General features: G+C 48.5%; 2 protein-coding genes and 1 non-coding gene across 5 annotated transcripts; 2 read left to right on the forward strand and 1 right to left on the reverse strand.

Moving 5' to 3' along the window:
- The first annotated feature begins 18,910 nt into the window (after positions 1 to 18,910).
- Positions 18,911 to 19,017, forward strand: LOC130039022 (U6 spliceosomal RNA). Its single transcript, XR_008794822.1, has one exon. It is a non-coding gene; the product is annotated as a U6 spliceosomal RNA (small nuclear RNA).
- Positions 19,018 to 72,849: 53,832 nt separating this feature from the next.
- Positions 72,850 to 114,892, forward strand: GNS (glucosamine (N-acetyl)-6-sulfatase). 2 transcript variants are annotated; one of them, XR_008794806.1, is made up of 15 exons: positions 72,850 to 73,051; positions 81,351 to 81,410; positions 84,524 to 84,730; positions 87,524 to 87,589; positions 88,187 to 88,285; positions 90,689 to 90,856; positions 92,658 to 92,740; positions 94,579 to 94,697; positions 96,901 to 97,004; positions 101,994 to 102,095; positions 106,852 to 106,959; positions 108,053 to 108,163; positions 109,557 to 109,717; positions 111,841 to 113,018; positions 113,081 to 114,892. XR_008794806.1 is itself a non-coding variant. In XM_056130751.1 (14 exons), the coding sequence occupies exons 1-14, from the start codon at positions 72,872 to 72,874 to the stop codon at positions 111,920 to 111,922; spliced, it is 1,650 nt and encodes a 549-aa protein (XP_055986726.1). In that variant the 5' UTR covers positions 72,850 to 72,871; the 3' UTR covers positions 111,923 to 114,892. The 2 variants fall into 2 exon arrangements, 1 of the variants encoding a protein (XP_055986726.1); XM_056130751.1 differs by having other exon boundaries at positions 111,841 to 114,892.
- A 12,703-nt stretch (positions 114,893 to 127,595) lies between these two features.
- RASSF3 (Ras association domain family member 3) lies at positions 127,596 to 204,579 on the reverse strand. Of its 2 annotated transcripts, none has more exons than XM_056130767.1 (5): positions 204,288 to 204,579; positions 134,559 to 134,666; positions 130,804 to 131,041; positions 129,588 to 129,697; positions 127,596 to 128,190 (listed from the first exon to the last, which is right to left on the reverse strand). In XM_056130767.1, exons 1-5 carry the CDS (start codon positions 204,396 to 204,398, stop codon positions 128,041 to 128,043), a joined length of 717 nt encoding a protein of 238 aa, XP_055986742.1. In that variant the 5' UTR covers positions 204,399 to 204,579; the 3' UTR covers positions 127,596 to 128,040. The 2 variants fall into 2 exon arrangements, with proteins under 2 accessions (XP_055986742.1, XP_055986743.1); XM_056130768.1 differs by lacking the exon at positions 204,288 to 204,579 and adding an exon at positions 136,957 to 137,059.
- Between the last annotated feature and the right edge of the window lie 83,779 nt (positions 204,580 to 288,358).

Genomic DNA, 288,358 nt, shown 5'->3' on the forward strand with positions numbered 1-288,358 from the left:
TTTTGTTTTGGGACCACACCTCACAAAAGAACCAGGACTGCCACCTGCTAAGCATATACCCTCGCCCTCTGAACCACGTCCCTAGTGGAACAACACACTGTATCCCAGTTGCCACAGTCAGATTAACCACAGGTGCTGACCTTCACAACTTTACTGGTGGGAGTCTGAATTTCAAGTATAAACACAGCCTCAAACAGGAATCTGCCCAGTTTCGGGGCTGATCTTGAAGAGATGCTGGCAGCTGGATAATCCCAGGAAGGCCTCCAAACACTAGGCCAAGCTCTCTGGACCCTAGGCAAGATGGGTCCCCGGCCTGCCAAAGGCCCAGTGCTCCACTGACCCACAGCCCGCTCTTGCCACTGCCAGAGAGCAGCCCTGCTTCAAGATTTATCTCATGCCTCCGGGCTCTGTACCAGGTCAGTTTCACAGGGGTGCCTCAGACAGGAGCAGGCGTTGTCCCTCCACCTGCCCCCTAGGAATCCTGGCAGCCGCCATCATCCACAACACAACGAAAAGCCCAGGTACTCAGGAGATTAGTGACAGCAAACTCCAGGCCTCATGGGATAGGGAATGGACCAGCCCTTCACATCTCCCTGCCCCCATGGGACCCTGGCTATCATGGCCACAAGCTTCCCCCAGCAACTATTTAAGCTCATTACCGGCCATGATCCAGAGACACACAAAAGAATCTTGGAACCCAGCAGCTCGCTGCAGAGATTTCTCCAGAACCTAATTATCTAAAATTTTAGATTTCTAGGTGAATGCGGCTACCCTCACAGCTACACGACATCCGATGTTATTCATAGTGGGCAATACAAATAAATTAGCTAACATCTGCCTGTTCAGCAGGTTTGAGTGTTGGTGGGAAATTCAAAATAATGGTGGTGGGAAGGTGTGATGATGATGGGACTGGTGTTGAAATATTGAATGCAATCCATTACTATAAATAACTTTATGAAAAATTTTTAAAAAAATTTTTAAAATACTGCTCTCACACCAAATAAAGGATGTTGGGAAGATCCGCCCAGGATGGGAGATGCATGCTGAAAGTAGACTATAGACCGAACATGATTGCCACTCAATACCTCTTTTGCAAACCACAGCACCCAAAATGAGAGAGAGAACAAAAAGGGAATGCCCTGCCATAGAGGTGGGGTGGGATGGGGGAATGAGGGGAGTGGGAGGGATACTGGGATCATTGGTGGTGAAGGCACAGGTGGAGGGATGGGTGCTCGATCATTGTATAACTGAAACCAAAGCACAAAATTTGTAAGTCTACAACTGTACCTCATGGTGTTTCACTAATAAAAATTAAAAAAAAAAGAATAGGAAGTGAAGGTAAAAAAAAAAAATACTGCTCCCAGAGAGGCCAAAGAGACACCTGCAGTTGATCATCCCAGCTCCAAAGCCCCTGATGCATGCAGTGCCACAGATTCCTGCTCCAAAATTTACAGAGCTGACAGCTCAGGAGAAACATGAAAATTAGATGGGAAAATTGAGTAGAAGCCCACTTAACTGAGGAAGTGAAAACAATAATACAGAAGGCCCAGTTCACACCTCAGTTCAGTAAATCCTCAGTAAATTCTCAGGCCATGACTTTAGCAACACCATTACAAGATATATGTTGTAATAAGCAATATAAAGTCAATTAATTAGTGTCTGCTGAGGAAGCAGGCTAGGGGTGGGGGTGAGAAACCAGGGACATTGGTGGAGGGGAGGGCATATTGGTGGTGGCACTGGTGTTGGAATTGCAAACAACTTTGTAACCTGCATTGTTTAGTAGTTTTAAAAAAAAATTTAAAAAGGAAAATGAGCATATATAAAATGTCCTTAAAAAGGCAGAGATGGCCGTACTTATATGAGACACAATAGATTTCTAACTAAAAAGGGTAGTTAGACAGGAAGAGACATTATATAATGATTTAGAGACACATCAAGAAAACTGAATATTCACTATCACCTGCACCAAATGAAGTGAAATCAAAATATATAAAGTAACCACTAATCGACCTGAAGAGAAACACTGATAGAGGCATAAAAATAGTAGGAGACTAATAAACACTCTTATTACCACGTGATAGACCAATCTGAGAGAAATCAATAGGGAAACAACACCCTTAAATAAGAAGCTGGAAGAGCTGAGCTTACTAGACATTTATAGAACTCTATATCCCAGTAAAACCAAATATACCTTCTTCTCCAGTGCACACAGAACAGCCTAGAAGACAGAGTAGATGGTCAAGGGAAACAAATGATAATGAAATCATGAAAATTGAAATCATATCCAGTATCATTTCATATCACGATGATATAAAGGTAGAAATCAACCATAAAAAAAGAAAGATGGGAATTTTAAACATTCAGAGATTAAACCATCCACTAATAAAAATCTAATGAGTCAATAAGGAAATAAAACATTTTTTAAAAAAAAGAATTTCTAGAAGAAAATGAAAATGAAAACCCAAACTCTCCAAATATATGGGACACAAGAAAAGCAATACTGACAGGGAAATTAATAAGGCTCACCCAAGAACAAGAAAAATTTCATACAAAAAATCTAACCTCACATCTTGAGGAAGCAGAAAAAGAAAAAGTAAAACCTTGAGTGGATATGAGGAAGAAAATATAATTTAGAATGAAAATTAAAAAGACAATAAAAACTAGAGTTGGCTCTTTCAAAGAATAAATAACAGGTAACCTTTTAGCTAATTCTTTTTGTCTGTTTTTGTTTTGTTTGGGGGGCACATTGGGCTAAGCCCAGAGCTTATTCCTGGCTCAGTGCTCAGGGTCGCTCAGTGGTCAGGGTCACTCTGTGCTCAGAGCTCAGGAGACCATATGCAACCTGGGGACTGACCACAGGTTGCCTATATGCACGGCAAGCATATTACCCATTATATTATCTCTGGGGCCCCTAGATTCTTGAAGAAAAAGAGAAACCCCAAATAAATTGGAACAGAGAATAAAAAAAGTTACAACAGTTACCACATAAATACAAAGAGATTACTCATAAGACATTACGATAAACAGCTTCACTAAATTAAGTCATAAATACAGAAATAAGGGCTAGAGCAATAGTACAGTGGATAGAGCACTTGCCTTGCATGTGATCAATTGGGTTGGATTCCTGGCATCCCATATGATCCCCCGAGCCCACCAAGAGTGATCCCTGAGCACTGAACCAGGAATAAGCCCTGAGCACTGCCTGGTGTGGCAATTTTTTTAATTTTTAATTTTTTTTCTTTTTTGTGATTTTTATACATTTTATTTTTCATAAAGTAGCTCACAATAGTTCATTACAGATAATATTCAAACACCCACCCCACCAGCGAGCATCTTCCCACCAGAATAAGAGGAAAGTGTGTGAAGGTTGTTGTATTTCATTCTGGGGCCATTTAAGCCTGCATGTAAGAGAATACAAGCAAGTATGTTAAAACCAAACACATGTGTGCTACTTTAGGTACATCAGTGGGCAAGAGTGTGAGAGGTCACTCCAGGAAATAATGCATCACTCTCTTCCGGGAGCTTTAGTTTATAGTCTCTGGATCTTGGCTGTTGATGAGATTACATGGAGGGGACAGTTTGTGGGTGTGACTGCCAAGCTACTGGAAAACTGGGGATCTGGGTGAAGGAGGCTCTTTCCTGATACGAGCAAGCTTGGAGATCTCAGCCCCAGGTCCCGCGTACCTGGGTTCCTCTGTCTGTTCCTTCATGGGTCAGGCTCATCCGAGCGTGTGCAGAGTGGCCTTGAGCATGGTGGCAGTTGAGTTCTGGAGGTTTTTGGCTGCCAGGGTTCTGCTTGGAGCGGGGAGGGAAACTCATCCTGCCACCCTCCAAGGTACCCCAGTAAAGACATCCTGGCACAGGGGCAGGAGATTCTGCCTAATTTTTTTTAAAAAATTTTAAAGTCTTAATCTCTTAGTCTGCTCCTCCTTCACACACACACACACAAAAAAAAAATCTTAAACAAAAGTTAAGAATAAATGAAAGAATTTTTTTTGTATAATACAACCTCCCAATCAGGAAGAAAGTGAAAACCAGAACAGGGCAATTACAAGCAAGGAAATTAAACAGTAATCCAAAGTCTCTTCCAAAAACAAATTCCCAGAGCCCAGTGGTTTTACTCATGAGTTCTACCAAATCTCCACCTTCCCAAAGATGTCAGAAAAAAAACTGGGAAAAAAAAATAAAAAGGAATTCTTCCAGTGTCTATCAGACTATTACCCTGATACCAAAAGCAGGGTCATCACCATAAAAGAAAACTTCAGACCTATATCCTTGATGAATTATCAATGCAAAGACCTTAGGGAACCATATTCAATGATACATTAAAAGGATCCAATACCGTGATCAAGTGGGATTTATTCCGGGGATACAAGGATGGTTCAATACACACAAATCAACTTCTGTGATACACCTCATCAACAAATAGAAAGAATCATAGGGCCATAATATAGATGTAGAGAAAGCTTCTTACCAGAGTCAACATCTGTTTATGAATTTAAAAAGAAAATTCAAGAGTAGCCACAGTTAAAGGCACTTGCCTTGCACACAGCGAACCCCAGATTGACCCTCACCCCATATATTGAACACCTGGGCCCCACAAGGAGTTTTCCCTGAGCACAGAAATAGAAGTAATCCTAAGCACCACCAGGTTTGGCCCCAATGCCCCACCCCAAAACCAGGGGTTGCTCAGCCTGAGGCAAAGTTATGCTCATCACAGGAAAAAAAAAATAGTCTTAACCTCTACCCAGGTACTAAGTTCTTATCTCTCTCACAGAATAGAATTTCAGGAGAAGATGGATAAAGTTGAAAAAAACTATTAAAGAAAACGAGACATCTGAGAAAGAGTGTGGGTTTCCTTAGAGCAGAGCATCCTGAGTTATTTGGAGGAGCTGATTATATACCTAGAGGTAGGGAACACCTTGGCAATGAATTTCAAGAACCTTCTAATCAAAACTTTGTAAAGCAAACGCCCTACCCACTCACTGTACTATCACTCAGGACAGTACAACTCACCTTTTAACCTGCGCTGTTCCTGTAGCTCAGAAGGGTACCTCTTCACCCCCTGTGCTCGGAATGTCTAGAATCCTTGTGCTCTTCCTGCAGTTCTCTGGGTTCCGTAACTTTCTATCCCTCCTTCCAAGTCTAGCAGGATTACAAAGTTGTTAGCAGGATTACAGAGTTCCTTAAGATTTTTAAATAAAAAGTAAATCACTGTCTCTCCTTAACCTAGGACCTGAAGGCCAAAGTGATGGTACAGTGGCTAAGGGGCTGCGTATGGTCTCCCGACCCACCAGGAGTGGTCCCTGAGCAGGCGCCAGGAGTAAGCCCTGAGCCCTGAGCACCACCAGCTGTGCCACAAAAACAAAAACAAAAAAGAATCTAGCACCTTGGCAGGGGCAAGACTGACTTCTTTTCCTGTGAAGAGCATAAATTTGCCTCAGGTTAAGAATCATGACCCCCCTCCCCCTCACAGAAATCCATGTGTTACCTTCCACGCTCTGGAGACCAAGTGGGTTTCAATACAGCCTGAAGGCTGCTTAGCAAGGATGGCTGGACCTCAGTGTCCAAGCTGGGCAGCAGCACATGTCATCCTGACCTCCCTAGGCACTCACTTCCTCTACAATATTACTCTCGCCAAGATTTGGGGGGAAAAAAACAAGCTCTCAACAGCAGATGAGTGGATAAAGATCTGGTACCTATGCAAAAGAGAATACTGCACAACCATATGACTTTTTGTTTTGTTCTGTTTTGTTGTTTTTGGGCCACACCTGGAATTGCTCAGGGGTATTCTGGCTCTGCACTCAGGAACTACTCAGAGACCTATAATGAGATGAACCCTTGCCTTTGGCTAAAACCTGAAAGAATTGAAAGTTGTGATGCTAAATCAACTAAGTCAGAAGAATGGGAGGGGAAGCCAGCTCAAAGGGCCAGTACTGTCCACTCTGCCATGCAAGAGGCCTGGGTCCAATCCTTGGCACCCCATCGAGTGCCAGGAATAATCTGAGTACCACTAGGTGTGACCCAAAAACAAACAAAAAAGTCAGGAGAAAGGCAAATACCATATGATCTCACTCACAAGTATCAAAGAAACAAAGCAAAGGGCAAACAATGCCCAGTGAAAACAAACGCTCCGACTGTGATCACAGAATTGAGATTACCAAGCAGGGGAGGGAGTGCTGGGGGCTGGAAGGGTCTGACTGATGGTTATGGCAGATACTGGCGCTGTGGTGTGGGGGTTATGGTATGGTAACACTGTAGCCTGAAAACACAAACATATGCACTCTTAAACCCATGTTAACTCAAAACAAAATAATATTTTAATTATAAAGTTCTAAAGAAATTAAACCCTCCGGCAAAGTCCACATAACCTCAAATGCAGAGCTAACCTCTGATTTCATAACACAGATCATTCTGCTTGGTCTACAATATCCTGCAAAGTATTTTCATACCTCAAAATAACTAAAATCCTTGAGCAATAGCACAGTGGATTGCACGCAGCCGACCCGGGTTCGATTCCCAGCATCCCATATGGTCCCCCGAGCATCGCCAGGAATGATTCCTGAGTGCAGAGCCAGGAGTAACCCCTGAGCATCGCTGGGTATAACCCAAAAAGCAAAAAAAAAAAAAAAACCTAAAATCTATTCTACACAATTTGAGGTACATTTATGTTGACCATATGTTTACATCTATTTCATTTATTCTTGCATGAAGTAAACATTTTACTCTTCAACTGCTTTGAGAATAGTACTATGACCAATGAAAAATAAGATACATTTATGTCTGTGTGTTTTTCTTTCCTTTGTGTTTGTTGTTACTGTCCATAATAAAGGTTGAGATGGTCTGGCTAGCAATGGACCCCAGACTTCGCCTCCAGGTATGTCCCACTGGCCCTAAAACCCCCAGCCATTTCTCACGAGCCTTCAGTATTATTCAGGTGGCCTCAGACACTTGGTAGGAATACTGATATTATCAGTGTTCACTCCACTGGGCTCAAACAAAATAGCTAAATAGGAGCTAGAGACAGGCAGAGAGAGCATTTGAAAATGCTCTGTGTTTAGTACCAGGAATTTTACTCCATGGCTTGGAGGCCAACCACACATACTAGGGGAAAAGGGAGCTCAGATAAAGAAGGGAACACCAAATGAAGGTGTTGGGAGGATCCTCCCAGGATGGGAGAAGCATGCTGAAAGTAGACTGTAGACCAAACATGATTGCCACTCAATGCCTCTTTTGCAAACCAAAACACCCAATAGGAGAGAGAGAACAAAAAGGAATGCCCTGCCACAGAGGCAGGGTGGGATGGGGGGGTATGGGGGGTGGAAAGGATACTGGAATCCATGGTGGTGGGAAATGGGCACCGGTGGAGGGATGGGTGTTTGATCATTGTATAATTGAAACCCAAGCACAAAAATTTGTAAGTCTGCAACTGTACCTCATGATGTCTCACTATTAAAAAAATTTTAATAAAAAATAAAATGCTCTGTGGGCTAGAGAGATAGCACAGAACATAAGGTTGGCTTGCAGGCAGCCAACCTAGGTTTGAGCCTCGGAACCACATATGGGACCCTGAGTCCCACCCTGCGTGATTCCTGAAAACAGACGCAGGAGGAAGACCTGAGCACAGCCAGATGCAGCACACCTTCATAAGCCAAAACAAGAATGCTCGAATTGTCATAGAATATAGGGCCTGGGGAGATCTTAAATGCCCCGTGCCTTGGAATTCTCTGACAAAGGCTCATAGCTCAGCAGTCAGGGGTGCTGACTAGGGGACTTTCAAAAAGGGGGGTGGGGGGAGGTCCCACTAAATTGTCCTCAACCCTGTCAATAGTGTTCTCCTAAGGGCTGCTCTCTCTGATCAATGTCATCAATCCAGAATCTATGATGCTGAGACTTCCTCAACCCAATATAAACGTCAACCAAGGTAATAATGCTGAGAGAAAACTTCAGGGTATTTATATACTCAGATAAACTGAAATTCAAGTCTAAAAGATTCTTTGGCTTCAGACCCCACTAAGAATATTTTTCAATGTATTGCTATACTCTGACTTAAAAGTCATTCTGAAATAAAGCTGTTTTTAAGTATTATGAATCCTACATTATCTTTAGATCAATATTCTAATTATATTAAAGTCTGAAACAGGTATTGGAGAGGAACTTCAAATTACATTAAGAGCTACATTAAAAGGAAAGCGTCCATCTCCCGACTTACACAGATGACAGACACTGGGAGTGAGAGGGGAATCCCGGGGGCAGGAGAATGGCTCAGAGGGGAGTGAGTGTGGCTGGGGTGTTCAGGGCCCTGTGTCAATCACAGCTACCGCAGTTTCCTGAGCACTTCTGGGTGTAGCCCTGATGACTCCCAGTATCACATGGGAGACCCCTGCTCCCCAAAATGAGAAATGTTATGGTGTAAGACCCAATATAAACCTCACCATTTTATTTTAGCAGCTATTTTTGGTTGTTGTGATGACCAGGGATAACAGCCTTGGCTAGGGGACACAAGGATTACACAGGTGATATGGCACTGGGGACCCTAAAGATCAGGACCACACCCCGGAGTGGGGTTGCAGCAGGGACCAAACTTGGCAGCTTCATGCCTGCAAGGCAGAAGCTTCACCACTGAACTATGCCCAGACTCCAGCCTCTGGCCGTTAGTACAGCGGGACACATCATCTAAGGGCCTACATTCATCTTTGCTTTCAAAAAACATACAGACCCCCCCCCCCCCACAGACACACACACACAGAGAGACACACACAGACACAGACATACACACGCATGCACAACCTTGAAACCTTGGGAAAGATCACTTAAGAGAGTTTAAGAAAGTCAGTCCGAAGGGTTGGTTAGAGAGAAAACTCCTCAGGAAGGAGACATCTATTAATAAGTACGATTTCTGTTACTCCTACAAGCAACACAGGAGTGGCCTAATCTACTCAGGTACTTAATATAGCAGCGCTGGCGCTGCATTAATTACCACTGTCTTTTAGTCCCTGCTCACCACAGAGTGCCACTGACAGTACGTCAGTCTGGCCCGAGGCCAGCATCAATCACACAGGGCAGCGCTACAGAGAGAACAGAACATGGCTAAGATCACTTCTCTCCACTTCCTCTCCAGCTGAGAGCTTGCTGATAACTGAAAACTATGTGCCACGGGATAATTCAGAAACATCCCAAGCCCGGGGTCTGATACACAAGGAAACCATCAGTAGACATTCTCCCCCTACCCAGACCTTTTGCTGTGGTTGTGCCTGGGGTTGTGTATCCTGAAATGGTGCCCTGCCATGATGGAGACCATCAGTGCGGGTCCAGGGGCAGACTAGTGGCCTCATGCCTCCAAGGCAGGAGCTCCGGTACTGAGCCACCTACCCGGGCCAACATAATACATGCACTGCCTACAGGAAACGCAGGAATATCAGATGGGGGTCAGGCTGCCAGGACACTTGATAAAGGAGCCTGCCTTCACCCTGTATTCCAAAAGCCGCACCCCTCCCGCCTTGTCTCAGCCCTGCTCCTGCATTATTTATAAGGTGACCTTTTTCATCTCAATAGATCATAAACCCCTTTGAGCACAGGGATTAAGTCTTATTCATTGTTGTAGCTCTACCCTCCTGAGCCCACTTGGGTTCTGTATACGTTTGATACTCAGCACAGGAATGTTAAAAATAACATCATAAACTCATCATGTCAAGCAGAGTGTCATCCCTTCCCACTCATTAAATAAAATGTGTGGGGAGGGTGGAACTCAACCACGAGAGAAATAAGCAGATGTGTTTATGAAGTTATTTTGACTGACATTTGTGAAATGTACAAAAAGAAATCTACAAATACTATTCTTAGTCTCCTGGCAAGTTTACAAAACATGTGAGGCTTAAATTTCACACATTTGCTCTATTTAGGTGAAAGAAAATCTTGAGATTCTAGATACAATAGCAGTCACCATAGTTCCAGAGAAGCACAGCTGCCTGGATCTGAAGTCTGGCTCTACTATTTAGTAGCTAAATAAACCTGATAGTTGCTTCCATTTCCTCATCCATAAAATGGACGATTAAAGTCACAAATTTTAGGTCTCAAAAATGGTTCACCAGCAGCTTGGAGCAGAAAAGTGAACGGACTATGCGTTGATCCAGCCCATCAAGTCTGCCGGAGGGGAAAGGGTGTTGCCCCATTCGCCCTCTCCTCTCTGGAAAGAAAGATGGCGGCCACATGGGAGCCTTGTGGACAGCAGGTATGAGCCGGGAGTGTGGGGGCGACTAAAACCTCATGGGAAGGGGGGCGTTTCGCTCCGCCCTTCACGCCCTACCGAGGCCACCAGTTGCCCCCCACGAGCGGCTCTCCAGCACGGCCACGACTCCAGAACACAGAAACCAATTTCTTAACTATCTGACTTTCAGTAGAAATACTTCCAGGGTCAATAGGTAAAATAGCAGAAATCCAAAACCAACATTTAATTCTTGAACCCAGCTGTAGAAAGCAAATCACTTCACAATGCTTTTTCAGCATGTCTGATTTGGGGGGGGGGGTAAACTCTAAATAATAGTGGTGAATCTTTTATTGAAACAATCTAATCAAAGCGGATAGAGTGTTAACTAGAATTCATCTGCCTCACAGGGACGGGGAGGGGTGGGGGGTGGGGTTTTATTGGGGTTCTTCATGGGAAAAAATAAGTATTGGTAAAGGGAAATGTGTTTGATATTTGCATGACTGAGACATAAACCTGAAAGCTTTGTAACCTTTCCCACAGTGATTCAATAAATAAATAAATAAATAAATAAATGGTTCAATGGCTTAAGGCACTTGTCTGACAAGTACCAGGGTGTGAGTTCAAACACTACCTGCACCACCACATCTATTCAAGTGCTCAAGACAGTTCTACTGTTTGTGATCTCTGTGTAGAAGAACCCAAAAGAAGGCTAGAGGACTTCAAACACTTTTCTGGCAAGGGCAAGTCCTCCGGCTCAAGCCCCAGCCCTGCTCACATGCACTTAGATGGTCCTGACATTCTTCTCTTAGGAAACCCCAGTGAGAAAGGACAGGAAGATGCTCAAAGGCTTAGAAAGTGCCTGGGACAAATATGAGCTCCTGAGTTTCCTCCCTGGTGCCATCTATAACCTACCACAATGCTGAAAACCCCACCATGTCTTCAGAGAGGAAAACAAACATTTTTTTTTTCATTTTTTAACAAAGTACCTGCATCACTGGAGTTAATTCTAAGGATTGAATATACAGCCAAAGCACCACTTGTGGCCGCATGTGAGCCTATGCAGCTGTTCCACTAGCTCACAAATGTGTGGTATTCACGGCACTCTATTTTTTAAGGGAAGAGCATTAACTGAGCACGCGTCAGCATGGCTGCAGTTATAAACAATGGTACCAGGTCACTCCAGTGCCTTTGCTCTTTAATTAGGATACCCCTTCATTGGGATTTTAGTGCAAAACAGTCGAGAAAAACCCGTGAGATGTTCAAAACCTCCTCGCCTTTCTCATTGTCTTTACTCCTTTTTTGTTCTTTTTCCTTTGCTTATGGGAACCCCGGTTTCTCTCTCTCTCTCTCTCTCTCTCTCTCTCTCTCTCTCTCTCTCTCTCTCTCTCTCTCTCACACACACACACACACACACACACACTCACACACACACACACACACGGTGCTCAACAGGGGAAGCACAGATTTTGGGCTGTGGTGCATACAATTGTTCCTTTTTCTTTTCTTTCTTTTTTTTTCGAGGGTTTTTTTTCCAGGTTTTTTTTTTGGGGGGGGGAGGGTCATGCCCAGGGATGCAGAAGGCTTTCTCCTGGTTCTGTACTCAGCAGCTACTCCTGGTGGTGCTTCGGGAACCATGGACCATGTGAGATGCTGAGGATCAGATCCAGGTCAGTCACATGCAAGGTGAACGCCCTGCCTGCTGCACTCTCCCCAGCCCCCACTGCGCCTAGTAACTGCAGTGTTCATTCATATACAGTCTATTCCAGCACTCCTCAGAAAGTGCCTGGGGCAAATAAGAGCCCCTGAGTTTCTTCCCTGGTGCCATCTATAAGCTACCACAATGCTGAAAACCCCACCATGTCTTCAGAGAGGAAAACAAACTTTTTTTTTTCATTTTTTAACAAAGAGGGAGGATTTGTTAAAAATCCTAGCAGTGGCATTCACTCATGACGGGGTACAACTCTGTTATTGTAGTTGCAGAGCTCACTGAGGCTACTCCCTTTCATGGCAGCGTCAGCCCAGTCCTGGCTTACTGTGGTCCACACAGGGGACTGGCCCTGGCAGGGAACTGGAAGGTTCAAGTCTCACTCTTGGGAGTCAGATGCTTGCTTGCTTGTCTGTCTGCCTGCCTGCCTGCCTGCTTGCTTTCCTTTCTTTTCCTTCCTTCCCCTTCCTGCCTGCCTGCCTGCCTTCCTCCCTCCCTCCCTCCCTCCCTCCCTCCCTTCCTTCCTTCCTTCCTTCCTTCCTTCCTTCCTTCCTTCCTTCCTTCCTCCCTTCTTCCCTCCCTCCCTTCCTTCCTTCCTTCCTTCCTCCCTTCTTCCCTCCCTCCCGTCCTTCCTTCCTCCCTCCCGTCCTTCCTTCCTCCCTTCTTCCCTCCCTCCCGTCCTTCCTTCCTCCCTCCAGTCCTTCCTTCCTTCCTTCCTTCCTTCCTTCCTTTTTTCCTTCCTTCTTTCCTTCCTTCCTTCCTTTTATCCTTCCTTCCTCCCTTCCTTCCCTTTTTCCTTCCTTCCTTTTCTTTCTTCCTCCCTTCCTTTCTCCTCTCTCTCTCTCTCTCTCTCTCTCTCTCTCTCTCTCCCCCCTCTACATCCCCCTCCTTTCTTTCTGCCAAGGAGCCATTCACTGGGCCATTACTTGGTTTTGTTTGTTTGGGTTTTATTTGCAGGGGGGCTGGGGGAGCACACACCCAGAAGTGCTCAGGGATCAAACCCTAGTTCCAGTAAGCAAAGCTGAGTTCCAGCCTTCAAGACATCCCCCCCTTTTTTTTAAAGAAAACATGTTACTTACGAAGAATTCACTTCAAGGCAGACAAGCTAATACTTCCCTGCTCTTCATAAATAAATCAGGCGCCAGCATTAATTACCCAAGAGCCATTCACTTCCCGAGATCACTACAAGCAGGAAATCAAACTCTTAGAGTGCAAGGAAGATTTTTCCAAATCTTCCTACACCACATCATTTTTTTTTAAGTAATGGATGCAGTTTCCTAAAGCTTGACTCAATCATTTTATTTTTCAACAGTTCCTCACTTATTAGACAATGCTGCTCTTTCCTGGGGGGATCAACCATGGTGGTTACCAAAAGAGAAGAGAGGATGGTGGGAGAAACTGGCCTCCGTCTCCCCATGCTGTGTATTTAGGAAACATAAGAGAACAGAGAATTCCCTAATCACTTAATCACTTAACTTCCCGTTAGTCGTCGATTTGCTCGAGCGGGTGCCAGTAACGTCTCCATTTGTCCCTGTCGCGTGCTAGTGTAGCCCAATGGCATCTGTTCGCTCCGGGAACATGAAGGGCCTCAAACCGATCGTTCATGATCTTCATGAAGAAGTCTGACCATCTGGAAGGTGGGCGGCCACGCGGTCTTTTGACATCCCGTGGAATCCAGTCAGTAACAGCTCTAGTCCAACGGTCGTCTTTAAATCTCATTACGTGACCAGCCCATCTGATTTTCGACACCTTGGCATATGAGACAGCGTCCCTGATTCTTGATCGTTGACGGATGTCAGAACTCCGGATTCGTTCTCTCATTTGAGTGAAACATGATATTCCAAGCATAGCTCTTTCTATTCTTCTTTGGGAGACCTGAATAGCGTTCTCATCTTGTTTGCGTAGGGCCCAGGTCTCTGAGGCATATGTTAATGCAGGAAGAACAGTGGAATCAAAGAGATGTGCCCGGAGTCGGAGGTTCTTCGTCCTCTTAGCTATTTCTTCGACGTTCTTGAAGGCGTTCCAAGCCGCTCTCTTCCTCCTGCGCAGCTCAGGTGCCAGGTCATTTGTCATGTTGACCTCTCGACCAAGGTACACATAGTTGTTGCATTCGGAGATGGTCGTTCCATTGAGAGCGAATGGGGCATCAGGAACAAGGCTGTTTCTCATAAACATTGTCTTCGTAAGATTCAGCTGTAGTCCTACCTTTCCACACTCACGGTCAAAGTCGGCCAGCATTTGTGCCGCTTGGCTGATGTTTGGTGTTATTAAAACAATGTCATCAGCAAAGCGGAGGTGGTGTAGTTGCCGACCATCTATCTTCACTCCCATTCCTTCCCATTCCAGTCGTCGCATGATGTTCTCGAGGGTGGCACTGAAGAGTTTCGGTGAAATGGTATCACCCTGCCGCAGCCCTCTCTTGACATCAACGATCACTTCTTTGTAGAATGGTGAGATCCTGGTAGTGAATCCGCAATACAGCTCACAGAGGATCCTGATGTATTGGGCTTGAATGCCCTGATTGGCTAGGGCTTCAATGACCGCTTCCATCTCAACAGAATCAAAGGCCTTCTTTAAATCAATGAACGTTAAACAGAGCGGCATCTTGAACTCCCGAGAAACCTCAATGAAACCTCCCCATGCTGTGTATTTAGGAAACATAAGATAACAGAGAATTCCCTAAAGGTAAAGAAAAGACACATCCCCACTGAGACACAGGCATTCCAGAATGCAGTGCCTGGTGAGTGTTTCTGGCGATGGAATGGCACTGGCACGAACACAGAAACTTATTTTAATATTCCTTCCTCTTTTATGATTTTAATTGCTGAAGAAAAGTAAGAATAATCCCACCAAGAAGTTAAATAACTTTTCCAAGGTCCAGGAATGGGATTCCTCAACAGAACATTTGCCCTGATGTGTGTGAAGCCTTGATTCAATTCCCAGCATCATGAGAAAAGAAAACTTTCCAGATTAGAAAGATAATATAAGGGGTAACATGGCCAACCCAGTTCTATCCCTGGCACTGCAGATGGTCTCCTGAGTCCAACTAGGCATGATCCCTGAGCACAGATCCAGGAATAATTCCTGAGCACTGCTGGGCATGGTCCAACTCTGCCCTCACCCACCCCCGCAAATCACCAAGTTTCTATAATGCATAAAACACTTATATAGGAACATAAACATATGTTATATATCATATGTCTCTTACATATGTTACAGACATACAATATATAATTTGTATAATACTTGGGGGAGGCAAGGTTTAGAATTTGAATGCAAGCCTGTCTCTTTCTGAAGCCACACCCTTTCCACCAAGCCAAAAATTATATGAACAGATATCGCTAGTCATCTAAGCAGGGTCAGAAACATCTGGGGAAGGAGCTCTGCTCCTAGATCCATTCCCACGCCCCCTGGCTGGATGCCACAGAGGCCACAGAATCAGCAAGGCAGGTGGAGCCCCGGCCGGGCGGCCAGCAGACCCCATACCGCCTGCACCAATGAGTGCAGTCTGCAGGTGAGAATGCAACCAAGCTGAGCTCACATCTCACAGGACAAGCGGGAGGTCATGCCCATGGGGAGAAGGGGACTTGGTTGGGGGGAGAGCTTAAAGGGGACCCGCTGCTGGTGTAGCCCACCCCAGGGCAAATGCAGGAAAAACCTGGGCTGCTGTGAAGTTTCCCAAGAAACCACACCATAGGGCACGTCTCCAAGAATCATTTGCCAAATGTCACACAGGAAACCAGAGCTGGCGGATATGCTGAAAAAACAGACCCAAAGAGCCTCTTCCCTAAGAGAAAAGGTCAAAAAGATGGGGAGCTCGGGGGTATGGCTGGGCCTTGGATATATTTTTGTCCTTGTGCTCATGCTTATGCCGGGAGCATCTGTCATGATCACCGTGTCTCGGGATAACATTTGAGATGATTCAAACCAAATTGCCTACTTTTCAAAACATGTTTGAAAACTCTTGCACAATTTCACACACAGTAGAACAATCTCATTAACCGCACGCTATGGGAGGCTTTGATGTGGTGACTCAACACTTCAGACGCGCCCTTGCCACATTGAGCAATGCTTGCATTGCAAAATCTGCTGTCCAGTTTCATCCAAATGAATATCAGAGCAACGCTTGGGGCTTTTGAGGGGAGGCTGGCGGGGGGGGGGGGGGGGCTGAGTTCCATCCGATGATGCTCAGGAGCTAGTCCAGGCTCTGTGCTCAGAGCATATGTAGTGTTGAGATCAAATTGGGGGTCTGTGCATGCAAGGAAAGTGCCTTAATCCCTGGACTGTCTGTGGTAAATCAGAGGGGGGAGAGATGCTTTCGCTGTAGCGCCACGAGCGATTTTAGGGACAGAAGGCCAAGGATGGCACAGTAGGACTGGTATAATAGGACACTCTGGTGCAGAGAGGAGAGGCAGGACCAGAATCCAAGCACACATCATCATCTTTCGTGTATGCAATAAAATACACGTAACATAAAACTTACCATCTTAACTAGCTGCCAGTTGGGTTTTGGTTCGGGGGCTATATCCAGTGGTGCACTGAGGGCTATACCCAGTGGCAGTATGTGGTTCAGGGGACCACGTTGATCTAGGGATTGAATTCGAGTCTCTCTCATGCATAGCAAACACTCGTCCTGTTGAACGTTCTATCTAGCCCACTATTAACTGTTTTGGTTTGGGGTTTTTGTTTGTTTGGCCTTACAGAAGTCTTACACCGTTTCAGAGTGCAAACTCCTCTTTTGTTTTGATTTTGGACCACACCAGCAACACTCAGGAGTAACACCTGGCTCTTCACTCAGGAACTACTCCTGAGTGGTGGTGCTCAGGGAACCATATGGGACGGTGGGGATTGAACCCGGGTTGGCCAAAGGCAAGGCAAGTGTAACTATTTCTCTGGCTCAGCTCCCGCAGACTGCAAACTTTTGTCTATTCACAGGTGATCAGGAAATGCAATGAATGTGCACATGGTGCTCTAGATACATTTAAATACACTTTGAAGATATTTGCTACACTATTTACAATAGCTAGAATCTGGGGGGGGGGGGGGGGGAAACAAAACTAGTGCCCGAGAACAGACAACAGACGACTGGTTAAAGAAATCTTAGTATATCTACACAGTGGAATACTATGCAGCTGTTAGAATAAATGAAATCATGAAATTTGCATATAAGTGGATCAACATGGAGAGTATCATGCTAAGTGAAATGAGTGAGAAAGAGAGGGACAGACATAAAAGGATTGCACTCATTTTTGGAATATAAAGTAACATAATAAGAGACTAACACCTAAGGACAGTTAAAATAAGGGTCAGGAAGACTGCCCCACGGCTTGATGGCCGATCTCATGTGCTGGTGGAAAAGGAAGCTGGGATGTGGGATGGAGAGAGGAGCACTAAATAAATGATGGTTGGCGGGATCGCTCGGGATAGTAGATGCATTTTGAAAGTAGACTATGGACCAAACAAAATGGCTGCTTGTTAACTGTACTGCCAACCGTAATACCCAAAAGGACACAGAGAGTACAAGGGATTATGCCTGCCACAGAGGTAGGAGGTGGGAAGGGTGAGGGGGTTGAGGGAAACTGGGAACATTGGTGGTGGAGAATGGGTATTTGAACTAGTGGAGGGATGGGTATTTGAACATTGTTCGACTGAAATGCAATCATGAAACCTTGTATGTCTCTAAATGTATCTCACGATGATTCATTAAAATAAAAAAGCTAAAATTAAAAATCCCTAAAATTTTAAAAAAATCACACACTGTCCTCCCGTTCATCAATTTGCTCGAGTGGGCACCAGTAACGTCTCCATTGTGACAATTGTTACTGTGTTTGGCATATCGAATACGTCACGGGGAGCTTGCCAGGCTTTGCCGCACGGGCGAGATACTCTTGGTAGCTTGCTGAGCTCTTCGAGAGGAGTGAAGGACTAGAACCCGACTCGGTTGGGCTGGCTGCACACAAGGCAAATGCCCTACCCACTGTGCTATCGCTCCAGCCCGAAATTTAAAAAAAAGAAAAGATAAAAAAAAATTAGCTATGAAGAAGCATCCATCAATTAGTTGCTTGGCAAATTTGACATAGCTACTTCACAGGAAATACAAATATTGAAATATTTATATTTAAAGCTTTGTGAAACCATGTTGGAAAAACTCATTGTAAGACGCATTTGTCCCCAGCACTGCTAATTTGCATCCTCACCAAAGCTTAACTATTTTGGCTAATTCAACACTACACCATTTCATACATTGGTAGGGGAGGGGTGGGGGGGAGTGCAGAAGGAGAGAAAGAGGGGGGAAAGGGAAGGTGTCTATTTTGTTTTGGTTTATGTTTGAGGGCTATAGCCAGCGGTGCCCGGGGATTATTCCTGGCTCTGTGCTCAGAAATCACCCAGCAGGATTCTGGGGACCATATAGGGTGTTGGGGACCAAATCAAGGTCAGCCACATGCAAAAGCAAGTATCTTAACCCCTGAACTATCTCTCTGGTCCAGATACACAGGCTTTAACGATCAAAGTGCTGCCTGATCTCAGGTGCCTCTAACTGTGTGTTTATCGGGGTTCCACACACCCACAGTGCTGGGCAGCCGTCGCCATTCCTCCTCATCTCCCTGAAGGCAAACTCTGCATCCCTAAGACACTTACAGCTCCCCTCCCCAGCCTCTGACAGCCACCAGTCTAATCAGCCTACCAAGGACTCTGCACTGCTCTTCACGGAAGTGGAAGGCACTTCATGGAAGTGGAATCCTGCCCTGCATGTGGTTGTGAGTCTGAAATATTTCACTCTGCATAGTGTTAAGTCAGTGCCTACTGCCTGTACAATGTCTGTACAATCACCAGTCCAAGTTTTAATTTTCTGAAGTACTATTTTCTTAGTACCCTTTTACTTTTCTACCAACAAACAACACATCATTTGTTTTTTAAATAACAGCCTTCCTAAGAAAAGTGGCTGTAAGCCTTTTATTTACACCCTCTGAGTCTTCACTTTTTGCCTTTAAAATCTGGTGGTCCCTTGAGCAGCACATGTACTGAAACTGCAATGAGACAGAGAAGGTTAACACAGCCCCTGCACATGGATGACACAAAAATCTATGAAGCTTTCACATTCTTTGTTGTTGTTGTTGTTGTTGTTGTTCTCATGTTCATTGCAGCACAGTTCACAATAGCCAAGATTTGGAACCAACCTAGACATCCAAGAACAGATGCGTGGACAAAGAACTGTGGCATATGTGCACAGTGGAATATTACTTGGGAAAAAAACAAATCATGCAATAGCCACTATATGAAGGATCTGGAGAGTATCAGACTGAGTGAAGTCAGCCAGAAGGAGAGGGATAGACACAGAATGATCCCTCTCCTCTGTGGGAGACCCTAATAATAGTAAGGGAATAACAAGTGGCCAAAGGGAACAGAACCCGAGAACCAGCCAAAGAACTGAGCCATGGCAGAGGTAGGGGGAGGGGGAAGAGAACTGTGAACAATGGAGCAGGGAAATGGAGACTCAGGTGGCGGGTGTGGTGCTGGAATTCCGTACATGTGAAACCCTGTCATTAACAGTATTGCAAATTATGGTGCTTCGAATGAAAATAAATAAAATAGTAAATAAATAAAATGAGCATGTTGGACTAGGTAATCCCACAGGATCTCAGATTTCATCAAAAAAATTCAAAGGAAAATTAGACTCATTTACTGGGAAAACTCACATCATTTTAGCACTTCAAGGCTCACAATGCCCAACAATACCCCCAGCATGGGTGCACACTCTGGATAAGGTTGCAGGTAAAACACAGGCTTGAAATTCAAGCACAATGAGCATGAATGGGAAAGTTTGAGGGAGCCTGGTCCCAGCCTTCTGTGCAGAGATCACCCAGCAGTGCTCAGAGCTTACTCCTGGTGCTGGGTTCAGGGATCCCTCCTGTTGCTGCCTGGGAAAAACAGAAAATGCCGGTTATCCAGTGCAGATCAGCCCAATACAGGGTACATGCCCTACCTACTATACAATGTCTTGGGCCTGCAACTAGGGGGGAATTTTTTTTTTTAATTGCCAGACTGGAATGGCAGAGAAAACCTGAAATTCTTCCAAGAGATCTGCCCTGTATGCAGATCTGGGGTGAATCCTCCTCGTTCCAAACACAACAGATAAAACTCTTGACAGTAAACTGTACTTTCCAAACAGAACACCTTGAAGCAGTCATCAGTGAGACCACAGAATGAATACATATTTTTTTATAATCAGGTAAACAAAATGCAAGAAGGATGATCTTCAGGGGGAAAAAATAGTTTTAAAACAAAATTCAGAACTTCTGAACTCTGAGTCTAATACTGTTTGAAAATTTAACTTATTCTGGAAAGGGCACCTCGGGGCCAAAGAGAGAGCACAGGGGTTAAGGCATCTGCCTTGCATGCAACTGGCCTTGGACAACCCCTGGTACCACAGGGTTCTTCTGAGCACCCTGGGAGTGAGCCAAGAACACAAAGCCAGGAGTAATCCTGAAGCACTGTCGGGTGTGACTCAAACATCCAAAAAATAAACAAAACAAATAAAAATAGGGTCAAAAGCAGTAGTACAGTGGGTAGGCACTTGCCTTGCATACGGCAAACCCAGGTTCAATCCCCAATACCATCACCACTAGGAATGACCACTGAGCAGAGAGCCAGGACACTGCCCTGAGTACCTCCGGGTGTGGCCCAAAACCCAAACTCTTAATTAAGTTAAAAGAGAGGCTCATTATCACTTCTTTCCAAGAACAACAAAATCCATAATTTGGGTAGAAACAGCCCTAAGAATGCACATGACTTTTTGTGGGAGAGTTGGAACACTGTGGCCTCATGTGGGAATGAAATGGGAAGCCTTCTGAAGATTATCTAGATTCAATGTCAAATTTCTCATGAAACTTTTCTCTTTTTTTCATTTTTTATAATTTTTTTTTTTTTATTGAATCACCGTGAGAGCAGTTACAAAGCTTTCGGGTTTAAGTCTCGGTCATACAATGAAACACCCGTACCTTCACCAGTGCCCATTCTCTACCACCAAAAACCCCAGTATACTCCCATCCCACACCCTCCCGCTACCTGTGGAGCAGATGATTTCCACATTACTCTCTCTCTACTTTGATCACATTCACTATTTCGACACCAGAACCATCATTATTATTAGGGATTTTCCCCCAATACTCATATCTGCTGAAAAGGCAACAGTAGACAATTTGTCTTCTATTGCTGGTTAAGAATAACATATGATGTCGCGTGGCTGCAGTGGTGGCCCCGCGATTTTGAAATTCTGAAATTTTAACACTTAAATCTGGAGGGATTTCTGCCAAAACCTGCTGGGTTCCAAGATTTGTTCCTGAGTCTCTGGGATCATGGCCCTTAAGCAGCTTGATCAGGATCCTGAAAGGTCGTTCATGGAGGAGACTCAGGTCTCGTTGGGATGGGGAGAAAAGGGCTGGCTCCACCCCCATCCTGTGAGGCCCCATGTGTCTCGTCACTACGGGTCCAAACCTGACTGTCCAATAGCCTCTGGCAGATAGCAGCCACCGAGCCGCCAAGGGGGACCAGGCAGAGGGACAGCACCCTTTCCCCCCTGGGGTGGCCCGGCAACAATAACCTACTGTGGAGTCCGGACACATTTCTGCCAAAAGCCGCTGGGTTTCAAGATTTGTTTCTGAGTCTCTGAGATCATGGCCATTAAGTAGCTTGATCAAGAGCCAGAGAGGCCATCTGTGGGTGGCGACTCAGAGTCTCGTTGGGACAGGGAGGAAAGGGCCGGCTCCAACCCCATCCGAGGCCCTGCGTGTCTCATCACTGAGGGCCCAAACCTGACTGTCCAGTGGCCTCTGGAGGATGGCAGCCACCAGGCCGCCAAGGGGAACAGGCCAAAACACAAAACCTATTTCCACCTGGGTTGGCCCAGCGCCAGTAACCTACTGCAGGGGACCAGACGCATTTCTGCCAAAAGCCACTGGGCTTTTGAGATTTTTTTCTGAGTCTTTGGGATCATGGCCGTTAAGCAGTACGATCAGGAACCAGAGAGACCATGCCTCCAATTATATAGCTGAGCCCGAGGTGGTTTGTGGGTGTGTCTCCCACATACCTAACTTTTGGCCGTTTACTTTCTTGGTAAACTTTGCCCCAAGTTTTTGGGGTCTGGCCAAAGTCACAGCAGCAATTTTGGGGTATCTGGAAGTCTGAAGGCGCCATGAGGCTGCTGATGCACTCGCCTCACAGGTATAGATTGACCTGCTGGCGGCAACATACCCCTTTCATTTATCTTTTCAGAATTAGGATAAACAATCCTAAAATTTTTATAAACTCAGGAAAAATACCATATACCAAAGCAGTTACAGAAAGAAAAAAAAAAGATGTAGGAATCACGTTTCCTGACTTCAAAGTATCAAAACAGCATGGTACTGGCATAAAGCAGACACACATACCAAAGGCACAAGATAGGAAGTTCATAAATAAACCCATGCAACTATGATCAGTTAATAAGAAGAATCAAGAGTATAGAACAGTAAAGGACAGTATCTCCAATAAGTGACAACTGGGAAAATCAGATACATGCCACATGCCAAAGAATGAAGTTGTACCAATTTCTTAGACCAAACACAAAAATCAATTCAAAATGGTTCAATTTCCAGGACCATAGGCTCTCGTGGGTATCACCAGGAATGACTCTGAGCATATAATCAAAAGAAGGCTCCAGGCCCTGCCAGGCATGGCCCAAAACACACCACCACAAAAAAAGTAAATCATGACGAATTCGTAGACATTGTGTGTAGAGCATTTACCTTGCACATAGCCAACCCAGGTTCAATCCCAGCATCCTAGATGTTCCCCCGAGTACTGACAGGAGTAATTCCTGAGTACAGAACTAGAAATAAACCCTGAGTATCACCAAGTATGATTCAAAAAAGAAACAAAAATTATATATCATGGAGATTGGGGACTATTATAGAGCATGATGATTATCACTGACCAGGTTATGTTGTGTGTAAGTGGCTAAGGCGGCCAGGGGAGCTCGAGAGAGGCAGAGCTAGAGCACGTGCCTGCCAAACACAGTGCCCTAAGATCCATCTCCAGGGCTCGCTTGGCTTCCTGAGAACACCACTGGGTACAGCCAAGAGCTAGGGTCGCCTCTGGATGTGGTCTTAGCAGTCCAAGAACATCGCTCGTCCATGTGCCTCCAGTCAGTACCAGGCCAAGCTCTGCCACGGATTTCTCTATTCCCCAAGCACAGTCAGTGTGGCCCCTAATATACATAAATAAGTAAGTCATTTTTTTCAATGGACGTTGCTAAAAGAGCATCATTGAAAGTTCTTTTCAAAAGGGATAGACATAGAAAGATTGCATTCAGCTGGGGAACATAAAGTAACAAAATAGGAGACTAACACCCAAGAATGGCCGAGATTAGTACCAGGAATTTTGCTCCATGGCTTGGAGGCCAGCCACACGTGCTAGGGGAAAAGGGAGCTCAGATAGAGAAGGGAGCACCAAATAAAAGATGTTGGGAGGATCCTCCCAGGATGGAAGAAACATGCTGAAAGTAGACTTTAGACCAAACATGATTGCCACTCAATGCCTCTTTTGCAAACCACAACATCCAATAGGAGAGAGAGAACAAAAGGGAATGCCCTGCCACAGAGGCAGGGTGGGAGGGGGGAATGGGGGGTGGGAGGGATACTGGGATCCTTGGTGGTGGGAAACGGGCACTGGTGGAGGGATGGGTATTTCATCATTGTATAATTGAAACCCAAGTACAAAAATTTGTAAGTGTACAACTGTACCTCATGGTGTCTCACTAATAAAAATTTCTAAAAAATTTTTTAAAAAAGAAAGTTCTTTACATGGCACCAAGAGATTTAGGGGTTAAGGTCCTTGCTTTGCATGTGCCAACCCTGGTACCGATACAGTTTCCTAAGCACCACCAGAAGTGATTCCTGAGAACAGAGCTGGGAGTATGGAGTAACCACCATCAGGTGTGAACCCAGAATCTCTTCCCAGCCCCGAAACAAGTACTTTTCAAGAGAAAAAAGACTTTTTCCAGTATGCATGATGATGGATGTTCCGTGGGCTAACAGCGCTGACCATTTCACAGCATACACAAGCATGAATCATTATCTTCGACACCTGAAACTAATAAAGGCTGTGCGGCAATTACGCCTTAATAATAAAAAAAAATCATCACCTAAAACTCTGAAATTATGCATGGGATAGATGTTAACCAAACTTAGTGTGCCAAATTAATAAGGTGAGCAAACAGAGAGAAAAACGTTACATTGTATCTTGCAACCAATGTGCTACGTGTTGCTCACGCCTCAGCTCAAGGAAAGAATCCTCTTCCCGCACCTCAAGGCTACTCGCTGTATGCGAGGGTGGTCCACGGGGTGGTCCACGGAGTTCTGCCCGCAGCCTTATGGGGTGGGTCGCAGGAAAAAGCTCAGAGAAGGCCACCAACATACAGTGAAAGATACCTGAATCCCCAAAAAAGATGATATGGGTGACTAAGACAAGAAAATCACGTTTGTGTCCCCTTTTTAACTGCTTTGTAATGATATTACATAATTGATTCTAGAAACTGATCCAACAAATAGAAAACTGCTGAGAAGCAAAGGAAGGAGGAAAGGAGCGCGCCTGCCCTCTACTGGCCGCCCTGGGGAGTGGCAGCAGGATGTGAAGTGGCTCTCAGTCTCTGCAATTCATTCAGCACAGGGACCCACGCAGCAAAAAAGCACCAAGGCTCCCAGCGACAGCAACTTTCTTAAACGTCAGACACCTTGCAGAATAGATCGGAGGCCAAACGGTAAAGTTTGACCGCGCCTGAATGACCATGTCGCGTTTTGCCCCTTTTTGCAAATGGTGCTCCAAAGGCGACGCCAACAGGGAGCCCTGTCTGAAGGGCGGCTATGCGTGCGCTCCTGAGCCCGTTCTTCCCGGCTGGTCTCTGCTTCTTTGCTTATGTCCACCCACTCTGGAGAAGGCCGAGCTCTCTCTTGCACACGTTTCCCCTCTTTTTCTCCTCTCTAAGATTTTTAAGCAAATTTCGTTCAATAAAAAAACTACCTTGCTTCACTAATAATAATAATTAATCATAATAATCATAATAAAAGAGTGGCCTGGGCATTCACTGCAAACTTGCATTATCTTTGCATTGTTCTTGTCCTCGGGGAGTGGGTGGGTATTACGTTATTCAATAGCATACAACACTTTGAAAGTCAAAATCCGGGCTGGAGCGATAGCACAGCGGGTAGAGCATTTACCTTGCATGCGGCCAACCCAGGTTCAATTCCCAGCATCCCATATAGTCCCCCAAGCACCTCCAGGAGTAGTTCCTGAGTGCATGAGCCAGGAGTAACCCCTGTGCAACGCTGGGTGTGACCCAAAAAGCAAAAAAAATGTCAAAATCATGCCAAAAACAACAACAACAAATAGCAAAGGGAAGCTAGTTCGGGAGGAAACAGGTGCATATTTAGAATGAGTAAAACTTTACAGTGCTCTAAGAGACAGTCAATAGGGTAACAGATGGCTGAATGGCATTTTTGCTATTCTCCTGCCACCCGAATCATATATTTTCTAAATACATTTTAGATTTTCTTTCTATGATATATCTCCCTAGTTCCTCATAAGAATCTTCTATGACTCTAAGGACTTGGGGCAAGAGAGACAATACAGCATTGTCTTAGGGGGTCCTCCTGGGTTTGGCAGCCCCAACCCCCACCATGATCCTTCGATGCCTGTCAGGAGTGATCCCTGAGCACTGAGCCAAGAGCAGGTATGGTCCCCAAATAAAGCAAAACAAGAAGAATCCAAGACCCTTCCACACAGGCAGACACAGGCAGTGATACGATAGCAACTGAGGCCCTTTTACTTCCAGAGTCTTAAGTAACTTTAGAGTCACAAAATTCTAGCACGGTCCCCATCAAAAAGTTGCCACCTCAGCAATCCTGACTGACTCTGCTCCTCCCTTGTCAGTGCTCCCATTGATCAACGTGATGACAAACGCAGAGACTGCTGTTCACACACTCCAAACCTATCCAGCCTGTCTCATCTTCATCACCAAGTCATCTGCCATAAGTGTGCTTCTTCACGCTCTCTCTCTCTCTCTCTCTCTTGCACACACACACACACACACACACACACGTGCACGCGCGCGCTCTGATTCGACCTCCTAATATTTCTGCCCCCTTCAGCCAGCAAGACATCCATCTCACAGAGATTCTATAAACCCAGAGTGTCAGCACTGTAATAATAAACACTGACTATAATAAAATGAAGGATAAAACTCCTTACTCTGAAATATCTATGTCTAATGGTATAAACAGACAAACCACTGAGGCTGGGAAATAGTAGAGCGGGCAGGGTACTTGCCTTGCACACAGCCAACCAGGTTTGATCCTCAGCACCACACAGGGTCCCCTGATCCCCACCAGAAGTAAACCCTGAGACGGGAGTAAGCCCTGACACTGCTGGGAATGGTTCAAAATCAAAAACAAAAAAAAAGAGAGACAGTCAGACAGACAGACAAACCACCAGGGTCTGTGACCAACCCTGGATCAGTCCCTGGCACCACATGGTCCCTGCGGTCACTGGGTACAGCCCTGGAGGTCTTTTTTTAAAAAAAGAAAACAAAGTGTTATCTGTACCCTAACAGAGGAAGGAGAGGAAACGGTGAGGGCAGAGGGAGAACAGGGTGCGGAGACAAAGGAATGTAGACCGCGCCTGATTCTCCTCCACCTCAATAGCTCTCTGGAAAGATACACACCCCTGCCAGGGAGCCAAACATGTGGCTCCATTCCCCACACTAGACCCCAAACTCATCTCACAGCATTTCAAAGAGGTAAAACCCCCGAAGTGATGAGCTAGGTCAGGGGCTGGAGCACATGCCTGGGATGTTTAAGGTGTTCCACCCCTCAGCACTGCATGCCCTCCACCCTGGCGTCGTCTCGTGTGGTCCCTGTGAAAATAAACAAGTGGAGGCTGGAGACGAATCAGAGGTTAAGGCACTTACCTGACTTAAAGTCTGCCAGCTTTGACCCTTGGCACCACATATGGTGCGCCAAGAACTGCCAATACTGACCCCCGAGCACAGCCCCAAGAACCACCAGGTGTGGTCCCCAAATCACCCGTAAATGGGTTAAGAAGGCACTGGAGAGACAGTGAAGGGTTAAGCGCAGGCCTTGCATGTGGCCAACCCTGGATCAGTCCCCAGCACCATACGATCCCTGCGGTCACTGGGTGCAGTCCTGGAGACCCAGGTCACCTTCAGCACCACCGACCAGAGCACACGTGGCTCACAGAGGTCCACCCCCTTGAGTGCAGTGCCTGCACGCATGTGGCCAGGAGCCGCACGCTGGTTGAGGCCCACAAATGTAGGCATCAGGTGCTCACAGGCAGTGCTCAGGGGCCGGTCCCAGTTCTGTGATCAGGAGCAACCTCTGGTGGTACTCGGGACGTGGTACAGGGGATTCAAACAGTGATCAGAGGGATGCACCCCAGTACTACGGCTCTGACCCCCCAATCTGACTACTCTGAAGGGCTTTAAGGAGGATTTTGGGGGGCTCTCATCTTTACTCTTCTCTTCATGCACACAGGGAGATGCCTGCATTCAGATACAATGCGTGCTCACAGAGCGTGTTCACACCGCATATCCCAGCTGGAACACCAAGAGGAGAAGCAGTTTCCTTACTGTTACTGAGAAGGAGCATCCCTCCTTTCCCAGGGACTTCATTACTGTAGTATCCCTGACTGCAGGCATGTTGACACTCCCCCTTGGTGCTCAGGGCTTACCTCCTGGCTCTGCATGCAGGGATCTTTCCTTGGCAGGACCTGAGGGACCAGATGTGGAATCAACCCCGAATCGATCACATGCCAAGCAAGTGCCTCAGCATTGTGCCATCTCTCCGGCCCTCTCAGGTGCCTTGCCACTGTGATGTCTCTCCAGACCCTCCTCTTCTCAACTGATCCCATTGCACCAACTTTTTTTGAGGAGCTCCACACACCTTTATAATTGCCTTTTTAAGAAAGTAAGTGATGTTTGTTCATTGCAGCACTGTTTACAATAGCTAGAAAAAACCCAAGCGCCTGAGAACAGATGACTGGTTAAAGAAACTTTGATACATCAACACAATGGAGTAGTATGCAGCTGTTAGAAAGGATGAAGTCATGAAATTTACATACAAGTGGTACTACATGGAAAGTATCATGCTAAGCAAAATGAGTCAGAAAGAGAGGGACAGACATAAAAAGATTGCATTCACCTGGGGAACATAAAGTAACAAAATAGGAGACTAACAGTCAATAATAGCCAGATAAGTACCAGGTTTACTCCATGGCTTGGAGGCCAGCCGCACATGCTAGGAGTAAAGGCAGCTCAGATAGAGAAGGGAGCACCAAATAAAGGGTGTTGGGAAGATCCGTCCAGGATGGGAGATGCATGCTGAAAGTAGACTATAGACCCAATATGATTGCCACTCAATGCCTCTTTTGCAAACCACAGTACCCAAAAGGAGAGAGAGAATAAAAGGGAATGCCCTGCCACAGAGGCAGGGTGCGATGGGGTGGGGGAGGGATACTGGGATTGGTGGTGGTGAAGAATGGGCACTGGTGGAGGGATAGGTACTCGATCATTGTAGTACTGAAACCCAAGCACAAAAATTTATAAGTCTACAACTGTATCTCATGGTCTTTCACTAATAAAAATTAAAAAAGAAAGAAAGAAAGAAAGAAAGAAAGAAAGAAAGAAAGAAAGAAAGAAAGAAAGAGAGGCAGGGCTGGAGCAATAGCACAGCAGGAAGGGCATTTGCCTTGCACGCAGCTGACCCGAGTTCGATTCCCAGCATCCAATATGGTCCCCTGAGCACCATCAGGATTAATTCCTGAGTGCATGAGCCAGGAGTACCCCCTGTACATTGCTGGGTACAAAAAAACAAACAAACAAAAAAAGTAAGTGAGGGGCTGGAGAGCTATCACAGCAGGTAGGTCGTTTGCCTTGCACATGGTCTATCCAGGTTCAGTCCCTGGCATCTCATATGATCCCTTGAGCACCACCAGGAGTAATTGCCGGATGTGACCCAAAAAGCTAAAGAAAAAAAAACTTAAGTGTGCAAAAAATTTTGAAAATGACAGCTGCTAAATCTTCCAGAGCAGGAATAATGGCAATAATAGATAACATAGTCACACACTGTTCTAAGCATTTTAGATTTTTAACTCACAAATCCTCAGACCCCATGAAATAGATATCATCGCAGTGAAAAGCCATCTGTTTCTCATGGATGACAAAAACAAAGTATGGGCCAGTGTTCGAGAACTTGCAGGAAACTGCACACTTAGTAACTGGCCCATCCTGGACCCAAGCCCTGAGAACACAAATGTAAGCCCTATCCTAGGAATAGGTTCCTGTGCTGGTTAAGTGAGTTTTCTGAGGCCAGGGTTATAGTACAATGAGCAGGTCATTGGCCTTGCACAGGGCCAGCCGAGGGTCAATCCCCAACACCCTACATGATCCCCCCCATGCCCCATCAGGAATGATTCCTGCGTGCAGAGCCAGAAGTAAGCCCTGAGCACCACTGGGTGTGACTCCCCCCCACCCCACCCCAATAAGCAGAGTTTTCTTTTATCATGAATACAGCAAGAGCAACAACCAGGAGAATCCTGGCTGTCACCCAGGGCTGAGATTCAAGTGACATACTTTTCCCCACCTTGATTTCCTCCATCATAGAAATCACTGGTAATGCTCATCGAACTCTGAATTATTTTGGCTTTGAGCACCATGGTGAGCACCCACCAGGCACAGTCAGGAGTTGCAGCTAAGTACCGCTAGGTGTGACCTTAAAAACAAAAACCAAGACAAATAAGGTCCCCAAATAAGAGACTTTTATTTACTATCTGTCACTGTCACTGTACTCCCGTTGTTCATCCATTTGCTCGAGCGTGCCCAATAATGTCTCCATTGTGAGACTTGTTGTTACTGTGTTTGGCATATCAAACACATCACAGGTAGCTTGCCAGGCTTTGCCGTGCGGGTGAGATACTCTCGGTAGCTTGCCGGGCTCTCTGAGAGGGGCAGAAGACTTGAACCCGGATCAGCTGGGCCGGCCGCGTGCAAGGCAAACGCCCTACCGCTGTGGTATCACTCCAACCCATAAACGAAGGGAAAGGTTGGGGAGGAGGGGTCAAGGAGCAGACCCAACCCAACAGCAATCAAAATCTGAAGCTGCAAAAGCTACCAGGCAAGGGGCTGGAGCAATAGCACAGCGGGTAGGGCATTTGCCTTGCAGGCGGCCGACCCAGGTTCGATTTCCAGCATCCCATATGGTCCCTTGAGCACCACCAGGGGTGATTCCTGAGTGCAGAGCCAGGAGTAACCCTGGTGCATTACCAGGTGTGACCCAAAAAGAAAAAAAAAAACAAAGCTACCAGGCAGAGTCTCCTGCCCCCATGCCTGGCTGTCCTCGCCGGGGACCCTTGGAGGGGAGCAAGTTGAGTTTCCCTCCACATTCCCACCAGGGCTCCAGCAGCCGAAGATTCCAGAACCAGCCACCACCACGCTGAGACCACTCTCCACACGCATGAAGGTACTGGCAGAGGAACACAGGCATGCGGGTCCCGGGGCTGAGATCTCCAAGCCTGCTCGCATCAGGGTTGAGCATCCTCCACCCAGATCCTCCTTCTTCCAGTAGGCGGGGGTCACACCCACCAACTGGCCCCCTGGAGCCATGTAATCCCATCAACAGCCAAGACCCAGAGACTATAAAACCCAGCTCCCGGAAGCGCACGGCCACATTTGCGGCCATGTGACATCTTATTATCTCATTCTTACTTTGGACAACCTGGCAGGCTACCGAATGTAACCTGCCCACACGGCAGAGTCTGGCAAACTCCCCGTGGTGTACCCAATATGCCAAACACCAGTAACAATGATGGGTCTCATTCTCCTAACCCTGAAAGAGCCTTGAATATGGTACTTTTTTAAAAATCTCAGGGCTAGGACGAAGGAGACATTACTGGGGCCTGCTCGAGGCAATCGACGAATAACAGGATGGTCGTGATCGTCATCGTGATCGTGACCAGGCAAGTAGAAGCAGACTTATCAGGCCCGGTCCACAGGAAAGTCTCACATCCTCCAGTCGAACAGCCCCTCACACACTGCTGGAGGCGCAGGCACTGGCCAGCTCTTGAGGGGGCCAATAAGGACACGTAACTGTGAAAGCTGTTAAGGAGCAGTCCTGAGGGCCTTCCCTCTCTGTGACACACAGCAGCAACCACTCAGATTCCCTTCGGAAAAGACTTAAAGCTGTCTCGTGGGGCAGGAGCAACAGTTCAGCAGGTGAGAGGTTTATTTGCCTTGCACACAGCCAACCCAAGCTCCATCCCCGGCACCCTGTAGGGTCCCCTGAGCACCACCAGGAGCGACCCCCGAGTGTAGAGCCAGGAGTAAGCCCTGAACACCACCAGCTATGACCCAAAGCATAAAAAGAAAATGGACATGTGAACCCACCGGCCGAAGGTGGGTATAAGACCTGAATCAGAGCCACCCAGGGAGGCCATGCCTCCTGAACCCTGAGCACAGAGCTGCTTCCTTCCCTGGGAACTTGGCATCCCCAGAAGCGAGGCCTAAGTATGCTGGCCCAGGGCCTCTCAGACAAGGGCCTAGCTCTGACTCCAGGCTCCAGGTCTGTCAGCCCTGCCGGAGAGGTCACAGTTCCAGGCAGTGTTTCCCAGAGTTTCTTTGGTTGGGGTAGGGGCGGGGTGATTTTTAAGTTTATTGTAATTTTCTTGAACAATCTAGGAAATTTCACCTAGCAGTTCCAGTGCAGTTCCAGATGCCATTGGGAATTCAGTGGAGCTGAATTTGGTGGAGCTGTCGACCTGTGTAGGTAAAATTACATCACCCTGTTGAGAGTACCTGTAAAGGGATGACTCTAACACTGACTTTGGTTTTATTTAGGCACCATGCCTGCTGGTGTTCAGGGCTTACTCCTGGCTCTGTGCTCAGGGATCACTCCTGGCGGCACTCGGGAACGATATGGGATGCTGGGGATCACACCCAAGTGGGGCCATGTGCAAGGTCAGCGCCCACCCCGCTATATTCTGTCTCCACTCCCTACAATTGGCTTCTTCAGTCTCATTTTCAGCACACGGACCTGAGCTCTTCCTGACTCTGGAGTCAGCCTCTTCTCTCCTTCAACACGAGGTCACGGCCCTCAGATGATGAGTGAGACAACATACCACATCTGGCCTCAGCCTCTGCAGGTTTCCTCTTCATCCTTTCTGCTCTTATTCTATTTAGTCATTTCCTGGAGAGGTGGGGACGTGAAAAGTTCCTGTTTTTGTTCTTTTGGGCCACACCTGACGATGACTCAGGGGCTACTCCTGGCTCAGTGCTCAGGGGTCACTCCCCAGCAGTGCTCAGCGGGCCAAATGGTGCCAGGCACTGAATCCACCACCCCGCTCTCTATGCAAAACATACACTCCAACCTCTGCACTATTGCCCCAGTCCCCTGAGTGAACATTTTAGATTCCCAGGCCAACTTATACATAGCCAGCCAAGGGTCACCAGACATGTGAGGAAAGAAGCTAAATATAATAGCAGTTTTGAAAGTTTCCTTCCTCCCTGGATAGTCTATTTCCTCCAAGCTGTTTTGTCTGAGTTTTCTCATTAATACCTTAGAACAATACGAAAATTAGTTGCATCTATGATATAAGACCAGCATACCATATAAAAAAAAAAATACTCAGGCCTGGAGACATAGTGCAAAAGACTGAGCATGTGTTTTGTATATGGAAGGCCTGGGGCTGACGCCCAGCACTATATAGTCCTCTGAGCACCTCTAAGGGACTCCTGAGCACCCAGTCAGGTGTAAAGCACCACAGGCCCCAAGACCCCTATATTTCAAAATAACTATACATTGGGAGCTATTGCGATAGCACAGCGGTAGGGCGTTTGCCTTACAAGCAGCCAACATGGCCGACCCGAGTTCGATTCCTCCACCCCTCTCGGAGAGCCCGGCAAGCTACCGAGAGTATCTCACCTGCACGGCAGAGCCTGGCAAGCTCCCCGTGACGTATTCGATATGCCAAACACAGTAACAACAAAGCCTCACAATGGAGACGTTACTGGGCCCTCTTGAGCAAATCAATGAACAATGGGAGGACCGTGACTGGGAGCTGAAGCAATACAACAGTGAGTAGGGTGCTTACCTTGCACGCAGTTGACCCAAGTTCAAACCCACCACCGCACATGGTCCCCCTATCCTTACAAGGAGTGAGTAACCCTAAGCACCACCCAATGTGGCCCCAAAAACAAAAATAAGTAAATTAACTATGGTGATAACACTGTATGCCTAAAACATTAATCCTAATACTACTGTAATTCCTGATGCCTCAATTACAAATTTTTTTAAAACTGTAAAATATTAGGTAAATTTTAACATACTGTGAAAGGGTATGTTGCAGTTATGGGTTAGAAGATCCACCACTCAAAAGGTATCAGTTCTTCCCAAAAAATAAAAAAGAAGAAAGAGCCAAAACAATCTAGTTTGAAGAAAACAGTATAAGAACTGTGCTATCAGGTACTAAGTGACTCATGTGAAAGCACACAGTAAGTTTTAACTGCTCAAACCAATAGCATTCCTTTTTTTGCTGATTCAATCTGAGCTGTAAGTTTGTACTCTGACTGCAAAAAGACTTTTCACTATTATAATGATGTTACAAAATAAAATGATCGTCTAGAAAATAGTGTGTTAATCATTAAAAATGATGTTTATGACTATTCATATAGCAATGTACCAGCTACTGAAAAAAGACAGGATATAAAATGTTAGTTTGGAAGAATTGTGTATTTAAAAAAAAAAATCAAACACTTGACTACCAGAGAGACAGTAGGGGGAGTAGGGTATTTGCCTTGCTTGTAGCCAACCTGCCTTTGATCCCCAGCACCCTATATGATCCCCCAAGATTGCCAGGAATGATCCCTGAGATCAGAGCCAAGAGTAAGCCCTGAGCACCCCTGAGTCTGGCCCTAAAACAACAAACTTGACTAAGTATTCCAAAATATGAAGTTTTTTTTTTAAAAAAAATTCTTTTTCCACCTCCAAGTTTTCCAGTTTCCAGAGTATTCTGCACACATTTTATTACTATAGCTCACATATCAAATTCATCCTTTTAAATTGGGTAGAGGAGGGTAACTCAACAGTGGTGAACACACTTGAAATTTAGTGGTAAGTGCAGCGTTGTGTATACACTCACTGGGTATGAAGCCAAACCCCTGAAACTTAAGTAGCATTAAAACCAATGATCTGGCAACTAAAACAAATCTTTAAATCCCGTACAATTTATTTTTAATATAGTTGCAACACTGTGCAACCATCAGCATGACAAAATTCCAGAACACTTTTGTTACCCCAAGGAGAAACCCTCACCATTAATGGCCATTACTCCATTCTCCCACTCCCTGACTCCTGGGAGCCCCTCAGCCACTCTCTGTTCCTTAGACAGCTGCTATCTGCCAACTCCACAAATCGAATCAAATAAATAGAGTCAAATAGTCAAATAGAATCACATTTATGAATCTTTGTGTCTGCTTTCCACTTAGCATTTTTCAATGAACACTCACATATCAGTATACTCAGCTGTATAATATATCATGGTATAAATAGACCGCATTTGTTTATCCATTTATCCATTGGTAAGTCTTTGGGTAATTTATGCTTTAAGCAAACAACATTCCTGCACAGGTTTATTTTTTGTTTCATTTTGTTAGGAAGACGACACTTGTGTCTGAACATCTGGTTGAGTGTATAACTTTTAATATTTACCTTTAAAAAATATAACAGAGGGGCTAGAGAGAGAGAGAGTACATGGGTAGGGCCCTTGCCTTGCATGTGGCTGACCTGGGTTCAATCTGAGCATGGTCAGGAGTGATTCATGAGTGCAGAGTCAGAAGGAAGCCCTGAGCATTGCCAGGTGTGGCCCAAAAATAAATAAAATTGGTTGTTCATGGTTATCTTTTGATAAGTGTTTAAATACAGAAGAAATCTGCTCTTCTAGGAGCAAATAATTTATCCTGTTCATATTGCTGTCCCCATTTTAAAATAAAGAATTCTCCCATCAGACCTGGTGTCAAAAACTATAAAGTCTTAGCTCTTAGAAATAAAAACTATAGAGCCATTTTCAATTAATAATCCACACATGATTCTTATTTCAAAATTATTATATCCCCTTACTGCATCCCTGTGAAATAATCCGTTACTAAAATAAATGCACTAGGGCACAGAGACAGCTCAGCCCTGGGGAGCGCTGGCACCACACGGTCCCACAAGTCACGGCAGACGTGAACCCCAAGCACTGAGCAAGGAGTAGCTCCTGAGTACCATGAGGTGTGGCCGGAAATAACCCCAAAATTAAAATAAGGCCATTAATAAAATATTGTAAAGTAATTTTATTCTACGGCATATTACACTGTTATGAAGGGGTTAGAGCTGTTCTGTTTTGTTTTGTTTTTTGAGGACGGAGCACACCCAGCAATGCTCAGAGATGACTCCAGCTCTGTGCTCGGGATCGTCCTTGGCTGGGCTTGAGGGACCACGTGTAGTGCTGAAGACTGAGCCCAACTCAGCTGCATACAAGGCAAGTGCCTGACCCACTGGACCCATCAATCCCCAGAGTAAGCCTCTCATGGAAAGAATCACAAGCATGGAACCAAACAGATAACACAAGAGGTAAGACCCCTGCCTTGTCTTAGCAAAACCTGGCACGATCCCTAGCACCACATACAGCCTAAGCACTGCCCCTGAGGGTGCCAGGTAGGGCCCAGACCACCATGTACTCATCCCCCAAAAATAAGTATCTGTATGGAATCCAGATAGAGGGAAAAGTAGGAGTCATACGGACTTTGATATATGAAATACAAGCAAGCTAACACACATGGTATTTGAGTGTACCACGCTAATCACTGCTAAAAAGCTCAGTTATTTAGCATGATAATGAAATCTTAATTTTTAGAAGTCTAATTAAATGTATTTATTAACAGTTGATACTGAAGGGGAAGGAAGTACAACCACTAGAATCAGGCATTTTGTACAAAATATCTAATGTCTGGAAATAAAATGAGGAATCATTTACTTGAATTTCTAACACAGTATCACATGAAGCAGTAGTTCTCTTTTGGAGGGTAGGAGTTTGGGCCACACCCAGCAGTGCTCAGGGCTCACTCCTGGCTCTCAGCTCTGAGATCACTCCTGGTGGGGTTGAAGGGACCATATATGGTGTCTGGGCTCAAACCCAAGCCAGTCACAAGCAAGGCAAGTGCCCTACTGCTGGACTATCTCTTTGGTCCCCAGTTATACTTTTACTGGATACTCTGATTCACCCAGAATCCATAGGAAAATAGCAAACATATATAATACATGCTATACTTTGCATATCTATGTTTATATGTATAGATGCATATCATATGGGCCAGGAGACAAATGTATCTATGTATGTGTACGACTAGCCTGGTGAGTAGGTGTCAAAAGATACATATATGACTACTTTATGTAGCTGTTTCAAACAGGTGCTTAGCCCTGGAGAAAACTATTCAAGGGCCAGTGACAGAGTCGTTCCCTGCACACCGGAGCCCCTAGTTCGATCCCCAGCATTGCAGGGTCCTCCACGCACCACACCAGGAGTGGTCCCCAAGCACTCCCAGGCGAAACCCCAAAAACAAAACAAAACTCTGTATCAAAGCCAAGAACTCCACTACAGTTCTGCATTTTTTGAACCATTGATTGGATCATTCCACTTAATATAGTACTAAATTGAAATATTTAATAAACAGGAGCTGGACTCATACTACAGAGGATAGGGCATTTGCCTTGCATGTGGCCAGACCAGGTTTGATCCCTGACATCCTATATAATCCCCTGAGCACCGCCAGGAGTAATTCCCGAGTGCAAAGCCAGGAGTAACCCCTGAGCATCGCCAGGTGTAGCCCAAAAAGACAAAAAGAAATATTTAATAAACAGCGAGAATAAACTTGGGAATAGAAAAGATACCTGAGAGAAGGGAGAAAATACAGCATCTTCTTTACCTGTAGCACTGTCCTCCCGTTGTTCATCAATTTGCTCGAGCGGGCCCAGTAACGTCTCCATTATGAGACTTGCTATTACTGTGTTTGGCATATCGAATATGTCACGGGGAGCTTGCCGGGTTCTCGGAAAGGGACAAAGGAATCGAACCCGGGTCACCCAGTCGGCCACGTGCAAGGCAAACGCCCTGCCCGCTGTGCTATCTTCTTTAATAAACACAAATTTTCAGCCATAATTTTATCATCCTAAACTCATCCAAGCCCAAAAATTATTTTATGAAATCATATTTTAATTTCAAGTGACAAAAAGTCTCCAGGAGACATCACCTTATGCATGTATAAAATGGGACAGGGTAAAGGAATAAGAAAAAGCAACATTCACATGCACCAAAAGCTGTTGCAGGCATTTTATCAAAACACAACACCAGACCTAGATTTATCATACCTGAACATACTGTTCTGCCAGGCTGCATGTCAACAGAGAATACAAAACAAAAATAGGGAAGTTAGCAGAATTAAATATGAAACTATTGCTGAAAAACTATAAAATGCTAGAAAATTATCATACTGAATACTATGCTTTTATAGCTACTGTTTAACTTCCATGCGTTAGCAATTTGGTTTCTTCTTTAACTGAGCAAACCACCTCAGCTCTTAGTCAAGAAAGGACTACCCACGAAACAGGTTGGTTAAAGTATTTTGTTCCTTTCAGACTTCAGAGAACATTGTAAGATCCTGCTGTCAGGGGGCTAAAAGGAAAGCACTGCAGGTAGAGTGCTTGTCTTGCACATAGTTGACCCAGGTTTGATCCCTGGCATCCCATATGGTCCCTGAAGCACCACCAGGAGTGATTCCTGAGTGCAGAGCCAGGAGGAACCCCTGAGCATCACAAGGGGTGATCCCTCCAAATGAAAATCCTACTACAAGATTTTCAAGTCAATCGTTTAATACTCCTTATGAGAGTAAAGGAGAGAACACGAACAAAGCTATGCCCTTTATGCTGTCTGATGCTCTTTTGAAAATATTTAACTTGTTATTAAGCATTAGGTTCAAAACAGCCATTGTCAGGGCTGGGGAGATAACACAGTGGGTAGGGCATTTGCCTTGCACACGGCCGACTCAGGTTCGATTCCCAGCATCCCATATGGTCCCCTGAGCAACGCCAGGAGTGATTCCTGAGTGCAGAGCCAGGAGTAACCCCTGAGCATCACCGGGTGTGACCCCCCCCCACCAAAAAAAAAAGCAAAACAGCCATTGTCAAAGGGAAGTACTGACTCAAAGCAACAAGAATAAAACCAGCTCTGCCACATCAGGCATGAAATAGAACTTTTAACGTAAAAACATAGAGTCTGTGGCTCTGGACTACAAGCTTCCACAGAAAAACTTCATATTTGAGGGACCAGGGAGATGGTTCAGTGGTAGAGGGTGAAACTCCACCTCTGTGAGGTCCTAGGTGTGACTCTCGCCTCCCGCCACCCACCACATCTCTCTTTTCATACGTTCACATACACAGTGATTCTGCAGCCGGCTTCACTAGCACCCCAGCCCAGGTAGCACTAGGATCACCCATGCGAGCACTCACTTCTCTTTGGGGATGCGGCCTGCAGGCACGCCGTCACCACATCGCAGTTCTTCTGCACTTTATGCAGAAGCCGGTCCTTCTGCTTCAGCTGCCGAAGCAGCTTCGCCGACTGCGTCCCAATTCTGTACTTCAGCTCTTGGAGGATTATCTTCAGCTCGTTGATATCTATCAGGGAAGAAAAAAAAAAAACAGGGGGACTCCATAGCATGAAGTCTCCAGGCTGCCCTCTGGCCGGGCCTCTGCCCTTGAGATCTCCCTTCCCACCAGCCCCATACCCGAGCCCTGCAGTCCACCCTCTGCAAACCTCAGAATGAGCCTGGGAGCCAGGCAAAGGGAGAGGCGGCAAAGAGGATCACATATCCTGAAGCAGGACACATTTCCCCGTCAGCCCTCTCAGGGACCTTGGGTTAGACCTTTGGGTAGATAAGGAAAAAACCAAAGGATGGGGGGCTGGAGTGATAGCACAGTAGGTAGGGCGTTTGTCTTGCACGCAGCCAACCCAGGTTCGATTCCCAGCATCTCATATGGTCCCCTGAGCACCGCCAGGAGTAATTCCTCAGTGCAGAGCCAGGAGTAACCCCTGTGCATAGCCAGGTGTGACCCAAAAAGCAAAAAAAGAAAACAAACCAAAAAAAAAAAAAAGGAGGGGCTGGAGAGAGAGTAGAACATGGCCAACCCAGGTTCCATCCCTGGAACCCTAATTGGTCCCCCAAGCACTGCCAATAGTGATCTCTGAGCAAAGCATTAAATATCACAAGAGCAACACAAATTCTAATGCAATAGCAATATCACATAAATTTCTAGAACATCCATGCAAATCAAGAAATTCTGAAGTCTAGGATGCAGCTGAGTAGGTGAGCGGCGGATTACACTCTTGATCATCTGATATGTCTGAGGCCCTAGGTTCAATCCCTGCCATTGCCCCCCCCCCAAAGAAATATATAGTTAAGACAAACAATAATGGCTTATCTATATATAAGTCTGTCATGTCAATGATTAAGTTAATAGCTGGTAACAAATGTCCTAAACAGCACTCATCTTTGAAAGTGACCATCTAAAAATAAATGAAGATAAATGTGGCATTTATGGGTGCATTTTAAACATTCAACTTTCTAAAACTTGACAGTTAGGTATAATATTTCATTTCAGATCTCAGTAATTTTTTTCAAATGTGGTACCGCAGCAGGTAGGACGTTTGCCTTGCATGCGGCCGACCCTGGTTCGATTCCTCCATCCCTCTCAGAAAGCCTGGCAAGCTACCTAGAGTATCCCACCCACACGGCAGAGCCTGGCAAGCTCCCTGTGGCATATTCAATATGCCAAAAACAGTAACGAGTCTCACAATGGAGACGTTACTCATGCCCGCTCGAGCAAATCGATGAACAACGGGAGCACAGTGCTGCAGTGCTACAGTGGTAGAAAATACATTTCCTCTAACTGGATAAGGGAAATTAAAATGTATGAATTTATAAGAGTTAGAAAACGAATATTCTCAACAACAGCTTTTCTACAAGAGTTGGTAACCAGCAGCTAATGATCTTTTTGTTTGGGAGTAATGGTGCTGAGGGACTACTCCCAGCTCTGTGCTCAGAAGTCCTCCAAGCAGTGTTCAGTGAACCATATGTAATGCAGGGGATTGAACTGGGGTCAGACACAGCCAGGCAAATGCTTAACCCCTATGCTATCTCTTTGGTCCTAGTTGTCAAGAATCTTTATATAAATCATCAGTCCTGGATTTTTGTTTATCACATGATATTTCCACAAGTCGCTGTCAGGCAGGAAACCTTACTTTCATTGGTTAGACCCTCATCAGAGGTCCTTGCGAAGCTTAAATGTGCTCATTTTAATAGAGATTTAGAGAATCTAGAGAGGATCAGAACAAAAAAAAAATGTTCAAAAGAAAAGTACCCCAGGGACCAAAGAAAATGCTTCTTTTGGTTCTGCGGAGTCGGCTGGTGGGGAGCACTTAGACCACTGTCTTACTTGACCTCTTACTGCCAAAAACGTTTGACCTTGAGATAAAAAGAACTGCCTTCAGATTAACCAACTCCTGAGTGACTTGAGACAAGGCAGTGCTCCAAGTCTCAATTTACACTTAGTGTGTAAGATTTTGTGAGAAACAAACCATATGGCCTTTATAAATACTAAATAGAAATAGCTCTAAAATTGTAACCCAAAGATGAAAGCTTGTAACTTTCTCACAGCGATTCAATAAAATTTAAAAAAAAAAGAAAAAACAGAAATAGCACTAAAGTAAGAATAAGACATTTCTTTTTGGTTTTGGGCCACACTCAGTGGTGCTCAGGTCTTGCTTCTAGCTCTGCACTCAGGAATTACTCCTGGTGGTACCTGGGGGACCATATGGGATGCTGGAGATCAAATCTGGGTGAGATGGGTGTAGGGCAAGCTGCTGGACTATCTCTCCAGTCTCCCAAAATAAGAAATTTCTATGAAAAAGAGAAAAAAATGCCAATTACCTTCTCATCTTGAGTTCCAACCCAGTATGGGTTATAAAAACACACTTAGGTGAAATAAAATATTTAGGTTCTAAGACGAATAAATAGAACGAAAAGCTTCAAGAAAAGAGAAAACTCTCCATTCCCAGATTACTTCATTTATAGCAAATAGCTATATCTTTATCTCCGAGGGGAGGGAATCACACCATCCTCAAGGCTTACTCCTCCCTCAGTGCCCAGGACTGCTCATTCCTGGGAATGCTCAGGGGCCATATGAAGTACCAGTTCAGCCATATAGTCATTTTTAGATTTTTTTCCTTCCAGAAACAAAAGATAAGAATTTCATCATTTTTAGGGGGTTTTTGTTTTGTTTTGTTTTCTGGATCACACCCATCAGTGCTCAGGGCTTACTCCTGACTCTGCTCTGGGCAAGACAAGTGCCTTACCCACTGTATTATTGCTCTGGCCCAGGATTTTATCATCTTGAATTGATATTATGTTCAACACTAAAAGACTCATTTTTTTTTTTTTGGTGACATTTAAAGTACTCAAGCCATGAGATTCTCTGAACTATAGGTATTTGTCAATATAGGAAAAGTCTCCAGAGTTTAACTGAAAAGAGCAACATTCACTGCTGGTATTTCCTGAGGAGGGAAATACAGTCTCCTTTATCTCTGTATGCCCCACAACATCAGCCAAGGCGCCTAACAGTTTTAAATAAATGAGGAAATTGTAAATGTTGAACAGTGGACAACTTGTTCTCTAAGGAATTACAGTGCATATATTAAAATGACACTCAACATTTACTTAACATTTTAAACACACTGACTTAAATAATCTTTTTGGGGGGTGCGAGTCACACCCGGCAATGTTTAGGGGTTACTCCTGGCTCTGCACTCAGGAATCACAGTGTTAGGTGACCATAAGGATGACAGGGATCGAAACTGGGTCTGCTGCACACAAGGCCCTACCCACTGTGCTGTCGCTCTGGCGCCTTAAATAATTTTCATCAAAGCTCTCTGAGATAGGCACTATCATTACTGAGAAAAATGAAATACAGAGAGGTCAAATACCACCCCCAGTATCAAAGCAGAAAAGAAAAGCAGTAAGTATCAGCTCAGGCATTGTTCTGTTTTGTTTTGCTTTGGGGCCACACCCGGCTGTGCTCAGGACTTAATCTGACTCTACAATCAGGGATCTTCCTGGCAGGGCTCAAGGGACCATACAGGGTGCTGGGGAGCAAACCCAGGTCAGCCACATGCAAGGTAGGCACCTAATCTACTGTATTATGGCTTCAGCCTCACTCAGTTCAAGTATTTCAAGTCCAAAGCTTACTCCCTTCTTTCACAAGCAACAAACGGATACAGTATGGTACCAGGCTACAAAATTATTACAAAAACCTGTGGGATTGGGCTGCAGGGATAGCACAGCTGATCCGACGTTTGCCTTGCAGCTGACCCGGGTTCGATTCCCAGCAACCCATATGGTCCCCCAAGCACTGCCAGGAGTAATTCCTGAGTGCATGAGCCAAGAATAAGCCCTGTGGAATGCTGGGTGTGACCCAAAAAGAAAAAAAAAAAAACCTCTGGGATTTCTGCATGCAAATAATGAACTAGAGTGGGGTGTGGTGCCACCAGTACATCAATCTGTACCTGTGAGGTGAGTGCATCATCAGCCTGATGGTACCTTCAGACTTCCAGATACCCCAAAATGCTGCTGTGCCTTTGGTCAGACCCCAACAACTTGGGGCCAAGTTTACCAAGAAAGTAAATGGTCAAAAGTTAGGTATGTGGGAGACATAACCACAAACCACCTCCAGCTCAGCTATGTAATTGGAGGCAAGGCCTCTCTGGTTCCTGATCAAACTGCTTAACAGCCATGATCCCAGAGACTAAGAAACAAATCTTGGAACCCAGTGGGTTTTGACAGAAATGTGTCCAGACCCTGCAGTAGGTTACTGTTGCCGGGCAACCCCAGGGGGGAAAGGGTGCTGTTCCTCCAGCTGCTGCTCCCCCTTGGCGGCTAGGTGGCTGCCATCCTCCAGAGACAATTGGACAGTCAGGTTTGGGCCCGCAGAGACAAGACACACAGGGCCTCTTGGGAGGGGGGTGGTGCTGGCCTTTTCCTCTCTGCCCCAAAGAGACCCTGACTTGCTGCCCATGAAGAGCCTCTCTGGCTCCTGATCAAGCTGCTTAATGGCCATGATTCCAGAGACTCAGAAACAAATCTCGGAACCCAGTGGCTTTTGGCAGAAATGCATCCGGACCCCACAGTAGATTACCGGCACTGGGCCACCCCGGGGGGTAGGAGGGGAAGGGTGCTGTCCCTCCGTCTGGTCCCCCTTGGCTGCTCGGTAGCCGCCATCCCCCAGAGGACATTGGACAGTCAGGTTTGAGCCTGCGGTGACGACAAATCTCAGAACCCAGTAGGTTTTGGCAGAAATCCCTCCAGATTTAATTGTTAAATTTCAGAATTCCAAAATCACGCAGCCAGTACTGCGGCTGTGAAACATCATATGTTATTCATAATCAGCAACAGAAAACAAATTGTCTACTGTTGCCTTTTCAGCAGATCTGAGTGTTGGGGTAAAATCCAAAATAATAATGGTGAGGCTGGTGTCGAAATATTGAATGTAATCAAAGTAGGGAGAGAGTAATTTGGAAATCATCTGCCCCACAGGTAGGGGGAGGGTGTGGGATGAGGGGTATACTGGGGGTTTTGGTGGTGGAAAATGGGCACTGGTGAAGGGACGGGTATTTCATCATTGTATGACCGAGACTTTAACCTGAAAGCTTTGTAACCGCCCTCACAGTGATTCAATAAATAAATTTATAAAAAAGAAAAAGAAAAGTAAGGTGTGGTTTACGCCCAATTCAATCAGCCTAATCAATGGCTGAATAAATAGCAATACTCCTACATAAAAAAAAAATAATGAACTAGAAAAGAGAGAAATTAAAAGGACAATTCCTTTCCAAATAGTGTCCAAAAGCATCAAATACCTAGGATTCAGCCAAACAAAGCAGGTGAAAAATCTACACAGTAAAAAAATCATAAACACTGGAAATAAACAGGCGAGGACACCAGAAAATGGGAAGATATGACCTGTTTATGGATTGGAAGAACCAACATAATCAGAGTAATCTTCAAAAAATGTCTTCAAAGATATTAAACAAACTCTACTAAAATTTGTATGAAATCATAAGACTCCCTAAATAGCTGAATTATTAGTAAGAAAATAAAATGATGGATGGTACTGCAAGTTCCAACTTTGAACTAAACTACAAAACTAAAATAATCAAAACCGCATGGTATTGGAATAAAGAGACTCATAGACCACTGGTGCAGAACAAAGAGCGCTGAATTAAATCCCCAGATTTAAGTGCAGCTAATCTCTGACAGAGGAGCTAAATATATAAAGTGGAACAAGGAAAGTCTCTTGGTGCTGGGAAAACTGGATAGCCACATGTAAGGAAATGAAACTGGAACCATACCTCACACCATTCACAAAAGTAAATTCACAGTGAATTTAAGGCTCCTAGATTAAGACATAATTCATTAAATACATTGAAGAAAATACAGGCAGAATTCTTCAGGATATGAACTTGAGACATCTTATCTTCAACAAGAGAACCACTGAGGCAAAGGCAGCAAAAACAAAAATAAATGAAGTGAACTACATCAATTTTAAAAACTCTGGCCAGAGTGACAGTATAGCAGGTAAGACATTTGCCTTGCACGTGGCCGACCTGGGTTCAATCCCCAGCATACCATATGGTCTCCTGAGTACTGCCAGGAGTGACTTCTGAGCATTGCCAAGTGTGACCCAAAAAGTTTTTTAAAAAAAGTCTTCTGCAAAGGAAACTCAAGGTAAAATAAAAAGACACACCACTAAATGGGAGAAAATATTATGACACAATTACTTAAATAAAAGGCTAATATCCAGTATCTATAAAGCACTCACAAGGTTTAACAACAAAAAATAATCTAGCAACCCTATCCAAAAGTGGAGACAAGAGATGAACAGATACTTCCCCCAACCAGTGAGAACAGCATTTATGTGAAAGTCCGTAAACTGCAAGTGTCAGTGAGGGAGTGGTAAGAAATGAAACCTCGTTCACTGTTGGTGGGGAATAGCACTTGGTTCAACCTCTATGGAAAGTACTATGGATATTTATCCAAAAATATTATCTGCAGGAATAGAACTCCCCCACACAGTTCAGAAATGCCTCTTCTGAGCATCTACCCCACAAAACACAAACACATTGAAAGGATATGTGCAATGTTCACTGCAATGCTTAGTAAAATGGCCAAGACATGGAAATGACTCAAATTCCCAATTACAGATGAATGATCGAGAAGTTATGACACACACATATACACAATATATACAATGGAATACTATGCAGCTGTACAAAAGGAGAAAATTATGTAATTTGTTGCAACATGGATGGAACTAAAGGACAGTTTGTTGAGCAAAGCCAGTCAGAAGGAAAGGGATTGACACAGAATGATCTCTCTCATGTGTGTAACCTAAATACACACAGTAAGGAGGAAACAAATGGCCAAAGGTAATAGAACTGGAGGCAAGGAGTTATAGATAAGGGGGTAAGGTAATAGACAAGGGGGCTAGGAATGGAACAGAACTGACATTTGGGACCTTTGTGGATGGAAGTGATAGGTGTACCCTCGTGGTGGCGGTGATGAACTGACGTATTGCATGAAACTACCATTAACATTATAAATCATAGTACCTCAGTAAAGATTTATAAAAAAGAAGAAATGAAAAAAAAATCCAACACGTTTCATTCCCTTCTAAGAACACTGGTAGGGAATTTGCCTTGCACGTGACCAACCCTGGTTCAATCTCTGGCATCCCATACAGTCACCTGAACACTGCCAGGAGTCATTTCTGAGTGCAGAGTCAGGAATAACCCCTGAGAACCGCAGAGTATTTACCCAAAAAGCAAAAAAATAAATAAATAAAATAAAAATATAGAGACAACAACTGCAATTTTGTAATAAACCATTTGTAAGCAGCATTTCTCAAAGGCGGGGAGGAGGGGCAGGGCAGAAGGGGGTGTTAATGGCCCCTGAGAGTTCCCAGGCTATTCCAAGAGGTCCACAGATGAAAAGTTAGTAAGTGGTGGGGGTCACACGGCATTATACTAAGGACTAGCCAATAGGAATGGGGCACAGAAAGGAAACCGGGTCAGACAGGAGCCTCAATAGAAGGTTGAGAAACTCTGATCTAAAGAACATGCATGTGCTATCTGAGCAGGTGTGACATTGGTGCTACCACAAAATCCTTAGCAGTGAGAGAGAACACATATGCAGATAACCTGCAATATACAAAATTCTGAAGTATGACATTACAAGGGGTATTTTTGACTCTGAAAAAAAAATACTCTCATCAGCAGCATTGCTTTAGCAGACAGCTCTTTTCATCGCCTGATTCTTTGATTTCTTTTTGTTTTGAGGGTTTTTTTTTTTTGGAGGAGTGTGGTGCACACCCAGCTTGCACAGGGGTTACTCCTGGCTCTGTGGTCAGATATTATTTTTGGTGGGGCTCAGGGGACAATATGGGATGGCTCCCGGGTGGGGCTGCATGAAAGGCAAGCATCCTACCTGCTACAGTATCTCTCTAGCCCCGATTCTTTAATGTTATCTTACTCATATTTACTGAGGACTGCTATGTGTGACTTACAGTATGACCCTCTCCTCAACCCAGTAGGATACATTACAAAAGAAATGAAGAGCAGACAACCAGCCTTGCTCTAAGACTGAGACGTGGGCAAAACAGATTTTTAAAGATCTTCTGAATGAAACGGGAGTAAGGGGCACATTCAAGAAAGAAAGCACAGCAGGCAGGGAGCTTGCCTCAAAAGCCTCAAAACAGGTTTGGTCCTCGGTACTCCATATGGTCTCCTGAACCCCGTCAGGAGTGGCCCCTGAGCGCAGAGCCAGGAGTAAGAACCGCGCATAGCCAGTTGTGAAACGACACCCCGCCCCTCAAAAAATCTTCTTAATGGTCAGTAGAATGATCACTCATTTGAGACACAAAACGTGCTTGGCAAAGTTGGTTATCTCTTGACATATCGGTTTGCCAAATTCCTCCTCTAAAAGGAAATTACTAATCTCCTAAATTCCCTCAGTAACAAAAAGTGAACAGCCTTGTAAGGCAGAAAGCCAAATCATAATTCCTCAAAATTAACTTTGTTGGATTCTGAGAGAACTATTGCCTTATGGAACTGGTGGCATAAACAGACACGCCAAGAACAGCCGAATAATTGTATAAAATGAAATGGCTCAACTCCAGCTAAAGTCCCAGGGCAGGAGAGGAAGGAGAAGCCATTTGTAACCATCAGCTGGGGGGAAAATCCCCCTTGGGAGCCAACAGAGGAAGTGAAGAGCTGTTTATAGAGATTTGAGAAAGCTGACAGGTTTATTACTTTCGTGGTTAGTTTTTGTTTGGAGTATTTTTTGTTTTGTTTTGTTTTAGATTGTTTTGTTTTATTTTCTGGCACCAGTTAGACCAATTTTACAATTTGACAACAACACAAATCAAATTTATCTTTTTTCTTTCCTTGCTTTTCCTGGTAAATCAGTACAAAACATTCCTTGGAAGAAAAGCTGTGTTGATTTAGCATCTGCTTTTAACACCTTACTTCATTTTGTAAATTGAGGTCTTGATCTATAATAAAAAAAAAATTTAAAAAAATAAATACAGCTGTAATCATTATGTTTCCTGCCTGGAAGTCAAGGCCTTTTCCAATCGCCGTGCCCACGTGTGAAGGTACCAGCAGTTAAAACTGGGACCCAGCCAAGACTCTCTAAGAGCTTCCACTAACTAGTCTGCTACCGAGATAGAAATGCAAACCCACCTACTGAGCTCTGGGAAACCAGACCTGTGGCAGAAATGGAATTGCCGCATTCTGCTTAGAAACTACATTATCGAATTAGTCTGCCTCACTAGTTAAATACCAAGTGGTGCAGAATTAATAATTAAAAAAAAAAAAAGCCAGCCTTCCCCCGGCGGCGCCCTCTAACCCCGTTCTAACAGCTGTTCCGTGCTATCGGATGCCACCAGAACCTGCCAGCCTCTCCCCCGGGGTTGGATGGGGGGCGAGGGGCTCCATGCACACATAAACGGGGCGGGTGGAGGGAGACCCCAGCTCACCCCCCACCCCCACCCCAGCCACGGGTGCGCCCCCAGGCACCGCAGAGGGGCTGTGGGACGACGGCTCGGGTTGGGAGCTGCGTCTGCTCCCGGCGACGCGGTCCCTGCGCACCCGGAGACGGAGCCCGGGGATGCCCGACCCGCGCGCGCTCACCTTTCTGCCGCAGGTACTGCAGCTGGAGCCGGGGGCTCGGCCGCTCCCGCAGCTCCTGCAGCTCCTGCAGCACGCGGGAGTCGCCCGCGCCGCCGCGGCCGCCCAGGAACACGTCGGAGCCCGAGGTCTCGGTGGAGCTGTCCAGGCTGTCGCGGCGCCCCCGGCCGCCCCCCGGGCCGCGGCCCCCGCCGGCCGCCTCGTCGTCGGCGCCGCTGTAGAGCTCGGTGAGCAGCCCGCTGACCAGGGACGCCGTGCGGCTCGCGCGGCCGCACCCCGGCCCGTCCTCGGCCGCCTCCGGTGGGGACGGGGTCCGCGCCCTCCCGGGCTCCGCGGCCTCGGGGCGCCCCGGCCGGTCCCCGCCCGCCCCCGGGACCTCCATGGGGCCCCCGCGCCCGCCGCCGCGTTCCTGCCCCGAGCGCCACGCCGGCCAGTTCCGGGAGGGGGCGCGGCCTGGTCCCCAACGGGTGCCCGCGGGCACCGCCCCAGGCTCCGGGCCCGCCGCCCCGTCGGCCGCACCTGCGCCAGGTGGCGAGCGCCCGCGAGGGCTCCCCTTAAAAGGCCGGGAAGGGGGCCCGAACGCGGCGCAGACGGAGCCCCCCGGGCGGGCCAGCGCCACCTGCACGACTCAGCGCCTGATCGAACTTAAAGGAAGGCGCCGCTGCTTCCTAGTCGCCCGCAGCTGGCACTGATGCCCCCCGAGAGCTGCAGAGGCAGGTCATCCTTGGCACGCTCGGGACGCGGTGCCCAGCCGGGCCACTTTCCCACCCGACACCCGAGCCTTGAAAGGCGCTCTTAGCTTCCGTCCCCCGAGAACCTTGCTGAAGACCTAGCGTCACCCGAGCTTTAATACACGACCTAAACTTTTTTTTTTTCTGCCTTGAGTCAAAAATTAAGTCCTGGATTGAGTCCAGCCCCTTCGGGGACCACGGATATGACTCAGTGGTAACGTTTGGGACTCGCATGCAGGAGACTTGCACGGCAGAAACAATAACGTGGGGGAGAATCAGCTGATTCTCTCCTAAAAGGCTTGACGGGAAATGGAGTTGGATTTGTTGGTTTTGGGTTTGGGGGCCACAGCTGATTGTGCTCAGGGCTGACTCCTGGCTCTGGGCTCAGGGGTCACTCCTGGTCGTGCTCGCAGAATCATAGCTGGTGCCAGGGTTTCAACTAGAGTTGGCTGCATGCAAGGCGAACATTTCACCCGCTATACTAATGTTGTTGTTGTTGTTGTTGTTTTGGGCCACACCTGGCAATGCTCAGGGGTTACTCCTGGCTCTGCACTCAGAAATTTCTTCTGGTGGTGGTGCTCAGAGGACCATATGGGATGCCAGGAATCCACCGTGTGCAAGGCAAACACCCTACCCACTGTAATATCTCTCCAGCCCCTAAGTGGAATTTTAATTAATGTCCATGAAATGGCCCAAGTAAAAATACAATTTTATGTGGTATCCTGAGGGGTGCATCTTTAACTCAGACATCAACGGAAGAACTCTGAGTTGCAGGCCCACCCTCTCTAAAAGGAGGGTGAATTTCATCACTGTTGTTTATTTTAGCTGCTTTAGAATTGTTCTTAGTTCACTGCTCACTGACCTTTCTTTCTGTAAAGCAGGTAAGTAGTGTCTTATCCTCACTTTGCAGGTGGGGAAGCACAGTCACAGGGAGTTTAAGCAGCTGCCCATCCACGGTGAATAAAGTGAAATTTTCCTAAAGTGGCTGACTTCATTGTCAATTATACATATTCTGAAATGAAGTGCACAGTTGTCTATCTCCTGGTGCCATGAAATACTTGATACTCTCCCAAAAGGCAGTGGGAGTCTCAGGGTTGAATCAGAGTGGTGCTTTGTTTGTGCTACACACTTTTGACCTTCCCAGAACTTTGCTAATAGAATCTGCCACCACAGGTGGAAAGAGGACCCTTATGGAAACCGGAGCTAATACAAAGACAGGGGAGATTTTACAATGCTTCTCTACAGTATCCAGAATTTAAAAATTATACTCGATCTTATGAATTTATAACTGGACTACTAATTATTTGTATAATTTTTAAAATACACGAAGTGAGAAGAGTGCATTCATTTTTGTTTTGAGGATTTTTCCCTTTTGTCCCCAGCAGTGAATAGATGCTTCATAGTCCACATTTTGCAACAAGCAGAACTTTCAGAGGGAAATAGTGAAATTGGATTCCTTTTCTTCCCTGACTCCCCAGCCCTTTCTCTTCATCTCCGCCCACCAGATGTGAAAACTAATAGTCTTCAGAACAATTCTCATTTAGGATGTCTGTCAGGACCTGTGGATAAAGAAACTGCAGGTGAGCTGAAGGGAACAATGAGAAGACCAGAACAACACAGTCTTTGATGATCAACATACCTAAGTTTATCAGAATCTCACAGTTAATTCCCCTTTCCCATCATTACCAAATCACCTGAGGGGAGGAAGCTCAAAATAAATACTAGCAACAATAAAAAATCCATTGCTTGTTGGAGTTTTAATTTTCTTTTTGGGCACCACACCAATGGTGCCAGGGCTGTCCAAATGTGAGGAAGTGCCTTGGCTAAGACTCCCACTGGCCTCCACTGGTTAGAGTGACCTTCACTTGGTTACTCACGAACTCTTCTCTCACTAGGCTTACAATTCTCCTTAAATTTGCTTTCTCGGGGAAGCCTGCCCCAAGCAATCTCTTAGAAATTACACCTCCCTACCCTCCATTGTTCCTTTATTCTTCCCCTATTCTCTTCCCCCTACTCCCCACCCCACGCCCCTTACCACTTTTCAACATACTATGTTTTTGTTGGGTTTGGGTTTGGGTTTGGGGGCCACACCAGCACCCAATATGGCTCCTGGAGCCTTGGTGATCCCTGGGTGAAGCCAGTAGTAAGATCTGAGCATGTTGCATGTGGCCCAAAAGGAAAAAGGGAAGGGAAGGAGGGAGGGAGGGAGGGAGGGAAAGGAAAACTAGAGGATAGATGGATCAGCGAGGTTGCATGAACATAGCACACTTGCCTAGTATGTTCAAGGCCCTGAATTTGATCCCTGGCACTGCATAGTATCCCCAACACCACTGGCAGAGAATTAACACCAGTTTGAGTACTGCTGTCTGCATGGGCCTGAGCTTTGTCAGTAGTGGTGCCTATTAAAAAAATAGCACTGTAGCACTGTCCTCCTGCTGTTCATCAATTCGCTCGACCTGGCCCAGTAATGTCTCCATCGTGAGACTTTTTGTTGCTGTGTTTGGCATATCGAATACATCACGGGGAGCTTGCCAGGCTTTGCCGTGCAGGAGAAATACTCTCGGTAGCTTGCCGGGTTCTCCGAGAGGGACGGAGGAATCGAACCTGGCTCGGCCAGGCCGGCCGCACGCAAGGCAAACGCCCTACCACTGTGCCATCGCTCCAGTCCCAAACAAATTAAAATACTGATTGCTCTTAGGAGCACAATTAATTGCAGTAAATTTCACTTTAGCCTTATCTTTAGTAACTATCAGTTTGAAATAATGTTTTTGTAAGACCAGCTTCCCACATGGCAACAGGAATTGAACTCGGGACGGCCAAGTTGGCCACATGCAAGGCAAACGCCCTACCCGTTGGGCTATTGCTTCAGCCCATTAAATAAATAAACTAGAGAAAAGACCAAAAACTTACCTATTTTCCTAAATAAATTTCCATTAAATAGAAGTGGCATTTAATGAGAGATAGCTCAAGCGGTGGAGCACATGTTAGCATGTGGGAAGCTGTGAGTTGATCCTCGCACACGACTGCTCCCTGCTGCATTGAGTGCCCCCAGGACCACTGCATTTAGCTTCGGTGGCCACCAAGCACGTCCGGATGTGGCCCTATTAAGAAATGTAGAAGTGGTGTTGGCAGAAAAGTTCCCTAAAGTCCTGCCACCATGTGACTAGAAGACTCCTGGTGAGTTTCCTGAAGCGCTGAAGCAAACTAATTAGATATGAAACAATCCTGGTCTTACAAAAACATTATTTCAAACTGACCATTACTAAAGATAAGGCTAAAATGAAATTTACTGCAATTAATTGTGCTCCTAAGAGCAATCAGTATTTTAATTTGTTTGGGACTTGTTTTAACATTTAACTAAATAATGCTAATTGTCTATACCAGATTAAACGTCAAATATTGAATTATTTTGGGATGTAACAAAGAAGATTCCAAGTTTGATACAATTTACCATCATCTATAGAAAGTGATATAAGTAAATCTAATTTAGAGACCAAACTCTATGAATATCTAAATTGTTTTCAACTTTCTATAGGAGCTTGCCAGTAGCCTTTAACATCAATAATTTAAAGCTGCTTTAACAATTTTTTTTATATTTTATAATTAGTTTTTCTAATATTTGTAAAGACTAAATTGCTATGATGAAAGCTATGATTATACTTTGAAAGTCTGGTTTCTTAAATCTAGCAGCTAACCTTTTACACTAATCCTTAAGGGATTACTTATTCCCAAATCGCAGGAGAAATGCAAAAGGTCATTGCTGGGTTTCAGTTTTTCATGGAAAATCACTTTTTCTCTTAAATTTGACTGGTTACAATTTCTTTATAGAAACAAAATTAAAATCTGTATCTTCTATTCAATAATAGCTACATGAAATTTCAAACTCAAAGAGTTGGGTTGAATGGTTAACAAAAAAGGAAGATTTTTGTATTTTGAAAAGAGATTAAACTGGGACACAGTACATGGTAGATAGCCAACAAATACAAATTATTAGTTAAATAAAATTGTAGTGTTTAGAGAAACTTTGGAGAACTGAATACATACTTTAAATTAAATATTAAAATACTGAGACTCACAAATGAAACTCAGACCCGGGCAGCTCGCTGCAGGAATGGCCCCAGACCATGTGCCAGGCTGATTTCACCAGGGCACCTCAGATGAGAGCAAGTGTCCTCTCTCCGCCTGTCCCAGAGGAACCCCAGCAGCCTCAAACCTCCAGAACCCAATCGCCGCCACCCTCACGCCAAACTTCAGAGGTTCGTCCCAAGCACCCCATGCAAGAGAATAAATCAGCTGAAAAACCCAAGTATGCGGACCCAGTGATTGAAAACACCAGGCCTCAAGGGGTCAGGACTGGACCATCCCATCCCATCTCCCCACCCATCCGGTCTTCTAGCTGTGATGCTCACTAACTGCCTCCAGGTCCCATTAAGCTCATTAATGGCCCTGATCCAGAGACTCACAAATGAATCTCAGAACCGAGAAACTCACAGCAGAGATGGCTCCAGTCCCCATTTATTTAAGTTTTTAGAATCCCAGGAGCAGGTCACTTTCTCCGACTTGAGATTTCTCATGCTATTTTTTCTTTTTTGTTGAGTCACTGTGAGATAGACCCTTACAGACATCTTATACTATTCATAGGTAAAGGTAAAGGTAAAGGTAAAGGCCCTCCTGTTGATCGTCGATTTGCTCGAGCGGGCCCAGTAACGTCTCCATTGGAGACTTTGTTGTTACTGTGTCTGGCATATCGAATACTCTCGGTAGCTTGCCGGGCTCTCCGAGAGGGGCGGAGGAATCGAACTCGGGTCGGCCATGTTGGCCGCTTGTAAGGTGAATGCCCTACCGCTGTGCTATCACTCCCAGTAGGGCGTTTGCCTTGCACGCAGCCAATACGGCCGACCCGAGTTCAATTCCTCTGCCCCTCAGAGAGCCCGGCAAGCTACCGAGAGTATCTCGCCCACACGGCAGAGCCTGGCAAGCTCCCCGTGATGTATTCGATATGCCAAACACAGTAACAACAAAGTCTCCAATGGAGACGTTACTGGGCCCGCTCGAGCATATTATTCATAACAAGCAATATACAATAAATTATTTAGCATCTGCCTGTGGAGCAAGCTTGAGTGGTGGTGGGAAACTTTGAAATAATGGTGGTGGGAAGGTGTAATGGTGGTGAGATTGGTGTTGAAATATTGAATGTAATCAATTATTGTGAACAACTTTATGAAAATAAAATTAAAAAATTTAAAAATAAAATAAGTAAATAAATATTAAATTACTACTGTGAACTTAAAATATTTTTAAGTATAAAAAATTATTTCCTTGGGGCTGGAGCGATAGCACAGCAAGTAAGGCATTTGCCTTGCACGCAGCCAACATGACTGACAAAGGTTCGATTCCCAGCATCCCATATGGTCCCCCAAGCACCACCAGGAGCAATTCCTGAGTGCATGAGCCAGGAGTAACCCCAGAGCTTCGCCGGGTGTGACCCAAAAAGCAAAAAAAAAAAAATTATTTCCTGATATGCAAAGTGATCAATGGAAAGTAAATGATCTAGCATTTGTCCCTGAAAATCAGGCTTGAATGGTGGAGGGAAAATCTGAGCAAAAGATAATGCCCAACCGAAATACATCTGGACTGTGTATTTAACTATAGTGCTATGCTGCCCTGGGAGGGGAAGGGTGTCTGTGCCTCCACCTGTCCCCCTTTGCGGCAGCAACATGGTGGCCTTCATCTTTTAGAACCTAATGAACAACTAGGTATGAGACTGCATTGACGAGGCACGAGGGCCCTCATGGGGTGGGGGATGGAATCGGCCCTGCTCCCCGCCATGACAATGATCCTGGTTGCCACCCTCAAACGCCTCCTCCGGCTTCTGAATGACCATGATCCCAGAGGCACACAAACCAATCTTGGAACCCAGGGGCTTTTGGCAGTAATCCCTCTAGGTTTATTACGAAAATATCAGAAATCCAAATTTGCATGGCCGCTATTGTGGCCACACGGCATCATATGCTCTTCATAATCAGCAATAGAAAACAAATTTCTAATGGTGTCTTTGTGGCAGATCTGAATGTTGGGGAAAATTCCAAATAACAATGTTGGGTCTTTTGTCATAATATTGACTGTGATCAACAGAGAGAGAGAGAGAGAGAGAGAGAGAGAGTAAAGTGGAAATCTGCCACACAGGCAGGCGGTGGTGGGAGGGTGGGTATACTGTGGTTCTTGGTGGTGGAAAATGTGCACTGTTGGAGGGACAGTTGTTTGATCATTGTATGACCGACCGACACTTGAACTGAAAGGCTTTGTGACTGTTCTCACGGTGATTCAATAAATAAATAAATAACAATAACAATAACAATAATAATAAGGATGTGAGGGCGATCTGGCTGCGACATCTGTCACCCCATTGATCGCCAGGGTTGATTCGGCTGATCTGGCTGGCTAGGCGGGTGTCCCCTTCCTCCCTCACCGCTCCATGTGCGTCCCTCCCGAAGCTGCGCGCTCGGTCGAAGAGGACGGCCTTCCCCGATAGAGACGGACCGGTCTTCGGTCGAGGGTATACGAGTAGCTGCGCTCCCCTGCTAGAACCTCCAATAATAATAATAATAATAAATTACGGGGCTGGAGAGATAGCACAGTGGGTAGGGCATTTGTCTTGCACGTGGCCGAGCCAGGTTCAATTCCCACCATCCCATATGGTCCCCTGAGCACCGCCAGGACTAACTCCTGAGTGCAGAGCCAGGAGTAACCCCTGTGCATTGCCGGGTGTGACCCAAAAAGAAAAAAAAATAATAATTATTACCCTGATTTGAAAGTGACCAAAAATAACCTTCCTTTCAATAGTGGAGATAAACATGGTGATTTCTCAGATAATATCAGCTAAGAACAAACTGTGACTTTCAGCTGTACTCAGGTGACATTTTTTGGGAGTAATAAGGTGTCTCTCAACCTAGCAGTTAGGGAGCCATTGACGAAGGCAGGATAACACCAATTAGGTAAGCTGTTTTGTCTGCTAATTGCCTCTCCCGTGGTAAAACTTTCAGGTGGGCAAAATATATGCCATACAAAGGTCCCAGTCTGTGTCTGTTCCCTATGTCCATCCATGTTTTCCCACCACAGGCTTCCACATGTCTAGTTTTCCGAACTCATGACCAGCCAGGCAAGGTTTACCATGTTTACCACGGCCAAGGAGTCCATGTCCATTCTAACTCTTGATCATTCCATGGGTAGGAAGTGTGTAGCCCCCATCTAAAACCTGCTAAATCCTGAGGTCCAGCCCTGCATGGTGGAACTAATTTATATGGTGCTTGTCACCTGCTCCCAGTTTGTCTGACTGTATTGTGTGGCCTGAAAATGATATTATAAATATCTAAATGGCCCTTAGCAGAAAAAAGCTAACAAACTGGATGAAATGGTGCACCTCTAAAGCTCTGCCCATTAGGATGATTTCCTCTCAGGAGCAATAGCACAGCGGATAGAGCGTTTGCCTTGCATACAGCTGACCTGGCCGACCCAAGTTCGATTCCTCTGCCCCTCTCAGAGAGCCTGGCAAGCTACCAAGAGTATCTCGCCCGCACGGCTTTGGCATATTCAATATGCCAAACACAGTAAAACAAAGTCTCACAATGAAGACATTACTGGGCCCGCTCGAGCAAACTGATGAACAACGGGAGGACAGTGCTACAGAGCTACTGTCATTCATTGCCAATCTATTGAAAATAGCATTCAATTCCTCTTTGCATCCATGAACCAAACTTAGATTTTCTCCTCTTCCTTGAACTGGTTTTAGGCTAAGATTTGGGATAACCATGGTAGAATCACCTATTTATGCAAACGTTTGTACCCTCTTATCTTGTCCATGCTTAGTTCTAGATGTGATTATAATGTCATCTTAGTGAGGGTTACTGATGCTCTTTACATTTCTTATGACTTGGAAGATACAAGAGAATCAGACTTATCACGGATCTGTCCCTGTTAAAGCTCAGTACATCAAAAGCTGTGTTCAAAATCTATATAATTCCAAGGCTAGAGAGACAGTATAGGGATTAAGACACTGACCTTGCATGTGACTGACCCCAATTCCATCCCCAACACCACAGAGAGCAACCCCTTAGCAATGAGCCAAGAACACCCACTGAGCACTGCTAGATGTGGTCCATTAGAATATGTATGTAATTACTATCATAGATTATATGACCTCGCTCAAAACTCCAGAGGTCAGCCTGCATTTATGTTTTTTTCCTACAGGGAAATGTTCTACATTGCTCTACATGGCCTCTTCCCCACAACTACTGTCAGAGCATCATAGGGTCTGCCAGAGTATGTTGGCCAAGCAGAATTCTGGCTCCATCATGGGTAGTATCTGCTGCAAGGGTGTGGGACGTCCTGAGGTGACCTCTGCAATCATACACAGTCCCCATCTCAGAAGGTCTCTGTGTGCAGTTGATTTCTCAGTTGTCACATTCTGAAACTAAGTCCGTCTCTGAACGTGTGTTTGTATGTGTAATCCAATGGGACAATTTGTTTGTATGAGTAAACACAAGTGAGGATGGGGGCGGAGAGTGGAATTATGGTACATAGCAGGCAGGACTAAGCAGTTGTCACATGTGCATGCCTTGGAGCAATGACATGCTTGAAAGGGAGGATCTTTGCCACTAGGCACCCTGAGTTTGGAAAGGAATCAAAAGTTATGCCTGGGGACTGGAGTGATAGCACAGCGGATAGGGCGTTTGCCTTGCAGGCAGCCAACATGACACAGATTCCCAGCACCCCATATGGTCCCCTGAGCACCGCCAGGAGCAATTCCTGAGTGCATGAGCCAGGAGTAACCCCTGAGCATCGCTGGGTGTGACCCAAAAAGAAAAAAAAAAAAGTTATGCCTGGAGTTTTTATTTAGTTGGTATCCCTAACCCCTGTATTGTTTGGGGGCTCAGCTATACTTTCTAAAAATTGCCTTAGTGGAATACCATAGTTTTGGGTGTGTTATATTTTCATTTACAACCATCCCCCCCACCAAGATGTTTAGTTTCCCCTTTGAAGGCCTTTGATTCTGTTGAGACTGAAGCGGTCATCGAAGCCCTAGCCAAACAGGGCGTTCAAACTCAATACATCAGGATCCTCCATGAGCTGTATTACGGATTCACTACCAGGATCTCACCATTCTACAAGGAACTGATCATCCATGTCAAGAGAGGGGTTCGACAGGGTGATACCATTTCACTGAAACTCTTCAGTGCCACCCTCAAGAACGTCATGGGACAACTGGAATGGGAAGGAATGGGAGTGAAGATAGATGGTCGGCAACTACACCACTTCTGCTTCACTGACGACATCGTTCTAATAACACCAAACATTAGCCAAGCAGCACAAATGCTGGCCGACTTCAGCTGTGAGTGTGGAAAGGTCAGACTACAGCTGAATCTCACGAAGAAATGTTTATGAGAACTCAGTTCGTTCCTGATGTTCCATTCACTCTCAACGAAATGAACATCTCCGAATGTAACATTTATGTGTACCTAAGTCGAGAAGTCAACATGACGAATGACCTGGCACTTGAGTTGTGCAGAAGGAAGAGAGCTGCTTGGAACGCCTTCAAAAGTGTCAAAGAAATAGTTAAAAGGGCGAAGAACCTCTGGCTCCGGGCACATCTCTTTGATTCCACTGTTCTTCCTGCATTAACATGTGCCTCAGAGACCTAGGACCTACGAAAACAGGATGAGAACACTATTTGGGTCTTCCAAAGAGGAATCGAAAGAGATATGCTTGGAATATCATGCTTCACTCAAATGAGAGAAAGAATCCGGAGTTCCAACCTCTGTAGACGATCAAGAATCAGGGACACTGTTTCATTTGCCAAGTCATCAAAAATCAGATGGGCTGGACACGTAATGCGATTTGGAGACGACCGCTGGACTAGAGCCATTACCGACTGGATTCCACGGGACATCAAAAGATGGCATGGCTGCCCACCTTTGAAATGGTCAAACTTCTTCAAGTCAAGTGATCAAGTGACCAAGTTTCCCCTTTGGGGGGTTCGGGATGGGTGGGCCACATATGGCAGTTATTAAGACTGACTCCTGGCTCTGTGTTCAGGGATCATTCCTGACGGGGATTGAGGAAATATGTGAGGTGCCAGAATTGAACGCAGCCAGTCACATGCAAGGCAAGAACCCTACCTGCTGGACTGTCCAGATTTATGATTAAAAACTCAACAAATCAAGAATAAAAGAAATTTACTTCAGTATATTAAGACCATACATGACAAATGCCCATCATACTCAATGGCAAACAAACAAACAAACAAAAAACCTGAAAGCCTTTCCTCAAAGATCAGACACACAGCAAAGATGTCCCCTCTCACCATTTTTTGTTTGTTTGGGAGGAGCACCCAGTGGCGCTCAGGATTTACTTACGATTCTGTGCTCAGGGATCACTCTTAGTAGTTTTCAGAGGACTCTCTGTACCACCTGGAATCAAAACTGGTTCAGTCATGTGCAAGGCAAATACCCTACCCACTATACTCTCTTCAACTCCTTAGCCTTCATTTTTTTTTAAAACATCATTTTACTGTATTTAGGATTCTCGGTTGACAAATTTTGTTTTGTTTTGGTGCACTCTGATATTATCCTCCTGCCTTGGGACCTGCTTTTCAGTGAAAATTCATGTTCATCTTCTTGAAGTTCTCCTTATAGTAACAAGTTATCTTTCTCCTGATGTTTAGATTTTATTTTTGCCTTTAACTAGCACTATTTTTAGGGGCTGGAGTGATAGCACAGCGGGTAGGGTGTTTGCCTTGCATGCAGCTGACCCGGATTTGATTCCCAGCATCCCATATGGTCCCCTGAGCACCGCCAGGAGTGATCCTGAGTGCAAAAGCCAGGAGTAACTCCTGTGCAACGTCAGGTGTGACCCCCCCCAAAAAAGGGGGGGAAAAAAACAAACTTGCGCTATTTTTAAATAAATATGTTAGCAGACATATTTACGTCTTCAATCACTGACTTCTCTTTTTTTATTATTGCACTGGCTGAATCAGGCAGTGTAAGACTGAACAGAAATATTAAACATATCTTCCTTGTAGGAACAAGGAAATAAGGAGAAGACATTGGCCTTTTACCATCAAGTATAATAGTAAATAACTTTTTCAGAGAGTACCTATTATCATATAGAGGAAGTAAAGTAGCTTTTATTTTAGGCTGCTAAACATTTTAATTCTGAATGGGTGCTAAATTTTGTCCATTTCTTTTGTGTTTTGAAGAGCATGTGATTTTTCTCCTTCAATGTGGAGCTGGAATGACTTTGATTTTTTTAATCTCAAGACAAAACGTTTATTTTTTTCTGGTGAAGCAAAGTAACTTTTATTGAATGAAACTTGCTTAAAAGGATGTGAGAGGAGAGAAAGAGGGGAAATATGTTCAAGACAGAGCCTGGGCAGCAAAAAAAAAAGAGAGACAAGCAAGCAAGAGATGTGTTAAAGGGAAAACACGGGCTTGAAGAGTAAGCCATGACAAAATCTTCTTGAAATGGCGTCTAATTATTTTTTCATTATACAGAATTTAATTTGCTAGTTTTTGTTAAAGTTATTTGCACCTTTGTTCATGACAGTTTTCTAGTTTTGTTTTCTGGTACTATATGTGGCTGAATTTGGTAGCAGGGTAATGCTGGCCTCATAAAGTTAGGAATTATTCTCTTATTTGTGACTTTGTACAGAAATTATATTGTTCCTTTTTAAAATGTTTGATATAATTCAGCAGTGATGTCATCTAGAGGTTTTTAGAGCAAAGGTTTTAAATTATTTACTCAGTTTCTATAGTAGGTAGAGGACCACTTAAAGTTTTTCCTTCCTTAAAACAGTTTTTAAAAAAATGGCAAGTTTCATTCAAGTTGTCAAATGTATTCATGACGTGTTTATTATCCACAAAATCTACATTAGTATTAGTATCATTATATTATATTAGTATTAGTATTATAAGTATTATCCACAAAATCTACATCTGAGTTTTCAATTCCTCCTAATTTCATATTAAATTTGCTCTTTTACTAACTTCTGAAGGTGTAAGCTTAAGGAATTAACAATTTTATTTTTTACTCATAAATTTCTCAATACAGCTTCAGTTGCATGTCACAAATTTTGAAACACTTTTAATTTTAATGAGTCAAAAATATTTTCTAAATTCCCTTGTGATTTCTTCTATGACTCATAGATCATTTAAAATGTTTAGCTTACAAATATTTAAGATATTGGTTTAGCTTACCAATATTTAACTTGGATATTATCTAGTAACTGTTATTGATTTCTAATTTAATTCTGTTGTCACTGGAAAAACATGTGCTCTGTATGATTTAGTTCTTCTAAATATATTAATACTTGGAACCAGAGCAATAATACAGTGGGTAGAACACTTGCCTTGCATGTAGCCAACCCTGATTCGATCCATGATTTTTTTGTTTTTGTTTTTTGTGTTTTAAGTCACACTGGTAATGCTCAGTGGTTACTCCTGACTCTGCACTGCACTCATGAATTACTTCTGGTGGTTCTCAGGGAACTATATGGGATGCCAGTAGGATCAAACCTGGACCGGCCTCATGCAAGGAAAACACCCTACCCACTGTACCATCACTCTGGACATTTTTTGATCCATGGTACCCCATATGTTCTCCTGAGCCCTGCCAGGAGTGATCCTTGAGCTCAGAGCCAGGAGTAAGTCCTGAGGACAACTTAGAACCAAAAGAAAAAACTTTCAATTAAAAAAATACATATATTAATGCTTGCTTTGTGGCCTGAAATGAAAAATTTAAAAGAATGTGGGCTCTACTTTTATGGGGGTTCAATCTCCAGCTCCATATGGTCCCCTGCGTTCTACAAATGTCCGTGAGGAAAAGTTTGGACATGAGAAAGCACTGAGCAGTCCAGAGAGCACGCTCTGCGAGCAGAAGGCGCACTTGATTCCTGGCACCCTGTGGACTCCCAGAACCACTAAGAGCCACCTCAAAGTACTGAGTTGAGAGTACCCCCCAGTCTGCTCGGTGTACCCCCTCCCTACAAAAGAACAGGTTTGTTAATAGTGTTTGCTCTTCCTATATCTTTATTGATTTGGGGTTGTTTGTGTTATTTTGTTGTTGTTTTTTTTAAGATTTTATTATTGAATCACTGTGAGAGAGATCTTTACAAATTTGGTTTCAGTTATCCAGTTGGAACACTCTTGTTTTGTCAGTGTTGAGGACCAAGCCCAGGCCCTCTGGCACAGATGCTAGGCAAGTGCTTGATGGCTGAGCCACCTCCCTGGCTTGCCTACTGTTTCTATTATTAACTAGACTTGAAAGTCTGTCTCAGAAGCTACCTAGCTTTGTCAGATAGATATGTTTTGGAGCCCGGGATTGAATGCAGCAGGGCCTTAAACATGTGCGGCATGCATTCTACCACTGAACGCTAGCCCTGACTTTGTCAGTTACGAAAACAAATTGTACTGGGCTAGGGAAATGAGTGGTAAAGCACATGCCTGGCATGCAGAAGGTGCTGACTTAACCACCTCCAGCACTTAAGCATGGGAACTTAAAACCATGATCTCATTTTCTCCCCTGCCTTGCCCTCTCTTGTGGTTGCAGTTACTGGGGGGATTGGAACATATGCTTGGGTGTGGTACTGCCACGTTTTAGCTGTGGTGCTTGCTGGGTTTGCACATCCGTTTGCAATGCTTATCCACTTGCCGTGTTGCTCATGTGGGGAGCACTCCTAGTAGCTGTGTTTACACACATGCCTGCAGGGGGGATGTGGGGTCACACTTCTGGCCACAGTGCTTGCACATCTTTTTTTTTTTTAAGGCATATTTTAATTGTGCTTCCCTAAACCACGTATACTTTGATCATGCTTGATCATGCTTTTAAAAAATTCAGTCTAATAATTGCTACCTATCAATTGGGATTTATTAGAACATTTATGTGCTCTCTATTTGTCATGATAATATGGTAATTTTTTATTGGACACAGGATGTTATAATTTTCATGTAGTTTAATATCGTGTCATTTAACATTTGGTCATCTTATCTTAAAGACTGTTGAATGTTGATTTGGCTGGAAAATTTCTTGAAGATCAGTCTGATATTTTCAGATTCGTATTTAAAATGTGTTACTGCACTGAGGGTTAGAGTGATTGTACAGTGGGTGGGATATTTACCTTGAATTGAACCAAGCTGGGTTCCATCTCCAGCACTCCATATAGTCCCCTGAGCATCGCAATGAGTGTTCCCTGAGCACAGAGCTAGGAGTAATCCTGGAATATCCTGGGTGTGACCCCAAAACAAACAAAAAAGTGTTATTGCCGCGTCCGGCGCTGTGGGGCCGAGCCAGGGGAAGGCCGTCAGGGTGAAAGCAACACTCGAGACACACAGGGCTCCGTCATGCAGGAGATGGTGAAGGATCTCTGTGTATTGTTTCACCCCACAAGTATTTATCCCCCCTCCAAGTCAGGCAGGAAAGGGGAAGAGGCAAGCAGGGGCGTGGGATGAGTCACGTACTGTCAGTCGGCTGATAGCCCCCAAGACCTCATAACCTTTACATGTGTCTCAATGTAGTGGCTGCCACATCTGTTTTAGACATAACCATAGAGGACGTGCTAAACCGATGGTATGCTCTCGATAAACATTTACAAGCTGGGATATTTCCCAAAACTGAGGCCGTGCTGTTGATACCAGGAGGTTGCCCATAATGTGAGTGTGGGGGAGGCAGCAGATCAGGCATCCATTTTGTGCCAGGAGGCAACATCTCACTCCCCTTATTAAAATATGATGCTCTAGGGTCCCTGTCTTAGGTCGTCTGCCACCCCGCCGTGGTACTCGTCCTTGGGGGGATGCCCAAACCCCTGTCTTAGGTGTGCACAGCGGTAGCAGAAGTTGCCCGTCTCTGGGTACCCTAGGCATGGGCACAACCTCGAAGGAAGGATTTGCCAGAGCATCCCCTTGTGGTTAGCGGAAGGGACACAAAGGTGAGGTGGCCGGGGGCATTGACAGTGCGACTCCCAGAGGTGTTTGAACCAGGGAGTGGTGGAGAGGGGAAGGACATGGGGGTTGTTCTTTGCTCCGGCGGCCGTCGTGAGTAGAGCAGTCGCCAGCAGATGTATCATTTTGTCCATTCCGGCGTCCAACATCCTGTGGAGGGAAAAGAGAGGCCATATCTCAGGGTGGGAGACCCTGGAGGTCTTTTTGGTTAGGGTCCTGGCCATCGGGGCCCTGGTGGAATTCCTGAACTGGCCGTATGCATCTTTCAGGAATCCAAATGGGCCTTTCTGCATTCCTAGGATAGACACAGACCGCTCCTCTGACCCTGGCTAGGACCGGAGCTAGTGGTTGTCAGGTGCCGAGTGACAAATCTTTCCATTTTACCATGGCCTCGAGAGGCACAGGGGCGGAGAAATGTCTTTGGGCCATGTTGCGGCCCTTATCATCAAGTAGCAAAAAATTTAAAATAAATAAAGTGGTGGATAAGAGTGCTTGTGGCCCTTGACAGCCTTGGTAGATCTCACCCTCTTTTGTTTTAGAAATATAAGTTTTGAGATGTTGGTGTGCTCGCTCTATGATAGCCTGTCCTTGGGGGTTATAGGGGATGCCTGTTTTGTGCAAGATGTCCCAGGTTTTGCAAAAGGAATCAAAGGCATGGCTTGCATAGGCCGGTCCATTGTCTGTCTTAATTTGTCTAGGGGTCCCCTTGTATGAAAAGGCTACTGTTAAATGGTCTATGACGTGTTTTGTCCTTTCTCCTGCGTGTAAGGAGGCAAAGATCATGCCCGAGTAAGTATCTATGGAAACATGAAGATGATGTCGATTGCCCAGCAAATTGGTGTGGGTCACATCTGTTTGCCAGATGTCATTGGCTCTCAGTCCCCTGGGATTAACTCCCAGGGATGGCACCTATATGAAAGGGGCACACATGGGGCAGACAGTGGTTATAGAAAGCGCCTCAGCCTTGGAGCAACCTGTTTGAAATCGGAGGGATTGTGCATTAAGATGAAATTTTTTATGCAATTGTATGGCTTTATCATATTCTAGGGATGCCATTACCATACGGGTGGCTTCGTCTGCTCGTTCATTCCCCTCTGCGAGGAGCCCCGGGAGGCCAGAATGCCTCTAATATGGCTCACAAAAAGGGGGTCGCTCCTAGCCCAGATAAGCATTTGCAGGTTCTGTAGTTGGGACAAAATTTTTGAGCCCTCCCCGATGTGGGGGGCTGTTTCCAACTGGGGGAAGATGTTGGCCACATAAACACTATTGGTGTAAATATTAAGGGGTTCCTCTGGAAAGGTTTGCAGGGCCAGAATCAGTGCGAAGACTTCGGCAAATTGTGCTGATGTCTCAGTGAGCTGTATAGTATAGACGTTTTGCCCATCCACAACTGCTGCACGGCCATTTTTAGAGCCATCTGTAAAAAGTACTCGAGCAGACGCAATGGGGACTGTTCTAACTATCCTAGGGAAGATTATGGGACAGAGCTTAAAGCTCTGTAAAATTTTGTGCTTGGGATAAGCTTGGGTCACTTGGCCCCTGAAGGAGCAAATGAATAAGCACCAAGAATCGTCATATTGTACCAGATTACCAATCATGTTTCTCTAGAATAGGGAAGGGCCAGGATGTCCATATCCTTGGCAAAGAGGGCTCGACCTATGGTCCTGGCCTTCCATAACAACTGAGAGATCAAGGTAGGGTAGGGAATTGCGGTCCTGGCGGGAGAGGCTACGCATTTAAACTATAAATGATATGTTTCGGGTTCTCGGTCTTAGGGGATTCTGGGACTTCAGCATATTCGGGCTCAACGGGGTCACTATTGGGGTCTCCTTGTAGGGACCTCTCCATTTCCTTCTCCTGAATTTCCCCAAAGGCCCTCTGAAGGTCGCAGAGTTGCTTCTGGACCTTAATATGAGTAGTTGAGAGGGCGTCCTTCACCAATCTCCAGAGGGAGAAGGTGGCGACGGAATACTATCTGGTCCCTTGTCCCAGAGGGCCTTTTGGAGGTCGATTTGATTTTAATCTGTTCCCAGTCGCAAATTCTAAACTCGCCCCCTGTCAGGAACCAAGGACTAACGTCCCCTATCACTGTGATGAACTCGAGTGTGGTACTACACTTAATAGCAGTTCCTTATTTTTTAAGGAGTTCAGTTAGCTCGGTGGCCAGCCGAGTCTTTGAACTAGACTTACCCATGGTGCACCAAAATTCCCTTAATTCTTATCAATCCTCCCCCGCCTGTACGCGGGTGAGCCCTGTCCGGTAATCCCTCGTACCTGATCTTGGTGGGACCTCCATTTGCCCCGTCCGGCGCTGCGGGGCTGAGCCAGGGGAAGGCCATCAGGGTGAAAGCAACACTCGAGACACAGGGCTCCGTCATGCAGGAGATGGTGAAGGATCTCTGTTTATTGTTTCACCCCACAGGTATTTATCCCCCCTCCAAGTCAGGCAGGAAAGGGGAAGGGGCAAGCAGGGGCGTGGGATGAATCACGTACTGTCAGTCGGCTGATAGCCCCCAATCCCTCATAACCTTTACATGTGTCTCAATGTAGTGGCTGCCACATCAGTTTTAGATATAACCATAGAGGACATGCTAAACCGAGGTTATGCTCTCGATAAACATTTACAAGCTGGGATATTTCCCAAAACTGAGGCCGTGCTGTTGATACCAGGAGGTTGCCCATAATGTGAGTGTGGGGGAGGCAGCAGATCAGGCATCCATTTTGTGCCAGGAGGCAACAGTTATTGCATTCATTTTCACATTGGATATTTGGCTCTGCGACTCCAGTTTGAGCTTCCTAGGTTCTCCACTGAATGCCTTTGGTGGTCAGGAAGAGTTTCCCTTCTGAATCTCAAGGCTATCCCACTCTTCTGAAAATGATGACTACTTCTTGGTCGTTTCTTGCGTTATCAGTGGTGCCACAAACACATGTACACAGCTTAGAGGTCAACAAAGCCTTAAGAGGGTATGTATGTTGGCTGATGAGTCTTCAACGCTACATCTATCTTTCTTCTCTTTGGAATATTGCCCCAGGACATCTCATCTAGAATCTTCATCTGCCCTGAACTTTAATCTCTGTCAGCTCAGTTCAACTTCATTCTGCATGGGATCTTCTTAGTGGTTTCCGAGTTCAGAATGTATCTCTAGATGGAAAAAATAGGACAAGTGTTTCTCTTCATAGATATATTACAATTCTGCACGGACTGTTGTTCATTGTGAGAAAACACATCTTTTTTCCTGTGTCCTAATTCAGTGGTTCTCAAATTTCTTACACCTGAAGATTGTCACAGTGGTTGAAAACCACTTCCCTAGTTATTTATAACAGAAGTATCATCTGGCGCTATTGTTTCTTCATGGCCATATGTGGATATCTTCTCTCTCTCTCTCTCTCTCTCTCATGTTTCATAACCCAGGGCCTCATATATTCAAGGCAAGTGTTCTAGACTTGAGCCACATCCCCAGTCCTAATGGATTATTAAATAAGTGGACAATATTTCTACTTCAGAGGTCATGGCAAAAAGTAGTGTGTACTCATAATGGAAAATTCATGAGAAAGATTCAACTAATAGCTAGATTTTTATAACTCCCCTCCCCCTTTTCTTTGCTAGAGTTTTTTGGAAAAATAACAAGTGAAAACACATATTTTTTGGGGGGAAAACTGTTTATGTGTACTCTCCTGTAGGGTGACATTGCTTTGTCCTTCTTCCACAAGAAGCTTAGGTTTATCTGGTTATACCCATCAATCTGGTTACACCCATCACAGTGCTCCTGAGGCACTTTCATTGTGTTTATCTGTAAACAGTCTTCCCTATGCTCTCCTTCCCACCCAGTTAATCAGCTTTCCCCTTAATCAGACTGTTAATTTGTAAGATCAGTTTCCCAGAAATCTATGATTTTATATGTATAAGTGAAATATTGCCTTTCTCCTCTCCTTATGCCTTATGAACAGTTTACCTTAAAGTAATATCCTTTTTGTATAGATACAGGTGGATCCTCCTGCTGAGAAAGGATCTGTCCTAGGAGTGCTTTCCCTGAGGCTAAGAGTTCTACCCCTAATGACTGTGACCACACCTATGTGTAATTATTAACCCCAACCCCTCATGCTTTGGAATTTAACTAGACTGTAGGAGTGGGCTAGGGGTTGAGAAGGAAGAAGCAGAGGTCAGAAGGAAGGAGAAGGGGATCAGAAGGAAGAGAAGGAGGATGAAGGAGGATGGAGAATGAAGTAGCATGGGGGAGGAAGAGGGAGCAGAGGCAGAGAAGGGAGACTGGCGTAGATAGAGAGAGGATCGGAATAAACTGCGACTACTACCAGCCAGGCTGGCCCTCGTTTCCTTCCTCCGCCTGACCATCGCCATTGACCTGCCCAGGGTGGGAGAAGGGTGAGACTACCGAACGCGGGCGGCGGGAGAGATAGAGCCACCGCCACTGTGTGTGCCGTGCCCCCTTTGTGTGAGATTACACACTCTCCCCCAAGTAATCACCTATAAAACAGGAACTGGAGAGATAGTACAATGGCTGAGGAACTTGCCTTGCACGCCACCAACTTGGGTTCCATCATGACCCAGGTTTCATCTTCCATTCCTGGCACCACCTACGGTTCCATGAGCACCACCAGGAGTTATCCCTGAGCATAAAGCCAAGAGTGATCTCTGAGCACAGCCAGGTGCAAGCCAAAACAATAACAACAACAACAAAATCCATGAAACCAAAGTGAAAAGAGTGAGAAAATCAAGAGGAATTATTCTGGAAGGCAGCTATGCTCACCACTATGCCACCAAAGCAAGAGGATCATTCTGATATTGGAAGTGAATCATCATGCAACACTTAGATCAAAAAGAAATTATAATTCATTAGAGGAAAGTGAGAAATTGCAGGTAGTTATAAATAGGTTCTTGACTGATGATCAGTTTGTGAAGCAGTGAGTCACATAAACTCAAAATAAATTTCTAATATGACTTTAAACTGGTAATCAATAAAAAAATCTCATCATACATGATTATAATTGGTATGTTTAAGTAAGTGTTTCCAATACAAAGACAACAAGAGATTAGTAACTGCAAATATGAAATGCATGAAGTACCCACACAGATGCTTGATAGAGCTTTCTGAGATTTGACAAATCTAGTGTGAATATACCAATAATGAGCTATAAGGGTGAGAAAATATCAGATCAATTTTAAAAATAGATACCAGACATCTAAACTAGAGAAAAGACTAAATTATCTTCTTATTGTTTTCCTATAAAATAACACAAACTATTGTATACAAACCACTGACTGATATACAATTAAAGATTATATGGCCATAAAATATAAGATAAATATGAAGAAATATGCCTGGCAGCTAATTAATAAAACATTACTTAGGGCCACAGAGGTAGTACAACAGATAGGGCTCTTGCCTTGCACACAGCTGATGTGAGCTTGATTCTGGCACTATGGTTCCCTGAAAACCACTAGAAGTGATCCCTGAGCACAGAGCCAGGAGTAAGCCCTGAGCACAGTCAGGTATGCCCCTCCTCAAAAAAGAGTTTTGTTGGGGGCTGGAGCAATAGCACAGCGGGCAGGGCATTTGCCTTGCACGTGGCCGACCCAGATTCAATTCCCAGCCTCCCATGTGGTCCCCTGAGCACCACCAGGGGTAATTCCTGAGTGCAGAGCCAGGTCTAACCCCTGAGCATCGCTAGGTGTGAACCAAAAAGAAAAAAAAAAAGTTTTGTTATTATTGTTTGTTTGGGGGCACACCTGGTGGTGATCAGGCAGGGGTTACTCCTGGCTCTACTCTCAGGAATTGTAGCACTGCAGCACTGTCCTTTCATTGTTCATAGATTTGCTCAAGCGGGCCCAGTAACGTCTCTGTTGTGAGACCTGTTACTGTGTTTGGCATATCGAATACACCATGGTGCTACTGAGTGCCAAGCCAGGAGCATTGCCAGGTGTGACCCCAAATAAACAAAAATTATATAATGAAGGGACAGCAAAATAGTCCAGCTGATAGGGCATTTGCCTTGCATGTGGTTAAACTGAGTACAATCTCTGGCACCCCATATGGTCCCCAAACCCTACTAGGAGCGATCCCTGAGCACAGAGCTAGCTAGGTATGACCTGAAATCCCAAAAAAAAAGTTTTAATTATTTTTACTCCTTCTATGATTTATCAGAACCTCAGGACTAATCTCACCCTTTAACATAGCTCTGGGGTCTGCCTGTCTTCTCGTCTCCCTGTCCCTCACAGTTCCAACCCAGTCTTCTTTTTCACTTTTTAAATTTTATTTTTATAAAGTTGTTCACAATAATTTATTACATTCAATATTCCAACACCATCCCCACCACCATTATACCTTCCCACCACCACCCAAATCTGCTCCTAAAGCAGGTCCTAAATAATTTATTTTTGTATTGCTTGTTTGTGGTGGTAATTGATTTTTTTTAATCAAGATTGGTTACCTTATACTTTACACCCCATCAAATGTGGTGTGCTACTTTTGGTACATTAGTGGTGTAGAGTATGAAATGTCACTCCAGGAATTCTAAAAGTTTGTATAGGGCAATACAGCTGGGGTTAAATTTTTAACTGAATGGTGTCTTTAGGGTGCAGGGGTGTCTCTGCAGCATGCTGATCTCTTCTGAGATTTATTTGTGAGTTTCTAGATCATGGCCATTAATGAGCTTAGGTGGCACCAGAGGCAGTTTGTGGACATGGCTACAAGGATCCCAGAAGGACAGGGAGATGGGGGTGTTAGCCTTTCCCTGGATCTGTGAGAGCCTGGAGATTTCTGTCTAAAAAACTGAATACCTGAGTTCTTCAGCAGATTTATTCTCATGAATGAGGCCCCTCCTGAGCCTGTGGAGATGGCCACAAGCATGGCGGCGATTGCATTTTGGAGGTTTTTGGCTGCCCGGGTTCTACTGAGATGGATGGAGGGAATCAACTGCCCCTCAGAGGTGCCCCGACAAGTTAGTCAGTCTTCTATTAATTCTTTTGTTTGGGGTTTTGGTTTTCAGGCATTACCTGGTGATGTACAGGGTTATATTTTTTTTCTTGGTCTGCACTCAGGAATCACTCCTTGGGAGGCTCAGGAGACCATATGTAGTGCCAGGGAGAAAATCCCAGTTGGCCGCACACCAGACAAGTGCCCTACCAGTTGTACTATCTCTCTGGCTCCTTCTCTCAGTTCTTGGAACACAACAGCTCAGTACCTTTGCACATGTTGTGCTCTCTGCCTCAAGAAACATCCCATGCCCACTATTACATTAACAAAAACTTCAGAATGTCACTCAGACATTCTGAAATAACTTTGTCAGACTATCAGAGACAAGGTCAGTCTCTGACCCCCTGAAATTTAGCTCCTTATACTCTTTCCATGTAGCCTGTCTTCCTTGTGTTCCTTTTTGTAATTATATGCTTCTGTGACTTATTACATTGTAGATCTCTCTACCCCTAGATTGCAAGGTCCCAGAAAGGGCTGTTTCCTCAGTACTGGTTCAACCTTTGAAATAAATGGGGTACCTTCTTACAAAATCTCTGGACTCAAATACATTACCATGTAGCCTTGAACCAGAATCAGACAACCTGGGTTATCCCAGTCCAGATGGTAAAAGGTCTTTATAGGAAGGGGGAAGATGGGCTTCTTGTAGTGGTGTGGTAACGCTTGTACTATGGCACAGGGCCCTGGAACAAGTTCATTTTATAGACAATTAAGTCTATAAGACTCCTAGAAGAGTTAAAATCTGAGTACGTGGGGGGTTAGCTATTCCACCAGCTTGCAAAATTAGCCTTGCCTAGTTCTGCTGAATGCAACCAGTATTCTGACTGTCTGGGAAAAGACCAGATTTTCCGTATAATTTTCTCTTGCAGTGGAACCCTACTTCATTTTAAGAATCTGTCTTCTGGGGCCAGCGTGATAGCACAGTAAGTGACGCGGGGGTGTTGCATGCTTGTGTTCCCCTTGGTGGGAAGGTTCAGCCCAGAGAAAATTCACTCCGTGTCAGGAGAGAGAAAGTCCAGCCTGTTGTGAGTGAGTTGGGAATAGGGCTCATTGGTTCCCCTTCCAAGAGATCCTGTGTTTCCAGACTTTAGCGGAGGAGTGGAGAGGAAAATGCAGTGCTGCAACGAAACCATTCGGAGCCCCATTTTCATGGACCCCCCTTCCCCGAAATATTACGAATAAGACGGATGGGTACCCGGGGATGTTTCGGGGGGGGGGCGGGGCTCGCTTTTGCTTAACTCGAAGGAACAGGAGGCGGTCGGGTCCTCAGGTGTACTGGGCTGAGGAATGGCAATAACTAGGGGGGAGCCGAGCGGACGAGCTGAAAGTCCGGTTCCAGGGTCCGCAGCTGAGCCAGAGGAGAGCCCGAAAAAACTCACGCGTTGGGGGAGAGGCTCGACACGTGTTCCTCGACGGGGCTAAGCAGGGTCGCGTGCAGCCGTGGCCCAGGGGCCGATGCCTCTCTCCCCGGCCGCTTGCAGCCTGCCGCCGCCCCCCGCGGCCTTTCCTCTCGGTTGATCGCCCCCACCTGCCCTGACGCCGGCTGCGGGAGGAGCCCCGCAGCTGCCCGCCCGACGCGGGAGCCCGGGAACCCCTGGGCCGCGCTCCGCCCCGCCCCCTTCCGGGTTCCTCGCTGGCCCCGCCCCGCCGCCCGTCACGTGAGCGCACGGCGTGCCCCGCCCCCTGTGCCCCGGCTCACGTGATTGCGCTGGGGGCGAGGAGAACGCCTGACCCCGGCCCCGGCCTCAGTCGTCCGGCGCTTTCTTCTCCGCGCTCGCCGGCCTCTCCCTCCGGCCCCCTGCGCGGTCCAGGCCCGACCCGCCATGCGGCTCCCGCCTCCGGCCCGGGCTGGGCCCCGGCGGGGCGGCCCCGCGTTGCTGCTGCTGCTGCTGCTGCTGCTGCTGGGCGGCTGCCCGCTGGGCTCCGGGGGCGCGGCCGGCTTCCGCAGGCCCAACGTGGTGCTGCTGCTCACCGACGACCAGGACGCGGTGCTCGGCGGCATGGTAACTTATCCTCTCCCTGCCCCGCCCCTGCCACCGGGGCTCCCCGGCCCTCTCCACCCCTTCACCCCCCCATTCCCACCCGGCTCCCCGGCCGCCGCTCACCTGCACCCGGGGCAGGTTTGCTCCGGGTTTCCGCAGGTCCGCACGCCTCGAGGGGCCGCGGGACTCTCCTTTCCGTGCTTTCCTCGGGTCTCTTCTGGATTGTCTCCTGCACGCACCACACACGTACACACCTTCTCGTCCTGAACCACTCGGGATTGACTTATGCACACACACGTACACACACACCTCGTCCTGAACTCTTCTGGATTGACTCATGCACGCACCACACACACACACACATACACACATACACACACACCCCTCCTTGTCCTGAACCTTAAAACTGCATCCTGAACTCTTATGGATTGACTCATGCACACATCTCTCTCTCTCTCTCTCTCTCTCTCTCTCTCTCTCTCTCACACACACACACACACACACACACACCTTCTTGTCCTGAACTACTGGGGATTGACTCATGCACACACACGTACACACCTTCTTGTCCTGAACCACTAACACGGGATTGACTCATGCGTGCACACACGTGCGCACGCGCACACACGTGCGCACGCGCACACACGCACCCCTTCTAGTCCTGAAACTTAAAACTGTGTCCTGGACTCTTCTGGATTGACTCATGCACGCATCACACACGTACACACCTTCTCCTCCTGAACCACTCGGGATTGACTCATGCACACACATGTACACACCACCTCGTCCTGTAGCTCTTGGGATTGACTCATGCACACACACGTACACACCTTCTCGTCCTGAACTACTCTGGATTGACTCATGCACACAACACACACACACCTTCTTGTCCTGAACTACTCGGGATTGACTCATGCACACACACATACACACCTTCTCGTCCTGAACTCTTCTGGATTGACTCATGCACACATCACACACACACCTTCTTGTCCTGAACTACTCGGGATTGACTCATGCACACACACGTACACACCTTCTTGTCCTGAACCACTAACACGGGATTGATTCATGCGTGCACACACGTGCGCGCGCGCACACACACGCACCCCTTCTAGTCCTGAACCTTAAAACTGTGTCCTGGACTCTTCTGGATTGACTCATGCTCGCACCACACACACACACACACACACACACACAGAGGATACACATGTGGGAGGCCAGTGAGGGCTGGGTCAAGTCTGTCAGGAGCAGGTGCGTCAGGTGCTGAGAGCCACTTGATTGCTTTGCTTTGGGATTGAGAGGGTCATATGAGAGAGCCCTCGGCCACCATTCTGCCTTTGTTCCCTGGTGCAATGTCTGTGCTTGATGTTAATAAAATAGTTGCAGAAATGTGCTCATCTGTCGAACTATGACTACTGCTTTGTGTGCAGTACAGAGTACATTCAGTTAGCCTAGTTGGACACCTGCATGATGTGTGAGGCACTTGTAGAGTCCTCCCATTTTATATTGTTGAGGTGTGTGGAGAATTCTTGTTTTTTAGTTTTTGAGCCACATCAGACTTGTGCTCAGGCCTTGTGCTCTTGAGTCACCCGTAAGGTTCAGGGAAACGTGGTCCTAGGAATCCAACTCAGGGCCATGTGCGGACACATCCCCGGTCCTGATCAGTTGGATATTGTCATGAGAGTGTTTCATGCTTTCTCAGAGTTAACTTTACTTCTCTGTTTTAGTGATTGGGGACCAGTGTCCTTTGGAACGTCTACCTAGCCCCCTACTCAAAGAAGATGTATGAAGTGGCTGCCCCGGCCACTTTCTTAGTGGAGGAGGCCTGGGTAAAATTTGACCAGTGCCCTGATCAGTGTAGGGCGTTCCTCTTAAACTTTAAATACATGTAGTAGAATTGGTTTCTTTTTGTACTTTTCAGCCAGATGCTGAAGCATGAAACTGCTTCAAGCAGGGGGTTTCTAACTTTTACTGGGTAAGGAACAACACCCTTGCTTAGTAACTGCTGAGTTTAGCCCTTATGTGATCTGTGTGGTCAGTTTAGTTGGTAGCAAGCGGCATTTTTGCTTTCCTGTGTAATATAGAGAATAGAAGGTTTCCGGTAAAGGCAAGCCCTATCGATATGAATGTATATCGGGGATGTAGAATAACTGCCCAAGAGTATGAGTGTCTTTCCTGGCTCATATTTACATTTCAGCTCACCCTTGTCTTGCCACCTTGCCTTGTTGCTCATTGGTTTCTACCCAGCTCCACTGACTATTTGAAGAATATTGACTTCATTGCCCTCCTGGATTTTGCTTCATTTTTAACTGTGGTTCCAACCTCCCAGACTTGTCCTTCTCATGATGCACCTTTTTTCTTTTTTAAAAAAAAAGGAACTGTTGTTTTTGAGAATTTTTTTTTAAAGCAAGTTATCTCTAAAAACTAATAATTTAGTATAGACTAATGCACTTAATTTAAAGGCCAAGTGTTCACATCACTATTATTATTTATTTTTTTGCTTTTTGGGTCACACCCCACGATGCTCAGGGGTTACTCCTGGCTCTGCACTCAGGAGTTATTCCTGGCGGTGCTCAGGGGACCATATGGGATGCTGGGAATCGAACCCGGGTCGGCCGTGTGCAAGGCAAACGTCCTACCCGCTGTGCTATCTCTCCAGCCCCACATCGTTATTATTTTTTAAAAGACATTTTAATTGGGGCCACTTCAGCACAGTTAGGAAGCCACATGGTGCTGGGGATTGAACTTGGGATCTTGTGAGGGCTGGCAGTGTGCTCTATAGCATGACCTAGCCCCTTGGCTCTTTCTGTGTTTTTTTGGTTTTTGTGTATTTTAAAAATTTCTCTCCACTCCCTTTTGTCGCTGGGGGGGGGGGGGGAGGAGGATGGGGGGGTGCAGGGAGGGGCGTGGTGTTGGGATTGGGAGGGTTGGGGAAGAGATTGTTGCGTTTACTGAATACCCTTCACTTTAGTTGTGGTGCTTAAACACACCTAGTTGAGGTTTGCAGGAGAAGGCACACGTGTGGGGCCAAGGATCCCAGGAGGCAGCGTTGCCAGGTTGCATTGGGGCAGTGCCAGGGATTCAGCCTCCGGCCTACAGGCACCTTATGTCACTGTGTGAAATAAAATTCATCACTTAAATGTAAGGTCTTCAGGGGTCTGGAAGATGCCTCAGTTGTCTGGGACACATGTGCTTCATGTAGGAACCCCAGACTGAATCCCCAGCAACACATGGAACTCAGAAGCACGACGCTGGGATCAGCCCCCAGGCACTGCTGGGTGTGGCCCCAACACCCCTCACCCCCCAGATATATATGTCTTTAGGGGACACAGCTCGAGGGGCGGGGCACATACCTGGCATTGGAGGCCCTGAGTTCAATCCAGCACTTCGCAGCTTCCAAGGACTGCCAGGTGTGGCCTGATGACAACTAAGCACGGGACCGCTGGGCCGGCACCACTCGTCCCAGGTGTCACCAGCAGTGGCCCCTTTATCTGGCCCCAGACGTTGTTTGGAAGACCCCCCCCCCCCCCAAATATAAGATCTTGAAAATTGGATTTCTGGGATGGGGTTGTAGGTCAGCCCTAGAATCCTTTCCCCGAGTTCTGTCCCCAGCACTGTACATACACACAAAAGAGAGTGGGCACTCAGACTTTTCCATTCTCGCTCACTACAAACGTGGCCTCTTCCCTGAGCATGGTCATTGTTTCTTTGACCCAGGAGTAGCTTGCTCTTTACTGGTGTTTACACTGGAGAGAGGGGCAAAATTGAAGGAAAGAAATCAGTCAGATCTTAGTGTTCCCAGCTCTGGGGACGTGCGCTTCCTCAGGCCAGACTTGAGTGAAAGGCAATAATAACAGCATCTGAGAAGCTGCTTGGCGTCAGTGAGCATGTGAGGTATCCTACACTGTCTTCTGGCTGCTCCCGGGGCCTCTGCTGTTGGTATTTTCGCCTTATCACCAGAGAAAACTAAAAGGAGGTTGAGTACTTGCGCAAGTTTGACTTGGGTAATAGGGGGCAAAACCTAGGTATCTTGTGATCTTTTTTCCCTTCTCTGTAAGATACTGTGATGATGACTCACCTGGGGTCTTCCAGCCAGTGTAGCCACCTCCGCAGATCAGAGTTGCTTCAGGTGACATTTGGGGATGTCAGTGAGGCAAGGAACTCCTTAGCCTGCTTGTACATATTCAACTGGATTTATTTCAGTTCTCCCTGCTGGGACTCTACTTTTTAGTTTAGGTTTCTAGATTGGTTTTGGTTTTGGCTTGGTTTTTTTTTTGGGTGGGGGGGAGGGCAGGGGTCATACCCGTCATACCCAGGCAGTGCTCAGAAATCACTCCTGCAGTACTTGGGGGCCACAGGTAGTTCCAGGGATCGACTGGGGTCAGCAGCCTCAAGGCAAGCACTTACCTGCTGCACTCTCTCTTAGGCCCTGCTATCTACTAATATTGCATGATTGTCGTTATAGCTCTCTGAGCACATCTCTTCGCCACAGAAGCACAGGTTTCTCTTTTTTTAGATCTTACATCTCTGACCTGAGTTTTTCATTGAGAGCTTTGTAGGTATAGCTCTTAGCTCTTTTCTTACTGTGTAATACATATTAACAACTTACAGTCATTTTGAAATAGAAGTCAACATGATTAAATTTTTAAGGTGTAATTATTTTTAAAATACTAGGGTTGTTATTGGGCTGGAGCGATCGCACAGTGGGTAGGGCATTTGCCTTGCACGTGGCCTACCCGGCCCACCCGGGTTCAATTCCTCCGCCCCTCTTGGAGAGCCTGGCAAGCTCCCCGTGGCGTATTCGATATGCCAAACACAGTAACAACAAGTCTCACAATGGAGACGTTACTGGTGCCTGCTCGAGAAAATCGATGATCAACGGGAGGACAATGCTACAATGCTACAGTGTTCTTGGGGGCCGGGAAATTAGTGCAGTGGTCAGGGATATGCCCTGAGTTTGAGCCCAGTGTCACATGATCCTCCAGGATCTCTAGGCCGAGGCACTGATCCAGGCAGCCTGGTGGCCAGGTATCTCTCAGCAGGAGTGCCCCCGAGTTTTCTGAGCACTGCTTATGAGCCTCCTCCCCCACTCCAGATCATTTCCTCGAATCAGGAAGTCAGGCATTTTCTGCTGTCCTCACGGAGGCGTCTGACCCCTGAGCTCATGGAAGGTGACTGCTCCGCGGCCTGGGTCCTCGCGTGTCCCACTGGCTTATGACGGCAGCTTCCTTCTCATGTGGAGGTGAAAATGTGCAGTCTGGATGAGGAGAGTTCAGACTGAGTTGAAAGAAAAGACTAAAAGCCTTTCTTAAAAAAATTCTTTAGGACAGATGACATTCAGTCAAAACCTAGGCAAGGAAGGGGCGTGATGAGTATAAACGGGAACTAGAGTGCTTCATGTCTTTGCTGAAAGCACAGGGGTTTCTCTCATTAAAATGAGTTAGCCACTGGCAACCGGAGTTGTAAAAACTTCCAGGGAAATGGCGCATGGGAGCCAGGACAGGAAGCAAGTCTTCAGCATTCTAGATTCACCCACATGCAGGCGTGAGAGTGCCCGTCCGAGAGTGCTATCTGCTCCAGTCTTGGCTTGCAGGTTGGCGTAGACCAGAAACATGTCAGTTCCGTGTGCTTCCTTAGTGGGAACGTTGTTTGCTTAAGCCCTGGATTTGGTTTTCATTTGCATTGCTGCTAGAATAGTGTGAGGATTAACATAAATTTTGTTTTTTTGTTTTGGGGCCACACCCAGTGTGCTCATGGCTAACTCCTGACTACTGCACTCAGGAATCACTCCCAGTGGCTTCAGGCACCATGTGGGATGCAGGGGATCAAACCTGGCTCAACGTGTGCAAGGCAGATAGTGTCCACTATACTGTTGCTCTGGCCTGGAAAGTACATTTCTTATTCTGAAGTCTAACTCCTGGATAGCCCATGACATGGCCTCGCTCCTGCCTGTATCCGTAGCCTTGTCTGACCCACCCTGCCGTCACTGCTCCGCTCCCTTCCTCCCTCACATGTGCCCCTCCTCTGGCAGTCTGTTCGCTCCTCTGGGACCTTTGCAAGGCTAACTCACCTGGCGCCTCTCAATTATCAAAATGCCCTACTGAATGAGCCCTTTCTCGGCCACCCATCTAATAAGTTCTTTCTTCCCTTCCATCATCTGCAATCGGGTCCTCCTGGTTTATTCTCTTCATAACACTTTCTGATGTCTGAAGTGTATGGGTTTTTTGCTTGTTTTTTTTTTTTTTTGGAGCCACATCCAGCAGTGCTTAGGGCTTACTCCTGACTCTGTGCTCAGGGACAACTTCAGAGCTTCAGAGGGCTGGGAACCACATGTGGTGTGTTTGTTGGAGGATCAAACTCTCGGCAGCCGCCTGAGAGGCAAACACCTTACCTGCTGTACTATCTCTCCGGCCCCCCTAAAATGAATGTTTACTTGTTACTTGCTTAAGTCCCAAGAACACAAGGACCCTAGGGCAGGAGCCCTCTGTTCCCTGTTCGCTGGATGTGCCTGGCACACACGTGTGTGTCTCCTAAGTGCATAAAACCACACAGTGTGGGCTGGACCGTTCTTCAATTGCTTTGCATGCCCATTAGACAGTCTGAAAGTTCAATCTCAGTAATTCACAAGCCCTCTTCCCCATATGCTTCCCGTCCTCGGATCCCCTTCCTGTATCCCCACTATAACCCCAAATCCTTCACCAGCCCAAGGTCACTGGCCTGAAGGGTGTGCTGTGATGGTTGGCTGTAAACGCTGCCACTGAAGGTTGCCAAACACCTGCTACATCTCTGGCCATGGTTTTCAACGTTCTCGCAACTGTGGACTGGTAAAATAGAAATATTTTGTGCATTGCTAAGGCAGAAATAAAAGAAAATAATGTATATTTTTAAATGTGATGTTATAAAATCAAAATTTTATTCAAACATAGCAAGGTAACTTTTCATGGACTGGCAGGATATTTCGTGTGGCCCAACACTGCTCTGCAAAGTGGCTGTTGGAAAAAAAAGTTCTGGTCTGGCGCATTGCTGCTTAAACTGTGGCCACAGCCTTTAAAAAAGAAATGCTCTTGATTTATGATTTATTGTCAATAAATGTTTAATATGTGTACCTATTACATATGCCTATGTACTCCAGGTCGCATAAAAATTCCTAGAGAGAAAAGGGATTTAAAAGGGAAAAGATTAAGGAGCCTTGATCTACAGAATCTTCTGGGAACCATATGAATATACTCATGAAATCCTCAGAGCTCTTTTTGAATAAGTTAGAATTTGTTTCCTTTAAACTTAAAGATTTCTTTTTGCTTCCTGCTGTATGTAATGGGGCAAGTCATTGACATAGTGCTAAAAATGAGAGACTACTGTCATCATGTTTGGATTATCTTTCAAGAAATACACACAGAATGTACCTTGAACTGCAGTCATTATGAACTAAGGTTTCACAGATATTTCAGAATCATAATTGACTCCTAAAATACATCTGAGATGATGCTCTTCAATGGCCCTTTCTTGCTGTTTGGAATCTGAATACAGATGATTTAGTGTTCCTGTTATTTAAATGACCGTTTAAATGTCCATCTCATACCAATATCTCCCCTCTAGGATTTGAAAATGGATTTATGCTTTTATTTAGCATAAATTATTTTTAAAATGATTTTATTTCTTTGTGCTTTTCAGGATGGTGGGTTTTGAATAAAAGATTTGAAGGCTATGAGTAACTTATGACTCCTACCTATAGCCTTTGCTTGATGCATACGTGTATGTCTGGTTCACATCCTACCTTGCCTACCTTCGGTGGTCATTGGTGTAGTGCAGAGAGCCCGTCATTTGAAAACCTGGACTCCCCTGTTGAGAGGCTGATATTTGAGTGTGTCTCCAAATTTTGGGTCTTTCTGGTTTTCACATTTGAAGTTCTTACCTTATTTGTGTCCTAAGGAGGGAAGTCTCTTAACCTGCTTCTAAACAGAAATTAATAGACATAGGTTTTCCCTGTCTCACAAGGGGGTGTTGACAGATGAACAAAGTTTTCTTTAACGTGGAAATCAACGTTTGCTAGAATAATGTCACCAGCTTTGAACTATCTCTTTCTGCAAGCGTGAAGATGCCAAGAGTGTCTGTGTAGGAAGTATCTCACTGTCACCAAACCTGTTTGAGTCTCCTCGAGAATCACGAAGAACTCTCTAGGCTGTTTCTCCGTGTCAGTAGGAGCTGACCAGTGGGGAGGGAAGGCTTGAGTGGAAGATGCAAAATATGTGAAGTTTTGCTTTCTGTTTACATTGTAATTTGGAAGAAATGGTCTAACAGAAAATTGCTTGCTTTGCAGACCCCGCTAAAGAAAACAAAGGCTCTCATTGGGGAGATGGGAATGACTTTCTCCAGTGCTGTGAGTTTTGAAGCTATTTTAATTTTGTTAGTCGTATTTGTATGAAAAAGAAACACTTTTGGGTTGTCTTGTATAATCTGTGTTACAGATGCATGATCTGAGGGAAAAGACTTTACCTGCTAAGATATAAATGTTTAATTTATAATAGTTAAATGTTAAATTTGAATTAAATTCTTATAAATTGAAGATAATTGCAAGTATTTTCTAAGTTATCTGGTTCCTTAACTCAAAATTAGAGAATTTTATGTAAAATGTCACTAGTAGAGGTTTGAAAATGGATTGTAAGACTCAGTAATATTTGTAAACTTTCCCATAACCAGTGTTTGCAAGCCACTTTACAAAGCTAACCCTGACACCAAACCTGACAAAGGTAATAGCCAACACAGCACATTACATAGAAAGACAGAGATGGAGGTAGACCTGTTTGCGGTATAAGGTAAGGTAAAGGTAAAGGCCCTCCCGTTGATCGTCGATTTGCTCGAGTGGGCCCAGTAACGTCTCCATTGGAGACTTTGTTGTTACTGTGTCTGGCATATCGAATACTCTCGGTAGCTTGCCGGGCTCTCCGAGAGGGGCGGAGGAATCGAACTCGGGTCGGCCATGTTGGCCGCTTGTAAGGCGAACGCCCTACCGCTGTGCTATCGCTCCAGCGATATATGATGCTAAAAGTGGCCAAGACATATGAAAAATGGTCTAGAACTTTGTGAGTCTTAAAATTAAAACACCTAAAATATTGAAGACACACAGATTTTTCTGTGAGAAGGTGGGGCACTTGCCTTGCATTGATATTTTGTAACCCTTATGGTCCCCCCAAGCCCCTTCATGAGTGATTCCTGAGCACAGAACGAAATAAACCCTTATACCCTGAGCACCACCAGGGTGTGGCCTCAAAGCAAAACAAACAGTTGTGATAAGAGTAAAAAAATTACATTAAATTCATAAGTTGTTTGGGATGATAAAATAATCAAGGCTTTTTTTTTTAAAAAAAAAGAAAAGAGGCACTTTATTGACATAGAAACAGCTTAAGTTGGGAAGCATGTCCAACTAGAACACACACTCACGGCAATTTTATTTTTTAAGTTGCTCTATTAGCTACTAAAATGCAGTATGGGGGCCGGAGCAGTAGTGCAGTGGGCATTTGCCTTACACACTGACCAACCCGGGTTTGATTCCCCAGCACCACCAGGAGTAATTCCTGAGCATTGCCGGTGTTACCCAAAAAGCAAAAAACAACACACACACACCGGGTTCACACACACACACACACACACACACACACACACACACACACACACACCAGGTTCTGGGATAGGAGAAGGCAAAGGATCAGAGTCAAGGGTCTCCCACTACCAAGGAGTCAGGGGGAGAAGCAGACTCCGTGCGGACTCTGGGCCAGGCTGTTTTCACTCGGGACGCCCCAGAGTGGGGCGGGTGAGAGCCCTCCACACCCCAAGGGACCCAGCCCTGGTAGCCGACCTCCACTACCCAACTGCCGCCACTCTCCAGGCCACAACACATCATAAAGACACTTCCTACCCATTTTCCATAATTATCAATGCCTGTGGCGTATTCAATATGCCAAAAACCAGTAACAATGATGGGTCTCATTTTGCTGACCCTGAAAGAGCCTCGAATGTGGCACTTTTTAAAATCTCAGGGCTAGGACAAAGGAGACGTTACTGGGGCCTGCTTGAGGCAATCGATGAACAACAGGATGATACAGTGATTTGATGGTGTTCAGACAGTAGGTGAGCCCGGCAAGCTACCAAGAGTATCCCACCTGCACGGGCAGATCTGGCAAGCTCCCCGTGGCATACTCGATATGCCCAAAACAGTAGTGATAACAGGTCTCATTCCCCTTACCCTGAGAGAGCCTCCATTTGTTGGGAAAGAAGAGTAAGGAGAGGCTGTTAGAATCTCATGCTGGGGGGAAAAAAATCTCATGCTGGGAAGAATAAAGATGTTACTGGCGCCCGTTCGAGTAATCGAGGAACAACAGGATGACAGTGATACAGTGATACACACACTATGAAGAAACAGTAAACTATGTAACACAGGGGAGAAAATAGGCCCGGAGGGAGTCAGAGCGATATTATAGCAGGTAGGACACTTGCCTTGCATGAGGCCGATGGGTTCCATCCCCAGTATCTCATATGGTCCTCTGAGCACCGCCAGAGTGCAGAGCCAGGAGTAACCCCTGACCATTGCTGGGTGTGACCCAAAAAGCCAAAAGAAAAAAAAATGCTGCCAATGAAAGAAATCTCAGATGCCAAACAGTTAACAAAAATGAGTAAAATTTAGGAAGTGTTTGTAGCATGACTGAATCCTCCTTAGTTAGGTTCTATGTCACGAGTCGTCAGTGACCAAGGCAGAAGGGGGCAAAGCACATGCACACACTGAAGTTCTGTTGGTCAGCATGCCCAGGCAGTACTTCTCCCTGTCAGGACTGAAAGTGCCCCTTCCAACCCAGAGTTACCCCCTCCCTCTTTCTGCCCCTCCAAATCCAATTTGACAGACCAGAGAAATGCTAATTATTTAAAAGTGATCTTGACAAAGGGCTGCTCTAATGCGCATTCTTTCCCTGTTGGCGCTAGTATTAACCTTTAAAGTGGCTCAGTGATGTGGATTAAGTCCAAATACAGACCAGCTGGGGTAGAATGGGGTAAGTCTTTTGGTGGCAGACAATAATAGAAGCAGAGTAGAAAATAAAATGTATCTCATTCAGTGTTACAGAGAATAGATAAAACTGCAAATTGACCTAACAGTGAACTTCCTCGCCTCTCTTATGTTAGAGTCAAATCAGAGTCTTCCTCTTTGGTTAAGCTCCAACTCCCCCGGTGCCCTGCCCCTTGCTGTAACTATTATCTCTTTGGCAGATGACATTGGAATAATTGTTTTCCTGTGGAAAAGGATGTGTCTCTTGGTTGACTTTATCTGCTTTACTGTCTTCACACTGACTTAGGCCTTAGGTGTGTTGTGTGTGAAGGAAACTTGTGTTCCCTGAGCAGCTGACCATTCAAACTTAAGATTTTTGAGTAACCTTCTTCATTGTTTCAGAAATTAGAAGTCAGTCTTGTGTAACTTTGTCCTTCTTGCTTCTGTTCCCTTTATAGTATGTGCCAAGTGCTCTCTGCTGTCCCAGCCGAGCCAGTATCCTGACAGGGAAGTACCCGCATAATCATCACGTTGTCAACAACACGCTAGAGGGAAACTGCAGTAGCGCATCCTGGCAGAAGATCCAAGAGCCACACACTTTCCCAGCAATACTCAGATCCATGTGTGGCTACCAAACCTTTTTTGCAGGGAAATATTTAAATGAGGTATGGTGAATGCGTGTCGCTTCCTTTTTTTTTAAAAAAAAAAAAACAGTTTTCAGAATGTGAGTCAACTTGTAACTTTTTTTTTAAATTAGTTTGAATTCATGTTAAGAGGTTTAATGATCAGTATAAGTGGCTTTCTCCTATTCTCCCCATTAAAAGCAAGCTTAATTTACATAAACATGTTTACGTGAATTAGGGTCCTATGGTTACTCTTTTGTCCATTTTGTTCTGTTTTTAAGCCCTGCTCAGGGACTGTTCTGGCTCGTTGCTCAAAGTTGCTCCTGCCCATGCCCGGGGGCCACGTGCAGTGCCGGGGATAGAATCTGAGCCTTCCTCATGCAGTTCTGTGCTCAGCCCCATTGTACGGTCTCTTGGGCCCTGCAGTCACTTTTCCTTTAAGTTACCCTGGAGCTCTAAATGTTGTCCTCAAACTACTGCTGTCTCACGCATCTTCCCTTTTCCTCCAGAATTGCTTGTCATGTGGCAGTCATGGTATTTTTGTTTCCATTTCCTCTTTATCATGATGAGACTGAAGATTATTTTTTCCACTTAAAGCCCTTCCTGAATTAATGTAACTTAAATGCTCAGCCCATTTTTTTTGGGGGGGGGGAGCAGAGGGGACCACCCCCAGCTGTGCTCAGGGATCATATCTGGTGGTGCTGGGGGACCGTTGAGGTGTGGAGGTCAGACCGGGGTCAGCCACGGGCAGGGCAAATGCCTTAACCCCTGTGTTATCTCTCCAGCTCCTTAGCTTATTTTCTAATCTGAGTAAAGGGAATAAAATGTGGACAGGTGAGTATGCGGGAAAGCATCCAGATCCTGAGTGTTGGGCTTTTGAAGCCTGTGCCTGGGCAGTGGGCGTGTCAGTCTTAAGGACCAGGAGGGCGGGCGGGATGCTCATTAGCCCACCAGGGCAGCTGCTGTGGCCCCCGTCCACCACACTAGCCCGAGCTTTTTGTCAGGAATCAAACTTAAGGAAATTGGTGCTTCAGAGTCGTTGGGTTTTTGGTTGAGTGAAATGGGCACATAGGACAGGGAAAGTGTACATTTTCTTAGATACTTTATCTGTGGTTCCTAGAGATACAGTTTTCAGTAAATTCACCTCCTCCTCCACAGTTTGGGAAAATGTGCCGTCTTGTTGATTTGAAATCCATTAGAGAAGAATTACGAGAACCAATGGATGGAGACAGAGTACAGTGGGTAGGGCACTTGCCTTGTACTTGGCCCATCCGAGTTTGGTCCCCAGCATCTCATATTGTTAGGGTCCGAACTCAGGACAGCCTCACCTGTCAAGGAAAACTCTGAGAGACCAAGTCCATGCAAAAGCAAGAGGTTTATTCGAGCATGCTCGGGCTCACAGCATGACCGAGAGCCCCGAGACTCTTCAAAGGGGGCTTTTTATAGGGCATCTTCCCGTGCATTTCAGAAAAGCCCGCGCACAAATCACCCAATACATTTGAATTATCACATTAGATGCTGCACGCAGGCAGCCAGTCATTTTGCAACAAGCCATCAGCACCAGCCACTCACTTCTGTAGAGGTCACCAGGCCATCCCCACGGGCAGCCAGTTAGGCCTTTTCTGGCTTTATGGCCCTATTAGGTGAATTCCAGGGCAAGAAAATACCTCATTAGGCCTTCTCCGACCTTGTGGCCTTATCTGGCGAATTCCAGGGGCAAGGAGGAGATGGGGGTACCTGGTGTTGTCAGCCTGCCGCAGCTGCAGGGCGGGATATGGGCTGGGACTTGCTTTGCTAGGGCCCAATTGTCATGGGGCTATCTTTCAATATGATCCCTCTGAGCATTACCAGGAGTAATGCTTCTTGAGCACAGAGCCAGGAATACCCTTGAGCATCGCTAGGTGTGGCCCAAAGACTTTAAAAAAAAATGAGATCTAAGTATGAATACGGGATCATTGGGTTAATGCTCTGGGGTCATAAAGAGAACTTATATTACTTTACATATTAGAGATCATTTAATGTGTGTATAAAATTAGAAGAAATCTTTAAAGTACAAAGATTTAGTTCATAAGGGTTAAATTCTACATTCAGTAAGTGGCATTAAACCCCATCCACAGAAAATGGGTGCTTCTCTGGACTCCTCACTTAGTCTTTTTATCAGACAGGTTGGGCTTTAAAAGTAGATTTCATCCGTGGCATCACTGACCTTTGACACATGTAGCTCATACTCTTGATTATTTTGTTATTTGTCTCATGCTTCATTGGACTATTAAGGTTATGCCATTAAGTTTATGCTCCATGATCTGTGAACTCTAGTCTGTGAACACTTCCTGTATAGGACCAGACAGTAAATATTTCAGACTCTCCAGGCCTTCTCTCAGTTGCAGCAGTTCAATCCTGCCATCAGCGTAAAAGTAGCTAAAATAGACATATGGAAAAATAGACATACAGAAACCAGTGAGCATGAATGTCCTGATGAAACTTTGTCACTGGAATTTGAATTTTGTGTAACTGTTGCCTGACATAAAAGAACTCTGATTGATTTTTTATGTTTTTTTTAATGATTGGGAAAATTTTTTCTAGTGCAAAGTTGCAACGCTAGATATTTCTGTCAGCTCTAGTTTGCTACTCCTGTTTCAGAGAAGCACCTAGGGTAATTGTCTTCTAGTGTTTTAAGTTGTGTTTAAAGGAACAGTTTTTCACTGTCTATATGCCAAAAATTTAAAAAAGTTGAACTCCTGTGTTTGACCGGTAGATTTCTTTAAAAGTTTCCTTTTTGTTCCTGATCTTATGGTGATGTCTGGAGCCTAATGCCCTGCTTGTCTTGGTTTTCAGTACGGAGCCCCAGACGCAGGTGGACTAGAACATGTTCCTCTGGGCTGGAGCTACTGGTACGCCTTGGTGAGTGATGATTGAAGTCAGTGACAGTCTCACATTGCCCTAGTAGGTACGAGATATGGTCTTGAATTGTCTTCTAATACTGACATAACTGGTTTGCTTTTATGATCAGCTGTTTTCTGTCTTCAAAAGAAAGCATTAATTTGTGAGTTACTTCCTTCTGGGCTCTCTTTCCTGCTTTTCACAATGTACTTCTGGCTTTTAAAAGTAGGACTTAAGGGGCTGGAGAGATAGTACAGAGGTCAGGGTTCTTGCCTTGCACACAGCCAACCCCGGGCTTCATCCCTGCTTTTTTTTTATGGTCCTCTGTGCACTGCCAGGAGTGATTCCTCAGTAGAGCCCGTAGAAGCCCCTGAGCATTGCTGGGTGTGACCATAAACCAAAAAATAATTTTTGAATAAATTAAAAGTAGGACATATTATGGAAACTATGCTGGTAACTAATGAAACCAGGGTCAAAAATTCAGTGCAGTATTGACTTCAGTGATTCCCTTTCTTTGAAAGTCTTTATCTTGATTTAAACAGAATAGTTGAGCCCAGCATGGATTCCAGCGTTCATTTTGTATGCTGACCTCATAACAAACTTCCATTTCTTTAACAGGAAAAGAATTCTAAATACTATAATTACACCCTCTCTATCAACGGGAAGGCGCGGAGGCATGGCGAGAACTACAGTGTGGACTACCTGACGGACGTCCTGGTAAGTCGCGGGCTCTGTCCTGCCGGTCTGGTGCCAGCTTGAGTGAGGACCCCCGCCTGAAGAGCCTCCAGCTGGTTTATTCGTGTTGGGAACAGGAATGTGTGATAGCTTGGTCAGCTGCCAAAGAGCATTTCTAGCTGATTACAAAGCTCCCAGGAGCAATTTCTGTTTGTAAGCCAGAGTCGGATCTAATGTTCTTGAAATTCCAGCAACAAATCCCCGTTCTAAAGGCTAATCTCTAAGATTAGAGATTACTTTGAAGAGGTTTTACTTTGTAGGGGCTCCTACCCTTCCCTCCCAATTTCAGTCATGTTTAAGAGGACAGCTTTAGGGACTCATCAGGAGGGTCAGGGATAGGAATGTGGGCAGCTCTTCAGGCGTTTTGTGTCTTAGAAAACCACTAAAATCCGGTGAATTGGGTATTTTCCTTTCCCACCCAACGTGCCTTCTAGCCACAGCCTCCAGGGAGCAGTCACTTATCAAGTAATTCAGTACAGGTTAGAGCAGGTATTAAGCAGTCACTGAAGCAAAGTTCCTGAATCTAGATATTTTTTTTTTTTTTTGCTTTTGGGATCACACCTGGCGGTGCACAGGTGTTACTCCTGACTTTGCACTCAGGAGTTACTCCTGGCAGTGCTTGGGGGATCATATGGAATGCTGGGAATTGAACCCAGGTTGGCCCCATGCAGGGCAAACGCCCCACCCACTGTGTTATCGCTCTAGCCCCCCTGAATCTAGATTGTATTTACACATATGTGCATGTTTGCACACAGTCCTTGATTGTCCCATTAGGTGGTGATCAGTTGGGGTAGCAGAGTGATGGGGCTGAGTCGGGTGATCTTGAAGCAGAAACCTGAGGGAGACGAGAAGAAGCTGCATTGGTGAGAGGGGCGAGTGCCACAGGCAGAGGGGCCTACCCTGTGAGGGCCTTGTGGCATGAGTGCCTGATGTGTTCCAGGGACCTTGAGGAAGCTGCCGGGCTGAGTCAGGTGGGTAGGACAGTGGCAGGAAATCAGTACGGCCACAATGTCGGGGTTCAGTGTTCAGGAAAGTATGAAGATGGAATCAGCTAGAACAATGAGAAGCGGGGACCAGAGAGATAGTACAGCGGGAAGGGCTCTTGCCTTGCTTGTGGCCTACTCAGGTGCAGTCCTCAGCGTCCCATATGGTCCCCTGAGTCCCACCAGGAGTAATTCCTGAGTGCAGATACAGGAGCACCACCAGGTGTGACCTAAAATTGTTTATCGATTTGCTCGAGCGGGCACCAGTAACATCTCACAACAAATTGTGAGACTTGTTGTTACTGTTTTTGGCATATGAAATACCCCCACGGGGAGCTTGCCAGACTCTGCCGTGCAGGTGGGATATTCTGGGTAGCTTACCAGGATCGCCGAGAGGGACGGAGAAATCGAACCCGGGTCAGCCTCATGCAAGGCAAATGCCCTACCCACTGTGATATTGCTCTAACCTTTTTTAAAAAGGGGAAAGAAAAACCTCTAAGAGGGGAGTTTTTGTTGACCTCAGATAAGCAAGTGAAAAATTCAGTCCAGGGTCGGAGCAATAGTACAGCGGGTAGGGCATCTTCCTTCATGCGGCTGACCGGGGTTCGATTCCCACCATCCCATAGAGTCCCCTGAGCACCGCCAAGAGTAATTCCTGAGTGCAGAGCCAGGAGTAACCCCTGAGCACCACCAGGTGTGACCAAAAACAAACAAATTGAGTCCATATCATTTAGAGCTATGGTGTGTTGTATTTTGACTTAATATTTAGTTTAGCTACTTCAGGTGCCATAACTCTCTGTATACTTTTTGTAAAGTTAAGATAACTTAAGCCGCCTTTACCATTGTTGAAAATTAAATTGGCACTCTTTTTACTTGAAGCCTTTCACTATAAAGCTTTAAATGTATATATTCAAAGCAGAGTTTATGTAAGTCAATACTAAAATGGCCATCGTACTATTTTTTTCTTAGGGGTAGTTTATAGTTCTGGTTCATGTAAAATCAAGGTCTTCATTACTGTCTTAGGATGGTTTGCTTTTCACATTCTGAGTACTGATTGAAAGCCAATTATTTGGGCTGGAGCAGTACTACGGCAGTAAGACACTAGCCTTTAATGCAGCTGGCCCAGGTTTAAACCCAGCACTGCATATGGTTCCCCCAGCCTGCCAGGAGTGGTCCCTGAGCACAGAGCAGGAGTAAGACTTAAGCACTGCTGGTGTGAACTCCCCCCCACCCAAGAAAAAAAAAAAAAGCCAAATGTTTTCCAACAACATGACATAAATTGTGTGCTGAGGTGGGTTGGAAGCTGTTGGTACCCCATACCCCTGTTCGCCAGGAGACTTGTATCTGTCCTGTCTTCAGCTGCTGTGTAGGGTCTGGGATGACAAATCTTTGTGTGTGTCAGGCTAACGTCTCCCTGGACTTCCTGGACTACAAGGCCAACTCCGAGCCCTTCTTCATGATGATCTCCACTCCTGCACCCCACTCCCCCTGGACTGCCGCCCCCCAGTACCAGAAGGCTTTCCAGAACGTCTCTGCACCACGAAGCAAGAACTTCAACATCCATGGAACGGTAGCTTCCCCTGACTCTTGAGTTAAGCCACGCTCGGTACGACTGACCCTGATAGACCTGGGATGGACACGTCAGAGCCGTGTCGCTGGGATCTCTTAGAGTCAGTGTCGTGTGTGGTCCCCCCCCCCCCCCCCCCCCCCCGGTCTCCTCCAATATAGTATCAACCTGCTTCAGTAGCCAAGACCAAGTTCCCACCGCAGATCCAGTGAGCAGCTAGGGTGTGTACAGAGAATGTTACAGAAAGTCTTCCTGACTGCAGGCTCTCCTGCTAACAGTGTGTGCTCCTTCCTGCTGGTGCAGATGTCTCTCAGAGCTGACTTGGGCCTCAGCACCTCCTTGCTCTTACCAGGCCCGGAGCATGGAAAGCAGAGGGATGGCTCGGCTCACGGTGCTTAGGAAGGAGAGTTGAGTGAAGAAATGAGCCAATGGGGGCATATAATTAAGGGCTGTCATTTAAATATGTGCCTCCCAGGCCCGGGGGATCAGGGCTGTTTACTTACTCAAAGGCAGAAGCCAGTGACTGTCTCCGGCCCTTCACCTGGGAATCTATCTCTGTTGCTTGTGATTCAGTCTCAGGCTCAGCACTGCTGCCTCCTGGGTGAGTGACTGAACCCTGAGAACGAGGCCTGGCTTAGTTCTGTGAAGTGGGGGCTCTTGCTCCCTCATGTGACTGCTGTGTGGATTAAAGTAGTTAGGAACTTCCGGCAGGCTGTCTGACACATACATGGAGATGTGTTTGTTGAGTGTCATTGTAAAGTTGGGTTAAAAGGTAAGTAAAGCCGAGGGAACTGGGTTTCAAACTAGAGGACCATTCTCAGACTGTGGCAAAAAGAGGCGAATAGGCTTCCCCTGACCAGGTGAGTTAGAAACTTTAGATTAGAGCAGTCTCCCTGTGGGGGCTTTCACATTCAGTTCTATATGGCCCGGGGTGGATTTCCAATAGAGGGTGTGCTGTGTAACATTCTCCACGTGAGTGCAGTTTGGAAAGTCTCCACTTAGGGTGTTAGGAGTAGGGGGCACAGAATTAATGACTGTGTTAATTCTGGAATGTTTTTATTTTGAAACATGTGATTTTATTTAAATAAGGTGGGGAGGAGCGAAGCCTCCAGATTTAGACATAGTTTTAAGAAGTTGCTGTGAAGAGATTTCCCCCTGACTTGACTTGGGGTGATCGTTATCACGGATAGGAAAGTCCAGGGAGTGTATCTCATTTTAACTGATTCCATTTTTTGCTAATAAGCATTACTGTCCTGTTAACACAGGATTCCAGGGCTTCCCCCTTCGGAAGGGTGGCCCAGCCAGCGGGAGGGGGGATGGCTTCATGAGTCGAAGCATGAGCTCTGCCTGTGTGGGGTCCAGATTCCATCCCCGGCGCTGAGTTGTGCCCAGTGACTATTGGAAGTAACCCCTGAGCACTGCCAGGTTTGACATAAAAAGCAAAAAAAAAGAGAAAAGAATCAGCAGTAAAAATCAACAAATGAGTGTTGATGTAAGAAAATCTTTTATAAACATGAGTCAAGAGGAAACAAGGGGAGGAGGAAGCCTTAGCTTTAACATGTTTGAGGTAGAGGGTCGGGGAGATGGCGTGGCGGGCTGGAGCACACGTTCTCTGCAGGCTGAAAGTCCCAGGTTAGAACCCTGACACATTGTGGTCCTCCCAGTACCCAAAAAACCAGTGAGAGTCTACAGACAAAAACAAGTTGAAGTTAGTTGCTTCCTTTTGTTGTTGTTGTAATGAACCTTTCATTATGTACTTTGGTTGTTTGACTCGATAATGACTTTTTTCCCCTTTAAATTTCAGAACAAGCACTGGTTAATTAGGCAAGCCAAGACCCCAATGACGAATTCCTCAATCCAGTTTTTAGATAATGCGTTTAGGAAAAGGTGAGCACTGTGCCTTTCTCAGCTTGAGAGATCTTTGAGTGCGCCTGTGAGTGGGGGCTGAGCACGTGGGTATTGACTCTGAGATGGAATCAGAGGCAGGACAGCAAGTTGGTGGGCGAGACCTTGACACAGAAACCAGCTGCCTCTGCAGGCAGATGCAGTTGTCGTTGGACCTGGCACAGCCCTTTTTATTACTTATTGGAGCTAATTGCAAACGGAAGTGTGAGTTTAAAGAGCTTCTAAAGAAAAATTCACTCAGGGGCCAGAGTGATAGCACAGCGGGTAGGGCGTTTGCCTTGCATGAGGCCGATCTGGGTTTCATCCCCGGCATCCCATATGGTCCCCCGAGCACCGCCAGGAGTAATTCCTGAGTGCAGAGCCAGGAGTGACCCCAGTGCATCGCCAAGTGTGACCCAAAAAGCAGAAAAAAAATAATAAAAGCTCCTAAAGAAAAATTTGCTCACAGATCAGCCCAGTGTTTGCATAAGACCCAGCAGTGTGCACCAATATTTGCTTGTGCTAATATTTACCAAAATTTTGCTTTTGCTGTTTGGAATTTTCCGTATGTTCTTTTAAAGTCAATTTTTTAAAACTCCATTCATGTCTCTCATGCGTTTGGGTTAGGCGAGTGGTGGCATGCCTTCTGTGGAGGGGCAGCTGGTAGTTCCTGTGAGCCTCAGGCCGTGTCTGTGTCACAGCTGCTGGACGCTGCCACAGAGCGCGATAGAGCCACAGACAGTACAGAGGCAAACCAGGGCGACTGTCCCAGCAAAGCCTCCTAGAACTAGCCAGGGAATTGTTATCTAATGGGCATACCTTTGCAGATAGGAAAGATGAAAGTGTTCCAGAGAGTTGTTTCACTGTGTGAATTTACTTAATGTGGTTGATCTGCACACTTAAAAATTGTTAAGAGGGTGGCTGGAGTGATAGCACAGCAGGTAGGGCGTTTGCCTTGCATGTGACCAACCTGGGTTTGATTCTCAGCATCCCGTATGGTCCCCTGAGCACCGCCAAGAGTAGTTCCTGAGTGCAAAGCCAGGAATAACCCCTGAGCATCACCGGGTATGACCAAAAAGAAAAAAAAAATTAAGAGGGTGAATTTTATGTCAGGCCCCCCCCTTTTTTTTTTTACCCCAGTTTTAAAGCAATAGCCACATCATTGAGCTCTCGTTTGCCAGCCCTTACTTGAGACCTTTAAGCACTGTTACTTGAATTCATCTGTATGAACAGTGCACAGTTGACAGGTGTTCTTTTCATTATCTCTACTCTCATTACCAGTGATGATCAAAAAAAAAAAAGCTGGCGATAAAAAGCTTTGATTAGGGCCAGGGCGATAGATCAAGGGCTGGAACTCATGCCTGGCACACTCAGGCATCCTGGGCTCAATCTCCAGAACCCTTTGTCCTCCCGAGCGCCACCAGGTATAGCCCCAGGGGTCACCAGCACAGCCCTGGAGGCCCACCCCCCCCAAAAAAGGCATCGTTGATTTTTGTGGATATGGTTAAATTTGGAACAAATTTTCCTTTTTCCAGTGAGAGACCGGGGAAGGCAGTTTGGTGCTTGGGCTTTTAGGGGGGAGTGGTTCTGAGTTGGGCGCCACGCCTGACGGTGCTGGGTGGCTGCTCCCTGCTCAGCCCCTGCTCCATCGCCGCATGCTGTGGATGGAACCTGGGCGTCCGCATGCTGGATGAGCTCCAGCACCGTCCCTCCTGCCCCCCAGGGGGGGTTTGTCTGTGTGTGAGGGTTTTGTATTTTGGGGTGTTTCTGGTGGGGAGGAGAACAGGCCGAGATAGCACTTGAGCCATCAAGTTCAATGGGTCCCCTCTGTCTGCATCCAGGTGGCAGACTCTTCTCTCGGTTGATGACCTCGTGGAGAAACTGATCAAGAGACTGGAGTTCAACGGGGAGCTCAACAACACTTACATCTTCTACACCTCAGACAACGGCTTTCACACAGGTAAGGTGGAGGTGGAGAGGCACGGCACTCCCCTCTCACCCCGTCAGCAGCACTCCGGGCCCAGGAGCAGAGCCGGGTGGGCCAGCGTGGGTGATGTGCCCTGGATCCCGCTGGGCAGAGTGCCCGCTGCCTCCCACCACTGTTTGCCGTTCTGTATGCTCAGTTACTGGGGTTCAGGAACGGACAGTAACATGATGGGTGAGAGGTGGGGGTTACGAAAATGCAAGGAAGCGACCCACATTGTAAGGCCAAGTGGGCCTCAGGGAATTAGGGACGAATCCCCGGCCAGCCCATCCCATCTTGAAAGCACCCATCCCATCTCCCCTCCGAAGCTCTCCGGGCTAGGGCCTGCTTAGTACTCGGATGGGCAATTAATGGGCAAGACAGTTTACACAGGGAAGACCACGGAAAGGCATCATGGGGAGAAACAGCTTCTTGCTAAGTTGTGAGCTTTAGCTTTGAGTTTGTAGTTTTGCTGTTTGTGGGAGCAGGGCCTCCAGTGCCAGGGACCCCGGGGTGGGCGTGGGGCGTGGACAGCAGGGCGAGGCAGGGGGATATGTCTGCTGCGGCCTTTACACTGTCTCTTTAGCCTGGCTTTGTATTTTTAAATCTGCGCTATGTGACTACTCTGTCTCCTCCACGCTGGTCCTTTTTCCTTGTTTCCTTCTGTAGCTAACAAGAGTGTTTATTCTTCCCCATCTGTGAGTCTCCTCTTGAATGCAAATACCTGAGTCCTGTTTGTATAGAAACAGGTTGGGTATTAATGCACTGTTGTGAGTATTTTTAAACGTTCCAAGTAGAAACTAAAAATGTAACCCTTATTGTCCAGCTTTGATTTCTCAGCATGTTGATATTTCCCTTCCTCCTGTTTTTCTTTTTTGGCCCAGTTTTCAGAGACACCCTTTGATTTCCTGCACATCAGTACTTAATGATGCATCTGATGAGAGGTTTTATGTATCCGGACCCACACAAAATTCACACAACACCCTTTGTTGGTGGGGTGTTTTTGTTTTGTGTTTTATGGCTTTACTCTTGACTCTGCACTTAGGAATTATTCCTGGCGGTGCTCAGGGGACCATATGGGGTCCTGGGGATCAATCCTGAGTTGCTGCATGCAAGGCAAACGCCCTGCCTGATGTACTGTCGCTCCGGCCCCAACTTACGTATTTTTTGTCTCTTCTAAGGGCATTTTTCACTGATTTATTAAGGGGAAAATAGTCTTTTCTCCTTTAACATGTGTCAGATTCTGGATTTGACTAATTGCTGCCTTACAATGCCTTAATTTGCTTTTTTGCACTCAGCATTTCCTGCAGATCGATAGTTAAGCCTAGAGTCCGGGTAGAATTCCCACTTTTCGCAACAAGGCTCCTGGGGCTGCTGCGGAGACCTCCTGCTCCTGGGCCTGCGTGCGGCTCACCGGGGATGCTCGTCCTGCCGCGTGGAGCCTGCGCCCTTTCTGGGGTCCTCTCTGTGGCAGTGGTGGCCACTGATTACTGTTGCTTTACTTCATTCTTCCTCAGGAATCAGAGGATGTCGATTTCATTAACTCTGTTCTTCCTTTGGCATTTATTCACTGGAATTTCCCTGGAAGAATTTCTCATCAACTGAGTATTTTGAAATGAGCTTTATTTAGAAAGAACAGGGATCAATGTTTCCCCCCCATTAGTTGCAGATGTAGACTAGCCTCATTCCATTGTGATCAGGTCATGCATTTGTTTGTCTGGGTTTTTGCACTTGATCCTGTGATTGGGTCATCCATTTGGTTTTTTTTTTTTTTGTGGTTTTGTTTTGGGGCCATACCCTACAGTGCTCAGTGGTTACTCGTGGCTTGCATTCAGGGATTACTCCTGGCGGTGCTCAGGGGATCTTATAGCATGCCAGGAGTCAAACCCGGGTCAGCCAGAACCCAGGTCAGCAACATACAAGGCAAATGCCCTACCCACTGTACTCTTAACTCTGGTCCTGAGTGTTACACCTTTAATTTTATATTTTGTGATTCTAATCATTCTCTGCTGAACTTGGTCCGGTCCGTCTTAAACCAGGTAGTTACCCCAGGCATTTATTTAAGGAAAATGAACTCATTGTTGCAGCTTTCTGTTAAATAATAGAACAAGTTGGTTTTGGCTTTGCTATTGGTTGCATGTATGCATGAGTGACTCTTCTTCTCTTGGTGCTATCTTTACCCTGTATGTTTTGTTTCCAGGACAGTTTTCTTTGCCAATAGACAAAAGACAGCTGTATGAATTTGACATCAAAGTTCCACTGTTGGTTCGAGGGCCGGGAATTAAACCCAATCAGACAAGCAAGGTAGGTGTGTGCCCACGATGCTACGAGCAGATGGCACCTCATCCTCCTGAGGTGAGGGTGGGAGGCTGCTGGCAGCTTAATTAAGATCTGAAAAATGAGACAAAACGCTTGAAACATGAATTTTGTTTTCCTCTGTTTGGGTTCACATCCAGGAGTGCTCAAGGGCTATAAAAGTAGCATGGTTTTTGGGAATAGCTCCTGGCGGTGCTCAGGGGCGATGTGGTGCCAAGGATGGAGCCCACAAACAGAGCAGGCACACTGGCCTGTTAGCTGTTGCTCTGCCCTCCATGGTTTTCTGCTCAGGGTTTCAGCTCAGCAGCAGCAGGTGGTGGGGAAAGTGAGGCCGGGCCTTTCACATGCTCGGCGTTGTGCTGCTTGAGCTGTGACCCCGTCCTTTGGCTTTTTTGTTTTTTTTTTAAAACCCCAAGTCAGGCCCATTAACTCTCTTACATTCCCATCCATTGGCATGGATACTTTTTTTTTTTTTTTTTTTTTCCTTTTGGGTCCCACCCGGCGATGCTCAGGGGTTACTCCTGGCTCATGTGCTCAGGAATTACTCCTGGTGGTACTTGGGGGACAATATGGGATGCTGGGAATCGAACCCAGGTCGGCTGCGTGCAAGGCAAATGCCCTACCTGCTGTGCTATCGCTCCAGCCCCTGGTGTGAATAGTTTTTACTTGGCTTTTGAGACTAGATCTTGAGCCGGAGAGATAGTACCGAGGGGGGAAGGTGCTCGCCTTGTATATGACTAACCTGGGTTTGTTCCTCCACACCACATAGGGTCCCCCCAAGCCCGCCAGAAGTGACCCCTGAGTTAAGGGCCAGTAGGAAGCCCTGAGCATAGCTGAGTGTGGTCCCCAAAAATAACAAAGCAAAACATAGAAGACCTTGACTTTGCTTGAAGCTGGGACGCTCCTCCAGGGAGTCACTTCTGCCTCTGGGATGGAGAGGCCTAGCACGTGCTCGGCAGCGCCCCACGGTGTGGAAGAGCTCTCTCGCTGGAGTGGGAAGCTGCGCCCTCCTTCCCTGCAGTGTCCAGTGCTCCTGAGAGGACACTGCTCTGGGGCACCTGCCGGGTAGCACAGCCCCTTGGGTCCCACTGTATGCGCAGGTTCCCTTGGGAGTTATGAGAGTGCGGGTCGCCCCTGTGTTTCTGATCAGTCCCGGATGCCAGATGCTGCCCCTTGGCAGGAGGAGTGAGCCACTCACTGCGCGATGCTCAGTGCTCCTCTCCGAGCCGTTCCGAGAAGTGTGTTGCTGTCTCCCTTTGGCTTCAGTGGGTTTGCCCGGAAACTTGGTGCCTAATACGGGATGATTTGTTTCGCGAGGTATTGTGGGTACCTGGTCCCAGACACAGAGCTCTGAGCTCAGAGAGAGGACTGGGAGCGGGCTGGGGAGATGGCTCCAGAGACCGGGAGCCGAGTTTAGTCGCTGGCACCTCAGAGTCTCCTGAGCGCCACAGGGAGTGCTCCCAAACAGCAGAGCAGACACTGCCCGGGGGGGGGGGGGGTCTTCTCTTTTGTGATAGCATAGTTTCTGCCCCGGATTTGTGGAACAAACGAGTAAATCAGGGAAGGGAGAAATCTACAGTGGGCAGGGCACTTGCCTTGCACACGGCTTATCCTGGTTCGAGCCCTGGCACCCCTGAGCACTGCTGGGAGTGATTCCTGAGCATAGAGCCAAGTCATAAGCATTGCCAGGTGTGTGGCCCAAAACCAAACAGAAAGAACAAATCTGTCATTTAAGCCAGAGTTCGAAAACAGACCAGACTTTCTGAATATATTGGGTACTTCTGTTTGATTTTTGCCTATTATATATGTTTAGAATATCTATCTACCATTCACTTTCACAGTATCTTTGATGAGATTATTTGCTGGTTTCTTGGAAGGATAAAGTGGCTCTCAAGTTTTGTTTTTTTTATGACTCATTTCCTGAGGCCAGAGAAGGAGTAGAGGGTGTACGTGCTTGCCCTGCCCGGGTTCAATCCCTGACACCCAGTATGGTCCTCTGAGCCCTCCAGGAGTAATATCCAAGCGCAGAGCCACAAGTAAGCCCTGAGCATAACTAGGTGTGGCCCAAAACCAAAGGAAAAGAGAAAAGAAGAAAAGGAAAGTTTGGTTTCCTGGACGAAGACAGTGCCGGAGAAGGCGTCTGCCTTGCATGTGGCTGACCTGGGCTCAGTTCCCGGCTCTGAGCTGGCAGGTCCCCAGCACCACAGGTGGCCTCCTAAGCCTGCTCTGAGTGACTTCCGAGCCCCACTGACTTTGGTCCAAAAAAACCCCAGAAAACATTTAAAATATCAAATTCCTGCATGTGAACTGCGATGATCTGACTCCAGTGTCTTTACACTTGATCCATGGGACGGTTATTCAGTAGCTGGGGGGTGGGGGGGAAGGTATGGGGGGGGGGTAGGTCACAGTAAGCAGCTGTGCTCAGGGCTTCTCCTGGCCCTACGCTCGGGGATCACTCCTAAAGGGCTCTCAGGTGCTGGGGATCAAAACTGAGTTAGCCCCTTGCAGGGCAAACGCCCTGTCCGCGGGCCTATCGCTCCAGCCCTGACAAGAAGTACTTAAGTATCCTCTTGTGCTAGGTCAGCACCCCTCCCTTGGACCCAAGAGTGAGCCGCCAGGGAAGACCCCTTCTCCCTCCCTGTGTTGGGCTACAGTTGTCGTTGAGTGTCTTGAGGTATTTGAGCAGACACCTGGGCATCGAGGAGGTCTAGTGCTGCAGAAATCTGAGCCAAGAGGTAAACACAGGCCCGGATCTGAGGCTGACCTTGTCTTCCCGGGAGGGAAGTGTCTGTGGTCTTGACCGCCATCAGGTGCTGAGTAAGCATCCTCTTCTCGCCGAGTCTGCCCAGCTGCACTTCCTGTCTGCCGTGCCCCCTCGCTGGCTAAGTGAACTGTCCTCTGGGGCTGGGTTGGGGGGCTCCCTCTGGAGCCTGTCCCAACAGGGAGTAGGTGCTGACATCATAGCGTAAGTGACATGACCAGGACTGTGGCTTAACGGTGTCCAGTCTCAGAAGCCACTGTGCGTCTTGCCCTGGTGTGCCAGTCGCTGTCATCTGGGTATAAAATGCCCCGACTCGCGGCAGGTGCGGAGATGGCAAGCCAGCAGGGATTAACCATGTGTCGGTTCTTCGGAGAGCAAGTGGCGCAGGGTTGGAAGTTGGGTGTGAGGAGTTGAGCCGAGCAAGAGCGGGTGGCCATGCAGGCATGCCTGGCCAGTGGCGTGGTGGGGGTGTTGTCCCGAAGAGCAGGGCCAGCTAACACTGACTGTTGGGGTCGTCGTCTCTGGCTAGAAATGAGCATACCACTGGATTTACCGGCAGAGCCTGCCAGGGGGCTGGGGAAGGAAAGGCAGAGCGGGAGAACTTGATTCGTGGACATGACCCCCTTGACCCAGGGCAGAGGGAACGGAAGTGGGAGTTTGGAAGACCAGCTTCCTGCAAGAGATTCGGGTTTCCCATGGAAATGGGGACACTAGTAAGTGCAGATTCTCCAGGTTAATGAGGTGAATGAAAGCTGGGGATGAGATAGGGTAGGGGTGGGGTGGGGGAGGAGGAGAGTGTTGTTTTGGGTCACACCCTATGACACCCTGGGTGCTCCTGGCTCAGTGCTCAGGAGTCACTCCTGGTAGTGCTCCAGAAACCAGGTAATGAGTGCCAGGGATCGATCTGGGGCTGATCACCAAAAAGGGAAGCATTTAATCCCTGTACTACTCTCTTTCCAGTCCTGTTTTGTGTTGGTTTTTGTTGTTGTTGTTTTAAAGAATGTGTGTGTGTGTGTGTGTGTGTGTGTGTGTGTGTGTGTGTGTGTGTTTTAACTTAAATTTTTTTGTTTTTGTTTTTGTTTTTTTGGGTCAAAACCCGGTGATGCTCAGGGGTTACTCCTGGCTCATGCACTCAAGAATTGCTCCTGGCAGTGTTCGGGGGACCATATGGGATGCTGGGAATCGAACCTGTGTCGGCCACGTTGGCTGCGTGCAAGGCAAACGCCCTACCCGCTGTGCTATCGCTCCAGCCCCTAACTTAAAATCTTTTAATTAACTTTTAACTTTCCTTCCATCACTCTTGTCACAGTGCCTGGAGGCACGGGAGGGCGTGGTGCCTGTGGGCTGGGGGGGGGAAGTGGGGGGGACACCCTGGATCACTTGTTTACAGGCACCTCTGCGAGCTGCTCTGGGGTCACTCAGGCACAAGGCGCAGGGACAGGTGCTGTCAGCAGAGCCCCGGGCTCCGCTGGGCTTTGAGGAGACTTTCATGGCTGCCGTGCTGGAAATGGTTTTCTGCAGCCTTCAAAGCCCATCACGTTTTGTGGCCATGTTGTCACGCTGAGAAACTTTTTAAAGGACTCATGTTCCCGCTGGTGGTCAGCATTCCACCTTCAAAGTGTTCAAGGGTCTCTCCCGTCCATTTAAAGTCAAACCTAATCTGTGGGACCGGAGCGATAGTACAGCGGGTATGGCGTTTGCCTTGCATGCGGCCGACCTGGGTTCGATCCCCGGCATCCCATATGGTCCCCCAGCACTGCCAGGAATGATTCCTGAGTGCAAAGCCAGGAGTAAACTCTGAGCATTGCTGGGTGTGACCCTAAAAAGCCAAAAAAAAAAAAGTCAATCCTAATCTAATGAACTTGCATCATCAGTTGGGAAATCACTCTATGAAATAATTTGTTTGACATTTCTCTCATATTTTCTCGTAACTGACTCAAGGCCATCCCAAAGGAGTTTTAAAAACTTGGTCAATACCAGCATGAGCATAATAAGTATGTAACTTCTCAGGGTCACACAGTCCAACCTTTATAAATCCCTGTGCTTTAATGTGTCTAGAGTTGTATTTGAGTGTGTAAAGCAGTACAACGTACGTGTGAGTGAAACAGATAATAAGTATTCTTTGTCTCATAAGGGCAGTAGAGGGAGAGAGCTCAGTGCACATAGAACAGAAATTCAGACCAATTGTGTTCTAGATTTTTTTCGTATTGTTTTAGATGCTTGTTGCCAACATTGACTTGGGCCCTACCATTCTGGACATCGCTGGCTTTAATCCGAATAAGACACAGATGGATGGCATGTCTCTATTGCCCGTTTTGGTGAGTATGAAATTCTCAGACAAGCTTGAACCAAGATGCTAAAATAAATTTCCAGATTGTATAAAGACTAAAGATTTTAAATCCTAAGAAAGAGTATTAAATTTGGGGAGCAGGGAATAGAATTTTTCTCTTGCGGGGGAAAGGAATTTTCTAAAAGAAAGCACCGATTGTACTACAAGTAAATGTTAGATTTCTGTATTCTTCCTTCTCCCACACGGAACTCTTATTATAAACAAAGTTAAGGATTGGTGACAAATTGGAAAAATGTTTGCAGCATTATGGAAAGAGGTAGTTAGTTGTACTAGGTGTGGGATTGGAAAGCAAAGATTATTGAGGCCAGGGGATATCTCCACTGGCTAGATCACATGCTTTGCATTGCGGGAGCCCCTGAGCATATTACTCAGTTCTACCCAGCATACCTCCCCCCAAACAGCTTCCCTGCTCCCCCCCCCCCACACACACACAAACCACACACAGATTAAAATCCCAGGAGAAAAATGGGCAAAATATTTCCCTCAGAGAGATAGTGTGAGGGTTAAGGTATTTGCCTTTTATGTGGCAACCTTGGTTTGATCCCTGGCACTGCTTGGTGGTCACTCCTGAGCACAAAGCCAGGAGTAGCCCCCAAGCACTGCCAGGTGTGGCCCCCAGGCCCCCTTCACCCACCTAAGAATTACTCATCAACTCATAGGAGAATTAGGCGTTCCCCAGAGTAAATGCAGTAGACTGTTTCAGTGCTGATCGAAGAAATGCTTAGCTGAAGGAGGTCTGTATTGCCTGCAGAACTGGGTAAGATTAATATCCAGTATTTGTAAAAGTCTGAGAAAATGGAAGCTACTCAGGTGATGCTAATTACTCTATTAGGGGAAGGATCTCCCCGGAGCCTAATTTCAGAAGTTATAGCAATTCATGCGTATGTTAAGTAGCACCATCTGGGAATTTGTTAGATGGAAATAAATTAATTCAAGGAATATTTGAGAACCTACTGTGTGCCTGTTACTGCATAGAGTTAGTTACATGCAGAAAATATCCATAGAATTAAGAGAAAATTGAAAATGTATCCAAAACAAAATTTATTGAATTGTTAGGCAATTAAAACAATAGACTTTTGAGCATCGCTTAAAGATACAGATCTGTATCCACTAACTTGAAAAGATACCTGCCCATATTATAGGGGTTTTGTAACACCATCCCTTCCCCAGTAAAAACAGTGTGGACCTGGGGCTGGAGAGATAGCATAGCAGGTAGGGTGTTTGCCTTGCACGCGGCCTACCTGGGTTCGATTCCCAGCATCCCGTGTGGTCCCCCTAGCAACAGTGCGTACCAGAACGCCATTCCTTTTATTACCAAACAGTAAAAAAAAAAAAAAAAGAGTAATTCCTGAGTGCAGAGCCAGGAGTAACCCCTGTGCATTGCCAGGTGTGACACACCCCCCCACCAAAAAAAAAAAATAACAAAACTGTGAGGACCAGGATAGAGTACAAAGGTTAAAGCAGTTGTCTAGCATGTGACTAGGTTCAAATCCCCGCACTGCATGTGGTTCCCTGAGCACCACCAGATGTGACCTAAAACCCAAAGCAAAATTCAAAAATGCACATGAATCTATTTAAGTAGAGGGAAGTATGGAGGGATCAGATCTAAATTGTTGAGTCAGTTAATGAAGCGTCTCTTAGTGACAAAATTATAGGAGGTTCTTAGTGATTTATCTGGACCTGTTACCGTTTATTGTAGTGTATGACTTATGTAAGAGAACAGCTGCAAATCACATATGTTAACATAAGAAAATACCCATGTGCAGAGAGAACAGCGGGCAGGGCACTTGCTTTCCACGCGGCTGAGCCCGGTTCCATCTTCAGCACCAGACATGGTCTCCTGAGCCCCACCAAGAGTGGTCACTGAGCACAGTGAGGAGTAAGCCCTGAGCACTGCTCGGTGCGGCCCAAAAGCAGAACAAAAAAGAGAGAAAAATACCCATGAACCTTATTTAGTAGCACAGATATTGCTGATACCTCTGAGTCCCCCTTCTGTCATTGCCTATCTGCACTGGAAGTGATTGTTTTCCTGAATGTCATGATTATTACCTGTGGCTTTTGTGTTTCAGTAATTAGCACATACGCATTGTGAAGTGAAGCATGCTTTTTCAGCTCAAAAAGTGACATCCGATGGGGTAAACTATGAGGCGTTTTCAGTCCAACTTTGTTTGAATATCGATTCCTTTTTTTTTTTTCATAGATACCTAATGTCCCACTGTGTAAATGTGTAAATGTGTCACAGTTTAGTACCTCCCTCTTGGTAGATGGTCACCTGGGTTGGGGTGTTTTCTGTACTCCTGGTAGCATTCTTTGGCGTGTCTCCTAGTGAACATAAAGGCAGTTTCCAGGGGTGCCCAGACTTCTTTGACTTTCTGTACATTTTCAGAAAAGAGTGACTCAGTGACCCCCACCTGGACCTCTCTGTCCTTTAAACAAGCACCCCATCTTGCACCCAGAGCTCCTACTCACCCGCATTGTCCCATGCCTGCGGGCCAAAGGTGGGTAAGGCCTGCTTTGTGACACAGTGGGTCATGGCCACTGCGCGTGTTCATATTTGCAAAAGCGACCAAGTTAGGGGCTGGAGCGATAGCACAGCGGGTAGGGCGTTTTGTCTTGCATGCAGCTGACCCGGGTAAGATTCCCAGCATTCCATATGGTTCCTGGAGCACCGCCAGGAGCAATTCCTGAGTGCATAAGCCAGGAGTAACCCCTGTGCATTGCCGGTTGTGACCCAAAAAGCAAAAAAAAAAAAAAGCGACCAAGTTAGTTCACATGGTGCTTGTCAGCTCACAGGGCTGCCGGCAGGACATGCAAGTTCCCTTTACTCTTTATGAAACCCTGGAGACAGTTTTTTTGCTGATCTCATAGGTGAAAAAACCCCAAAATTATATCCCCCGCATCCCAGCACTATGAATTTCTCCTAGTGAGATGAACCATTTTTCAGTAGTCTCAATTTACTGTACAATTCACTAATTGTGTGTGTTTGTCGGAGGGGAGGGTGAAACAAAGAAATTTCTACTGAAACATGGTTCGAAAGATGCAGGAGGAGAGAAAGGGAGAAGTACACATACGAGAGAGAACACGGGCTTCTCCAGAGTGGAGGCAGGCGAGCAAAGAAACACCAAGACAAGCAAGTGTGATGCGTTTCCAAGAGAGCACAGGGGGCTGGAAGAGCAAACCTGCCATTCACTAACTTAAATTTCGCAGTACAGTAGTTTAGGGTGTGTTTACTGGATTGTGCAACTAACCATAATCTAATTTGAGAACATTTTCACCACCCCAATTAAAAAAAAAAAAAAGAAACACCAAACACTTCACAATCCCTCCCCCCATTGGTCTCTGTCCCAGTGTCAGGTCATTGATCATCGGATTTCTCTATAGACTTGCTGCTTTGAACTTTCCTGCGATTAGAATCGTGCATGTATGTAGCAGAGTGATAGCACAGCGGGTAGGGCGCTTGCCTTGCGTGCAGCTGGCCCAGTTGCAATCCCCGGCATCCCATACGGTCCCCCAAGCACTGCCAGGAGTAATTCCTGAGTGTAGATGCAGGCATAATCTCTGAGCATCATCAAGTGTGACCCAGAAAACAAAACAAGAATCATACAGTTCTTGGCGTCCTGTGACTGGTTTTCTTTCATTGAGCACGTTTTCAGGGGATCCACATTGCAAGGCGCACCAGAACGCCATTCCTTTTATTACCAAACAGCCGTGTAGGAATAGGTCGCATTGCCAGGCCCTCGGTTGGTTTCTCCTGCCACACTGCTGACGGACTAACCGGTGAAGAGTCGGTCATCGAGGAGCGCGGCCTGGCTGGGCCTCTCCATGGCCTCCTGCCGCTCCAGGTTCCGTCTTTGGCGTGGCCTCTCCAAAGCACAGCCTGGCTCGTATGGGGGGGCCTGGCCCAGCCCCCTCCAGAGCTCCTCCTCCCCTGCATTGTTTACAGAACCGTGGTGTGCCTGCTGCCCCCCAGCCCACCTTCCCCCACCGGGACTTCAGGCCCTGCCTCGGCATCTGAAGGCTGGCATAGGGAGCCACACTCCAGCCCTGCTCCTGCATGTTTTGTTCTTGAGACATCCCCCCACCTACACACACACACACACACACACACACACACACACACACACACACACACGTTTCCTGCTGTTCAGGACCCTTTCACCCTATGTGTGCCCAAATAAACCTGCTTACTCCAGAGCGCACTGCTGCTGCTGCTGCTGCTACTGCAAGACTGTGAGCATTAAACAAGTCCCCAGAGGTCAGTGTATCTTCACACTGACCTCTGACCAGGTGCTTAGTAGCACATCCGCCCTGCTGGTGTTTCAACGGGTCCCCTGTGTGCCGGTCTTGACATTTCTTGGTGTGGCCCAAGGGCAGTTCTCGCAGCATTTGTGAAGAATATTATTTCGTCTGAACTCCAGCACCTTGCGCCGTGACCTCTCTTCATGCTTATCTGTTTCCTTCCTTTTCCTTCTCCACCTGCTTCACAGCAATCAGTCTTGGGATATCTCTGTTCTATGCTCAGGGCCCTTGACCATCCCTCTAAGGGCCCTTTTGCCTGCCAATCCCAGCTCTCAGCAGCGGGCAGTGTGTCAGTTCTGGTCACTCCCTGTGTTAATGAGTAGCCAGCTGGGCTGGCCTCCTCGTTTCCTTTCGTCCAGAGTAGTGCGCGTCGGCCCTTTTTGAAGTCTGTGTGCCTTGACGGAGGCCGTTTCTGCTCTTCCTAGAGAGGTGCCAGTAATCTGACTTGGCGATCAGACGTCCTGGTGGAGTATCAAGGAGAAGGCCGTGATGTCACTGACCCGACATGCCCCTCCCTGAGTCCGGGAGTGTCTGTGAGTAGTAGCTTTCTCCCTGACAGCAGAGCAGGCTATTGTTTGCATGGGCCAGGTAGCTCTGTAGTACTGTCCTCCCGTTATTCATCGAGTTGCTCGAACGGGCACCAGTAACGTCTCCATTGTGAGACTTGTTACGTTTTTTGACATATCGAATACGCCACGGGGAGCTTGCCTGGTTCTGCCATGTGGGCGGGATACTCTTGGTAGCTTGCCAGGCTCTCAGAGAGGGACGGAGGAATTGAACCCAGGTCGGCCACGTGCAAAAGAAACGCTCTACCCACTGTGCTCTCGCTCCAGCCCAGTGCCAGGTAATAAAAGTACTAAAAGCCTGGGAGCTGGGGGCACAGCTCAGTGGCCCGGGTGTGCTTGCTTTGCAGGTAGGAGGCTGGGAGCAGTCCCTGAGCACTGTCCAGTGTGGCCCATAAACCAGACCAGAAGCTTTAAAGCCTTGATCTCAGGGCCAGAGTGGGACCAAGGTGGGGCACTTGCCTTGTACACCCCAGGTTCAATACACAACATGCCAGATGGTTTCCGAAGACCACCAGGAGTGACCCCTGAGCACAGCCATGTAGCCCCCAACTCACCCCCAAAAAAAGCCTTGATCTCTGAGTCCTGCTCTTCTCTCACCTGACTTCTTCTCCTGACTGTGGAATATTACTAGATGGACAGAGGCAAAGTCCTGAAAGTGATTCCACCAGCATGCTATCAATGCGTGCAATCTACATCTTAATTTCTGCAACATTTTTTTCAATACCCTTTTGTTTTCCTACCCTTTCTGATAGCACTACTTTTCCTTAAAATACTGAATTTTATGGGCTGGAGCAAGAACACAGTGGGTAGGGCGTTTGCCTTGCATGCGGCCAACCTGGGTTCGATCCCCAGCATCCCATATGGTCCCTGAAGCAATGCCAGGAGTAATTCCTGAGTGCAGAGCCAGGAGTAACCCCTGGGCATCACAGTGTTCTGTCGAAACACCGTCATTTCTGCCCATTTCTGTGTCTGGCTTGGGTCTCCCTGTCTGCCCCCGTAGGCAGAGTAGCCCTTGTTACTGCAGGGAATGGCCTTCACTTACTTCAGAATCTCCTTCCAGCAATGCTTCCCCGACTGCGTGTGTGAGGACGCTTACAACAACACCTACGCATGCGTGAGGACACTGTCGGCCCGCTGGGACCTTCAGTACTGTGAGTTCGACGACCAGGAGGTGAGCAAGACCCACACCCTGACCCTGGGGGACTCAGGGGCAGAAGAGCAGTTCCAGGGATGCTTCCGGCGACGCGGGGACTGCGTATCTGAACGTGCACCTGCCCTTCCTTCCCTTAAGGAAGGAGAATTGGGACCCGGGGGTGCAGCCTCACGTGCGGGCAGGCCTGGGATTGATCCCCAGCCTCGCAGACAGGAAGAAACCAGCCCTGAGCTTGGCAGGCCCATGCTTCCCCTCTCTCACGGACTGGGAACTGCTGTGGGTGCCGATGTCACTCCCCACATGTACTCTCAGTGCACTTTGGGGGAAGGGGCCACTCCTGACTCTGCACTCAGGAATCACTCCTGGGAGATCTCGGGAGGATCATATGGGATGCCAGGAACTGAGTCCCGGCCTGCTGTATGCAAGGCAAGCGCCCTCCCCGCTGTGCTGTTACTCCGGCCCACCCGGTGAAACACTCCGGTCTATCTGTCCCTCCTGGTGGGCGAGGGAGACCCTGACTGACTGTGCTTGTGCAAGCTTCCTGCAGCGCACTGGTGCAGAGCAAGGTCTGCTCTCACCACAGCATTGTCGACATGGGTCAAGGAGGGGCCAAAGGCAGAACCCAGAGCTCTGTCCCTGGGAAAAGGTGACTTCGAGTGAGTGAGGTGACCAGGATGCAGGGTCAGAGGTCACTGCCGATCACTGGAAGCATCACACTCTCAGAATGCAGGTCTCGCCAGCTCTTGGTGCAGATGTCCGCCGTGCTGCCCAGAGATGGCACTCACCTCCGGCAGGCGCCTAGTCAGTGTGGGCAACAGGCCTGGGGCGTCCCCCCCTGAGAAGCGGCAGTTTGGTGACCTCTAACTTATTAGCATCTGCTGATAACTGCAAAATCTACCACCTGGTGGCTCATTCCCTCCAGGGACGTGTCAGGAGTTGAGTGTTGTGCAGTTCCCTCCTGCTATTGGCATCAAACATTCGCGCGTGCTCTGAAAGCAGGAATCTGAGCGTCCCACCTGTCGAGCATGGGCTCGGCCTTCCAACGTGCTGTCTGCAGGAAGGCTGCAACTGTCATGTTTCTGAGACTTTGGCATTTGTAGGGGGCGTCCTGTGTTCTGCTCTCCCCTAAAATTCCAGTGGGTGATGCATGTCTGTCCCCTCTGCACCCTTCTGACTGCCGGAAGGCCCTGGGTGTGGAGTCCCTTTTCAGCATTTGGGACACAGACCCAGAGCTGTGGGGACCCCATTCCCCCCCCCCCAAATAGACTCTGCCGTCTTCAGCGTTCAGCCGGGCCCTTGGAGGACTTCAGCCCCTATGTCATTCTCATCTCCCCCTCCTCGTGTGGAAACGGTCGCACACATGTCCTTCAGCTGTGACCTTGCCCTTTCCTCTGTCCTCCGCGTCCTGTAGGTGTTTGTGGAAGTCTATAACCTGACCGCAGACCCACACCAGATCACCAACATTGCCAAAAGCATAGACCCGGAGCTGCTAGGGAAGATGAACTACCGGCTCATGATGCTGCAGTCCTGCTCGGGACCCACCTGCCGCACTCCAGGGGTCTTCGACCCTGGGTAAGCTGCCTGCTTTCTTGGAGAGCTTTGCCGCGTGTGTCTAGCGGCTGTGCTAGGGAGCTGGGGTGGGACTCCTGTCTGTCGCCCCTGGCTGGGGAGCCGCAAACCTGTCCTGGCCGTGGTGCTGGGTAGAGAAGCTTGGAAACCCTGCTCGAACCCTGACCTGTGTCCCAGAGCCTCAGCTTGCTCGCCTCCACACTGCAGGGCCTCTTTGCCCCCTTCCCTGCCTCGAGCCTTGTGGTGCCACTTGATTGTACTGGTAACACTTGGGGCTGCTTGAAAATACCACTGTATTGCTGTCATCCCACTGTTCATTGAGCAGGCACCAGTAACGTCTCTATTCATCCCAGCCCTGGGATATTAGCAGCCTCTCCTTCCTCGTCTTTCCCAATAATCTCTGTCACTGTCACTGTCCTCCCGTTGCTCATCGATTTGCTCGAGCGGGCCCAGTAATGTCTCCATTGTGAGACTTGTTGTTACTGTGTTTGGCATATCGAATACGTCAGGGATAGCTTGCCAGGCTTTGCTGTGCGGGCGAGATACTCTCTGTAGCTTGCCGGGCTCTCCGAGAGGGGCGGAGGAATCGAACTCGGGTCGGCCATGTTGGCTGCGTGCAAGGCAAACGCCCTACCCACACTGCTATCGCTCCAGCCCTTCCCAATAATAATAATGAGAAAGTTTAGAGAAGACCCACCTTCCCTGGCCCTTTCCAGGAGCCCATGCCTCCCCAGACGCGGCTGCTCGCTGGTCAGGAGTGTATCCGGCGCCTGAGCAGCCGCAGCCATTCATCCCGTGGGGGACCCAGGCCTCCGCACACCTGACAGGCAGCATCTGTGCCCACCCCCCATTCCCCCAGCTCCTGCTCAGCACTGCGGGTGCCAAAGCTGCTGGAGAATCGGGGAAATCAGACTTTGACCGGGGAGGGATTATTTCTTTTCTCTTCGAGGGAGAGGGGAGGAGTGGTCCTGACTGAAGCTGCTGGAAAGTTCTTGGTCTTTTCCCATGAAGAGGCTACCCAGCGTTCCCAGTCCCAGTTAGAGCAGGAAAAGTGTGTCAGCAGTGGGGCTTACCTAGCATGCAGCCAACCCGGGTTTGATCCTCGGCATCCCACCTGGCCCCTGGAGCACTACCAGGAAGGATCCCTTGAGAGCTGAGCCAGGAGTAGCCTCTGAGCCAAAAAAAAAGGAAAAAAAAAAGAATGTAATCCTGGAGTGGGGAGATCATGCAAAGGGCCCTGGGTTTGATCCCCTTCCCTGCTGACTCCTGGGAGTGACCCCCAAACGTCAGAGCAGCTGGGAGGGGCTGCCAGCTCCACCAGTGGGACCCCAAAACTAAAAGCTAAGCAGAGCAGAAATAGGACCCTTTTGCTGTAAAATGACCGGTCGTGGTCTCTGAACACGTGGGACTGATCTGTGTGGGTCTGCTCATCCCACCTTCATGCACTGAGCCCACAGTGAGCACTGGACACAGAAGATCTGGGTATCTGGAGGTGGAAGGTGGAAGTTAATGTCCTGAAACTAGTCTCTGGAGCGCACCAAGGCATGGTTTGAGTGTTGAGGGAGATGAGCATTTCCTGCTGCTGGAGGGATAGATAGCATGTAGGGCACTCGCCTTACACGTGTCTAGCTCTGGGTGGACCTCAGAGGTCCTCTGAGCGCCACCAGGAGTGTCTGAGGAGTATGCCTACACTCCTCCCCACCACAGTCTTAGCTGAAGGAAGAAATTCTGGGGCTGGAGCAGGTAAGGGCACTTGCTTGACAAGCAGCACCACCAAGAGTCATCCCTGAGCACAGCCAGGAGTAAGCCCTGAGCACTAACCAGATGTGCCCCAAAAAACAAAACCAAAGGGAAAAGAAATTAACTCTGAAATAATGGCAGGGCTTTGGGCAAACTCTAGACTCCTCCATAATGGGAGTCCTTCAGATCTTGCCTTCTTTCAGCACCCCAAGACTGCTCGCTTCCTCTCTGCCTCTCTGCTGCGTGATGGGCTGCTGGCCCATGCCAGACACGGCCCTCCGCTCGTAAGCGCTCCTGTTCCGCCCCACCGATGCACGCCCCTGGGTGGCTGCGTTGCTCCCTCCATAACCTGGAGATAACCTTGCGGTCTGGTTTTCCCCTCCCAGATACAGGTTCAACCCTCGCCTCATGTTCAGCAGCAATCAGGGCAGTATCAGGACTCGGAGGTTTTCAAAGCATCTTCTGTAGCGGTCGGATCCCTGCCGCCTCTGCTGATGAAGTGATGATAGTCCTGTCTGTATCTAATCTGCAAGCCCGCGGCCAGAGGAGCGTCCCGACTGGCTGTGTGTGAGTCCCGTGGGAGCGCGCAGCCCCATCAGCGACTTCCTGTGCAATGTGTTAAACTGTGAACTCCGCCCTGGGGCAGGAGCAGATGCCGGGGTCCCCTCTCGGCTGCTCCTGCTGCCCCGAGCTCTTTGTTTCCCCCTTTCTGTCCCGTGACCACAGTCCCCGATGCTCCGCGTGTGGTGTGAGCTTGTAAAGCAGTCAGATAAATGGCAATACTGAGTGGCAGGAGGAGTGTTTTGGTTGTACAGCCTGACCTGACCTCACGGAGCCTCATAGCGTTTCCGACTGAGCTGTTCCCTCTTCCCAAGTACTAACCTCACACATGGCTTAAAGAAGAACCAACCATTCGAGCAGCGGAATCGTGGCTTCCTGGAACCATGGTCCAGAGGCGGTACAGTTCATAGAAATACATTGTTTATATAACCTCTCTGGCAGTGTGAGGTTCCAAACGGATTCAAAACATGTCACCAAGCTGGTAATTTTTGGTTTCATTTTCTGAATACGGGACTGGTGCAGTGCTGACACCAACGTGTCATGGAGCAGGAAGGAACATCTCTTCTCGCCTTTGAGATCTAAAGTTAGTTACCCAGTATGGCAGCAGAGGTTTTTTTTTTAAAAAATATATATATAAATAAATAAAAGCTCCCAATGGTAAGGTGAAGGTTGTTTTTCTGAAGGCCTCTGCCCACCAGCTCTCTGGATGAAGTTGACAGGATGAAGGGCTGCACTTGGGAGGAACTTCCTGTCCAACAGGAAGCTGGGTGTGGGTCCCATATGTGAAGATGTTTTGATTCTGTGTGGCTGATACTCTTTGTTGTAAGATGTAAAAATTTCCGAGAATTGATGCAGAGTACCAACCAGGAGAGAAAACCCTCCCTCATCCTCCCCTTTCAGAGGACTTCTGTAGAGCCCCTGTAGAATATGGGTCCCAGTCACTGTTCTGTCAAAACCAGATCTTGCTGAGGTTTCTTCCCTGCTTTAAAAAAACAAACAAGGGGTGCAAGCCCACTTGGATTTTATTCCCAGCATCCATTAAGCTCCCCCAAGCACCACCAGGAGTGATACCTATGTGCAGAGCTGGGAGTAACCCCTGAGCACTGCTGGGTGTGGTTCCAAAACAAAACTAGACACATTAGTACAGGGGTAGGGCGCTTGCCTTGCATGCAGCTGACCTGGGTTCAATCCCTGGCACCCCACTGGTCTCCTGAAGTACCCCTGGGTGTAGTTTAAAAACACTTTTTTTGTTTGTTTCGTTCAGTTGTATTCCTTGGCAAAGATTTTTTTTTTTCCCTTTTCCACTATTTTCTTCACATCAGGCTCACTGATAGTGGGACCCGCAGGGAGGAGGAAGTGTTGTGGTACCACCTGTTACCTCAGCAGTGATTGTAGCTTTAGTGAAGGTCTTTGGTTGAGCCTTAAGTACTTTGTAGACATGGCCGTCAGTGACTTTGCTCTGGCATCGCAGAGCCATGTTGGTTAGTAGCCATCGGGGATATTCCTTTACCTCATGCACGCTCAGTAACTGAAGCGGGGCCCAGAGGCATGGGAAGGGCAACCGAGACAAACACCTGTGTCTGAATGTCTTAGGGAACTCAGTCCCAGGACTTCCAGAACTAAAAGCCGACTACAGCGTTGAATATGATGTGCGCTTCGTCTGACACTTTTAACTCTTAACATTCATCAGTCAACATTCAGCTTCCACATTCATAAAAGTTTACCAGTTATGCCCAAATAAAAAGAAGCCAACTTTCACCAGGTCTTGTCCTGTTGCTCAGTTCCATGATGCTGGTTCCCAAAAGCAGATAAAGCCATAAGGGGGACCCAGCTCCCTGCCGACAGCCCCCTGCCGTGCACCCCTCCTACCTACCTTCTGCACAACCTCCAAGTTTTCACCTGAACTGACTTTGTTCTGGATCTGTGCTTGGATCACAATCGGACAGGGGCCCTCAGTTAATGGACTCAGCATGTCTGACTATAGATAAGGGACCACGACAAGAGCCCTGTTTGAAAAGTGCTAGTTTGAATTGCGATGATTTTCCCTTCGTAAAAGGCCGGGTTCTTATCTGTCAATGTCCTTTTCTATACATAGAAAACTGTATAATCATTAGGCGTGAACAGAGGCCATAGGAATGAATAAATTTTTGCCTTGTCAAGAGTTCTTATAGTTTTCCCTCAACTAAACTTATAAAGTAGGAAACAACATTTGACCATCTTTGAATGTGACCAGTGGTGCTGATGCAAGTATGTTTTAATTGAAAATACTAGGGTTTTTTTGTTTCAGGATTCGAGGGGCTACACCCAGCGGTAGTCAGGTTTACTCCTAGCTCTGTGCTCCGGGGTCACTCCTGGCAAGACTTGGGGACCATCTGGGGTTCCAGGGATCAAATCCAGGTCAGCCGTATGCAGAGCAAGCATCCTACCCGCTGGACTGTTATTCTAGCCCCAGTGAATACTAGAATTTTTTTGTACAAAAGACTAATGAATGATAGCCATGGAAGTTATACCTAAATGAGAAATGTTACTAATTTTTAAGTCTCTAAAGGATAAGTGCTTTTTTTTTTAAAAAAAGAAAGACAAATTGTCCTGGATCCTTCATTAGAGAAAGCAAAGGGTATTTCAGCTGCTCCGTCAGTGGGATTAGAGTGGGGAACTGGGTTCTTCCGTTTCCCGCCACTGAGGGGCCCGCTGAGTGTATGATTCCTGTCTGCACCGTCTGTTCCTAAGAGGTTTTTTCTTTCTGCTCTGGCTCTTTGTCACCAGTCATTTGACTCAGAAAGTGCCCTTCAAAGGACCCTGTTCACTGCTGCACTTTTCAATGAATTAAAAAAAAAGGATTTCTGTTCTAGTGGAAATGTGTCTTTCATTTCAGTCCACCAGGAGTCATTTTTTTAAAAAAAATATTACATCACCATGATCTGCAGTTAGTTACTCCTGATACAGTTGTTCCAGACATACGATGTCCCAATACCAATCCCAGCACCAGTGCGACCCTCCCTCCACCCATGGCCACAGTTTCCTCCCCACCCACCCCAGCTCCCCCTCCCCCGCGTGCCCCCGTGGGTGGCATAAAATAAATTTACATTACTTGCTCCAAGAAAATTTAGAGCAATGGCAAATGCAGCGAGCAGAAGCTGACCAGATGCTTGCTTGGTGCCGTTCGATGCCTTCACTGCCCATCTGGCCCTAGAGCCAGCCCCGACCTCCTGTGGTGCTGAGCCTCGGCCCAGATCGCTTTCAGGTAGTTCCTGCTGACCTCTGTTCCTGAAGGAACACCAGGGGATAGATCCTGACAAATCTTCATGCGTTTATTACTTTGGAGGAAAAAAAACTCTTGGAAACTGGAATGCAGATAAGCTAAGCTTCTCTGATTGCCCGGGTGTCATGTGCTCAGGGATTTCACAATGGGGGTGATAAGCGCCTGTCTGAAGGGGGAAGTCCAGAGTCCAGGGTGCTGGCCAGTGAGCTGTTGCACCGCGGTAGCATAACAGCCCATGGCTTTGTTCCAACAAAGCAGGTCACTGTTTGCCAATTTCCCTCATGAGTTGCCCAAAGCCAGGAAGAGGAAGGGAGCACATGCCTTGCTTGAGCAGGCCCCGAGTTTGCTCCCTGGTACTGACTGGCCCCTGGAGACACCATACAAAGCTCCACCCTACAGGGTGTGAGCACCAAACCATCAGGCCCATGTTCACTGCTGCACTTGCGTATCCTGGGTGAGTACTTTGGAGTGGCTCCCAGATCTCAGGGCACTGTTGAAAAGGCCCCTCCTCAGAACTCCGAGGGCCAACTAGAGAAACCAAATACTAAGAAGATAAGCACCGAGGAGTAGCCCCTGAGCATCACTGGGTGTAGCCCCAAAATCAGAACTAAATGTTTATGTTCGAATTCGTATTTAATGATGCTACCTACAGCAGCACAGCGGTAGGGCATTTGCCTTGCACGCAGCCAACATGGCCGACTCGAGTTCGATTCCTCCGCCCCTCTCGGAGTGCCTGGCAAGCTACCGAGAGTATCTGGGCTGGAGCGATAGCACAGCGGTAGGGCGTTTGCCTTGCACGCACCCAACATGGCCGACCCGAGTTCGATTCCTCCGCCCCTCTCAGAGAGCCTGGCAAGCTACCGAGAGTATCTCGCCCGCATGGCAGAGAGCTGGCAAGTTACCTGTGATGTATTCAAGATGCCAAACACAGTAACAACAAAAGTCTCTAACGTTACTGGGCCCGCTCGAGCAAATCGATGAACAACGGGAGGACAGTGACATACAGTGACATACCTACAGCTTTTCCTCATACTCACAAAGCACCTCAGAGTCAGGATTTCAAAGACAGGCTCCAAAACGTTTACTGGAGAAAACCCGTCTTCTGGTTTTGAAGCCACTCTTGTGGCGTGAAGGAGCTCTTGCCCTCGCCCTTAATTCTGAGCGCTGACTCTGCCTGCCAGTGATGAGCTGGGTGGTGAATGGCTGCAAGAGGAAGCACTGGCGATTCCCTGGGCTTGCAGTTAACCCTAGAATTAGGGAGCGGGGAGGGAGCAAGGAAATTCGTGGACCACACCCAGCAGTGCTCAGAGGACCATGTGGTGTTGGAGAGTAAACCCAAATGCAAGGTAAGCATCTTTTAACTCCTGTGCTGATCTCTGGCACCCCTGAGAATCTTGGATTTTTGCTTTTGCTTTTAACTCTTTCCTTCCCTGAGCATGAGTTTGGAAAGGCTGAGAGGGGGCGGGGCTGGCCTTGCAGGCCTGAGGTGGAGAGCTGGGTGCCCAGCACTGCCCCATCTGCAGAGTGCGATTCTAGCCAGACAAGTGTGTGCAAGTACCGTCCCTAGGAAGATGCAGTGCTGGTCATCACGGTGGCCCATGTGTGTACCCCCGCCCCCTACCCCAGTCCCCTATCACTGCCAGCGTGAGGTGGTGGGGGAAGAGTTGGAGTTGGGCCTGGAGGCTCCCAGCCACTCCAGCAATACTTGGGCAAACCAGGCTGCTGGCTGCATGCGAGGGCCCTTTGGACCCGACACTTGCAAGGCCACCGCCATGCTTAGGGACGTGCGGAGCCCAGCTTAGATGCGCCCTATCGCTGTGCTGGCTCTGACCCAGATTAATCAAACCCTTCCTGTGTGGAGGTTTCCCTTTTGGAAACTGCATCCCAGCTAATGCTTACAGTGAATTTTAGTGTTGACACAGTGAGTAAGCAGCAGAAACACACTATAGAAACAGAAACTGGTAATGCAGTGCTCCTTAGGACCTGAGGTTAGGCAAGCAGCTGGTGTGGGCAGGGTATAAATATTTGTTCAATTAAAAACACTTGGTACTCATACATTTCTTCTTGTGTAAAGAGCAAGTGAAAATGAAAGGTTGAAGAATGATTATGAGAATACAGACATCACAGAGTTCTTTAATAGGCCTACAATCAGTACCAGGAAGTTGGCTGGAAAAGAGAAGGGGCAAAGCAGAGATTATGACCAAATTTTTAACAATAAATATTTTTGTACTGTGTACTTGCGGGGAGCAGGGACTGGGTCACACCTGGAAGAGCTCAACGCATAAAGCCGGTTCTGTGCTCAGAAGTGCCCCCTGGTGGTGCTTGCGGGCCATAAGCAGTGCCCCGAATAGAAGCCAGTCAGCTGCATTCAGACTAAGTGCTTAGCCAGATGCCAGTAGTAGAAACCCTTTTTTTTTTTTTTTTTTTTTTGCTTTTTGGGTCACACCCGGCAATGCACAGGGGTTACTCCTGGCTCTGCACTCAGAATTACCCCTGGCAGTGCTCAGGGGACCATATGGGATGCTGGGAATCGAACCTGGGTCGGCTACGTGCAAGGCAAACACCCTACCCGCTGTGCTATATCACTCCAGCCCCAGGAGTAGAAACTCTTAAGAGTAATTTTTAAGGAAGCATTTCAGTCCAAGCACCTAAAATATGGACATACCAAGTTTATAAACTCTAGTAATGTCACCTTTCCATTCCTGGATTAATAATTTGTGTCAAAATTAAGACACCCCAGGGAGAAAACTGTAACTTTACTAAGTTAGCATAGAACTGGCCACATGGATTAAGCTCTGTGCTACGAATACTAACCTGGAAATTCCAGAAGGAACTTAAAAATTGGCATTTCTAAGCACCATTTGTCATTTGGCAAGTTTTTCAGAAGTTAGCAACATCAGGGACTCCCCCTCTTTTTTTAAGCAAAATAATTTCATATATTGAGATATATATTTAGGGCCAGAGCGACAGCTCAACTGGCTGGCACACACACTTTGTGGGAGGCCTGAATTTGATCTCTGGCACTGCATGATCCCCTGAGCACCGAGCCTATAATAAGCATCACAGGACGTATCCCAGAAACAAAAAGCATATTTATTCTATAGCCTAATTAATCTGAAACGGTGGTTAATAAGCTAGTAAATGAGGTGGGGTTTTTTTTGGGGGGGCACATCTGGAAGTGCTCAGTAGCTACTCCTAGCTCAGTGCTCAGGGAATCAAATGGTGCTGGGGTTCAAACCTGGACTTCCTTCATGCAAAGCATGTACCCCAGCCCTTAGGCCCTTTCTCCTGTCTTACGTTTTTCTTTTTAGACTAGTCATGACACTTCACGTTAATATTTATAAAAGAAAACTCCAACTCAAATATGCAGGTTGAGGGTTTTTTTTTTCTTTGCTTTTTGGGTCACACCCGGCGATGCACAGGGATTACTCCTGGCTCTGCACTCAGGAGTCACCCCTGGAGGTGCTCAGGGGACCATATGGGATGCTGGGAATCGAACCCAGGTCGGCTGCGTGCAAGGCAAACGCCCTACCCGCTTTGCTATTGCTCCAGCCCATATTGGTTGAGTTTTAAGCAGAGATTTCTAATGTACAAAAGAATTGAGCGGTAAAAACCTACACAGCAAATTATTCTTACATTGAAGATTATAGTGACCCATGGGGTTGGGAGAACACAAGTGTTGCATGTGTCACTAGGCATCAAATCGATAGCAATGGAAAACACCAAAATTTAAAAAAAAAAATTGTTTCTGTTTTGGGGCTATATCTGGTGGGGCTCATTAGGGCTTCCTCTTGGCTCAGTGCTCGGATTACAACTGGTATTGCTTGGACCACATGCCATTCAGGGACGAAACCAGAGTGGGCTGCATGAAAGAGCCTTCACCACTGTGATCTCTTCCCGCAGCCTATAAGTATTTTTTCTTTGTGGGCCACACCCAGTGTTATGCCTGACCCTGCATTTAGGAATTACTCCTGACGGTGTTCCATATGGGATGTAGGGAATTGAACCTGGGTTGGCTGTGTGCAAGGCTGGCATCCTACCCGCTTTACTATCTCTCCAGCCTCCCGAATTTTTTAAAGAAAAAGGAGTAGACTCTGGGCCAGACCGATAGCACAGTGAATAGGGTACTTGCCTTGTACATGGAAATAATCTACTTGGAAACTGAATCCACATAAGCAACCTGTGTCCAGTCCCGGCATCCTATACGGTTCCTTGAGCACTGCAAGGAATGCTCCTGAGTGCAGAGTAATTCCTCTGAGCATCGCCAAAAAAAAAGAAGCCAAATTAAAAGAAAAGAAATAGCTGAGGCTAGCTGGGGCTGGAGTGATAGCACAGCGGGTAGGGCGTTTGCCTTGCACGCGGCCCGACCCAGGTTCGATTCCCAGCATCCCGTATGTTCCCCCGAGCACGGCAAGGAGTAATTCCTGAGTGCACGAACCAGGAGTAACCCCTGTGCATCGCTGGATGTGACCCAAAAAGCAAACAAATCAATAAAATATTTAAAAATAAAGAAAAGAAAAGAAAAGAAAAGAAATAGGGATGAGCTGGCGCCGTGGGTTAGGAGTAGAGCATTTGTCTTATATGGTCCCCAGAGTAACTCTGGGTGAGAGCCCCAAACACAGAGCTAAGATTAAGTCTTGAGCACTTGCTGGGCCTGTCCCAACAACCAAATAAAGAATCAGATTAAAATTAAGAAATTCTTAAAAACTACAAATTAATAATTGAAAATTTAATTTGAAGTTAAAATTTAAAATTAAATAAAATTTTAAAATAAAATTATAAGTGGATTCCTTCCGAAGCTTTGACTTCTTGGGTAATGTACGAAGGATGTGCATACAAAACTTCAGATGCTTGTGAAATTATTATACAGTGTAATCTGGGGGTTCTAGGCTCCTCCCCGGTACTTTGTAAAGTGAAGGCGACTCACTTCAATGCCCCTCAATGCCTGGTCAGTGTGCTGGCCCTGTCCCTCTGCATCTGCTTGCCTCCGTGGATGGTATCCTGGTCTGGAATCTGAGCTGGAACCCTGTTGCCGAGTGCCCTTGTGGGGGCCTCTGTAGCCCACCAGCCGTACCCCAAGAGCCCCGACCCCCAGGCTTCCTCAGTCTCTGGCCTTGGCATGTGTGGGTGAGATCCCTGCCATCCCCCCCCCCCCCATGCTCGGGTACAAGTGTGGGTCAGAGAGGAGGTGCCTCACTGGGGGCTTCCTCTTGACTGTATCCCACCCCCCAGCCTCCCTATTCCATATTTTGGCTTGACACGTTTTCTACAAAACTTAAAATGACCCAATTAGTATATGGAAACCAAGGTTTAGTTTAAATAAAGTGGGAGGAAATAAAAAATTTAAAAATGAGTTTACGGGTACCCCTCCCCTCCAGCCTGTTAGGAAGACAGGACTGTTGTGGACACAGCTCTAAGGAGGTGTGACAGAGAATGACGCCACGTGTGCTGTGGGTGGAAGCTGCCGCTGGCTGAATACAGGCTCTGAATTTGCTGCAGAAGGTTCCTTCCATTCTCAAAAATGCTGCCAATAGCCAGAACTATAAAGAATTTCCATGTTGGGCTGGAGCAATAGCACAGCGGGTAGGGCGTTTGCCTTGCACGTGGCCAACCCAGATTCGATCCCTGCATCCCATATGGTCCCCCAGCACTGCCAGGAGTAATTCCTGAGTGAAGGGCCAGGAGTGACCCCTGAGCTGGTGTGACCCAAAAAGAAAAAAAAAAGTATAAGAATTTCCATACTTCTGAAACAAACTCTAACATCTAATTGCTCAAGCGGACCCAGTAACGTCTCCATTGGAGACTTTATTGTTACTGTGTTTGGCATATCGAATACGTCACGGGGAGCTTGCCAGGCTCTGCCGTGCGGGCGAGATACTCTCGGTAGCTTGCAGGGCTCTCCGAGAGGGGCGGAGGAATCGAACTCGGGTCGGCCATGTTGGCTGCGTGCAAGGCAAACGCCCTACCGCTGTGCTATTGCTCCAGCCCAACATCTAATTAGAATCATTTAACTGACTTTTAAGTACAGTGTATCATTCCCCTCTCCCCGCCTCCAGCTTTTTGGGTCATACCTAGTGATGCTCAGGGGTTACTCCTGGTGGTGCTTGGGGAACCACACGGGATGCAGGAGATCAAACCCAGGCTGGCCACATGCAAGGCAAACGCCCTACCAGCTGTACTAGTGCTCCAGCCCCCAGTATGTAATTCTTTTTTTTTTTCTTTTTGGATCACATCCAGCGATGCACAGGGGTTACTCCTGACTCTGCACTCAGGAATTACTCCTGACAGTGCTTGGGGGACGATACAGGACACTGGGGATCAAACCTGGGTGGGCAACATGCATGGCAAACGCTCTACCCACTGTACTATCACTCCAGCCCCCGGTATATAATTCTTATTTTTTTTTTCCCCGGTATGTAATTCTTAAGAACTGATCTTGCAACATAAAAGTATTTGTTTAGAGCCAGGCAGCTGGCTCGGAGGGCTGGTGCACGCTTTGCATATAGAAACCCCGAGTTTGAGGCGCCACGGTGTCCCCTGGCAGCCTTCAGCACCTCTGGGTGAGGCCCCCAGGAACCCCAACACTGCTACAAATCCACAGGCCCAAGCACTTAACTGTCAGGCCCACATTCCCCAGCAACTGGCATGGAATCCTGACGTATGACTGGGGAAGCTACAAGCAAGACAAGTGCCCTACCAGCTGTACTATCACTCTGGACCCTAAGATATTTATTTTTAGTGGGAAGATGTAGTAGTGGTGGTGGGATTGGTGTTGGGATATTCAACATAGGGAGTTACTGTGAACAACAGCAAATAAAAGTTTTAAATTTTATTTTTATTTATAAAAATTAGTTCGCTGGGGGGTGGTCACATCCAGCCAGGCTAAGGGCTTATCCCTGGCTCTGTGCTCAAGGATCAATCCTGACAGTGCTTTGGAGCACTGTACGTAGCGTCAGGGATCAAAGCCAGGTTGGCTGCATAGAAGGCGAACGCCCTCCCTGCAGCACGATGACGATGGCCCTAAGAAACTTACTTTAAAGGGCTGGTGATGCGGCTTGGTGATAAAGCACATAGCCCGGGTTGGCTTCCTGGGAGCAAATGCGGGGTATGTGACATTTGAGTGCCACAAGGGGCGGAAGTAAAATCTTTTCTGGTGAGGTCAGGGATGGGGTGGGGCTTGGGGCCACCCCCAGCAGTGCTCAGGTTTGACTCCAGACTCTGATGTCAGGGATCACTCCTGGTGGTACTCGGGGGACCAATGTGATGCCAGAGGTATGGGGCACAAGCAAGGCTACGTGTAAGACAAGCCCCTTCCTCCCTGTACTACCCCTCCAGCACTGGAGCTCAATCTTTCGAAGAGATAAAAATCCCACAGCCTTCCTCCTGCACCCTGACTAGATTCCAACCACCACGTCAACAAAAAAGCATCTCAAGCCATCGTCTGGACAGTTTACTTGGCCAGCACCTCTAGGGGGCAGTGCTGTTGCAGAAACTTGCCCACGGCCGGCTTGAGAATAAGGATGAGCTGGTCTTCTCTATGCAAAGAGAAACATTTGTACACGCGTTCTAATGCCTGCAGCGAAGTGACAGGTGGCAGCGGGGGGGGGGGGGGGGGGTGTGATATGTAGGTTTCATATTAACAGATGTGTTTAGCATTTTTGTAAGGGGCTGGAGAGATGGTTGCAGGGCTTAATGTGCCCGACCCCTGCCAGGAATGACCCCACACCACAGAGCTGAAAGCAGCCCCAAAGTGGCCTCACACCCCAACCCCACTAAAAAAAAAAAGTAAAAAGGTAGATGTGTTTTTTGGGGGGCAGGGTGATGAGGGGAGCGGTACGTGGCTAGGTCAGCAGTGTGGGAGACCATGCAGACAAACCCAGACAGACGAACAGACCATGGGAGACAAACCCAGAGCTCTCACCTGCAGCACACGTCCCGGCCTTCTGAGACATCTTCCTGGCCCCTGGTTTTAAAGAGCATTTGTCATTTTGTTGTGTATGAGGGCTCTGTGCACATTCTCAGTCTACTGAGTTATCTCTCCAGCCTCTTAAAATACACCGAAGGTGCATCAGCAGCCTAATGGCACCTTCAGACTTCCAGATACCCCAAAATTGCTGCTGTGCCTTTGGCCAGACTCCAACCACTTGGGGTCAAGTTTACCCAAGAAAGTAAACAGCCAAAAGTTAGGTATGTGGGAGACACACCCACAAACCACCTCCGGCTCAGCTATGTGTTAACTGGAGGCAAGGCCTCTCTGGTTCCTGACTGAACTGCTTAACGGCCTTGATCCCAGCGACTCAGAGACAAATCTTGGAACCCAGCGGCTTTTGGCAGAGATATGTCTGGTCCCCGCAATGGGTTACCAGCAACGAACCACCCTTGGGGGAAAGGGTGTTGTCCCTCCACCTACTCTCCCTTGGCGGCTCGGTGGCTGCCATCCTCCAGAGGCCATTGGATAGTCAGGTTTGGGCCCACAGTGATGAGTGAGCACATGGGGCGTCAGGGAATGGGGGGGAGGGGGCGGACCTTTCCTCCCTACCCCAATGAGACCCCGAGTCGCCTCCCACAAATGGCCTCTCTGGCTCCTGATCAAGCTGCTTAATGGCCATGATCCAAGAGACTCAGAAACAAATCTCAGAACCCAGCGGCTTTTGGCAGAAATGCGACCAATCCCTGAAGTAGGTTACCAGTGCCAGGCCACCCCAGACAGGAATATGTTTTTGTGTCTTGGCCTACTCCCCCTGGCGGCTTGGTGGCCGCCATCCTCCAGAGGCCACTGGACAGTCAGATTTGGGCCCGCAGTGATGAGACACACGGGGCCTCACGGGAATAGGGGCGGAGCTGGCCCTTTCCTCCCCACCCCAACGAGACCCCGAGCTGCCGTCCACGAATAGCCTCTCTGGCTCCTAATCAAGCTGCCTAATGGCCATGATCGCAGAGACTCAAGAACAAATCTCGGAACCCAACAGGTTTTGGCGGAAATCCCTCCAGATTTAATTGTTAAAATTTCAGAATTCCAAAATCGTGCAGCCATTACTGCAACTGTGTGACATCATATGTTATTCATAATCAGCAATAGAAAACAAACTGTCTCCTGTTGCCTTTTTGGCAGATCTAAGTGTTGGGGTAAAATCCCAAATAATAATGGTGGGTCTGGTGCCAAAATACTGAATGTGATCAAAGTAGAGAGACACTAATGTGGAAGTCATCTGCCCCACAGGTAGAGGGAGGATTTGGGATGGGGGGGCATACTGGGGTTTTTGGTGGTGGAGAATGGGCACTGTGTGAAGGGATGGGTGTTTCATCATTGTATGACCAAGACTTAAACCCGAAAGCTTTGTAACTGCTCTCATGGTGATTCAATAAATAAAATTATAAAAAAGAAAAAAATACACCAAAGGTAAGAAAATCGTGGTGCACCTAGTACTCACTGCTAGACACACAGACACACACACACACACACACACACACACACACACACAGATGAGTTAACCAGAATATGAATATGCCACACAATACACACACACACACACACACACACACACACACACACGAGTTAACCAAAGTGTGAAAATGCTGAAAGTGGTGCTGGAGACCACTCGGAGCACCACTCGGCAGAAACGGAGCATCTAAGAAACTGTAAAGTAAAGTAAAGTAAAGGCCCTCCCGTTGATCATCGATTTGCTCGAGCGGGCCCAGTAACGTCTCCATTGGAGACTTTGTTGTTACTGTGTCTGGCATATCGAATACTCTCAGTAGCTTGCCGGGCTCTCCGAGAGGGGCGAAGGAATCGAACTCGGGTCGGCCATGTTGGCTGCGTGCAAGGCAGACGCCCTACCCGCTGTGCTATATAATGTTCTATTTTAGTATTAAGCAAAGGGAGTCCACATTACAAATAGCTTTCAACTATTCACGCTTTAACTTTTACATTTTAAACTGTGCATTAGAGAATGCAAACAACTGTTTCAGGAGTATGTTGTGTAGCAGACCCTCAGACAGAGACATGAGGCCCACACATTAGGCAAAGGAAAAAATGACATGCAGAAGACTTGTGTTGTGCCCCACCCAGACACAGTAGAAGCCATCAGATTCCGAATCCGGACTGCTAAGCAGGGGTCAGGCACTTGCCCTGCACGTAACCAACTCCAGTACAATCCCCTGCACCCCAGGGTCCCCAGGCCTTGCTACTGAGGTGCCAGGCTGGTGGTGAGAACCATAAGGGATGACCCTCAGGTCTCCTAAATATAGCCAGGGAGGCCCCAGCCTCCATCGCCGAACGCTGTCACTTTCTGGTTTTGTGACCCATGATCAGCAGAAGAAACTGCAATCTTCTCTTATCTGGGTTTTCATCATAAACAGAAACACAGAGACACCAACAAACATTTCAATTTTTAATAATGGAAACAATTTGTCATTCCAGAAATAATTTTAGGAAAGATAAGTCTTCCCTGTAAAAATAAACTTAAAACTCATCAAAAATTATAAATATTATAACCTTTTTTACTTCTGTGATTTAAAATGCTCCCTTGCAGTACAATGGCCCCTTCATTTAACATCACTCCTGTACCATCACATATTGAAAACAGTATTACAATATAGCTTAGTTTAATTTAACGTAAGAATTTGTGCAATGATTTACAAAAAAACTCTTTGGCCTTCATGGCCTTCTTTTACATATTAAAAAAATGCTGTTGCAGTGACCAGTGTTTGGGAGAGGACATCAGTCTTCAAAGAACTGACCTTGTTTCAACAGAGTCAAGTTTTCCAAATCGGTGTGTAGTGCAGACAACAATGACCGAGGTTCTAGACAATGCGGGCAAGGACGCCCTTTTGAGACAACCTACTTCAAGTCAAAGAGAAAAAAAAAATTCACAGATACCCATCAGCAACTATTTTAGGTTCTAACAGTGTCTTAATCTGGGAAACAAATGCTTCACAAAAATCTAAGCTTACCAGGATGGATAATTAAGAGACCAGGTGGTTGATAATAGTATACTCAAACCTAAGCAATAGCCTGAATAGTAAAACAGGTATATTAAAAAAAAAAAAACAAAAAACATACAAATGAACAAAAAAAGAAAAAAAAAACCACGAAGGCATTCCCTGAACAATAATGTGTTGGTTGCCTGTCACTAAAACCCCATCAATGCACTACAAAGCTACGTGCAAAGTTAAACAAGATGTGCCAGACATATCTCAGAGCGAGAGTGATTTACTTTATTTTTCTGACTTTCTCCAGCAGCTCAGGAAAGATGCGATTGTCCCCGTGTGGGTGGCCGGCGGAATCAGCTCTTCCCGCGCCGCCCATAGGCCGGGAATGCGACTCCGCACGGACGGTCACCCCCAAAAACGCAATGTAAGGCACAGCTCACTTCAGAGGCAAAGAACTGAAGCACCTTGGAATTTCAAAAGGAATCCATTAGGTGTCACCAACGTGTTAACAATTCCTTGGGAATTTATTTTAAAAAAGAAAAAAAAAAAGAAAAACTAAACTGAAAGCAGATGCTGAGGCCCTGGGGAGTCAGGCTACTTTGCCCGCAGCCCGGCTCTGAATAGGGGCTGCGGGCGTCTATTGCACGTGCGTTTCTTTGGTTGTCGGGGGCCAGTTCCTTTGTTCGGGCCTGTCCTCGAGAAGCCCTCTGGGGTGGTCTGCTCCACGCCCTGCCGGCTGCCTCCTCTCACTCATCTGGTCCTTGCGAGTGGAGGGTCTGAGCGTGGGGGGGGACCAGTCGCCCACAACCCCTGCTCTGAAGACCCCTCAAAATTTGTCAAAAAAAAAATACTAGAGGCGGGGAAGGGGGAGAGGGAGCGATTGTCACCGACGGTGCTACTGGCTGGCCAGACAGCACAAAGGGAAGCCCAGGTTGGGAAGTGAAGAGGCGTCTCTCCCACCCCAAAGCCAGGGTCCTGACCGCATCCAGAGAGGGCAGCCAGAGGGGGTCAGGCTGGGTTTGGAAAGGAAGAGAGGGGCAAGAAGAAGCCTGCCCCAAAAACTGGATTCTCAGGTCAGCTACTGAGTGACTGGGCCCTCTTTCTGGCCACTGTTCCACTTCCTTTAGCTGCATCCCCACCTTTACTCACCGGGAGCCCAAACCATCCTAACGACATGCCTAGCCTCTCCCACAGAACACCTGCGACCTCCTTCTCCATGCAAAACCACAGACCTTGCTCCACCACCACCAACAACTCATCCTGCAAACCACCTCCCCTCGGCCCTCCCCGCCTCTCTCCGAACTTGCTCCTTTCGGCTCCACGTCAAATTCCAGAGTTCCCTTCATGCAACCCCACCCCAAAAGTCAAAGCCCCCCCCCCCCACGTCCTGCCCCTTTTCAGTCCATGCTATGCCGGCCGTTTCTTGACACAAACTGGTTTTTTTTTTTTTCCTCAGGGACAGGTAGTATTCAGACAGAGTCCTATGTTAAGCTTTCAAAGAGCATTTGCACATCCTTAAGCTTAACATCATCACATCTTTAGAATAACTGAGGGAGGGGGAATATATATATATTAAAAAAAAAACAAAAAACAAAAAACCAACAAACCCAACAAGAAAGCAGGTCCCCAAGTCCATGCTTCCCAGGCAGATTCAGATGAGCCTGCAGATTCACAGCTTGCCGGCAGGGGCGCCCCGAGCAGGGGTCGGGAGGCGGCGGGGAGGGGCGGGGTTGTCGCTAATCCTAAAGGCAGGACGACCCGAGAGCATCATCCGTGGGGCACAAGCGGCCTGGACCGGACTGCCCGCAGGTCCCGCGCAGCCGGCCGGGTCCTAGTCGGGCTTCCACACCTCGCGGAGGGCGTCCTCCAGCCGGACTCTGTAGGCCGCGTAGCGCCGCTTCAGGTTCTGCAGCTGATCGTCCTCCTCCTTGTCCAAGATGCGCAGGAAGTTCTGCAGCTCGGGCAGGCTGAAGGCTTCCCACTGGGGGGACCGCGTGGGAAAAGACAAGGGCTCAGCAGAACTGCCGCGGGGGCTTAGCCAGGAGGGGCGTTCTCCAGTCCCCATCGTCTTCTCGGTTACCATGGTTTAAAGAGAGCAGAGTGGGGGCAGCACCCCCACCCCCGTGGGCACACCCAGGAGTCACCCTGTTGCCCCCCACCTCCCAGCAATAAGCTGTGAGTAGTCCCTGAGCACTACTTAGCGGGACAACACCCCCGCCCAAACAAAACAAAAGATAATAATGAAATCCAGGACTGAAACATGACAAAACTTTCCAGGGGCAACTCCTAACCTACTAAGAGGAAGGAAGGGGAAAGGATCCTAGCTGGTGGCTTCTTTTTTTGGCGATGAGTCCTGGGGATTTGACCCCAGGGTGGCACCGACCCGTTGAGCTGCAGCTTCCGGCTTCCCAACTTTTAACCTAGAAACCAGGCTCACTGCGTCAAGAACCGTCCGACCTGGATAATCTTACCAGCTCCTATTCCCGACAGGACCGAGCTGCAGGGCCAGGGAGATTTACTCAAGCCCGTGGGTTACGGCTGACACCTGATCTAGAAGGGCCTTTTCCTTCCAACCAAAGGGCTCTTAATACAATCCTCCGTGAGAGAAAATGACAAATGCGATAGACGGAGACATAATTCTTGACTCATTTAGGCAAAAAAAAAAAAAAAGGGGGTGGGGGGGAGACTGGCCGGGGTGTGGGGTGGGGGCAAAGATTCCAGGAAGTTAAATATCTTTTGGGGTAAAGGAGATTGAATTTCCTTTTTATTTCCCTCTAGAGCGAATTAGCCCGGAGACTTCTGTTAGCAGCAAACATATGGAGAGTGTCATCTTTCAAAGTTCAGCTGGATCCAAGTAATTTGGAGGCAGAAGGGGTGAAAATTACTCTCTGGGTGGAGTGGGGCTTTTTGTTTTAAAGAGGGAGGGGGCACATTTCCGGCCACCGCTGAAGATAACAAACCCATAGAACGAATGCTATGAAATATCAGAGGCTGACTGTGGGCCCATTTCTAACTTCAAAAACACACAGAAGCAGGAGAGAGAGTCTAGTAGGTAGGCAAGGGAACTTGCCTTGCATTCAAGCTATCCAGGGTTCAAACCCTGGCACCACAGACGGTTTCTGGAGCCCTTCCAGGAGTGATCCCTGAGCACAAAGCCATGTACGTAGGCCCTGGACACTGTCAGGGATGGACCACACACCGGACCGGGAAGCAAAACAGAAGCTGCCCTCAGAAACACCCTCCTAAGGCTGAGTCTGTTCCTTCCCCCACCTACCATACCCTCTATCCTCTCCGAAGTGTTGATTCTCTAGACCAGAGCAGGGGGGCAGGCCTGGCCTGGGCCAGGTGGAGCAGGAAGCAGAAGGAAGCCAGGCTTACCTCTCCGATTTCGTGTTCCCGAAGAACAAAACTAAGCGTGTCGGTTCTGGGTCCTGCCACCAGCCGCAGGTAGAGCGGATGCTCCCGGTCTGAGAGCTTGCAGGCGTACACTGGGCCAGGACACAGACAGACAGCAGGTCACATACGGGGGTCTGGAGTCAGTCCCCAGACCGGCGCTCCAGCGGTCCATTCCTGCCAGGGCGGCCGCAGCCAGCCTCCATCTGACTAGCGCAAGGCTTCAAGCATGACTTGAGGCTGGGAATGCAGTTCAATACGAGGCATGAGCACTCGTACATGTCCTCTGCTTGATGCCCTGGGCTCCTTCCCACCGCCCATGACTCACAGCACCTCTGGGTGTGGCCCCCACCTGACAGTGCTCAGGAGGCCATATGGAATTCTAGGAATCCAATCTGGGTGAGCTGTATGCCAGGCGAGCGCCAGACCCCCAAGGCAGCTTTAACTAATTCAGCTCCTTTTAGAAGGCAAGGGATTCAGTTTTGGGAGAAGGCGAGCTTCTGGTTTTTTCAAGCGCTCCAGGGGTCTGGGGGCCACTCTCGGTAGTCCCTGGCCTATGGCTGTGACTGCAATGCTGGCAGTGAGGGTTGTCTGGAGGAGCTGGGGAGCTGGGGGTGCTGGGGGATGGGGGAGCTGGGTGGGCTGGGGAATGGGGCAGGAGACAGTGTCGGGGACTGAGCAGGGTCCCAGGGCTGGGAGATGGCGCAAGGGCTGGCACCGTGCCTGGCGGGCCACGATCCTCCAACCCAGGCCCTGCAGAGCCCCAGCCCCCCACATCCTACCACTGACCCATCAGGTCTGCACGGTCGGACCTAGTATCACTTGGGAAGACCCCTGAGTGCCTGAGCACTGCCGACCACAGTTCAATCGCTGGCATCACATGGTCCCCCAAGTACCTCTGGGACTGGCCCAAATAATACCCCCCCCCCAAATAAAGAGCATTAAAAGCCAAGCCTACCCCCCTCCCACTACACACACCGCCCAAAAGAACAAAATCATCCCTCTGTGCACGCCATCAAATCCCCCTTAATTCCTGAGCTCCTTTAACCACCCTGGCCACCCCCCCACCCCCGGAAAAAAAAATGCAGGAACCTTGAGGAAGCAGCCTGAGCACAGGGGAATGGTGGCCTCCCAACCCTGCCCCCAAGAGGCAGCTCTGGCAGAAAGTGCCTGAGGGCCCCGCTGGCTGGGAGGCGCTCACCTTGGTCTTCCCTGTGGCACCGCTTGTAAAGTGCGAACTTGCTGGGGCTCTCCGTCACCAGGAACTTCTTGAGCAGGGCCTCGATCACCTCCCGGACTGTGTTTGCGCTGCTGATGTGGAGCGTGTTCAAACAGCCGTTGCTACCGGGGGCCGCTGTCCCAGGGCCGGACGAGGTCTGCGGGGGTCTGCAGAGCTCCATGTGGACTTTGATGAAGCCAGTGTAAATCCCGTTTGAGTTCTGGAGTGGGACGAAAGGCACACGCTCAGCGGGGCTGAGTCCTCCCCAAAAGGGCTGGGAAGCACCATGAGCACTCTCGCTCTTGTTCTTTCTAGATCTGTGCCAGACCCTCCCTGAAGATGCCCTGACCCCGGCAAGGGCTTCCAGGGGCCAGTCTGGGGGTGAGCGGGGTGGTGGAGGTGGGGGCAGCAACTCGCATTTCTGCGATTACACGGCAAAGCCAGCAGGCAGGGGGACAGTTGCCCCCTGGGCTTAACATCCCGGGGCAGCAAAGGTTCGTGGTGAGAGAGACAGACTTGTGGTGCCCACTGGCTATTTCAACAATGGGTGCTAACTGGGACCTAAGGCATAGCGTGGTGGGTAGGGTACTTGCCTTGCATGTGTCTGACCCAGGTTCTATCCCTTGCACCCCATACGGTCCGCTAAGCCCTGCCAAGAGTGATCCCTGAGCAATGCCAGAAGAGTCCAGCCCCCCGCCTCCAACAGGTACTAGTTATTCAAATTGTTTCCAGGGGTGTTTCTGTTGTTTGTTTTTTGTTGGGGGGTGGGTGTTTGTTCATTCTAGTTGGTGTTGGGGGTAATCATGTGATGTTGGGATTCAAGCCAAACCTCTGCATGCAAGGCCTGGATGGCCACTAGCCCTTTGAGCCCTGGCCCCTTGGCAGTCTTTCTAAAATAAATTTAAGCTATAATGAAAATAATATCACATCTTATAAGTATTTTTGTTGGTCTCTTTTTTGGGGGGGGGAGGGGTCACACCTAGGGTAATGCTCGGGTTATTCCTAGCTCTTCACTCAGGAATTACTCCTGGTGGTGCTCTGGGAGACCATAAGAGATGCAGGGATCAAACCGGGGTCAGCCGCCTGGAAGGCAAAAGTCCCATCTGCTGTACTATCGCTCTGGCCCCTTTGTTGGTCATAAGTCTCATCTCTCTGGGAGCTGGAGAGAGAATATAGGTGTTTGCCTTGCATGTGGCTGACCCTGGTTCAGTCTCCAACACCACATATGATCCCCTGAGCACGGGTAGGTGTGACCCTAGGGTCACTGTCTCCCTCCCCTCTATCCAACCCTCTCTTTCACACAGCTATTTTGAAGTACTGTTCTTTTTTTTATATCCCAAAGCAGCAGTTGGGTCTCACAGGAAGAGCTCAGTGGGCTGAGCACATGCTTTGGGGGCCAGTTTGATCCCCCAAACAGAGCCGGGAGCAGCCCCCAAGCACACAGCTCCTAAGCACGGTTGGGTGCATGTCCCCCCTCACCCAAAAGCTGTGCCTATTTAATCTATGCACTATGAATTTAATACTTGCCCGAGGCGGGGGGATGCAATGACAAACAAGGATTGAACCCAGGGCCATACACGTGAGGCAAGTACTACCAAGCTATGTATCTTTGCCCCTGCTCCATTTTTGGGCTTTTTTTTTGGGGGGGGGTGACACCCAGCAATGCTCAGGGCTTACTTCTGGCTCTGCACTCACGAATCACTCCTGGTGATGCTCGAGGGACCACATGGGATGCCGGGGATAGAACCCCATTCAGCTGCATGCAAGACAAACACCCTGCCCGCTGTACTATTGCTCCGACCCCTCCATTTATCTCTTTTTTTTTTGCTTTTTGGGTCACACCCGGCGATGCTCAGGGGTTACTCCTGGCTCATGCACTCAGAAATCACTCATGGCAGTGTTCAGGGGGACCCTATGGGATGCTGGGAATTGAACCTGTATCGGCCATGTTGGCTGCGTGCAAGGCAAACGCCCTACCCGCTGTCCTATCACTCCAGCCCCACCATTTATCATTTTTAAAAGTCTTTAAAACAACAAGAAAACTTGCATCTACTTTAATCTTCATGCATGGAACTTTCCTGCTTTGATAAAAAAAAATGTTTGCAAGAAGAGAGTGCTGCTAAAATAATGAAGAAGGGTCCTAAGATCATCCCCCTTCCCTTCTCCCCTCTTCACGGCACATCATGAGAAGCGATCTAAACAAGAGTCATAGGTGGGGGAGGGGGTTGGGTCACACTAGGCGGTGCTCCCAGGTTGCACCTGGGTGCTGGGATGGAACCCGGCCTCCTGCATACAGCCCGTGCACGGCAGCTCTTAAACTATCTCTGCAGCCCACAAAGGTTTATATTTAAAAGGTCCTCCTTTTATCACTGAAGTTGTACTTTGAAGTAGCTTTGTCTCCAAAAACAATTTAATGTTAACATTTTTAGTTTAAAAGATTTTGTGTGGGGCCGAAGCAATAGCACAGCAGGTAGGGGGTTTGCCTTGCATGCGGCCGACCTGGGTTCAATCCCCGGCATCCCATGTGGTCCCCCAAGCACCGCCAGGAGTAATTCCTGAGTGCAAAGCCAGGAGTAATCCCTGAGCACTGCTGGGTGTGACCCAAAAAGAAAAAAAAAAACAGATTTTGTGTGGGGTATGAGATATAGTACAGGGGTTACTGCTTGCCTTGCATAAGGCAGAGGGTGTCACTGGATTCCAAAGGACCGGATATCAAGGGGTCCCTGTGTCCCCACATGAGCTGTCAATCCAGCCAATAGACTCGGGGTCCGAGGTCCAGGGGCCCAGCAGACTAGCCCAGGGATGACAGGTTCCAGAACAAAGTCTCCAGGAGGGAGGATGCGATAGACAGGCAATGCACACACTCCGCCCCTCAGCTCTTCTTTCACCAACACCAGACTGTTCTCCCCAGCCCTGCGACAGCCCCACCGGCCCCACTGAACAGGAAGCGGAAACTCCCAAAGCTCCTTCCTCTTCCTGTCCACCGGCTGAGCACAGGAAGTCTCAGGTCCATTCACTCAGGGCACAAAGAATCCATGGGCAGTGACACTAACATCAAATTTATCTCTGCAAGAGGAGAGTACTGGACTCACAGCTGAATTTCCCTGGTGTGTGGGGACCTGGGTTGGTGGGCACAAAATCTTTGTGTGTTTGTGTGTGTGTGTGTGTGTGTGTGTGGAACTGGGTTGGTGGGCACAAAATCTTTCAGTGTGTGTGTGTGTGTGTGTGTGTGTGTGTGTGTGTGTGTGGAACTGGGTTGGTGGGCACAAAATCTTTCAGTGTGTGTGTGTGTGTGTGTGTGTGTGTGTGTATGTATGCGCACGCGCTCGTGCACACATGCACCACAGCAGGGCATGTTCAGAATTTACTTCTACTGGGGACTGAACTGGGGTCAGCCACATGCATGGCAAGCACCTTAATCCTGTACCCCTCATGCCCCACGCAACATCTGTTTATTTTCCCTGACACCCCGTGGTTTATAAAGTTGTTCATGATGATTCATTACAAGCATTCAATAAAACTTTTTTAAAACTAAATTTTTCTAAGTACTGAAGAATTTTTGTAGATACAACTACTTCCGGAAAACCCACTTTAATGATGACGAAACATTCCATTTTCCTGTCGGATGTTCCTTGAGGTTTAAAAATTTACAAATGCCATTCAGACGGTTAAAACATACACATTGTACTGCCAGTAACTTATGTTTGTCTCAAGACTAAAATATTCTGCATACTTACCAAGGTCATCTTTAACTGGTCTGTGACTGCTAAATTGTATTTATGAATTTTCTCTTTGATTTCCTCTTTGCTGAGGTAATTGTGGGTTTCCTTCTCTTTCTCCACATCCTAGAAGGAAAACAAACCATACCACACATGAGCAATCGCAGAAAAAGATGTAGATAAGCTGGATTCTTTTCACATTCCACACAAGAACAACTATGCAACACTTTACCTTAAAATTCATTTTCACCACCTCATCTCTCTCTCTCTCTCTCTCTCTCACACACACACACGCACACACACTCATCTACCAACTATGCCTATTCACATTCCTTCAACCTACACTCTTCTGAGGTTTGGAGCAATAGCACAGCAGGAAGAGCGTTTGCCTTGCATGTGGCCGACCTGGGTTCAATCTCTTGGCACTCCACTGGGTCACCAATCCCGCCAGGAGTGATCCCTGAGTGCAGAGCCAGGGGTAAGCCCTGAGCACAGCAGGGTGTGGCCCAAGCCTCCCCACACTCCCCCCGCACCCCCCCCCCCCCCGCCCAAAAAAATCAACTACAGTCTTGGGAATTTTATAAAAACCTAATTTGGGGACAGGGAGATGGCATGAAAGACAAACTCAGTTTTGCATGGGGAAAACCTCAGGATCAATCCCTGGCAGCAAAGAGTCCTCCGAAGCACTGCCAGGGAATATCCCTAAGCATCAAGCCAGGAGGAGTCCCCAACTGCAGGGATGGCCCCAAATCACTCATTACTGTTTTGCAAAACTGTCAGCTTTCCTTGACCATTTCCTGACAGTACCTGCTAGATTAGCCATTCCTGTGTTGTGTTTTGTTTAGGGGCCATACCAGACGGTGCCAGGGATAAAGACCTCAGTGCTCCGGCTTTTTGGGCACTTTCCGGCCCTATTTTAAACAATATTTAAACACACACACACACACACACACACACACACACACACACACACACACACACCTTCTTGTTAGCAAATACTATGTCCTCTGAACAATTTCTACAGCTTGATAGTTAACTAGGAAGTATCGGCTGGCAGGAAGCCCTGACACGGTGACCCACCTCTTCCCCCCTGCAGTCACCCCACTGGGGAAGGGAGGATGACTCTGGCTAATGCTCTCATCACCACAAGGATTTCACTAAGTCCACCTGCCTGGACCTCAGCGCACAGGGAGCCTGCACTCAGCTCCTCTCACGCGATCCTGCCAACCTCCCAACGCGGCAGCTTCCCCCACTGCCCGCTTTCCCCGTGGGCCCAAGGTTCAGGAAGAGAATCTCCCCCAGACCCCAGCTGCCCAGACAGTGGGCCCGATGGCAGTGACATGACCCTTCCTGGCCCCCAGGGGAGGCACTCGCTGAGCTCAAGCTCAGAAAGGCTCCACTATACTGAGTACCACCAAGACCAACCAGAGGTCACGTGTCAAGTCTGAGGCTACCTCGTGTCAGTCACAGTTCCCCTGGGCAGCACCCACGGGACCAAGTAAACCACAGTCCAAACCCCTGTCTTATCCCCCCGTGAAAGCATGGAGAGGTGTGGCGGCTCCTGGCCATGGCTGGACTGTCTGTGCCTACCCTGGCCCAGCACGGCTAGGGGAGTCCGCATGGGCACCCCGAGAGCAGGAATGGCCCTGGGTCCAGCCAGGCCCCTCTGATTCTACACTGCAAGAGGGAGCAGGTGACCACGGAGCTCAAGAGCTGCCGCTGGCCAGGTGTGTGCTCTGCACGCAGGAAGCCCAGGTCTGATCCCCGGCACCGCACAAGCCTGCAGGCAGTACAGGGGGCGACTCCTGAGCACAGCCGGGGTGGCCCCAGAACACGAGCAAGCAAATAAAAACCAGCCAAGGGCCTGACCGCACGCTGCTGGGGAGAGCCCCAGGGACAGGGCAGGGCGCCCCAACCAGCTGAAGACAGAAGGCGGGAGGGGGGGCGGGGAGAGCACAGGGCCGGGCTCGGGGACTGGACTGAGCACCCAGCGCACGTCACAGCTTCCCCGACTGTGTGATGAAAGACAAATGTTCCCGGGTGAGATGTGCTGCTGTGACTAACGTCACAACCGTCCCGCCCTCTAAGAGATGAAGTGACAGGAACAAGCACAGAGCAGAGAAGGACCAAAGGTCTCGGCACCCCCCGCCCAGGCGGACACCTCACTATCAAACACCAGCCAACGGAGCTCAAGCGACAGAGCATGCGCCTAGCATGCACGAGACCTGTACTGTGTGTGTGTGTGTGGTGTGTGTGTGTGTGTGTGTGTGTGTGTGTGTGTGTGTGTACGCGTGCTCCGAGGGAACACGGGAATCCGGTCAGTGGGAGGGGTGGCCACATGCAAGGTGAGTGCCCCCTGCCCCGATACTCTAATACCAGCATGTTCTGGTTCTGTGAGGGGCCACCCCTGACATACCAGGAATCCAGCATGGTGCCTGGTAGTGCTCAAGGGACCATATGGGATGCTGGGATTCGAACCCAGGTCGACCATGTGCAAGGCAAATGCTTTCCCCGCTGTCCTAACGCTTCTGCCCCCAGATCTATTCTCTTACATGATCTTGAATTTTCAAGTTAACCGATGGGGCAGGAGTACACCAAGGCCAGTGGCCGAGGCTGACGCACTCTGCAAATATTTGCCACGCTGGACGAAGGCATGCCAGGCCCCACCGCCAGCCCCTGGCGCCTGCTCTCAGCCCCAGCTGAAGATGAGGGAGGAATGACCAGGGGAGAAATTCCAACTGATGAGCAGAGCAGCGGGGAGAGTGGCCTGATCGCAGGGACGGGAGCACAGGTCCAGGCCCGGCACAGAATGCTTGAGTTTCTCATGTTAGAACTGGACGAAGCTCCAGCCCCACTATGCACTGTTAATGAGATTATGTAACGCAACCCACCATTCAATAGCTATTTGCATGGGGGTGGGGGAGAGTGTTGCAGAGACTGAAACTAGGGCCCCACCTATGCAAGGCGTGTGCCCTAACCGAGCTACACCCCCAATCTCCATCAGCTATTTCTTGTGTCTCCTGGTGCCCAGGGCTCTGTGCCAACCACTCAGATCTGGGAACCCGACGGGGATCTGCATTTCCATCTTTTCTCCACAGACAGCCTCGCTGCCTTGTGCTCCCTGCACACGCAACCTTCTTATAAGATTTCTTTCCCCTCTTGCTCTTTTTTCTTTTTGCTTTTTTTTTTGGGTCACACCCAGCGATGCTCAGGGGTTACTCCTGGCTCATGCACTCAGGAATTGCTCCTGGCAGTGCTCGGGGGACCATATGGGGTGCTGGGAATCGAACCTGTGTCGGTGATGTTGGCCGCGTGCAAGGCAAATGCCCTACCCGCTGTGCTATCACTCCAGCCCCCTCCCCTCTCGCTCTTTTCCTTTTTTTCATAACATGGGCCTCTTGAATAAAGCAAGGGCTGGGTACGGTACAGCAGACAGGGCGCTCGCTGTGCAGGTGGCTGACCTGGGGGTTGATGCCCAGCACCCAATATGGTCCTCTGAGCTCGACCAGGAGTGCTCTCAGAGCACAGCCGGGTGTGGCCCCCAAACAAAAACAAATAAAGCAAATGAAATAAGAAAAAAAAAAACAGCAATGTGAAGCAAAAAGCCAACTATTTCAAAGCAAACAAGAGTCTACTCCCGACGGAAAGAATCTGCCCAGGGGTTTCTGGGGCGCCCAGCCCTGCTGCTCTTGACCTTAAAAGCACCGAGTGCCTCGCTGCCACCATGGTCCCACGGCTCCAGGGCCAACAATCAGCGAGTGCCACGTCCAGGGCGCATGCTTATCCTGACGTCCAGCCATGGCACGCTGACTCATCCTGGCCACTGCAGGGATGTGATTTTTCTGCCCTGCTAAATGGGAAGGGATTATTTTTTTTGGAGGGGGGCGGGGGGGGGAAGTGTTTTAAACAGCAGGATGTAGGGCTCAAGCTCAATTTCCATTTACGTGAAGGCTCTGGGTCTCGTTCTACCCAAGTCCAGCTTGCAGCTGAGGTCTGCCCCGGGTCATGCTCTGCGGGCCCGAGAAGCTCCTTCCTCTTCCTCTCCAGAGACGATTCTCTGGGAGCTGGAGCCCAGGACAGGGCAAAGTGTGTGTGTGTGGGGGGGGGTGTTGGGGGGTGGCGGCCGTGCTTGGCGCTGGCCCCAGTTTGATCCCCAACACTACCTATATGGTCCCCTGAGCACCACCAGTGGTCACTCCTGAGCACCGAGTCAGGAGGAAGCCCCGAGTACCACCAGATATGTCCCCCGCTACCCTGCACAAGAAGCAGTCCCGCGTCTGGATCTCAGGGGGAAAGGCAGGGGAGAAAGAGCAGAGGGGGCCAGGCCAATACCCACAGTTCCGCAGAACCACACCCCGAACACGCCACCCTCCAGCAAGGAACACCATGGTCAGGAAAGGGGCTCTCCTCCTCCTCCTCCTCCCCTTCCCACACCCTCCTCCCCTTCCCGAGCCCCAGTTGGTCACAATGCTCCAAAGCCCTGCTCGGGACGAGGCAAACGGACTTGGGGAGAACAGACTGGCAGATGCTATAAGCACGGCGCTAGTTCATGATGAGTACATGCATGTGTTACGGGGAACGGGTATTCCTTCTCCCTTATTAATTATTCACCCAGTCCCGGGATTCCATATGCACTCGAGCATCAGCACACCCAGCGCACATCTGTTGGCCCCGATCATTTTAAACCATCTCTTTGTGCCCGAGGCAAGAGAACAGCAGAAGGGCGTCTAGGTGGGTATTTCAGACGCCTTCTAAAAAAGAGGAGTTCAAAAATAGAACGAGGCGGCCCCTTATAAGGCTGCGGTACTGGACTGGCCTCCGCCCCAGTGCGCTGGGGGAGTAACACGTGCTTTCCACGCCCTTAAGTTCTCCAGCCTCACCCCCTAGTGCTGTGCCTCCCCCTACTCAGCCACGCTCCCATCTCCCCGAGCGCACCACGGACCCCAGTACCACCCCACCGCGCCACCCACCTTCGCTCCTCACCCGTGACCCTCTTATCCCAGGCCCACTCCGCCCAGGAAGCGGCCCACCCTTCTCTCTCCTTCAGGAACCCCAAACTACCCCAGCAATGCAGACGTGGCTTGTTTCCTGAGTTGGTGCTTAACCTCCCTACAATGTTTGTGCAAGCTCTTGCCCTCGGAGGTGGGGTGCCGGAGAAGGGGGCTCTGCTCCTTGCCAACTGGATCCCTTGGGTTACAGGGAGCTCCCCCACCAACTGCCTCCGCCCCTCCCCCCAGTTATTCTTTCAGAGGACATATCGATCCATGTAAAGGTTTTCACTGGGCTCTGCAGAGCTGGCAGAATCTGCAGGGGCACACACAAAAGGCCTTTTATCACAGCAGCCAGAACGTTTTATAAGCTGCTGCTCTCCATCTGCATCATCAAAGAGCAAGTGCGCTTCAAAGCATGCCCCCCCCCAGACCCCCTCCCGTACCGGGGCAGGATGGTGGTGGCAGAAGGGGCAGGTTAATCAGATGAATGGTGGTCAGGATCCTCCTTAGAGGTGCTGCACGCGGGCTCACTCCCCCAAGCCTGTTGCCAGCTTCCCAGGCCCTATATGGTCGTCCTTCTCAAAACCGGGTCGCGTGCCAATCCTCACACAGCCACTCGCTTGTACGGAGCCAGAAAACAAACTTGGAGGTGGCTTGGCTCTCCCAGAGGGGGCCCAGCCGGAGGAGGCCCCAACCCCGGGCAGACCAGATTCCACGGTGACTTAGAAACCCCTGGTAGGACATGTTTTCCGAGGGAGTCAATTAAGATCTATTCAGTTCTGAAAGGTGATCCACTTCATGGCGGGTTTGGCTTCCTTGGGTCAAAGAAAGGAGCAATTATTAAAGGCCTCCAGCCAGGCCTCGCACATCCTGACCAGCCAACCCGCTGGATAATGAGAACAAGAATGTGGTCCAGGTGAGTCAGCACTCGCCCCCACGCCCCGGGGATCAATGGAGACCACAGACAAATCTCACAGCTTCAGGGGAGGCATGTCTGCAAGGGTTCCTCCCTTTCCCTGATTGATTCATTGATTGATTGCCTTTTGGGGTCACACATTAATGCTCAGGGGTTACTCCTGGCTCTGAACTTGGGAATTACTCCTGGCAGTGCTCACAGGACCATACGGGATGCCAGGGATCGAACCCAGGTCAACTGCATGCAAGGCAAACGCCCGCTCCGCTCCGCTGTGCTAATGCACCAGCCCCTGATAACTTATTTTTTTTTAATTTTCTTTTTTAATTTTTATTAGTGAAACACCATGAGGTATAGTTGTAGATTTACAAATTTTTGTGCTTGGGTTTCAGTTATACAATGATCGATGACTTATTTCAAGAGAGCATAGCACGGTGCAGCTCTGGCAGAGAGGTCACCAGTGAAAGCGTTTCCTTGGAGCAAGGGCTGGAGGGCCAGCCCAGCAGTAATTCCTGGTGAGAAACAAGGTGAGAGAAGAAAGTGCCAGAAAGAGCACACCCTCCCCCCCTTCTCCAGCTCCACCCTCACAGCATTTCCATGTGCGTAGAGGTGAGTCGGCCACCGAGGAACAGTCTTACTGGATTTGGGAGCCCCTCTACACGGCCACACGATGGTGGTGCGTGAGAGGGCATCCAGTGTTGAGGGTCAAACCCGGGATCCCGGGCTTGCCAGGCCTTTCCGCTCCAGTCCTTTGAGCTATCTCCCTAGCCTGAAGAATAATTTTTTTTTAAATTTGTTTTGGGGCCACACCCAATGATGTGGTGCTCAAGGCTTACTCCTGGCCCTGCAGAGCTCGGGGATCACTCCTGGCATGCTCAGGGGACTGTATGGGGTGTAGGGAGATTGAACCCGGGTTGGCGCGTGGATGGCAAATGCCCAATCCTCTGCTGTACTGTCTCTCTGCACTTCCCCCTAGGAGGAATTTTTTAAAAAGAAAAAAATAAATAAATAAAAGTAAGCATTAAACCACAAAACAAAAAAAAATCAAAAACAAAAACCCCTGAGCAATGCTGGGTAAACCCCTAAAACAAATACCCCCACAGAACCAAACAACACTGAACTATAATAAATATATATCATTATTTTTAAATCATCGGTTTTGTATATAATGTTAAAAATAGTTCAAAGTATGAGTTAAATTTTAGAAATTTTTCTATTTTAAGAGAAAACGGGTGGAGCGATAGCACAGCGGTAGGGCGTTTGCCTTGCACGCAGCCAACATGGCCGACCCGAGTTCGATTCCTCCGCCCCTCTCGGAGAGCCCGGCAAGCTACCGAGAGTACTTGATATGCCAGACACAGTAACAACAAAGTCTCCAATGGAGACGTTACTGGGCCCGCTCGAGCAAATCGATGAACAACGGGAGGGCCTTTACTTTACTTACTTACTTTAAGAGAAAATAAAGTTTAAATAAAGTTAAAAAAAAAAAAGCCAAAACTGACAGGGCAGAACAGAGAGGACAGGGGGTGAGGGACCTGCCTACCAGGAGGCTGTGCAGCGCAGACCCTGGTTCAAATCCCTGACACCTGTATGGTTCCCTGAGCACAGAGCCAGGAAGGGCCCCCAGCTCTGCTGGGCGGGGCCCTAACCCAACTTCCCTCATGGATGAAAGGCCAAGGTGACCAAAGGTGCATTCGGAGGTTGTTTCATTTGGCCCCAGCTACCTCTCAGGTATGCTTCCCCAAGGTCCCCTCCCCCACTTAATGTTTAATTAAAATGTTTGCTCAGAGTCGCTGTCATTCCTACTACAGGCAAAAACCAGGAGCAATCTACCAGGGTGTGTTTTAAAGAGAGCACTGGACTATGGTCCCTTTTATTCTGTTTTGGGGCCACACCCAGGGGTGCTCAGGGATCAGTTCTGGCTCTGTGTCAGGGATCACTCACTCTGGCAGGGCTCAGGGGATGACACTGGGTGCCAGGAATTAAACCCAGGCTGCTGTTTGCAAGGCAAGCATGCCGCCCTCTGCACTATCTCTGGCTCCCAAAGCCCTTTCATAACTAGTGTTCTAAGATTCCTTTCTCCTGAGGGGAGGAGTGGGTGGGTGCACACACACCCAGAGGTGCCTGGGGAACCACGCCTCCCACACATGACACAAGCACTCAGTCCACACAGCACCCGTCCTGGTTGTTTTCTAATACTCAGGGTACTGACATGCCTACGCCCCACCAGCACAGGCTGAGCGTTTTCTGCTGTGGCTCAGGAATCCCACCTTGCCTCAGTTTGTCCTGCAACAATGAGCACTTCTCATTGCCAACTCTGCAGCTATCTGCCTGAGCTGCTTGTGAGAGAAATACCCCAGGTCCCTGCAGGGTCAGAGGCACAGCCACCATGTGTCACTACTTCAGTCCCCATAAAACTCAATTCACTGAAGATTAGGAAACTTCGCTGGAAAAACTAACATCAGCCAGCAGAGAGGTCAGGAGACCGACCCCCGCAAGGGGTGAGAGGTCACAGGGGTCCACCCTGAATGATCGCTTTAAATTGCTGGCCCAAGGCTCCAGAGGTCACTGGCAGCCACCCACTTCCTTCAGTGAGCACAGTTACAATGGTCCTGGAGCCCGGTCCCCGAATTCAGTTAAACCCAAGGGACGGACGAGGGTCTTACAAAGGCCAGAGCTTGAGGTGAGGTCTCCTGATGATGCCTTTGGGCCCCTGCAATCAAGGGAGGCTGCGGAGAGCGGAAATGAGCGGCCGCCTGGCGGGGAGCCAGGCAGGAAGCGTGAAGGAAAGCCACAGGCCCAGGAGGAGACAGGTGGGGCCCAGCTGGGAGCGTGGCAGCTCCGGCCACTCCTGACCCCACCCCCACGCAGCAGGAAACCTGGGAGTTCAGGGCTGGGCAGAGGCGTGCCTCTCCACGCTGCCAGCTGGAACCCAGGGAAAGTCCTGAGGAGGAAAAAAAAAAAAAAACAGGCCTTCTCCAGGCCAGCTCACCGAGGACAGTCGGAAGCAGACCCTGCAGGAGAGATGGTCCACAGGAGGCCGACAGGGCGTGTGCTCTGCAGGCGGGAGCCCCCAGAACCTCTCTCCAGCACCGCCGAGAACGGCCCCCAAACAAAACGAATCTGTGCGGTTCTTCTCAGCAACTCTGGAGCCCAAAGGACAGTCTAGAAGGGGCTTTGGAGACAACTGTGGGGACAGAGAGAGCTCCATCAGCTGAGTGCATGTGAGGGCACAGGAGGCCTGGGGTGAGGCCTAAGCTCAGAGCCAAGAGCGCTCCTGGGTGCACAGCTGCAGAGCACTTTTTCAGGATGACATTATCTAGGGAGCCACCTTTCTTTCCCTTTCTTTTTTTTTGGGGGGGGGGCAGGGGGGCAATGTCACAGCCGGCAATGCTCAGGGGTTTCTCCTGGCTCTGCACTCAGAATTATTAATGGCAGTGCTCAGGGGACCATATGGGATGCTGAGGATTTAATCGGGTCAGCTGTGTGCCCTACCTGTTGTACTACGGCTCCGTCCTTAGGAAGCCGCATTTAACTCCCTTGCCGCCAGGATTTACACACTGTTGATTCTTGCTCATCGCTTCCTGTCTTTACTAAAGCACAGGTCCAAATACATTTGTACAGCTCCCTCTAAGGCCGTCTGCCGTCCAGAGACACCCAGAACAAGGAGAGGGAGAGACCAGGCAGGTGCCCGACCCTGACCTGAAGGCCGCAGGGAGTGGTGGCGTGGAACTGCAAGTTCAACATCAACCTGCTGACATCCCACCCACACTCCCTCTTCCCAAGTTCTCCTCCTCCATCCAGATTAAAGTCTGTTCACAGCCCTGATACAGCAGATTGAGGGAGCACCAGAACAAGGTCACAGCCTCAGATCACACATGGATGAAAGGAAGGAGAGTAGGACGCATCACAGATAGGGCAGGGAGGGAAACACACAGATGCCAGGAACACCTGTGCTGGGGCACCCCCCCCCCCAAAGCTGCATTAGGGGCCCCTTCTTCCAAAAGCACAGCCCCAGGCATCAGTTGAATCCCAGGAGTCACCTCCGACCTGGAGGTGAAAGCACTCTGGAGAAATGAGAAGTGAGCCCAGGAGTGGCTCAGACTGGCCGCACCTCACGCAGCCTGGGATTCCCCCAACGCTGTTCTATCAAAATCCTCTCCTCATCCTGCCTCACCGGAGACAGATAGATAAGAGTCCTTGGGGGAATGTCTGGTACCGAAAGTTGGTCCCAGGAAGGGGTCCGTCAGAAAATGGGGGGGGGGGAGAAAAAACAAGAGGGGGGTCCAGAGAGATAGTACAGGGGTGTGGTGCTTGCCTTGCTCACGGCAGACCCCAGTCATCTGCTGGAGACTGGAACCAGGATGGTCCCGGGCAAAGCCAGCACCACACCAGCTATGCTACCGCTCTGGCCATGGGGCTGTTCGGATGCAACTTTTCATCTGGATCTTGCAGTGCAGCAACGACAGCCCGGCAGCTCTGCAGGGAAAGAGGACTCTGGCCAGCGCAACAGAGGGTTCTTTTTGAAACTGGAAAACAGTATGCCCACGGTCTGGAGCAATAGCACAGCGGGTAGGGCGTTTGCCTTGCACACTGCCGACCCAGGTTCGATTCCCAGCATCCCTTGTGGTCCCCCAGCACCACCAGGAGTGATTCCTGAGTGCAAAGTCAGGAGTTAACCCCTGAGCATCGCCGGGTGTGACCCAAAAAAGCCAAAATAAGCAAAAAAAAAAAACAGTATGCCCAGCATGAAGAAAATGGCTAAGTCGCTTGCTATCTTAGAGGAACCAAATAGGAGCTGTAACATGAAACCCACAGAGAAGCATTTAATTTAAAAAAAAAAAAAATCTGAGCAGAAACTGGGCCTCCATGACAAACCATGTTTCTAAAGGGAAATATTCCCAGATGGCAAGGGTTCGGGTCTGACTGGTGAGGTATGAAATGGTACTTTCTCTGAGATGATTTTTTTTTCAAGTCACCCAAATCTGTTGGACATTTGGGAGTGGCAGGGGGGCGGGGGGAGGTTGGGCCATATCCAGCAATGCTCAGGAGTTTTTCCTGGCTCTGTACTTAGGATTTATTCCTGGCGGTGTTTAGGGGTCATATGGGATGCTGGGGATTGAACCTGGGCTGGCGGCAGCTCAAAGGCCCCGAAATCTGTATGACTGTTCATCAGAAGCAAAAGGGTCACGGAAAAAGTTTAACAGTATAACACTTGCCTCGCATGTGTGAGGCCCTGAGTTCAACCCCCGAGCATCACTGAAAACAAAACTGAAGGGGGTTGGGGGCAGGAGTGGGCTGGAGAGACAGTACAGGGCTGACGGCGCTTGCCTTGCGTCCCACAGACCCTGCGCCTGGTCTCCCGAGTACCACCCCAAGTGCTGAGCTAGAACTCCACCAGTTCTGGGGTTGTGGCCCATAAATTAGCACCATAGCATTGTAGCACTGTCCTCCCATAGTTCATGGATTAGCTCGAGCAGGCAGCAGTTAATGTCTCCATTGTGAGACTTGTTACTGTGTTTGGCATATGGAATACACCACGGGGAGTTTGCCAGGCTCTGCCGTGTGGGCGAGATACTCTCGGTAGCTTGCGGGGCTCTCTGAGAGGGGCGGAGGAATCGAACCCAGGGTTAGCCATGTGCAAGGCAAATGCCCTACCAGCTGTGCTATTGCTCCATCCCAGCCCACAAATTAGGAAAAAAAAAAGTGAGGGTCAGCAGAGGGGGAGAGGGGAGTGAGGAAAAGGTCTTTTACATACCAAAAAATATACTTTTTATGTTTAAAACCATAAAACAGACACGAAGCAGCCCAGTGCTGTGCCAGTCTCCCGCCACCCTGCACGGTGCCCACATGGGAGGGGCAGAGAGGAGCAGGGAGCATTGAAGCGGCAGGTCAAGATGGGCATCTGTGACCTGGAAATGAAGCCCTGGTCTGTGTCTATTACAAATGACATAAAATGGGCAAAAGAAATAGTTTCGGTCACAAAGGAAAGGCAGGTTGTGTGACCTCACCCAAATACCAACTAATAAATAAAAGCTTCCTTCCAGCGGCCTTGGGAATGGAACTATTTTTTTTTTTCACCTTCTCTTTATTTTCATTTCTTGAATAATCTGCAGCAACTTCAGCAGTTTTTGCTGGGCGGCAGCGCGGGTGCTGCTCGCATGACCCGAAGGTCCATCCACACCCCCTCCGGCTGCCTCTTCCTCCCTTTGCACAGGAAGGCCAGGCCGGGAGGAAGTGCCCTCTGCCCCACCTTTCCTCAGCACACCGGGAGGGGGGCGGGGAACTGGAGACCAGAGACCCAGGGCCAGGGGGGAGGAGGACCACTCAGCTGGGAGGCCTGGAAATCCACAAAATAAAAAGGCTTGTGTGGAAGAAAGAAGAGAAGCAGATTTTGACTGGGGGTGTGGTTGTGTTAGCATCAGGGGGTCCAAAAGAAACTTGCAGATCAAAGTTCCGTGGCCACCACCTGGGGCTGACCTCACTGAAGGAGGGATCTGGGCAGGAAGCAGGGGTGGCAGAGCACAGCAGCACTCAGCATGGGCAGGAAGCCTGGAAGCAGTGCTGTGCTCAGCCCTCCTGAAAAAAGCATCCCTGAGGGCTCAATCCGCTTCCACCTAAGGAAACAGGAACACAAGGAGGCTTCATCCCATTGTGCACGGGGGTCCAGGCGGACCAACAGGACCGCTTCACCTTCCCTTCACCCTGTCACTTCGGTCATGATCTTCCCAGGTACGGATGAGTTCCACAGGGTTCCCAAACACACGTAATGTGTACCATCTTTTCAAGCGAGCCACTTAGGAATGTCCTGGAGCCACGTGGAGCGGGCAAGCCACACGGCAGTGACAATGACGGGGAAAGGAGAGGGGAGAAGGAGCCTAGAGAAAGGTTTACATCCCCGAGGCTCAGCAGACTCGAGGCCCAACGCCTGGCAGATGTGAAGCAGGGCGCAAGCTTTCGAGGGTTGTCTGAGATGGGAATATATTTCCAGTCAACTTTCCTTCTGTAGGGAAAGGCCAAATGCAACAGATCGAAATGAAAACTGTGGGTTTCACTCTGCTGAGAGGCACCCGCACCATCGCCAGGATGACAGAGAAGGACCGTTTGCTGCCCTTGGCTGGCACAGCGATGGTGACCAGCTACGCAGTAGGAGGAAACGAAGTGGCGGAGTCCCGGCTCCGGGTATCCAGCGTAGGGGGGATCTGGCAGGATGCTCATGAGGACCTCACTGTGCAGGTGCAGAGGACAGAGGGGCACCGTGGGCAGGAGACGGCACCCACCCTAAACCATGCCCTTCCCACTCACTGCGGACAGCTGCGTGTGAGGGGGAAAAATGTGCGGCCGGGCTGGGCTACCCCAGGGAAGCGCCTGGCCTGGCGGGGGTCACTGTCACTGTCTGAGCTTCCTCTCAGGGTCCAGGGAGGCTCTCAGGGTGGGACTGGCTCCACCCTCAGCGCTGGCTGCAGGGTCCCTGGAGCAGCCCCTGAGCACTGCTGGGAGGGCCCCAAGGAACCCAAAGGAACAGAATCTGAGAGCCTGAAATATAAAGTGGGTGTGGGAGCTCAACCAGCCGCAGTCCTGTATGGGGGCAGACAATCCATGTGACCCCAGGGGGTTCTCCCCAGCAGAGCTGAGGTCTCTGATTGACTGCTTGATTTGGGCAACATCCGCTGTGGTCGGGGGTTAATCCTGGCAGTGCTCAGGGGGACCCTAAGGGACACCAGGGATTACCCCAGGTGGGCTGCATGCAATGCAAGCCAACGCCTTACCCACTGCACTATGGCAGGCCATCTCTTGCCCACCTTGTCCGTAACAGCTGTCACTGTCACTGCCCTCCCGTTGTTCATCGAATTGCTCGAGCAGGCCCAGTAACATTGTGAGACTTGTTACTGTGTTTGGCATACCAAATACGTCATGGGTAGCTTGCCAGGCTTTGCCGTGCAGGTGAGATACTCTCGGTAGCTTGCCAGGCTCTCCGAGAGGGGCGGAGGAATCGAACTCGGGTCAGCCGTGTTGGCTGCATGCAAGGCAAACGCCCTAGCCGCTGTGCTATCGCTCCAGCCCGTCCGTAACAGCAATAAAGGGAAACCAGTCTCCACTTCATTCCCTCTTTTCTTCTCTCTCAGGTGATTCTGACGCCACACGGGGAAGCAGGGAGAAATTTGGTCCCTGTTGAACAACAAACACTTAGAAAATGGGAACCGTTTCTTTTCTTTCTGTGGAACTCAGGGGGACCCTATGGGGTGCAAAGCTAGTGCCCTGTCTGCTGAACTAGCTCTTGGGCCTTGGCAACCTTTTCTGAGACAGAAAATATTCATCTAAACCAGAAGTTATAGGCTCGGGAGACCAAGTGAACTGGGCTCATGTCTGTGTGGTGGGGAGAATTGGGTCTGGCCTATGGCACGGCCTGGGTCCCCTGGCACTGCTGGGAGCAGCCCCCACATTAAGAACTGCAGCACCGCGGGGATGGAGCTGGCTTTGCACGCGGCCAACCTGGACCTTATCCCTGGCACTGGACACAATCTGCACAAGCGAGGCCAGGAGTGATCCCTGCCCAGGGGTAAGCCCAGAGCATCGCCAGGGGTGGCCCCAAACCCAAAATAATAGTGACAGCAGTCAGCTCCCAGCCGGCTGGCAGGTGTGCGGAAAGTTAGCAGGAGAGTTAGCAGACTCCAGCCAAGGCCAACGCCTGGCCCGCACCAGCCATGCAACTCCTGCTCCGGAAGGTCTCGCTCCCAACAGCCTCAGTCTCTCTCTTTCTCTCTCTCCCCCCTTCTCCTTTCCTCCCTCCCTCCTCACTGAATCTCCCTATTATACACAGTTATAATGTTGTTCATGATTGGGCTGTGGTCAGAAGATGTTCCAATACCCATCCCTCCACCAGTGTACATTTCCCACCACCAATGTCCTCAGTTTCCCTCCCACCCCCACCCCAGCCTGCCTCTACAGCAGGCACATTCCCCTCCCTCCCTCCCTCCCCCCCCTCCCTCCCCTACATTTTCTGTCCACACATTCCTTCTTCATTTTCATGTGACAAAGGAAGCCTCCCTTGAGACCACCAACAAACATCTTCTGCTTCTTTCTACCTATTCCGGCATTTGACACTATGTGTTGGGCATCTACACAGGTAGCAAAAAGCTGTGAGTGGGGAGGGGGCAGGACCGGGGCCGGGGGAGCAGAAAACAGATTACCGGCTAGCCGATGGACTGGATGGACATGGACAGGATGTGGAAAGAGTGCGGGGACAGAGGATGAGGCAGGCTCAGGCCAGGCACACAGGACTCAGCCCAACCCCCAGCCCCGCATGCCTCCCCGCCAACCCCCAGGAGAACCCCCGCTGAGCCCCCAGCCCTGCACGCCTCCCTGCCAACCTCCAGGAGAACCCCCGGGATGGTCCTGGAGAGCCCCAGAGCACTGTGGGGCTTGAGCAGCAAGTGTCTGCCGAAACGGTATCTGGAAGATCCTCTCCACAAAAACAGGCGAGGGGACAGAGGACCACAGGGCGGCAACAGCCAGGGGGCTACGGGACAGCTCAGCAGAAGGCTCTGACCTTGCACTCAGCTGACCCGGGCTCCATCCCTAGCACCCCAATTGGTCCCCTAAGCCCTGCCTGGAGTGATCCCTGAACCAGAGCCAGGAGTAGGCCCTGAGCACAGCGGGGCGAGGGGCCCCCCCTCACCCACAAAAGGGAACTATTCTATAAATCACTCTGAAGAATCTATGCGTTTGTATCCACCCTGGCTCTGCACTCAGCGATCACTCCTGGTGGGGCTCAGGGGACCATATGAGATGCCCCAGATGGGGCTTAGACCAGCCACCGGCCAAGCAAGCACCTGAATGCCTGCATTATCTCTGTCAGGGGTGAGCCCTGACATCCCTGCTTTAATAGTTTTTCTGATCTTAATTTCAAGTGTTGGTGGGCTGGAGCGTTAGCACAGCAGGTAGGGCGTTTGCCTTGCATGCGGCCGACCCGGGTTCAATTCCTTCGCCCCTCTCGGAGAGCCCGGCAACCTACCGAGAGTATCCCGTCCACACGGCAGAGCCAAAATATGCCAAAAACAGTAACTCCAAGTCTCACAATGGAGCCCGCTCAAGCAAATCGAAGAACAATGGGAGGACAGTGCTACAGTCCCACCATTTCAAATATGAAATTTAGGGCAGGGAAGTGAAGATCCACACTGAATGCCCCTGGGGAGAAGCTCTGAGTTGGGGGAGGCAGAAGTGTAACAGGCCGAGCTGATTTTTCAAAATGATGCCCCATTCCCCTTCCCCCTTTTGTGATGCCTGCCACTGGGTGCCAGTCGGGCACTGGGGCAAACGGAGGTAGACTCCCACCCCGTGCAGGATATGAATTGTATTTATTTTGCAGAACTATTTAAAAACTGCAGGCATGTTGACACTACATCCCAATGGCATCTCTCTTTTAAAAACAAGGTCACCTAGGGGCTGAGCAACAGTGTGGCAGGCAGGACGCTGGCCTTGCATGACCCGGTTCGACCCCTGCCACCACGTATGGTCCCCCCCCCAGCCCTGCCAGGAGATCCCTGAGTACACAGCCAGGAGTCATAAGCCCTAAGCACCACCGATATGGCCGCAAAAATAATGGCTCAAAGGGCTGGAGCATGCGTTGCGCGTGCAGGAACTGTGAGTTTAGTCCCAGGCACTGCCAAGAGAAACCTCCTGAGTGCCGCCAGTTATGGTACTCCCCACCCCCCAGCCAACCATCCGTAAGGTCCTTCTGGTTGTGTCAGCCTCGCAGACTGGAAAGAGTAGGGCCGGCAGCTGCTGGTTCACCCCCCACCCCAACACACACAACACACAGCTGTCTGTGGAGCTGAAGATCTGCAAGGAGAGCGTGAGACAGATCACTGTCTCGCCCGGGGTGTCTGGGGAGCAAACTGCCATTGTGTTTCTATCAACCTGCTTCCTTCCAGCAATGCAGAGAAAGCAAGAGGGGGCGGGCAGGGCCCTCCCCCTCGGAGGGGACAGAGACTCAGTGACACGGCAACTTCCCAGATAAGGAGACGCAGTTATAGAAGAGAGGAAAGGTAGAAATTTTTGGACTCCGCGAACCCTCAGACTTTAGGCTTCCGCCTCCACAGCGACACATGACCTGCCCCAGGACAGCGACAGACAAGAGGGGTTTCCGCCCACAAACGTGGGAATGCTCAGAGAGGCAACTGCCCTGCTTGCTTTGCTTTCACCGACCACAATGACGGTTTAACCCAACGCTTCCCTTTCGTTGCTTTCTAGGTTCCCGATCACACAAAATGTTGAGCTGCTTGGAAACAAAATGGCCATAACCCCTGCCCTCAAAGGGGTCCGCGCTGAGAGCAGCCAAGAGTACTTCAGAGAACCTGGATAGTTTCAGCATAGCCAGCTTAGTGCAGATTGGTCTTTCCAAGCTGTTTTCTTGCAGAGTTAACTACCACTTAATCAGAGTTTACACCACCCTGAAGTCTTAACTCATGTTCTCATTTAATGACACGACATTAAAATCTAACATTAAAGAAAATGAATGTTTAGCTGGAGTGATAGTAAAGAGGGCAGGGTGCTTGCCTTGCATGCGGCTGACCTGGGTTCGATCCCCGGCATTCCCAGATAGTCCCTGCACACTGCCAGGAGTGATCCTGAGTGCAGAGCCAAAAGTAAGCCGTGATCATTGTCAGGTATGCCCCACCCCCCACCAAAAAAGCCCTCTAAAAATGAATGTGTATCCACTGAGTGGTCTAAAGGCTTAAAATGGATATTAAGACTTTAAGGGGTACAATTTCCTGGCATCACACATTTTTCTTCCATTTTTTTTGTGGGAGCGACACATTCTCTCTCTGCCCCTCTCATATTTCTTACATTTTGACTGGGGGGCAGGAGGGGGGGGCGTAAACATCGGGAGATGACACAATGGCACAAATAAACAAAGCACATCCCTAAAGTCTGTGGGCCTGGGGTCCCCTCACCAACTCTGCCTGGGCCCTGAGCCCCACAAAGTGTCACCCCACTACAACAAAAGCAAAAGCCTCCTGGGCCAAGGGACAGGCTGTGTGGCACACACACCTTGTGTCAGGCCTGCGCTGGGCCCCCAGCACTGCAGAGGGTCCCCGTGCACCACCACGAACATCCCTGCAAGCATCACGCTGGGGAGAGCTGAGACCACAGTCCAGCTCAGCCCCAAACCAAAATGAAACACTTCGAATCCACAACCCCGAAACTGGCCCCTGCTGTGTTCTAAATCAAGAGCAAGCTCTTCAAAAAAGGGAAAAAAAAAAAAAAGTGACTCGTGGGGAGGAGCCTAGAGAGCTCAGGCCAGAGGGGTGTGACTGGGCGATCAGGCACCCGGCCACGGGCCTGCTGTGTTCCAGGGAGCAGCAGCCAAGCAGTGAGGCCCTCGGGAAGGAAGGCAAGCGGGCAGAGAGCCACGCCACTGAACTCAGCATCGACCTGTGCAGAGGCCCGACATCTATCCATTTGCGACTTTGTGAGGCAAAGTAGGTAACTTCGCAAGAAAACAGACAGAAAGGCTAATCCGCATGGACCTCACACACAGACTGCCCGAAACTTTGCATATACACACGCATCACTGATCCCCTGATGCTGGAAACCTGGAAAGTCACCAACACACGCTGTACTGAAGAAACCAGCAGAAGCCATCAGTTAAGGATTTGGGCAGGGAGAGTCGGGCAGGCGAGGGGGAGAGGCAGCACCCCGGAACTGCGCAGGGGCCCACACTGTGTGTCAGGAATCCAAGCAGTCACACGTACCAAGGCAAGAGCCCCCACCCTGTACGACCTCTCTTCACCGGGCCCAGGTAAAGGCTGTGAACTATGTACCATTCGGGGTGGGGGGGAGGGGGGGGTTGAGGTTGGTGGCAGAGACCAGACAGGGTTTCATAAATACAGGCACGTGTTCTACCATTGAAACACATCCCTGGCCTCTAAAGTTTTATCCGAGTAATGCAATGCACCTTTATTTCTTATACTGAAAAGCACCATTCAGAACATTACATCTGATATAAAATAAGCTCACAGGGGCTGGAGCAATAGCACAGCGGGTAGGGCGTTTGCCTTACACGCGGCCAACCCGGGTTCAATTCCCAGCATCCCATATGGTCCCCCGAGCACTACCAGGAGTGATTCCTGAGTGCAGAGCCAGGAATAACCCCTGAGAATCGCTGGGTGTGACCCAAAAAGCAAAAAAAAAAAAAAAAAAAAAAAAAAACCACCTCACATCCTTCAGTGGCTTTCTCTGTATGTTTTCAAACCCCGGAGAGAGTCACTCCAGAGAGATATTTAAGCTGTAGCTCAGGAAAGCACCAGGCGGGTCTCTTCCCTGCAACCAGCTGTCACTAACCACACCTCACCAGGCCGACTTAGGGTGGGGGTGTGGAGCAAGGAATGGCCACACTTGGTGCCACTCAGGGGTCACTCCTGGCTCTGCACTCAAGAATACCCCTGGCAGTGCTGGGGGGCAGAAGGGCATACAGGATGCCCGGGTCAGTCACATGCGAGGCAAGAGGCAAACGCCCTCCCGGGCTGTACTACAGCTTACGCCCCTGGGTAGACTCTTTTAGGTTCCTCCCCCCTCATCCAAGTACATTTTTTAGAAATGGGCTTTGAGAATGTGTTTCCTCCTTTGGCCTATAGATTCACGAGATAATAACAAACAAGAAAGTCTTTGTTCCTTGAGATTAACCCATGGTTCCTGCCTTCAAACCTATTCCACCGAAACAGCTCCAGGGAAGGGAAGTTGGGCAGAGAATGGAGGTTTGCAGAGAAGCCTCAGCTCGGGACAGCAGGAGCGTCAACCTCGCCAAATCTGGCGCTTCCGTAATCAAAGCACTGCGGCCTTTTCCCAAGAAAGTGGCCCCTCTGGTTTCTATTTAAAGCTTCGAGTTTTATAACACGAGACAAGACACAGTGTTAACATACAATAACTAAAATTCATCGACTGTTTAACCCTCTTCTAAGTACTCTCCAAGGTTTATCACACACACACACACACACACACACACACACACACACCTTTAACCCCTGTACCCTGTGACTGGAACCTCCTGGAAGTGACCCCCTTCCCGCCCCCCGCCCCCCCAGCAAGGAAAGGGTAAGGTCACTTTACAAATTTAGTGTATCCCCCCTCCCTCCCCAGGTTCTCAAAGAGCATCCTGGCACACCAATTTTTTCTTACTATGCTTTAAGTCAACCTACATTTCAGTCATTCGTATTCACTGCTGCCTCCCTGTGCAGATCTGAACTCTGAGGGCTGGCGACTACCTCTGTGTCCAATAGCACCTACATCCAAGCCTGGCACATGCGTGCTGCGCCAAAAATACTTCTGAATGACAAAAAGCAGGCTTCGGTGGGCACGGAGAAAACTCTTCTGCAATGCTAGTTCTGCGTCAAATAAATGTGATCATTTTATTCTGAACCATTATTACCGTGTACAAATGAGTGGTGCCCACTCAATCTGCTCTGGCCACACAACTCAACAGAGAAGTGGGGCTGGAATCTGAGCCCAATGCCCCAAAAGGAGGACGACATCCCCTCATAAAAATCATTCTGGGAAAGGGGCGGGGCTGGTGGACGGGACAGGGGTGAAGAGTCTTGACTCACAAGCGGCTGGTCCCTCTTCAACCTCTAGCACCATATATGGTCCCCAAGCACTGCCAGAGGGCCCCTGCACGTACCCCCTCAAAAAACAAAAACAAAACCAGTATGAGGCCTACTCTTCCAAGGTCAAGAAATTAGATTAATGAAAAACATTAACCTTTCTCAGGCCATAGAGTCAGTATAAAGGTTCAGTGCTCACCTAGTACCCTGGTTCAAATTCTGACACTCAAAGTGGTCCCCTGAGCACTGTCAAGTGCAGCCACAAGAGCCCAGATGTGGCTCCCCCAAATCAAAAACAAACTTCGGGTCAAAGAGATAGTACAGGAGATAAGGTACTTGCCTCGCAACCCACCAACCCAGTTGAGACCCCTGGTTTGATTCCACAGTGAGACATGCGGTCTCCTGAGCACTGCCAGAGGTCACAGCGGAGCATAGAGACCCTGGGCACCACCAGCTGTGGCCCAATAATGCGCCCCCCCTCCCCCCCGCCAACACCAAAAAAAAAAAAATGTGGAACTGTGCTTGTCCCAAATAGCACCCAAAAGTTCAGGGAGCAGGTTTCTTACAAGTCTGACCAACACAAACCCCTTGGGAATCGAACCTGGGTCAGCCGCGTGCAAGGCAAATGCCTTACCCGCTGTGCTAATCTCTCCAGCCCAACAAGCCCCTTGGGATTCACACTCATGAGGGCACAGAACAGCTCCCCAACCTTTCCTTCAGGACCTATAACAACCTTGTGAATGCCCACGACCATCTAACTGCAACTGGTAAGCGAAAATGGAACCAAGAGCAACTGGAAAGAAGGAACAGTTTTGGGCAAGGTCAGTGGCTCAGTGGAGGAGCGTGATTCCTGCTAAGTGAGGCTCTGGACGGATCCCAAGCCTGGCCACCATGGGTCCTCAGCCACGCACCTCGGGGTACGGCTGAGGTGGGGTGCCTGGTTGGCCACGCCCACCACGGTGCCAGGGGGTGTGGTCACCCTCTTAGCCGGGGCACCAAACAAGCTGTTTGTTTGGATTGTTTTCAGTGGAACTGTTTTCGAACTTTTCTTTCCTGTAGAAAGTAGTTTTGTTTCCAGCAACATTTAAGGTTAATAATTCTTAATTCTTAGCATTTTGATTTCTCTAAACTTCCTTCCAAAACTCCCCTTGTATTCTAATTTGGTGCTAAGCAAACATTCACGTTGTAAAGTGACAAGAAAAGAGGCTCCGGTTTATGGGGTGTTTTGGGTTTTCCATTTTTTTGTCTGTTTGGGGGCCACACCTGGCTGTCCACAGCTCTGCGCTCAGGAATCATTCCTAGCAAGACTCAGGCGACAATATGGGATACCAGGGACCAATTCTAGGTTGCCTTGTCACATGCCAGGTAAGCGCCAAGTATCGCATCATCCGGGCCCTATGTTTTGTTTGGGGGAGGGGATGTACACCCAGAAGTATTCTGGGATCACTTCTGGTTGTGTCAAATCACTCCAAAGGGACCATATGTGGTTCTGGGGAATGATCCAGGGTTGACCACATGAAAGGCGGGAGCCTTAACCCCCGGGGCTATCCCTCCATGGTTTACTTTTACTAAGAAAAATGTGCAAACAAACCTCAGACCGAAATGAGGTCCTCCATAAAGCCTGATCCCCAACCCTTATCCTAAAGTCAACTCTTTGGAGTGTGCTCAGACAGACTTGAAATTCAGCAGCAGGGCTGGGAGCCTGGCGAGGGTTCCTCGGGGAGAGAAGAGCCCCAAGTCCAGGTTCAGGGCCAAGGGGAGCTCTTGGGTCTCTTAAGGCAACCAATCTTATCAGGAAACGGCTTGTTCTCTCATGCTGTTCTAAAAATACACCATCTTTGCCTCACTTCACCTCACTCCACCTCCTCCCCAGTGAAGAATTTATTAAACAGACGAAGAGCGCCTCTGAAAATGAGCTCTCTTCAACGCATCAGCAGGACTCTCAAGTGTGTTTGGAACGAGGCTCCCCAGTTCATGGTTCCTGACCCTCCTCCACAATTTGTCTGGGATAAATTCTCCTTTCCATATACGCTGCTGTGTTAGAGACACAAGGCCTGAGTCGTCCTCACAAGATCTCGGGCTGAAGGGGCCAGGGAGAAAACGCAAAGGGGCCTGGAGCAGATGCTCTGCAAGTCAGACGCCTGGGTTCGACCTCCCGCACCACACGCCCCCCCGCCCCCAAACACCACCAGAAGCAAGCACTGTGCTAGGAGGAGTCCCTGAGAACTGCTGGGTGTGGTCCCAACACTAAAAATAAAAATAAGCAACAGGAAGTGAAAATCCTAACCCCAGAGTGATGGCATTATCAGGTGGAAATCTGGGGAGGTGATTCGTCAGAGGGCAGGAGAGCAGGGGATGCACCATAACGAGATTATTGTAAGATTCTGCATGAAGGAAGGAAGAGAGACAGGACAAAGGTGAAGGCACTGACCTGGCAGGATTTGTATCAACCTGATATAAATCCCAGCCCCGCAGGTGTCCATCCGCCCAGCACTGCAGAATGTGACCTGAGCCTAGAGCCAGGAGACACCTGATCATGGCCAGGTTCAGCCCCAGACAAGCCAAAAAACCTAGAAAGTAAAGAGACCCAAGAGCTTCCCTTGGCCCTGAAGCTGGTCCAGAGAAATCAGGGGTGGAAGTGATTAGTAGAAACCAGCAAACCTGTCTGGAAGGGATGGCTGAAATGCTGGGGTGACCCCTTCCCTCCTCCAGAGCGAATTTACTGATTCCCTCCCCATCCCCGCCACCAAGGCCCAGGGGTCTGTAACCCACTCTTCCTAAATCTGGGCTTCACACTCTTTTCCCAGGAACCCCCCACCCCCGTGGTGACCATGTGGTCAGGATGGTGCCACCATCCAGACTGTCCGTGGTGGCCCACGAACCTCCCTCTCATCTAAGCTTCCTCGATGTGTCTCCTTGAATACCCTCGAGCAACAGTGGAATAGAACCTTCTAGGTTGCACCTCTTCACAGCACAGCCCGCAGACACCAGGTCGATCACTCAAGCTCTTGCTCGTGGACGCCTCACGCCTCCCGAACTGGGAGAAAGCAAAGTCTGGTTTAGAAGTCACCAAACACGGGCACACCCGGTAAACATGTTTTGTTTGATGTTTATCTTTCAGTTTCCTCCATGACAGGCAGCTCCTGGGTTCCCTGAGGGACTAGCTGTGACCTTCATCCTCTGCCTCAGGAAACCGCTCATCAGAGGGTTTCCTCGTCTTGGGAGGCGCCTCCAAATTCAGACCAGTGCCTGCGGCCCCAAGAGGATTTCTCTGCTCCAAGAGGAATTTTTAGGCTGCAGACAAGTGTCCTTTGAGAGACCCCGTTGTTTTTGTTTTGTTTTGTGTTTTAAAGACTGCATCTGCAGGTATCAAGTGTCAGCCGCTTGTTGATTTTCATACTTGAAAATAGGTTTGCAGACATGTCACTGTCACCACCCTGTCCCAGTCCTACCAAAATAGCACCACTCCCACTTCCTACCACAGACGAACACAATGCAGCCCACGCGGCACACAGTTTCATTAAACCCTCACGTCGCCTGCTGCTCCCTGGGCAGGATCTATCTGGAAGGCACCCACCCGTCCCCTGCCCAGCACCGAGCTCTGCTTCCTGGGCCCCTTGCTCCCTGCAGGACCAGGGGAAGGAAGAGGAGGGGCACCAAGCACCCGGGACCCTCACGTGCACTCAGACTCAACAGCTGCAAACCGGGTTGGGTGGGAAAAACAGAAGCCAATGTCGACCCACAGAAATATCAGCACGGAAGGCTTAACCTGCAACAGCAGCTTAGGAAAATGTCAGATGAGGACTTAAATGTCCCCAGGGTGAGATGCAACAATTTCCACAAATTTTGTTCTATAGAAATAATTTTTTAATCATCCTGCTAGCCATTTAATGGTTACAAGCAATATAAAATTAAAATACAGTATAGTGGGCCAGACACAGTAACAACAAAGTCTCCAATGGAGCAAATCAACGATCAACGGGAGGGCCTTTACCTTTACCTTTACCTATAGTGGGCCAGGGCTGGAGTGATAGCACGGCAGGTAGGGCGTTTGCCTTGCACACAGCCGGCCCGGCCAACCCGAGTTGGATTCCTCCACCCCTCTGGGAGATCCCAGCAAGCTACAGAGAGCATCTCGCCCGCACGGCAAAGCCTGGCGAGCTACCTGTGACGTATTCAATATGCCAAACACAGTAACAACAAGTCTCACAATGGAGACGTTACTGGGCCGGCTCAAGCAAATTGAAGAACAACGGGGAGGACAGTGCTACATCTCCCACCCACTCAGGAATGAGTATGAGGTGGTGACTTGAGGACAAATAATAGTGGGCCTGCCAGAGGGCAGGCTGGAGGGGTATATGGGGAAAGGGGGAGGGGTAACCCTGTTACTGAAAACCGGTAACAGTATCATGAACAACTTTGTAAACCAGTGTTTAAATAAAACAGGGGAGAAAAAATATGGCAAAGCCAAGACACCCCAAGCTGCCTGGTCAGCAGAGCATCCAACACACTGCCCAGCCTGGCCCCCTCTCCATCTCCCTTATTCTCACAGGCACGCAACAGAGCCCAACGCTCTTCCAGACTTCCGCCACCCGTCAGTCGCCCAGGTCCTCCCCAGTGGGACCCCCACAATGAACTTTCTCATCTTCCCGGCCTGGCCCCTCACCCTCCTCTCTGGATCTGGGTCTGCGTACTCAGTTATCTCCTGTCGGTGGAATCACACCTCTGCCGAAATACTTTCTTTTGCTGAGCATGATGTTCTCAAGGTGTCCAACTTCTACTTGACTGTTTTGCTGACATCCTAGAATGTGTCCCCCCACCCCCAATTAAGTGCCCACTATCAGGAAATCCCAGCTTTTCCACCTGCCATTTTGCCTGTCTGGGGAGCCTCCAGCTTGGCGTGACTTTTGTCCTTATCTCTGAGCTGACAGACAGAATTATGTCAACAAACTTCCCTTCTCTGCACAAACTCAGCATTTCCCTACCACCGGAGGCAAGCGATTGTTCTTTTTTCCTCCATTTCCACCATACTTGGGGAGATCTGCAGAATCAGAACGGGGAAGCAGAAAATCACAAGTAATTTTGGGCTCTTCTCTGCATAGCAAATTCACTCACAGAATTTTTAATTTAAAAATATTTTATTAAGGGGCTGGAGCCATAGAACAGTGGGCTGGGCGGTTGTCTTGAACAAAACCAAACAGAGCTCAATCCCCAGCACCCCTAGATGGTCGCCCAAGAACCACCTGAAGTGATCTGTGAGCACAGAGTCAAGAAAAAAACCCTGAACATCCATTGGGTATGGCCCAAACAAAAAACAGCAGCAACCAAAAAGAACATTTTATTACGAGTTAGAGTGACAGCTAAGACTTGCCTAAATCATCCGAACCGGGATCAATCCTTGGCATCCCATATAGTCCCCCAAGCATCTCCAGGAGTAATACCTGAGTGCTGAGCCAGGAGTAATCCCTGAGCATCGTCAGGTGTGGCACCCCAAAAGTCAAAACAAATTTTATTAAAGAAATATAGAGGGGCCAGAGTGATAATACAGCGGATAAGGTGTTCGCCTTGTATGCGGCTGGCCAGGCTCAATCCCCACCATCCATATGGTCCCCTGAGCATGCTAGGAGTAATTCCTGAGTGACCCCTGAGCGTTACTGGGGGTAACCCCTGAGCATCACCACAGCATTGTATAGAATACACACCCAGCAGCTCAGTACCTGGGGAACTGCTTCAGGACAGGAACTCAGGGCCTCTTAGAACTCTTCTGTTCTGTTTTGGGACCACACCAGGCCCGTACATGGGTTACTCAAAGTCGTACAACCATCAACATAACTTTACATTATTTTCATTTACCCCTAAAGAGATCATACCCAAGTAACCTCGACAGTAATTCTTTCCAGAAACATGTTTAGAAATGTCGCTACTTGGCAAATCCCAAATTAGTTGTCCTCCAGTAAGCTCAGATTCCAGTTAGGAATAAAAGAAATTTACAGCTGTTTTTGAAACTGAATGTAATGTTCCTAGAACAGTAACATTCTCTCTCTCTCTTTTTTTTTTCTTTTTGGCTTTTAGACTTCCATTTTGCAAGTTAAAAACCTTAAGACATAACAGCGGCTAAGACAGGATCTCAGGAGAAAATTTCTCTCTGCTGTCTCTGCCTCATTACCACGTATAGGGACCTACAGTCCACCTGATACAGAGTTCAGCCCCTCTGCACTGGCCTTGCAAAATGATCTACCCAGGTTCAATCCCCAGCAGCACCCCATATGGTCCTCCAAGCACTGCCATGACACACATGAGCCAGAGGTGATTCAAAGGGCTGGGGCGCATGTGTTGCACATGGGAGGCCGGGATGCCATCCCGAGTACTGCACAGTTCTCTGACCAGCACCAATCCAGAAGCAGCCCCCAAGTACTGCCGGGCCTGGCCCCCAAATCATAAGAAACCAAGAAAAGACACACAGATAGCTCTAAGGCTGGAGCACGCTCTGTGCAAGAGCCCAGGTTTCATCGCTGACTCTGGCACTGCCAAGAGAACCTCCAGCATGAAACCAGGAGCAGCAACTAGGCCCTGAGGGGCTAACCACCCCTCCCCACCCCCTCTCCAGAGCAAGCGGAAAGACAAACGTGGAGGCTATCAAATGCCACCGCATCTGGCTGTGCGCTTGGGGGTTGTTTTTTATTCTACCATGTGGTGCCAGGGATCAAACTCGGGACTCCTGCATGGAAAGTATGTGTTCAACCCACTGAGCTATCGCTCTGGGACTCCTGTTGTAGTTTTTTTTTTGGGTGGGTGGGGAGGGATTTTTGAAAACATTCTAGTGACTTGTCCTCAAAAACTTAAGTAAAATCAAAACTGCGACATCACACAACTTTTAAAACACACAGAGGAAGTGAGGTATTTACCATTTTCTTATAACCACAGAATGCTAAATACACGATAAACTCATAAGCGGCCTGGACACCGGGAACCTTGACAATCCGCTTCTGCACTGCAGAGATCGGTGTTCCTGGGCCTCTCACGCCCACCGCATCTGCCAGGAGCCCATCCAGGAGGGGCAGCTGCAACCCGGCAGCAGGCCAGCGATTTCCAGCTGCTCTGCACCCCCCGGGGCCTGTGCTTGCAACCACAGATGGGCTTATCCTTCAACCAGCGCTCAACTCCAGCACCCCTTTCTCTCACTTCACTCTGGAGAGAACTTCTCTGGGGACAGGGGCTGTTGTGCTTAGTATCATTAACTAATTAGTCCCTTACTTAATTAGACAGATTAAAGTGTTAACATTTCTCAATGGTAAATCATTGCATGAAAGTAGGTGGGGGGAGGGGTTGGTGCTTTTGGGTTTTTTTTTTGGGGGGGGTGGGCGATGGTCAGGGATTAGTCTTGGCTCTGTGCTCAGGAATCACTCCTAGCAAGGCTCTGGGGACCAGGTAGGGAAAACCGAGGACTGAAACCTGGTCTGCTGCCTGAAAGGCAAATGCCATATACACACTGTATTATCACTCTGGCCCCTTGAAAGCAGTTTTGATCAGAACAGCCACAGAAGGTAATGCAATAATCAAAAATGATTAAAATCACTTACTTGGAAATGAGAAGACAATCTGGTCTGGGAATGAGTTCCAGGTGGAATATAAAGTTTTAATTAAAAAAAGATTGGCAAGATTACTGGGCCCAAGTAGAAAGGACCCTCCCAGTGCAATGAAACTGATCGGAGTGGAAATCAAAGCTGGTACAGAGAACAGGCAAGCTCGCAGCCCGGTCACAGTGTCCTTCCAAGACGAACTTGCCGGAGGTCCAGACCTACTCCCACTATCAACACCCTTCTGCCTTGCAACCCCTGAGGGCCAGTCTCTGGCTTCGGGTCTCCTGGACTGCTCAGTAAGTACGCGACATTCCAACAAATAAAAACACCAAGACAATTATGTTAGAATTAGATGCTGAAATAACCAAAGTTTCCCAAGTACTACACAATCAGTCTACTAAGTACGTGACTGGGGCCGGCGTACACGCATTGCATGCCGAGAGCCCAGCTTCAACCCCCGGCACCCGGGGTCTCTGATGCACGGCTGGACGCTGGCCTCCAACTGTCCTAACCACTGAAACTTCAGGTCTACAAAGCCAGACCAAGAGGCTCCTGGGACTCTGAGCACTGTTCTGAGAGCCTCCTGCTAGCCTGTCCCATCCCCCACCAACAACGTATGTGATTATTATGACAGCCCTAACATAACTGCATCACACTTCCAGGGACTCTCCTGGAGGCAAGAGGAAACAGACAACACACATGAGGGTTTGGGGACTTAGCTCAGAGGTACTTAGATACGTGAAACCCTGGGTATAATGCTTTGCACTGCAATTAAACAAACCGAAAAAAAAAAAAAAAGACAAAAAGGAGTGCTGGACCTTGCGCAATTGAACTCTCCCTACATGACAAGGTGACTCAGACATCAGCAAGGCAAGTGGCCTTATCTGTGGGGCCCGGGGTGTGTCTTGCTGGGAGAGCACCTCGAGTTCAACCACTGAGTGCAGAAGCTCCGCCAGGGAGCTCCTCCAGGGTCACGCCCACGGGTGCCACCCCCAGCCCACTGGAAGGGAGAGAGAGAACGTAATCTTCCTGTTTCTTCTACAGAATGGCCCCAACCCAGCATAATCAGGGTCAGGGATGAGTCAAAGATGTCTGAGCAACGTGCTTACACACAGACGGAAAGATACAACACTTTAGAAGCGAGGTCCTGGGGCCAGAAGGTTGGCTCACTGGGCTTAGCCCATGCTCTGCCTGCAGGACACCCGGGTTCAATCACCAGCACTGCACCAAGTCCTAAGCACGGCCTGGAGCATGCACTGAGCCAGAAACAGTCCTTGAACTACTCCCCAGCGCCTCAGCTAGCCACACACACACACACACACACACACACACACACACACACACACACATATCCAGCCCCTCGGTCTACACATACACACACACACAGCCTTTCAGTCTCTCAGTCTCTCTCTCTCTCTCTCTCTCTCTCTCTCTCTCTCACACACACACACACACACCCAGCCTCCTGGTGTACACACACACAAACACACAAACACACAGAGACCCTCAGTCTCTCTCTCTCTCTCTCTCTCTCTCTCTCACACACACACACACACACACACACACACCACATACCCAGCCTCTTGGTCTACACACACATCCAGCCTCTTGGTCTACACTCACACACACACACAGCCCCTCGGTCTATACAGACACTCACACACACACCCCCCACACACACCTAGCCCCTTGGTCTACACACACACACACAGCCCCTCAGTCTCTCTCTCACACCCACACACACAGCCACCCCATACACACATACACACACACAGCCCCCCATCTACACACACATACATAAACACACCATACACACACACTCAGCCCCAGTCTCACACACACACACACACACCCAGTCCCTCAGTCCTACACACACATACACCCTGTGTCCTTAAAGTCACAGATCTGCTCTATAAAACTAAGCTAAAATGTCATCTATTCAAGAATTACATTATTCAATAAATCAGAAGATTATACTGTTTCTCTGCCATTAGACCTCAACCTATAATTTACAGCTAAGATACCATCTTTTCTCATCAAGTTAAAAAGAAAATTGCTGAGATACTGAAAAACCAACTAGCCTGCAGTAATAAATTTTAAAGCTATGTTAGCACTCCCACTAAGTCAAAATAATAATGTTTAACAACCTATACATAAAAATCATTAAGTCTACAATTAAGCATTAAATGCTGCCTCAAAAATAAGCGCTTTTTTTTTGGCAGGGTGCCGAGAACTAAACACATTCAAGGCAAGCGCCCTACCTCCTCTACTCAGTCCGAAAAATGACTCTATAACCTACGCATCTCATTGCGCAGATCATTATCACTTTTACTGTCTCACTAAATATCCTGGCTTTAGTTTAGGTAAGCTGCCAAGGTTCTTGATGTTTACTTTATTTTTTAAGGCAGGGAATGGGGAGGGAGAACTAGCTCAGTGGGCTGGAACACAAGCTCTGCACGCAGGAAGCCTGGGATTGACCCCTGGCGTGGCACATGGGGCGATGGAGAATGTCAGGGGCAGCTGCCAAGCACCGCCAGGTGTGGCCCAATCAGAACCCAGGGTGGAGTCGGGACACGGGGGACAGGACGGTGGTCAAGAACCTGCTTTACTTTTCCTTTTTGTCTGCTTTGGGCCCACACCAGCCAGTGCTCAAGGCTCCTTCCAGGTTCTATGTGCAAGGACCCCTCCTGGAGAAGGGGAGGGGAAGGAGGCGGCACATATACAGTGCCAGGAATCGAACCCAGGTCCTGACTGCATGCAAGGTGAGAGACTTAACCTGTGGGCTATCTCTGTGGCCCCAAGACTGCCTATTACTAGACATGAGTGTCTGAAATGCAATCACGTGTCTTAAATAAGTGAGCCGTGTATAGACCTGTGGTTGCTCGACACTTTCAAACACCAACCTCAGATCGACGTGTGCCGTGTGCGGCAAAGCACACATAGCCACTACCTCACGGAAAGTTTACTTAAGAACTTAGTGTTGGGGGCTAGAGGGCTAGAGCGACAGCACAGCGGGTAGGGCATCTGCCTTGCACGCAGCTGACCCGGGTTTGATTCCCAGCATCCCATATGGTCCCCCGAGCACCGCCAGGAGGAACCCCTGAGCATCGCCAGGTGTGACCCAAAAAGAAAAAAAAAAAAAAAGAACTTCGTGTTTTCGTGTTAGTGGCAGTGGTGGCACAGGCGGGGAACTCGTTCTACACTCTCATGTGCCCCGGTCACGGTTTACATAGGAGCGTGGGTGAAACCAGTGTGCCAGAACCCACAGGCCAGTCACGCCCTCGAGTGGGACCCAATCTAAGCAAATGTGGGTGAGAACCAGGCGTTAAGAAATATCTAAGACAACACATCAATTCAGGGAATGCACTCCTTGAAGGTGCTAGAAACGCCTCCTAGGGTAAAAATGTCACCCAGCACACAGAGGGCAGAGGGTAATTCATTGTCCCAGGACTGCGGGTGGGTGTTGATTAACTCTGGAATCTGGTCTTATCAGAAAGTCCCAAAGTGAGCTGGCAGGAGTGATCTGTGACAGACAGGAGGCCTCATCTGCTGGGCTGCTTCAGCAGGGAGGGGATCAAATATCAAGCTGGCAAAAAAGAGGAGGTGGGTAGGGGTGGGTGCTGAGAGATAGCTCAAAGGGCTGAGCACCTGCTTTGAAGCAAGAGGGGTGGTGCAGTACCACCAGGAGTGACCCCTGAGCACAGAACGGGGAGCACCCCTCTTCGGCCCTAGGTGGCCACCAAACCAAACCAAAGCCTTGGAAGGTGGTTTTGAGAACACAGCTAAGAGCCAAAGCCTGGGGCTATGGGCTGTGGCTCTGCAGTTAATACTCGCCCAGTCTGTGTGAGGTCCTGGGTTCAAGTCGAGCAACAACAGAAAACAAAAACGAATTTATGTACAATTCAGGAGGTGAGACACCTAATACAGAGGCAAGGCACTTGCCTTGAATCCAGCTGCTCTGGCCAACCCTGGTCTGGTTGCCCCCACACTGGATAAGGTCCCCAAGCACCGCCAGAGGACTGAGCAGTCGGGAACTGGCGCGGTGCACCCCAAGCCCATCCTCCCTTCACCTGCCGCATCCCCACCCCCTGCAAAAGACCAGTACGAGACAAAATTGGCATGAAACAAAATTCAAAGTACACGGGCCAGAGAAACAGTTAAAACATTTGCCTGGCATGCTACTGGATCCCAGTAGTAGCACATAGGGTCCTCCAGCCAGCACCAGGAGCATGGTGGGCCCTGCGGGCAGGCTTCCCCCCCCAAAGCAAAGACATTAAAGCAGTATTTCAGGGTCTATACTCGAAACCCCTTCCCTCCCCCACAACAGAAAAAGCAAAGGTGGGCAACCTCCACCAGAAGAGGAGTAACTGGGCTCACTCTCCCGCTCTGGGCAAAATGCCTTGGCTTGGAGAGGCCTCATCCAAAGAGCAGTAATAGCGAAGGGCTCGGCGTAGAGGGTGGCTCGGGAAGAGCCTCTGGGAAAGGCAGGAGAGGGCGCTGGCGGTGGTTGGTGTGGGGAAGGAAACGCGGCGAGATGACCATCGGGTATCTGATGGCAGAGATAGCATGCTCGCCAACTGCCCAGCCCTGCAGAGACCCCTCCCCACCCCCAGCCCAGAGTGGTACCCACCAAGGGAAAAGTATGGGGGGGTGCTAACCCTGAGCTCCCTGCAAGACCCTCTCTGTGGAAGCGATACAAAGTCAGTTTGATTTATTTCACCAAAAAAGCTTGAACTGATCCCAAACTGGGAAGCCGGCAAGTTCTTTGTTGGGCTGCCCTACAGCGGGGCAGCTGGGCCGGTAACTGGAACTAAGACCCTCCTGTTACGCCCGAGGCCCGAGACAACAGTTCCAGTCTTCTGGTTCTCCTGCTCCTGACCAGGCTTTCCAGGGTAACCTGCAACCATTTTCCTCACTGATTCTTCCTGCAGAGTAGGGAGGTTTCTTTTTTTTCTTTTTCTTTTTTGCATTTTTGGGTCACACCCGGCAATGCACAGGAGTTACTCCTGGTTCATACACTCAGGAATCACTCCTGGCGGTGCTCGGGGGACATATGGGATGCTGGGAATTGAACCTGGGTCGGCCGTGTGCCAGGCAAACGCCCTACCTGCTATGCTATTGCTCCAGCCCCGAGTAGGGAGGTTTCTTAAATAAATAAATAAAATGGCAGTGACAGAGATAACTCAGCGGGTTGGGGTGCATGCTTTGTCTGGAAGGCCTAAACTCAATTCCAGGAGCACAGAGCTGGGAGTGCATCCTGAGTCCTGCTGTGTGTAGTCCAAAACAAAAACCAAAGTAAGTTAAGTGGAGCCTACTTACTACTAAATACCCACCACCTAACTACTGACAAAGTTGCCATCCTAAGCAACTTTGTATACCCTAACCCTGTGTTGTGCAGCTGGTGCTGGGGAGAGGCTGGCATTAGTGTGGCTCTCAGACTGGCAGTCACATCCCCTGCCCTGGCCTTTGCAGTCGCCTTCGATTAAAATTCCAGCTTCTGCACTTCTGCTTTCTTCACAAGTGTGCAGGATTAAGGACGGCTGATCCTGGACCTTCCAGGGTTGTGCAGGAGAGTGAATGAGTCACAGAACACATCGTTTAACACAGAGTCTAATCCTGCGGAAACCCTCAATAAAGGCGGCAGTTACTGGATCACTAAAATGTGGGACCACAGATGTAATACAGCAGGTGGAGCATTTGCCTTGCACGTGGCCGACCTGGGTCTTGAAACCTGGCACCCCATATGGTTCCCAAAACCCGCCAGGAGTGATCCCTGAGCAGAGCCAGGAGTAAGCCTGAGCACTGCCAGGTCAGGTCAGAAAGAAGAGTTATTCCAGGGCCTTGAGTTATTCCAGGGCCATTTCAACACACAAAGAAAAAAAAAGGGAGAAAAACAATGATCCCTGGTGCAGTCAGGATTCTCTATCAGGATAAAGAGAAGCAAAGAGATTTTTCAATATTTCACCATAAAAACTTTGGGGAAAAAATGGTGAGTCTCTTATTCTAACAAAGTGGAAGATAACTGAGCTAGAATTTTTTACTGGGCATGGGGTGGGGAGAGGGGGCTTCCAAACAATACTCAGGGGCCAAGGGACCATTCACTGTACTGCCAAGCAGCCGTACCACGCTACTCACACCCAGAAGTGCTCGGGGGAGCAGTGGGGAGAGGGGCTGCACTGTGCAGGACCGTACTCGGGTCTGTTATTGTTTAAGGGCCACACCCAGTGACGCTCTGGGAACTCTGCAAGTGCCAAGAATCAAACCAGGGCTCCTGCATGGGAAGCGTGTGCTCCAGTCCTTGGGGCCATCTCCCCAGGCCCTAGACTTCAATATTTAATATAATGTCAGCTCAAGGGAAAACTGTATGGAAAAGGTCCAAACCATGTCCGAGGCTTTCACTTGCTTACTACTAAGTTGCTGAGCAAAGCCATATCATGACGGCCCCGTACGGGTGATTTATCTTCATCGCTTCTAAGTTGCACAAACCAACCACATTCTCCTTCCAAGCTCCCTAATTGGAGAGGTAATTAAAATTCAAATATCTCAAAAAGACTGCCGGCAAGGGCATGGCCAAATGAAGCCCTCTCATACGCTGCCCTCACACGGGTCTAAGAACATTGGAAACCACAGAATCTGCTAACGCCAAACAGGCCCACCTCACCGCCGGAGCAATTCCAAACCTAGGGAGATTCACAAGCCAAACGAGGACATCAGCAGCTAAAAACAATCCAACTGCTGGGGCTGGAGCGATAGCACAGCGGGTAGGGCATTTGCCTTGTACGTGGCCAACCTGGGTTCGATTCCCAGGATCCCATATGGTCCCCTGAACACCGCCAGAGGTAATTCCTGAGTGTGGAGCCAGGAGTAACCCCTGTGCATCGCCAGGTGTGACCCAAAAGAAAAAAACAAAAACAAAAACAATCCAACTGTCGACCCAAAGAATGGATAAACTGTGGCACAATCATACAATGGAATAATGCAATACAGCAATAAACAATTACTGCCACGGTCATTAAGAATCATCATTAGCACGAATGAATCACGGGACGGGTGAGAGAGCCTAGAGGGGTGAGTCGTGTCCTGCACACAACAGCCCCAGCACCATGTAAGGCCCCCTGAGCCCACCAGGATGATGCTCCTTGAGCACAGAGCTAGGAATAGGCCCCAAGGAGTTCCAGGTGTGGCCCAATACCTGCCCAATCCCATGAATGAATTACAATATCAATGAATCATAATTAACACTGCGTGGGGCAAAGATACGAGCTGCAAAAAGAGAGCACATTCTGCAGGATTTTATTTTATGAAGTTCAACATGAGACAGAATTAAGTGACAGTGAGAAAGTCAGAATACTGGGTCTGGCAGACGGGTGAGATGAGTGACTGGGAATGGACAAAGGAAGCTTCTGGAGTGACAGACTTGGCCTGTATTTTGGTCTAAGTGGTGACCAGCCAGGGGAAGCGAGCCAGGGACCCTCACCAAGCTGGACGATTTACGACTGCCTCTGCCTCTGCCTCTGCCTCCTTCAGATCTCACGAAAACCCCAAAGATACACACAAACCAAGATTCTGCCTAAAGACACACACGATCCACTCAGACCTCAGGAATCGATCCTCTCCCTCCTAGTATGGGGGCCAAGGGGGCGGGGACGTCAGGAAGGGTGCTAGTCACCAGAAGCTAGCTAGCTTGGGGACCTAGGAGGGTGGTGGGGGCACAGCACCTGCGGTCTAAGGCATGAGATGTATCTCTGACCACATGGGCAGTCCGTGCTGAGCCTCCCCACAGCACCAAACAGCCCCCCCCCGCCCCGCACCAAAGCTCTTCAACAAAAGAGAATATACAACCAAAGCATAAAAGTGTTCAAGAGGAAAGGTTTTGTTTTGGGGGAGAGTCCACATTAGGGTCACTGTCACTGTCCTCCCGGTAGCTTTCCAGGCTTTGCCCTTTGCCGTGCAGGTGAGATACTCTCAGTAGCTTGCCAGGCTCTCCGAAAGGGGCGGAGGAATTGAACCCGGCTCAGCCTGTTCATCACCCCATTTAGGCTCACACCATAAAACTTTTCAACCCAGGGGGGCTGGAGCGAGTACAGCGGGTAGGGCGTTTGCCTGGCATGCAGCCAACCCAGGCTCGATTCCCAGCATCCCATATGATCCCCTGAGCACCGCCAGGAGTAATTCCTGAGTGCATGAGCCAGGAATAACCCCTGTGTATTGTCAGGTATGACCCAAAAAAGGGGTGGGGGGAACCTTTTCAACCCAGACAACAATGCACATCTGTTGGGTAAACTCGGGCTGTCCCAAGGCCTGTGCACCAAGACCCTTTCCCTGGTGAACCCCTTGGTAGCCATCCAGAGTTGCTCACCCAGCAGTGTCCAGAAACCCCACGGTATCCCAAAGCTTGTGCACACTAGGATAAATAAGGCACTCACAAATCAGATGCTCTAAGAGTAGGTACGGTGTCTAACCCTGCAGGGCCTCACACTTGGCTGCAGTATTCCCCTACCACTGAGCTCAATCCTGAACCCTTCTTACAATTTAGAAGAAAACTCTTTTCTACTTGGACAGCAATGAAGAAGATCCGCCCCTCTGCGAAGGTCACACACGATGTTGCTGAGGAAGCCACAGAGCGTAGAGTGGCAGGTCCACTGGGAGCTTCTACAAGGCCCACTGCCCTGGACACCCACAGCAGGCTGCCATGCCCCATCCCTTTGGCAGTGGGGCGATTCCTTTGGCAGCAGGGTGATTCCTCACTGATGCCAACCAAGGCCCTTCAGGCCAGCAGGACTTGTGTGTGTGTGTGTGTGTGTGTGTGTGTGTGTGTGTGTGTGTGCGCGCGCACGCGCGCACCTGTGTATTTGGGCCATACCTGGTGGTGCTCAGGGAACCCGTGGATTTGAACCAGGATCCTGCAGGCCGGCAGGACTGTGTGTGTGTGTGTGTGTGTGTGTGTGTGTGTGTGTGTGTGTGTGTATTTGGGCGATACCTGGTGGTGCTCGGGGAACCCAGGGATTTGACCCAGGATAGCGGCCGCTGCAGTTATCTGCAAATCAAGTCTCTCACTCCTGCACCACCTCCCCAGTCCTTGGCTGACGAGACATTTTTTTGCTACTCCCAAACCACCAAGAAGAATGAAATTGGAGGCTCTTGCAAATTTGCTGAGGATAGACTTAAATGTTTGGGGCCTTGGGGACACCAGGGCTAAACCTGGTGATCCAGAGGTAGGTAGGGTGGAGCTTGGGGCCTTGTGCATTCCAGGCCTGCACTTACCCCCTGAGCTATCTCCCCAGCCCTGGAAATAACCTTTTTAATTAGAAAACCTCTATAGGAGAGGGGAAATAGAGTAACTGTTCTGTGTTATGTGTGTCCACCCCTCCACCACACACACACACACACACACACACACACACACACACTTCCCCTTTGAAGCCCCAGACTGTCCCATTCCTTAACCCTAGGACACAAACACCCTCATTTTGTGTCATTCACTTTTAGAACTGACATCCGTGCAGATATTCTTTATCCACACCGGATTAAATGTGGGTATTCCTTCCACTAGTCTAACTGATGTCAATGTGACTGCTTGCTTTACTAGTCAAGAAGCTGGGGGAGGGGCAAGGAGAAAGTCCCCCCCCCCCACATTTGTGTCTCACCCCTTCCCACCCTCAGACACTCCTACTCTCCCCACCTTTACTTTCAGGAAGTTCTAACAAACAGCACGGGCACAGGAAACGCGGAAAATTCCTGGGCCTCTACCTTATTAAAACACAACCGAAGGATGCCTGGCTTCTCATGCAATTTTAGTTGATGGCTGTTTAGGGTATTTCCTTGAATTCTAAACACCACTCCATCTGGCTCACTACATGGCTGAACAAAATATTTATTTTCAACAGCGTTGACATGCAAAAATTGCAAGAACAGGAAACTAGAGTTGAGAAAAACAAAATGCCACAATATGATGAACAAACTGTATTTTAAGGATACCCCGAGGAACCGACCTTTGTATGAAATGTATTTTCACCAGAAATGTATGTACAGCACAATAAATCTTAATTAAAAAAAAAAATACTAGTTGACCACAAGAGTACATGAAGCTGAGATCAAGTGGGGCCAGGTGGTGGAGAGCTTATTAACAGTCGGGGGTTAATAAGCTCTGCAGGGGGCCAACCCAAGTCCCATCTCTGATCTTGGGCTACGAGGATCCTGAGCACAGAGCTGAGAGTGAGCTCTGAGGACTATCAGGAGTGGCCCCAACACAAAACAAAAAGAAGCTGAGATAAAGTGAAAGATCAATTTTCCTTCTTAGGATTAACCTGCCAGTAACCTCTGGAAGCTATTACTCAAAAACCCAGAATAAATTTTTCAAGATAAAATTGTTTTCCTATGACAAAAGCAAAACAGGATAATTATTAGAAGAGATTACCCTAGCATCCAGAGAAATAGGTCATTTATTCCAGGCTTTCCCCTATTCCTGAATTTAATAATAAATGAAACATTGTTTTTAAAAAAATACTTTCAGTTAAAAATCATCATGGGGCTGGAGCAATAGCACAGCGGGTAGGCATCTGCCTTGCACGCGGCCGACCCGGGTTCGATTCCCAGCATCCCATATGGTCCCCTGAGCACCGCCAGGGATAATTCCTGAGTGCAGAGCCAGGAGAAACCCCTGTGCATCGCCAGGTGTGACCCCCCCAAAAAAGCAAAAAAAAATCATCATGAATATGTGTGTCAAACTGAATACTGACACACACTGGGAGTGGGGTCTGGGGCCACATGCCATGGTGGTGTCAGGTGGTACCCCAGGGGACAGAGCTGGGTACCAACTAGTCAGCTGCGTACACAGTAAGTGTCTTACTAATATTTTTGGCAACAAAATTATAGTAATTAGCTTGACTGTAATAATATCACCATATACATATATATATAGCATTCTGTATACCTTAAATTCATACGTTTCATTTAAGTACTGGTGAAGGGATGAATATTGTAAAATCGTATGACTGAAACCCAATCGTGAACAACTTTGTAACTATATCTCACAGTGACTCAATTAAAAAATACATAAAATAGCTGATAATATTATTTACTACAGAGAGAGGGAGGGAGGAGAGAGAAAGGGAGGAAGGGAAGAGGATAGGGAGGGAATCCTGGCCGGGCTGGTATTCTAAAGCTGGGTTATTCCCAGCACCCTGTTTTGTTTGGAAGAAAAACTTTTAGAAGGGAGACTGCTAGTTTAGTTCAAACTAGCAGGAATGGAGATTATGAAAGGCCCTCCGAGGCCTCAGGCAATGGAGTCAAGGGTCCACCTGCAATAAACCCAGGCACGAAATGCCAAATTTACCCAGGCTTCTCCATCACGGGATGGCAACAAGCACTTTCATGCTCTGTTCCTGCTTGCCTCCCAGAGCCAAGATTCAGGAAAAGCGTCTCTCTTAACCAACTCTCGCCAGAAGGAAATTTGGAGAAGAAACTAACAGCAATTGCATCTCAAGACACTGTGAAAGAAAAAAAAAAGTCACTGAGAGGGGCTGGAGAGAGAAAACAGTGAGTCGAGTGCCTGCAAGATCTGAAGAACCTAAATAATCAAATCACTTATAAGAAACTGGTTCCCCAGTACCCCGTATGATCCCTGAAGCCCACTGAGTGATCCCTGAGTGACACCCCCCCTCCCACCCAGTGCAGGGTCAGGAGGAAGCCCTGAGCACAGCTGGGTGTGGCCCAAAAATGAACAAAAAATTCAGAGAAGTAAAAAAGAAAGAAAAAAAAAGTATGGGCCAGAAAGATAGTACAGAGGGTAAGACAATTGTCTTGCAAGCCGTGAACGGGTTTGATCCCCAGCACCCACTATGGTCCCCCAAGCACCATCAGGAGTGATGCAGAATTAGGAATAAGTCCTTGAGCACTGCTGGGTGTTTTTTTTATTCAAAAAAATAAGATGTGGGAGAAATGTGAAGAAACTGGTATTATCAGCCTCAAGCCAGTCCAACGGGTCTTTTGGAAACCACAAACTCAGCCCATGTAGCTGGAGCAGGAAACTTTGATAAGAAAACAGAATATTCTTGCACCCAAAGGGAGTACAGTGGGCTATTCAAAAAGATTTCCTCTCCACCTATAACTTTCTTCATAATTCAGTCACCTGTACCTTCTTCTGTGCCTTCTAGTCAATCAACTTCAGCAGACGTGGGGTTTAAGAAGGGATCTGATATTCAGAAAATTGTATAGAATATTTGAATGCCACAAAAAATTAACTTTACAGAAGCCTCCCCTGCCCCCCACAAGCCACACTCACTGTAATTTCCAAAGAGCATTAAAAGCCAAGCAAATAATAGTTAGGATTTTTTTTTAATTGCCTTTCGTTATTCTTAAGAGAAGACAAGCAAGCACATATGGTTTAATTAAGTAAAACTTTACACAGCACAGGTAGCAATTTGGCAGGGGATTTTACACTGTACAAAAGTCACAAACACTAACTCCATATTCCAACATTTCTTTCTGGGTTGAGAGGGCGCGTGTATGTTTGAGTCATACCTAGGAGTGGCCCCCGGTGCCTCGCAGCCTGCACAGTATCTCTCTACCCTCCATGTTTTCACAGTTCCATTACAGCAGAATAGATTAGCAATTTTTTTTTAAAAAAGAGGGGGCTTTGTTTAGTTTTGGGGCCACAGCCAGCGGTACTCAGGAACTCCTGGTGGAGTTCAGCAGAGCTAATGCGAATGCCAGAGATTAAACACAGGTCAGGCGCGTGCAGGCAAGCCCCTACCTGCTCGACTTTTCTCTCCTGCCCAAGAAATAATCTCTTGATCCTCACACTTCCTCTTTAAAGGTAAATGTGAGGAATGGAGTGCTAACCCAGTGGGTCAGGCGTTTGCCTTGCACACAGCTGACCCAGGTTCCATCCCCAGCATCCTGTGTGTGCGTGTGTCTTTCCCCCACCCCACCCCCGCCCCGCCCATTCCCCAGCCCTGCAGGAGTTAATTCCTGAAAGCAGAGCCCAAAAATTTCGAGTGTATCCCAAAACAAAACAAAAACTAAAGATAGATTTGAAGAACCTACATAACAAACATAAAGATACACTCCGGGGGGTGGGGGGGTGGGGGGGGTGGGGAGGCATCTCACAGGGTGGAACAGGCGCTTTGCATCACAGGCTCTGAGTTCCATTGGGGTGGGGAACTTCAGGGGCGCCATGCACCTCACAGAGGTGGGCCCAAGCATTGACCCATCCTGCCCATCTAGCCGAGTATGCCCAGGAGTGACCGCTGACCCCCACTGAACAGCTGCCTGAGAGGCGTCTCTTCTGCCCCACCACCACCATTTCTTCTCTGTGACTCTAATTGCACTCCTAAGATTGCCACCTAGAATCCCACACACGAGAAAGGAGACATGGGAAGATGTCTCTTGCCGTGCAGTTTGTAATGGGGCAAAATGGGAGGAAATAATTAAATGTTCAACAGGAAAATGGAAACATGCTATAGTGCGTTCGGGCAGTTCAAAGAATGAAATACAGCAATGGGATCGATCTCAATAACAAGGTTCAACAAGAAGTGAACTGCAGAAAACAAACTCCAGGCAATATGATGTCATTCCTGTAAGATTTCAGAACAGAACAGAATAACCCATTAGGGGCCAGGGAGATTGATTGCTCAGGGGTAAGGTTCAAGGTTGCCTGGCATGTGTGGACAACCCTGGTTCAATATCCCTGAGCATTCCCAGGAGTGATCCTGAGCACAGAGCTGGGAGTAAGCCCTGAGCACCACCAAGTGTGGCTCCTTCAGAAGACAGAAAACAAATTAAAATAGCACTGCTGAGGCAGAATGATATCACAGTGAGTAATGTGTTTGCCTTGCACTCACTGACCCAGGTTCAATCCCCAGCATTGCATATGGTCCCCTGAATTCCAGAGTGCAGAGCCAGGTGTGAGCATCTCTGAGCATTGCAGGGTGTGACCCAAAAATAAATAAATAAAATAAAATAGCACTGTTAACTGTGAATGTACCAAAGACACACCATGAAGGCATAAAATATACAGATGGCAAAGACAAAAATGAATTGGAAAGCAAGGGAAGGAAAGAAAAAAAAAGATCAAGGAGTGAATCCCTGGTTTCAAATCTACTCCGATGCCTTACTTTTCAAGTTGGCTGGTATTGATATGTAAATATTTCTACTACTTTCATATAATTTCTGCATTTAGAATTACTTTATTAGAGTAAAAAGAAGAAAAAATCCTAACAAGTTTACATGCTTCATGTAATTAGTTGACTTTGACAGAGCAGTTGCTGGGAAAAAAAAAAAATTACAATCTTAGATTCTCTACCACCACTCCGGCTTGGTAACTAAGGAGAAAGAATGGAAAGAAATTCCTATTAGAAGAGCTGTCCCAATCTCTTATCCGTTACAATATTAATAGACAGGAAAGATCCAAGTACCTATCCCTGGGGATAATCCCTGCTAGGAAGACACGTGACACTGCCAGAACTAATTCTATTAGTTTCAGGGTGTGCTTTGAGGCCATCTTGACCTCTCAAAAGGCCACTCCAGTGCTTTTTATACAAAGAAAGCGAATCCCACGCGGTGCGAGAGTGTCTCCTTCCAACACAGCATCCATATCTCTACTGCTTCCCGGCTGGGCCCGCCTTCCACCCCAGCCTCGGGCCCCACTGCAACAGCTGCATCACGAATAAACCAAGGCTGTGCTCTGGGGGTCCTAAATATACATTTCCCTCCTCCTGTGTGTTTGTGGCCGAGATGATGAATCACCAGTCAAGTGCTCATAGGAATGGGAGGAAGCCTGCCAGCATCATCACACTCAGCCTCTGGGGTAGTGCCAGGGATCAAACATCAAACTCCCAGCCCTGTGTCTGCAAGAGCCGGGGGGTTGGGTCTAACAATTGTTCACTTGCCTGGCCCCCTAAGTGTTTAACTTGAATATTTGTTGGGTTTGGGGGTGACGCCTGGCAGTGCCCAGAGCCTACTCCTGACTAAGCTCGGGAATCACTCATGGATGGTGCTCAGGGGACCACATGTGGTGTCCAGAATCAAACAGGAGTTGGCCACGTGCAGAAAAGCGCCTTAACCTCTTTGTCATCTCTTGGGTTCTCTACTCTCATTTTTGCCAATTATTCTGCTCACAAACTATCCCAAATTATAAGCTGGGTGTCCCCAATAACCCGAGAGGCTTCCTTCCGGGAGGGGGGCGAGACTCCTCCCTCTTAACGTCCAGGCAGACAGATGCTGACCACAGTTCCCCCTGCACAACTCAAGGCGAACATCGAAGCCATCTCGGGTGCCAAGAAGGGGCCTGGCTTTAATTTGTTGGCACGTACCCGGGTCCTTTAAATTTTCTTTCTCATCACAGAGGAAAACGAGACACAGAGCAATGCACAAGCGGCCTCCAGCAATGCACAAGAGGCCTCAGGGCCTCTCCCGGAAACGAATTTCCAAAGCCTCCCAGTTACAGCTGTTCTCAGAATCACCACCAGAACGTGGCAGTGCCCAGCTTCTTCCGAGCTATGAGAGCAGCTCCCGGGTTATTACAACCCCAGCTGAACATGAATTCGCTTTCGCATGACAATGAACGTAATTGGTCTGAAACAGAAAATTCGATAAACTCCAAAGTCCTAAGCGGCCTGAATGTCCACATAAAATGTGCAATTATGTTTATTTACATATTAAGTACATAGCATATATTTATATCATGAACTGCATATTCATGTTGGCATATGATTTGTATGATTATACAGACATGTATTTAGGGATTTCCTGTACACCGTGAGCACAGGGAACATTGCCTGCTTTCGTGACCTGCTCTCCCTCCCTCTCCCCGCCCCTCACCTCCCCCCACCAGGCATCCAGGACCCTCCTCTGACTCTTGCTCCTGTGTCAGTCGCCCTGTCTGTGGCTGCCCCTCCTCTCTCGACTGCGTTTTGAAAGTGGCGTCTTTAACCGGCTGCTTTCTTTTCCTACTCTGAATCCCGGCCACACCTGCCTGTGCTCAAGGGACCAAACGGTGCCAGGGCTCTAGCCCCAGGCTCCTGCATGTCAGGCGTGTGCGCCCGTTCTCGGGCTGTCTCCCCAGGGCACCATCCAGTTTCTAACCGGCTTCCCTCCGCTTGCCGGCGGGGGTCTGACCCTCTAGCCGTGCCACCTTGGTGGGGCAGCGCAATGATGCAGTGAACCTGTGAAGGCAAAGGCTCCCGCAGCACTTCTACACAAGCAGCACGTCCTCCATGAGTCTTGCCAGCATGAGATGGGGTGTCGCTCCAGCCAGAAGGAACAACCCCTTCCTGGCCCTGCTGCCTAGTGCACTCTGACCCGGGATGGGCTTGCACAACACACCATGCGCCACTGCTCTGGAGGCACCAACTGTGAGTCCCTCCCCTTGGTCAACCAAGTACCTCTGGAATCCTCAGCGCTGCTGCAGTGACTTCCCTCTCTCCAGTGCTCCGTCCCCCACTCCCCTCCCCCATCAACTGTGATCCTTGCAAACACACACACCTGAACACCTTACTTCTCCCTTGAAGCTTCGCCTTAGACCAAAAATAAAACCCAAACGTCCTCAGGCTGGTGAGCAGATGTACCTGCCAAGGGCTACTCTACATACCTACGGGCTGACTCCACATAGCTGAGAAACACCCCAGCTGTTTCTCAGACATGAGAGTATGGCCCTCTTCCACCTGCAACTCCGTGGGCACACACACACACACACACACACACACACACACACACACACAATCACATTTCTTCCTCAATGTTCACCCATCATCAACTAAAATTTGTCCTCCTATCCCCTCAACCTTTTTCTGAGCCTGTTTCTCCCCAAGTTCTGCACCACACCCCACCCCATTCACATGATTTTCATCTTTAGGCCCCTGGAATTAGCTGGGAGACCTCATGGGCCCCAGCTGAGAAACGCCTGATGTGCATGTTTTCAGGTTTACGCCACCCCCCGCCCCTCCCCAACCCCGTCCTTCCCAGCAGTTTTCTCCGTGCATGTCCCGGGGAGCCAGGCAGCTCCCACAACAGTCCCCGGCCACCCTCACCTATCTTTGCACTCCTGACACTTGCTCTTTCCTCCCACACAAGTCTCTCATTTAAAGCCGAAAGATGGGGCTGGAGAGGTGCTCACAGCAGGCGATGCCCTTCCCAATGCACACAGTCAGCTCTGAACCCCACGGAAAGTGATGCCTGAGCAGAGTCAGAAGTAAGCCCCGAGCACCACCGGCATAACCCAACAAAAACTAAACAACATGTGGGGCTGGAGCAATAGCACATTTGCCTTGCAAGCGGCCAACTCGGGTTCAATTTCCAGCATCCCATATGGTCCCCTGAGCACCGCCAGGAGTAACTCCTGGGTGCAGAGACAGGAGTAACCCCTGTGCATCGCCAGGTGTGACCCAAAAAGCAAAAACAAACAAACAAATAAACAACATAGATGCCCACACCTACCGAGTATCCTCGGCTCCTGGTCACCTCTCCTGACTCTCCTGTGCTTTTCTGCCTCACCAGGCTGGACTATAGGTGAGCCTCCACTCACTCTCCCACTTCCTCAGCAAGCAAGTCCTCCCCGGGGCAGCTGGCCATCCATCCCTGCCCCGTTTCAGAACCCCAGGATCTCAGCGCCAGCATCTCCAGAACCCCAGCCAGTTTGACAGCAGCCCTCGCCCTCCCTGACCATGAAGCGGCCCAAGGTCCTAGGCACCCACTCCCGGCTCTCCCGAGAACACTCTCTTCCCTGCCTGTCCCTGGGGCTCGTGTGTCTCCCTGAAAACCCCAGGCCTCAGTCAATGCCACGGCTCTTCCTCCTCGTCAGGCCAGTTTCCACACACTCCAGACGACACAGCCGTAAATGCCGGTGCGGCCAGACACCTCCGAGAAACCTACTCCCAGACTCACTCCTGCAACATTATCACCAGTCTGAACTTCCCTCCCTCCTCAATCTGATCTTTCCTCTCTGCCCTTTCTTGGTGACACCAGCACGGCCTGCGGTCACCCAAAGTCTGAAGCTGACTCCTTTCTCTCACCACACCGAAGCCCACCCAACCACAACCACACTCAGGGCTTCCAAGACCCACCAGGCTCCGTAATTGGCTCCAGTCTTGTGTCCTCTGCACTGAAAACACAACTGCACGCGATGATGCAATACATCCCTCCCAGCTAAAACCCTGCAGCCTAGAAGGAACTGGTGGAGATCCGAATCTCTGGCACCACATAAAGTCTCTCTCAAACACTGCCAGGGGTCACTCCTGAGCACAGAATAGACCCCAAATGAAAAACACAATAACAAAAAAGGGAATCAATCCATCTAGCCCATTACAAGTGACGGATGATCCTTCAAATACATGAAAGTCCAGTTTGGTTTTGTTTTAGGCCACACCAGGCGGTGCTCAGGGCTAACTCCTGGGGGTACACAGGCAGCACCTTTACCTACTTGACTACCTCTCCAGCCCTGCAAATCCAATTTTAAAGAAAGACCTTTTCCCTGAGGGTCTTCCTGAAATATCCCCTAAGCAGATAGGAAGTTAAAAACAGATGGACGTTCTAAATAAAATTTTATCAGTTTAGAAATAATCCTTCTCAGAGCTGTGGGGAGATGGCTCAAAGTCTGACGCAAGAAAGCAAGCAAGAAAGCAAGAGAATAATTCTTCTCAGGAAGGTCAATGATCTCGTAATAAATCAAGTAATCGTCTTCATCAATTACTCAACAAGACCTTTCCAAAGATTTCTAATCCCCAAGAATTTTCATTCTAGAGGCCAAGTGGGGCAGTATAGCGGGTAGGGCATTTGCTTTCTGCGTGACTGACCTGGGTTCGATTGCCAGCACTGCATATGGCCCCCCTGAACCCCACTAGGAGTCATTCCTGAGTGCAGAACCAGAAATAAGTCCTGAGCACCGCTGGGTGTACCCCTCGCCCCCACCAAAAAAAATCTCATTTAAGTCAGAAAGGCAGGATTTTATAAACATAGCTCCATTAATTGAAGAATAAAGTATTAGGGTGAGAGAGATCACACAGGGCATTACTGGCACACACTTGGCATTCTGGCACCACCTGGTCCCTGAGCATGGCAGGGTGCAGGCTGGAGGGTCCCAGTTCCAGAGAGGAAGCCGGACAATCCCAGCCCAGCAGAGAAGCACCAGCCCTCAGCCTCCACAACACACTAGCCGAGAAGCACCAAAGGTACCCTCAGGCCACTCCAGCTCTGCTTGAAAAGACAGATCCCCCCCCCCACACACACACAGCCCCAAATCAGCAAAATGTCCTAAGACACGATTGTGAGCGAGCCCAAGGACATGTCCATGGTGGGGTACACACCTGCCATGTAACAGGGCTCTGGGGTTCAAGCCCCAACGTCATAAAACAAGGAAGAAGGAGAGACTGAGTTAGGAACTTACTCTACAATGTGGGTAGAAGCCTCTGGAAGCTTTGAGTTTAAGCCACAGTCTCTGATGGTTCTGCTGCTTAGAGAAGTTGTCTAAGGGCAACTGTGATAGGGGAGGGCGTTGGCCTTGCACATGGCCAACCCTGGTTCGATCCCCTTGGCATCCCAGGTGGTGTTGTCATTGCCCTCCCCCGACACACACACACATACACACATACACACATACCGCCAGGAGTTAAGTCCTGAATACAGCGCATCACTGGGTGTGACCCACTGTAGCACTGTCCTCCTGTTGTTCATCGATTTGCTCGAGCAGGCACCGGTAGCGTCTCCATTGTGAGACTTGTTACTGTTTTCGAAATATCGAATACGCCACGGGGAGCTTGCCAGGCTCTCCAAGAGGGACGAGAGGGACGGAGGAACCGAACCCGGGTCGGCCACGTGTAAGGCAAACACCCTGCCCGCTGTGCTATTGCTCCAACCCTCAGAAAACAAAAAATAAAAATATTTTTTTTTAAAGTTGTCTAAGAGTATTGACCTGGCAAGGGATGTGAGGAGTAGCTGGAACCAAGGGTGAATCCTACCTTCCCAAGGGCACGAGGGCACTCCTCACCCGCAGGGCTGTACCACTTTCCAGCACCACCCCCACAGGGGGGCAGACAGCCCACAACATCCACAATTATCTCTCCCTGTCTGTGGGGAATTCGATGTCGCTTGTGGGCTTTTTCTGAAATAGTGTTTGATGCTATATTTATAATTCCTACAATATGGAAGGAATAATATTCAGAAATAATTAAATGTTCCCTCTGGCTTGTATGAAACCTATTCTCACTAGCACTATATATATTTGGATAAATTAAATATACCAGACTCTTGATCCTCTTGATTTCTCGTCCCAATTCTTTTTTTTTTTTTTTTGCTTTCCTGCTTTTTTTTGGAGGGGGGCGGGGGGAGCGCACCCAGCGGTGTTCAGTGCTTACTCCTGGCTCTGCTCTCAGGGGTCACTCCTGGCTGGCGTCGGGAAACTATGTGGGGTCCCGAGGATCGAACCTGGGTCGGCAACATGCAAGGCAGAGCAAATAGTACCCAGCGTAGCACCCTCAAACTTCCTTCTTTAGGCAAAGAATTCTACACATCCTACTCACTTCCCAAACACCAATGACTAACCAAGCCACTTAAATTAAACCCCGAGCAACCTGTTATAATCTATATAGCTGTTTCCAACTAGTTCTTTTGGGAATTTCAACAGATTTCACGGAATTCCTTTGAAAGTCTTACCATTGCTGGCTTCCTCTGGTTACCACGAATTCCCTCTAGACTCTAAGTTAACGACTTGGCACAGAATTAATTGGTCAAGGTGTTTTAGGAAGAACGGGGGTCCGGAGAGACAGTACAGCAGGTAAGGCACTTACTTTTGCACATGGTAGACCCTGGTTCCGTCCCGGATCCTGCCATCCCTAAGCTTACAAGAGGGGGCCCAGGAGCACAGAGCTAGGAGCAAGACCTCAGCACAGCAGGGTGTGGCCCCAGAACAAACTGAATCTTAAAGTGCTCAGGTAACTTCTCCACAATTAAGTGCCGGGGAGGGAAGGGGCAGGTCCAGGGAACTGGCCCACACGGCCCCGCCCAGGGAACTTTCCTTCTCACCTGAACATCTCACAGATACAGAATCTAGGGCTACTCTCCCAAGCGGTCAAACAAAAGTATCTGTCCCACCGCCTTCACCCAACTTAACTGTCTTGAGAATTAATTCTGATAGAAATCTAAGAAAAATGAAAATCAAGAGAACAATAAACAAATACTGACAAGTTCCTTCTATCAGGTACCAGACTAGCAGTGAAGATACAGCAATTAACCAGGCTGAGTGCTCATCAGCCCTTGTCAAACTCAGGATATCTGCAAGACTTAAAATCCATTTATGGGCCCTGAGACACATTCCCAAGGAACAAGAATATTCTCTTCTTTCACACATCAGAGTGTTCCATAAAACTCACAACAGGGGCAGAGTGTTCGGGTAAGGCCTTGCACACAACAGACCTGAGTTCAATCCCCGGCACCCCATATGGTCCCCTAAGCACCACCAGAAGTGCTGCCTGACCTCTGAGCATCTCCAGATGTGGTCCCAAAACCACCTCCCTTCCCTCCCCTTACAGGGGTGGATGAAAATGAAAGGGGTGGGTGCTGCATCCTAGCATCGGTTCACCTGAATTCAATCCCTGGCAGCACACATGGTTCCCAAAGCCCTGCCAGGAGTGATTCCTGAGCGAAAAAACCAGGAGTAAGCCCTCAGCACTGCCAGGTGCTGAGAAACAAAAGACAAACAAAAGACAAAAACGAAAAACACACACACATTTCTTTTACTGGGCTGCTATTTGATTCCAAAGGCTATGGACTCTGAAACAGGTGGGAGAAATGTAAGGGATGGGGAGAGCGTGAGCTTCCATACCATCTCCATCGGACCGATCTGAACTCGATCCAACCTGGGAGCTCCCCAAACCTCCTGAGGTCTCCCCTCCTCTCCTCTCCTTCTAGGGGAGCTGGGGACTGAGCTCTGGGCCTCATGCAGGCAAGGCCGGCGTTGCTGCGTGACCCCCATACATATGGGATCACTGCAGACTACACCCGACCTCTCTCATCCTTCTAAGCCTCCAAGCAAGGGCTGGTTGACCAGGCAACCAGCCCCCATTCTCAGGAGTGCGGCAGAAGGATCCAAAGTCCCCTCATTAACCTCACAAAAGATTAGGTTAGGTTAATTTCCCCATTCTCATCTCAGGAAATATCAAGAGTATTAGGAGTTTCATGTCATCTGGAGGGTGAGGTTGCAATATCCTCCTATGTAACCCTTTATGACATCTGTCTAAATAAATAAATAAATAAATAAATAAATAACTGGCCAGGAGGGAACTCAACCCGCTTTGCCTGTGAGAGCCCTGGGTTCGATCCCTAGCACCAACTACACAGCTAAGCACTGCCAGGAGTGATTACCAGTATAAATCTGGTCAAGCCCATCACCCTCCACCCACCAATCAAATAAAGAACACCAAGCAACAAAACAGTCCCTGAGTGGAGTCTCTCATGCTAGCCCTAAGTAACTTAAGTATTTCAGTTGGGCCTGTTCTAGAAATGTAATCGTGTTCGGTGGCTCCCAGCATGGGGGCTTAGACCCAGGTCTCCTGTACCCAAATCATGCATTCGGGCTCCCTTTCTGGCCCGCAAAAGTGTAATCTCACACCTATCAGCCAGCAACCACCTGGATAGTGTATCAGTAAGCTAGTTTGCCTGACAGATTCCCCAAAGGGCAGTGACTTTCTAGAAATTTCGTTCCCACTCTCTTCTCTACATAAAAGACGTGTGTTTTGTACTGCTCCCTGTAAAGAAACCCTTGCTTTTTAAAAATTCCTCACCACTTCCCTCTGCCCGCGTTACCTGCTGCGATGGAGGAGGTTGTGCCCGAGCCTGGCTGTGGTGCTTGCTATGGTTGCCAGCTTTGATGGTCACCAGAGGCGCCGCCCAGGCTGCTGCAGTGCCCACCAAGTCTGCACTCCGCTTGCTGTGCTGTGCTGTGCTGTGCTCGCAAACGCCCGCTGGGGCAGCACACAAGGACCTGGATGTGGTGCTTGCCAGGGTCACTAAGCCGCAGGTTTCGATGGACTGCACCGCCTACTGGGTTTACACGCCTGGCAGCTATTCTGCTGGAAATCGCTTCGGCAGACAGCGAGAAGGGAGAGGGGCGTGCACACACGCTGGGCTGTGGCCGGTCGGTCCTGGCCGGGGCTATTGAACTTGTGACCCTACGCTTGCATGGTTCACACCTTAAGTTTCTGTGTTATTTCTTGGCACCCAATGGGGTCCTTTTTTTTACTGAATATGCTGCCTAGCTTATTCACACCAGTGAGATTTTTAACAGTTAAGTGAGTATAAACCCGATTTCATCTTAAAACCAGAAGGAGACAGTGACTAAGTCTCGCAATACTGAACTCAAGGTCATTTTCTGGAGGAACAAGGAAAGCCCCCAGGAAGAAACGGAATTTGTCATCAAGACAGAGGCAAAAAGCTGGCAATCAGGATCCTGCAGTTGAGGCAGATAAGGGAGGGGGGGGGGCGGACAGAGGAAGTTGACGAGGGGGGGCGGGGGTGTCCATCTCATATACTGAGTTAGCTTAGGCACAAACTCCAAGATAAAGAAACAAATCCCACACTTTCATATGCCTGCTGATTCCCTTACCAGTGGGTATTTGGCTTTAAAAGAAAACAGTGAGGCGTGGAAGAGACAAAACAGCAGGTAGGGTACTTGCCCTGCACCTGGCCATCTCGGGTTTGACCCTCAGCATCCCCTATGCTCCCCTGAGCACTGCCAGGCGTAATCCCTGAGTGGGGAGCAGAGCCTTGCAGGATCTGCCCCCCTCCACCCAAAAAAAAAAGAAAAAAAAAGAAAGAAAAACTGATAAACAGCCCCAGGCTTGGTCTGGGGGCAAAAGCTCCTTTATCAGAAAGGAAAGGCACAGAGGAGATACAGAATAAAGGATGGAATAAGGCAAGCCCACAGGGATGAGTAGAGCTCCCTCCCAGCCAATCTCAGTGCCTTTTCCAATTCATTTGGTAATAAAGATGAAGAAAGGTACCTAATTTCCTGCCACCTGCCAGTCTCTGGTTTATTAGTGCAATTCAAAATCTCACCGCCATAGTAAACACCCCTCAGTGAGGAGTTTACAATCATACACTGTAGAACATTTGAAAAACAGCAATTGATAATAGCAATTGTTAATATTTATTACTGATTACGTGTCAGGCACAATATTTTTAGAGCAAGAAATGAGGGCTTCAAAGGAGCAATGGCTTAGGGAAGGTACTGAATAGAAACACACAGGCTACAGCAGAATCCAAAATTATTTGACCCACCAACCTCTTCTCAGAAGAAAAGAAATTATTTTTTTAAAGTGAGTCAGCACCCCCTGGAAATTACCCTCTTGAAGCAAACACACAGAAATCAAGTACCCCACTGCATGGGTTATAACCCCTGTGGGCCTGTTTGCTCTGGGAAGCACTGACCTATTAGGCAACCCAGTGGCCCTTCCAGCTCAGAATCACAAAACCCAACTCCTTTCCCCGAAGAGTAAGAGCACCTTTCAGGTCTTGCTTTGAAAGCTGAAGATTACTATGAACTTCTGTACAGGACTACCTCCATTGGGGGTGACCTATGTTAGATTTTTAAGTTGATTTGCTAAGATTGATGCTAGGGTCACCTTTCTGAAAGGTATTCCTTCCCCAGCCATGACTCACCCACCCTAGCCCACCTAATGGCTGGAATAATAAAGCTTTGGATCCAGTGCACAGAATAAATTTCCTTTAGCACAGCCCAAACAGAGAGCTTAGCACCGAACCCACACACCTCATGAGGGAAGGCAAAAAAGCAATCGACAAACTTTAGGAAAGACCAGTTAGGCACAGCCTTTACTCTGCAGAAAAAAACAGGCAACACATTTGTTTAAAACAAGCACACGGACACCTTAGGTATTTTGCATCTTTAAACCACATACATAACATTTTCATTTCCCCGTAACTGGAAAATGACTGACCACAATCAAATATCCCTGAACTCAGGGCCTGAGGGACAGAAACAGAACAGCGTGCCAAGCATCCCACCGACCCAGGTCGGAACCCCCAGCTCCAACCCCCAGCACCGCCAGGGGCCACTTATAAGCACAGCTCCAGGAATAGCCCTTTCGCACTGCTGGGCGTGTCCCCAACACACACTAAAAGTATCCCTGAGCTCACCTCCCCCACCCAGAAAGCCTGATTTGCGTAAGGCCTAAACTGGTCAAACTTCTGGTAGTTCAATCTCTCGCTCTCTTCTTGCTTTTGTTTGGGGCCACACCCTGATTACTCCTGGCAGGTCCTGGAAACCATGAGTGTGCTGGGGACAGAGAGTATACATGCACCTGCTATACTATCTCTCTGGCCGAGAGTAGTTCAGTTTCTCATCTCAAAGTTCCACTGCAATTAGAGCCCAACAAGCTAACTGATTTCAGTTCCCTTGGAAAGCCTCATGAACTGTAACTGTTATGAAACGTGGAGCAAAGAGAGTGCAAGAGGGAAGGTCCTGCACTCAGGCCACCACTGTTTGTTACCTGGTACCCGCCTACGGTCCTCTTGAGCCCCTGCAGGAGAGATCCCTGAGTGCAGAGCCAGGAGCCAATCACCTCTGGGTATGGCCCCAAACCAAAATTAATTAATTAATGAAACATTCACTCAATATTCTGAAAGGAAAAGATCAGGACCAACTAGAAATTAATCAGACTAAACAAGATGAAGCAATCACTTTCCTGAAGCATTGAAACCTTAAAACAGTTGGTGATGCTTGATTGTAACTAATTGCAACTTTAAAACAAAGACAGGAAGCTCCTAAGTAAACAAGACAAAGACTATCTGGGACCTGGGGATGTAGCTCAGTGACAGAACACATGTCTTGCATATCCTAACCCCCAGCACCAGCCCTCCACGTCCCCCCCCCACCCCATAAAATTATCCTTGGTAGCTTGTTCTAACATCCTTTTTTTCAGTATCTGGTCTGTTTGAAAGATAACCTAGTTCCTCCGCAATCCAAGATAAGCAGGCATTTCCAGTCAGATAGAATTTTCACAGAGCTAATAGTAGACAGCCCTGGAGAGAGCATGGCAATGGTGGAGCACATGTCTGGCTTGTGTGAGGCTCTTACTTAGGTCCTTCAAATACACAGTGACACAGCAATGCTTGTACCCCCCCCCCCCACACACACACACAAGCACTTCTGGAGGGGCTCTGGTGGCCTAAGTACCACAGGTCAAAGTCCTGTCAACCCCATGGATCCAAATGCCAGGCTCCCACTACAGGACCAAGAAGCCCCAGGAGTGCTGCCCCTTGTTACAACACTATTTTTAAAATAAAAGCTAAAAGTAAACTAACAGAAGATGACTCATCCAGTCCCCACCCTTGGTATTCCAACAGGACGGTAAAGCTTTCTTCTTAACAATGTTCTTCCTGTGTGGTAATTAGAGAACTATCAAATATTTTGCTCTGAGTTTCAATGAGGTCAGTCTGAAACATACTCTTGGGTATTTCAAAATGCCAGAATATGTAATGTCCCTGTGGTACAGTTAAGTCAGAAAATAAAAATAACCCAAAATTCAGCTGACGGGGGGGGAGGGGGGGGAACCACCTATCCAGCGAAATGTGCACAAAATTTCAAAGCTAGTTCTCTTGTGCATGCTCATACACACACACACACACACACACACACACACACGGGTGATGCTCATACCTAGAGGAAGATCCACCTCTCAGTACAGACAATTATGAACTTTATTTGTTCATTGTCTTTTGGAGGGAGTTGCTACTGTGGGTGTCACAACCCATGGTGTGTATGTGGGGGGGGGGGGGGCAGGGTACCAGGCGTAGAGCCTCATACATGGAAGGCACGTGCTCTACCACATGAATCCCAACTCTAGCCCTGACATTCATCTTTAATTAAAGGATTATAAATTAAACTACAGAGCAATGAGGGGCCTTAAAGAAGTTTTCTCCGCTATTGTAATGACTACATTCAATGGAGCTAAGAATGCAATAAATCAAATTTAAAATATAGCAATTGGCACTTTAAAATTAGAGCCATAAAAATGGTCACATCCTCATGCTTAGGAGAATTCCATTTTGTACACCATTTGAAAAATTAATCCACGATGGAAATGTTCTGTGCATAGTCATTACCATGTTCTATATAGTCACCCCCATGTCCCTCCGCCTGCTTCCCCTTGGTGGCTCGGTGGCCACCATCCTCCAGAGGAGGCCACTGGACAGTCAGGTTGGGGCTTGCAGTGATGAGACACGTGGGTCTCACAGGATGGGGGTGGAGCCGGCCCTTTCCTCCCCACCCCAACCTAACCCTGAGTTGCCGCCCACGAACAAATGACCTCTCTGGCTCCTGAACAAGCTGCTTAACGGCCATGATCCAAGAGACTCAGGAACAAATCTCCGAATCCAGCAGGTTTTGGCAGAAATCCCTCCAGATTTAATTGTTAAAATTTCGGAATTCCAAAATCGCGCGGCCACTACTGTGGCCACGCGACATCATATGTTATTCATAACCAGCAATAGAAAACAAATTGTCTACTGTTGTCTTCTCAGCAGATCTTAGTTGTTGGGGTAAAATCCCAAATAATAATGGTGGGTTTGGTGTCGAAATATTGAATGTAATCAAAGTAGAGAGTAATGTGGAAATCATCTGCCCCACAGGTAGGGGAAGGGTATACTAGAGGTTTTGGTGATAGAAAATGGGCACTGGTGAAGGGATGGGTGTTTCATTGTATGACCGAGACTTAAACCTAAAAGCTTTGTAACTGCTCTCATGGTGATTCAATAAATAAAATTATAAAAAAGGAAGTAAAGAAAAAAGGAAGGTGGAGTTCATGCCCAATTCAATCAGCCTAATCAATGGCTGAATAAATTGCAACACTCCTACATTATATAGTCCCTCCAATTTTTTTTAAAAAGGGAACCCCCAAAAGTATACTATACCTCTTTGAAATCACTCCCCTGTGTTCTTCTCTGACTCTGAACAGTGTCTTTGAGTAAAATTTTTTTGCTTGTACTTTTCAAAAATAAATTCAATCTTTCCAACGTGGGGAAATTATTCCTAGTCCAACATATACAATTTAGACATCAAAACGATGGCTAAAGTCATGTAGTAACATCCCATAATAAGCAACTTAGCAGGATTCATATTTGTCAGTATACTATTCCTCAAAAATTTCAAAACAACATTGCCATATGATTTGGCCAAACTCCTTCAGGGTATGCATCCTAAATAACGGAAAACCGAGTCTCTGAGAGACATCTGCACACCACGTTAACCGTGGCGTAATTCCCAGCTAGCTGCTAAACGGAGGGAAGAGGAATAGGACACACACACACACACACACACACACACACACACACAATTACTACTACTACTACTACAACGATTACTACTGCTGCTGCTGCTGCTGCTGCTACTATTCAGACCCAAAGGAAGAAAACTACACACTCTACAGTAAGGACGAGCCTGAGGACATGGTCCCAAGCGAAATAAGTGAAATAAGCCAGCCACAGCAAGACAAATGTTGCCCGACAACTGATAAATGAGATATCAAAAACAGTCAAACTCAAGGAAACAGAACGCCGCATGGTGCTTCCCAGGAGCTACAGAGAGGAGAAATGGCCAAGGGTTTAGGGTAGAATTTCAGTTTTTCGAGATGAAAAAGTTCCAGAGACTGATTGCACTACACTAAACTTAACACTTAGAGTTTTAAGATAGCAAAATCTACATTTTGTATTATTTTACCACAATTTTTTAAATGTCGGTTCAGCAAAATGACACATATGTAAAGCAAAAAACAACTGTGACATTTAAATCACGATAGTATGACAATGGACTATAATCTCCCCATTCCCAAATTTTGTGATATAATTTGGTATGGAGGTGTGCAGGGTTCCTACTTAAGGGGCTCATACATTCAAGTCTTGTGCTCTGCCTTTAAGCCAAATCTCAGGCCCCTTGGTGATATGTTTACAGCACTTGAGTTATTTTTTTTTAAATGTTAAGAACAGGAACCCAGAAAGATCCAGTGGGTAGAATGTTTATCTTGTACATGGCCCACCCAAATTCAATCCCTGATACCTGAGATGGTTCCCCAAACCTGCCAGGAGTGATCCCTGAGCACAGAGTCAGGAGTAAACCCTGAGCATCACCAGGTGTGGTCCAAAAATCAAACTAAAAGTGTTAAGAACGTACTGCTCCAGCTACCCATAAAATCCAAAATTAAAAATTCTTCCAATGGAATTAACAAACATTTCAACTAAGACCTTGTTCTTAACAGGTGGAGAAGATAACCCACAGAGAGACTAAACCATAAGAGTAGGTAGTGATCACTAAATCACTAGAACCAGCCTAGTGCCTTAAACTACATTTAAACATGCACTCTCTTTCTGCCAGACCTGCATTAATATCATGAAAACACTTTGCTGATTACACTCTAAATATCTTAAATCCAAGATCTTCTAAATCTATTCTTTTGGTCTCCAATTCTCAAATCCATCCATTTTCTTCCTCTAATTATCTTACTTTGTTTAACATCTGGAAGAAGAACTGAGTGCCGCAATATATAATTAGTAAATTATTCTTAGCTGACTGAATCATGTCACAGCAGTTAGCAATTACAGTCCATAAAATGCACATTACTCTTGCCCTTTTAATACTCAATTAAATGATGAGCCCTATTCTTGGTTAACTAAAGGCAGATCTGCAGTAAAATGTCATTAGGACATTTTCTTCCTATCAGTTCATATGTGAAAAAAAGGGAAGTTTCCCCATATGGAAGTTTCACAACTCCCAAATCCGGGTATGCATGACCCTTGAGAGGCTGAAAAGAAACTTCCCAATGGTACGGGGTAAGTTCCCCTTCACACAGAGAACTCTTCCCATAGTCAGTCTGGCATTCCACCCTTCTGTCCTGCACGCATCTAGAAAATAGCAAAACCCCAGCCAAAGAGCCAAGAAGGGTCAGAGCGATAGTCCAGCAGGTAGGGCATCTGCTATGCACGCGGGCTGACCAGGAATTCCATATGGTCCCCTGAACACGACTAGGGGTAATTTGAGCCAGGAGTAACCCCTGAGCATAGCCAAATGTGACCCCAAAAGTCAAAAAAAAAAAGGAAAAAAACAAAAAACGAAGCCAAGAGTTTTCCTTTGACAAACACCATTATCAATAGAAATGTCATTTTCATTTTCCCAACAATCATATTAAAAATAAGCAGGCAGGAGCCAGAGAGATAGTACAGCGGATGGGGGCCTGCCTTGCACATGGTCAACCCGGGTTCAATCCTCAGCATCTCATATGGTCAGCCCCCACCACTGCCAGGATTGATTCCTGAGTATCGTTCCACGAGTAATTCCTGAGCATCACCAGGCGTAGCCCCAAAATCAAAACAAAACGACAACAAAAATCACGCAAAAGTTAACTCAAAATAACCAAAATATTATGATACACTTACATTTTCTTTCCTTTGTTTTGAAGTCCAGTGTGCATTTGGGACTTCAAACACATCTCAAGGAGCCAGAGAGATAGTACAAGGCTTTAAGTGCTTGCCTTGGCAGAACGGGTGCCAGTTTGAGCCCTGGCATGTCTATGGACCCCCTCCCCCCGCCCTCCGCCCCCCAAGCACCATTAGGAGCGATCCCCGAAGACAGAGTCAGGAGTAAGACCTGAGCATCACCAGGGGTAGCCCTGAACACCTCTCAACACTCAGGCTAGACATAATGCATAAAGGCTCAGTTACAACATGTGGTTGGCAATCATCATATGGAATAGTTCTGGAACGGTCACTTCTGTTTTAGAAATCAACATTTTGACATGAGTTTCACACTGTAATCGTCTTTTATGCAGTCTGATAGCCTTCCTATCACATCTCTGGCCCTCTTCATTAAAGAAAAAAAATTAAGGACAGGGAGATAACTCAACGGGTGGGCGCACATGCCGGGCATGCTGTGGGTCCCAGGGTCTATCTCCAGCACCCCCCAAACAAGGTAAATAAAAACTGATTAGGCGGGCCTGGAGCGATAGCACAGTGGGTAGGGCATTTGCCTTGCACACGGCAGACCCGGTTCGATTCCTCTGTCCCTCTCGGAGAGCCCGGTAAGCTACCGAGAGTATCCTGCCCGCATGGCAGAGCCTGGCAAGCTCCCCGTGGAGTATTCGATATGTCAAAACAGTAACAACGAGCAAATCGATGAACAATAGGAGGACAGTGAGACAGTGCTACTATACTTTATGCAATAGGTGTGTTTCTTGGGGGAAAAAAAACACTATTAAGCACCTAAAAGTTTCCTTGCAAACTCCTCAAGGAAAATTAAATGGTCTATTTGATACAACTGTTTTGAGGTATTTTTCCCCCAAGGGTATTTTGGGCATGGGTGGCATATCAAGTGATGCTTGGGGGCTCATTCCTGGCTCTTAAGGATCACACTTGGCAGTGCTTGGGGGTCATATGTGGTGCTGGGAATCAAACCCAGGTGGCCACCTGCAAGGCAAGCACCTTCCTTAGTGACTGCATGATCTCTCCCAGCCCCTTGATACACTCTTCAAATATATTAAACGAGACTAGGAAGGTTGTTCTGTTCATTGTCCCAGAACCAAGAAAACCTGACGTGTTTACAAAAGAGTTGAAATAAATTCTTGAGTGAATATATAAATAAATGAATAATGAACTTCCTAAAATACGGGGAAATTATATATTATATATATATAAAATGCATCAAGTGAATTATACCAGACTAGTAATAGTAATAGTAATAGTAGACACAGCCAAGATGGTCCCTTTCTAAATTTTTTTTTTTCATTTTTGGCGCCAGGGATCAAACTTATGGCCTTCATATCTGCCAGAAATGCTCTTTACCACTGAACCACATAATTGGAAATTTTCAGTTTTAATTTTGGGGCCACACCCAGTCATGTTCAGGGCTTAGTTTCAGTGGTGCTCAGGGAACCACGCAGACCGTGGTAGCACTTTGTCCTCCCGTGATTTCATCGATTTGCTGGAGTGGGCACCAGTAACGTCTCACAACAAATTGTGAGACTTGTTACTGTTTTTGGCATATCAAATACGTCACGGGGAGCTTGCCAGGCTCTGCCGTGCGACGAAATACTCTCAGTAGTTTGCCAGGATCTCCGAGAGGGGCAGAGGAATCAAACCCGGGTCGGCTGTGTGCAAGGCAAATGCCTTACCCACTGTGCTATAGCTCCTGCCTCACCCTATGTGGTACCAGAGATCAAACCCAGGTGAGCTGCATGCAAGGCAAGCACCCTACCTGCTATACTTTGTTTCCGGCCTTCCTGGTCACTTTTAAATGACTCTGTGGAGTTTTATGGTTTTTCTAGGAGGGGAAGAAAATTGCATGTGGACTTATAACAGTATCTAGCCAGCGTTAAGAGGATGGAGCGATAGTTCAGCAGGTAGGGCACTTGCCTTGCACATGGCTGACCAGGTTTGATTCCCTGGCACTCCATGGACGGAGTCTCCCTGAGTCAGCCAGGAGTGACCTCTGAGCGTGCAGTCAGGTGCGACAAAAAAATGAAAACAAAAAACTTTAATTTAAAAATTAAAACAGAACAGGGCCAGAGATACAGCAGAGCAGATAAGGCACTCGTCTTGCATGCAACTGATCTGGGTGTATCCCTGGCACCACAATCAGACTAAGCGACCCCAAGAGTGACCCCAGTGCACAGAGTCACTAATAAACCTGAGCAGGTGTGGCACAAAAAAATAATTTAAAAAAAAAAAGAAAATACAGAAATTACTTCTGTTATGCAGCAAAAAATACAGACAATTCTAAGAGACAAGGGGATCCCATCTTAGAAGTGGCAGTTCAGGAAGACTTTTCTGAGGTGACAGAAAGTTAACAAATGAAGGGAAACCAGAAAAAATAATTTCTGGTTAGTGACAAGTTCCTTGGATCCTGAAAGGAACTGAGAAGAGGCATGCTTCAGTCTAAAGCTGTTACATCCAGGCCAGAGAGTGCCTGGGTAAAGGCTGGAGTGCAGGCCAGCCAGGTGTGGTTCAAAAACAAACAGAAAAAAAAAAACTTTTTTTTTTTCTAAAAGTTGTTGCATCAGCGTGCTGGGCCTCGTAACATAGGTAATATTTGCTTATCAAAGTGATAGCCTCCCACGAGTCAATGCATATTTAACAACGGTTGTCAGGCCCCCTCCAGCTAGGAGAGCGTGGGACAGAGGAGACGCCTCCCTGGCCCCAGGCAGAGAACACCAGCTCCTCAAAGAATGCAAATAGGCCAAGTCCCCACACTAGGTCCCTGAAGAGCGCCTGCTCTAGCTATGCAGATCAGACAGAAAGTCCTCTTTTGTGTTCAACTTGGTTTCCACAAAGTTGGTTGGTTTTTTTTTTGTTTTTTTTTTTTTTTTGCTAGTGGCTGATTTCTGTTTGGTTTGGTTTTTGGTTTGGGGGGACAACCCCTGCCATGCTTACTACTCCTGGCTCTGCTTAGGGATTGCTCAGGGGACCCTATGGGGTACCGGGGATGGTTGGCCACATGCCAGGCAGGCGCCCTACCTGCTGTACTATTTCTCCAGGCCCATTTTCCACAAAGTTTCGCGCAATTCAATTTCACCATAACCTGGCTGAAGACAAAGAAATCCCCCGCCCATGCTAAAATGACATTCAAGGATCAGCTTCTGTTATTCACATGAAGTCACAATTTCCAAGAACTGATGGGCTTACAGTATTCTGTCTTTTCCCCATTCCTCTTTGAGAGGTCTGGAGAGCCACCGAAGGGGCCTTGAGCCACATCAGAAGTGAAAAGCACTGAAACTGGGGGTCTTTATCAAAAGACAGCTACTGCAGGATTCTGGGGTGAGCACCCGGCAATGTGCAGGGAGGGCTGAGAACTGATGGTACAGCTCATACTCAAAAGCGTTTGGCCAGTCTCATTTTTTTTTCCCTCCCAGAAAATGAATGTTTACAGTGACATGTACTGTCCGCCAAAGGAAGTCTAAAAAGAATAATCACATTATCGGATATTTTTAGCTTTTCTTTTCATAAATGTTTTTTGTGTCACTGCTTTCCAAATATTCCAAATCTTCCAAGACAACCAGAGAAGAGATGGGTATGAAGAGTGTACCGGTCACTCAGGAGGACAGATAAGACTGGCGGCTGAGGGCTGGGGAATGTGCCTCGGTGGTAGAGCACACGCCCTGCTTGAAGTCCTGGGTCCGTGCCCTGGCACGGAAAACATGTTTTTAAAAAAAACCAAGGTTGATGGCTGATTTTCTTTTGAAATCCAGTTAAAGACACTAAGCTTGTGAGCGCCGCTCATCCAAACACAACATTCCAACAGATTAATATGGTGTAAGACAATTTATCAGAGATATGAAGTGCAAATTACCATGACCCAGGCAGCAGGGCTGATAGGAACGTTTATGTTCAATACTGTCGGGATTAAAAGTTAGTATAACCACAGTAACTTTGATGTTGTAAACATTTATTCTCTTCCCCTGCTTGACCGTCAAAATTTCTCAGAAAAACACAGAATAAAACACAGATCATTACTGACGACTTTGAGCAGTAAGACACACCAAACAGCCCACAAAAATACTTAAATTATAAGGAAAAAAGAGAGATAGGGTAAACATGACACTGGTGTGGAATCTTACAAGTTGGCTTTATTAAACAACTCCTCTGCATCACCTTTTTTAATAGGATGTGTGGTTCAGAAGACAATTTTAAGTTTTTTCATATTTCTTGACTATTCTACTTTCTGGTGGGGTGGGGGCAGGGAGGTTGGTTTGAAGGCCACAACCGGTTGTGCTCAGGGATCACTTCTCGAGAGCTTGGGGGACCAAGCTCTCTCGGTTCCCCATGTGCGGCATGGAGAACGTGGGCTGGTTTTGTGCAAGGCAAGCTCCTGCTGCTGTATTGTTACTGCAGCTCTTGGATATTACACTTCTAAAGCAAAACAGTATCTGGGGGCTGAGAGAGAACTCGACAGTCTGCATGCAGGAGCCTCAGGTTCAATCCCCTGCACCAACAAGTGGGGTCCAAAATCCAAAACCAACTTTGCCCACCCCCAAAACACTTATTTCCTTATTCCTTCCCATTTGCTACCAAAGCGTCAGGAAGAGAAAACAGTCACCGAAGCTACGGACTAAGACCTGCTCTAACAGATTTTTAGGTTCCTTCTACTCTTGGAAGTCTGAATCGATTGCACTTACAGGTGGCTTAATTTGGTTTGGAAATCAGAAGAGGTTAGGTATAAATTCTAGAACCATTCACAGGTCTGGCGGAGTCTGACACAGCACAGTGAATCCATATGGGTGAGTCACAAACATGGTACTGAAGATATACGCAGCATCTGGGGCCAAACTTTAAAGGCATGCCTAACTTAGCGTCCCGAGAAAGCAAGTCTCGCTAGCATACAGCACTGTAACACTGTCCTCCCGTTGTTCATCAATTTGCTCGAGCGGGCCCAGTAACGTCTCCATCGTGAGACTTGTGGTTACTGTGTTTGGCATATTGAATACGTCACAGGTAGCTTGCCAGGCTTTGCCGTGCGGGCAGGATACTCAGTAGCTTGCCGGGCTCTCCCCATACAGCGGTGAGTCCAAATCCAGAGCCACCATATACACAAGTGCCATTCTGCACAGCATGGCCTGTCCACAATGCCTCTGTCCTAAGATAGTTTCGATCTTCTGCCAAACCCCAGCCAGGTGAACGCCCGCGACGCTGCAACTAAAGTGTGCCAGCACCACCACTCCAAAGGGTGAAGGAGTCCAAAAACCTCACTCAGCAGCCTGGCAGAGTGCAAAGCACCACAAACTGACGCCAGACTCCTGCGAGCATGGCAGCTAAAACTGTGCGAAGGAATTTAAAAATAAAATAGTCTGACTCACTGAACGTTCACACTGGCAATGAGAAAATCTCATAGTTCTAAATTATTTTTAGGCACCTGGCCCAGGGATAGAGCACTTTTAGGAGCTAGTCCAAAGGGCTGGAGCGCCTGCCTCCCATGCAGGGGGTGTGCCTTTGAGCCCCAGCACATCCCCTGGCCACGGCCAGGAGTGTCCCCAACACCAAGCCAAAAGGCACAGCCACCTAGGGCCACAAAAAAACACCAAATATTTAAGTGAAATGGGGGAACAGAGCAATAGTAGAGTGGGTGAGGTACCTGCCTTGTACCCAGCCAACCTGGGTTCGATCCCCAGCTTCCAATACGGTTCCCTGAGCCCTGCCAGAAGTGAACCTTAGCAGAGAACCTGGAGTAAGCCCTGAGGGTGGCCCAAAAACAAAAAACAAGGGCCAGAGCAATAATACAGTGGTAGAGCGTTTGCTTGGCAGGCAGCCCACCTGGGTTTGATCCCCGGCATCCCATATGGTCCTCTGTGCTCTGCCAGGAGTCATTCCTGAGAAAAAGAGCCAGGAGTAACCCCTGAGCATCGCTAGGTATGACCCAGAAAGCCAAAAAGCAAAATAAAAAAAATCACACACACACAACAGCAACAACAAAACATTGAGTGAATTACAGCTACAGCTTGAGAAGCAACAAAGAATGGGAACTGAGCAGGGAAATGGGTTTCAGCCTTTTCTCTAGGTATGGGTTCTTTGGCCATTCATTTGACAAGGCCGTACCTTTCCTTCTGAACGTTAGCTAACGTTCAAAAGATTTTTTTTTAGAGAATCTTAGATGGGGTAACCTCAGGGGCAGTGATGTGACTCAACAGTAAAGTGCATGTCATGCATGCATGAAGCCTAGGTTCAATCCCTGGTGCTGCAATAAAAGGCAGAGTGGGGGCGGGGCACGGCATGGTACACTGAAAATCCCTTAAGAGCCAATTATTATCAAACCAGAAAAACATTCATTCATTCAACTAATATTTAATATGGTACGAACTGACCGACAACCTGGACACACAGCAATAAACCTGACATTCAAACTGCCTTAAAAAGTTATGAATGTCTTCAGGACAGGAGAGAGAGCACGGGGTGTTAAGCCGCTGACATTACACTGGGGAACCCCAGTCGGCTTCGGGCACCACAGAGACCCACCAGCACCACCAGAGTGACCCCTGAGCACAGAGTCAATGATAGCCCCTGAGCACTGTTGGGTGTGCCCCCTCAAAAACAAACAAACAAAATACCCTATGAGACCAGAGCGATAGTACAGCGGGGAGGGCACACAGGCAACCCAAGTTCAATCCCAGCATCCCATATGGTACCCCAAGAACCACCAGGAGTAATTCCTGAGTGCAGAGTCGGAGTAATCCCTGAGCAACGCTGGGTGTGATCCAAAACCTGGCAAGCTCCCCGTGATGTATTCAATATGCCAAACACAGTAACAACAAGTCTCACGATGGAGATGTTACTGGGCCCACTCGAGCAAATCGATGAACAATGGGTAGACCGTGACAGTTCATCCCTGTTAAAGGTTTTTTAAGCATTTTCTTTTCTTTTTTTCTTCCAGTTTTTAGGCCACACTCAGGGATGCTCAGTAGTTATTCCTGGCTCTGTACTCAGGTATCACTCCTGGTGGTGCTTGGGGGACCATATAGGATGCCAAGGATGGGTCAACCGCATGCAAGGCGAGTACCCTACCAGCTACACTATTAATCCAGCCCCTAAGAATTTTCTTTCTTGTTTTTTTGGGGCCAAACCCAGATGTGCTCAGAGCTTACTTACTCCAGGTTCTACTCTGAGGAAACACTCTGGGTAATGCTCGAGGGACCATGTGGGGTGCCCATGATTGAACCCTGGTCAGCTGTGAGCAAAGAAAGCACCCTCACCACTATACTATTGTTCTGACCATGGAAGTGCTTATCTTACTCTTATAATAACCAGCATAATAAAATGACATGACTTATCTAAACTTGGGTTTTAATTTATTGTTCATTTCACTTCCTCAATTCACAAATCATGCAAGGAATTCAACAGACTCACTCTGTTGCTTCTTTAAATAAACCAAATGTCCAGTAAGGTCAGGACAGAGCTCAGAGGACGGAGTCCATGATTGCTGGAGGCCCAGGTTTGATCCCCACACTGCTGGGAACGGAGGAACCCCCAGAGCATGAGCTCACTCAGGAGGAAGTAGGCCCCAAGCACCACTGGGCGTCATCCCTTCAAAAACTAAAGACAAGTCAGTCATAATTCAGCACGCTGCAGGCCTGAGAGACAGAACAACAAAGCTTCAAATCACATAGTAGTATCTTCCAGTGAAGAGCCAGGCCTCAGGCCATGGGCGGGGTTCAGAGAGCAGATACCTTAGAAGACTGAGGCCCCAGGTTACAAGCTCAGAATCAAAAGAGAAAAGCAAATAAGCCAGGTCTTAGTGTTCTGACTTTTACAGTATTTCGAAACACTTCGTAATGAGTAATGAAGTTAAGAGTAAACCTTGATGCTCGATAACACGAGAGAGGGGCCAGGGTGGGCAGAGCATGTAGGGTGTTTGCCATACAGGCAGCGACAGGGTTCAATCATCAGCATTTCATATGGTCCACCCAATACTGCCAGCATTAGTAATTCCTAAATTCAGAGCCAGGAGTAACACCTAAGCATTGCTGAGTGTGGCCCCAAATCCCTCAAAATATAAATGAGGGGCCAAAGCGACAGTACAGCAGATAGGGCACTTGCCTTGACCCGGGTTTGATCCCCAGCAGCCCATATGGGCCCCTGAGCAGTGCCAGTTGTGGCACCAAATACAATAACTAAGAGCTGGAGCGATAGCACAGCGGGTAGGGCGTTCGCCTTACAAGCGGCCAACATGGCCGACCCGAGTTCGATTCCTCCGCCCCTCTCGGAGAGCCCGGCAAGCTACCGAGAGTATTTGATATGCCAGACACAGTAACAATATAGTATATGCACCAGAAAAATAATACATAAAGTGAGTACTACAAAGTAACACTGGATGTACTTAACTCCAGAAAAACATTGATGCCGTTTACTTTTTTTTTAAAGATTAGTGCATTCCCATACAATTCCAGCCTGAACGTGAACCCTTGTAAAGGAGTATCTCACACCTACAGAATCCAAGAACCGGTTAGAATTCTCAAGATTCTATCACCTCTGGAACAGACTTCAAACAGCACCAGCAACTCTGCCTGACAAACTAGTCAAAACGTTAAGAATGGGAACAGCTATTTGCGAGGAGAGCACAGCAGGTTAAGGGCACTTGCCTTGCATGAGACCACCCAGACTTTATCCCTGGCACCCCACAAGGTCCCCCAAGCACCACCAGGAGTAACCCCTGAACGCAGAGTCAGGAGTAACCCCTGAACATCGTGGTCGGGTATGGCCCCAAAAGCAGAAACAATAAAAAGAATGGAAGAGCTGCATTAAGTGGAGGGGGAGAAAGCAGAGAAAGCAAAGTGAGAGCAGAAGGAAATGTGTGAGTGTGGGAGGCGGGGCAGTTGGAGAGGAGGCTAAGGGTGAGTTGGAGGGGAGTGTAATTTCTAAACTTCAAAACTGTGATATGGTGATTTACAATAAATATGCCTTGGTCCCCTTCTAGACTCCCAGTTTGGAATTTTCTGATTGATCAATCAAGTAACAATTTTCTTTATTAAGGAGGTGGTTTCTTGAAGCCCCTCAGGATAGGGGCTGGTTACCTGAAAACCAATCTTGTGATCAGAGTGTGGGATTAACCGGCTCCATTAGCATTAGCCACTGAGCTCATCATCCCTGTATAATGAAGCGTCTATAAAAATCAGAAAGTGAGGAGGGACATAGTCTAGTGCATGGCTTTGTGGATGAGGTCCTAGTGAAAACCAAAAATTAAACAACGGCAACAACAAAAAAACCCACAACAACCCCCTGTACTGAAAAAGAAGATTTGGGGCGGCCAAGAGATAAAAGAGGAGACTTGCGTCGTGAGCAGCCAATTCTGGTTCAATATTTTGTTTTTGCTTTTAGTCACTCTCGTCAATACTCAGGGGTTACTCCTGGCTTTGGAGTTCAGAGATTACTCCTGTCGGTGCTCAGGGGGGCTATAAGGGATGCTGGGGATTAAACCTGGGATGGCCATGTGCGAGACAAGCACCTTACCCGCTGTACTATCACTCCAGCTCCCAAGCCTGGTTCAATCGAGGGTAGCACATGACCCATACACAATCCGAGGTCACACCTCATTAGGGAACAGCCCCTGAGCATCAACCCAACCACCAACCCCCAAAAAGGTCATTTCCTAATAACTAATTTTAATTCCAGCTCCCCGTCACCTCCTATCCCCAATCACTCGGTGAGGCCTTGATGTGTGAGTACTTGGAGGTGTGGACTTGGGGCCACCAGTGATGGGATTATTAGGGTCCTCACAGGAGGGAAGGAGCTTGCCCACCAGAAATCCGCTATGAGCCAAAATGCCTGCAAAAACCTCCATCTCAGAATCGTGTACAGAAATCCAGACCCACCCGTGGGCCGGGGAGTGCTGCTGCTGCAGCAGCGGCTCATGACTGGTAAAACTGGGCTGCAACCACCGCTGGAAACGGGACTCAAAGACTGGGCGAGGGCTCCCCGGGCACTTCCCCCGGGGTTACTTAGGGGCTTACTTAGACCTCCCTCCGGCGCTCTCGCGTCCCCTCCCGCTTCTCGGGGGATGGAAGCTAGAGACGGGATAGCCCTTCCCGAGCCTGGAGAGAAATCTGACCTTAGAAAACGGTCAAATAAACTTAAAAAGGTCTGGCAAGGAAATCCTGACCCATGACGCCGTCCTCGCCCCTCCCGGTAACTCATCATCCGGCCTGAACGATTTTCCTGGCTTCCAGTCCCAGGATGAAGCCTCGGAGCGAGATTCCGGCGCGCGCCTCTTGTTTTTTAGAGGAGCCACAAATTTGTTCCATGACAGGCTCCTCTAATCTGCTGGGCACGCGGCGCGCAGGGCAGGGCCTGCAGGGTGGCGCCCCGCGCCAGGGTCCCCAAGTGCCAGTCCGAGTCCCACGCGGCGAACAAGCCTCCCTCCCCCGCGCAAAAAAAAAAAAAAAAAAACGCTCACGGTCGGCAAGACCGGAGCCCGGTTCCCTTCCCATCTTTTGCCCCCAAGTTCAGCTTCCCACGGCGTGCTTCCTCCAAAAAAGGAAGAAAAACCAAGCGGCGTCGGGCTCGACCGGCGCCCGCGCCCAGTCCCCTAGCCCAGAACTTGCTCTGCAAAACGCCCGCAGCGGCGGCGGCGCGGAGCAACTTGACTTTGCAACGCGGGCGCCCGCAGCCCAGACGCGGCGCCTCCCGCACCCGCACCCGCACCCGCACCCGGGGTCGGGTCTGGGGCGCGAAAACGGGGAGCTGGGTCATCCCGCGCTGCCCGGGCCCAAAGTACACGGCGCCCCGGGGACTCGGGCCCCGCAGCTCAACAGGGCACACCGCAAACACCCGACGGCGGCGCCGGCTGCGGAAGCCCGGGGCGCCCCGGCCCCCGGTGCAGGGCGAGAGCCGGGGGCGGCTCCGGGCGCCCCCCACCCCCTGCAGCCACCCGACTACCGCCCGAGGCCGAGCCGCAGAGGCCATCTGGCGCGACGGCAGCAGCCGGCCTCCCTTCCCCGCCCTTCCTGCGCCTCCCTGCGCCCGGCGCGCCCCCACGCCCGTCGGCCCTAGTTCCACGCCCCGCACCCGGCTCCAGAAAGGTCCGACGGCGCTGGCCGGTGTCCCCCGCACACGGCACCACCCAGCCCCGCATTCCCGGCCGCCCGCGGAGACACGTGGAGGGGTGCGGGGAGCGCCCCGCGCGCACTCACTGGCTGGCCGGCGCGGGGCTTGCCCTGGGGCGCCCTCCGGAAGAAGGAGGTCCTGGCCGTGAAGAAGAAGTCCTCGGCGTCCTCCTCCAGGCTGCTGTAGCCGCTGCTCATGCTGCTGGTCCCGTCGCGCGGGCCGCCTCCCCGGCCAGGCAGGGGGTGCCGCGTGCGCCCGCCCCGCGAGCTTCCCGGCGCGCGGCCCCGAACCGCCGGCGCGCCGTCCTGCTGCAGCTGCGGCCGCCGCTCAAGCCGGCCGTCCCGGCCCCTCCCCGCCGCCCGGCGACCCGGCCCGCCGCTCCAGGCTGGGCCCGCGCGCCCGGGCGTCCGGCGGCCCCGCCCCGCCGCCCGCAGACACGCCCACCGGGCCTCGGGCACGCCCCGCCCCGCCGCCCGCAGACACGCCTACCGAGACTCGGGCACGCCCCGCAACCCGAGGACACGCCCCGCCCCCCGCAGACACACCCACCAGGACTTGAACACGCCCCGCCTCTCAACCCGCAGACACGCCCACTAAGGCGCGGGCGCTCCCTGGAGCCACGCCCACCGGGACTCGGGCACGCCCTGGAGCCACGCCCACCGGGACTTGAGCACGCACTAGGGCCACGCCCACCGGGACTCGAGCACGCCCCCTCGGCCCCTGGCGTCCGGGCACTCCCAGTACGGCCGCAGGTGGGGGCACCCCACGGCCAGTCCCTTCTCCAGACCGGCCGCTCTCGCCCCGGTCGCGGTAGTGGAACCCCAGAAAGTCCTTTCGATGCGTGTGTCTGGGGGCGCTGAAGTCGGGTTCACTTCTCCAGCCTCCCAGAAACGGCCCAGCGCTCGGTGACCCGTCTGCCCAACCCCACCCCTGCCCTGCACGCGTTTGGGTTTTTTTGAGGGGGTGGGGGAAGACTGCAGCCGACCAAGGAAATCTGTTCCCTAGCGGCCCTGGACACCCCCGGCCCGCGGGCGGCCTGGCCCCGCCCAGCATCTCGGAGTCTGGCCCCCGGGAGGAGGGGAGCTAGCTTAGAGGACCGGGTTGGCTGGCCGTTGGGTCGAGTTGATTCGAATGAAAACTTCCTTTCTGGCATTCCATTGGCGCTTTGAGCCTTTCCTGCCCGCTCCGCTGCAGCCAGGTTCATCCCCAGACGAGGCCGGCCAAGGTCGTTAGGGTCCGAAAGGTCACTGTTGCAAAGGGAGCTGAACGAGTTTAGTAATTTGAGTTCCCCGAGCCCCGCCCGCCAGGAGTGATCCCTGAGTGCAGACCGCTGTGGCCTCAAAACAAAAGAAACCACAATTTCTTTTTATTTAAAAAAAAAAAAACATTTTAAAAATTAAAAAAATACGGGGACCGAAGCCCTAGTACAGGGGGTCGGACTTGCTTTCCTTGCACCCACCGGACCTCCAGACCACCGCCAGGAGTAGTCCTGAGTGCAGGGCCTGAGCATCGCCGGCTGTGCCTCCCCCAAAACATTTCTCTTCCACGGTCTGCTTTAAATTTACAAGGCACGGCTTAAGTGATGGGGGGATGTGGGGGGGAGGGTTCTGAGAACACCCTCTTTTTTCAAAAAAGAAAAATAAAAAGTTCCATGTTTTCTGAAAACCTTCCAGTCAGCCAATCCTTTTTAAAATGCAAACCATTCTCCAAGCCACCTGTGGGTGCTAATTATTTACACCATAATGTTACTGAATTGATTCAAATCACAGTAATTTCCTGACTGAAATTCTCACTAAAAGGCTGTGGGGAAACTACTCGGCAGCGTCACTTCTACGGTAAGCAGGTTTCAGGAGGCTTCCGTAGGAGGAAAGAGGTGCTAGGGAAGAACACTTCACCCTAACAACTAAACCTTCTTAGGGCCTGAGAGATATAAGTGGACAGCGAATGCCTTGCACGCTGCTGACCCAGGCTGACCTCCGCATAGAGTCCCCCCCTCCAGCCCTGCCAGGAGTGATCCCTAGCACCGCAGGGGGTGCCCCCAAACCCAAAACAGAAAGCTAAACTTTCTTGCATTCTCTCCTAGCATTTTCAAGCCATCTATACCAGGTAGTCCTATGGTACTGTGCGCTTAGTTTACAAGTAGAGCAGCTGAGATCTGAGAGAAATGCAGATATAGGTGGTGAGAGTCCTGAGGATGGAACCAGGCTGACCCTTTGCAAGCCATCTGCTCTGTGTTGTTGTGACCTGCTTTCTGCCCACCCAAAGGCCCACAGAAACCCTGTCAGATCCTCTGCTGAGCTGCTGCTACTAAGCCACGCTCTTGTGGAAAGGAGAGCAAGACCAGAGATGATAGGGAAGGAGAGACAGGATGGTGAGTCACCCTGCTCTGTACCCAGAGAGAAGGCAGACGAGTCTGCATACCTTCCTCGAGTTTACTCATACAAACCATTCGGCTTACAAAGCTGTGCATTACCCCCGTGATTCACAAGGACTTCTGAATGAAGCCTTGGAATTACAGCCCATTTGGAGGATCCTGCAACTTTAAAGCTTCTTCCCAAGCCACACACTACTGAATAATGAGAAACCAGGATTTCTGGTTCCATAATGTTTCACCATGAACTTCTTTTATGAAAGGTTTTTCTTCATTAGTTTCGATTCTGTCATTATTTCACTAATAATCACTTTTATTTGGAAAAAAACTCCAATTTAACTTTTTAGGGATCAGAGCAATAATACAGCAGGTAAGGCACTTGCATTCCCAAGGCTGAATGGGTTTGATCCCTGCCATCTTCTAGGGTCCCCTGAGCCCCATGAGGAGTGATGCCCCAGCACAGAGCCAGGAGGAAGCCCTGCGCTCCACTGGATGTGGCCAAGAACAAGAACGGTACCTGGAAGATAGCTTAGAGCCCTGAGTTCGGTTCCCAGCACCACAAGGTCCCCCTAGCACACAAATAGTGACACCCCTGAACACAGAGTAAGCCAGAAGCACTGCCAGGTGTGACCCCCCAAATATATATATATATATTTGGGGGGGCTAGTACTTGAGATGTACTCAGTGACTAAGAACAAATCTTGCACATGTGAAGTCCTGAGTTTGATGCTGGAAAAAAAAGAAATAGTGCAGGAAGTAAGGCATCACTCCTGAGCGTCATCAAGTGTAGCCGGCTCAAAATCCACCCCTTCCCCCCCACACACACACAACAAAGAAGAATGTGTAGTTAAAATTTTTGAATGATTTGGTTTGGGTTTGTTTTGTTTTGGGGGGGAGGTCACACCCAGCCATGCACAGGAGTTACTCCTGCTTCATGCACTCAGAAATCATTCCTGGGGGTGTTCAGGGGACCATATGGGATGCTGGGAATCGAACCTGGGTCAGCTGCGTGCAAGGCAAATGCCCTACGTGCTATGCTATCGCTCCAGCACCTCTTTTTTTCTTTTGCTTTTTGGGTCACACCCGGCAGTGCACAGGGGTTACTCCTGGCTCTGCACTCAGGAATTACCTTTGGCGGTGTTCAGGGGGCCATATGGGATGCTGCAACCCTGGTTGGCCGCATGCAAGGCAAATGCCCTACCCGCTGTGCTATTGCTCCAGCCCCCAAGGGGGGGATGTGTGTTTTTGGGGGGAGTTTTTGGTTTGTTTTATGTTTTTGGTTTACACCTGGTGATGCTCAGATGTTACTCCTGGCTTTATGCTCAGGAATTATTCCTGGCAGTGCTCAGGGGACCATATGGAATGCCAGGGATCAAACGGGGGTCAGCTGCTTGCAAGGCAAATGCCCTTCTCACTGTACTCCTGCTCCAGCCCCTTGGATAATTTGTTCTACTGTGCACACAAAGAGAACAAGTGACCCAGAACAAGTGTATTTTGAGTGTTCAGAAAACTATTACGGAAAATATTTCTGAATACACCGAAAAGTTTTAAATAACTTGTGGAGGGGCAGGTGGGACTAGAGCGATAGCACAGTGGTAGGGCGTTTGCCTTGCACACAGCCAGCCTGGCCAAGCCCGGTTCGACTCCTCCACCCCTCTCGGAGAGCCTGGCAAGCTACCAAGAGTATCTCGCCCGCACGGCAGAGCCTGGCAAGCTACCCGTGACTTACTCGATATGCCAAACACAGTAACAACAAAGTCTCCAATGGAGACATTACTGGGCCCGCTCGAGCAAATCGATGAACAATGGGAGGACAGTGACAGTGACAGTGGGGGTGGGCAGGTAGTTAACTGAAAGAGTTGGCTAGGAACCTCATGTTCTGTCCTCGATACCAGCTGGTTCCCCAAGCACTGCCAGAAGTGATTGTCAAGCACTGCCAGGTGTGGCTCTGATGCCAAAGTTGGGGGAAAAAAAGTGACATAGGCAAATAGAAACATTTAATGATCAGAACTCTGGGAACACAGGCTTTGCTCTACTGAACCCCAGCACTCGAGGCCCAAGCAGCACCTCATCAACAGGCCCGGCCACTTAAGAAAGCACCCTATTGGGGTCGGAGAGTTGGTACAGTGAGTAGGGCGCTCGCCTTGAATGGGTCCAATCGCTGGCTCTCCCTATGGCACACCCAGGAGTTAATTCCTACATCATGCAAAATAAAGGACCCTATTGCTACTGGAACAATTACAGCAGGCGGGGTGCTTTCCATTCATGCAGCTAACCTAGGTTTGATCTCTGGCACTCATTTGGATGCTCAAACCCTGCCAGGAGTGATCCCCGAGGGCAGAGCCAGGAGTAACCCCTGATCCATCATTGTCAGGTGTGGCTCCTCCCTTAAAAAGCGTACTCCATGAGGTCCACATAGCTGGACATAGCTTGCGTTCCAAACAAGTAATAGGTGGGGACTCCTCCCTCAAATTTATGTTCTGATAGAATATGTGTGTGTGTGTGTGTGTGTGTGTGTGTGTGTGTACAATCAGAGAAAGACAGGTAAAATGAGCAACAGAATTATATAAAATATTAGGACATGGCATTCTAATATAAATTATGGAGGAAAGATAATGCTTTACACAGAATGCTTTCGATGTTCTCACTGAAAACATCAAAACATTTAGTAAAGATTATGTGGTAAATGCAGAAATCAGCCATGCAAACATTTCTGGGGAAGGCATCTTTGGAAGGTAAAAGAGCAAGTGCAAAAGCCCTGAGGCTGTAAGTACTTGACCAGGAACTAAGAGCCAATGTGTGTCTAAAGTGGGTGAGTGGCAGGAGAAGTTGGACTTGCAGTCAGAAAAGTAACATGGAAAAAGGTTAACGAGGTAGCCGAGCAAGCCAAATGTGCTTCATATGTAGGAGGCCTGGGTTCAAAACTCACCACGTGGTCCGGGGAGCACAACCAGGAGCAACCCAGGAGTTGGCTCCAGCTCAGCGCTGCCTAGAGCTAGGAGTAGCATCCCACCCACACTTCTGGGTGTGGCCCCAAAGCAAAAGAATGAAAGAAAAGTAACAGTGAAAGAGAGGCTCCTTTTCTAGCTGTAATGTCCTGAAAATAATGATAGGCACTTAGACTTGGGATTTTACTTTGAGATGAGAAACCCCTGAAGGCTTTAAATAGAGGAATGATGTGATTTGACATTTGTTTTGATTTTTTGGTTTCTGGACCACACCTAGTGGCTTTTGAAGGCTCTGAACTCAGGGGTAGTTCCTGGCAATGCTCAGGGGACCACACAGTGCCAGGGAATGAACACTGACTTCCTGTATGCTTTGCATATGCTCTTCCTGTTGAGCTATCTCTCCAGTCCCTTGATGTCTTTTTGTTTGTTTTGGTGCCACACCTGGCTGTGCTCAGGGTTTACTTTTTTGCTCTCTGCTGAGGGCTCCCTCCTGGGGCTTGGGGCACCGTATGCAGTGCAGGGCATCACACCCAGGTTGGTTTTTTTGTTTTGTTTGGTTTGGTTTGGTTTGGTTTTTGGGGGGGTCACACCCGGCGATGCACAGGGGTTACTCCTGGTTCTGCACTCAGGAATTACCCCTGGCAGTGCTCAGGGGACCATATGGGATGCTGGGAATCGAACCCGGGGTCGGCCGCGTGCAAGGCAAACGCCTTACCCGCTGTGCTATTGCTCCAGCCCCATCACACCCAGGTTGGCTACGTAAAAGGCAATGCCTGATCCCCGTGCTAGCTCTCCTGTCCAGCAGAGGCAATATTCTTTTCTTCTTTGTTTGGTTTTTGTTTTGTTTTTAGTCCACACTGGTAGTGCTCAGGGCTTACTCCTGGCTCTGAGCTCAGGAATCACTCCTGTAGTGTTCGGGGGACTAAGTGGGGTGCCAGGGATCAAACCCGGGTTGGCCACATTCAAGACAAATGCCCTACCCACCATACTATTGCTCCAGTCCATTCCTAGGTAATATTCTTAAGACCTGGTAGGAGCTCAGCTGATTTAATCAGTGAGTTATATAATGTCAAGTTAACAGCCAACTATTACTTGGAGACCTATTCGATGTGAAAAGAGCAAAGCCTTGGAGGCCAGGCAGACCTGAGTTTGAATGAAAACACTGTCACTTCTTATTGTGCGACCTTTTACCAGCTTAACTTCTGTGCCTGTACCTCATTTTCATCTTGAGTGAAACGGGAACAACAATGGCCCCATTCTACTCTCTAGTTTGCTGTAAGGATTAAGCAAGATAGTCTGTATAAAGTCCTTAGTATAGAATAGGGCTTAGCAAATATTAGTCTTTCTTGCCCCAAGTCTAAGACCTACAGACCTTCACGTCCAGCACCCACTCCCTTGTTAAACAAGAACTTTAGTTCTGAGTCTTCCCCTCTAAACGGATGAGCCCCCAGCTCAGAAAGAAAATTGTAACTGCAAGGGAGGTCCCAGGCCGCTTGTCAGGGACGGGTATGGGAGGCGCTGACCTCGAGACCTGGGATCTCTCCCAGTCCGCTAGGACTATAGGAAAAGTTTTCTTGTCCTCTCAAAAAAGATCCACCTTCCCCCAGGGTTTCATTGTGCCTATATATTGATAGTACCTGGGAATATTATGCCCCTTTTTGTTGTTGTTTTGTTTGGGGCCACACTCAGCAATGCTCAAGGATTACTACTGGCTCTAAACCCAGGCGTCACTCCTGGCTCTATACCCAGCCATCACTCCTGCAGAGGTTAAGGGTGGGGGCAGTGCATGCAGTAGTGGGGGTGGTCGCCGGGGCGGCATGTGAGGCGAACACCTCAGCCCTTGTACTATCAGCCCTTCAGCCCTGAGGACCATTTTATGGACAGGACTGCTACTGGGTTGGTTTCTCTTTGGTTTGTTTGTTTTGCAAGGGGTTGTTTTCTGGCCACAGCTTTCAGTGCTGGGAACTCCATGTGCTGGGCTGGGGAAGGCACTCTTGGCCGTGTTCAGGTACCGAGCAGTGCCTGAGATTGAATCCAGGTCTCACACACACCAAGTGCTCAGTCCTTTTTGCTGTCAGAACGGATACTTTAAAGGGGGCAAAGTAGAATGCCACATGGAACTGGCAGGGGACTGTGAACCAACTTCAGAATCTCCCACACTAGGACTCTTTGTTAGATGATGCAACATGTTTCCTTCGTTATTTGGACCAGTTTAGTTGGTCTTTACTTTCCTAATTTATTCCCATCATTTCACTTCGATTCCTTTGCCCCTCTCGGAGAGCCCAGCAAGCTACTTAGAGTATCTCGCTGTCACGGCAGAGCCTGGCAAGCTCCCCATGATGTATTCGATATGCCAAACACAGTAACAACAAAGTCTCCAATGGAGACGTTACCTGGCCCACTCAAGCAAATCGATGAACAACGGGAGGACAGTGACTTTATAAAATAAAAAAAAGTGTTTAAAATAATTTCTTCCAAGTTCATTCTCCACAATGTTGGAGAATCAACTGAGCCACACATACCATCAAAAATACCATTTCCAAAATTCTAGCTAAATTGTTCCCTTTAAAATAAGTTAGGGCTAGAGTGATAGTACAGCGGGTAAGGCACCTGCCTTGCATGCAGCCAACTGGGTTTGATCCCTAACATCCCATGTGGATCCCAGAGCCCACCAGGAGTGACCCCTGAGCACAGAACCAGGTGTAAGCTAAGCACTGCCGGATGTGACACCCAAAACCAAAAAAAATGATAATAATAATAGTAATTTAGATAGAGCTGGAGAGATAGTTCTACAGGTTGAGTGCTTACTTTGCATGCAGAAAGCCCAGGTTCGTCTCCCAGCTGGGGATGGTCCTTTCAAGTACCACCAGAAGCCGGGCATGGGGCGCGCACCTGTGGTCCCAGCTGCTTGGAATGCTGAGGCCAGAGCAGCTGCCTGAGTCCAGGAGTTCTGGGCTCTTATGAGCTATATCCATCACGTGTCCGCCCTAAGTCTGGCATCAATATGGTGACCCTCCAGAAGCTGAGGACCGCCAGGTTGCCTAAGGAGGGGTGAACGAGCCGAGGTTGGAAATAAAGCAGGTCAAAATTCCCATGCTGATCAAGTACCACCAGGAGCAATCCCTAAACCCAGAGCTGAGGATAGCCTGAAAACTCACTGGGTATGGCTCAAACCCCGCCCTGGGCCAGAGAGATCAGGGCCAAGCACCTGCCTTGCAATCATGAGGCTGCTAATCTGATCCCTGGCACCCAGCAAGATCCTGGAGGCACTGCTATCGGGATGCTGGTATCTCAAGAAACTGCTTGGCCTCCAGTACACCACAACTAAACATACACTGGCACTGCAACTCAAACACATCCAAGCACTGAGGCTTCTGATCCCTAACTAACACCCGTGAGAACCAACACCAAAGTGTGCAATCCCAGGTAAGCGAGCCAGCAAAGACTACGAACAACACCTTCACATGACTCGAGGGCTGAAGGGGTCGCATACAGCAGCTCGGGCACTTGTCTTACATACCATCGACCAAGCTTCAGTCCTTCCAAGCCCTGCTTAGAGTAATCCCTGAGCACAGAGCCAGGAGGAAGTCCTGAGCACTGTTGGATGAGGCCCCAAACCAAACAAACAACAACAACAACATACTTCCACATGTGCAATCCCCAGCAACTGCCTTAACCCCTGTACTATGTCTCTGGTCCCACAAAGAAAATAAAATTAATAATAGTAAAAGTTTTTTTTTAAAAAGGAAATGTGTTTTATACATACATATGCATAAATATACATATACATGTGGCCAACATGGTCAGAGAGATAGCTCGTGCTTTTCCTGTGGGAGGTTCAGGTTTAATCCCTAGCACCTCATCGTCCCCCAAAGACTAAGTCCCTCAACACTGTTAAGGTCAGATGTGACCTTAAAACAAACCAAAAGGGTGTAAAATAATGATAAATGAACAGTACTAAATGCCTTTGCTGAGGAAGAGTAGGTCTACCAAAATTTCTCACCAAGCTTCTGCAACACTCAGGCTCTGGGACATGGAGGAAGGTACAGAGGCAGCTGCTCTGGTCTGTCATGGTCATTGCCTGGGATGACAGCTGTCATCCTAGTCCTTTCATTTTATTTGTGACAATAGGAGAAACTGGCTGTTGGCAATTGGAAGTGTGCCTGATGGTTAAGTATGTGGACTCAGAATGCCGATATTAACATGTGAGGTGATTGTGACCCACGGCAAATTGTCTAATGTAGTTATACCTCAGTCCCACGCATGGAACCTTGAAGTTGCCTTCAAGAACTCTTACAAGGATTCAATAAAATGAGGCATGGCCAGGCAGCAGAGACAGTACAACAGGAAGGCAATTGCATGGTAAACAGCCCACTTTGGTTCAATCCCAAGTACCATGTATGGTCCCCCAAACCCAGCTAAGGAGTGATCCCGGAGCACAGAGCCACGAGTAAGCCCTGCACAACACTGGGTGTGGCTTCAAACCCCTAAAAAAGTAAAATTCACATGGGTACCAGAGAGAGATGCTGGAGGTAAGGTATGTGTCTTGTACTCATCTGACCCTGATTTGAATCCCAGCACCACATGTGATACCCTGAGCAATAACACGATCCCTGAGCACAAAGCCAGGAGTACGTACAAAGCCGAGTAAAGCCTCAAAACTAACATAATGATGATGATGATGACGGTACATAATGTGTGGTGCTTAACACATAACAAAAGCTTATTTAATGTTAACTAAAACAAGTGCACATAAGGATATTGCTTCCATATGTGGACATAGCCTCAGTACCCAAGGGAATGAGGTACTATGTGTGAACCTGGAGTTTACCAAGTTGTATCAGACAAGTGGGAAGGGGAGGAGAAAGTATTGGGACTTTCTCATGCCTAAATTTGCCAATCCAACATATCTAGGGTCTATAGCAATGAGTTCAAATACTTTATGGATAGGGACAGAGAAAGAGCGCAGAAAGCAAGGTGCTTCCCTTACGTGTAGTTTGGTCCCCTGAGAAGTGAAGTGAAGAAGTGAAGAAGCCCAGAAGTGACTCATGAGCACAGAGCCAGGAGGCGCACCCGAGCAGCCCGCTCCCACCTCCACCAAAAGAAAAAGAGAAAGAAAAATATCATGTGCAGAGTGTGAAGATTCCAAAATGAAGCCCGTAATTTGGTGTCTATGTCTGATACCATCTTAGGCTCCCACGTTTCATCATTACTTTGATAATAACTGATCAAGGGAAAATATATCGGATGAAAAAGTCCACCATTATGACCCTTAATTGTGTTCCCTATCTTCTCTCAGACTCTCAAGGCCCTTAACATGAGCACCAATTCTCATTAAGTGATAATTATTTGTTTCCTTTTAGGGATAAGAATCTAGGGGGAAAGGTAGTAGACAGCCAAAGGGCAGGAAACCATGTTTTGCATGTGTGAGTCTTGGATCCATCTCTGGAAACTCCAACCCCAAGCACCAAGCTGAGCCAGGAGTATCACCAGAGCATAGATGTATGTGGCACCAAAAATAAAATAAAATAGGGGGCTGGAGTGATAGCACAGCGGGTAGGGCGTTAGTCTTGCACGCGGCCGACCTGGGTTCGATTCCCAGCATCCCATATGGTCCCCTGAGCACTGCCAGGACTGATTCCTGAGTGAAGAGCCAGGAGTAACCCCTGTGCATTGCTAGGTGTGACCCAAGAAGGCAAAAAAAAAACAAAACAAAACAAAAAATAAAGTAAAATAATAGATCAACATAGGATTTGGGAGCTGGAACACATACTTGGCATGCAGAAGCCCCAAGTTTGACCCCAGGGCCATATGGTCTCCCAAGCACAAACTGGAACTCCTTCAATACCCTGGGTGTAACCCCAAACAAGAACAACAACAAAATAAACAACAGATAGGAAGACTCTACGTTGACTTTGGAGTTGCACTCAGCTGTGCTCAGGAGGCCCTTCTGGCTCTGTGCTCAGGATTCACTCCTGGTGGTGCTTGGGGCTGTGTGTGGTGCCCAAGATAAAATCAAGGTCAACCACATGCGAGTCGAGTGCCTTGAGCCTTGTACAACCCCTCCCATACTAAAATTCTTCTAATCCTGGACCCCCGGATGCTCGAAGGGACGGAGCAGGCGTTTGGCACTTAGGAGGTGCAGGTTGGATGCCCACCTCAGCTCCCACTGGCACCACCAGGTCTGATACCCACAAACCCCTATGTGCAAAAAATTCTTTTAATTTGAACCACGTTAAGAAGAAGGATATGAATTCACGGTGAGTGAAAACAGTAGAAAATTCTAACCTTCCTCAAACTCAGCGGGAAGCCCCCAGAATTAACATTTGAATCACTTTGGCAAAGATACAAAGCATTTCCAAAGGGCATTTGAAACTAAACTTGAATTAGATGAATTGTTCCTCCAATGGTTGGAAATTTTACTGAGTAAACACAGTTGTTTGCCATTTTTTAGAGTACTAGTTTGTCCAAGTCCAGTGAAAGAAACCCAGAAGAAAAATAAAACTGAAGCTCCCCGGGCATATCTCAGTGGCAAACCGCCTGGCTTGCAAGTGTGAGACCCCGAGTTTGACCTCTGGCACCACCTCACATGCTCGAGTCCACGTGAACCCCACAGCACTGCCCCTTGGGATTCCCCTTCACCACAACAAAGTGCTCAGCCTCCCAGAAACTGTAACAGCAATAACAATAAGGGGAAGGGAAATGAAATTTAAAAGAAAATTAGCAAGAAGGGCCTGGAGCCATAGCACAGTGGGTAGGGCATTGCCTTGTATGTGGCCCACCCAGGTTCAATCCCCAGCATCTCACATAGTCCCACGAGCACCGCCAGGAATACTGCCTGAGCGCAGAGCCACGCATAAGCCCTGAGCATCACTGGCTGTGGCCCCCCAAACAAAACAAAACCAAAAGAAAAAAAAAAGACCAGAAAGAGAAAATGGAAGTGCATTCAGTTTTGCTTTTGTTTTCGGACACACCCAGCAGTGCTCAGGGACTCCTCTGGCTCTGTGCTCAGAGGTGGCTCCTGTGGTGCCGGGGTGGGCGGGGGTGGAGGGGGGTGGGGGGGAACCACCTGAAGGGCCAGATGCAACCCCAGCCTCCTGCATGCAAACCATGCACTAGGAACGTTGAGCTCTCTCCAGCTTTGAAGTGAATTTTTTTTAACTTCGAAAGGCTTATTTGCAAAGAGGACACATATATATTGAAGGGGCCAGAGAGATAGTACGACAGGTAGGTCACAGGTAGGCTGACTTAGATTTGTTCCTGTACCATCTCCCAATTTCCTCCAGGTGTGATCCCTGAGCGACAGCACTGGGAACAACAGAGCCCTGACACCATTGGCTATGACCCAAAAGCAAGCAAACAAAGTATTTTAGAAGATTATAAAGCTCAGTGAGCAGCTACACCTGACATGTACCTGCGGTGAGCACCAGACTGGCGTGAGCTTAAGCCCCATCATCACAGTAACTCCAGCAATATAAAAGGGAAAGGGAGGAGAAATGCGTTTAAATTAAAAAATGAGAGAGGACCAAAGTAAATTTTGGGGGGGTGTCTTTGGAGGGTTACTCAGGGGTATTGAGGGGTTACCCTGGTGATGCTCAGGGGTTACTTCTGGTTCTGCACTCAGGAATTACTCTTGGCAGTGCCTGGAAGACCATATGGGATGCCAGGGATGGAACCCATGTTGGCCGCGTGCAAGGCCTTACCCATTGTACACAGTACAACACTCTGGCCCACCAAAGTAAATTTAAGTTTGAAAAATGAGAGGGGGCCAGAGCAATAGAAAGGTGGGCAGGATACTAGTTTTGCACGTGGCTGACCTGTGTTGGATCCCCAACATCCCATGTATATGGTCCCCTGAGCCCTGCCAGAAATGATCTCTGACTGCTGGGCCAGGAGTAAGCCCTGAGTGAGCACTGCTGTGTGAGACCCAAAAAAACCCCAAAATAATAATAATAATAATGATAAATGAAAATAAAATATAATTACCACTTTTAAAAGTTATCTCAGAGAAGAATAAGAAAGGAAAGAGGTTGGGGGAGAGGGAATAAGAAGAGGCAGATGGGAGGTGACGGGTTGGGTGCGGGACCCCGGCCACATGGATGGTACAGACGCCAACATACATGTGGTATGTGTGTGTTTCTCAACCACACAGCCAGCACTGTAAGCAGGAGACCTAAACTACGACACTCTTTTATTTGTTAAAAAAAACAAATAAAAGGTGCCTGTCAGGGCATCCAGCTGAGGCGGGGAAGGAACCTGGGGACATTGGTGGACAGAAGTGGACACTGGAACTGGAGCTGGAACACTGTCGGTCTGAAATTCTTCGACAACTTTGTACAAGTTTGTAAATCGTGATGGAGCCAACAAGGGCAATGCAAACAATACAAATTATCTCAGAGAAAAACAGGTTCCTGCTGTTGAGAAGTGACTTGCACTGAAGTGCCTTATAGGGAAGTCAGTCTTAGAGTTTATTTGTGTCTGGAATTCTTCTGAGGGGTGAGGGTGGCCTCCCCAGGAGTGGACAGGGGCCTGGGGGCGCCTCACTGCCCACCTGACGACACCTGGGCATGGCGATACCATGCAGCTCAGTCATGCAGGGCTGGAGGGCTCCGGCCACAGGGCCTTGTGCCTGCAGACATGCCATCCCCTTCAGCCCTCTCAGCAAGCTCCTCCAACACTTATGAAAGATTTTTTATGAGGGGAAGTGATTTGGGGGGGAATTGGGACACCCACCACTGCTCAGGGCTTATTCCTGGCTCTACACTCAGGGATCACTTCTGGAGGGGTTGGGGGACCTTATGGGGTGCTGAGAATTGAACCCAGGTCAGTCACATGCAAGGCAAGCGCCCTCCCCCCATCCCCAGTGAAAGTTCTCTGAGGATGGGTGGCTCTGTGCTCTGGGATGGATGCTGGGCCTCCTGCAGGCTAAGCATGTGCTCAGGCCTTTGAGCAATCATCTTGCTGGCCCTGACTCAGGGGACTGAGCACATGCTTTGTGCACAGGACACTGGGGCTTGATACCCAGCACTGCATGTGATCCCCCATACTGCCAGGGGTGACCGCCCAAGCACCAAAATGGACGAAGCCCCTAACTATTTTTAATGTTTTTATACCAAATAAAGATCTTTTAAAATTTGTTTTGGGTTTGTTTGGGGGCCTCACCTGGAAGTGCTCACGGGCAATTCTTGGCTCTGCACTTAGGAATTACTCCTGGCGGGGCATGGGGGACTCTATGGGATGCCCGGGATTAAACCTGGGTCAGGGGACTGGAGCGATAGCACCATGGGTAGGGCATTTGCCTTGCACACGATGACCCGGGTTCGATTCCCAGCATCCCATATAGTACCCCAAGCACCACCAGGAATAATTCCTGAGTGCATGAGTCAGGAGTAACCCCTGTGCATTGCTGGGTGTGACCCAAACACCCCCCCAAAAAAAAATTTTAAACCCGGGTCGGCAGGTTGCAAGGCAAGTACCTACCATTATGCTATGGCTCCAGCCCCTATATTTAATAAAGTTTTTAAGTTTTTCCTTTTATCTTTTTATTATTTTCTTCATAAAGTTTTTGAATGAAAGTGTTACAAGTCTCACAATGGAGATGTTACTGGGCCCACTCGAGCAAATCGATAAACAATGGGAGGACAGTGCTACAGTGCTACAATTTACCAAGTCACTGAACTTCCCAATATTTATTTTGGTTAATCCTTCCCAGAACATACATCTCTACTCTCCCTGCCCTGGTCGATGAGGACTTTTAGTCCTCAGATTATTTGGCAGAGAGGGAGAACCTGTTTCTATTTTCTCATGGGACATTTGCCATGATCAGGGCTGGAGCCATAGCACAGCGGTAGGACACTTGCCTCATGCAGTCGATATGGTTTTTATCCCCCTATGATCACTCCATATGCCTGGAGTGATCCCTGAGCACTGACCGGTGTAACCGCAGAACAAAAACATTGGCCATGATCAGAGTCCGTTCACTTGGGCTCACATCGATTCTCTCCAAATCTCTGAAGAGCGTGACACACAAAGGTCAGTACTGTCCTCAGAGTGAACAGTCACCCCCCCCTCCAGCCAACGAGTGCCTTTGGGTAGACAGCTCCATTTCCTAACTGGGATGGAGAAAGGATGGTTTGCTGTGGGGTTTGCATGAGCGTTAAGGCAGCGTTCTTCAAGCCTTTACCCCTGAGGGCCAACATCCATCCTGTTCATCAGTTCATGGATGGCTGTGGAACAGTGGTTTCCAACCTTCTGGACTCCCGGCCACCGACCACTGTCAGGTGATTTCACACTGCTGGGAGGAGGAGGAGATGGAGGAACTCAGTGTTCCCTGGCGAAATATGGAATGTTTGTCACACACAAAACAGAAATGGGATATAGCAGCTGTGTCTGCAGCCCAAGATATCTGGCTTCAAAATCTCTGTTTGGAGAGGTCTGTTTGAAGAGGTTAAACAGAAGCTCTGTTTTGCTCAGAAAAAGCATTCCAGGGAGATATTGATTCTTCTCAAGAAAAACAAACAGAAATGGTGGCTTCAGAATTTCTAGAGAGGAGGCCATGGGCTAAGGTCACACTGAACTGCTGAATATTCAGAGCAGAGAAGAGAAAATGGTTGCTTGAGTTAGCTTCGAGAAGGGAGTTCAAGCTGCTGCCTTTCTTCGATGATCCGCTGCTTCTTTTCCTTCACTGCACTGAGCTCAACTTATTTAGCTACTTGTTATTTTTTTGTTGTTGTTCGGGGGCCACATCTGATGATGCTCAGGGCTTACTCCTGGATCTGTGCCCCGGGATTATCCCTGATGTGCTCAGGGAACTATATAAGATGCCAGGGATCAAACCTAGGTCTGCCACTTACAAGGCACGAGCCTACCTGCTGTACTATTGCCCAGGCCCCTGAATTCTAATTTTTTATAAGACCTTCTCATGTGCCTAGCACCATGGGAAGTAGGTGAGGTATAAAAGGGGTTTGAGTTGCTTTCTGTCCTCTAGAAGCTGTCATTTCATTGGTGAGAAAACGTCGAACAAATTGCATAATGATGACCAACTATGATTAGGCAATCAACGTATCTATGGAGAACATATCCAAATGTGACAGAAAGATGAGAAAAATGTGGTAATGGTCTTGGAGAGGACTGCAAGGGCTGGAGCACATGCTTCGTATGTAGGAGCTCTAAATCCGATCTCTGGCACCATATGTCCCCAAGTACCAAACCTAGAGTACCAAACCCTGAGCTCTGCTGATCATGGGGTGTAGTCCCCCCCAAAACAAAACAAAACAAATCAGAAAACAGAAGTCCACCAAAGAGAAACGTCATCAGCAAAAATGTAAACAGAATTCTTGTTCTGAATCAAACACTCTTATGTTAGGAAGAAACATTGGTGAGGGCCAGGGTCTTGAAACCACACTGAGGAGTTAAGACTTTATCTGCCAGGAATCTGGCAACCATCTTTCAAGGTATGCCATAAAGGAAAAATAGTTGGGGGGGGGGGGGTGGTGGTGGAAGGGCCTGTGTTGTAACAGTCGGACAGGACCAGACAAACAAGCCTGGCCATCTCTTGTGAAACTTCCTGTGGTTTGGGGTGGGGGTGGGGGGAGAGTGCTGAGTGTGCAGGGGGAGAGGGCAGGCTCAACCTGGGAAACGCAACTCCAGACCCTTGAACTTTGCCATCCCTGATGGTGACCGTCACAAACACTGGAGCCAAAGTGTCATGTCCTGTTACACTCAAAAAGTTAAGGGAGAGGGACAAGGGAGGGAGGAAGAATCGCGTCCTCTCCTCCTTTTTTCTTCCACGCTCTTAGATGCACTTTCTGGGACCTGCAAATAAAACAGACTCAGAAGACAGGGGCCGGGAGGCGGTTCCAAGAGAGGGAGCATATTCTCTGCATGCTGGGGAGCCCTGAGTTCGATCCCTGACACAGTGTCCTCCCGCACCTGCAGAGGGCCCCTAGAGCGCTGAGTGAAGAGCAGCCCTCCAGCACCATTGGATATGACCCCCAAACAAATAAAACATGAAAAATCAAAACAAGAACAAGACAGATTAGGGGCTGGGAGAGTGTGCTCGAAGGGGCACACTCATGTCTGACACCTGAGAGGCCCTGGGTTTGATCTGGGAGCTGCATGTGGTCCCTCCCAACCAGTGCCCCATCACCGCATTGCCAGGACTCGCTCCTATTAAAAGTTTTAAAAAAGGAAACTGATGCTGGGTTTTTTTGTTTGTTTTTGATTTGGGCCCATACCCAGCTGTGCTCAGGGTTTACTCCTGGCTCAGGTATCATTCCAGGCAGGGCTCAAGGGACCAAACACAGTGCTGGGGTTCAAACCTTTGCCCTGCCCACTGTATTGTCTCTCTGGCCCAATTTATGCTGATTTTAGAGCTTCTCCCAGTTGCCTTAGGGTCAAAAAGTCTCTTAGAAGCAGCCACAGTACAGTGGGAAGGGCACTTTCCTTGCAAAGTCTATGTGGGTTCAATAGCCAGAACCACTTACGTGGTCTCCTGAACCCCACCAGGAGTGATCACCGAGCACAGAGGCAGAGGTAAGCCCTGATCATAGCAGGGTATAGACCAAAACCAAAACCAAACCAGACTAAAAAAAGAAGGAAAGAAAGAGCAATCCTATTTAGCTTCACCACAGGAAATTCTCATTTGTTACTTTAGAGGTTCTTGTAAGAGGGGAAAGAAATAAGCTTTTTGTTCATTTACTGCGTCCCGTCTCTCCAGGTAGAGGGTATATTCAGATGACATAAGGTTTGTTTAAAACACAGAAGAGAATTATAGGATATCTGCTGAAAGAACCTGTTGACAGTAAGTTGTGGTTTTTGTAGTGAAAAAGAAAAGTACAAAATCATGGCAAAATAGAATACAACTGACAGACTCAAAAGTAAGTGACAGGAACTGCTCCTAGCAACTGCAGATTACACAACTATGTCAAAACTTGTTGAACTGTGCTCTAAAAAGGGTGAATTCCACTACATATAAATTGTGTCAAAATATTTCGGGGTGCCACATCAGGCAACAACCAAGGGTCGCTACCACCTTGGAGTGCTTGGGGGTCTATGCTGGGCTGGGAACCCAAGCCAGGGTTCCTTCCTGCGAAGCATGCGCTAAAGCCCTTCCCGCTATGACTTCCTTTTTCGTTGTTTGGGGGCCATAGCTTGTACTGCTCAGAAATCACCGCTACTTCTGCTCAGGGTTCACCGGCCATGTTCAGGGCCTTCACCTTACCTCCCGTACTGTCTCTCTGGTCCTGCCTTAATTTCTTTTTTTTAAAGAGGGGAAGGTAATAAACAAATTGGGTAAAGGTATTTGCAATTTTTTTTCACAAACAGCAAATGTCCATAATCCATTAAGTGCTCAGAGGGAAGAAGAATAACCAATTTTTTAAAAAGTGAGAAGGGGCTGGAGCGATAGCACAGCGGGAAGGGCGTTTGCCTTGTATGCAGCCGACCTGGGTTCGATTCCCAGCATCCCATATGGTTCCCTGAGCACCGCCAGGAGTAATTCCTGAGTGCAGAGCCAGGAGTAACCCCTGTGCATTGCTGGGTGTGACCCAAAAAGCTAAAAAATAAAATTAAATTAAAAAATTAAAAAGTGAGAAAAGATGGGTCCTGGAAGATAGCACAGAGGTTAAGGCGTTCACCTTGCACACTTCCACCCCTGACTCGATCCCTGGCCGGGCATATGATCCCCGGTACTGCCAAGAGTGGTCCTTGAACACAGAATGAGAGTAAACTCTGAGCACCACCAAGTGTAGCACAAACCACTCACCCCTCAAATGGAAGAGATAAGGTTAAATAGTTTCCCCCAAAAAAATATGGAAACCCATAAACATACCAAAAAATGATGCTCATATTCACTCACAAGTACAAATGGAAACTACTGCTAGGTGCCACTTATTTTCTATCTAGCACTAGCACTATCCTCCCGTTCGGAGGATAGTTCATCGATTTGCTCGAGCGGGCATCAGTAACGTCTCACAACAAATTGTCAGACTTGTTGTTACTATGTTTGGCATATCGAATACATCACTGGGAGCTTCCCGTGCAGGCGAAATACTCTCGGTAGCTTGCCGGGCTCTCCAAGAGGGGCAGAGGAATCGAACCCAGATCAGCCATGTCAGCTACGTGCAAGGCAAATGCCTTACCCATTGTGCTATTTCTCCACACTATCAAAGTGGCAAAAATACAATAGTTAGACAACTTGCTACTGAGATTGTAGAGAAATAGGTACTCTTAGTTTCACGAATACAAAGTGTTTTAATTTTAGGATAACCTAGTCAAATCTGGTAAAATTACAAATGCATTTTCCCAAGTAAGAAGCAATTTTTGTCTTATGGTCAAGATTACGTTTGTATCTCATATATAATATCTACAAAAATGAAAATACAATCCAAATAGCCATCAGTTGGGCAACTGGCTGAATGGAATACTGTTGAGCCGTAAACCAAAATTTTTCCCTGGAATAAAACAAAACAAAACAAAACAAAACCCAAACAAACAAAGAAAAGAGAATCGGGCCAAAGAGGCTGGAGCAATACTACAGCTGGAAGGCACTTGCCTTGCATGTGGACAACCCGGTTTCCATCCCTGATATCCCATATGGTCCTCTGAACCGCCAGGAGTGATCCCTGAGCCCAGAGCCAGGAGTAAGCCCTGAGTACAGCCAGATGTGATTCAAAAACCAAAACTAACAAAATTAAAACCAAAGACTACAACAATAAAAACTAGTTACTTCTAGGGGCATGGAGGAATGCAAGCCAAGGGCACAGATAATAGAAGCATAACATCTGTGAATAGGTTGTGACCTAAGGCTTTGCTTTGGGAGTCAGAGAGATAATGCAGGGGTATGGCACTTCCTTGCATACAGTTAACCCTGGTTTGATCCCCGGATATGGGCCCACACCCCAGTAGCAGCAGGGGTCACTCCTGAGCACAGACTCAGGGATAGTCCCTGAGCACCCCTGCTGTGGCCTCAAACTCCCCACTTCAAAGAATAATAGAGTTTTAACATGAAAACTGCAGATGTTTTTACAAATAAATATGTTTCATATATTTAATGAAAAGCAACCCTTACAAGTGGAAAACATTAAACTAAATAGTATCAGACACAAAAATAACTGTTCTGAAATGCATTTGTTTTTAATTTTTGTGTTTGGGGGGACCACGCCCAGCAGTGCTCCGGGGCTACTCTTAGCTATGTGGTCACTCAGGGGACCACACCGCCAGGGATTAGACCTGGGCCTCCTGAGGGGAAGCAGGTGCTTCAGCCCATTGCTTTCTCTCCAATCCTGATCTTCGTGTCTTTAAAATATTCTGAATGTATGTCCCTTAGTGTGATGTATTCCAAGTATAAAATAGTTACCTATTAATCTAAACTGCAATAGGGGTTATTGATTGTTATTTTAAAGTGAGAATATTATGGGATACATAATTGATTCCTCAAGATGATAATTTATTTTAAGTACTTTTTGTTTGTTGGATTTTGGGGTTGCATCCAGAAGTGCTCAGAGGTCACTCTTGGTAGTGCTAGGGGGACCATTTATGGTTTCAGGGATTGAACCAGTGTCAGCCACATGCAAGGCAAGTGCCAGATCCCCAACATTACCTCTAATCCCATTAGTTCATGTATTTTTAGAAATGTATTTTAAAGTAGAGCTTCTCAATTTCTTTTTCATTGTAATTGGATATTAGTGCATAGACAATAAAGAAACTGCTGGCAGTGAGCCATATCTATTCAAGTGTGATCGTCCGATTCGGGTTGTTAGGCATTCGATGAATCAGTGCTCATGGCCAAGTTCGTGTTGACAAGGACACTGACACCACCGACGCTTCTTTTGTCACATGTTCCGAGGAATAGTTCTTCTCCAGTGTCAAAAATGGTGTGATGTGATCGATGCCTTCTCGTCTCAGTCAGACCAATGATGTCGTACTTGATCTTTCGCACTTGCACCATCAGGTCCTCGATGGATGTTGCTGATGCCAGCATACGTGCATTGAAAGTACAGACAGTCATGTTAGTCCTTCTTTGTTTTGGCAGCGTAGTTCGGCCTTGAGGTTTTATCAGCCTCTCCTTGCTCACCCTTCTTAATGCGCCATACTGGGGACTCTTTCAGGGTCAGGGGAATGAGACCCATTGTATTTACTTATAAATAAATTTATAATATATTATATACTATATAATAAATTTATTTAGAAATTGAGAAGTTCTACATGGAGCTGGAGTTCTGTAAGGAAGACCACAACTTCTACAAGATCATTGTCGGTGATTTTAATGCCAAAATATGGTCAAGAAGATAGGCCAAAGCACTCCACATTGGGACCCATGGCCTAGAATGGAATGAACAGGGTGAGAAACTGTCTGAATTCATCATGTCGACCAAGACCATCCATGGTAACTCACAGTTCCAGAAGGCCGAATCTAAACACTAGACATGGGTGTCTCCCAGTGGACAGTTCCACAATGAAATTGACCACATCATATTCAATCGACAGTTTTGCCTGACCTAAGTCGCTGTTGTCCCAAAATTCCAAATGGGATCGGACCACTGTCTCCTTCATGCAAAATTCTATTTCATGGAGCGGGGAGAAAGGGCAACAAAGTTTAAGAAGAGAACTCCCAGAACGACCACCAACTGGGAGCTCTTTGGCACTAATGCGGCAACATGGGAAGATGCCATTGTTGACAACATTGATGAAGGATACGATTGACTGGTTTAGCACCTCCATGATTGTGCGAGGAATGCCGAGGGAGAGAAAGCCACAAAAAGATGCCTGTCTTCAAAAACTCTCAAGCTCATTCGCCAACGTGGCTGGGCGCAAGCCTCAGGCAACCACAAGCAAATGTCTGAGCTTGCAAAGCACTGCAGAGAAGTGATAAAGGAAGACCTCAAAGAGAGAAGAGCAGAAGTGCTGGCAGATGCAGCAGAAGCTGGGAAAAGCATCCGCCAACGCCTGCCTGTCCTTTGCCAACTACAAGACCAAGATGATAGCCCTCCTACGTCCTGATGGATATATCACATCTTCCAGAAGGACAATGGAGATTATCCATGACTTCTACTCGAATCTCTTCGATAGCCACGTCCACCAGCACACATACCAAATTCCGTAGAATGGATATGTTATTCCCAAAGTTCTCCCGTCCGAAATCCGACATGCCATTTCATCGGTAAAGAAATGAACAGCACCCGGCCCAGACAAGGTCAGACCCAAACACCTGAAGAATCTGCTGTCAGTATTCATCAATACACTGACTTGGCTCTTCATATGCTACCTGTCTGAACACAAGGTTCCATCCCAATGGAAAACCAGCAGGACTGTTCTACTGTACAAGAAGGGAGACATCCACAACTTTGGCAATTATCACCTGATCTGCCTATTGTCCTTTGTCTACAAGCTGTTCACTCGAGTCATTCGGAATAGGATTGGCAAAACACTAGATGAAGGACAACCATGCGAGCAAGCCAGGTTCTGAAAAGGATTCAGCACAATCGACCATATCCACACGATGACCAAGCTCATTGAGGTTTCTCGGGAGTTCAAGATGCCGCTCTGCCTAATGTTCATTGGTTTAAAGAAGGCCTTTGATTCTATTGAGACTAAGTGATCATCAAAGCCCTAGCCAAACAGGACGTTCAAACTCAGTACATCAGGATCCTCCTTGAGTTGTATTATGGATTCACCACCTGGATCTCAACATTCTACAAGGAAGTGATCATCAACATCAATGCTGATTCAACATTCCATTCGCTCTCAATGTGAATGCAGCAGTTATGCGTCCCTAGGTTGAGAACTCAACATGAGAAATGACCTGGCACCTGAGTTGAACAGGAGGAAGAAAGTGACATGGAACACCTTCAAGAGCATCAAAGAAATAGCTAAGGGGATGAAGAACCTCAAGCTCCTGCACATCTCTTTGACGCCACCATTCTTCCTGCATTAACATATGCCTCAGAGACCTGGGCCCTACAAAAACAGGATGAGAACACTATTTGGGTCTCCCAGAGAGGAATCAAAAGAGCTATGCTTGGAGTATCATGCTTCACTCATGTGAGAGAAGGAATCCGGAGTTCCAACCTCCGTCGACGATTGAGAATCAGGGACGCTGTCTCCTTTGCCAAAGCATTGAAAATCAGATGGGCGCTGTCTCCTTTGCCAAGGCATTGAAAATCAGATGGGCTGGACACATAATGCGATTTGGAAACAACTGCTGGACTAGAGCTGTTACCGACTGGATTCCACGGGACATCAAAAGATTGCGTGGCCGCCCACCTACGAGATGGTCAGACTTCTTTGTCAAGACCCTGAACGAACAGTTTGAGGCTCTTCATGTTTCTGGAGCGAGCAGACGCCATTGGGCTACACTAGCACGTGACAGGGACAAATGGAGACATTACTGGTGCCCACTCGAGCAAATTGATGAGTAACGGGATGTCAAGTGATCAAGTGATCAAGTGATTTTGAAGTACATAAGGATGAAATGACTTGATGTTGAAAATTGCTTGGGCAAAAGTACAAGGAGGGGCCGGAGTGACAGTCAGTGGGCAGGGTGCTTGCCTTGCATGTAGCCATGCCAGGTTCGATCTCCAGTATTCCTGAGAGTCCCCTGATTCACTCAGGAGCAATTCCTGAGTGCAGAGCCAGAAGTAACCCTTGAGCCCCACCAGGTGTGACATCCCCTCAACCAAAAATAAACAAATAAATAAATAAATAAATACAAGGAAACAAACAAACAAAAAAAGAAATAGGAAACAAGGTTGACAGGGGCCCGGGAGAGCCCAGTGGTGAGTCTGCATTGCAGACATGAGGCTTGGTGTCTGGTTCCACCCACTGTTCTGATTCAGGAGGCACTTCCGTTTGGAATCCCTAGTGTCAAAGCAGGAAGTGACACAAGTGTAGTAGCACCACAATTGAGGTGTGTGTCCCTTGGTGAGCACCACAACAGAAGTGTATGAGCACCGCAACCAGTGTGACCTCTGCCCCCATCATCACAGTAGCACAGCAACACCGAGCAATGGGAAGGGGGACGGGGTAGCGATCTTGTAGGAAGTTTGCAATGGGATCACAGGGATTCATAATACAATTCGTTTTAGGTTTTTTAATAAAAAATTAAATGCTTAGTTTTTTAATAAAAAATTATTTTAAAAAAAGCATAATGGGGCTAGGGAGATAGCTCAAGGGGCTAGAATGTAAACGTTGCATGATCAAGGCCCCAAGTTTGATCCTTGGCACTATGCATACCTGCTGCCCTCACCCCCTAAACTGCTAGCACCTTGTTTGGGAGACCAAAGTAAACAAATAATATAAAAATAAAATTAATTTTATAATAAAAAACCAAATATATAAAAATAAAGTAAAATGATAGGCTGGAGAGATAGCGCAGCGGGTAGGATGTTTGCCTTGCATGAGGCCAACCCGAGTTCGATTCCCAACATCCCATATGGTCCCCTGAGCACCGCCAGGAGTAACTACTGAGTGCAGAGCCAGGAGTAACCCCTGTGCATCACCAGGTGTGACCCAAAGAAGAAAAATAAATAAATAAATAAAGTAAAATGAAAAAAAAAAGTGAGATCTCTATATATGCAAACTCTACTGGAGGAGCAAGAGATGTCTCTAAGGACATGTGGGAAACCCTGGCTTGAAGCCCACGTGTGGGTAGTAGTGGCCCGAGTCAGGAGTATGCCCTGAGCATCACCAGGTATGGACTAAAATACACACAGAAGCACTCGAAAAGGATGGATATATAGATAACAAATACAGCACACACAAAGAAGGAACAAAAGCACAATGCACAGTAAGATTTACGACAAGTTCTGAACTATCATAGGATATTATGAAATTGAATGTGAAAAGTTGTCCTTCTTCTATGTACACGATCTGACCAGAGTGTCTAAGTAAAACACTGAAATACTGTGAATTCTAGTTTCCTCTCTTGATGTTAAGTTCCTCCCTAGTGTGAGTATAAAATAGCTGGCTGGTTTGTAGAAAACTTGAACCCCAGTCGGTCCAGCTGTGATCACTGAGCTGACTCAGTTTCCCACCTGTGAAGCAGCAGTAATTACAGAGCCTTTGGGTGAAACTGAGATAACAACGTGAGAAAGTGCCAGGAGCACTTTTTAAAAGCATGGCCCAAGACACATGGAGCTATCATTATTTAGCTCCTGTTATTTAATTTTCCCTGCAGAAATGCGGCTATTGGCTGAGAGGGGACTCAGTCACACCTCAGAGCTCTATCTTTAGGTTTTAAACAGCTTTGAAGATGAAAGGATGGGAAGAGGTTTCTTCCCAAGAAGTCGGATAGAGTCCCAGCATCTGTATCAACAGTGTAAAGGGTGCTGGGTGCATTTCTGTAGAGGGTTTTTTTTTTTTAATTTTTAAAATTTGGTTTTAGGGCCATACCCGGTGGTGCTCAGGGGCTACTCTCAGCTTCTGGTGATGGCTCTGCACTCAGAAATCACTTCTGGAGGGCTCAGGGGGCCATATGAGATGCCAGGGATCAAATTTGTGTTGGATATGTGCAAGGCAAGCACCTTTCCTGCTGTATTATCTCTCCAGTTGATAATAATTAGAATCACCATCCCGAGTCCCAATTCCCTTTCTTCTTTCACTACTGTCAAATCAAGAGTGTCCCTTCCCCTTCGTTTGAAGAACAGGTTCATGAGCTTTAGTCTACAGGGTAGTCACAGCAGAGCACAGTTGCATGCTTCTGTGGTTGTCTTAGCTCCTTTCTTTCCTTTTCTTTTATTTTTCTTTGTTGGCAGGGTTGTCCACACCCAATGATGCTCAGGGGTTACACCTGGATCTGTACCCAGAAATTACTTCTACCAGTGCTCAGGGACCATATGGGATGCTAGGGATTGAACCTGGGTCAGCAGAGTGCAAGGCAAGAGCCCTACCCACTGTGCTATCTCTCCAGCCCCTTCTTTCTTTCATACAGCAAAGAACCGAGCCGAATTAATTGTTGTCTATCAAATGAACAATTAGATGGGCCATCTGAAGACTTGGGACAAAAATGTGAAGATTTAAAATAACATCACTGGGGCTGGAGTGATAGCACAGTGGGTAGGGCGTTTGCCTTGCACGTGGCCAACCCGGGTTCAATTCCCAGCATCCCATATAGTCCCCCAAGCACCGCCAGGAGTAATTCCTGAGTGAACGAGCCAGGAATAACCCCTGTGCATCGCCGGGTGTGACCCCAAAAACAAAATAAATAAATAAAATAACATCACTACACATCTTAAAATTATCTTCATGTTTTTCAAAGCAATAATGGCATATGGTAAGCCCCTAACAGTAAGACTACTATATTTACTCTTTAATTATAAATATTATCTTTAAATAACTGATCACTCTGACAGCTTTTTAATGTGGAAAAAAATTGACTCCAGGGTTCCAGGGTGCTAAAGACATGGCCAGCATGACCCAGACGCTGAGCTCAGCCCTGGCACCACCTGCCTCCTGCGCCCTGCACCGGTGGTCCTGGTGGCTCCAAACATGAAACCTGAGCATTGCCAGGAGTGATCATAGACACCTCATCACTGCTGAGTTTAGCCCCAATAAAAAAATAAGTAAACAAAAATATGATTCCCGGGCTGGAACAATAGTACAGCAGGTAGGGAATCTGCACTGTATCCAGCAGACCCCTGGGCTGGAGCGATAGCACAGCGGTATGGCATTTGCCTTGCACGCAGCCAACATGGCCGACCCGAGTTCGATTCCTCCGCCCCTCTCGGAGAGCCTGGCAAGCTACCGAGAATATCTCTCCCGCACGGCAAAGCCTCGCAAGCTATCCGTGAGGTATTCAATATGCCAAACATAGTAACAATTGTCACAATGAAGACATTACTGGGCCCACTCGAGCAAATCGATGAACAACGGGAGGACAGTGCCAGTGCCAGTGACCTAGCAGACCCCGGTTCGATTCCCAGCACCATATATATGGTCCCCCAAGCCTGCCAGAAGCAAGCCCTGAGCACAGCCAGGTATGGCCCCAAAACCAAAGGCAAACCAAACCAAACAAACAAACAGGAAACCCCTTCCACATTGTTCTTCACTTGAACACATTTAGTATTATTTGAATACTTGTTTTATTATTTTTAAAGGACAGTGTAATGATTTCTGCTTTTCCTTCAGCTTTTCTTTTCATTTGCTTTTGTATTGTTTTGTTTTGGGATCACACTTGGCAGTGCTTGGGGGCTCCTTCCTGCTTGATGGTCATTCCTGGCAGTGCTCAGGGGATGTGCTGCTCAGTGCATGAGCTCCAGCCCCTCTGAGTTAGTGCCTGGGCCCTGTCAATTATTTTTTATTGTGCGTGTGTGTGTGTGTTTGCCACATCTGGCAGAGCTCTGGGGTTACTTCAAGCTCACAATGCTCAGAGCACTCAGAGGACCATGTAGTGCTGGCTATGAACTCCTCAGGCTTCCAGCGAGCAAAGCTTGTGATACAGTCCATTGCACACTCTCCAGTCCCCAGGAAAATATTGTATTTTATATATTGGGTGGAGGTGTGTCACACCTGGTGGTACTCAGGGCTTGTACCTGGCTCTGTGCTCAGGGACCACCCCTGGAGGTGCTTGGGGGACCATACGTGGTGTCATGGATCAAAATGGGCTTGGTTGCATGTGAAGCAAGTGCCTTCATCCCTGTACTATTTTTCTGCTCCCCTGGAAGATATTTAAATTTTTTTCCATGTCAGATTTTAATCTACAATAATAAATTAGGAGGAGGCATGTTGAGCTGCGTTCAGTGGTATTCAGAAGCAACACTCCCAACCCTGTGCTAAGGGGATCATGCATAACTGAGGACTGAGGGCCAGAGCAATAGAACAGCGGGCAGGTTGTTTACCTGGCATGCGGCTGTCCAGGGTTTGATCCTTAGCGTCCCATGTGATCCCCTGAGACTACCAGGAGTGATCCCTGAGCACAGCAGACCCAGGAGTAAGCCATTAAGGAGGGAGCCTTGCAAAGCAGTACCATCTCTCAAGCCCAGTAATATTTTTTTTTAAATAGTTTATTTCTTTATTGAATCACTGTGGGAAAAGTTACAGAGCTTTCGGGTTTAGGTCTCAGTCATGTAAGTATCAAACACATTTCTCTTTACCAATATTTATTTTTAACCGGGAACCCCAATAGAACCCCACCTCCCACCCCTCCCAATTCCTGTGAGGCAGATGAGTTCTAGTTAATACTCTATCTACTTTGACTAGATACATTGTTTCGATAGAAGATGCACAATTATTGTTTAGAGTTTACGACCCACCCCCCCAATCAGATATGCTGAAATAGTGTTGTGAAAAGATTTGCTTTCTACAGCTTGGTTTAATAATAAAATGATGTCGCGCGGCCACAGTAGCGGCCGCGCGGTTTTGGATTTCTGCTGTTTCACTTATTAACCCTGGAAGTATTTCTATTAAAAGTTAAATAGTTAAGAGATTGGTTTCTGTGCTCTGGAGTCGTGGCGTGCCAGAGAGCCGCTCGTGGGGGGCAGCTGGTGACCTCGGTCGGGCGTGAAGGACGGCCCAGAACGACCCCCTTCCCATGAGGTCCCCGCTGCCCCCCGCCCCCGGCTCAGACCTGCTGTCCACAAGGCTCCCGTGCGGCCGCCATCTTTCTTTCCAGAGAGGAGCAGGCGAGCGGGACAACACCCTTTCCCCTCCGGGCAGGCTTGGTGGCGCGGTTTAACACATAGTCCATTTGCTTTTCTGCTCCAAGCGGGTGGTTCTCTGTGCTAAGTCCTTGTGCCTCCGGGGTTTACGCCCCCCCTCCCATGAGGCCCCTGCTGCCCCCCGCCCCCGGCTCAAACCTGCTGTCCACAAGGCTCCCGTGCGGCCGCCATCTTTCTTTCCAGAGCATTTTTTTTTCTTTTTGGGTCACACCTGGCAATGCACAGGGGTTACTCCTGGCTCTGCACTCAGGAATTACTCCTGACGGTGCTCAGGGGACCATATGGGATGCTGGGAATCGAACCCGGGTCAGCTGCGTGCAAGGCAAACTCCCTACCCATTGTGCTATCTCTCCAGACCCCCAATAATAAATATTTTTAACAGTGACTCTGCGCATCTCTTAGCAACACTTTGGGACTCAGAAAGGGACTGTAAAATGCATAGTTTACTGGATGATTTAACCATCCCCTTTTCTAATCTACTTACCACAGCAGCAGAAACCCAAATGCAAAGAACTGCTTCCCTGCGAGACCCCCGCCCCACCACACACACTCTTTCACCGTATTCTCAATGACCTTGGGAGAAAAAAAACTCAAAATAATTTGCTTAATTATAAATATTATCTTTAAATAATTTAAATAGTTTCCTAATGTGCTAATTTATCAAATAGAATTTGATAAACCCAGAGGCTGAAAGATGAAATTAGGGGGTGACACTCATTTATTGAACGCCACAAAACAAGCAAGTACTTTTGTCTGAGGGTCACATCCAGTGGGGTTTGGAGATCACTCCCCTCACTGCTTGCTGGTCTGTGGTCCCTCGCAGCAGTGCTCGGGAGATCATTCCACAGTGGTTTGAACCTGAGACTCCTTCATGGTATGCATGTAATTCGGCCCTCTGATCTATGTCCTTAGTTTCAAATATTTTGATTTTGGAAAATACTGGGCTGAAATACATGCCGACATGTTTTTAACTACAAGAAAACTAGAACAGAAACACTGTCAACCTTTTTCCAACAGTTACCTGATAGAAGAGGTTGGAATGATAAAAGCCAGCAAAGACTTCCAACCTTATGATAGAAACCACAACTGTGGGAAGTCAGCCACCTGGCACATTCCAACCCAGGGTACTGTCCCTGCACGAGACACACCTTTAAAGGGAAGGGGCTGATGACGTCTCTGCTTCAGACATGAGGATGGGGATCCACTATGGGAACTCAGGTCTTTAAGTGCTCTCTGTTATTCCACTCAGGAATACTCTGGCCAAGCAGAATAAAAGCCTTGTACATAAAGCAGCCCAAAGATGATTGCTCTCAAATGATTGGTAGGTTTTTGTCTAAGAAAAATGAAAAACAGAAGAAACATACACACACACACACACACACACACACACACACACACACACACACCCCACACACACACAACAGAAGGGGTAATATGGAAAAGAGACTTTCATTAGATATGTATGTTTTAGGCCAACCTGCTCAGGGGCTCTTCCTGGACTTATGCTCAGGCGATCCTTGGCAGTGCTCAAGGGACCAACTGGGATCAATCTGAGGCTGACTGAATGAATACAAGGCAAGTGTCTTTCTGGGGGGCTGAGGGGCTTTGGGGTTCATACCCAGCAATGCTCAAAGGTTACTCTTGGCTCTTCACTCAGGAATCACACCTGGCAGTGCTTACAGGACCATATGGAATGCTGGGGACCAAACCTGGGCCAGCTGCGTGCAAGGTAAAAACGTCCTCGCCACTGCGCTATTGATCGGGCCCAGGTGTCTTAACTTCTTTTACTACCTCTCCAGACCCTGGAAGAGAGACTTTTAAAAACATAAAAACATAGTGATAGAACATTTAAAATGCGGTCAACTTATTTTACTGTCTTAGTTTTCTCACAACAAAATGAGGATGATATAACTCTACGCAAATATAGCAGTGATTATGTCTGGAGAATGAGTTGATGAGGAATTTTGCTCTCTAATGCTTTATTTAGTGCTGCCAGGGACCAAACCCAGAACCCCATAAGATGCAAGGTAAATGCTCTACTCTTGAACTATAGCCTGACTCCTAATATTATTATTTTTACTTTTTATTTTTTTGCCACACCCAGCAGTGCTCAGGGCTTCTTCCTGGCTCTGTACTCAGGGATCATTCATGGGAGAGCCTGGGGGATCATATGTGGTACTAGGGACCGAAGCTAAGTCAGCCGCATATGAGGCAAGCACACTACCTGCTGTACTATCACTTCCTGCCCCCCTAATGTTATTTTAAGAGACTACACCTGATTCATAGGGTTCTGAAAGAAGGGTCAGAGTGATAGTTCAGAGGGTAGGAGTTATCTCACACACACACAGCTGACCTTATGATGGTTCCCTGAGTCCATTGGGCGAGATCCCTGAGCAGAGCCCTGAGCCAGGAGCAAACCCCTGAGCATTGCTGGGTGTGGCCCAAAAGCAAAAAAAGAAAGAAAGAAAGAAAGAAAGAAAGAAAGAAAGAAAGAAAGAAAGAAAGAGAGAGAGAGGAAGGAAGGAAGGAAGGAAGGAAGGAAGGGTGCTATATCTCCAAAGTCCTCTCCCTTATCTTATGTGTTATCAATGAAAGAAATCTTTTTTGTTAATTGATTCACCATGAATTAAAGCTATTCATTCATTGCACAGCGGTAGGGTGTTTGCCTTGCACGCAGCCAACCTGGCCGACCGGAGTTCGATTCCTCCGCCCCTCTCGGAGAGCCCGGCAAGCTACTGAGAGTATCTCGCCCGCACGGCAGAGCCTGGCAAGCTCCCCGTGACGTATTCGATATGCCAGACACAGTAACAACAAAGTCTCCAATGGAAATGTTACTGGGCCCACTCGAGCAAATCGATGAACAACGGGAGGACCGTGACAGTGACAGTGACATTCTTCAGCTTCAGGTGTGCAATGCTCCAACACCAGTCTCTTTACCAGCGCCTACTTATCTCCACCCATGTCCCCAGTTTCCCTCCCTCCCCCCCCCCCCGGGCCTGTCTCTATACTTTGTTCTTTTTCCTCTTTTCCTATTAGGCACAGAAAAATTATGACTACGAGCAGTTACTGTAGGGTATCCTGCATCTCACTTTACCTCCCTTCAGGGCCCAGTCCTCATTCAGAGTGACCACTCCATCTATCAGTGTCATCGTGATCCCCTCCCTGACCTTTCTCCATCCCTTTCCCCCCCGCCTTGCCCCCCACCCCCAGTGGCAAGCTTCCTACCAAGAACCAGTTCTCCTGCTCTTCATTTTTACGAAAGAAATTTTGGCGTGGGGGTGGGGGTGCTAGCAGGATAGCACAGTTGGTGAGGTGCTTGCTTTACATGCACAGACCCGGGGCTCAATCTTCGGCACCCCATATGGTTCTCTGAGCACCCCTAAGAGCGATCCCTGAACGTAGAGCCAGGAGGAAGCCCTGAGCACATCTGGGTGTGGCACCTCCAAACAAAAAAATGAAAAAAATCTTTATAGTCTTGAATTGTTCAAAGGTCACCTAGGAAATCCCCGTGGGTGTCCGTGGGCACCTCCATCCATGGGGGCAGGCTGCCTTCTTCCTGCAGGACACGCCTAGATTGAAGCAACGTTCTTTGCTTCTACAGCGTGCCAGAGTCTAGCATTGCAGAGACAAGACTGTGACTCACTAGGTCACCGGCCTCTCTTCCCCTGGCGGGCTTTGCTAAGGACTAGAAACTACACATTGGAAAATCAGCCCTGGGCGAGGGCTTGGATGGAACAAGCCTGTAAGGCACTTGCTTTGCACTCAGCTGACCAGTTTCGATCCCCAGCATCCCATATGGTCCCCCCAAGCCTGAGGGAATAATTCCTGAGCACAGAGCCACAAGTCAACCCAGAGCACCAAAGATGTGCAGGAAAAAAAAATCAGTTCTGGGTTTCTTTGCTTTTCTCTTTTATGTTTGGTGGTGGGACTATACCTGAGAGGGGTGCTTGAGGGGACGGGGTGGGGCTCACTCTCTGTGCAGTGCTCAGACTTCAGTTCTGGGGACCATACGGTGCCAGACTCCCACATACAAACCATGTACCCCATCCTTTGACATTTCCCTGTCACTAGAAGTGAAGGCTCCCTACTACGCCTCACATCTGCCTGCCAGGACCGTCCTTGTTTGTACTGGGAATCAAACCTGGGGCCTGACTCGTGCAAGCCGCGAACTCCAATCTAGCCTGGACATTTGGTGGGGAGAGAAAAAGGAATAAGTAAGTGAAGGCACACTCAATTTCTCTTTCTTTTAGCTTCTTTTTCCCCTGAGTGGGGTGGGGGGTAGGCTTGGGTCACACCCAATAGTGCCCAGTGGTACCCAAGAATTACTCTTGGTAGGAACTTTAAGTGATGCTGGTATTCTTACCCAGGTAGAATACCTGCAAGGCAACTTTGTTCCCATTGTACTATATTGCTCAGTTCGGCTCCCGCCCTTTCAGTCGAGGCTGGAGACCGTGGCGACGCACAGGGTTTACTCATGGCTCTGCACTCAGAAATTACTCCTGGTGGTGCTCAGGGGACCATATGGGATGCTGGGAATTGAACCCAGGTCGGCCGTGTGCAAGGCAAAGGCCTTATCCGCTGTGCTATTGCTCCAGTCTCTAGTTTTTTTTTTTTATTTGTTTTGCTGGAGGGGAGGGGCGGTGGTTATGTAAGGTGGGGAGGCCACCTCTAAAGACAGATATGGAGATCAGGAAAGATAGGACTTCTCCAGGACAAACTTGACCTGGGAGTTTCTCCTGACTGGCTCCAGAAGCAAGGGTCCCTCTCGGCCAGGGACGGAGGAGGCCATGCAAGAGGAGAAGCCCAGGGCTGGGTAGAGGCTCTCCCTGCATCTTAGGGCAGAAGCGGCCGCGCTCCAGCTGTTACATAAAGTGGGGATTTCTCGGCCCGGAGCTTCCCGGCAGAAACGAAGCTGGTACCAGGGCCGGCTCTGTTTCCCTCGGAGTTTTGGCTGCAACCCCCTGCGTTATAATCAGAGGAAGGAAACGCCTGAGAGATCTGAAGGTTTTAATTGTTGTGAGCGCAGATGGCTTGGATTACCGCTCAGCCACGTCGCTCAAGGTCAGTGTCTGCGGGCCTGCGAGGCAGAGCTGGGCAGCGCGGCTGCAGCGAAGCCAGAACCGGCTGCCACAGATGAAAGCCTGTTCTTAGAAATGCAGGGCACAGCTCAACCCTCATTCTTTACATACGAAACCAAGACCAAAAAATAACACCCCCTCCCCCCCCCCCGCCCCCGCCACACACACACACACCAGCAGACAAACACCCCACCAGAAAACCAACTTTGCCGGTAAGCTTCCAAAGAAAACAGGAAGTAGACACGTGACGGGGCACAAGAAAGTCAAGCCAGGCCCCCCTGCAGGACTCCAGGAACCTCCTTTCTTCTGGTCTAGGACGGGAGCAGCGACAGTCAGGACCAGAGTGGGTGGGTGGTGAGACAGTTGGCCAAGTGAGCGTGGCTGCAAGGAGCCTCAACATTCACGTTTGCATGTAAACGCAGATCTGAGCTCCCCTTCCTGACACAGAGTACTTGGGGGTGTCACGCTGTTAGCTTTAAGGAGGTGGGAAACAACACCTTTTTGTGGCTGTTACTGTTTTGGGACCCCCCCACCCCCCAACCATGGTGCTCAGGGGTTATTCATTCCTGGGCTCTGGAGCGCCCCCTGGCAGTGCTCAAGGGAACCGTATTCAGTGTGGGGGATGGAAATGGGGTCCGGGCCACCACAGCTGCATCAGAGGCAAGTGCCTTAACCCTCGGGCTATCTCTGAGCCACAGAGAAAAAAAATTCTGTTTGTTTGTTTAAAAGTCTGAGGAGATGCCTGAAAGGGCTGGAGTGCATGCTTTACATTGGGGAGTCCTGGGTTAGATCCCTACACCGCCTGCCTTCTGCCCCAAGCCCCCAGGCTGAGCTGGGTGGGTGTGGACTCCTCTCCCTGACTCTCCACAAAAGAATTCTTTTCAGAAAGAGCTCAAACAGAAGCAGACAATTGACTGTGCCAGAGGGTGAAGGCTTTGTTCCTACTCTGAGACTTAAGACTCAATACTGTGTATCTTGTGTAGAGGGTCCCCCACGACCTTGGAGAGAGAATGGTTGGAGGTGGGGTCCAGGGGATTTCTCTAGCACTAATATCAGGTTATTTTGCAAGCAAGAGAGAAGTAGAGAGCTCTGTTTGGATTTTTTTTTTCTTTTTGAGCGGAGAGTTGTTTGTTTTTTGCAATACTGGGTAGAGCCCAGGGCCTCACACATGCAAGGCAAGTGCTGTCCAGCTGTCCGGCCCTGACCCAAGGCTCTTTCTGAAACATATTCATGAAGGCCCAAGGTTTCCTGCACTGTGTACTAACCCTGAGCAAGCGCTTCTGGAGTGTCACTGATGGCAGTGGGACCTGCAGCAGTGTGGATGCTTTCCCTCAGACACAGGGTGAGGAGAACCGCATTCCTGGAGGACCTGCTTAGACCTGGTTCGGCTCTAACCCACGGCTTTCAAGAACCGATGGACTTTGCTAAGCCACTGACTGCCGCATCCTTGAGGCTCTGTCTACACTTTCCATGTGAGAGAGGAGAAAAGGAATGGATGTTCCATGCAACCAAAATCAAAGGAAAATCACCAGGAGGACCAGGGAGGTAGCTCCATGGCCTGGCGCATGTGCGTGGTATGCAGGAGGCCTGGGTTCAGTGCTTGGCACCAAGAACACCTGGCCCCCTAAGCACCATTGGGGGCATCCCCAAGCAATGAACCTTCAGCAGAGCCTGAGTTCTACTGGATATAACACCCCAAAAAAGTAAAATCACGAAGTGCAAAAGTGAAGCTGAGGTTCAATCCTGCCTTTAAAATTTAAAAAAAGAAAATTTTTCTTGTTAGTCTGTTTTTGGGTCACAGCTGGTGGTGCCCAGGGGTTACTCTTGGCTGCTCGGGACTTAGGAATCTCTCCTGGCCGTCTCAGGGGACCATATGGGGTGCCAGAGATCAAACCCAGGTTGGCCGTGTGCAAGGCAAATAAGTGCTCTACCTAGTGTACTTGCACTCCAACCCCTGTCTTTTTGTTTTGTTTCATTTGTTTATTTGGGGGCCACACCCAGTGATGCTCAGGGCTTACTCCTGGCTCTATGCATAGGGATCACTCCTGGTGATGCTCAGGGGACCACAAGGGAAGTCTGGGACTGAACTCTGGTCATCTGCATGCAAAGTAGGCTGTGGGCAAGACAAGCGCCTTACCTGCTCTTCTCTCTCTGTCTCTGTCTCTGTCTCTGTCTCTGTCTCTGTCTCTGTCTCTGTCTTTCTCTCTCTCTCTCTCTCTCTCCCCCCTCTCTCTCAGCCCCCTTGCTTGTTTCTAGCCCCAAAATGTTGTGGGGTCACAACCAGCAATGCTGGGGGTCAACTCTGAGCCCAGGACTGCACCTTCTCCCAAGCAAGGCATGTGCTCTGCCACTTGAACCCCCATGCTCCATCTTTCATGGAAAACGGAGCCTTCAAGCCCAGCTGGGTCAGCTCTCTCCCCTAGAGGAGCAGGCTGGGTACTTCCTAAATAGGTTCACAGGTGGAGTTGGGAGAAAGGTTTACTTCAGAGTGAAATCATTTTAACCCCGATATTTTCATTTCTTTCCTCTCATTCTAAGATAAACACCCCTCACACACACTCCACCCCCCCCCCCCCCAACCTCTCTATGATGAGAATCTCTGTCATGGGTAGGGATGCCATGGGTCTGAATGTCTTGGAGACACAGCAAAGATTCTGTTGCCTTAAGAGTTCTGCAAACAATAGAAAAGATTTTTTATGAATGAAAGAGTAAAGCCAATGTGGAAGGGACACACAGATTTAATTTGCGATTACTTAAGGATGAATAGCCTAGTAGCTGATGGGGAAGGGTGGGGGCGTCAACCCACACCTGGGGATGCTCAGGGGCTACTCCTGGTTCCATTTAGCAGTGACCCTTGGTGGGTCTCGGGGGACCATCTGTGGTGCTAGGATAGAACCCAGGCCAGCCGCTTGCAGGGCAAATGCCTCCCTCTCTGTACTGTCTCTTTGGCTGCTCTTTTTCTTATTTCTACATATAAAATTACATTCATTCTCTCTTTTTTTTTCATTCCTTTGGGCGCTTCATCATTTTTCTCCCTCCCCTGCCATTATTGTTGTTGTGACTGGGGGCTCCCACTTGTGTTGCTGTGGTGTCTTACCCCTGGTTGTGGGCGGGCACACAGTCTGTGCAGTGCTTACAGGGCATCACTGCGGTGCCCACTCAGGCTCCACGGCGCTGGCACCTCCTCCAGGCCAGGCTCGTGTTCTCTAGCTGTGCTGCTGGCCGGAGATAGCAGAGTTGCTCACTGTTCCACACCTGGCTGTGGGCTTGAGACCACACAGACTGTCGCGGTGCCCCTGAGCTGGCAGAGATACAGGGATGCACAGCGCACGTGGGTGGCACTGGAGATTGAACCCAGAGCCCCATGCTAGCAAAGCTGAGGTTTTCAGCCACTGAGCCATCATTTGGAGCCCGTATCTCGTTTGAAAAGCTTTCGGATCAAACAATTTCCAAGCTTTGGTGATGAGATCTTCCTCGTGTGGTAATTACCGTGTGTGTGAAGCCAGATATTTATCGCCGAACAAAATTTACGTAGAAAGATGTGAGGGTGGAAGAAGGAAAGGAGTCTGTGTTCAAGAAAGAACATAAGCTCGGGCCCAGAACAATAGTACAGTGGGTAGGGTGTTTGCCTTGCACATGGCCGACCTGGGTTCAACCCCCAGAAACCCAGATGGTCCCCTGAACTCCACCAGGAGTGATTCCTGACTGCAGAGTTGAGTAAACCCTAGCACCCCTGGGTGTGGCACAAATGCCCTGTCCCCCTGCTCCCCCACAAAAAAAGACTGAGTTTTGAAACTTCTTTATGCTTTCATATCATTAGTGTGACAACTTTAAAGCCATATGACATTGTTCAGAGAGGTCGTTCAAAGGTCGTGCACATGCCTTGTATGTGCTAGGTCCTGGGTTGATGCCTTGCACCAGGGGGCTCCCTGAGCACTGCCTTAAGTAGCTCTGGTGGCCCCAGCATGACTGAGCAAGTATACTGAGCCATTGGGCTTCTCTGCGGGGGGGGGGGGGGGGGGGGGGAGGAGTGTCACTGGTATGGTCCCCTGCTTGGAGCCCTCCCTCACACAAAGAAACCAACCTGATAACTTTCTTTTTCATGTTTTTTTTTTTTTTTTGGCTATCCCTGGAAATGCTCAGGTGTTACTCCTGGCTCTGCACTCAGGAATCACTCCAGACTGTGCTCCAGGGACCATATGGGATGCCGGAGGTCACTCCAGATTGGTCAGCTGCAAGGCAAACACCCTACCTGCTGTACTATTTCTCCAGCCTTCATAATTATCTTCATGCAAACTTTCTCAATTGACTGCCAATTACAGGGATGTTGGTGAAAGTGAACAAGCCTCCAGTTAGAAGATAAATAAGTTCAGAGGTGCTAATTTCAGCATTAGGATTACAGCAAATAATTCTGTATTATATACTTGAAAGTTGCTAAGAGGCTACATCTTGGAAATGCTCCTACCACAAAATGATGATAATTACATGACTTGATGGAGGTGTTAGCTAATACTAGAGTGTAATCAAATGGCAATCTATAAATGTGTTTAATCAACATTGGCACATCTTTAATTTATACACTGCTCTATATCAATTATATCTTTTTTTTTTAAAGCACCTGACAATTTCAGCTGTATTAGAAATGAGGACACAGACTTCTAATTTGATTATCTGGCTAATAGATTTGATCAGTTCTCATCAAACAGGGACTATTTGGGGCAGGGAAGAGAGATCAAAGGGCACATTCTTGGCATGCAGGAGATCCATAGTCCAATGTGTTTCTGTGAGCACAGGACTGGGAGTTGCTCTGGAGCACCTTCAAATGTGTGGTGTTCCCCACTCCTGTCCAGTGTACTTTTTTGCAGACCGGAGGTGCCATCTTGCAATTACTGCAAAGTTGATGAATAGCAAGTGGGTCATGAAAGGCATCTGCTTTCAGCTTGACCTTGCTTGAGAGACACGCAGATGCATAAAGAGCACGGGTGCATCTGCAGGGCCTCTCCGGTGTCTGGCTGACAGAGGGGCAAAACCTGGGCACTGACATTGCTTCTCTCGGCTCCAGTCTACTCAACTCATAAAATGGTAATAATCACCCAGAGATGTTGGGATTAAATAAATTCACTCCCTGTGAACGAATACATGATGCTATTAATCATAGATGGCAGACATTTAGTCCATAATTAATTCATACATAAGGTACATGGCCAATCACGCCAGTGTTTAGAGAAGTTATGAGATGCTTTTAGTACTTATAGCAGCTATATTTTTACCATAATAAAAAAGCTAAAGGCAGCAGCCATAATTTATGCATGTTTATATCTACCTCCTAAGTCCAAACTTGGTGCCCATGTATGGGAATTACATAAATATTTGATGAGGAAATTCGCTTCTGATACTACAGTGGCATTGCTACTTTGGCTTTCCCTTAAAACCACAGCACTGATGTTCAAGCACTCCAACCTCAAATGCCACAATGAGCTTCATGAGCATGAAGTGTCCCTTATTTATCTTTTTCTAAAACTATTTTTATCGGAGTACCAAGCATTACAATACTGTTGATCACACTTTTAATGCAGGCATCAATTCCAGCATGGCACCTACCACCAGAATCCAAGGGTGCCTCCCAGCACCGCCCCCAGGTAAGCTCAGTTCTACAGAAAAAAGCTTCAGTTCCACTGACTCTAATTTTGGGGGGCCAGGGTGATAGTACAGCAGGTAGGGTGTTTGCCTTGCATGTGGCTGACCCAGATTCAGTCCCTGGCATTCCGTGTGGTCTCTGGAGCACTGCCTGGAGTAATTCCTGAGCATTGCCAGGTGTGGCCCAAAAGTGAAACAAACAACAACAAAAAAAACCCAACCCCCAAAAAACAAACAAAAATAACCTAGTAATTTTGATTTTCGTTTGTTTGCTTTTGGGGTCACACCAAGCGGTACAATAGCAGACATGTGTAGCCCTGGTCACTGCAGCAAGGAGTATGAAGAGAAGGAAATGAGGAAAAATACAATTTAAAGAATGGAACCCTGTCTATGGGGGAAGCTGGTGGACAGGGTGTGTCCACCCCTGTGGGGAGGCCTTGTGGCAAAAGGCTATCTCTGGTATGTGAGAACCTACCAGGAGTTCTCTGGGGTCGCCTGAGATCTTCCTCACCCCAGCCTTTCATAAGTGAATTTCTAAATGGAGGCAAAGTGTGAAGAACCTAGTAAAAGCTGAATCAAGTTTAACAATATTATCTCTGAGCTTGCCTTTCTTTATCTGTTAAGTTGGGATAATAATACGAATTTCTTTCTTTTGGGGGGGGAGAGGGGAGGGTTGGACCACATCCAGTAGTTCTCAGGGCTTCCTCCTGGCTCTGTGCTCATAGATCACTATATTCAGGGGATGAGAAGAGTGCCAGGGATCAAACCTGGGTTGTCCGTGTGTGAAGGCAAGCCTCTTCCTCTTGGTGCTCTCTCTAGTCTCAGTGATGGTGGAGGTGGTGGTGGTGAATTAGTGACAGGTGTTTCCTCAGGGCCTCCCATGGGGCTGGCATATCCTACCCACTGAGCTGCTCCCTGGCCCCCAATAAGACCTAGTTTCCAGGGCTGTTGTGAGAATGAAGTAAAGTAATATATGAATAGGCACCTAATGAAATCACACTGTTATCATTTGGGGGATGGGTGGTTTGGACACACTCAGCAGTGCTCAGGGCTTACTCCTGACTTTGTACTCAGGGACCACTTCTGATGGCGTTCAGGGGATCATATGGGCTGTTAGCTATAAACCCAGGTTGGTCACACGCAAGACTTACCTCAGGCGCTATCTCTGTACTCTCTTAATAAAGTTACTATTGATATCTTAACAGTTTAACTGCTGCTAAGATTTTTAGCATTTTAAAAGTAGGAATTTAAGGGCTGGAGAGATAGTACAGTGGGTGAGATTCTTTGCATATGGCTATTCTTTGTTTGATCCTTGGCATCCCAGATGATCCCCTGAGCACTGCCAGGAGTGATCTCTGAGCAGAGAGCAAGGAGTAAGCCCTGAGCACTGCCAAATGCACCCCCCCCCCAATAAAAGGTAGGAATTTATTCCTCTTATAATACTCTAATACTAAACAACAGAATAAATATTCAAGTAGTACCATGGAGCTAATTGACAAATTCAATCTGTCTTCAAAACAAATAAAAACAAATTTCAGAGATTTAGACAAGTTAGATCATCTGTTTCTCCATTTAATAAGCAAAAGCACTAGGCTTGCTCTCTCTGATTCTCTCAAACTCCTTCCTTCCTTCCTTCCTTCTTTCCTTCCTTCCTTCCTTCCTTCTTTTCTTCCGTGGACACTTATTGAATCCCAACCATATGCCAGTCTGTCTGTGTGTGTTGCTGAGATTCAGCCATGGGAGAACAGATGGGTTGGTCCACTCGTAAAGTTTACAGTCTAATGGGAGGAAGACATGAGATAAATAATCACACACAAATCTACAATTATACATGGTAATATGAGTCCGGAAAGACTCAGGGAGCCACAGGAGGACTTAGAGGGGGTAGCTGGGCGTAGCCCCAGTAAAAAGGAAACTATAAAGGTGATAATCTATGAATTCTGAGCTTGGTGAAAGGACCTTTGACTTCTAGCTATCGGAGGGAGTAGATTTATGTGAGTCATTCTAACAAAGAACCTGATCCTACTTTCTGTATGAGTGAGTGATTTGCCAGCAGAATATAAAAAATTACTGTGCTTGGGCTGGGGAGATGGTTCAAAGGGCTGGAACATATGCCTGGCACTCACAGGGCCTCCATTTGGTCCCCAGTTGGACAGTAGCTTCCTGAGCACTTCTGGGCATGGCCCTGCTGTCCCCAAGCCTGGCTGGGGAGGCCCCAGACAAACAAACAAATTCTGCTGTTCGCCTGCCCCCTGCCGCTCACCTTGTTTTCATAAGTGGCCTCTGATGGCCAGGCATAGGCAGGCTCCAAGAGGTCCAGGGGAGGAGTGATGACATCTCGCTGAGCAGAACTCATCTCTGGTTTGATTTGATTTTGTTTCGTGGGGGTTATTCCTGATTCCGCTTGGGGCCACTCTCTCAGGGCCAGGGAATCACACTGGGGGCAGTGGCCTTAGTAACCTCTGTGGTATTGCTCCAGTCCCCTCTCCAGATTCTTATTTGACACATTGGAATGGCACAAAGAAAGGACCATGACGCCCTCCACAGAGAGGGGACCACTTCTGGACAAGCCTAGTGTGATGCTAATGCTAGATCAGAGGCCGTTTGCCAAGACCTTGGATTGGATTTCCCCTGCCTCATGGCAGCCAAAAAGCACAGGTGTCTTCCAAAAAAGAAAGTGCGGAGGAGAATGCAGAGTTCTCAAAACGGATGCTTGTTCATATCTGAGTCTCAGGCTAGTTCCGTGACTCTGCCCAGGATGGTACCTTCCTTTGTGTTTCCTACATTACTGTCTTTGGAGGGTCGGGTGGGGTGTGTCCATCCTCACCTCCCTTTGCCAGGGGGTATCAGTCCACTACCATTATCCCTTAAAAACACATTTGATCACAGCTCTGTTATAATTGTTGACAGTTGTGTTGACTTTTATAGTCCTGGAGCGCAGTTACCTCAGCCCACCACCGCCTCTGTGCCAGCCTCAAAGTTCCCTGCCGTTCTTTCCTTGAACCCATGAGTCTCTGTTCAAGGACCCACATCTCCAGTGTGCTCACAATGCACCCCAGAGACAGAATCACTCACGAGAATGTTGCCCTGACTTCTTCCATGCCAGCCTGGAAGCTGGGCTTCTTCACACCCCTTACCCCGCTGGCCTCTCAGGGCCCATCTCTCAGGTTCTGCTGAAACTTTTTCTACTGGAGACTTCTCTTCACCTGAGAAATTTTTTTTTTTTTTGCTTTTTTGGGTCACACCCGACGATGCTCAGGGGTTACTCCTGGCTCATGCACTCAGGAATTACTCCTGGCAGTGCTTGGGGGGACCATATGGGATGCTGGGAATCGAACCCGGGTCAGCCACATGCAAGGCAAACACCCCACCTGCTGTGCTATCGTTCCAGCCCCCACCTGAGAATTTTAAAAAGCAACCCTGGGTATATCAAATAGGCATACAAATCAAACATTTGCTCTGTGTGTGTGTGTGTGTGTGTGTGTGTGTGTGTGTGTGAGACAGTTATTTGGATCACAGCCCCAAATGCCCAGAGCTGGCTACTTTCAGCTCTGAGTTAAGGGGTCCCTCCTGGGGGTGCTCAGGGGACCATGGAGTGCTGGGAATAGAACTAAGGTCAGCTGCATGCAAGGCAAGTGCCCTAACAGTTTCTAGCTCTCTGGGGCCCTCAAACATTTACTGACAACAAATCATAAATTTATTTTATTAATATTTATTTATTTGTTTTGTTTTGGGGCCACACCTGGTGATGCTCAGGGATTACTCCTGGCTCTGCACTCAGGGATCATTCCTGATGGGTTCAAGGGACCATCTGGGATGCCGGGAATTGAATCCCGGTCAGCCGCATACAAGGCAAATGTCCTACCCACTGTATTATCTGGTCCCCAAATCATGAACTTATTTTAAGAGCAATTTTTCCACGAGTTCACATTCAATTGTGTGTCCCCATATAAGGATGCAGCCCAATATTTAAGAATGGGGCCCTAACTTCCCAGCCAAGGGATTTTCCGTTTCTGGCATACAAACTCCACTGTATCTAGTAGGTGACACGTGGCCTCTCCCTGAGGCGCCCCACTCTCTGCTCCACTTTACGCTTCACCTCCGCAGCTTACAACCCGGTGCCAGCCTCTCTGGAGTTGGAGAGTTCCCTGAGGGACAAATATTTACATGTTTCAGGAAAATGCTTCCAGATGGAGTGAGGGCCAATTTCTTGAAACTATCCTGACAGGCTTTGAAGAAGCCAGGAAGCAGGCAGAGTTCAAAGGGCCTAACCTTGAAAGCAGTTTCTAGAAGCTTCTGAACCAAGGCTTGCCAGATGACTAGAAAGTCTGTCAAGTCCTTCATCTGTGGCAGAACAGAACCCATCACTGGGCCTTGAGGGGCCTGCGGCATCGATGGCACAACCCTCCTTCGCTCAAAGCTAAACAGAGCCCTGTGAGAAATGCCGGGCTGGACGTTGAGACAAAAGCTGCTCAGATTCTCGCAGGGGTGGGAGCGTGTGCACGAGAGGGGGTGTTGGAGGCAATCTGGGCAGCGAAATGGCTCTTTACACAGACAATTTTTCTCTTTGTTTCTGGCTGCCAGCTAGAAGTATGTTTTAATTTTCTAGTCAGCAAGTTAAGCCAGATGCACACATGGCGGCTGACGGAGAAAGAGGCCAGTATGAAAAGACATTAAAATTCAAAACACGCTTCAGAGACAGCCTTCTCCTCCGATTGCACGGCTGCGGGGAGAATTCATAAATCAGAAACGAGGTCAAGTGACGGTGCTACGCGCGGCTCCGCCTGGCTCTTGGCGTCCCTGTGATGCCCAGATGAGGTTTCTCAGGGAGACAGGCTAAGCTAAAGCATCTGCCTTCCTCAGCTTTTAGGACGGCTCCGAAACGAGCATTCCCCAGGAAATACGTATAATCAATGTCTGTCCACTTTCTAATTAAATCAATCGTTTACAAAAAGACACCCTGTGCCTGGGGCTCAGGTTCCAAAGGAAATATGACATCCAGAAGTCTATTTCCCAAAGCTGGGGCAACTCAAGGGACAAATCCAGAGACCAGAGGTGAGTCTGAACTGTCTTGGGAGCAGTGAGGATCAGACACGACCACACGGGCTCACGGGTGAGCGTGAGAGAGTCCAGGCCCGCGAGGGAGGGTCTTCGCGGTGAGCTACTGCCTCTCCTGCGGGAGCTTTCTCTTCAGAGCCTGTGATTGTCCCAAGTTTCTATCATGTTACATCCCCGGCTCCATAGAGGCTTCTTTTGCGGAGGGCGTGGGGTGGCATTGACGGGCAGTGGGGAGGATGGGACTCCCAAGCAAAGCTTGGGGGTACCCAGGGTCACTCACTGTGGTGCTCAGTTGCTTCCACGTGAGTGAGGGGGCCACATGGCAGTGTTCAGGGCTGCACCTGGCAACGCTCAGAGAAGCCCGTGGTTTTGGGGATAAAACCAAGATCGGCTTCATCCAAGGCAAATGCCTTAGCCCCAAGTGCCTTGGCCCCTGTATTATCTCTCCATTCCCAAAATGAATTAAAAAAAAAAAACTGGGGGCCACATTCAGCAGTGTTCAAGGTTTACTTCAGACTCTGCACTTTGGTGTCACTCCTGGTGGGGCTTGATGGACCAAATGGATATCAAACCCAGGCCGTAATGATATGTTTGTTGGGGGACTCACCCAATGGTGCTCAGGGGCTACTCCTGGTTCTGTGCTCAGGAAGTTCTCCTGGTGGTGCTCGGGGGACCATTTGGGATGCCAGGGATTGGGCCTGGGTGGGCCGCATGCAAGGCAAACACTCTATCCACCTGAACTATTATTCTGACCCCTTTTGTATTGATTTCTTTTTAAAATGTAAAGGCTTTTCTGTTTGTTTTGGGGGGCACACACCCAGCTGTCTCTGCACTCAGGTATCATTCCTGAAAGGCTTGGAGGCCTTTGGGGGTGCCAGGGATTAAACCCAGATGAGTCATGTGTAAGGCCAGCACCTACTCACTGTACTATCTCTCCAGCCCCTCCTCGTTGAGTTTCATGCATCCGTTATTCCAACACCAATCCCATCGCCAATCCCCACTGTTGTGAACTTCCCTCCACGAACGTTCCCAAGCTCCCTCCCACTCCCAACCCTCTTGACAGGCCATTTTTAAGCTTGGTTGTTGTATATTAATGATAATGTTATAAGAACGTTTGCATGCATACCATGTCCCAAGATACTTTCCTCGTTTCAAGACACCCTAATGAGTTTTTTGTTTGCTTGTTTGGTTTTTGGCCAAAAAGGAGGTGCTTGGTGGTATCGGGGACCAAGCCCTGCCAGCTCTCCCGCCTGCAAAGCATGCAGGACTTTTTTCTGGGGGGAGGGCTTTTTGGGTCACACCCAGTGATGCACAGGGGTTGACCCAAATGCTCATACCTGGCTCTGCACTCAGGAATCACTTTTGGTTCTGCTCAGGACACCATATGGAATGCCCGGAATCGAACCCAGGTCAGTCATGTATACAGCAAATGCCCTACCCACTGTTCTAATGCTCTGGCCCCAGCATTAAGCCTTTTAAAACCATCTCTTGACCCCCTAAAGATGTTATTATTTGAAAGGAAGTACTTGGCTGTACTCAAGGCTTTCTCCTGGTTCTGTGCTCAGAAATCACTCCTGGTGGTGTTCAGGGGACCATTTACAGTGCCAGGAATCAAATTAGGGTTGTCCACATGCAAGAACAAAGCCAACAACCCCTTCACTATCTCCCACCCCAAGACTTAGTTTTTAAGTAGGTTATTTGATAAGATACAGGACTATGTTTCCCCATGGAGCAATGATACTAAGATAGCTGCGTTCCCAGATCAGTTGACCAGTTGCTAGAATCCAATGTGTACAGTGTAACTAGGATCACTCTATCACCTGAAGATCCCCAGCTTGGTTCTTTTGAGCCTCTAGGGTGCCAGTGATGAGTGTGGTGGAAGGAACTGATTATAATGCATGGCAATGGTGGGGAAAGACCTGGCCAGCAGGAAAGATCTAACTGCAGAGCCGCTGCCTGGGGCCAGGTGGAGACTTAAACCCAGGCTGCCCTTCTCCTGCAGTGTGGGGGCTTCAAGGCAGGACTGAGGAGCCAGTGTGGAGACTAGGAATTTGTGCTAGAGAAAAATAGTGCCCTGCAGAACTCTGAGAGCTACGAGACTTCAGCAAAGGAGGATCTTCTCTCTCTCTTTCTTTCTTTCTTTCTTTCTTTCTTTCTTTCTTTCTTTCTTCCTTTCTTTTCATATTTCTTTCCTTCTTTCCTTTCTCTCTTTCTCTCTTTCTCTCTCTCTTTCTTTCTTTCTTTCTTTCTTTCTTTCTTTCTTTCTTTCTTTCTTTCTCCCTTCCTTCCTCCCTTCCTTTTAAAATTTCTTTCCTCCCTTCCCTCTCTTTATTTTTCTTCTTTCTTCTTTCCCTCTCTCCTTCCTTCCCTCCTTCCTTCCCACCCTCCCTTCCTCCCTTCCTCCCTTCCTCCCTTCCTTTCTTCCTTTCTTCCTTCCTTCTCTTTTTCAATACTCAAGGAACCCAGGGCCACTCCTGGTGCTAGGGCCAGCAGGTAGGCATCTGCCTTGCACATGACCAAGAGTAGGCATGTGGGCAGGGGAGAGGCCCGGGAGGCAGAGCAACAGCTTTGCTTGTGCGATGCCCTCGATGTGATTCCCAGCACCAGACTCACATTTCCCAGGCATGGGCTGCAGTCTCAGCGCTATCTTCCCAACCTCGACTCTTTACCTTTTCTCTTTTGCTTTTTTTTTTTTCTTTTTGGGTCACACCCGGCGATGCTCAGGGGTTACTCTTGGCAGTGCTCAGGGGACCATATGGGATGCTGGGAATCGAACCCGGTTCGGCGGTGTGCAAGGCAAACAAACGCCCCACCCGCGGTGCTATCGCTCTAGCCCCAACTCTTTTTCTTTTACTATTCACTAGAATCCAGTTGATTATACAGAAACCGTCAGGGAGAGGCCAGTGGGAGAGAAGCACGGGGCGGGGGGCGGGGGAAGGCCCCCTCTTAGAGATTTTCTTCCTTCCTTAGGCCCAGAGCAGGGCTGGCATTGGCAGTGCATTCAGCACTCACAGCCTGACCTCCCCAGAGGCCCAAGGTAGGACCCTAGTTTCAGCGTCCATTCTCTGGTCAGTGTCTTTAATCACTGATCCTGGATCATGCTGGTGCACAGGTCTAAGGGGGCTGAGCCTTAGTGTTAATTAGCTAAGTTGTAACTAACACCTTGGTTCTAACGGCCTGCCTGTGGACCAGGTGCAGAACAGGTGGGTTCTGCAGGTGTGAAAGGCTGCATGCTCTGGGCAGCTAGCCCTTGGAGAAGAGGGCTTGAGAACAGAGTCATTTGGATGATGTGTGTGGGGGGAAACGGGGCGGGGTTGTCAGTCACCCCTATTTCCATGTCTGGCTCGCAGGACACTGTGAGTGGGTAGAAACATGTTCTGACTAAACCCTCTCCCGGGAGGGAAGCCCAGCCCTCACTAACTGCTCAGAGTGGGCCGAGACGCCCTAATTGCCCAGAAATCTCAGTGAGGAAGGCAGCCCAGCCAAGCCAGATAAGACACACCTGAGGGCGAATGAAAATGAGAAGCTTCTCCTCTAGCAGATGTTCTCAAAACAGAGAAGAGGGAAGGCATGGCCACTCCTGGGGCGGGAGGAGGAGGGGGGTAGCTTGGGGTGTGGCCTCATCGAGGAGTGAGTGGGTGGGAGTGAGCCTTACTCACTACAGCCCTGGCCGCTGCTCAGAGATGAAGAAAGAGAAGCGAGTGGTTCAAATGGCCAGTGGTTTGCATGCAAACATTCTTATAAAATTATTATTAGTATACAACAACCAAGTTTAAAAATGTGCCTGTCATCCTCCCAGGATGGGAGATGAATGCTGAAAGTGGACTATAGATCGAACATGACTGCCACTCAATGCCTCTTTTGCAAACCACAGCACCCAAAAGGAGAGAGAGAACAAAAGGGAATGCCCTGCTACAGTGGCAGTGTGGGGCAGGTGGGGGAGGGGAGATGGGAGGGGGAGAGATACTGGGATCCGTGGTGGAGGGATGGGTACTTGATTATTGTATAATTGAAACCCAAGCATAAAAATTTGTAAGTCTACAACTGTACTTCATGGTGTTTCACTAATAAAATTTTTTTTAAAATGTGCCTGTCAAGGAGGTTGGGGAGGGGCAGGGGACCTGGGGACACTCTTCCACCCTCACCAGTGGGGATTGGTGATGGGACTGGGGTGGGAATAATGTATGCATGAAACTCAACTAGGAGGGGCCATAGTGGTATGATGGGGCAGCAGGTGGGCATCTGCCTTGCACACGCCACCTGGGCTCCATCTCCAGCATCCCACAGGTGCCCCTGAACCCCCAGCAGTAATTCCTGAACACAGAGCCAGGAGTAAACCCTGTCACTGCTGGATTTGGCCCAAACCCAAAACCAAACCCGCAAAACTCATTTATGAATGACTTTGTAAATCATGCCTTAGCATTAAATTTTTTTTTTTTTTAATGTTGGGGCTGAAGTAAGTGATAGCATAGGGTTTAGGGCACTTATCTTGCTGGTGGCCAACCTGGGTTGGATCCCTGGCATCCCGTACGATCCACTGTATGGGATGCTGGGGATCGAATCTGGGTTGACCGCATGCAAGGCAAGCTCCCTGCTGGCTGTACTATTGCTCTGCCCCCCTGACATGGGCGATGTAGGGGTCAGGCCCAGCCAGTGCATGTGCACCACATGTCAGCGCCTGGAAATCCATCACAAGGTGGGGTGTGTGTGGGGGGGGGTGTGTGTGTGTGTACGTGAGTGAGTGTGGGTGTGTGTGTGCATGGGTGTGTGTGTGCATGAGTGTGTGTGTGAGTGTGTGTGAGAGTGTGTGTGAGTGTGTGTGAGTGAGTGTGTGTGTCAGTGTGTGTGTCAGTGTGTATGTGTCAGTGTGTGTATGTGTCAGTGTGTGTGTGTAGGCGTGCACATAGCTGTATTCTGGGAGCGTGCTGAGTGTGGGGGCCTCCTTTGGGGCTCAGTGAGGGGAAGTCCTCCTGCCTCTAGGGCCACCAGAGGGGTCTCCACCATCTCTGAGCACTTGTCCTTGTGCTCACTCGGGCCAGGGAGGTGCTGGCCGTGACTGATAACAGCAGGGCCAAGAACTGGGATGTGAGGCTCGGCCTCTCGGGTTCCGGCCAAACGTCATCAGTTCCTCCCAGGAGCCTGGGGCCTTTGTCTGTCGGCCTAACTCCCGCAACGAGCCCCTTCCAAGAGGCCTCTTTTGAAATCGATCTGCCCCAACAGTTGCGAGTCCCAGCTGCTCGGCACTCCATAGCAGTGGGCAGCCAGAGCCAGTGACCGTGGCCCTTGGGAACTCGGCGTCTGCCCTGCCCAGCTCAGCACGGGGTGCAGAGTCCCGGCCCTGGCAGAAGGTTCCGCTTAACCTAATCACTCTGACAACTGCCTTCCTGCCCCTGGTTTCCACCTGCCCTCCACAAAACACTCGCCAGATTGACCTTAGCTATGGGGAGAGGCCCCGGGATCCACAGAGGCACGTGCGTGCAGGAGGGGAGGAAAGCACGCTTGATTTATCTGCCGCAGACCCAGCTCCTGGGGTTTTGATTTTGCTTTGGGCCATACGCTGCTATGTTCAGTGGTGTTCGGGGGAACCCCAGGTGGTGCCAGGCACTGAAGCAGGGTCAGACACATGCAAGGCGAATGCCTTTGCCCCTGTACTAACACTGGAACCCCCACCACTTCTTTAAAAGCATTTATTTGTTTTTGTGTTTTTTTAATTTTTAATTTTTATTTTGTTTTTTTGGGTCACACCTGGCTATGCACATATGCATAGGGGTTACTCCTGGCTCTGCACTCAAGAATTACCCCTGCTGGTGCTTGATGGACCATATGGGATGCTGGGGATTGAACCCGGGTCAGCCACATGCAAGGCAAATGCCCTACCCGCTGTACTATCACTCCGGCCTTGTTTTTAAATTTTTTGTCTTTTTCGGTCACACCCAGCGTTGTGCAGGGGTTACTTCTGACTCTGCACTTAGGAATTACTCCTGGCAGTGCTCGGGGACCATATAGTATGCCAGGGATCAAACCCGGGTTGGCCGTGTGCAAGGCAAATGTCCTACCTGCTGTGCTATTCCTCTGGCCCCAACATTTTTTTTTTTTTAATAGCTACACCTGACAAACACCTGGTCTACACCTGGCCTACACCCAGGGATGCTGGGTGGGGAAAGGGAGGGTCCTGTCAGGGATTGGCCTTGGGGCCTCTACCGCTTGCTTGGCTGTCGCCCTTTCCTTTGCCACCATTTTTCAGTCTCATGGGGGAGCTTCCGACAGAGAAAACCTGGAGTCTGAGGCTCTGCAGGGAGGGTTCCTGAGGGGTCAGCGTGGAAGCACAGCTCATACCTGTTTAAGGGCCTCGGCAAGGTCATTTCAGGGTCTGTTTCCTCCTCTCTGCCCCCTCAGAGCTCACCTGTGTGGGTGCTAACGTCAGCAGTGAGTCTTGGCATGGTACCTTTGGCAATCAGGGTTGTCTCCTTCTGGGAGTGCTGGGATGGGCAGTACCCCCGAGCACCCAGCTGTGGGAAGGCAAACCTGGACTCTGACTGTTCTGGTTGAGGCACACCTGGACTCTCCCTGTTCAACTGAATGGCTTTCAGGTCATTGAGTTTGGTTTGGGGGGTTTATTTTTCAATGCTTTGTTGTAGTGCCATATAAATGGATTAAATGGCAAATTATTAAAAAATATTAAACAGGGGCTGGAGAGATAGCACAGCGGGTAGGGCGTTTGCCTTGCACGCGGCCAACCTGGGTTCGATTCCCAGCATCCCATATGGTCCCCTGAGCACCGCCAGGAGTAACTCCTGAGTGCAGAGCCAGGAGTAACCCCTGTGCATCACTAGGTGTGACCCAAAAAAGCAAAAAAAAAAAAAAATTAAACAAGGCGCCTGAGTGGGTAGGACACTTGCCTTGCATGCAGCCAACCCAAGTTCAATTCCTGGCACCTCATCTGGTCCCTTGGACCTTGCCCCCAAGTGTGGACAGAGCCAGGGGTGGGAGAGGGCCCCAAGCACAGCTGAATGTCCTGGGTCCTGTGTATGAGTGATGGTACAGTGTCCTCTTAGCATGTACCCACGCCTTGTGAGGACCCGCCTTTCCTTCCTTCTTCCCTGTGTGTGAGCATACATGGTGGTACTCAGGGGCTGCTCCTGACTTGGTCTTTGGGGACCACCTTTGGTCTGAACTTCCTTTTCAGTGAGCTCTCAGCCCATCGGCCTATTTATTTCTCCAACCTTTTGTCTCTTGCTTATAAGACATTGTCTACCTTCTTTTGCTAACCGAGTATGCAAAATCCTGTTTTGAGGTGGTTGAAACGTAGGCAAAATTGTTGGGATGTCACTGATTTGTTTGTCAAAAATTACTGTTGTGGGGCTGGAGAGATAGCATAGCGGGTAGGGCGTTTGCCTTGCAAGCGGCTGACCTGGGTTCGATTCCCAGCGTCCCATATGGTTCCCTGAGCACCGCCAGGAGTAACTCCTGAGTGCAGAGCCAGGAGTAACCCCTGTGCATTGCCGGGTGTGAGCCAAAAAGCAAAAAAAAAGAAAAAAAAATTACTGTTGTTTCTCTGGGGCCGGAGAGCTAGTACAGCAGGTAGGGCACCTGTCATGCAGCGGATCTGGGTTCTACTCTGGCACCCCAAAGGTCCCCCCAGCACTGCCAGGTGTGCCCCCCCCCAAAAAAAAGAACGAAAAGCCCATGGCTGTTTTTCAGAGCGAGGACAGTGTGTGCCCTGTGGTGGGGCGGAGGGGCCCTCTCTGGACTGAGGAACCCGCTTCCCCTGAACAAAGTCAGGGCCTTATCGGAGGCGCTGCTGCTGCTTCTGGTCTGCCCACCCTGTGTCCCGGTCAGGCTGCTGCCCGTCTCACCCCTTCTAGCTGGGCTTTCAGAGGGCTGAGAGCAGGGGATTCAGCCGTGGTCTCAGAGAATGGAATGGAAGGTGGGATTTGGAGATGGGCCGACTGCCCGTCCCGCGGGGTGTAGAACCTCTGCCCTGTTTGCCAGGGAAAACGGCCAGATACCCAAAGTTAGTCCATTGCCCAAAAAAGCACTAGCACTAGCACTAGCCTCCCGTTGTTCATCGGTTTGCTCGAGCGGGCCCAGTAACGTCTCCATTGTGAGACTTGTTGTCACTGTGTTTGGCATATTGAATACGTCACGGGCAGCTTGCCAGGCTTTGGGGTGCGGGCGACATACTCTCGGTAGCTTGCCGGGCTCTCCGAGAGAGGCAGAGGAATCGAACTCGGGTCGGCCAGGTTGGCCGCATGCAAGGCAAACGCCCTACCTGCTGTACTATCACTCCAGCCCACCCAAAAAAACCCCAAATACTCCCTATCTGCCGGGAGTGACAAAGGACAGTCTGTGACACAACAGATGGCGGTGCTGGACGTGCCCGGAGAAGTGATGGCGAAGGTGGCGACCATGCGCACAGGCTGTCTGCACCAACCCTCACCCACTCTCCATTCAGCGCTCGGGGGAGGCCAGTGTGTGCCAGGCTGGCACCGACTCCCGCGCAGCCCTGCCAGACAAGCCTCTTTCCTGGTGAAACGTCGTGCGGCATGTGGCGGGGACAAGGAGTAAGCAGACGGAGTCAGGGGACCCGAAGCAAAGAAGACACAGTGCTGGGGTGCGGGCGAGGCAGAGCAGAGCTGCCCACATGGGCTTGGCCTCCAGTCCCTTTCCAGAAAAAGAAGAATCCTCAGCCCCCCTGGAAACCCACCTTCCTCATGGGAAGGAAGTGCCCCTCCTCCCCCACTCGCACCCTGGGCTATGTTCGACCTGCCTCCTGGAGGTTTCTTAGCAGACCCCAGCCCGGGAAGGGGGTCATGCTGCCCACTCTGGGTAGGACTGGACGGTGACAGTGGGGGTGGGGTGGGGAGCTTCTGTCTCTGAGATCAGCAAAGCCCCACGAGAAAGGGACGAGTGAGCTGCACCAAGACGTCAGCTGAGAGGATGCTCAGGTGCTAGGCCCCGGCTGGCCGAGGGGGACATTGAGGACGGGCTTGGCGGGACGTTGTGGCAGGGGGCGGCAGGGTCCCGGCGGGGGGGGGGCAAGGGTGACACAGTCTGGCTGGTGTTTGGGAGACGGTCCCTGGTTTTGGAATGTGTCCGAGGAGCAGGGAAGGCCTAGGAGAGGGAGGGGAGGGTAGGCAGGACAGGGAAGGGAGCACTGTGGCAATGCTGGTTGAATGATCGCTCTGGACAAGCACTGCGTGCCGAGAGGAGGTAAGGGGATATAGATGATAACCCTTCAGTAACAGTATTGCAAACCATGAGAGAGAGGGTGGGAGAAGAGGGATATGTGTGAGGGAGAGAGAGAAAGAGAGAGAGAGAGAGAGAAAGAGAGAGAAAGTGCCTGCCGTAGAGGCAGGCTGGGGGTGGCGGGAAGGAGGGAAACTGGGGACACTGATGGTGGGAAATCCACGCTGGTGAAGGGATGGGTGTTTAGGAACAATGTATGACCGAAACCCAATCATGAACAACTTTGTGACTGTATATCTCACAGTGATTTAAAGAAAGAAACAAAGGAAGGAAGGAAGGAAGGAAGGAAGGGAAAGAAAGAAAGAAAGAAAGAAAGAAAGAAAGAAAGAAAGAAAGAAGTAGGGAGGGAGGGGAAGGAAGGAAGGCAGAAAGGCAGGCAGGCAGGCAGGAAGGAAGGAAGGAAGGAAGGAAGAGAAAGAAAGAAAGAAAGAAAGAAAGAAAGAAAGAAAGAAGTAGGGAGGGAGGGGAAGGAAGGAAGGCAGAAAGGCAGGCAGGCAGGCAGGAAGGAAGGAAGGAAGGAAGGAAGAGAAAGAAAGAAAGAAAGAAAGAAAGAAAGAAAGAAAGAAGGAAGTAGGGAGGGAGGGGAAGGCAGGAAGGCAGGAAGGCAGGAAGGAAGGCAGGCAGAAGGAAAGAAAGAAAGAAAGAAAGAAAGAAAGAAAGAAAGAAAGAAAGAAAGAAAGAAGAAGGGAGGGGAAGGAAGGAAGAAAGGAAGGAAGGAAGGAAGGAAGGAAGGAAGGAAGGAAGGAAGGAGAAAAGGAAGTAGGGAGGGCGGGAAGGAAGGCAGGAAGGCAGGAAGGCAGGCAGGCAGGCAGGCAGGAAGGAAGGAAGGAAGGGAGGGAAAGAAAGAAAGAAAGAAAGAAAGAAAGAAAGAAAGAAAGAAGGAAGTAGGGAGGGAGGGGAAGGCAGGAAGGCAGGAAGGCAGGAAGGCAGGAAGGCAGGAAGGAAGGAAGGAAGGAAGGAAGGAAGGAAGGAAGGAGGGCAATAGCATGGATTCTTTGGTTTTATTTTAGAACAGAACAGAACCAAATCTGCTCACTGGGGTGGGCATGAATACCAAGAACTGATGGTTGCAGAGAGAGCCTGGTGGCTGGAGAGCACGTGTTGTGTCTTCTGTTTGTTTATTCTTTGATTTGGGAACCACACCTGGAAGTGCTCATTGCTGGTTCTGTGTTCAAGGGTCACTCCTGGTGGGCTCAGGGGAGCATATCGGGAATCAACCGGACTGGCCACATGCAAGGCAAGCTCCTTAACCCTGTGCTATCTCTCTGGCCCTGGAGTGCATACACAGGTAGGGGGCCAAGTTCCATCCTTAGCGCCAATGGTCCTCTGAGCACTGCTGGGGAGAGCCCAAAAGGAAGTGGGGAGGGGAGAGAAAGAGACAGAGGAAAGGAGGAGGGAGGAGAGAGAGGGAGAGAGTGAGAGAGACGAGAAAGAGAGAGAGAGACTAGAGGAGGAGAGGAGACACACACACACACACACACACACACACACACACACACACACACAGACCGAGAGGTGGAGAGAGAGAGATGGAGAGAGGGTGGGAAGAGAAAGAGAGGGAGAGAGAGACCGGGAGATATAAATTATGTAGCACTGTAGCACTATCCTCCCGTTGTTCGTCGTTTTGCTCTAGTGGGCCCAGTAACGTCTCCATTTTGAGACTTGTTGTTACTGTGTTTGGCATATTGAATATGTCACGGGTAGCTTGCCAGGTTTTGCTGCACAGGCGAGATACTCTCAGTAGTTTGCCGGGCTCTTCGAGAGGGGCGGAGGAATCGAATCTGGCCTGGCCAGGCTGGCTGCACATAAGGCAAATGCCCTACCACTGTGCTATCACTAATGTGTGTGTGTGTGTGTGTGTGTGTATATATATATATATATATATATATATATATATATATATATATATATATGTTGGCTGCGTACAAGGCAAACGCCCTACCCGCTGTGCTATTGCTCTAGCCCAGAGAGAGAGAGAGAGAGAGAGAGAGAGAGAGAGAGAGAGAGAGGCGTGCCTAGGTTATGGCTCGATCACTGACTCCTTTGTCTAGAAGGGCCATGGGGTAGGAGGGGGGCATCTGATACACCAGCAGCTCTGCTGGTACTTTCCCCCTGCCCTGGAGGGAGCCTGTCCTAGGGCTGAGTCCGAGCTGGTGTCCAGTAGTCACCAGCGGGGTACACAGCCTTTCTGAAGCAGAAATGGGCCCCCATCCACTTATCTGCTCCCGCTCAGCCTCATGCCTGCAGGGACCCGGAGGTGGCGGGGGCTCGTCAGTGCGGATGACTGGCTCTGGAAGAAGCTCCGGGCCCCTTGGAAACTTCTAGAAGGGGAGTAGACACGGCATCTAGTCCTGGCCAGGCTGAGAAGCTGCAGAACTGCCTTCCCACGGGATGGAGGTGAAGCCCAGACTCCTGCACCTTGGGAAAGTTTACTTAGAATTTGGAGTCTCGCTTCAGGTCTCAGCTTTCAATGCAGGAGGGGTGAAGTCATTGTCTCTGAGGCTGGGCCCTCCTGCCCTGTGACTCACAGTCCGAAGGCAGAGAGGGGCCTGGGGGAGTAGCCCTGGACGCGAATATGTTCTGCTCAGATCCCTGCTGGGGACGGGGTGGCTGATGGGCCTGTCCCCGATGTGCTGGACACCAGCTCCCACACGGAGCCGGGCGCAAGGAGCGGGACCCCCTCACAACAGGGGCGCCGGCACAGAGCTGCAGCCCAGGGCTCCAGAGTCCCTCCTCGGCCCCACTCCCCTTCCTTCTCCTTCCTCCTCCCCATCCTCCACCCCTTGCTTCTTCCCTCCCTCCCCTTCCTCCTCCCTCCCTCCCTTTCTCCCTTTGTTCTTTCCCTTTCTCTCTCCCTTTCTACTCCTCTCCCCTCCCACCCCCCCAGTTCAGGGGTTAGACCCAGGGTCTCACACACGTATAGCGACTATGCCTTTGCTGGGCTCCATCCCCCTTGAATCCTCCATTACCATCCCCCAAGCCTTGCATGAGCTGAGTCCCCGCCCCCCCAACCCCCCACAAGTGCCTTTGTTCAGTCTCACCTGCCTAGTCCCATCTTGGCTTTCCTTGCTTGGAGGATCCCAAATGACCCAGAAGAGTATGGTGAAGCTCCTGAATCTACCTTAAGATGCAGGCCCGAGGACCAGGGAGATGGGTCAGAGGGCTAGAGCATGCGCTTTGCATGCAGGAACCCCTGATTTGATCTCCAACATCGCATGGTCCCTGGGGACCCCCCTAAGAGTGCCCCCCAGGATCAGCTGAGCATGGATCAGCGCCCAGGCCTCAAGGGCCATGGTCCCCCTCTCTCCAGCAAGGGCAGAGTGGGTGAGCTCGGGTCTCCAGGCTGCCTTCTGAGGCTGCTCTGCTGAGGGTTTCAGTGGAGACATTTCTCTCTAGTCTCGTGGCCAGGCAGCTCCCGCCAAGGTAGCTCCAGTTCCCTCTGACACCTGAGAACTCCAGGGGGAGGTCAAGCATCCTTTATTATTTTTTTTGGGGTCACACCTGGTGATGCACAGGGGTTACTCCTGGCTCTGCACTCAGGAATTACTCCTGGTGGTGCTCAGGGAACCATATGGGATGCTGGGAATCGAACCTGGGTCGGTTGCGTGCAAGGCGAACGCCCTCCCCTCTGTACTATCACTCCAGCCCCGAGGTCAAGCATCTTGACTTCAAATGTCCTACTCCTCCTTGAAAGACAATCCCAGAGCGTCTATGTGACCATCATTTTTTCTGTACCACCATAATACTAACACATAATATTTCAGTGCAAATTCCAATGGCCTAGCCTCCACTCACAGCATCCTAGTTAGCCCAGGATAAATACAATGAAGGGCCTTGAGCCCTCTAACCCCCAGTCCCAGCCGCGCTGGTTGGCAGTTCTGCACCCACAGAAGCAGCACCTCAGTTGGGAGCTGCCGGTCCCTCTTAGTTGCTCTGTGGGTTTGGGTTTGGTGTGGTTTGCTTCTTGTGTTGCCAGGGATGGACCCCAAGGCCACACACTCTCCCAGGGGTCACCTGCCTCTCCCTGCTCAGTGGGCTGTAAATACAGGCTGGCTTCAACCTCCTTGCATCAGTTAACGTAGCATTGGGTACTCATTGAGTCAATCTTTAAGAGCTCGATAATAAATTAATAAAAAAAATAAATTATGCTTTGTTTTGTTTGGGGGCCACACCCAGCAGTTCTCGGGGCTTACTCCTGGCTCTGTGCTCAGGGATCACTCCTGGCACTACATGGAGGACCATACGCAGTGCTGGGATTGAATCTAGGTCAACCATCTACCAGGTGAGTGCCTTAACCCCTAGGCTATCTCTTTGCCCTGTTAATACATTCTTAGAGTTATAGTCACTGAAAAGTGATCACAACTTTCAGAACTCTGAGCCAGTACTGAGTATACGAACTTTTGTGTAATATCCAAAAGGGAAAGTGAAAAGAGCTGCAAGATATGTTCATAGACTCACAGGACGTTGGAAGTCAAAACCGTGCAAGCTGGTCTTTCTGGAAATAAGGACCAGGCCCCAGCTCTCTGGCTCCGGGATCCCAGCCCCAACCATTACTTTCCTACCTTTATTTCTCTTGTCACCTTCCTGTCACAAATCCCCAAATTATATCTATATTCTCCTATATTCATTCAGTTATTTATTTATTTCTTAAACGTTGGCTCTTTGGGGCCACACTGGGTGATGCTCAGGGGTCACTCCTGGCAGTGTTCAAGGGATCATATGCGGTGCTGGGGATGGAACCTGGGTGGACCACGTGCAGGGCAAATGCCCAGTTGAGTACTATCGCTCCAGCTACTTCTATATTGTTTATTTGTTTGGGTTATTTTTCTGGGTGGGGTGGCCTCGTTCTTGTGAGTCTTAGCTAAGCAGGCTGGTGGGTAGTTCATTACCAGGGCTGGAGGAAGAGGTGCTGGGGATTGCTCAAACCTCCTACTGATACTCTTAGTACCATGGGCAGGGAGTTAGCCCTCAACTAAACAAAAAACAAAACAGAAAAATAAAAAACCAACAACAACCCCCAGCATAAGCAACCCTTGCTGATTCTGGTAAGTCTGAAACACAGAAAAACTTCTGTGTTTTGTGTACTATAGTACACATAATTATATGGTGATGATTCAGTTCTTTTTTTCTTCCTTTGTAATCCCCACTCGAAACTGTATGTCCGAGTCTCAGCCTTCCGAGTGCGGGGTAAACCAGCTCCGGTAAACTCCAGGGTCTGCATTTAGTTCTCCATGGGAACCCGTGTTAAGGCGACAAGGACGCAGTAGTTAATGCTGGCGCGCCCTCTGGTGGCCTCATAAGCACCAGCAAACCCTGCCACTCGGCGCTGGGCCTGGGGTCCTGCAACCCTCAGGAAGGCCCTTCTCTGATGTCGCCTCAGAGAGCACAGGGGAAGGGGGAGGGGAGGTGGCACTCCAGGGATCCTCCTCACACATGCTGCCACTGGGGATCAAGAGACAGTATAGCGGGTAGGACATTTGTTTTGCCCTCAGCTGACTGGGGTTTGACCCGCCAAAGCCCCATACGGGCCCCCAGTACCTCTTCAGGAGTGATCCCTGAGCACAGAGCTGGGAGTAAGCCCTGAGCACTGCCGAATGTGGCCCCCAACAAACACCAACAACAATAAATGTAGCAAACAAGCCGTAATGACTATGAATAATCCTCCGTGGGACTGAAGACTTAACGTACAGGTGTAGTTCCCTTGGCTCACAGGTGGGGTCTGAGTGATTGGGTTCCTCTTACTCTGCCTCTCCCAAAGACAAAAAACTGCTCCCAAGTATGCTCGAACTTGAGCCTTATGAAATGAGTCGGTATCGAAATATTTCTGTCCTAAAGAAATAAAAATAAAGGTGATTGTGTCGGAAGCTGAACCTAATTATTGCTGCTCTACAGGGAAACCATGGGGCTTAGCAAGAACAAGTGTTCTTGCTGCTCTGCACTCAGGAATTACTCCTGGCAGTGCTCGGGGGACCATATGGGATGCTGGGAATCAAACCTGGGTCGGCCACGTGCAAGGCAAACGCCCTACCCGCTGTGCTATCCCTCCAACCCCTGGAAAAAGATTTTCATTTTTTTTTTTAGGCCCAAAGCAGGCAGAAATAAGAAAATTAAGGAAATAGGCAGAAATATGAAAAAAGTTTTCATTTTTTTTTAGGCTCACAGCAGTTTTACTCTGGGCTCAGTGCTCAGGGTCACTCCTGGCGGTGCTTGGGGGACATTATGCAGTGCCAGGAATAAAACACAATTGGTTGTTCATGTGCTTTAACCCTTGTACTGTCTTTCCTTGCCTGGAGAGATATAAAAACCAGTAGAAGCAGTACCGAAGAACTGGAATGACTGGATCAAATATGCAGCATCCATAAGGAGAACTATTATGACTATTAAATAATGTTTTCAGAGAATATAAAGCAGGGCCAGAGCTAAGGTACAGCAGCGGAACACGCCTGTGAGGTTCCGGTTCTAGTCCCAGTGCCACAAAACAAACAACACTTTGTAATATTTTCCAAATTTCTGCAATAATCATGCATTCCTTCAAGGATCATAAAAGTATCTATGCTACAAGCACAGTTTGATTAGAAAAATTGGTCAAATAGATTAGTCTTCAGGGCACCAAATTGAGAAACTATACCAAACTTCATCAAAATCTAAAGTTGGTAAATAGCTAAATACGTCTCTCATTATACATTGCAGTTGAAAAGGTCTCACCGTAGGGCTGAAGAAATAGTATTGTGGATAAGGGCACTTGCCTACATGCACCTGACTGAGGGTCCCCGGACCCCATTATGGTCCCCTAAGAACTGCCTAAGTACAGAGTCAGCAGCAATAGTCCTGGGGATTATCGATTGACTAAGAGATCTTGGGGCCAGAGAGATAGGAGTAGGGAGGGCACTCGCCATGCAAGTGGCTGACCTAGGTTCAATCCTCAGCGTTGCATATGTTCCTGGGCACTGCCAGGAGTGATCCCTGAGCACAGAGCCAGGAGTAAGGTCTCAGCACAGCTGGGTATGGCAGGAAAGAAAAAGGAAGAAAGGAAGGAAGGAAATGGATGGAAGGAAGGAAGGAAGGAAGGAAGGAAAATGTTATAAAATGCAAATTATTCAATGTTTCATAGCTCAGATACCTCTTGAGAAGCTTCCTAAAGCATTTGTTTCAAACCTACTCTGAACTCGCCCGACAGCTTGTGGCAGAAAAGTGAATGGACCATGCGTTAAACTATGGTGCCATGCCTCCCCGGGAGGGAAAGGGCGTTGCTCCCTTCCCCCTTTTTCCCGCTCAGCAGCAAGGTGGCCGCCACCTCAGAGCTTATTGGAAAGTCAGGTATGAGCTGGTGGTGATGGGGCAACTGTAGTCTCATGGGAAGGGGGGGGCGGGTACCGGCTCGTCCTTTACGCCCTACTGAGGTCACGAGTTGCCTCCCCACGAGCGGCTCTCCAGCACAGCCATAACACCAGACGCACAGAAACCAATCTCGTAATTATCTGGCTCTTTGCAGAAATCCAAAATCATTATATGATTCTCATAACCAACTATAGAAAACAAAGTATTTCACAATGCCTTTTCAGCAATTCTGGTTGTTGCGGGGGGAGAATTCTGAACAATAATGGTGCATCTTTTGTCGAAATAATGAACATAATCAATATAGATAAGAGTTAAGTAAAAATCATCTGCCTCACAGGCACTGGGAGGGGTGGGAGGGGGGTATAAGGGGGTTCTTGGTGGTGAAAAATGAGTACTGGTGAAGGGAAAGGTGTTTGATCATTGTACTACTGAGACTTAAACCTGAAAGCTTTATAACTTTTCCCACAGTTAGTCAATAAATAAATATAAGAAGAAATAATACATAAATAAATAAAAATATGAAAAAATAAGTAAGGTGGAGTTCATGCCCAATTCAATCAGCTAATCAGTGGCTGAATAAATAGCAGTACTCCTACATAAAAAAAAAGACTTACACTGAACCCTCTCTCTCTCTCTCTGCATCCTAATCAATCCCAAACTACACTCCTAATCCCTACCTTTTTTCTTGGATGAAGGCCTTTTCTGCACTTTGTTTTATATATGTGTGTGTGTGTGTGTGTGTGTGTGTGTGTGTGTATGTGTGTGTGTGTATGTATATCATTGTCACTGTCACCCAGTTGTTCATCGATTTTCTCGAGCGGGCCCAGTAACATCTCCATTGTGACACTTGTTACTGTTTTTGGCATATCGAATATGTCACAGGTAGCTTGCCAGGCTCTGCCGTGTGGGCCCGATACTCTCGGTAGCTTGCCGGGCTCTCCGAGAGGGGCGGAGGAATCGAACTCGGGTCAGCCATGTTGGCTGCGTGCAAGGCAAATGCCCTACTGCTGTGCTATTGCTCCAGCCCATATATGCATATATGCATATATATATATATATATATTTTCTTTTTGGGTCACACCTGGCAATGCACAGGGGTTACTCCTGGCTCTGCACTCAGGAATTATTCCTGGCGGTGCTTGGGGGACCATATGGGATGCTGGGAATCGAACCCGGTTCGGCTGCATGCAAGGCAAACAACCTACCTGCTGTGCTATCACTCCAACCCTTGCACTTTGTTTTAATACAATTTTGCATCAACTCCAGTAGGCTCCAGTTGTAAAATCAGCCTCTAGTTGAAATGAACTATTTCAACTGCCTGCATTTCACACCCTTACGGACCTCCTCCCCTGCTCCTGTTCTTCCGAGGCCCCTGCCAAATATAATGAAGAGAAATGGGAGTTTCCCAGCTGGGAACCGTGCATGCTGAAGGAACTCTTCACAGGCGCGATGACTATTCTCAGTAGGAGCTCACTTTGTTAGGGGAAGAACAAGGGGAGTATCAGGAATCTGGTCTTTGTACTCAGCCCTTGGTCTCGGGAGAGGGGTGCAACCAGCTTGATGGCCCCAAAGTGAGCCACAGGTTCACTCACATAGATGGAAGAAGGGGTATAGCTCCCTGATTTCTGGGATCTGATTTGGACATTGTAGTGAGCTCTGGAAATGGACAAGGCTCTTGGAGCCCCTTGACTGCAGGGTTCCCACCCTTCTAGGGAAAACTGACTTATCAGGGAAGCATCTTTGGGGCAGGAGAGAAGATGATGGACATGGTGCGGGGTGGGGGTGGGTGGGAGGGTTGGGTTGGAGGGAATGTGCAGACAAGGAAGCTAGCATGAAGTCATTCCCGCTTTCAGCAAGAAAACAGTGAGGACGCTGGACAAGTAATGAGTGTTAAAAGTAGGTAAAGGGACATACCAGATGACCTTTCAATATCTGTACTACAAACCACAGTGCCCAAAAGGGGAGAGAGAGAGGGAGAGGGAGAGAGAGAGAGAGACAGAAAGAGAGAGACAGACAGACAGACAGAGACAGAGAGACAGAGAGAGACAAAGAGAGAGACAGAGAGATAGAGAGACAGAGAGAAATGAGAGGGAGAAAGTGAAAGAGAGGAAGAAAAATGCCTGCCATAGAGGCAGGCTTGGTATCAGGAGGTGATTGGGAGGGAACCAGGGGACACTGGTGCTGGGAAATGTACACTGGTGGAGGGGTGGGTGTTGGAACACTGGAGGACTAAATCCAAATTATGAACAGCTTTGTAAACATATATCTCATAGTGAGTCAATAATAAAATATTTAGGAAAAAAGAATAACAGAAACCAGCGAGGATGGAGGTACTACAGAGGCAGCCTAGTGATCTGACCAGGAGCAGATGGTAATCAGGTCGTTGGAGAGTCTTGCTCTAATGTGGGATTGGGGAACTTTTCTCTTTTCTTTTCCTATACAATTTTTATTAAAGAACCATGATTTACAACGTTTCTAATAATTAAGTTTTAGACACACAGTAATTCAGCACCAATCCCTCCACCAATGTTCCTGGATTCCCTCCCATCCCAATTCACTCCAGCCCCACCTGTCAGGGGGATATTACAAAGGGATATTACAAAGTTTCTGTGGTTGCCACTTAAATCTCATGTTTTTAATTTGGTTGAGTGTGTATTCGGGGGATATGCCTTTACCTCTCACTCACATCACTGGGATAACTGAAGCCCTGATGCCTGCTTGCCAATTACTTCTCGTTCTCTGATTCCCACTTTGACTTCTATCCTTCTTCTCTGTCTCCTTTCTAAACACTGTAGTCAAGGCTGATCTAGGCATCCCCCTTCTACTACAATACATCTCCTCATCCAGGGGCTGGAGTGATAGCACAGAGGGTAGGGCATGTGACTGTGATAGCACAGAGGTCTTGCATGTGACTGACCTGAGTTCGATTCCCAGCATCCCATGTGGTCCCCTGAGTACCACCAGAAATAATTCCTGAGTGCAGAGCCAGGAGTAACCCCTATGCATCACCAGGTGTGACCCAAAAAAGCAAAACAAAAAAAAATACATCTCATCCAGTATTCTATAGTCCATGGAGATCATCCTGTTTGTCTTTGTTCTGTCTTACTTTACTCAACATATCTTCTAATCAGGTCACAGCAAATTGCATGATTTCATCTTTCCTTGCAGCTGCACAGTATTCTATTGTGTGTATACACCACAGCTTCATAATCCACTCATCTGGCCTTGTCACCTGGATTGCTTCCATATCTTAACCGTGGTACTGAGCGCAGCAATAAATAATGGAGTGCGCATGTCCTTTTGAGAGAGTGGTTTGTTTGTTTTTTTCTTTTTTGGGGGCCACATCTAGCAATGCTCAGGGCTCTGCACTCAAGAATCGAACCCAGGTTGTCTGTGTGCAAGGCAAGTGTCCAAGCCATTGTACTATCACTCCAGTCCCTCAAGAGAGTGTTTGTATGTCCTAGGGACCGATACCCAAAAGTGGAATTCCTGGGTCATATGATAGTCCAATTCCAAGTTTACTGAGAACTCTCCATACTGTTTTCCACAGGGCTTGTACCAGCTAACACTGGGGGACTTTCTTTCTACCGAGGGCCATTGGGAAATTTATTACGTTCTTTGCAGGCTATACAATAAAGGCAGACAGGCTGTGTGCAGAGGTAGCCAAACAGACACATATGTGTCTATTCCGTCATGGACCAGGATGAGATCCTGGGGTTTTTCTGACTTTCTACAACCTTCTGGTCAGATAATCCCCACCCCCTGCTAATGGAACCAGTGAAACCCAGGGGCAAGGTTCTCAAGAGGTTCTTTATCAGATGAAAAAAAAAAAAAACAACCCACATGGGCGCTGGAGGATGACTCCTCTGCAAGAGCCTTGCTGCGTGTGAGGTCTTAGCTCACTCCCTGGTGCCACCCAGAAATGCTGCCCATGGTCCTGCCTCTGGGACCCCCTGAGCCTCAGCAGAGTGCGCCGTCCAAGGCACTCAACCAGGCGTGTGTGAGCACCACGTATAGCTTAGGGAGCATCACAACCAGGTGTGTGACCCCAGCCAGCCGGAGGGGGAGAGGAAGAACCCAAAGAGCAAATGCAAAAGTTGTGTCTTGTTTTCTCCACGAGTGACAAACAACCCTGCCAAGAGGTCAGCGCCCAGCGCAGGGCGAGGACGCCGGTGGACTCCGACCTGCAGCTCCAAGGCCCAGATGTTCTGCCCACTTTCTGGGGGGCTGACTCTACCATCACTGGCGGCCACCCAACTCCTGACACTGCAGGCCTGATGGCCAAGACCAAAGAGAGCCAGCAAAGATGCGGAGGCGAGCCCCGAGGGTCTCCCTCTCATGGACACGAGCCCCCTCGGCGTGTCCTGGGGTTGGGGAGGCGCCCAGCCTCCGGTGTTCAGCACCATCGAATGGGGCGTACCTGAGCGTGCTCGGTGCTCGCAGGGCGTCCTTCCCAGGCGGCCAGGCAGCTCGGGAGCCTCCCGTTCTGTGGGTAATCCAGGTGCACCAGGTCTGGGCAGTGAGAATGGCAGATGTACTTCCCCTCTGGAAGAACAAGCGCGCCACGCTCCGGTTAGGTGTGTCTGGCAGGACCCCTGTGGCTCTGATACTCCCCCCACCAACCATCCAGCCTTTGACCTAGAGGAGGGAGAGGCAGGGCCTCTGGGCATGGCAGGGAGGAAACCCCGGGGTGGGGGGGTTGCTGGCGCTAGCACGGGCTCAAGGCGCTGGACCACCTTGTGGCCAAGCCCAGTTGGACCGTGAGCCCCCCCTCAGAGAAACCCACCAAATGAAAAACAACCCTCCACCCTAGTGGCCTTCTCTGAAATCTAAAGCTGAGTTTTTTGTTTGTTTGTTTGTTTGCATGTTTGTTTTGCTTTTGGGGTCACAACTGGCAATGCTCAGGGGTTACTCCTGGCTCTGCACTCAGGAATTACTCCTGGCGGTGCTTGGGGGACCATATGGGATGCCGGGGATTGAACCTGGGTCGTTGGTGTGCAAGGCAAGTGCCCCGCCGATGTGCTATTGCTCTAACCCCTTGTTTGCATGTTTGTTTTGGGGCCACACCTGGTGGTGTTCAGGGGTTACTCCTGACTGCGCTCAGGAGTTACTCCTGGTGGGCTCTGGGGGCCAGATGGAATGCCGAGGATTGAGCCCTGGTTGATTAGGTGAAAGGCAACTGCCCTACCTGCTGTACTATTGCTCTGGTTCCTTTTTCTTGTTATTTTATATTGCTTTTTTCTTTTTAAAATTTTATTATTATTATTATTAATTTGGTTTGGGGGCCATACCTGACAGTGTTCAGGACTTACTTGTGGCTCTGCATTCAGGGGACCATATGGGGTGCTGAGGATTGAGCCCTGTCTAGCCTTGTGCAGCTGCGTGCAAGGCAAACACCCTCTCTACTGTAACATCCCTCCAGCCCCTTTATTGCTTTTTTTTCTTTTGGTGCCAAGGATAGAGCTCAGGGTCTAGCTGCTAGGAGACATGCACTCAACCATGCTTGAAATGAAAGACGTTATAATGAGGGTATTTCACAGACAGAGTTTAGCCTACTAGACATTTGTGGGGCGCAGTTTTTAAAATGGGATGGAAGTCACACACTGGTTGCCGTGTTCCTACACTTGACTGGGGTGCAGGGATCCCAGATGACATTGCGGTATCATGCAGAGTGAAGTGAGTTAGAGGGGAGTCAGAGGGGACAGACCCGGAATGATCTCTCACATGTGGAATAGTAGGTGAATAGCTAATGCCCAAAGGCAATAGAAATGAAGAGAGGAGACAGACCGCCACTGTGGGGGGTGGGGGATAAGTCACTGGAACAGAGGGGGAGGCAAGTGGACACCTTGAAGGATGGGGTGCAGAAAGAAGGTAAAGGATATGATATCTTATCAGTAAGAGACTGTGAACCACAATGGGAAGAAGTAGAAGCAATCTTTGTAACTTTGGAACGCACTGTGATTCAATTAAAAAACAACAACAAAAACAAAATGATCTTGTGTCTGGGTTGCCCTTGGGCACAAGTGGTGCCAATAAGATGCAAAGTAGTGGCCTCACGCCTACAGGCAGGTGCTCTACCATGGAGGTACTCTCCAGGCTTCTCACATCAATTTAAAGAGTATTTAGCCTGTTTCCACATCCTGGCTATTGTATTAAGTGCTGCAATGAACATAGTTATGCAAATATTCTTGTACTATGAGGTCAGATGCCAAGAAGTGGTATCATCAGGTCACCTGGAAACTCTTAACTTTTTTTGCAAATCAAATTCATACTTTTCCAAATCAAATTCACCCTGGAGGTCAATAGAGTGAAGTAATGTAATAATCTCTTTTTTTTTTTCCGTGATCATGTTCCTAGTTACATGTGTGGTCAGGTGATCTGCCCCTGAAAATGGTTACAACATGCACTGATAAAGCTCTGTGAGTCTGTATCTAGCCTCAGTGAATGTGCGTCATCTCATCAGAATTATCAAGAAGTTCCATTGCGTAACATAATGAGATCATATTCTTCATGATAATAAATGCTTTAATAAAATGAGGAAGGGATAATGGTGAATGAGTAAGCTAAAATCTGGTGTTAATAAGAACATGGTGAAGTCCACCATTAAACAGTATAACATAAGTGGTGATGTATCGATAGGAAAAAAATGTGGCAGTAAGAGGAGCATCAAATTAAACTTCAAACAGAACTGACTAAAGAAAATTCGTGCATAATTTAAAGGAGAATTTATGACAAGATTCTTCAATTGGTACATGTAGAATTAAGCAGAAGTTCTTTTAGTAATGGACAGAAACATTTATGAATCATCAAGACTTGGAAAGAACAATTAAGGTATGCAGGATTTACTTGCTGGATTTCCCCCCAAAACACCCTTGAAGCAAGAAAAAAAAATTCATCAATGAAACTGGATTTAATTGCCATTTTCAGTAAACAAAGTTGTGATCAGAATTAATACATTGGCTTGTATTTTTTGCAATTTTTTCAGAGATTATTACAGAAATTGGATGAAAATAATCTAGAAGAAGTGTAGTTGGTTTGGACAACCTAAGTCTTCATGAAATCTATGGCTCAGCAAAACACACTTTATTAGTTCTATCTTCATACTCTCAGTGGAATGAGAACCCTATTCAATGATGAACCCCATTGAAAGCATTTTTAAAAATTCAGTCTGTATAAGAAATAATTTGACTGATACTTCAAACCATAACAATTTACTAGATGTTATCAATCATTTTATTGCAAAGATCACAATACAGATTATAATTATTTTCAGAATATGTACACAATATGAAATTACCACAAACAGTGACAGGAGAACCATAATAAATAAAGATATAAGTAAATAAGTATTTATGACCTTAAATATGTTATCATCATAAATGTTTATGTAATCAAATTTTTAATTATAACTTCATCTAAAATTTTTTGTATTAAAAAGATTGAAAAATATTTTATTTTATTTTTTGGCTATATCTGACTGTGCTCAGAGCTTATTCCTAGATATGTGCTCAGGGATTACTCCTAGTGGTGTTTGGGAGACCATAGATCATGCCAGGGATTGAATCTGGGTCAACCAGGTACAAAGCAAATGCATTACCCACTGTAATATCTCTCCTGCCCAAGAAAATATTTTTGTGTGAAAAACAATTGACATGCAAGAGAGTGAATTTGATTTGCAAAGTGGTGAATTTGATTTGCAAAAAGGTGAATTTGGAGTGCAAAACCTATAAATTAAAAAATATATACATATACTTTATTTTTTTAATTTTTTTTGGTGAGGGTGTGATGATAAAGGTGAGAATGCCATCTGGTTCCACCTGTGTGGAAAAAGTATGGAGACATCTTTCAAGAAAACTAATAAAGCCTCCTATGACTCTGTGATCAAATTTCTTGATATCTATCCCAAGAACATAAAAAAAAAACACAGGCCAGAGATATAGTACAGTGATTAGTAAGTAAGGTGTTAGGAAGGAGATAGTAAGGGCTTGCATGCAGCTGACCATGGTTTGAGCCTAGCACTGTGTATGGTCAACTGAACACTGCCAGGGGTCATTTTTGAGTATAGGGGCAGGAATGGGCCGTGAACACCAATGGATAAGACCCCCAAATGAAAAAAAATAATAAAAACATGGTAACAATGATGCAAAATGATGTATACACACCTAGTCTATTACAGCACTAAGACCAAGAGCCACAATATAGAAACAATCCAAATTTCCAACGACAGATGAATGTATGCATAAATTGTGTGTATACATGTATATATACACGTGTATATATATGCGCACAATGGACTATGTGCAGGTGGTGTGTTTGGCATGATGAAAATGATAATGCTGTGCCTTACTACCAGGAGAACCAATCTATAGTACAGTGGGTGGGCGCTTGCCTTGCACTGAGCAGATTTGAGTGTTATCCCAGCACCCACATATGGTCCTCTGAGCACTGCCAGAAGTGATCACTGAGTTCAGAGCCTGGTGTGACCCCCAAAACAAAAAATAAATAAGTAAATAAGAACCAGATGTTTATAGGGCAGATCCTGAGCCCAGGCTCCGTCTCCCAGAGCTCAGAAGGCAGGAATCCTGCTGCTCACAGGCTTATGGCTAAGATGAGGTGGAGGAGGGCTCAGAGGTTATTGTCGTGAGAGGTCATTGTCAATGTACCTCTTGGCCCTCTGCTGTGAGCGATGCCCTCAAGGCTCCCAATCTTATAGAGGCCATTACTAGCATTGGAAGAGAAAAGTGGAAGATGTTCTCCCTATCTCTCTTGCGCTATTCTGCTTTGGGGCCACACCTGGCAGTTCTCAAGGCCTACTCCTGACTTAATATTTGGGGGTCACTCCTGACAGGAATTGGGGGTTATAGGGAGTGCCAGGGGTTGAATTCAGGTTGGCTGCACACAATACAAATATTCTATCTACTGTACCATCTCCCCAGCCCCAAGACCCTTTTCTTTTATTGAATATTTAAATTCCAGGTCCAGGGCGATGGCGCATATAGGTGTGTGTGTGTGTGTGTGTGTGTGTGTGCATGTGTGTATGTTGGGGGTTAATGCTTTGTGTGCAGGAGTTCTGGGTTCACACCCTGGTTACTGTTGGGAGTGGCCCCTGACCATCACTGTATATGACTCTACAAAAAATTTACTTTTTGTTAAATTTTTACTTAGATTTTTGGGGCCCACACCCAGTGGTACTCAGGGGTTACTCTCTACTTGGTGCTGGGCACTGGGGTGTTCCCCCATAAACAGGGGAGATCACACGGTGCCAAGGACCAAACCTGGAATTCCTATACGCATACCATGTGGTCTATCCACTGAGCTCTCTGCAGTTGTGCCTTTGTTTAGATTTTGGGGGATAATAATGATCCACCCACATCTTGAAGTTATTAGAACCCCTGCTCGCCCCTGCATTTTCTTGGGGGGTTACTGCATCTGGGCAATTCCCTCCCTCCAACTGTAGGCTTGAAGGCAATTTCTGTAGCTTCTCAAGAAAGATGGGGAGCAGGGAGTAATGCCGGGAGGTCCTTGAGCCCTTTCTGGAAGACTCTGCACAGCAAAACACATGTCTTTGATATTTATAACTGGCCCCAATAATGCTGGCATTAGTGTGACATCTGTCGTGGAAAATTAAACCTCCTGAGCTGTCCGATAATAGCAAGAAGCTGCAGGGCTCTCTTGTTCCTGTCCTTTGTCTGACACATGCAAAACTGGCAAGCACATTTGCCCACAAGAGACAAGCTTCCTCTTGAAGGCTTCTAAACAAACTCAGAGGACACAAAACACTCAACAGCCCGCCGAAGCCATTGCCCCGAGCCTCAGAGGCCAGCTGGGTCTTTCTGGAACATCAAAGGCACAAACAATTGAACCCACATGGAGATTCTGGTTCCTCCCGGCTGCCCAACTGCCACCAGACTGTCCCAAGCAGGAATCACCTACCGGGTACGTGAGTTTTCTTCACCTGAAAGTTGATCTTGCCTGAGAGTTTGTAAATCGCGGTTCCCATCTCTGTGCCTGGGCTGTGCGCTGTGGCAGAGACAGCTGAAAGGGGCAGACTTGGGGGGTGGGGGGAGCCAGCCCTGGCTGACCTGTGTGACTCAGAGACCACCAGGAGGCCGTGTTGCACCCCCCTCCCCCAGCTCCATGTATTTTTCCAACAGGCCACCAACAAGCTCAGATGCTCTGCTCATCAGGCTGTCAAGTTTCTGCAGCCCTGCCCATAAATCACTGAGGAGGCTGGCGAGCATCTCCTGGGCCACAGCAGGGATTGGTGAGGGCTATAGAATGCTTGCACACACACACATACACACACACACACAAACACACGCACACACACGCACGGTGTAAGATGAGGGGCAGAGGGGGGACATCAGGGCGTCAGGGAGATAGTAAAGGGGTAAGGTGCTTGCCTTGCATGCAACTGACCTGCTGAACTGGGCTTGACCCCAGCATCCCATATGGTCCTCTGAGAACCTCCAGGAGTGATCCCTGAGCACAGAATCAGGAGTCAGCCCTGAGCACCGTTGGCTGTGCCCTCCCCCCAAAAAAATAGGAAAGAAAAGAATGGGGGAAGAACATGAGTGTTTTTGGTGAGTGTGAAAAGGGCTTGGACTAGAAGCCCAGAAGTCAGGTCAGCCCTGGAGGGAATCCTTGCTGTTGAGACAAACCCTGTGGTTTTCTGGCTCAGGGAATGAATGGACATTTATGAGTCAGAGCCGGTGATAGATGGCTGGTGGGTTCTAACGGCCTCCTAAAATATAAGGAAGCCTCTTGTCTATGATAGACTAGACCCTGGTCCCCAATGTTAGGGGCCAAAGCTCTGGAAGAATAGGAAGATGGGGCGGAGCGATAGCACATCAGGGAAGGCGTTTGTCTTGCCTAAGGCCAACACAAGTTTGATCCCCCGCATCCCATCTGGTCCCTTGAGCACCACCAGGAGTAATTCCTGAGTGCAGAGCCAGAAGTAACCCCTGTGCATCGCTAGGTATGAGAGGTATGATTCCCCCAAATAAAAAAAGCCAAAAAAAAAAAAAGAATAGGAAGATGAAAGGAAGAGGTGAGGTTTTCATGAACTTTACCCTGTCCCTGGGCTGGAGTAATAGCCTAGCGATAGGGCGTTTGCCCTGCACACAGCCGACTGGACCAAGCCGGGTTCAATTCCTCTGCCCCTCTTGGAGAGCCCAGCAAGCTACTGAGAGTATATCGCCCTCACAGCAAAGCCTGGCAAGCTACCGGTGACGTATTCGATATGCCAAACACAGTAACAACAAGTCTCACAATGGAGACATTACTGGGCCCGCTCCAGCAAATCGATGAACAACGGGAGGACAGTGCTACAGTGCTACCCTGTCCCTAAACCAGACTATTATCTCTGCACTGTCACCCACACTGCCAGTCCTGGGAACTCTGTGGAAGCACCCCCAGGAGTGGCCTCCTTCCTGCCTGCAGCCCTGAGCTCTCTCTTGGGGTGGCTTGAAGGCACATGTGAAGCCTGGGTGTGGCTCTTGGGGAAGGCTGCGTAGCCCTGAGCAGAGGGAGAGCCGACCCCGCCAGACTCAGAAGGAGGCGGTCAGACCCTTGCAGAACCCCCAGTTCTAAAATAGTACCTCCACAGGGGCCGGCCACCCACCGGTACACAAGCAGCACTCAGCGGTCACATCTGCAACAGGACGGGGTGCTTCCAGGAGACCCCAAAGTTCTCAGGGAATTCTCTGGTTTCCTCTGAGATTCTCAAATTGGAGTCTGCGCACAGAGGGGTGTCAGTGGGGAGGGGGCGGTTCACAGAATCCCCTGAGAGCTACAGACTAGGCATGTTTCCTTTGTAGAATAGGAGCAATTCTGGACACAGGTGTGTTTTCCACTGCCAGAGATCACATCCAGGGCCACATACGTGCAAAGTTCTCATGCTACCAGAGAACAACAGTAATTTCTTTTTGTTGTGTTTTGTTATGGGGCCACACCAGGGGTAGTCAGGGCTTACTCCTGGCTCTGCATTTAGGGATGATGCGTGGCAGGGCTTGGGGGACCATATATGGTGCCAGGAATTGAACCTGGGTCAGCTGCATTCAAGGCAAAAGCCCTGCCCACTGCACTATCGCTCTGGACAAACAAAAACATTTATTTTTTATATAAAACAAACTGGGAGTATGAAGAAGGCAACAAATACGTTGGCACCAGAACATGACACTGGTGGCTCATTTTAATGACACTCAAATAACACAAATGGCAGTGCCAGGTTTTTTTTTTTAATTTTTCTTTTTTTATTAGTGAAACACCATGAGGTACAGTTGTAGATTTACAATTTTTTGTGCTTGGGTTTGATTATACAATGATCAGATACCCATCCCTCCACCAGTGCCCATTTTCCACCACCATGGATAATATCCCCCCCCCCACCCCCATCCCCCCATCCCCCCTGCCTCTGTGGCAGGGCAATCCCCTGTGTTCTCTCTCTCCTTTTGGGTGTTGTGGTCTGCAAAAGAGCCATTGAGTAGTGCCAGGTTTTTTTTTCAAGTTTTTTTTTCCCCACCTAAGGGGAAAAAAAGTGAGGGGGAGGGGGTTGGAGAGGTAGTACAGTGGGTAGGGCTCTTGCCTTGCACTTAGCCAACCCGGGTTTGATCCCAGGCCCCCATATGGTCCCTTGAGGTTCCTCCCAGGAGTGATCCCTGAGTACAGAGCAAGGAGTAAGTCCTGAGCACTGCTTAGCATGGCCCCAAACAACAACAAAAAGTGAGATTAAAAAATATATATTTATTTTGGACAAAAGAGTAATGACTGTTGAACAACACTGTGAACGTAACAAAAATGCCACCAAACATTTAAAAAATGGTTAAAATAGCACACTCTCGGTTAAATGTTTATCAGCACAATAAAAAAATTTAAAACAATATTTAGGTAGAGTGGTAGAAGAAGCAGAATAAATCCAGGCATATTTGGTCACCTGATTTTATGCAAAGGCATTTTAGTGGAGAAAGTTAACAAATGGTACTGGGGGCTGGGGGTTGGAGCGATAATACAGGGTTAAGGTGTTTGCCTTGCATGTGGCCAACTCCTGTTGGGTTCAGCGCTGTGCATGGTCCCCTGAGCACTGCCAGGAGTGAGCCCTAAGCACAAAGTGAGGAGTAAGCCCTAACCATTGCTGGATGTAGCCCATGGTCCTCCTCCCAGGCTCAAAGAGATAGTACAGTGGATAGGGTGCTTGCCTTGCATGCAGCCAATCTGGGTTCGATTCCCATATGTCCTCCGAATTCCATATGTCCTCTGAGCCCAGCAGGAGTAATTCCTGAGTGCAAAGCCAGAAATAAGCCCTGAGCACTCTCAGGTGTGATGACCCCCTTCAAAAAAAGGAAAAAAAAAAACGACCTTCCCGTCCGGTCCTGCCTCTGCCAAGTATAAATGATACTGGGATTATTGCAGTCTCATAGGCTTTCTGCATATTTTAAAATAAATGTTGTTTTTTTTATCCGTTACTATACACGAGAATTACTTCAAAACAAAGCATAAATCTAAGATAAATCAAAAGCTATAGAATTACTGAAAGAAAGCATAGGAGGAACTAGGGAGCAAGCTCAGAGGAATCAATCACTTTTGTTTCGTTCGTTTGATTTTGGGCTTTGGTTCTGCACTCAAGGATCACTCTCAGAGGAGTCAATATTGTGCCTTTTGATAGAGCTCCAGAAAAAAAAAAGGAGGGTTCTGCTAGATGCACACCTGGTACCTTGGGAAGTTGCCTTACCACTGTGGAAGGAGACCTTCCTGAAGATAAAGACACTTCAGAGGGAGAGAGAGCAAAGAGACGGCAACGGATCAAGATCTCATTGGCAATCCTGAATACAGCCATACCTGACAGTACTTTTCATTACGAGAGCCAAGATACTCCCTGATTGGTGAGTCAGTTTAAGACTTTTTGTTTGTTCGTTTGTTGGGTTACACATGGCCACGATGCTCAGGGGTTACTCCTGACTCTGCCGTCAGAAATCACTCCTGGCGCTGCTCGGGAAACCATATGGGATGCATAACATGGAACCCGGGTCGGTAACGTGCACGGCAAATACCTACCAGCTTTGCTACTCTCCAGTCCCTGGATTTTGTTTTTGTTTGAGGGCCATACCTGGAGGTGCTCGGGGCTTACTCCTTATGTGGGGGGTCACGAAAGGTAGCGCTCATATTAGGTCCCAGGGGTGGAACCTGGGTCAGATGCAGGCAAGGCCACTACCTCACCCGCTGTGCTATTTCTCTGGGCACAAGATCGGTTTTTCATAGTAGAATTAAAATAGTCTCATCAATAAAAAAGACAAATTGTATGAAAAATTACAGCAAAGCCGAATCAACAAGTTATTCACCCTGATCATTACTGGAGCTCTCAAAGAGAGACGTGAGCTCTTCAAGGATGCGACTTCGTAGCTCACAATGTGCCTAGGTGACAGGTTTCTGCTCGACGTGGCCTTTACCCTGCTACTTAAGGCCCGGCAAACATTTCTTCCAAGCTATTCCCAACTTGGTCTCGTAACTTTGCCATCACCCCAGTCATGGTAATGAATATATTTGTCACCCACAGGTTTCCATGCCCCCCCACCCCGTCCTCCTTCCCTCCCCCACCCCACACTGGCTTTCTGCCCCGATCTAACCCTTAACTTGCTTGCTATCACTGTCCTCCCGTTGTTCATCTATTTGCTCGAGGAGCGGGCCCAGTAACGTCTCCATTGTGAGATTTCTTGTGACTGTGTTTGGCATATTGAATATGTCATGGGGAGCTTGCCAGGCTTTGCCGTGCAGGCAAGATACTCTCGGTAGCTTTCCGGGCTCTCCGAGAGGTGCGGAGGAATCGAACCCAGCTTGGCCAGGCTGGCCACATGCAAGGCAAACAAACGCCCTACCTGCCGCCCTAAACAGATTCTTGGCATATCTGGTACTTCGTGCTTCCAGAATCCCTGTGAGCATGCTCTGTGCAGACAGGGGCTGGGGCTTCAGTCGAACAAGTCCTAGCCCTGAGGGAAGCTTGTGACAGGGAGGGATGAGGTCAGTCCCAAGTGCGAGGGCTCAGCTCTGCCTGCTTGGCCTGAGCACTGTTTTCTGGTACTGATCAGGAGCAGCTGGGATGAAAGCAAGTGACCCCACACTGTTCTGTCCCCTGTGGCTTAGCATTAAGGGGCGTTTCCTTTGTAGCCAGGGTTATTTCAGTTCCTCGCCTTAGCCAACAGAGGATGTGCTCATTCAGTATGTTTCAGTGATGTCTGCAAGAACACAGTGAAACCAGCAGGAGAGCGCAGAGGGAAGGCGCTGCCCTAGTTCCAGGCGCCCAGTATTTCCCTCCCACCCCCCCCACCCCCCTACTAGCTCCCTGCTGTCCTCTGAAATGTCCTCTTTGTCTCTCTGGCTCTCTGTCCCTTGAACTGAAGGTGGTGGAGATCGGCAATTCCCGCGGGCAGGATACAGACCACCGATGCACGTCTCCAAATATTGTCTTAAAATCTCAGTAGTTGGGGCCAGGCATGTAGCTGAGCAGTGGAGCACCTGCCTTGCTTGTGTGAGGACCGAGGTGGATCCCCCCAACTCACACAAAAATAAAATAAAATAAAATTCCAGGAGTTAAATGTTATGACAGGTAAGAAATAGGGTAGCACACGGCATCATTGTTTTGTCATGTAACATTGATACAAAGTTAGAAACAAATTATTTAGCAAAATCATTCAACAGCTGCTCCTTAAGGACTTTGCAAGTGTAGCCAAGACTGTGAGAAGCACCTGAGCTGGATGGCTGACGCGGGGGTGTTGGCCAGAACTTACCACTGAGCACTTGCAATGTGCGGAACCTCGTGCTTAGTTGCATTCATTTTTAAAATGGGGGGGGGCACCCAGCAGCAGTGCCCAGGTCTTACTTCCAACTCAGCACTCGGGGGTCACTCCTGGCAGTGTTTGGGGGACCACTTGCCGTGCAGAGGAGCCAAGCTGGGCTGGCCATACGCTATGCAAACGCCTAAACTCCTGAGGGCTCTCCTGCCCTGAGTTTGTTGGTTTGTGTGGCAGTGCTGGGGCTCACACCAGGCTGCAGATATCCTAGACAAATGCCACTTGAGCCACATTCTCCGCTCTTACACTGCTTTCTTTTCCTTTTTTTAAATTTTTTATTAGTTACTGTCACTGTACTCCTGTTGTTTATCGATTTGCTCAAGCAGGCCCAGTAACATCTCCATTGTGACACTTGTTACTGTGTTTGGCTTATCGAATACGTCACGGGTAACTTGCCAGGCTTTCCCGTGTGGGCAAGATACTCTCGGTAGCTTGCCGGGCACTCTGAGAGGGGCGGAGGAATCGAACTCGGGTCGGCCATGTTGGCTGCGTGCCAACGTTTTGTTAGTGAATCACTGTGGGGTACAATTACAGACTTACAAAGATTTGTGCTTGTGTTTCTGTCATACAGTGATCGAGTACCATCCCTCCACCAGTGCCCATTCTCCCCCACCAATGATCCCAGTAGCCCTCCCACCCCCCTTATGCCCTCCATCCCATCCCGCCTCTGTAGCAGGGCATTCCCTTTTGCTCTCTCTCCTTTTGGGTGTTGTGGTTTGCAATAGAGGTATTGAGTGGCCATCATGTTCGGTCCATAGTCTACTTTCAGCCCGCATTTCCCATCCTGAGTGGGTCCTCCTAGCACCCTTTACTTGGTGGTCCCTTCTCTATCTGAGCTGCCTTTCCCCCCAGCATGTTATACTGCTCTCTTTATGGTGTGTGTGTGTGTGTGTGTGTGTGTGTGTGTGTGTGTGTGTGTGTGTTACAGGGGGTGGACTTGGGCCACATTCAGGGTTATTACTGGCTCTTTGCTGCTGTTTCAACCCAGGGTGACAGATGTCACAGTCGCATGTAAAGCAAGTATCTCTTCAGCCAGAACTCTCTCTCTCTCTCTCTCTCTCTCTCTCTCTCTCTCTCTCTGTCTCTCTCTCTCTCCCACCTTTCTTTCTTTTATTCTTTTAAATGCAGCTTTATTAGAGAGGAGAATATGCTGATTTTTGTTTGTCTGTTTTGGGGCTTTTTTATGTTTTGCTTTTTGGGTCATATCCAGCGATGCTCAGGGGTTACTCCTGGCTCTGCACTAAGGAATTACTCCTGGTGGTGCCCAAGGGAACATGTGGGATGCCGGGGGTTGAACCTAGGTCAGTCACATGCAAGGCAAACACCCTATCCGTGTAGTATTGCTCTGGCACCCTTTCCTTTGGTGGCTTTCCAAGCAATGCTCTGGGGCACAGGGATCACTCCAGGGACTGACAGCTCAGGCTCAAGGGTACAGCAGTGCTGGGGTCCTGCAGCACTGGGGTCCATGGGTCATACTCAGCAGCAGCCAGAAGGCCGTGCAGGGGCCCTTGTGCCTCCCTGGCATGTGCTTCAGCCTTTTGAGTGTCTTCCTGGCCCTTGAATTGCTTCCTCCACTCCAGAGCTGGAGTGATAGCATAGCGGTAGGGTGTTTGCCTTACAAGCGGCCAACATGGCCGACCCAAGTTCGATTCCTCCGCCCCTCTCGGAGAGCCCGGCAAGCTACCGAGAGTATCTCGCCCTCACGGCAGAGCCTGGCAAGCTCCCCGTGACATATTCGATATGCCAAACACAGTAACAACAAAGTCTCATGGTGGAGACGTTACTGGGCCCGCTCGAGCAAATCGATGAACAATGGGAGGACCGTGACCGTGACTCACTGCCAGGGGCTGACCTGGCATGCAGAACAAGAATCTCTTCAGCCAGTGCGCGTGCTCTCTCCCCCTCTCTCCCTCCCTCTCTCTCCCCCTCTCTCCCTCCCTCTCTCTTCTTTCCTTTCTCTCCCTCCCTCTCTCTCCCTCCCTCTCCCTCTTTCGCTCTTCCTCCCTCTCACTCGTTTTCTCCTTCCCTCCCTCCCTCCCTCCCTCCCTCTCTCTCCTTTTCTCTCCCTCTCTCCCTCTCTCTCCCTTTCCCTCTCTCCCTCCATCTCTCTCTCCCTCCCCCCCTCCCCTGCCTTCCTTTCTTCCTTTCTTTGGTGGCTTTCCAAGCAATGCTGGGTGGGGAGGGGGTACAGGAGTCACTCCTGTGACCTTGGACTCTGTGGACAATCTTGGTGTCTGACTCAGGGACTCCCGGAGACGCAGTGCTACATGTCCACGGTGGCAGAGAGACAGCCGCACAGCACGGGGTGACAGTGCAAAGGCAGCCCATGGGGGAGCACTTCGGGTGAGCAATGGCCGCAGATGGGACAACGGCTGCTTTCCTGGTGGCTGCTGGGACGCTCCTGGGCCCGCTCCCAGCTCCCCTGGCCTGTCACTCGCGGGGCCCTAGGGAGTCCGGGACCTTCACATCTGTGTGGAGCTGGGGCGCTCGCAGCTGTTCCTTTGCACACGTGGCATCAGTGGGGCTGCCTGGCCTTTATCTTCAGTCTTTCCGACAGTAGATCGCGACATTTCTGGCCTGTACAACAGAATCAAAGAAAGGCCAAATGGGCTGGAGTGATAGCACAGTGGGTAGGGCATTTGCCTTGCACGCGGCCGATCCTGGTTCGATTCCCAGCATCCCATACGGTCCTCCGAGGACTGCCAGGGGTAATTTCTGAGTGCATGAGCCAGGAGTAATCCCTGTGCAACGCCAGGGATTACTTTCCCTCTCTTAGCATTAAGAAAACACACACACACACACACACACACATACACACACACACACACACACACACACACACACACACACACACACCAAAGAAACGCCAAACAGAAAACAGCCGAACAGGAGACTAAAAACGTTCCAGGTTAAACCTCAAACATACGCTGGCTGTGGGGTCCGCTCTGGCCCCCGTGCCAGCCTGTGCGCCTTCCCTCACAGACGATGCGGGGTGTGAGCATCTGGAGTGGGAGAATACGTGACCGTGAGATTCCAAACAGGCGGGGAGGAGAGAGGCCCCCATCCTAGCACAGGGCTTTGTTCTGTGGAGGAGTCGGGCCACACCTGAGGGTGCCCAGGGCTAACCTCCAGGCTCTGTGCTCTACAGGGGGACCAGACGGTGCTGGAAGCCGGCACCCACCACACCAGTACCTTAATCTGGACCATCGTTCCAGCCCTTGGCCTGGCTGCTAGAAGGGGCAGCGGGGAGGGGAAAGGCGGGCCGAAGGGGCAGGGGGGAAACTGAAAGTGCTCTCAGAGCTTTTAAAAAGAAGGAAGAGGGGCTGGAGTGATAGCACAGAGGGTCGGGTGTTTGCCTTGCACGCAACCCGACCCTGGTTTGATCCCCAGTCCCCAGCATCCCATATGATTTCCTGAGCACGGCCAGGAGTAGTTCCTGAGTGCATGAACCAGGAGTAACCCCTGAGCATTGCCAGGTGTGACCCAAAAAGCAAAAAAAAAAAAAAAAGGGAAGAGGTGGCGGGGAGGGAAACTGGGACCATTGGTGGTGGGAAATGAACACTGGTCAAGGGACGGATGTTGGAACATTGTGTGACTGAAACCCAATCACGAACAACTTTATAACTGTGTATATCACTCTGATTCAGTAAAAAAAAAAATAGAGACAATTGAATTAAAATAATAAAATAAATAAAAAGAAGGAAATGACTTTTTGGTTACATTTTCCCCCAGATCCACTGCCTAGAAATGGTATACCATGATATATGAACACGGTAAATTGTGATAAAAGTCCAAGATGCTAACAAGACTCACAAGGAGACACAAATATTTCCAAACATCCAGGGAATAAATTTGGTGAGGTAATGAATGAAAATATTTTCGAAACCCTAAGATTTGGAGGCCAGAGAGATAGAACAGTGGGGCGGTACTTGCCTTGCATGAGGCTGAACCAGGTTCAATCCCGGCACCACATATGGTCCCCTGAGCACTGCCAGGAGTGATCCCTGAGCCCAGAGTCAGGAGTAAGCCCCGAGCACCGCGGGGTGCGGCTCCCCACAAAACAAAGCAAAAAAGGGAAACAAAACCCTAAGTTCTGAAGCAGGGGAAGCGGTTCTGTAGTAGAACTCATGTCGTACATAGGTGAGACCTTGAGTAGGACCCCTGGCACTGTCAGAAGAAACTGCAAAGAAACAGAAAAAACCCTCTACGATCTGAGACGCAGTAACTGGACGAAGAGCGTGAAGCCAGACTGTGGCTCCTCTAGCCCAGCTCTCACCCGGCCCTGCCGTCGCAAGTCCCGGGTTCCACAAATGCACGCGCCTGCAGAGCTGCACGGCCAGACACTGGGGCGGCTCCCTCAGATGGAGCAATGGAGGGTGTGGTGTGTGCGTGTGCGTGTGCGTGTGTGTGTTTGTGAGTCCGTGTGAGCGTTTGAGTGTATGTGGGAGTGTGTGTGAGTATACATCTATGTGTGAGAGAGTAGAGTGTTATGTGTGAGAGTGTGTGTCTCTGAGACAGTGTGAGTGTGGGAGTGTTCGTGTGAGAGTGTGTGTGAGTGTATGTCTGTGTGTGAGAGAGTGAGAGTGCATGAATGTATGTGTGAGAGTGTATGTGAGTGTGCTTGAGTATGTCTGTGTGGGTATATGTGTATGTGTATGTGTGTGTCTGCGTGAGATTGTGTGTGACTGTGAGTGTATGTCTCTATATGTGAGTGTATTGTGTGTGTGTGTGTGTGTATGTGTGTGTGTGTGTATGTTGCTGGGGACTAAACATATGCAAGGCATGTGCTTTACCGCTGAGTCACATCCTGGTCTTCTTTTGTTGCGTCTTAGATTCCTGCTGAGACTGAGAAACTTCTCTCTACCCATCCCCTTTAACAAACTAGGTTAAAGGGGTTAACCTAGGGGCTGGAGCGATAGCACAGTGGGTATTGCACGCGCCGACCTGGGTTCGATTCCCAGCATCCCAAATGGTCCCCTGAGCACTGCCAGGAGTGATTCCCGAGTGCATGAGCCAGGAGGAACCCCTGTGTATCGCCAGGTGTGACCCAAAAAGCAAAAACTACACTAAAATAAAAAAATAAAAAATAAAGGGGTTAACCTATTTTGTTAAAGGTTAACCTATTTTGTTCAGTCGCAGCTGAAAGGATACATTTGTGATGGGAAACAGGGAGATTCACAGACCCTTTTTCTGCCTTCTCTTTCTTGGTAGATCCCAAGGGCTTCAATCAGAGGCTTAATTCCAACAAGAGACTCAATTCCATGCTGGTGCACGTGTGGGCATAGCTGCTGGCCTGGGAGGCTGAAATATTTAACTGCGGAATTCATTAATAGCACAAGTGTGTGCTCCTAAGTGTGGCGACCGCCCTCGCCAGAGGCTGCGGCTAGAAGAAGCTGCAAACAGCCTCTGCCCGCTCCTCTCAGGGGCCCCAGCAGGAGCCGGGATGAAAATAACAACTCGACATCTGCAGAGCAGAATTTTGTTGCCATTTGTTTTTATTTTTATGTCCTCAGAAAAGAAAGGATCATGTGGAGCCTGGAGAAGCTCCCTCCTGTGGCACATTTTGGTCATTTCAAAGGTGTTCCACTTTGAATTTCCCAGATGGGTCCGGGGAAACCAATTCAGAGGAATGCAACTCATTTACAAAGGCTTTTGTGTCCGGCCTCCAGGTGAGCCAGAGGTTTGCCATCCTTTGTACAGAGCCCTTGTTGTGCAATTAAAATGCTGGAGCTTCACAAGCCGGGATCCATACAGTCTCACAGATTCTCCCCGGTCTAGAGCTGAAGCGACCTCACCAGCAGAGAGGCTGTGTCCTATTACTTAGGGACATGGGCCCAGGAGAGCGCTGAAGGTGGGTGGGTGCAGGCGAGCTCCGGCTCCTGCAATGAAATGAACATTCAGGCGGTTTCAGCTGGTCTGGGCAAGTGATGAAGCCTTGGCGCTTCCTTTCTGAGATGGAAATAGGAATACTTTCAGGGTTGCTGTGGAGACCATAGGTACACACTCAGCATCTGCTCCACGGTCCTGATGATCATGGTGAAACTTAGGGAGATGAATAGATAAGGACAGGCAGACAGTGGGGAGAGAGAGAGAGAGAGAGAGAGAGAGAGAGAGAGAAGAAAAGCACCAACCATAGAGGCAGGGGAGGGCAGTGGGGGTGGGGGTTGATGGGAAGGAACGTGGGGACACTGGTGCTGGGAAATGTGCACTGGTGGAGGGATGGGTGTTGGAACACGGCATGACTGAAACCCAATCATAAACAGCTTTGTAATGTTCTATCTTACAGTGATTCAATAAAAAATAATAATGATAAACATAAAAATCTGAAAAAAAAAGAAAAAATAAAAAGACTGGGTTTGATTCATAGCACTGACAAAATAACAACAACTCAGAAAGAGAGGTGGGGAGGGGAGGGAAAGAAGAAGAGAAGGAGAGAGAAGAAAAGTGCCTGCCATAGGGGAGGGCTGGGGGGGGGGGGGCGGGAGAGAATTGGGGACATGGGTGGTGGGAAATGACACCAGGAAAGGGACAGGTACTGGAACATTGCATGGAACCTAATCATGAACAAATTTGTAACTGTGTATCTCATGTTGGTTTAATAAAAATATATAACAACAAGAAAAACAAAAAGGGGGAAGAAAGGGAAGGAGAGGAGGTGTTCTCTGATTTAATTATTATTATTATTATTTTGCTTTTTGGGTCACACCTGGTGATACTCGGGTTCCTCCTGGCTCTGCACTCAGGAATTACTTCTGGTGGTGCAGAGGGGACCATATGGGATGCCGGGGTTCGAACCCAGGTAGGCCGCCTACAAGGCAAACGCCCTACCCGCTGTGCTATGGCTCCAGCCCCTAATTATTATTTTTTAATTTTAGTTTTATTTTTGTAAATACTTGATTATATTCAATATTCCAACACCAATCCCACCACCATTATACCTTCCCACCACCATATTTTGAATTATTCCACCCCGATCCCCAAA

This window comes from Sorex fumeus, unplaced genomic scaffold (assembly GCF_029834395.1).
Source record: "Sorex fumeus unplaced genomic scaffold, SorFum_2.1 ptg000081l, whole genome shotgun sequence".
Lineage (NCBI taxonomy): Eukaryota > Metazoa > Chordata > Mammalia > Eulipotyphla > Soricidae > Sorex > Sorex fumeus.

What these genes read in the sequence shown, in the direction of transcription:
- GNS (XM_056130751.1), top strand. Translation starts at nt 72,872, where the DNA reads ATGCGGCTCCCGCCTCCGGCCCGGGCTGGGCCCCGGCGGGGCGGCCCC. An exon ending in TGTCTCTATTGCCCGTTTTG is followed by an intron (nt 102,096 to 106,851) that starts GTGAGTATGAAA and finishes TGCTCTTCCTAG; the next exon opens with AGAGGTGCCAGTAATCTGAC. An exon ending in CCAGGGGTCTTCGACCCTGG is followed by an intron (nt 109,718 to 111,840) that starts GTAAGCTGCCTG and finishes TTCCCCTCCCAG; the next exon opens with ATACAGGTTCAACCCTCGCC.
- RASSF3 (XM_056130767.1), bottom strand. Translation starts at nt 204,398, where the DNA reads ATGAGCAGCGGCTACAGCAGCCTGGAGGAGGACGCCGAGGACTTCTTC. An exon ending in AGCCCCGCGCCGGCCAGCCA is followed by an intron (nt 134,667 to 204,287) that starts GTGAGTGCGCGC and finishes TTTTCCTTCTAG; the next exon opens with GATGTGGAGAAAGAGAAGGA. An exon ending in GTGCCACAGGGAAGACCAAG is followed by an intron (nt 129,698 to 130,803) that starts GTGAGCGCCTCC and finishes GTCCTGGCCCAG; the next exon opens with TGTACGCCTGCAAGCTCTCA.